This window comes from Pelodiscus sinensis, chromosome 21 (assembly GCF_049634645.1).
Source record: "Pelodiscus sinensis isolate JC-2024 chromosome 21, ASM4963464v1, whole genome shotgun sequence".
Classification (NCBI taxonomy): Eukaryota; Metazoa; Chordata; order Testudines; family Trionychidae; genus Pelodiscus; species Pelodiscus sinensis.
This window is the reverse complement of record NC_134731.1, coordinates 16,414,807-16,621,156: the sequence shown is the minus strand read 5'-3', so window position 1 is coordinate 16,621,156 and position 206,350 is coordinate 16,414,807. Positions and strand designations below refer to the sequence as shown.

General features: G+C 49.1%; 3 protein-coding genes and 1 pseudogene across 4 annotated transcripts; 1 reads left to right on the top strand and 3 right to left on the bottom strand.

Annotated features, from left to right (window-relative positions):
• Positions 1-7,952: 7,952 nt before the first annotated feature.
• FZD9 (frizzled class receptor 9) lies at positions 7,953-10,524 on the top strand. The gene has a single exon (XM_006119626.4). It carries the CDS (start codon positions 8,299-8,301, stop codon positions 10,048-10,050), a length of 1,752 nt encoding a protein of 583 aa, XP_006119688.3. The 5' UTR covers positions 7,953-8,298; the 3' UTR covers positions 10,051-10,524.
• A 19,740-nt stretch (positions 10,525-30,264) lies between these two features.
• Positions 30,265-140,589, bottom strand: BAZ1B (bromodomain adjacent to zinc finger domain 1B). 2 transcript variants are annotated; one of them, XM_006119603.4, is made up of 19 exons: positions 139,872-140,585; positions 125,495-125,611; positions 117,963-118,107; positions 114,728-114,926; positions 96,052-96,173; positions 94,636-94,833; positions 91,610-93,305; positions 81,421-81,559; positions 80,002-80,135; positions 78,332-78,443; positions 68,140-68,238; positions 65,115-65,292; positions 62,851-63,036; positions 53,612-53,759; positions 51,002-51,149; positions 48,708-48,826; positions 44,014-44,162; positions 41,916-42,019; positions 30,265-41,289 (listed from the first exon to the last, which is right to left on the bottom strand). In XM_006119603.4, exons 1-19 carry the CDS (start codon positions 139,982-139,984, stop codon positions 40,923-40,925), a joined length of 4,473 nt encoding a protein of 1,490 aa, XP_006119665.2. In that variant the 5' UTR covers positions 139,985-140,585; the 3' UTR covers positions 30,265-40,922. The 2 variants fall into 2 exon arrangements, with proteins under 2 accessions (XP_006119665.2, XP_014427251.2); XM_014571765.3 differs by lacking the exons at positions 30,265-41,289; positions 41,916-42,019; positions 44,014-44,162 and adding an exon at positions 44,169-44,909 and having other exon boundaries at positions 139,872-140,589.
• Positions 140,590-154,366: 13,777 nt separating this feature from the next.
• On the bottom strand, positions 154,367-176,922 carry LOC102454293 (uncharacterized). The gene is made up of 4 exons (XM_075904998.1): positions 176,359-176,922; positions 173,245-173,706; positions 158,256-158,395; positions 154,367-156,368 (listed from the first exon to the last, which is right to left on the bottom strand). Exons 1-3 carry the CDS (start codon positions 176,657-176,659, stop codon positions 158,292-158,294), a joined length of 867 nt encoding a protein of 288 aa, XP_075761113.1. The 5' UTR covers positions 176,660-176,922; the 3' UTR covers positions 154,367-156,368; positions 158,256-158,291.
• Positions 176,923-187,806: 10,884 nt separating this feature from the next.
• Positions 187,807-192,505, bottom strand: LOC106731733 (fibrinogen-like protein 1-like protein; annotated as a pseudogene).
• Positions 192,506-206,350: the final 13,845 nt, after the last annotated feature.

Genomic DNA, 206,350 nt, shown 5'->3' with positions numbered 1-206,350 from the left:
GCCTTGGGTGTGGGCTGCACATGTCGGAGAGTCCTAACTTTAACTGGCTTTTGCTGCTGAGCTAAGTGAATTTTGCCATTCTCAGCTTTGATCAAGAAGTACTAATAGAAGTAATTAATGCCCATGCTGAGGTAGCACTTTCCAGTGCTTCATTTGTAATGGAAGAGGTGCCAGGGCTCAAGCAAATCTTTACTTTCATAACTGATGCTGTAAGCCTAGAGGGGCTACAAAATGCCAACTCTAGAGGTACCAGGGCTCAGCCCAGACAGCCCTGGCACAAATTAAACCCAGGCACTTTCCATCTGCGAAGTGCTGTATGAACACTCTCGCTGCCATCTGAGCCAGAGCCACATTATTGTCCCCAACTTACTGATGGAGAAACTGAGACCCTGCCAGGCTAAAATCTTCATCTGCAAAAGCGGCTCCAAATTACAGAGCTTCATGTTTACGTGCTCAGCTTGTGAGAGCCAAAGGCACAGAAGCCCCAGCTCAGCTCTAAGTACCAGAGCTGTCCCATTGAAATCGGGGGTGAGTTAAATGCTTTAAGCTAAGCCTGCACTTCAGGATCCAGCGAGTCATTGTGGGAGCAGCATTAAAAGCCAGGCTCCCAGATTTGTGTCCAACACACCTGATGATTCCAACCGCTCAAAAATAACATCATTTATAAAGCATCCTCTCCCACTCACCACAATGCTGCCCAAGTAATTAACAATAACGGATGGCAATTAATGCATCAACAAATACCTTCCCTTGATCTCTGTTTTTTCTGGCCACCCATACCAGCAACATCAGAGAACCTGGAACATCGAGTCAATTAGCAAAAGCCAAGCACTACACAGTCTTTCTGGGGTCAAAGCACAGTGGGGAACTGCCCTGCGGGGGCAAAGAGCAGCCCAGGACAATGGCTAGCTGAATCTGGGGCCTGTCTAAGGGAGAGTCAGGGGTGGCGCTGCCATCTTGTGCCTGAACAACATTCCAGGATGGAGTTACTGATTCCTTGGTCTCCAGTGGTGCCAGCCTTCACCCACACATGTGGGAGAGCCCTGCTGGGTGTTCAGATAGGAAGTTGTCCTCCTGTTGTCCATACTGGGTAGATAAATGGGACTTTGGTCCCCAGGGCTCTCAGATTGGCACCTTTCCCCACCAGCATGGAACTTCCAGACCAGAAACAGCAGCAGTGTGACACTGTTGCAAAAAAAGCAAACATGATTCTGGGATGCATTAACAGGAGTGTTGTGAGCAAGACACAAGAAGTCATTCTTCTGTTCTACTCTGCGCTAGTTAGGCCTCAGTTGGAGTATTATGTCCAGTTCTGGGCACCCCATTTCAAGAAAGATGTGGAGAAATTGAAGAAGGTCCAGAGAAGAGCAACAAGAATGATGGCAGGTCTAGAGAACATGAGCTATGAGGGAAGAGTGAAAGAATTGGGCTTGTTTAGTTTGGAAAGGAGAAGACTGAGAGGGGACACGAGAGCGATCTTCGGGTATCTACAAGGGTGTCACAAGGAGGAGGGAGACAATTTGTTCTCCTTGGTCTCTGAGGATAGGACATGAAGCAATGGGTTTAAATTGCAGCAAGGGAGGTGTAGGCTGGACATTAGGAAAAAGCATAAGTCAGGGTGGTTAAACACTGGAATAAATTGCCTTGGGAGGTTGTGGAATCTCCATCTCTGGAGATATGTAAGGCAGGTTAGACAGACATCTATCAGGGATGGAAGATGGTGCTGGGTCCTGGTGGTGGTGGGTCCTGGGTCCCATGGTGAGGGCAGGGGACTGGACTCAATGACCTCTTGAGGTCCCTTCCAGTTTTAGTGTTCTAGGATTCTGAGATTCCTTCATATGAGGCAGCTCTGCTGCAGCAAACACTGGAATGTCCCACCACCCAGGCCCTGCAGGTCTTGCAGAGGGGCTGGGACTCGCCTGCGTAGAGAGGCAGGGCTCAACACTCTCCAGCAGACTGGGTGCCCAGGATCACTCCAACCTGTCCCCTAGGACCAGCAATCCCAGCATCCCTGGGGGGAAGCTCAGCACGTTTCTGGAGGAAGATTTGCGAGGAGGCGAACAGGGCCCTTTTAATGACAGGCTGCTTATCAACTATTCTGTTTCTTGCACTCTTTAGAGGATGAAATCCCAGCTCCTCAGCAGCACCGTTTCTCTTGGCCGCAAGTGCCACATACATAATCATCCCGTGTGCTTCTGTGGCGTGTTTCATCTTCAAAGCACTTCGCAAACATTCCCAAATGAATTAAACATGTCCCCTGTTTACTATGGGCAGGACCTGTTTTTTTAGCAAGGGATTTTCCATCCTCTTGGTGGGTGCCCCTGGAAATCTCTGCCAGTGCCACGGCTATGGATGGGGTTTTGAGAGGGTCCTTGGCACTCAGCAGCTGACGTCCGTCCGGGTAGTCCTCAGCTGTTGCCAGGTCAAATTCCCTGGAGATGCCTGACCTTTGCTCAAGCTATTGAAACACCTTTACTGCCTTCAGGCAGAGGAAAGGGAACGTGTGTGTGTCTGTGCACACACGTCTATTGATTTGTGAGGGGGGGTGCCTCCTTGGTGAGTGTGCCCATGAGTGTACAAAAGTGTATGCACCCAGCTGTAAGCACTAGTCTACTTGTGCATGTACCACTAGATCAGGGGTGGGGAACCGTTTTTGAGTTGCAGACCACTGACCCACAGAAAATTCAGTTAGGGGTACACACAAGTGAGAAGCAAAAAATTTTTTTGTAAAAACCACGGCCCCCAACTGAGAAGGAGAAAAACACTTCCCACATTCCCCTCACACACTGGAGCCTGGGGGGGGGGGGGAGCAGGCTAATAGACTGTATGCTCCCACATTCCCCTCACACACTGGAGGCTGGGGGGGGGGAGCAGGCTAATAGACTGTGTGCTCCCACATTCCCCTCACACACCGGAGCCTGGGGGGGGGGGGAGCAGGCTAATAGACTGTGTGCTCCCACATTCCCCTCACACACCGGAGCCTGGGGGGGGGGAGCAGGCTAATAGACTGTGTGCTCCCACATTCCCCTCACACACCGGAGCCTGGGGGGGGGGAGCAGGCTAATAGACTGTGTGCTCCCACATTCCCCTCACACACCGGAGCCTGGGGGGGGAGGAGAAGGCTTATAGACTGTGTGCTCCCACATTCCCCTCACACACCGGAGCCTGGGGGGGGGGGAGCAGGCTAATAGAGTGTATGCTCCCACATTCCCCTCACACACCGGAGCCTGGGGGGGGAGGAGAAGGCTTATAGACTGTGTGCTCCCACATTCCCCTCACACACCGGAGCCTGGGGGGGGGGGAGCAGGCTAATAGACTGTATGCTCCCACATTCCCCTCACACACCGGAGCCTGGGGGGGGAGGAGAAGGCTTATAGACTGTGTGCTCCCACATTCCCCTCACACACCGGAGCCTGGGGGGGGGGAGCAGGCTAATAGAGTGTATGCTCCCACATTCCCCTCACACACCGGAGCCTGGGGGGGGGGGGAGCAGGCTAATAGACTGTGTGCTCCCACATTCCCCTCACACACTGGAGTCGGGGGGGGGGGAGCAGGCTAATAGACTGTGTGCTCCCACATTCCCCTCACACACCGGAGCCTGGGGGGGGGAGCAGGCTAATAGACTGTATGCTCCCACATTCCCCTCACACACCGGAGCCTGGGGGGGGAGAAGAAGGCTAATAGACTGTGTGCTCCCACATTCCCCTCACACACTGGAGCCTGGGGGGGGAGGAGAAGGCTTATAGACTGTGTGCTCCCACATTCCCCTCACACACCGGAGCCTGGGGGGGGGAGGAGAAGGCTTGTAGACTGTGTGCTTCAGCCCTGTGGGGGGAATAGCTGGGGGATTGGAGCATCACCATGGAATCCCCAATGCTGGGGGGAACCGATAGCCTCCAGAGCCAGATCCAGGCAATCCATCGGGGGGGAAGGGTGGGTTGCCTTTGCAGTCCCTTCTCACCCAGGGGATGCAGGGAGGGCCGGAGAGCTGTAAGATCAGGGAGCGGTGGAAGCAGGCAGCAGGGTGTAAGGGACCAGGGGCACAGGGTAGACCAGGAGGGGTGTAAGATCAGGGAGTGGTGCAAGGGACGAGGGGCGCAGGGTAGACTAGGAGGGGTGTAAGATCAGGGAGCGGTGAAAGCAGGCAGCAGGGTGCAAGGGACCAGGGGAGACCAGGAGCGGTGTAAGATCAGGGAGAGGTGGAAGCAGGCAGCAGGGTACAAGGGACCAGGGGCGGTGTAAGATCAGGGAGAGGTGGAAGCAGGCAACAGGGTGTAAGGGACCGGGGCGCAGGGTAGACCAGGAGCGGTGTAAGATCAGGGAGCGGTGGAAGCAGGCAACAGGGTGTAAGGGACCGGGGCGCAGGGTAGACCAGGAGGGGTGTAAGATCAGGGAGCGGTGGAAGCAGGCAGCAGGGTACAAGGGACCAGGGGCGCAGGGGAGACCAGGAGCGGTGTAAGATCAGGGAGCGGTGGAAGCAGGCAGCAGGGTGCAAGGGACCAGGGGCGCAGGGGAGACCAGGAGCGGTGTAAGATCAGGGAGCGGTGGAAGCAGGCAGCAGGGTGCAAGGGACCAGAGGCGCAGGGGAGACCAGGAGGGGTGTAAGATCAGGGAGCGGTGGAAGCAGGCAGCAGGGTGCAAGGGACCAGGGGCGCAGGGGAGACCAGGAGCGGTGTAAGATCAGGGAGCGGTGGAAGCAGGCAGCAGGGTGCAAGGGACCAGGGGCGCAGGGGAGACCAGGAGGGTTGTAAGATCAGGGAGCGGTGGAAGCAGGCAGCAGGGTGCAAGGGACCAGAGGCGCAGGGGAGACCAGGAGGGGTGTAAGATCAGGGAGCGGTGGAAGCAGGCAGCAGGGTGCAAGGGACCAGAGGCGCAGGGGAGACCAGGAGGGGTGTAAGATCAGGGAGCGGTGGAAGCAGGCAGCAGGGTGCAAGGGACCAGGGGCGCAGGGGAGACCAGGAGGGGTGTAAGATCAGGGAGCGGTGGAAGCAGGCAGCAGGGTGCAAGGGACCAGGGGCGCAGGGGAGACCAGGAGGGGTGTAAGATCAGGGAGCGGTGGAAGCAGGCAGCAGGGTGCAAGGGACCAGGGGCGCAGGGGAGACCAGGAGGGGTGTAAGATCAGGGAGCGGTGGAAGCAGGCAGCAGGGTGCAAGGGACCAGGGGCGCAGGGGAGACCAGGAGCGGTGTAAGATCAGGGAGCGGTGAAAGCAGGCAGCAGGGTGCAAGGGACCAGGGGCGCAGGGGAGACCAGGAGGGGTGTAAGATCAGGGAGCGGTGGAAGCAGGCAGCAGGATGCAAGGGACCAGGGGCGCAGGGGAGACCAGGAGGGGTGTAAGATCAGGGAGCGGTGGAAGCAGGCAGCAGGGTACAAGGGACCAGAGGCGCAGGGGAGACCAGGAGGGGTGTAAGATCAGGGAGCGGTGGAAGCAGGCAGCAGGGTGCAAGGGACCAGAGGCGCAGGGGAGACCAGGAGGGGTGTAAGATCAGGGAGCGGTGGAAGCAGGCAGCAGGGTGCAAGGGACCAGGGGCGCAGGGGAGACCAGGAGGGGTGTAAGATCAGGGAGCGGTGGAAGCAGGCAGCGGGGTGCAAGGGACCAGGGGCGCAGGGGAGACCAGGAGGGGTGTAAGATCAGGGAGCGGTGGAAGCAGGCAGCAGGGTGCAAGGGACCAGAGGCGCAGGGGAGACCAGGAGGGGTGTAAGATCAGGGAGCGGTGGAAGCAGGCAGCAGGGTACAAGGGACCAGAGGCGCAGGGGAGACCAGGAGGGGTGTAAGATCAGGGAGCGGTGAAAGCAGGCAGCAGGGTGCAAGGGACCAGAGGCGCAGGGGAGACCAGGAGGGGTGTAAGATCAGGGAGCGGTGGAAGCAGGCAGCAGGGTGCAAGGGACCAGGGGCGCAGGGGAGACCAGGAGGGGTGTAAGATCAGGGAGCGGTGGAAGCAGGCAGCAGGGTGCAAGGGACCAGGGGCGCAGGGGAGACCAGGAGGGGTGTAAGATCAGGGAGCGGTGGAAGCAGGCAGCAGGGTGCAAGGGACCAGGGGCGCAGGGGAGACCAGGAGGGGTGTAAGATCAGGGAGCGGTGGAAGCAGGCAGCAGGGTGCAAGGGACCAGGGGCGCAGGGGAGACCAGGAGCGGTGTAAGATCAGGGAGCGGTGGAAGCAGGCAGCAGGGTGCAAGGGACCAGGGGCGCAGGGGAGACCAGGAGGGGTGTAAGATCAGGGAGCGGTGGAAGCAGGCAGCAGGATGCAAGGGACCAGGGGCGCAGGGGAGACCAGGAGGGGTGTAAGATCAGGGAGCGGTGGAAGCAGGCAGCAGGGTGCAAGGGACCAGGGGCGCAGGGGAGACCAGGAGGGGTGTAAGATCAGGGAGCGGTGGAAGCAGGCAGCAGGGTGCAAGGGACCAGGGGCGCAGGGGAGACCAGGAGGGGTGTAAGATCAGGGAGCGGTGGAAGCAGGCAGCAGGGTGCAAGGGACCAGGGGCGCAGGGGAGACCAGGAGGGGTGTAAGATCAGGGAGCGGTGGAAGCAGGCAGCAGGGTACAAGGGACCAGAGGCGCAGGGGAGACCAGGAGGGGTGTAAGATCAGGGAGCGGTGGAAGCAGGCAGCAGGGTGCAAGGGACCAGAGGCGCAGGGGAGACCAGGAGGGGTGTAAGATCAGGGAGCGGTGGAAGCAGGCAGCAGGGTGCAAGGGACCAGGGGCGCAGGGGAGACCAGGAGGGGTGTAAGATCAGGGAGCGGTGGAAGCAGGCAGCGGGGTGCAAGGGACCAGGGGCGCAGGGGAGACCAGGAGGGGTGTAAGATCAGGGAGCGGTGGAAGCAGGCAGCAGGGTGCAAGGGACCAGAGGCGCAGGGGAGACCAGGAGGGGTGTAAGATCAGGGAGCGGTGGAAGCAGGCAGCAGGGTACAAGGGACCAGAGGCGCAGGGGAGACCAGGAGGGGTGTAAGATCAGGGAGCGGTGAAAGCAGGCAGCAGGGTGCAAGGGACCAGAGGCGCAGGGGAGACCAGGAGGGGTGTAAGATCAGGGAGCGGTGGAAGCAGGCAGCAGGGTGCAAGGGACCAGGGGCGCAGGGGAGACCAGGAGGGGTGTAAGATCAGGGAGCGGTGGAAGCAGGCAGCAGGGTGCAAGGGACCAGGGGCGCAGGGGAGACCAGGAGGGGTGTAAGATCAGGGAGCGGTGGAAGCAGGCAGCAGGGTGCAAGGGACCAGGGGCGCAGGGGAGACCAGGAGGGGTGTAAGATCAGGGAGCGGTGGAAGCAGGCAGCAGGGTGCAAGGGACCAGGGGCGCAGGGGAGACCAGGAGGGGTGTAAGATCAGGGAGCGGTGGAAGCAGGCAGCAGGGTGCAAGGGACCAGGGGCGCAGGGGAGACCAGGAGGGGTGTAAGATCAGGGAACGGTGGAAGCAGGCAGCAGGGTGCAAGGGACCAGAGGCGCAGGGGAGACCAGGAGGGGTGTAAGATCAGGGAGCGGTGGAAGCAGGCAGCAGGGTACAAGGGACCAGAGGCGCAGGGGAGACCAGGAGGGGTGTAAGATCAGGGAGCGGTGAAAGCAGGCAGCAGGGTGCAAGGGACCAGAGGCGCAGGGGAGACCAGGAGGGGTGTAAGATCAGGGAGCGGTGGAAGCAGGCAGCAGGGTGCAAGGGACCAGGGGCGCAGGGGAGACCAGGAGGGGTGTAAGATCAGGGAGCGGTGGAAGCAGGCAGCAGGGTGCAAGGGACCAGGGGCGCAGGGGAGACCAGGAGGGGTGTAAGATCAGGGAGCGGTGGAAGCAGGCAGCAGGGTGCAAGGGACCAGGGGCGCAGGGGAGACCAGGAGGGGTGGAAGCTCCAGCGGTGTCTCCCGTTCCCGGCCAGAGCGCAGAGGGGAGGTCGGACCCAGACGGGCTGAGCTGCAGGCCCCGCGCCTTTAAGGCGGCCCCCGCCCCTGGGGGAGGTCCCGGCGGCCGGGCCCGCCTCCCGGGGGTGTAGCCGACTCCGGGGGCTGGCGGCGGCTCAGCGGCTGCGAAGGCAGGAGCGGCGGCAGCTCCTCGGTTCCGAGCCGGCGCGTCCGCTGGTGTCCGGCGCATGGAGCCCCGGCACGGCCGGGCACCCCGCGGGGGGAGCTGCGAGCCGGCCCCTGCTATGGGGCTGCCCGGAGGACGCTGCCCAGCCCGGGGCTAGGCGCGGCGGCGGCTCTCCCGGGGCGGCCAGAGGGTGGCCTGGCTGGCGCCCTCCGCGCTAGGGCAGGATGGGGGCGTCTGAGTAGCGCCCTGGCAGCGCCCAGCCCTGGCGGGAGCGGGTGCCCGGGATTCGCCTGGAGCCTGCCATGGCAGCCCTGCGCCTGACAATCACCTTGTCCTTCCTGTGCCAACTGGTGGTGGCCGGCTTCAGCCTGGAGATCGGCTCCTATGACGTGGAACGGGGCCGCGAGGCCCGATGCCAGCCCATCGAGATCCCCATGTGCCAAGGCATCGGTTACAACCTGACCCGCATGCCCAACTACATGGGGCATGAGGACCAGCGGGAGGCTGCCATCAAGCTGCAGGAGTTTGCCCCCTTGGTGGAGTATGGCTGCCACGTTCACCTGCGCTTCTTCCTCTGCTCCCTCTATGCCCCCATGTGCACCGACCAGGTGAGCACCAGCATCCCAGCCTGCAAGCCCATGTGTGAGCAGGCCCGGCACAAGTGCGCTCCCATCATGGAGCAATTTAACTTTGGCTGGCCAGAGTCCTTGGACTGCAGTAAGCTGCCCACCAAGAATGACCCCAATGCCTTGTGCATGGAGGCACCTGAGAATGCCACCCCTGGGGAAACTCCAAAGGGACAGGGCATGCTCCCGGTGGCACCACGACCCAGGCCCTCAGGGACTGGCGAGGGCAGGGGGCCAAACAGCTTGGGGTCATGTGAGAACCCTGAGAAGTTCCAGTATGTAGAGAAGAGCCTCTCCTGTGCCCCCAAATGCTCCCCTGGGGTGGATGTCTACTGGTCCCGGGAGGACAAAGATTTTGCCTTCATATGGATGGCGGTGTGGTCAACACTGTGTTTCATCTCCACGGCCTTCACAGTGCTCACCTTCCTGCTGGACCCACATCGGTTCCAGTACCCTGAGAGACCTATCATCTTCCTGTCCATGTGCTACAACGTCTACTCGGTGGCCTTTCTCATTCGCTCTGTGGCTGGGGCTGAGAACATAGCCTGTGACCGGGAGAACGGGGAGCAGTACATCATCCAGGAGGGGCTGGAAAGCACTGGCTGCACCATTGTCTTTCTCATCCTCTACTACTTTGGCATGGCCAGCTCGCTCTGGTGGGTCATCCTGACCTTGACCTGGTTCCTGGCAGCTGGGAAGAAATGGGGACACGAGGCCATCGAAGCCCACAGCAGCTACTTCCACATGGCTGCCTGGGGCATCCCAGCCATGAAGACCATCGTCATCCTCACTATGCGGAAGGTGGCAGGAGATGAGCTCACTGGGCTATGTTATGTGGGAAGCATGGATGTGGGTGCCTTGACGGGGTTCGTGCTCATCCCACTCGCCTGCTACCTGGTGATCGGCACCTCCTTCATCCTCACTGGCTTCGTGGCCCTCTTCCACATCCGGAAGATCATGAAGACAGGAGGCACCAACACAGAGAAGCTGGAGAAGCTGATGGTGAAGATCGGGGTCTTCTCCATCCTCTACACCGTCCCGGCCACGTGTGTCATCGTCTGCTACTTTTACGAGCGGCTCAATGTGGATTATTGGAACTTCAGGGCACTGGAGCATGGCTGCGTGGCCTTCTCCGGCCGGCACAACACCAACTGCTCCTTGGAAGCCTCGGTACCCACTGTGGCTGTCTTCATGCTAAAGATTTTCATGTCGCTGGTAGTGGGTATCACCAGTGGGGTGTGGGTGTGGAGCTCCAAGACACTCCAGACCTGGCAGAGCCTGTGCAACAGAAAACTGGGCATGAGGACTAGGGGGAAGCCATGCAGTGGGGTCACTTGTGCTGGGGCGCATTGCCATTACCAAGCCCCTGCAGTCATGCTACACATGACCAAACCAGATCCCTACCTGGACAACCCCACCCATGTCTAGTGCGGGGACTACCTTTGACTATGGACGAAGCACAGAGAATCTCTCACGGGTAAGGGATTGGGAGGGAAGAGAATGGGCCTGCGGAGTACATGCTCAGCGTTTGCGGGGATGGGGCTGGCCAGCAGCGTAGAGCTCACATGAGTGGAGCAATGGGGAGAAGAGGAGGTTGAATTGTGAGAGGGCAAATGCACCCTGGCTCGAGGATACTAGAGCCAAGAAACTCAAAGGGAGCTCTTTGGCAGAGGGTCTTGGCCCAGGTACCAGGATACCTGTTAAACTGGTCGCTGCTTTTCCTAGCGTGTTTTGGTTTTGTTGCTATTGCCAAACCCACTGGCTATTTTAACCCTTGGTTTTGAGGGGCAGAGGGAAATAATCCAACCGGAAGTTATTTAATTCTGTAATTTATTTTAACATTTTTTTTTAATCGCTAGCTGCAAGGAATGGAAACAATAAATCCTGGATGTGTTACTTCAACTGAGCTTCACTGTTTGTGGGAAGGGCGGTGAGAGCCAGGTGGGTAACCCTCTCCCACTGCCCCAACCGAAATGGAACCAAGCTGATGAAGTGTCGGGGGGGGGGGGGGGGTCTGCACTGGTAGAACTAGAAGTGGGGCTGGCAGTTAGCAGCGTGTGTCAGGCACCCACTGGGAAGGGATTGGTGCCCCCAGCTCCAGCTCCCAGACGAGTGGCATGGGGTGGTGAGCTGCTATGGGGGCTTGGCAGAGTTAATGGGGGAACTGGAGAAGAGCTGTCATGCTTGTGCTGGGTGGGGGGGTACCCCAGAAGTGCTGTTGAATGGCATGTGTGCATGCACACAGCCTGATCACACGATGTAGCTCCTGTTCTGTCACACACCTGGATCCCCATACAGCTTCTCTGATGCTCTGCCCTGCAGTCCACCCCGTTCCTGTTCTAGTTCTGGGCTCCCCACCTGGTTCAGGTTCTGTCCTGCTCTCCCTGCCCTGGTTATCCTCTGTCATGCCGAAGGCCCAGAGCAGCTCCCCTTGGAAGTTGGCCATGTGGCTTATACACCAGGGCTGCGTCTAGACTGGCAAGTTTTTCTGCAAAAGCAGCTGCTTTTGCGCAAAAACTTGCCAGTTGTCTACCCTGGCTGCTTGATTTTGCGCAAAAGCACTGACGTTCTACTGTCCGAAATCAGTGCTTCTTGCACAAATGCTTTGACGTTCCCGTTCGGGCAAAAGCCCTTTTCCGGAAATGTTTTTGCGCAAGAGGGCCAGTGTAGACAGCTAAGAATTGTTTTGTGCAAAAAAGCCCCGATGGCGAAAATGGCGATCGGGGCTTTTTTGCGCAAAACCGCGTCTAGATTGGCACGGATGCTTTTCCACAAAAAGTGCTTTTACACAAAAGTGTCCGTGCCAGTCTAGACGCTCTTTTCTGCAAATGCTTTTAACGGAAAAGCTTTTCCGTTAAAAGCATTTGCGGAAAATCATGCCAGTCTAGACATAGCCCAGCTGTCTGCTCTATTTGGGCTGGAGAAAACCTCAGGCTCCTATCCTGCCTGGACAGCCAGGAGGCCAGGAATCATTCAGATGACACTGTCCCTGTCCCCCTGCTTTCCCCAGCCCTAGGCTAAAGGAGGGGTTCATGGCAGCTCCTGTTGTTCCCCAGCAGCACACCCTGGCCTTGCCTGGCCCTGTGACTCCTCGCTGTGGTCTGGAAGCCAGTTCCCCGAGGAGATCCTGCAGCTGCCAGCCAATGAGCAGAGACTGTTGTTAAATGGGTCCAGTTTGGGCGTTAAGGGAGGGGGCAGCAAGGGGCAGTCCAAGGCCAGTGCTCTTTGTTTCGTACTCCTCTGGGTTGAGCCAGCCGGGGTTGCCCCTCACCCTCTTCCCCTTGGCTGGGGCAGCTGCATGGCTCCCCGGTGCTAGTTTTGGCACCCTGCTCCCGCCGCAGGAGGCCGGTTTGCATGCTGAATGTCGGGCTCATGAATAATGTTTTCCACTGAGCTTTTCCTGTAGGTTGTTTGTGCAGGTACCTCCTGCTGCCGGCGCACGGGCGGGGGGAGCCCCAGGCCTGCAACGCCAAAGGGGAAACAAGTCCTAGTATGTGCTCCCCTCAGAAGTCACATGGCTTAGGCCAGCATGGGGCGGGGATATGGCTGGATGGGGGGAGTTCAGTGCCTGAGAAGTGGGCAGGGGTGGGTTGAGGGGAGAGGGAAGGAGGCCTGGGTATTTTGGACTGAATGGATGGAGAGTCTGAAGTTTTGTTCCTGAACCTGCACGGGGAGCTCTGGGAGCTGGGCTCTGGGCTGAGGGAATGACGCCTTTGAGGCGAGTGGAATGGAAACTTGTGTGGCTTCATTTACCCTCCGCTCCGGCTAGTCCCATCTTGGCTTGCCCATTGTCCCAAGAGAAACTAGGGCTTCCTGGGGCGTGGGGAGTCAGGAGCTAGCCCTGAGGCATAGGGAAGGGAGCCGGCTTTTTGCCCCAAGTAAGGAATTCACTGTCCAAACAGTACATGCGCCTTTGGATGTATGCACATGCACTGCTGTGTCAGTGTGCATGCCTGTATGCATGTATCTGTGCTTTTGAGTGTGTGCATGGGATAGCTCCCTGTGCGTGCCTGTGTGCACATAGCTGTGCCTTGGTCTGTGCACACGTACTGCTGTATCGGTGTGCACATCTATGTGCATGTAGCTGTGCCTTCGGGTACGTGCATAGGACCACCTCCCCCTGTGTGCACCTGTGTTCACATAGCTATGCCTTTGGGAGATGTGCACACATTTTTGTGTCGATGTATGCGTCTGTGCACGTAGTTGTGCCTTCAGGTGTGTGCACACATTGCAGTATCGGTGTGTGCGTCTGTGTGAACATAGCTGTTCCTTTGATGTGTTTGTGGTTAGGTGGATTTACTGCCACGGTGTCCTCACAGGTCTCTGGCTCCATCGCTGCTGATAACCAGAAGGCTGCTTGCATGTGTGCTCAGTGATGTGGGCCCAATGAGACCCCAAGAGAGCCCCCAAAGACCACAAACCAGATAAGGGTCAAAGGTTCGAGGCCAGGTTTATTGTAAAGCCAAGTACAGTCATAGTTGTCAGTCGACTCTACCGAACCACTATGCATATGTACTTGCCACAATGGAATTCAAAAGCTGTTCCCCCAAGACCCCACCTTATATACAAGTACGAACAAATCACACCTCACTGCTGACATTGTCAGGTTACCACCCTCTGATGCTACTTAGATACCACCCATCACCCTGTACCTTGTAGTTTGATTAGATCATCTTTATCCATCCTGTTGTCATTTTAGACCCTTTCCTGAACCTGGGTCTGTATCTGTGAGGAGTGGGTGCCAAGATCTTTTTAATGAGCTAGTGGTATCGCGTGCTTTCCACTTATGGTCAGTACCATTTATTGTTCTGCATCTGGGCCTATTGCCAATTAGTGTTTTGCACACTCGGCCCTGTTCGTGCCAAGTTCTGTGGGATGGAGCCTGCCTCTTTTTCACAGCTTAGCTTTGCTTTGTTAGCCATGCTTTGCCCATTGTCAACTAGGCCTCAGGCCTCAGGCCTCAGACCAGGCCTGTGCTGCATGGGCTTATGTTTTAGGCCTTCATCTTAATACAGTGTTGTGTGCTTGTATTCATGTAGCTGTAGCCTTCAGGTCGTGTGCACACACGTTGCTGTGTCCGTGTGCTGGATGACTGGCCTGTGTGTGAGCACTCAGTGCCGGCAGGCTAGCCCAGGCTGAATGCCTGTTACTGGCACTAGGTAGCTCGCTGGTGGGGACATGCTTGACAAAAGGCTGGATCCTCTTCTCCACTGGGAGGCCCGAGCACTGGGGGAGGAGCAGGGGGAATTTGGGTCTCCCTCCAACTGCCGCTGGGCACAAAGGCGCTGTATCCTGGCCCCCTATTGGATAGGGCCAGGGGTTCCACTGCACCCTCTGTTCTGGCAATCTCCAGAAGTGACCATGGTGGGAGCTTGGGCCATTTTTCTCCTTTTTGGGGTAGAAAGGTGGCGAGGGTTTATCCCAGGGAGCGCAGTTCCTATGTGGCCTTGATGGTCAGATGCAGCGCCCTGGCGGGTTCTGCAGTGACTGGAGCAGGTGCAATGTGGCCAGCAGGAAAGCCAGGAGCATGAAATATCTGCAGGAGGAGACTCTTGGGAACACTCTGAAGCCCTGGGCATCCTCAGTGTGTAATCACCCCTGGAGAGGAGGTCGGGGTTAAACATCCAGCACTCCTGCTTGCAGGCAGCCCCGACTGCTTACTAGTGGGCTGGCAGATGAAGGCGGATGCCTGTGTCTTGGAGCAGCGCTCCCAGGTTCCTTTATAAAGAAGCCAGAAGGCGCCCAAGCTCCTCTCTGCCCTCCGGCGCAGGCTGGTCAGAGTTGGCTTCTTGGCCCAGGGTCTGGGAGGTTGTGGCAGAACTTGTGGGAGGAGCTGGTCCTGCTGCACCTGCCTCCTGTCACATCTGTTCTGCACCGAGAGGGTTCAGGGCTGTTAGGAGACTCCTGGGGTCACCCTCCTGCTCTGGAGGCCGACAGGCCATTCCCTGAGTAGGGCCATGAAGTTCTATGTTTGGCGGGGCGGGTGCAGGGAATTGCACAGACAGAAGGTTGGGGAGGTGGGTAGCAGGGCTTGGGGATGCACTGATGTAAAGTTAACCAGGTGTGGAGGTGGGGCCCTGCCTGGCCTGAGTGAGGAGCACCGGGTACAGGTGGTAATTTTTAATGAGGGCCACTTCTACATTTTGGTAAGGGCGCAAGGGCAGCACTTTTCTATGGGTCTGGGACGCAGGCTCACTGCAGAAGGGAGCTTGGAGTAGGGGGCTGAGGAGCAGGAGAGGGAGTGGGGTCTGAGGGAACTTGGCTGAAGGAGGGAATTGTGCCCTGGGCAGGGCAGTGGAGTGCAGGGCTGGGAAGGGGGTTGTGGCTGGGAGAGGGAGGTTCTGAGAGTTTGGCTAGTGACGGGGGGGCAGGGAGTTGGGGGTGAGGCAGGGGGAATAGGATGCTGAATGTAGGTTCTGGCCATGAGGTGCTTACCTAGGCAGCTCCTCAAACTGCTCAAAGTGGCTGGCAGCTGGGGCCATGTGCCCCTCTGTGCTGTACACCCCTTGCTGGAGAGGGAGGGAGACATCATGTGCTGCCCCTGCCCCACACGTCACAGCTCACACTAGTCATTTCCATGAGGGGACGAGGCGCTTAGCTACTGCCAATGTACCCACAGGCCCTGAAACAAGCAGGCTTGTGAGCACTCTCTCCCATGCGTGGTTCACAGCACTGCCTCGGCCCTGCCCATCAGTCAGCTCGTTGTGCGTTAATTTGTTAACGTGCTTGCTGCAGGGAGGCCACTACAACGAGGGTCCCTCCCTGCCCACTCATGGCCCCAATACACCTCACTCACGGTAGCTGCACCCCAGGGCGGGGGATTCACAGGCACAATCTGGCCCCTCTAGGAGCCCCCAAATTCGGGTTAGTGCCTTGAGCAGCCAGCTTCATCTGGGGCTGAGTGGAGCCCAGGGCCTGCTGCGAGCCCACAGGCTGAAAGATGCCAGAGCCAGACTGAATCAGGGCGTGGGGCCCGAACCCGGAAGCATGGGCGACACGTTATGCCCATGCGCCAATATTCAGAGCCGGGGGCCCTGCTCCACCAATATGTGGAGCTGGGTCTCTCCCCTGGCCCTGCCTGGAGCGGGCCCTGGCCCCCCCTGCGTGTCCTCCCACCCCGGCCCCAGAGCGTCCCCACTGGCCCCAGCCCGTCCCTGCCATGCGCAGCTTTAAGTCCGGCTCCCCCTCACCGGCACACACTGCCGGCTGCTGCTGCCATGCGTGGCATTCCCAGGTGAGCGGGGATACACCCAGGCGTGACATAACGTCACAGCCCGGGACTTGAAACTGCTTGGCGCAGCATTGCGCCGCACGGCTCGGAGTCCGGGGACTTCTGGGGCCCAAGCGCAGACTCTGGCCCCGCAAAGTGGAAGGCAGAAGGTAAGGTACAGGGAGGGGGAGGAAGGGGCTTATGTGGAGGAGGAAGGGGAAAATGGGGGAGGGGGAAGAAGGGGCTTGTGCGGAGGGGGAGGAGGAAGAAAGGGGAAGGCACCAAGAGACAGGGTGGAGGAGAGACAAATGCCAGGGGGCCAAGTGCAGACAATGAGGGAAAGGACAGGAGGGGAGGTGGGACAGGGTGATGCTGGGAGAGGAGGGGTATTGGGGCTAGAGGGAGGAGGGGGAGGTGCTGGGAGAAGGTTTAAAAGGGGGTGGGCATGAGGAAGGTGGGGATGGAGCAAGTCGTGTGAGGGCATAGGGGCATGAGGGGAACGGGGGCAGAGGGTGGTGAGGGGTGGGCATCAGGGAAAAATAGGACAAAGGGCAGGGGCAGTGAGGGAAGGGGGAGGCACCAGGAGGGTGCAGGTGCCAGGGGATTCTGGGGTGAAGCAGAAGGGCAGACACCTGCAGGGGAGGGACCAGCACCAGGAGGAGAGAGGCAGGGCAGGTGTGTAGAGGGAGGTGTTAGGAGAGGGGATGAGGAGGGGTAGCTCAGATGATCAGAGTGGGGCTACTAGAGGAGTGGGCACAGGGGACAGAGAAGGGCTGGTGGAGGGGGGCAGGTCACAGGAGGGCTGAGGGCAGTGAGAAAGGCAGGAGTCAGGACAGCAGAAGAGGGTGAGGAGTTGGGGGGCAGCAGAGGAGCTGATGGAGCAAGGGGAGAAGACAGCAGCAGAGAGAAAAGGTAAAGGTTTATAAAATAACTTTGGTGGTACATCCAAACAAGCCACATGAACTCAGTACTGGTGCACAACACAAAATTCATTCTGCTCATGGGAGGAAACTCTTAGGCTATGTCTACACTGGCGAGAACATCTTACGCAAGGGTTCTTGTGCAAGAACATGTCCACACTGCCATGTGTGAGCTGTGCTTTTGCGCAAGAGCATCCATTGCCGTGTGGACTCTCTCTTGTGCAAGAAAGCTCCGATGATCATTTTAGCCATAGGGGTTTCTTGCGCAAGAAATCCCTGCTGAGCATCCACACTGCCCTCTTGCGCAAGAGAGCTTACACCGGTTAGAAAAGAGCGTAGCTCTTGCGCAAGGCGCCCTCTCTTACCACGCCGTACTGTAAATGCTCTTGCACGAGAGCAGGTGGGCAGAGTGGCTGCTCTGTGGGATTATGGCTAATGGGGCACCACTCAAAATTATACAAACCTGCTACCCCTGCCTGGAAGTGTGCTGGGCATGCGTTGGCCTCGGAGGAGGAGTGCAGCGGCTGCATGCACCACAGGAGGTGTGAGCGGAACACAGGGTTTCCCTGCGCCGTGGGGGGTGGTGGTGGCGGTGGTGATAGTGGTAGCTACCTCAGGGGCTTTGTGAGGGAGGTAGCTGGGGATTTTTTGTGTGCGGTTTTATTTTTTCTTTCAACCAAAATTGCTGCAGGGCCCTGTCGAAATTGTTCAAATTGGGCCCCGTACTTCCTAAAGCCGACTCTCCCCCACCTCATGCCCTGGCAACTCTTGGGGACCTGGAGCAAGGAAGGGTTCTCCTGGTTCTACCTGGAGGAGGAGGGGGAAGGTAGGATAGCCTAGCGGTTAGTAGTGCAGGTCCCCAGGTGAGAGGCAGGGAGGGGAGGTGCTGGATACACAGCACAGCCCCGTATGCAATGCTGCATCTCAGCCCAAGCAGCTGCTGCATGCTGAGCCCTGTGTCTCCATGGTGAAGTCTGGGGAGGCTGCAGACAGGCCAGTTCCTGTTATACAGGTCAGGGACCTGGCAGGCTGCCCACAGGAGGCCATGCGGGCAAAGGGAGAGTTCTGCACAAGGGAGAAGGGCCCTGTCATGTCTTGACTGCCTCTCCTGGCCAGCCCAGCCCTGACACAGGGAACCTCAGAGACCCCGTCTGCTTCCTGCTGCATTCTGATCCCGAGATGGGGCTTTCGCTCCTTGTGCTCCTGTGAGCCCAGTGCTGGGGCAGATTCTGGTCTGCAGGGCCTGCTCACTCAGGGCAGCTGCTTGCTCCTGACATTCCTGGAGGACACTCTGCTGTCTGTCAGCCGAGGGGCTCCAGTCTCAGCCCTGCAGAGTCCTGTAACTTCCTACAAGGAACGGTGGGGAATAGGGAATGTGGGGAAAGCTGGCGGGGTTCAGGGAACATGGGGGGATGCCTAAGGGGGACGGGAGTGCCGAGGGCGTAGGGAATGTGTGTGGGGCTGCCGGAGGGGCACAGGGAATGGACCAGAGGGGCTTTGGGAACATGGGGGGGATGCCTGAGGGGCATGGGGGATGTGTAAGAGGTGCCTGAGGGGTGCGGGGAATGTGAAGGATGGTGGAGGGACCAGGGAAACATGGGGTTGCGGGTGTGCCAGAGGGGCACGGGGAGCATGGGGAATGGTGGAGGTACACAGGAAGGTTTTGGGGGATGTTGGAGAGACGGGGGAGGAATATGAGGGAAGCTGAAGGCATATGCGGAACATGGGGGATGCCAGATGCACATGAGGAACTTGGGGGAGCTTCCAGAGGCACACGGGGAACATGGGGGATGCCGGAAGGGCACAGGGAACATGGGGAGATGGTGAAGGTGAACAGGGAACATGGGGGACTATTGGGGGGCTGTGGGTATTGTAGGGACTGCAAGAGCAGCATGGGAAATGCAGGGGATGGTGGAGGATAGTCCAGGAATTTAACACAGAGAACATGGGGGGATGCCGGAGGGGTGTGGGGGAATGTAATGAACTATTCCAGCTGGCTGGAGGTGAAGCAGGGGTGGGCCAGGGCGAGGACACCTGCAGGATGGGGGCAGTTTAACTCCAGGGCTGTGTCTAGACTGGCAAGTTTTTCTGCAAAATCAGCTGCTTTTGCGGAAAAACTTGCCAGCTGTCTACACTGGCCGCTTGAATTTCCGCAAGAACACTGACGATCTACTGTCTGAAATCCGTACTTCTTGCGGAAATACTATGCTGCTCCCATTCGGGCAAAAGCTTTTGCGCAAAAGGGCCAGTGTAGACAGCTCCGATTTGATTTGTTTTGCGCAAAAAAGCCCCGATCGCAAAAATGGCGATTGGGGCTTTTTTGCGGAAAAGCGTCCGTGCCAATCTAGACGCACTTTTCCGCAAATGCTTTTAAACTTTCCGGTAAAAGCATTTGCGGAAAATCATGCCAGTCTAGACGTAGCCCAGGGCTATTCAACTTTGGAAGCCCCGGGGGCCACAATGATACTCACGATACATGCTGAGGCCCACAACTTAAGTGTGGTTGCATATGTATACAAATAGCTTCTTCCACACTGACGAGTATGAATACAAAGATGAAGGCAAAACTACACATGCAGGCCCCATTGAAGTCAGTTCTGCTGCTATGAATACAATGCAATATTTACCCGATTTCCACCCACATGACAGCACTTCGAATGTGCAATGATAGTCCAGGCATTTAACTAAGACCATTCTATTGATTCGCTATTATGGAGCGTGTTCCCAGGGGGAAGCATGTTCAAAGGATCCCAATCGTGGGCTGTGTGTTGAGCCTCCTGTAAACCCAAATGGCACTGCAAGCAATGGGCTAGTACCTGGGGCTTCTTGCAGGTCTGGCTGGCCTCAGGGTCCCACCCATGCCAAAAGGGAAGGGGCCAGCTGAGAGCCACAGACGGTTCAAGGGCAGGGCTGTTTCCCCGTTTGTGTTTCAAAGCCTACTGGATCAGCTGACAACAAACCCCAGGCAGAACCCACTCCAGCTCTGCCCTGCCAGTGCCTTGGAAGGAGCCTGGAGGCTGTCCATTCCTCCACTGGTTCTGTTCTCCAGCATTCCTGCTGAGCTCCTTGCAAGGCATCTACTCCTGTCTTCTGCAGTCTCACACCCCTCCTATTCCTGCAGGGAGCAGAGTGAGGGCACAGGGTGGGAAAGCAGCAGGCGTTCCACTTCTGGCTAGTCCCAGTAAAACACCAGGGAACTCCCTCCCTGTGTGCTTCCAGCAACACCTGGCAAGCATGTTTCTCTCTCAGAGCAGGGCTGCTATGCGCTCCAGGCAGCCTTTGCTCAGCCCGGGCAGGGAGGCACATGGCCAATGCCAGCTGCTAGATGGGCTGTTTGCTGAATAAGGAACTTTTATTGCCTCATGCATGGGTGCGACACATGCGTGGGCTGCCCCTGACAATCCAGGCAAGGTAGTTGCCGTCATCAACTGATCCCAGCCTCATGTCTGGGAGAATCAGTTTGCTGAGAGCCCTTTTCAGATCAGGACATGCATGGGCGGGATAGGTGCTTGTGTACTGCAGTGCTGAGGCCTGGGGTGGATGGTGCGCAGGGAAGACACGCATGTGCCTTGCCTCCTCGCTCATCCTAATCTGTGCCAGGTCTAGAAGCTGCAGTTTGGGTCCCTCTCACCCATCCTGAGTTGGACTGTTGGACTCAATGGCACAGCAAAGGATGCTGGGGCTCTGGTCACAGCCGGGGGGGAGAATGTCTCACCCAGTTTCTGGCAGCTGCCCAGGGGGCTGCATCTCCCTGATGTGGGGAAAGAACTATGCTCCCCAAAGGCTGAAATCAGACACTCCTAGAAGGAGCTGGTAGATCTTGCGAGAAAAGCTGAGGAAGGATGTGGAAGTGGGCTTCTTGCCAGCTCTTTCAACGCACCTAGTAAGACCAAGGCCAGAGTCTGCTCCCATGGACAGGCAAAGGACATCCTTGGAAAGTGATGCAGCCCCTGCAGAGCCATAGGGGCACAATGACCCCACGGCCTGTGCACTACACGTGACTGGCCCGGCCACCAAACTCAGCACTTTGCCCCATGCACAGATGATGCGGCAGCCCTTGGGCACAGGAGGAAGTTGCATCAGTTTAATAGACTGTGTGAATTAAAATGGCTTTAGTTACACCTGTGCCACCCTGTGTGGATGCTCTTACTTTGGTTTAAGGGCAAGTTAGGTGGGTTTAGCTTGAGTCCATTAGCTTGACCTGCTGAATGTATAGATCACACCTGTCTGAATGCTGCACCTGCTGTGATTCCTAGGCTGAGGCCAGTGGGGAGGGCTCTGCTTTGCAGAGTGGCTTTGACAGAGCTGGGACCCCAGCAGAATCCTCACTTTCCCTCCTGGCCGGGGTCTCACACAGAGAAGGGAGAAATAGCTCAGGTTACAGGAAAACACTTCTGTCAAAGCCTAGGCAGTGGGTGGAAGCTTGGGGGGGGAACAGTAAATAAAACTCCTTTGAACTCAGGGTTTGACATGGACCCAATTTCACTCAGCATCCCATGCACGGCCAGACCCCACCCCCCACGGGAAAAGGCAGTGTCACAGGCACCTGAGGCTGGGCATGGCCCTGCAGCAGCCTTGCTCAGTCTAGGGGCTGGAACAACAGCAGTTGTCACTGGCAGACCTTCATGGGGGTGCTTCCATCTGGGAGTGAAGCCACAGTGGGTGGGTAGCAGGAAAACTGCCCCAATGAGGGTGTGCGATGAAAGCCGTCTCAACTAGGGATGTTAAGGACTAGTCGACTAGCTGACAAGCAAATGCTTATCTGGTAGTCAACAGGATAGTCGACTAGTTGCTTTCAGATAGAGGCAGCAAGGGGCAGGGAACATGGCAACTTTGCAATGGCCGTGGCGTTTCAAAGGGCAGCACCACACAGCTGATCCCGGGCGCCGTGCTGCGCTGCCAAGGCGGCGTTTCAAAGCGGCAGGGCTGCCCTATTGACTACTCGATTAGTCAATTACACGATACCTAACTTCCTGAGTCTAGCCCTGCACCAGCCTAGAGCTGGCTCCTGGCTGGGCAGGGGCGAGCAATTGCAGCCCTGTGCTCCAGAACCACAAGTTCCCCCAGACCAGCTTGGCACAGGGAGGCTGGACCCACTTCCACCGTGCTACTAGTTCCTGCCTCAGCCATAGGGGGACATAGCCAGGCTGACATTGGCTGGGGGATGCCGTCTCTCCACTTGTCCCGCACAGCTGCCCTGTGTAGGCCGGGACAAACCAGGACGCGGTGGGTTGAGGCAAGCAGACAGGAGAGCCTTGGTGCAGCCAAGTGCCCATCACTGCCTGCAGGAGCCACTTGAGGGGCGTGAGGTTGCACAGCAGGCGATGGACAGGGTCACCACCCAGCCTCTGGGCTCTCAGTCCTACGCAGTGTGGCCCAGTGATCCACCCCATCAGCATGGGGGACCGGGTCGCCCACACAGTGCCAAGGCCTGTACTCAAACCCCAGGAGGGACTCTGGGGGGGAGGGAGGGCAAAGAGCCATGCTGCTGATTTGGCTGCTTCTGCATGAGGACAGCTGCCATGTTGGGTCCTGCTCAGGGTAATCTGGGGGGGTCTTGCTTATCAGAGGCCTTGTCCTCATGGGAGGAGAAGGCCTGTGGCAGCTGCAGCAGCCAACGGGCTAAGTGGCCCTGCTGTTCGCCTGATACTGCCCCAGCCCCACAAATCTGAGCATAGAAGCGTTGCACAGTAGATTCAAGCTGCTGTGATTGATAGTGTGAGCTCTTTAATCCGCCCCCCCCCAGAGTCCCTCCTGGGGTTTGAGTACGGGGGGGAGGGGGCACCCTGTCTTCAGGAGAAGCTGAGAGAGGGATCTGATAAAACAGCTGCTTCCCCTCCCCCCGGGATCTGGGCTGCTCAGGCTCAAATGGGGCGTCGTGCTCCGCCACGCGCTGCATTTGGAAGGCACGTTCCTCTGTCCCTGCCCCACGTCTGAGCTGGGGGCTCTGCTTTGACAGCACAGACGCTGCGCGGCAGCCACACAGCAAAGCTGAGAGCCCAGCACACTGCGTCTGGGTGTGTGCACCTGTGTGTCTGGGCAGTGCTGCACAGATTTGTGTGCCGCTGTACCTGTGTGTGTGTCAGCTGCCTGTGTCTATCTCATGGGCAGTGCAGCGTGTGTGTGGGTATGGCAGAGACAGGGCTATACAAGCATGTGAGTGTGCAGCTCCAGCAGTGTGGACGTGCATCGCGGGGGGGGGGGGCAGTGTACCGCTGAGGCGGTGCACATCTTGGGGGCAGGGAAGGCTCAGTGGGCACTTTGTTCTTCACAGTTGAGCCTTCCTAGCAATTTCTGCCCCGCAGTGCAAACCTGGTCAGAAATAGCATCCCTGGACTAGGTGACTCATGGCAGCACCCCAGCCCCCACCTAAATTGCAATTGGTAATTGGGGTGCAAGGGTGTCTGGGGGCAGGAGCAGGATGACAGGCAGGTGCACGGGCTGTGTAGGCATGGTCCTTGCCCCAGCTCTGGCACTGGGCAGCCTGGCCTTGGTATGAGCATGTCTCCGCTGCCCAGGAGTTGGGCATGGCCCAACTCTGTCCTCAGCAGCCAGGCTGGGCCTGCCACTGGGAGCGGCACGCTGAGCCTCTAAGGAGATCGGCTCAGCGTGCCGCTCCCAGTGGCAGGCCCAGCCTGGCTGCTGAGGTTTAAGATGCATGTGGGTGTAAGCAGCAGGCTCCCAGGCTGTTCCATTGTAGCCCAGTGGCACCAGAGAACCAATGTCCCATGAACACCTGCCTTCGGCCAAGCGGCCACAGGGAGCGGCAGGGCTGGGGACGTTTGGGCACCGTTCCCCCACAGCACCAGGATACTGCATGAGACCCAAGGAAGGTTCTTCTGAAGAGGGGTGCTAGTGAGTGCAGGGGATGAGCGGAGGTGCTTGTCAGTCCCGAGCCCAGAGAGCAAGGACTCTGACTGTCACCACCAGGCCCCTGCGGCTGGGTGTGTTGCTAAGAGATCTGTTCGAATTCAGGGCAGGGCTCTGGCCTGTGTCATGCAGGAGATTGGGCAAGCTGATCCCCCATGAATCCCTGAAACTTAGTGAAGAAAAGCAGGATAAATCCAGCAGCCAGCTGCTTTAGCCAGGTCAATTCCATTCAGAAACAGAGCCCAACCTTTTCCCCACTGGGCCCAGGGGAATGGTGGCTTCTCCAGAACTTGATGTTTGCCCTTCAGGGCTGAAAGCCTTTCGGGAGGAGATGGCAGCTAACTGCCAGTTATGACACTCGCTCCAGAAGGAGCTGGGGACCATGCAGAGCCAGGCTAGCTGATGCCATGGTCCCTTCGGGCCTTGAAGGCAATGAAGCGCTAGATCAGCCTCACACGCCTGTCAAAGTCAGACAGGACTCACAGATTTGTCAGACCACTCTGTTTATTAGCAAAGCTCTGCTAAATGCACCCAGAAAATGTGAGTGCCATACAAGGTTCAAACCCCTTGATTTATACAGTCAAAAGAAAGCCAAGTTAACAGGATTAAAAAGAGGGGCAAAACTTCACATGATTAGTGTGAGGCTAGTCAAGTATCTTCATTTCCACATCAAGCACACAGCAATCTCCTGTCCATATCTCCTTGGTTATCTCAATTGCTTTCTCCCTAACACCTAGGCTGTGTCTACACTGGGCCACTTATTCCGGAAAATCAGCCGCTTTTCCGGAATAAGCTGCGAGCTGTCTACACTGGCCCTTGAATTTCCAGAAAAGCAACGATGCTCTACTGTACAAAATCAGCCGCTATTCCGGAAAAACTATTCTGCTCCCGCTCAGGCATAAGTCCTTATTCCGGAACACTGTTCCGGAAAAGGGCCAGTGTAGACAGCCCAGTAGTCTTTTCCGGAAAAAAGTCCCGATCGCGAAAATGGCGATCGGGGCTCTTTTCCGGAAAAGCGCGTCTACATTGGCCAGAGACGCTTTTCCGGAAAAAGGGCTTTTCCGGAAAAGCAGCCTGCCAATGTAGACGCTCCTTTTCCGGAAAAACTGAAAACGGAATAGTATTCCGTTTTAAGCAGTTCCGGAAATTCATGCCCGTGTAGACACAGCCCTAATGTTCCTTTTCCTATTAACTCTGGCTAGCACATTGATCTGCATACCTACAAACAACATTAACATACTTTTCTTCTTCCTGTTCAGAGACAAACAGTAGGAAGAAGAAAAGTATGTTAATGTTGTTTGTAGGTATGCAGATTCCAGAGTGCTAGCCAGAGTTAATAGGAAAAGAAGCATTAGGTGTTAGGGAGAAAGCAAGTGAGATAACCAAGGAGATATGGACAGGAGATTGCTGTGTGCTTGATGTGGAAATGAAGATACTTGACTAGCCTCACACTAATCATGTGAAGTTTTGCCCCTCTTTTTAATCCTGTTAACTTGGCTTTCTTTTGACTGTATAAATCAAGGGGTTTGAACCTTGTATGGCACTCACATTTTCTGGGTGCATTTAGCAGAGCTTTGCTAATAAACAGAGTGGTCTGACAAATCTGTGAGTCCTGTCTGACTTTGACACGACACAGCCTCCCTTTGTCTCGGGCTGGTGAGTGTGTTGTGCAGCTAGCCAAAGGACTCCTCCACGCCGTCTCAGCGTTCCTGGCCTAGGGCAGCCCCACCATTCAGCCACATGCCACTGGTGCTCAGGAACCAAATCAGAGTCCCACCTCAGACATGCATTTTTGTCCCACGCAGCCAAGGCCCAGCTGGGTTCTGTGCAATGCAGACATAGCCAAGAAGTGCTGGCTATGTCTTTAGTTAACAAAGACTGGCTGGGTGTCTTTAGTTAAACTCAAAAGCAGGGGGGCTGTAATATGCTTTCCTCTAGTGGAGCATTCAGCCATTTCAAACAGCTTGGCTGTGTCTAGACTGGCATGATTTTGTGCAAAAGCATATGCTTTTGCGCAAAATCTTGCCGCTTGTCTACACTGGCCGTGAGTATTTGCGCAAGAACACTGACTTTGTAATGTACAAAATCAGTGGGTCATGCACAAATACTCTGACGCGCCCACTCAAGTATTCTTGTGCAAGAGGGCCAGTGTAGACAGCAACATTAATTTCTTGTGCAAGAAAGCCTGATGGCTAAAATTGCGCAAGAGAGCATCTACGCTGGCACGGATGCTTTTGCGCAAAAGCAAATCTTTTGCGCAAAGGCACATGCCAGTATAGACGCTCTCTTGCGCAAATACTTTTAACAGAAAAACGTTTCCTTTAAAAGTATTTGCGCAAAATCATGCCAGTCTAGATGCAGCCCTTGGCTGTGTCTAGACTGCATCCCTTTTTTGGAAAATGGATGCAAATGAGATGTATCGCAATTGCAAATGAAGCGGGGATTTAAATCTCCCCCGCTTCATTAGCATAAAAATGGCTGCCGCTTTTTTCCGGCTTGGAACTTTGCCTTTTCCGAAAATAAATGAGGGATAAGGGATCTTTCGGAAAAGGCTTCATTTTTCCGAAAGAGCCGCGTCTAGACTGGCGCTTTTTTCTGGCAAAGCTCTGAGCCAGAAAAAAGCAGCAGCCATTTTTATGCTAATGAAGCGGGGGAGATTTAAATCCCCGCTTCATCTGCAATTGCGATACATCTAATTTGCATCCCTTTTCCAAAAAAGGGATGTAGTCTAGACACAGCCCTTGTGATCCCTGGTAAACAAAAGAGATAGAGCTGGCACGCAAGCTGTGTTTGCATCTATAGTTTGTGGCCATTTTCTTTAGTAAATGCTTCCTGACTGTGATTAGTCAATTGTGTCAGTCTGGAATCATACAGCTAGTTTTCCCAGAAGGATATAGTCCATTGTCTTTTGGGTGCCAGGCTCTCTGGATGCCACAGATGTCGGTAAACTGAAAGAAACAGAGAGACAAGTAGCATTCATGCTTAAGGGAGCAATTCAAAGAGCTAAACATCAATGAGTGGAGGACAAGTGACAGATACCTGGCATGTCAACACTTTGTGCAGGAGGATGGCTCATTTTGAGGGGGAGGGTGGTAGGTCCAAGGTTATATAACTAGGAATTATGGGCTGATGTGGAATATTGTGGGAAATGTCCCAAACAGCAGCTCCATATCACAGAGCCTGCTGGGAGGCTAAAGTCCAGTGGCTAAAGCATCAGGGGAAACTTGCGTTCTAAACTGCTGTGGGGACTTGGGCAAGTCATTGCCCTACTCTGTGCTTCAGTTTCCCCTCCCTTGGGGCAGGGGCTCTCGCTCACTCAGTGCACCAAGCACAATGGGGCCTGGATCTGGCCCCTCCGGGAGCTGCTGTGATGAGCCCTGGCAAGCAGCCTGCCAGGAGCAATTCTGCTCTCTGGAGCTTAATTGCTGCCATTCAGCTCAGGTGCTAACTGTGGTGGATGGAGGGATGAAAGCACCTGTGAGGGGAGCTACCTGCCAGAACACCTTTGCCATTCCCTCTAGTGTCTTCAGGCTGGCGTGGGAGCTGCTGTCACAGGTCCCCAGCATTGCTGCAGGCGAGGAAAGGGAGGGGAGAACAGTCGTGCTGGCTGCATCTCCAAGCGGACATCCTGGCCCTGCCTCGGACATTCGAGTCAGACTCCACAGGCCTCTGGGTGGGAGCACAGACAGTGGCACTGAGTCCTACACCCAGGCTGGCTGGAGGAGCGGGGCGGTCCCTATGGAGGTGGGGGCCCATCCAGGTAACTGCAACCCCCAGCTCCTTAGGCTGCAGGACAGCAGGGGTGAGCACCATAGCCACTTTCATACTCCCCAGCTCACTGCAGGGGGTCATCGGCTGCCAGGTGAGAGGCAGGGCCCAGCTTTCTCTGCCCTGTGGGGCCAGTGCCCAGGCTGGCTGCCAGGTGGTTCTCAAGAATGGGGGCCCAGGTAGGGTAGGTTCTAGTGCACAGACAGGCTGGCAGGTATAGTCTGGGGCTGATGCATAGGCAGGGGTGAGGGGATGAGTTCTGGGGCTGGTGCCGAGGCCCAGTGATGGATGGATTCTAGGACTGGTACCCTGACAAGTTTTGGGGGTGGGTCTGGGGCCCTGCAAAAGGAGAAATTTCCTGGTTTAATGACCTACAGAAACATCTGCTGTGCACATGAATGCCCCGTTGCCTCCCCACACCAGCCCCTACGTGACTCCTGCTGGCCCTGATCCCTGCTGCTGCCCCTGGCACTGACCAGTGAGACATGATGCTCTCTGCCATCCAAGCATGGGCCAGTGTTCCAAACACTCCCTGCTTGGCCCGGCTCCTCCCCCGCTGTTTCCGTACCACCGCTCAGAGGCCCAGAGGCAGCACCATGTGAAGGCCACAGCCAAGGTAATTCCTCCAGCTGGCGTCAGCCTCCCCCTCCTCCCTGAAGCGCAAGGTCGCGTGGCATGGGCACAGCTGGCCCCGGTCCTGCAGCAGCTCCCTGCACGCTAGGTATGGGGGAGTGCCTGGCCCAGGGCTGGAGGGGGGCGTGGCTGCTGGCCTTGCATTTCCAACATGGAGCTCAGGAGGAGGCAGCTGGCCAGAGGCGCGTGAAGTGGCCTGGGCCTGAGGAAGACCCAGTTTCCCTTGGCCTGTCACTAAAGCAAACAGGCTAGAACACCCTGCAGCCCTTGTCCTGGGGCCCCAGCTCCCTGTGGATGTGCGGGAAGGTAGCCAGTGCTGCCCCAGCCCCCACTTCCCATTGACCTGGCCCACTAGGCACCAGCTGACCAGATGCATAGCAAGGTGGCTGCATGGGGCCGATACGCAGCCCAGCATCACGTCCCTGACTCAGAGCAGGGGCTCAAACCTGGCCGGCTGTGGAAGACTTTGCCAGCTGAACCAGGGTCCCAGTGGGCCAAGGCTCCATGGGGAGGGGGCATCCTCTGGGGAGCGCTTGGCCTGCCAAGCCGTGCCCTGTTTGCTAGGGGTCCCCTGGCTTTGCAGAGGTTCACAGGCCCAGTGCAAAGAACGGCAGGTGGTCATGGGTGGCTCCCAGGAGACCAGCTATCCGCAACAGGGAAGGAGCCAGATATGGACCCTCCTCCAGGCACCTCTGTCTGGAGACACCTGAGAGGCCAGGGCAAAGCACCCGCCCTAGCAGGGGACAGACTCCTGCAGAAATGCTCTGGCCCCAGGAGTTCTCTCAGGCTTTTCCCCCCACCCCAGACTGGCTGGCATTTCTCCTCCAGGGGCTGGGGAGCACCCGGACTGGTGGCTCCACTCCCCGAGGGCCTGCTCGCCCCAGGGGCTCAGCAGTGAGAGGACAGTTCTCGTCTCAGGGTGGAGGCGGCAGGGCTATGCTCAGGTGGGGCCCAGTGGGAGACAGCCCAGGCTGGCTCCCTGGCTGGGATTCCCAGCAGCTGTTGTGCTCGGCTGTTTGCTTGGGGAAGATGAAAGCAGCAGCCCCCACCCCTGGGCAGTGAGAGTCAATATTGGCTCCAGGGAAATAATCCAAAGTTCAGATCCCGGGAAGGTCACCCAGAGAGCATGGCTCTGGAGTCTGGGATTGTGCTGAGCGAGCGGAGGGGCCTGAGGGAAGGTTGCGCCAGAGAACAGTGCCGTGGGGCAGGGGCCCCAATGGCATCTGCCCAAAGCCATATTTATAACTCATTCATAGGCAGCTTGGCTGCTCCAATGGGATTCCAGCAATGGCTGTTCTGGGCAATGCCTCTGTGACCAAGGCCCCCTCCACCCCTGCCCTTCGCTTGCCCCCTGGCTCTGCCACCTTTTTAGGAGATTGCAGCACAGCGCTGGGCCTCGTGACGCCTCCCAAAGGCGCCAGGCTGGGCCCACATGGAAACATGCCCAGGACGGCACAGAGCCAGGAGTAGGGGACAGGCAGGGCTGGGATGCAGGCATGAGGGAATGGGAGGAAGGGATGGAGCACAGGCATGGGCAGAACTAGGAACAGAGGGTAGCAATGGGGCAGGGGACAGGGCTGAGCTGGGAACACAGGGATGGGGACTCAGGGACCTGACAGAGATGGGAATGCAGGGAGGAGCAGGGCTTGGAATAGGACAGGGCTGCAGGAACCAAGGTCCTGGAACGAGGGAGGGGGCACACTGGGGCTAGCCCATGGCTTCAAGAGGGATGCAGGGTGGGTGCTGTTGGGGGTGGGGGTGAGCACCTGCAGGCAGTGGGGTGCAGAGGCATTGCCACTAGGCAGGCCGATACGCTATTGGGGGTATTGCTAGAGCAGAGAGGGATTTGCTTGCTCCGCACAGGTCCCACTCGGGGCCTGGAACCCTTGTGCACAGCAATCCGACAGGGGCAGAAAATGCCCCAAGCCACGAGTGCCGCTGAGCAAAGGCAGCTTAGGCAACCCAAGTAGATGTGTTAATGGCCGCAACACTTTTGACAGAAATAAGTCCTACCTGTGGTATCAACTTTCATGCTTTGCTTCCACAGAGAAAACAGACAAAACCGTTTCATTTCTACTGTACTGTTTCAATTCAGTCTATTCCTGTGTGACCAGTAATAGCATATCTAGAGTTGGCAGAATTACATTTTTAAGTTTGATGGCTAATACTGATTTTAAAGATTTTTTTGTTTATAGAATTAAATGTTCACAGATACAGAAAATGAGGGATGTTAGCCATGGGAAGAGGCATATCACAATTATTTAATGACAGATGTTGAAATTCAAGCTCTATTTAAAATACAAATTATCACATATCAAAATACACTTAATAAATATTTTAATTAAAACACCAATACGTTCTCAAATGGATTATTTTTTACTTTGCCTGTCTGTAAATATCAATTGTTATTGAAGGAAATATTTTTTCTTGGTTTGTGTGTATACAGTGAAATCAACATAATGCCTGCTAAGGCTGATTATATTTATTACATATGATAGAATGTAATTTTTTAAATTATCTTTGGACATTCCTGCAAAGCATTGGGAGGCTGTTGGAATGAAAGGATCACGGGGAGGCATTTTTATGGACCTGCATTAAAATTCTGTTCTGCAAGAAACATCAGCAATGGGTTACCAGGAGTCCAGTTTTCAACCCAATACCTAGACAAAAAGGGACCCTCCCCAGCCCAGTGAAAATGAGTGAGTGAGGGGTGCGGAGAGAGAGCAATGGAGGGAGGAGGCGGAGTGAACAGGGTGGGGCCTCAGAGAGGAGGGATTTTGTTCAGTCAAAGTTGGCAATCCTAGGAAAGACCTGCGCCAGGACAGATTGTCAAACAGACATTCTGATTTCAAACCAGCTGTGCAGGACTGAAGTGTCAATGCCCCCACAGCCATGGATCTAGGGACATGACTGTACCCCAAGGAGCTGGACTACCAAGGTCTGACCTCCCCTGGAGGCATGCTCAGGGGCCCCTGGCTGGATCGGTAGCAGCCAATGGTGAACCCATGCCAGGCCCCCCAGCTCCCCAGGGCATGGCTCTGGTTCCCCCGCCCCCCACACCAGCTCCCTATGGTACTGCCACCCAGTAAGCTCCCAATGGCAGAGCCACTCCCCACCCTGCTCGCCAGGCCATGGCCCTGCTCCCCCAAGCTGGGCAGATGCTGCATAACAGCCCATCCCCCAGGGAAGGAACAACCCTGAGCCCAGTGCCAGGAGCATCTGGCAAGCCTGAGGGCTCAGGGCTGAGAATCACAGAGCGGGGACATGGCAGCTTCCTGCTCTTGGTGGCTCAGGCTGGGCTCAGAGCAGCCCCTGCAGGTGACAGGCACTGGCCCTTTGCGGACCCTGCGTTAAGCCTGGGCATCATTGCAGCCTTCCCTTGATGAGCAGCTACACTAATGAAGTAACATCTCTCAAGCATCCTGCAATAGGCAGCCCCTCCAGCCTGTGGGCCAGGGCATGTGGGGCAGATGGAGCACTCCCCACTCCAGCCAGACTGCTTCACATTTTAACACCTCGGTCCAGCTGGGAGCAGCGCTCCCTTATCAGACGAGGCTCCTAGCAGGGCCTAGCAGCTGAGTCACTAGGCCAGGCCATTCCCTTGAGCACGGCCCCTGGGGCGCCTCACAGCAGTGCTGGCTCCTGTGCCAGGACAAGAGTACTGCCAGTCTGCAGGTCATCACAGTGGGCCAGTGGCACTGAATGTGCCCCACGGGGCTGGTAGGTCAGGCCAGGCTCAGCGGGCAATGAATGGAGTTGGGACTGGGGAGCAGGAGACCTGGGCCTGAGAACATCACTCCTGCAGCACAGACTCCAGGGCACCACCTGAACTGACTCACTGATTGCCCCTGCAGCAAGGGCCACTGGAGTGTGCTCAAAAATGTCCAGCTGCAGTAATTGCTAACTGGTCTTCCAGCATCCCCTGCTGAGATGCCCAACTGCACCATTCCCTCCAGCACCCCCTAAGGGGACTCTCTCCAACACCCCCTGCTTGGATTCCGCCGGCACTAGTCCCTTCACTCCACCACTTCAAAGGCCCCTGCTGGGACTCCCGCTGGCACCAGCCCTTCCAGTGCCTCCTACTGACTTGCCTTTGGGAAAAAATGCAGAGCTGCTGCATTCCACTGTCCTCACAGACCAGCCCCATTCACTCCTCACTGTTCTGGGAGCCACCCCCAGTTCTGAGGGAAATATGGTGCTTATGCCCCAGCCCTGCAGAACACTGAGTTACTTTACTTGACCTTGCATTGGCACCCTTCAAGAAACTGGTGACAGTCACCAGCCCAGCAACAGCTTCTCCCTCCATTGACAAGAGTTCACACAGCTCACATTGGACATGTCCGATCTGCCAGTACAGGAACAGTACAGTGGTGGAGAGACCATGGCTGCTAGGTGGAGCAAGGAATGAGGAGGAAGGGGTACCATTCTTCTGAAGCAGTGGCATAAGCCATTTACCACCAGCAGCAGAATTGAAAGGTCACGGGAGGATTGGAAGGGGGGAGAGCTGTTGTGAATTAGACCTTCCAGAAATTTCCAAACTATTTGTGTGTGTGTCGTTCTTGCTCATGCCCTCCTCCTGCATGTTTGGCAAATATCTGCAAATCAATGCACTGGAAAGAGGAAGGCGGTGAAATGCCTTCCCCTGCGAGTAGCACTGTGCACACAGCAATCCATGGCCACAATTGTGCTATTTCTGGCTTCAAAAGTCCTGCATTCTGTCCTGCCACAGGGAAGCTCTTGCAGACCAAGCACAGTTGCCAGGTTCTACACTGGCTTCCCAACTGAACACAAACTAGCTCAAGGTCCCTGCCCTGAAGGTCCAAGGCTGTCTTAGGCCTCATCATCTCTCTGCAAAGGCACAAGTTTTGGTCAGGTGTGGCTCCCGTGAGCAACATCTTCACTCCACCACTTTCCCTGCTCTGGATAAGGCCAGGGAAAGGTCTTTGCCTCTCTGGTCATGATGCTCCATGGCAGCTGCACTCTACTGGAGCCAGCACCCTTGGTGGGAGACTTGAGACTTCCTCAGGAGCTGGTCCTAGATGACAGAGCCTGCTACTGCAAGACACCGAGTGAAATCACAGGCAAAGCTCCCTCAGACTTAGGTGTCATTTGTAAGCTGTAGAATCACCAACGTTGGGCTGGAAGAGAGCTCAAGAAGTTAGCTAATCTTTCCTCCCACTCTGAGGCAGGACCATGTAACCTTGACCAGCTCTTTGTGCACCCTGCTCTAAAAGCCTCCCTTAAAAGCCTGGTCCAGAACTTAACTCCCCTTACGAGACTTTTGCTAATATCGAACCTAAGTCTCCCTTGCTGCAGATTATTCCCATTTCTTTTTTTCCCTATGTTTAGTAGACACAGAACAAAAGAACAGCCACACTGGATCAGACTAAAGGCACATCTAGTCCAGTGTCCTGTCTTCCGACAACAGCCAATGCTAGGTGCCCCAGAGGGAATGAACAGAGCAACTAATTGTCAAGTGAGCCAAACTCTTGTTTAGTTTGGAAAAGAGAAGATTGAGAGGGGACATGATAGTGGTTTTCAGGTATCTAAAAGGGTGTCACAAGGAGGAGGGGGAAAAAACTGTTCTTCCTGGTCTCTGAGGGTGGAACTGCAGCAAGGGAGGTTTAGGTTGGACATTAGGAAAAAGTTCCCAACTGTCAGGGTGGTCAAACACTGGAATAAATTGCCAGGGAGGTTGTGGAATCTCCATCTGTGGAGATATTTAAGAGCAGGTTAGATAAATGTCTATCAGGGATGGTCTAGACAGTACTGGGTCCTGCCATGAGGGCAGGGGACTGGACTCAATGACCTCTCGAGGTCCCTTCCAGTCCTCGTATTCTATGATTCTATTCTATGATCCCCATTCACCCATTCCCAGCTTCTGGCAAACAGAAGCTAAGCAATGATATATGCTTGTCCATCCTGGCTAATAGCCATTGAGAGATTTACCTACTTCTTTGAACCCTGTTAGTTTTGGCCTTCACAATATCTTCTGGCAAGGAATTCCAAAGGTCGAATGTGTTGTGTAAAGAAATACTGCCTTTGTTTTAAACCTGCTGCCTATTTATTCAATTTAGTGATCCCTAGTTCTTCTGTTATGAGAAGGAATTAACACTCCCTTATTTACTTTCTTTACACCACTCATGATTTTATATATCTCTATCATATCTTTCCCCATAGTTACTTTTTCCAAGCTGAAATGTCTAAATTGTATTAATCTCTCCTAATATGTTCTATCTCCCTAACAACATTTTTAGGTCAGTTGATCACTGTCCTCTATAAACAGCCCTTAACATATTTGAAGACTGCAATCAATTCCCTTTCCAATTTTGTTCGTGGCTAACCACAATTAGTTTTCATAGGTCAGGTTTTTAAAGCTTTGATCATTTTTGTTGCTTTCTTCTAGACTCTCTTCAGTTTGTCCACATCTTTCCTAAAGTATAGGGCCCAAAGTGGACCCAGTGCTCCTCCCATTTTGACAGTGAGCCATTGGTAATGGCTCTTGTAGTACAGTCCGTCAGCCAGTTGCACAACTGCCTTCCCTATTTGCTCTGAGAAAGACACGTGGAGCTTTGCCCAGTCTTACTAAAAGGTAACACTTTTACTGCTTCTCCCCTTAACCACTATGCCAGTAGCCCTGTCAAAGCAGAAATACTTCTCCTTAGCTATTCTTTCATGTTTCCAGCTTTTAGCAGATTCCTTTTTGCTTTTCAGCTCATTATAGAGCTCCTAATGGAGCTGTGGAGGATGTGTCTATGCTACCATAGAATGCCAATGGCTGGGCTGTATCGCCAGCTTGGGTTCACAGGCCTATGATATGTCAACAAAGGCATCTGGGCTCAGGCTGGAGCCCAGGTCCTAGAACCATCCTACCAATGTGGGGGGGAAGGAACCAAGTTTCAGCATCTATACTACTGCAGTTATCGAAGCTCCACAGGACAAGACAGACCAGAGCTAGCTGCCGATGTTTCATTGCAATGTAGACCTACCATATTGGCCACTTCCTATTTTCCCACCTTTCCTTTGCATCCAGAAAGTTTGCAGTTGTACCTTTACTACTGTCTCCTTAAGAATTTGCCTGATATCCTGCGCTCCCTTATTCCCTATATTTTCTACCCAAAAAGTAGGTCAGGCTGCTTTTTTGAAGTCTACTGTTCTTTTTCTGCTGCTCTCAGTCCTTCCCTTCTTTCAAAAGAATGAAATCTCATTTCACTGATCCACAGGGCTGGAAGGAACTGCAATTCCCTGCCACATTTCACCAAAACTGCTTTCCACTTTCACATCTCACTCAATTCCTCCCTGTTGGTCAAGATCAAGTCTAAAATGGCTATCCCCTGGTTACTTCCAAAACTGCCTGAAAACAAGTTGGCCCCTAAGCATTGCATGCTCAGAACTAAACACAAAGCTCATATCCTTGCCTCAGTTCCCCCCTTACCCCTGCGCCTTGGCTCACATTGGCATAACGATTAAGCCACACGCCTCCCCTCACGCGACGTAAGTTCAGGCAGGCACTTAGATTGGCATGAACAGTGCCATGTCAGCAGGCAAACATCCTGACAATGAATCCACCTCCAAAGAGCAGCCATAGCCATGGTTATTAGGGAGCTCTGCCATCAGCTTAGAGCGATTACACCAGAATTTATACATTGGTTCACCAGTGCTATGGTAAACTTTCTAGCATAGCCATGGACCTAGTTAAATAAGCTATTTCCTATGCATACTAGGAGAAAAGATTCTACCTCCTAAGGGCTTGCCTACATGGAGATTTAGTTCACAGCAAGCTGGTGGTGGGAGTTGATGATGGGGGGGAGGGGAGAAGAGGGTATTTACCCTACTCCAGACTACCTGTCCATGTGCATCCTCCTGACGTACATTAATGAACTGGGATCCAGCCCTGTTTCAAAGAGGACTAGAACAAAGTATATTAATGAACTATCAATACACATCAGCAGGGTCCCCACAGACAGATCAGAGCAGGTTATGGGAGCAGTCACACCCGAGTTTACCACAAACGAAACATTTGTGTAAATAAGTCTTTAAAAAACTTGCAGGGAACCTATAAGCAACAATGAAACACACTGGAGCTAAACTGAGCCATAACAAATCAGTGCAGAAGTGGGTCTATGTTGCTGGCCATTGCAAAATCACAGTACTACAACTAGCACTCTCCTCATGCTGTCAAGCAGCTCTGTACACTGTAGGCAGATGCGACTGGGGGTCCTGAATTAAAAGCCAGCAACAGGCTGCTCTCCACATGTGATATCCTGCCAATGGGCAGGCTTCTCTGACCTATTGGAATTGCCAAGATCTAGCCTGTAAGCACATTTGAACCTCACTAATTCATACTCAACTGAAGATTGACTATGTTCCATGCAGAGAGGCACATACATCACAAGCCATCCTGTTCTTTTGAGTCGAGGGCAGTGTGTGTGTAGACACTAGAGCAGTGGTCTCCAAACTTTTTACACCCAAGATCACTTTTTAAATGACAGACTAAGCCAAGATCTACCGCCCCGCCCCTTCCTTGAAGCCCTGCCCTCTCTGTTTTCCTCCTCTCCATCACTTGCTATCCCCAATCCTTATACTGCTGCTGCTTTTTTTTTATTCTTCTGTAGGAAGAGGTTTTTCCAACATTTGGCCTGTCTACACTGGACCAAATGTCAGGAAAAAAAAAAACCCTTCCCTACACCAGCCACGGAGGGAAGCCTCCGACCCGCGCTCCCTCCGGACTGACCGCAGGGCAGCTGGGCTGGAGCGAAGAAAGGCGGCTGCCCAGCCAGCTGGCCATGGTGCTCAGCCAGGGTGCCACCAAACTCCACGTGGGCAGGTGCAGAGGGGAAGCCACCCAATCAGCTGGAGCGCGGTTCAGCCTCCTCTGGGCTGAACGCCACAGCCAGCTGGCCAGGCAGCTTCTCCTCTGCGCCAGCCCACGTAGAGCGTGGTGCACCCTGGCTGAGCACCATGGCCAACTGGCTGGGCAGCTGCTTCTCTTCCCTCCATCCCAGCTGCCCTGTGCTCAGCCCAGGGAGGCTGCACCTAGCTCCAGCTGTGAAAGCCACAGTCAGCTGGCTGGGGTGTTTCAGCCCTCCCAACCTCCCAGTCCCCACCATTCCTCGCAGCTACTCACCTGTGTTGTTGCTCAGTGTGTAGCAGCTCCTCAAATGAGGAAATCTAATGTAAATGTACTGAGCAGGCGCGCAGTTCAGAGAGGGCTCAAGAGCTACTCTTAGAGCCCCTGAGATCTACCGGTAGATCGCGATCTACTGGTTGGTGACCACGGCACTAGAGGATACTACCACCAAAAGAACCAGCAAGGATATGCTGTAAGAGTCTTGGATTTCAGAGCAGGTGCTAGAGGGAGGTCTCAGTACTAAAGGCTGGAAAGAGACCAATTTGAGTCACATTTTAACTGTCAGGTTCTACTGTACCTCTTAGGAGCCATAAATCAGGTATCAGAAGAGCTTCAGATGATCTCCTAGAGAAAGCATTCACATCTCCCCATAGCATCCAGCGATCTATTGGAAAAGGCTTCCAAAACACAGCACAACCCAGAGCCCCCACAGAGATTTTAAACTACAGCAAGCCAGGAAATTCAGTTTCTTCACAGAAGTATAACTTGATTCCTTGTAACTCTATGTTTGGTCTCAAAGGATATAAGTATAAGTTCCAAGATGCAATTGCTACAAAACTAGGTTTGTATTTATTTAGCATTTTTGCCTCAATATATGAAGGCATCAGAGAAACCTGGTTTTGGCTTGGGACGATTTGTAAGCATAGATCTATACCAGCATCTCTCCCAAGCACAGATGCAGCTTATGTTGTTGTTAAAAAGTTATAGATATAGCTTATACCTGTTCCCAAGTAAAATAAGCTATACTGGCAAAAGCACCTTTATGCTTATCTTTGTCTACCTGAGGACTTTTTCCAGTTTAGCAATGCTGTCTCCCTGTACCTCACGCCAAAATAATCACACCCTGAACTGACAGATAACATACTAGCCAATGCAGACCTGAACCAAGTTTATTTGAAAGGTCAATCAGTCACTAAGATAAGCGTAGTAACCCATTCTATCCCAATTGACATGGCTTCCATATAGATCTACCACGACTTCTCAGTGTTAAGCAGTGCAAAGTGTCCTGCTTGCACAGAACATTCTGTGGCTAACCTCGATCTGGAAGTCACGTTTCTTCAGACCTGCCAAAGGGAGGTGTCATCAACACCACTGGCAATGAAGCTGTTGGATCATGGAAGGCAAACAAAAATTCCATTAAACTAGCAAGGAAATTTTGTTCAAAGTACCAGTCAAATGATACTGCAAACTCTCCAGAAAGTTCACTGTGGGGGTGGGAAAGCAAAGAATTCCAGACTATTGCCCTTGTACACAGCAAATCTTGTTCTTTCATCTATCAATTTCTCTGAGTAAGGAAAAGTTAGAGGCCCCATTTCACTGATGGGGCAAGGACTGCAGCAAATTGCCTTGTAACTTGGGCTGGATGTTGCAGCTAGACTGGAAATAAAGGATAAGTTAAGAGTAGCAGTGATTAATACTTGGAACCATTTATGAGGATCACTGTGGAGACTCCATCACTGGCTGTTTCTGAAATCCAGACTGGGTTTTCCAGGGATTTTTGGGGGCCATTTTATGGCCCGTGCTGGGGAGTCACACTCAATGGTTACAATGGTCCCTTCTGGCACTGCACTCTACCAATCTAATCCTAGACCAGTATCTCAATCACTGGGCCAGGCTTCCTCTCTAGCCTAAGGGGCAGTTTTCTTCAAAGTTCTAGGTACTAAAAACTTGCCCCGCGGGAAAGCTCTATGCACCCAGACTGCATTATTTTAAGTTCTGAAAGTGACAGTATCAGACTCTTGTACAGTCCTCAAACAACTGCACACAGGGTCTATTTCTTCCTACATATTAGTTCCAGTCTCTTCCTCTTCCTCTTCCTCAGCTCATTCATGGAACACAGAAGAAGTGGGCTGTGATGGGAGAGAGACCTGCGCTGAGCACTACTAGGGTACGCATGGACAGACAGCAGGACAGGATTCTCTACAAGCCGTTTTACAAACACAAGGATGTGATGTTTATTTTTAAATTTTCAATGTATTACAATACAGCCCTTGGCAGAACCCCAAGCCCCCAAATAACTTTAAAAAGTACAGTTCCAAAGGTTTCACTGTGTAGGAGCTGCACAAAATGGCCAGTGTTAAGAAAACAAAGCCTTCAAGTGGGGTGTCAAACACAAGTGCCAGTGCTAGTTTAGTGGGATAGGACGGCAGGGCTGGAGGAGGAAAGGAGGAGATTGGAATTCTGCTGAAGGCTCACAATAGCAATTGACAGTCCAGGACTGAACCAAGTTCTAAGTTTAAAAAACAAAAACAAATACACAAATCTGGGCTGCCATCTTCATTAATATTTTTATTCTCAAATTGTAGGAGTTGCAAAGTTTTTTTAAATTTAATAATCAGTACAGAATAGCTACACAGCTATTTTGTTCCAATTTAAAGACGTGTAATAAAAAGTTCAGACCCTGATGTTGTTAGACCAAAATCTGTCACAAGGAGGAGAGGCAAACCAAGTTTTGCTTAAAGAGAAATCAAGAACGCAAGTGGCACAACCTGTGGGGTACTCATGACAGAGCAGCAGCTCTCCTAGACAACCCACTAGTCAGCCGTTGTGCGACGGGGGCAGGTGGATGAGGGTGGGGGGCGCGAAGGAGGCTGAGTTAGTGGAGTCATTACTATAAAAGAGGAGAGTAAATCTAAGAAAGGGGTAGTGGGATTTCACTGCCCCCTCCCCAAACTAATCCCCCATCTCAACTCCAGCTACTGAGAAGAAAACAGGAGTTTTAGAGGGGAAAAATATAAAGCAAACACATTTTCATATAAATTGTACTGTACATGTGCCAAAGCAAGACGAAGGTATTTTACAAGGTGTTCTTTGTACAGGCTCACTGCTAGAAACAAGTGACAAACTAAAAAATTAATTTAAAAAGTTACACAGAACAAATTTCTGCTGCTTCCCTGTCCTGGGGCTTTTCTATGGGATGCGTGGGAATACCACGCTCTGATACGCCCCTGGCATTCGGTTCATCCCCTCAAAGGGCTACATGATTATGTGCTGTTAAAGGTGAGCTGGGGAACCAACAATCTATTCCTTGCCATGTCTTAAGTGGAGCACTGCAGTCAGAGGAAAGGCCAAGCCCCCTCAAGAGTATGACCTCAGGAGACTGCTCCCCCAGAAGAGAGAGGAGAGAAGCAAGAGCACCATGAAGCCATTTGTATTATGCTGGTGAAGCTGTATCTCCATAAATGAATGTAAGTGCTTGCTCACTCTACATGTCCCTTCCCTGGGGACTCCAAATTAACACCACAAACATACACAAACAAGAACGGCCCATTGGCCTGATCACACAGTCCTTCTTTGAAGCATCATGTTCCTTCCCCATGCTAGATGAGGGCTGGTTTCACATCACAGGCAGCAGATGGCAGGAGGTCCCACAGAGCTCCAGCGTTGGCTGCTCAGCAATAGGGGAAGAAAGCAGCGCCATTCCGAGAAAGCTGCGCGCGCTCCAAACTGGAGGCGGCTTCCCACTTTCCTGTCCAAACAGGATTAGGCCAGTTCCTCCTCTTGTTCCCACCTTCTCCTTCTAGCAGGACAGTCTCATAAGAGCTTTGTGTATTTTGCTGGAAGCCGTAAGTCACCTCTACTCACTTGATGGATGGCCAAATACTTCAGGAAGTTACAGAGAAATTACAAACTAGAACTGGTCACGGGAAAGGCTGGATTAATAAAGAAGTGTCTGCTGCTTCCTAAATCCCTTCAGACAGCCATGCCTGCTGCCCTGCAGCACCGCGAGGCCTGCTTCAACTCTGTCTCCCCCCAGACTTCCTGCCCATCATTTCTTTCTCTTTCGCCCCCTGGAATGTTCAGTGACCTCTGACTCACTGTCCCCTTCCTGCTCCTCTAATTCCTGGCGCCGGGTGGAGGGCTTCTTGCGTTTTCTGCGGGAATATGTATGACCAGGTAAGTGTTTGTGCAGCATGTCAATCAAACACTGTTCTGTCTTCTCCAGGCAGGACAGTACATGGCTCCCATTCTGATTGTAATGCTCAGCATTGGAGAACACCTGTTTGATGTCAGACAGGAACTCTAGCACAGAGCGGTAGCTGCCACACGAGCACTTGCTCTGCATAGTCTGGAAGTCCATGGGGTTGCTGATGACCTCAAAGTAATCTTCAGCTTCCTCTGTGGTCACTGGCTCCCTGTCAAAGGAGGATTCACAAAGATAAGAAAAGAATTAGTGCCAGACACCGGTATTACCCAGATACTAGCAGGACACAGACACAACCCTGTCATATCCACTGGCATGGATCTGCACCTCCTCCCAGCAACACCACAATAAACCTTGGTGCCTTCAGCCCTTTACGCACCAACCAATAGCCAACATCCCCAGAGAGGGAGCCAGATAACAGACCAGGGAACTCAGGCAGTTATTGTGGGACTTGGAAACAGAGCTGAATTTGAACTCTGGGGATGATAGCTATATGCTCCCCACAGGGAGAAGCATCACAGGTGGTTTTGAAGGAAGATGGAGAAAACACTCCTCCCCTACTTGTAACACTCGCTGTTTCCATTACTGTGCAGAGAAAGGAAAGGGAGCCTGACACTTTAGTTTTAGCGAACAATCATTGTTCCCTCCATAGAAACTAGTCTCCAGAGATGCTGAGCACAGGGGTTCCTAGTAAAACAGACAGGGCCACTTCCCTTTACTCTGATACTTCCTGCCTGCAACCACCATTTCATATAACCCTAAAGTTTATCCACTTCCAGTGCACACGCAGTGATCCAAGGACAGTGCACACGAGGAAGGAAGCCTTAAGTGCCTCACCTGAAGGGCCAGCTGAAGCGGTACTTGATGAGCTTATTGAGGATTTCCTCACACTTTTGCAGCTCCAGTTTCTGGCGACGTGAAGTCTTTTTAGTTTGAAGTACCTGGTCACATGAAATGGAGCAAGCTATGATTAAAGGGAGTGGAACCGGCATGTGATTTAAGTGTAACCAAAAGAGAGGCTTGCTGAGCAGCAAGCCAGGGTGTGCCTGTGTAGCTCACTAAGTAGCTGTGAGGATCATGCAGCCACGTACTAACAGGTCCCTAACGCACACTAGCAGGGTCAGCCTGTGACATCACGTGTCACAAGCTAGGGTACTACAGTCACTCACACCTTAGCTTGCTCACTGCTCGTGCAAGCACCAAGCAGAGAAAAATAGTATCTTAGCAGGGTTTTCCTTTTCAATCCTATCCCTGAACAGGTGTGTCAGTGCGTAGGGAAGAAGGGACACTGCTATAAAAACTAACCCCCACCATCTTCTCTGCAATAATCGAGATGCAGGCTGCTCGGCTGCAGGAGCTTTGATGTTAGCAGCCAAGAAATGCCCTGGCAGCTTGAGTTACAAAATGGGAATCCTGTCCAAAAGCTTTGACAGGAATAGTTTACAGGCTGCCCTGTCCTTTTTTCCAGGGGCAGGAAGTTTTTTCAAAGAGGTTCAAAGACAGCATAGGCAAAGCAAGTGGCCAAAGGAATAAATGACAACAAATGGAGTATGCAAATACCTCCCCCCTTGGGCCCCCTGGGTGAACAGCATGTGACAGGCAAAGGACAGGAAGAAAGCAGTTGTGATTCTGTATTAACAGGCCTGCAGCAGAGGCTACCATGCCATTTTAAATACCAAACAGCAGCTGATGGCCCCAAGCTTTGCTGTACTGAGAAACAAGCAGGTCAGCCATTTGCCTAGGGATTTGCAGCAGGTCACCCACTACTATACTGGCATTCCTCATGAGCTCCATAGGTGTCACTGCACACAAATATGCTGGGCACAGAGGGAACGGTGGTAATATCCTGGACCAAGACTAACATTGTCAACAAATCAGATTTGCGCTGGCAAAGGGGGCAGGGAGCTAACAGGACATCTTCTCAGTCTACAGGGTTGGCAAGAGTGTGACAATATTTTACCCAGGTCCTCAGTTACTGCTAAAGGAGACCCTTCCTCCCCCAGGTTCCTCTAGCTGGCTATGGTGTGCCACTCCTGCTCTGGAGAGCAGGCAAGCAAGCAACAAGCCAAGGCCAGCAGAAAAGGGCTCTCTTGTATAGGTTAGCACACAGCAGCAACAGAACTACTAGCCATTCTTTTACCCCATCCTACCCCAGGCACACTAATGCAGAAGGAGCTTGAGCCCCAAACCTTGCACTCCAGCCCAAAAAACAAACCCTGCTGCTGCTAGGCATGCTAGGAGGAGCTCTTCTCCCATAAAGGCAGGCAGCAACAGCCGTACTGTTAACACTAGACACAAGATGTACAGCAGAGCTGTAGAAAATGCTAGCAACACTGCCCCATGAAGAGAGAATGCCAATATCCCCACGTAACCCAAATGGCTACATCCCTGGGACAATTACAGCACAGACCCCACCCCCAACTCTGCCCTTCCCAGTGAACCCACAGGATTGGCTCTATTCAAACCCACAAGGTTTTATTAATTAAATGTTAAGTGAAACATAAACCAGCTAAATTATGTTCTGAAGGTTAGGGAGTGACTGTCTGGACAACAACTGTCAGAAAATGGCCAAGCCTGGGGAGCGAGGGTCCAGCATTGCTGGCATTCTATCACAGTCCCGGACCCTCTCTTCCCCCACCTCTCTGCACAGACATATGGATACTATTTAAAACCCTTTAACAAGCTGCAGGCTGCCTGCTAATCAAGGGGGACAATGTGTGAAAGCGGCTGGGGAAGAATGCCTGGCATATCTGTGTTCCGTTTGTGCTGGGCCCTTGAGGATACACTGCCTTTGTTAGCCTGACCTCAGGCCTGTGTGGATTTCACGATACAATTCAGGGCATTTCTTTGAGACGAGGAGGGGAAGGAAGAGTGGCACCTGTTGAGTTTATAACTCATGAAGTGAACAATCTCCTGGGGGTAATATGGCTCTTACCAGTTCATCAATGTCTGCTCCGTTGACAGGTGTAGCCCGCTGCCGGGGTCCTCTGGTGGTATGCGACTGTTTCTTCCCTCTGTGCCTGCCTTGCCTGGTAGGGTGCATCATTGTACTCTGCTTGCCCTTGGCTGCCTTCCTGGGTCTCACTAAAACAATCAGCCAGTTTGAAGGACAGGTTCACTTTGGGAGACAAATCTGAGAGGCTCAAACCAAAGACAGGAGGACAACGGACAAAAGCCTTTCAATCTCTAGGCTTCAGCTCCTAATGTTAAGAAGGAGACTCAAGTGTTATCACCTCGCCAAGCCACAGAAAATGCCTCCATCACAGGCAATGGCTAATAACTTAATTTCTTCAGAGACAGTCATAAAACAGCAATAGTGGAACCATTCCACGAAGTATTCAGCACCACATAAAGGTTTCAACAGAGAGTGTACCATCTCTGCCCAATTGTACCAAAGCAGGTACAGTCAGACAGCTGTCTAAGCTAGCTGGAGAGGTGCTACTTCCCACCCATCCTTCCCACCCATCCTTACTCACTTTTGTATACCATGAGTAAGCCAAGGAATCATATCCATTCACCAAGTGAAGCAAGTGCCCCCTTTCTGGTAAGGACACTGGTAGCTGACAAGGATGTTATGCCTACTCATGGGTGACCACAGACCCTCTAGTTGGAGGGGATTTGGCTTTCTCAGTTTTGTGAGCAAGGTTCAGCTGTGACAAGGTTGAAGCAGAAAGCACCTACGGTTAAAATTCTAATATCCCCAAGCCCTCTATGGAGGGTGGGAGTGAGTGAGTGAGTGAATTAAGCCCCTGAGGTAACTTACCCCTTTCCTTTACTGTTCAAACCAGAAACATGTGAGAATCCTCTGGTTTCCTGTTGTCCACTTGCTCCCTGCCAGAGATGGGATGGCTGAATGGGTGCCTTTACAAGCGTTTACAAGTGGCCCACACAATGGGATAAGCCAGTTGCTAAGTCCCCCTGAAAAGCTAACTGTGTGCACAGTGGGTGTCGAGTTACTCTGGCAGGGAGCTGCTCCACATGCTGGACTTGGTAAACAATGGAATTTTATTCCCAAACATTGGGGCTGCTGCAGTATGTTCCAGATAAATGTTTTTTGCCCATTTGTCAGCTTGCCTGTCACCATTTTAAATGGAGGGGAATGCAAGCATAGTGACAAACTGTCTCCTGTCTTAAATTTCTTCTGCGACCCCTGGGCACTGGGTGTATGTTGGCCTTTCTTCCTGAGCAAGCGCCTTCCACCTGGTCATAAATGAATATGAAAGCTGTGTCCAATATTCAGCAATCCTTCACTTGTGGCCTCTAATCCAGCCCTGTCCAATAAATCATCTTGTCAGGTCCCCTGTAGGAGCAGCGGGATATCTGTATACTGTCGCTCCTGCTTGTGTGTCAAGTTCGCAGCATGTGTTACATGTCTGACAATCCAACATTCTCTATTCTATCCTCGGGATAAACGCTACACAAGGATTAACTGCGACTTCTCCACTAAAACAAAAGTTTTCCACCGTGACCTTTCCATGCTAATGCCCTGTAAAGCTGGGGGTTGAGTTTAATGCTTTATTTTTAGTGACAGTAGCCCTCTTTTGCTATTGTCTGAAAACCTTGGCTTTGGTCCTAGAACTGGAATGCAACAAGGACTGAAGATACTCCAAGTGTGGCCATGGATACTCCAGAGAACAAAGAGCAACCTATATCAGAAGATTAAGGAACACCCCAGAAACTGAACATGGAAAAATATGTAAGGCCTGAACTAGTCAGCTGGAGCTCAGCAGCACATCACAGTCCCTGGGTGGAGACCCTTGAGAGAATGTATACAAATCCCGAGTCTCACTCACTGAGTTCCAGCTCCAGCTTTAGATGCAGAGTCTGATCTGAAGCTACAACTTTCATGCCAATGATATTTCCTTTGTTTTCAGCTGCTGTGCACGTGCATTTCAGGGATCTTTCCAGTTCACGCTTCCTGATCTATACCACCAGAGACTATCAAAGTCCCCAAAAACAAGACAGGGGGAAGGCATGGCAGGAAAAAAGAAACTTTTCTTCTTCACACCAAATCCAGCATTTGTTTTACTCAGTCTGGAAGTGCTAAATCTTTTACTGGACCAAGCTTCAGATCCTCAAAAGCTTGTCTCTCACCCCCACAGAAGTTGATCCAATAAAAAGACATGACCTCACCTAACTTGCTGCTAGTAGCCAGGGGTCCCAGAACACAGCACTGTACACGTTTTTAACCCTATGACTTTATTTCACTCAGCTGCCAGAGAAAGAGCTGAGGACAGTTACTAGAGCCCTGGTTAGGAGCTTCGCAGTCAAATGTCTGTTCAGGTCATCAAGTCCCTGACTTTTACTACAGCTGAGACAGCAGTGTAGACTGGTTCTACAGGAAGTGACAAGTGAAGGTGAATTTTAATAGCATACAAAGGGAACCTTGTGGCAATAGGCTAGAATTTATACCCCCAGACCCAACAAGACACTTTTTAAAGTGCAAAACTAAAAGTTCTGTTTTGGGGTAAGGGAGGAGGAGACACTGTATTCCACTTCCCAGTGACAGCAAATGCTGTAAAGTAATAAGGCTATTAACAAATAATCAATCATGTGGCTTGCTAACCCTTCTGAGCCACAGGCCCCTGCTGACAGCTTAGCAGCAGTTTTTATTGCATCAGCTGTGAATCAAGAAGCGTGGATGGCCACACTGGAATGCAAGCATGCTCCCACTCCTTTGAGCTGATGTAAATTTGTGCAAGGACTGTCTCAGCCCTGAAGTAGCAAAAGACAAAGGCAGTCGATTCCCATTTCTTCATGAACACATCACATGACTGCAGCCTTGTCTGAAAACAGCCTTCTTACATACCCAACCTCTTCCTCAGGCAAGATGAATGAAAGATGGAGCACACTACAGCTGAGCCCACACAATATCTTGTAGCTCAGGGGTCTCCAACCTTTTTACACCCAAGATCACTTTTTAAATGACAGAACAAGCCAAGATCTACAGCTCCGTGCCTTCCTTGAAGCCCCCGTCCTCTCTATTCTCCTCCTCTCCATCACTTGCTATCCCCAACCCTTACACTGCTGCTTTTTTTTTTTCTTCAATTATTCTGTAGGAAGAGGTTTTTCCAACATTTGGCCTGTCTAGACTGGACCAAATGTCAGAAAAAGCCCTTCTTTTGGAAGCCCCTCTATTCCCTGTGGAAAGAAGAATATAGGGGTGACTGAAAGAGCATGTTTGCTCTTTTACTAAAAAAAGTGGAAGAACAAACGCATCCCTGGATGCAGAAGAGTTTTTCTGGGATATCTCTGGAATCCTGAAAAACTCCTGCAGTCTAGCCGTACCCTCGCTGGGTTGAGACAGGATGTGTAGGCTCTGGGGTGGGAATGGGGGATTTGGGTGTGGGAAGGGGAGAGGTGCAAGCTCTGGGAGGAAATCTGGATGCAGGAGGAGGTGGAGAAGGGGATGCTGGCTTGGGGAGGGGGCTCCAGGCCAGGCAGTGTTGGGGTCAGATGGAGGGCTGGGGTACTAAGCAAGCCACAGGTTTGTGGATGTGAGGGTGCAGAAATTTGGGTTGGGGTATGTGAGGGCTCAGTGCAGGGGTTCCAGTGTATGATAGGTTCTGATCTAGGGTCTGGGAGAAGGGGGAGTGCAGGAGTGTTCTGATGCTGTGGCCAGATGGGGGCTTGGCCCCAATTGGGGGTTTGCTGGCCAGGCTTCATTTTTAAATAAAATACAAAAAGTTTCTGCACTGTCTTTATTCATGAGAAGGGCGGGGAACCTGATTTGAGTCAAAGGTCACTGAAAAGTCAGTTGGGGCCACACAAGTGAGATGCAAAAAAAAAAAAAAACCCAAAACCTCACCCTCACCCACTCCTCCAAACCCCCCCAAGCCTCACTAATGTGGCCCCAATGGTGCTGGTAGGAGCAGGGGACGTGGTACTGGGGAAGGGTGCTAGGGTGGGTGACAGGGTGCCAGTGGGGACAGGTTTCTGTGGCTGGGGGCAGGGGAGAGGGAACAGAGTGCCAGGAGGGCAGGGGATAGGGTTCTGTGCAGGGGGCAGGGTGCCAGTGGGGGCAGAGTGTCCCCTGCACCACCCTCCTAACCAGCCTCCCTCCCCTTCCCCCCTCCTACACCCCAAGAGGAGGGAAACCCTGTTGCATGCCTCCTCCGGGCCTGACTCCCCCCTCCAGCGGAGAAAGGAAGCCCCGTCACACGCCTCCCCCCTGGACTCCTCCCTCCTCCCCCACAGAGAAGGGAAGCTCTGGCACACGCCACCTCTGGGGACTCCTAACTGCCCCCCCCCCCGGGCGGGAAGCCCCAGTGCACGCCTCCCACTGGGACGCCTCCCCTCTCCCCTGCAGAAGAGGGAAGCCTCAGCGCATGTCTTCCCCTGGGACTCCTATCTCCTCCCCTTGCGCAGCAAGTCCCTGGCGTGCCACAGACCTGGAGGAGGGGAGTAGGCAGTGCACTTCCGGAAACCCCAAAAGTGGTGCGCAGCTGCCGGACTTCCGTCCACCCCGCGGGAAGCCTGCATTACCTCCATTGTCGCTGGAGGTAGGTAGTGGGGCTTCTTGGGGGTTGGGGAAACTGGAGGGGCCCCGAATGCCTCGTGAATGCCTCCCGATAGATCAGTCAATCACGATCGATGGGTTGGTGACCACGGTTGTAGCCAAAGACTTACATTTCAGCCCAGCAACCTCATAATCTTCTTCCTCCTCTTCATCCTCCTCAGCATCTTCCTCATCTGGGCCTTCCTCGCCCTCTTCATCCTCTTCTTCAGCAGAATCTTCAGTATAGTTTCTAAAGGCATGATAATTAGATGTCAGACACTATGGATACACTAGCAGAGCCTAGCTAGCCTTGAGCCTGGTAGGATCACTGCATATTTGTGCTTACACAGACTTGCTGACCACCTCAATCTACAAAAAACATTTGCTTCAAAATGCTTCACACTATAGCAAGCTGTTCTTTTCCAGCAAGGATATCATGTTATAGATGTGGCTGAAGTGGTATTTTCAGTCTATCACTGTGGGACTGACAGATTTCAGCCCAATGCTAAGAATTGTCCACAGCTGAATACGCGTGCAGAGAGACAGCTTTGCTGTTGTTCCATAGATCTCGGTCACATCACCAATAATTGCACCTGACACTGCTTGCAGCTTAGCTATTTCTCAATAAGGACAAGTGCTTTGGGGACGTAAGGAAGGATACCACATAGACCATATGTAGTCCTCATGCCCATGCAGATCCAACTCTGCTGATGCATGGGAGCGTCCAAATCATGCTGCCACTACCAGCTTACGTTGTCCATGGGCAGTACGGCCAAAGTGGCCTTACCAGACTCTCCACATGTTTGATCAGCCAGTCCTTTCTCAAGTCCCAGTGAGATGTAACATGACACCACAAGGGATTATGGAGCAGACGGCTCATCAGAACTGAGAAGCCCCATTAAAGGGCTGCTTAGGGAGTTTTGGGGCAGAGATGGGAAGGAAAGAGTGCATCCTTCATCTCACTGCAGTACCACTAAGACCACCATGCCCTCCATGGAGGAGAGTTGATTTAATATGCCAACAATCAGGCAGACCTCCCAGTTACCTTTCCACTTTTAATGAGTCAAAGCACTAGTAGTGCACATGCACAGATGTCAAGAAACACACTGTTCTGGTTCCCACAGTGTCTTTTGAATACATCTATTCAAGAATCATAATGGTAACAAAATACAGGAACACAGCACAATACGTATGGGCAAAAAGAGGCAGGTGATGCTTGCAGGAGAGCTAAAATTTCGAATTTTCTGTCTTGCCTGAACCAGGTCTCAATGACTAATTAAATGGAAAAAGACTAAGTTCATGCAATACTAAGGCCAACATTCACTCCTTCTGTCCCAGCTGGGAGGTATAAAGTAGTCAATAGAAAAGACAGGTGTTGCTCCACCTGATGGCTCACATCCAGGAGCAAAGCAGCTTGCAGATGACTCTGACACATCAAAGCAACTGTGATCTCAGGCTAGAACAGCTGTGTTAGAGCTCTGCCATTTCAGAACAAGCTTCATAAACTTCTTTTAACAGTGCCCAGAGAGTAATTAATACTGTGAGGCCCATATACCACCTGCATATGACAATCTAATAGATTGATCTGAAGGAGAGGCTGGCTAGGGACCTGTTCTTCAGGTGGTACCTGATAGCCTCATCTTTCTTGCCTAAATGAAAATGTCAACCAAGACAGTTAAGGTTAAAACAGGAGAAAGTATGGTAAGTGATAATGTACTATGGCTACTATTGTCTAAACCAGTAGTGCGCAACCCGTAGGTCACAACCCCCAAGGGGGTCACAGATGTCTTCCTAGGGGGTTGCTGTACTGCACAGCCGCCAATAGCCGGGCCCAGGCCCCAGCCACCTGGATCTAAGCCCTATGTGGCCGCCAACAGGGGTCGCAGTTTAAAAAAGGTTGCGCACCACTGGTCTACACTAGTTATGCTCAACATTGAATCCATAGCAGAGAGCAGTCTGTCGTCCTCCTTTCTCTCTCTGATGGACAGGAACAGCAGTCAGTTCAGCCACTGAGAGCTCATCTCCACCAGAAGTCAGAAAGGACTAGCGCTAGGAACTATGTTCCTATGAGCAAGCAGCCAGACTTACTGCTCAGATGAGCTGCACCAAGTGAGTTTCAGCACTAACAGCAACCCTTTCTTACTGCAGAGACTTTTTCCAGTTATTTATTTAATCCCATCAAAATGTCATGGGTCACTACAACACAGATGCTCTAATGTAAGAGCAGCCTGAAAAGACTACTCTGCTATTGTTAAGTACCATCAGGTAATCTAGGTATTCTCCTTCTCTGAAAGCAGTTACTGATTAAGGGTTAAGACTTTGGTCTCTTGGTGAAAGACTCCTTAGTTCTCAGAGCCAAATTAGAATTCAGCCCCCACGAAAGCAAGGGGAAAAAAAAAAAAAAAAAAAAAAAGAAGGGTCTCACCTTCCCCGGGAGCTGCGCCTGGCAGTAGACGGCTGGCAAGCTGGACACTGCCACTCACCATCTGGTATCTCATAGAGTGCTGGTCTCAGACAAAACAGGTGGAAGGCTTTGTTACACTCATCACACAGGATCAGCTTGTCATCCTCACCTAGGAGGAGAGAGAACTCACATGAAGCCCTGAGCAGAAGCAGTTACCATTACAATGGAAAAAAGGAGGTGGAGAGCAACAAAATCCCCTCAAATAGTACTTCAGCCTTTTGAAGCCTATGTGGTTTCACAGCTATTAGGTCTGACTGAGTAGCACAGTGCAATTGTCTCACTGAAAACACTCACTGCCTCTCTGCTCCTCACTAATCAGAGCAAAAACCTGTTTTGAGACATCAGCTTAGTAAAAACAAGGAGAACATCACAACTGCTTCTCCTCCCTACACATCAAATTCTAGCTCTGTCAAATCAATCCTATTGGGTCTAGGTAAACACCTTTAACTCAACTAGAGTTGGAGAGAACTTTTTTTGCAATGCTTCGGAAGATCCACCCCCAAAGAGGATGCACTGTCCAGTTTGAAGAATCAGCCTCCCAACTTTTTCGTAACTGACACTTAGTCCCCTAAAGGCTATCCTAATTTAGCCGCTGACAAACTAGAGAAAGTCTGCTATCCCTGCCTCCCGTGAGCATTCCAAGAGAACTCAGCACCTTCCAATGCACAAATGCAGAACAAGACAAAGTTCCATTGAGGTGCTATGTGTTACTAGGCTCTTCTTAAAAGGTAGGGAGATGGCGGATGTCTGTGCACACCTGTCATTCAGAGCATGTCATGGCAGGATGACAACTGGCAACTTTCTACTCCCTTCCCCATAAACCTAATTTACATAGCTCCTCTTTGAAACTCCCCCCACCCCCATAAGCAAGTCCTGGTATAAAGGTAAATTCCTCTGGCCCAGGTTGGTTTCCTTCTCCACTTGCTCAGCTAGTAGTAGCTCAAGTCATGTGGCCTCATCGCTCTGCCTACCCTCACATGAAGAGCAGCAGCCAGGAGTTGCTCCCTAATAATCCTCTTTCTAGAGCAGAGCATAGAATGATGGTGGATAGCCTCACTCAGCCTAATCCCTCCTGGCTGTCATTAGGGATGTGAAGGACTAGAGGACTATCTGATAAGCAAGTGCTTATCTGATAGTGGACACGCTAGTCGACTAGTCCCTCCCCCTCTATCAGAAAGAGGCAGCAAGGATGGGGGGAGAAGGGGATACTTCAAAGTGGCAGCACTGCTTAGAGCCTGGGACCAGACCCCAGGCTCCACATGGAGCTGCCACTTTGAAACACCACGTTCAGCCCAAGCCAGCTGCAGTGTTCTCAGGCTGCACAAGGCATTTCAAAGCAGCAGCGCCACGTGGAGCCTAGAATCAGCTGGGCACTCCCCTGCTGACCCTGGGCTCCGTGCAGCACAGCCACTTTGAAACGCCATGAGTCCGGAGGCGTTTCAAAGCAGTAGCCACATGGAGCCCGGGATCAACTGGACTCCCCAGGTGATCCCAGGCGCCATGCGGCACTGCTGCTTTCAAATGACGCAGGGAGCCTGACACTGCGCTCCCTGTACGGTTTCAAAGCGGAAGCAGCACACAGATCCCAAGGTCAGTGGGGGAGTCCCCAGCTGACCTTGGCTCCATGTGGCGCTTTCGCCTTTGAAGTGTAGCAATAGCCCCAGGGCTATTGCTACAGTTCGAAGGTGGAGGCACCTTATCAACTAATCGAATAGTTGATGCAAAATTCAATTAGTCAATATTTAACATCCCTAGTGGTCATCCCAGCTGTAGTGTTGTATTAGCCTCTCTAGACTTCTTATAACAGAGCAACCAAGACAAGATGAGCTCAACTCACAAAGCTCCTAAGCTTGTGAAAATTATAGCCTAAAAGTTTGTAATACGAACACACCCAAGACAAGAACTGTTTTCAGACAGTCTACTTTGAATAAGCATAACACCACTAATAGAGCACATATCAATAGATCTTAGCAGACAACAGCTCCACCTATCACAACAGAACCAAGTTCCAGGGCAGGGGGTCTCAGAAATAGGACAGTTTCGTTTAGCACAAACACTTGTGAGAGTTTTCCCATCAGAAATGCTGCACTCAGAGCAAATCCCAAGTTTGTGAGAGATAGCATTTTCTCTGGGTATGAAATCAAGGCATGACTCCCCAGAATGGATTGCTATTCTGAAGCGGCACTGTACTATGATAGAGATTTGTATCCAGGTGGTCCTCAATATTCAGCATTTTCATAAGCACAGAAAGAAACAAGAACAGCCCTCTGATGTCAAGACCAAGTACTGCAGAGAGGACCAATGACATCATCTTGGTATGGAGCAAAAGCTATGGAAACCACAGGCCTGGCATATTTTGCAAGTTTAAGTTTAATACAAAGACGTTTATTTTAAGTCTAAGACCTCCTGTGATATTAATGCTCAGAAGCAGAAATGAGTGAATCCTGATGTTTAGAACAAAAGCCCAGCCAAATGCAGGATCAGTGTCTATAGGAGATTGCTCCCTAGGTAGGGCGCAAACAGGTACCAACGTGCCCCACTGTTAAGGGAGGTTGGGGCTGGAATCCATACCTTTCTTGCGACACACTTTGCATCTGGCATTCTCTGCAGACATATCCCACTTGATACAGGCATCCAGCATTCCAAGTAGCACATGCATGCGGGAGAAGGTCTGGGCTTCCCGAATTGCTGTCTTCCATTTCTCCACTGCTGAAGCAACCTGCAGACAGAACTAAGTTTATACCAAAACCACAGAAACACAGCTCAATGTAAATTTGAAGAATTTTTACCAACCCTTAGTTGGGGCTCTTCAGCTATTGTATTTTCTGCCTTCTACACAGCCTCACAGAGCCAGACTTTTGTTCATAACACTCTGGTCTTTCTGTGGTTTGTTACCAGCCTGAAGCCATGTACATAAGCAGCACTCTATTCTTTATTTTCAAAGTCGAACACAAACACTTGTCAAAGAAAAATCTAATGACAGAATTTTAGACCCCTTAAAAGATGAAAGTTAGAAGGCAGCTAGTAGGCATTGGTCAGGCCATGACTGCTGAGAACAGCCTCTGCTGCCCTCCAGCGGATGCTCAAAGATCCATTCAAGTCTGTCAGCAAGATCCGTTAAACAGCCCACAAAGCTGTTTGACAAGTGGGTGACAATGACATCAGCCAGACTCAGCTTTGACAGGCAAAGCATTCTGAGCCCCAAATTCAAGAGCAATTTTCCACTGAGCTGCGATAACTGCCGCATGTTTGAGGCCCTCTCACTAGCTGCAAGTTAAACCATAGTATTAAAAACTAGGAATTGCAACAACATGACAGCTGGAGTCCACACACAGTAAGCCACCTGTGAAATCTACATTTTAGCACCAGAAGTTTAACAAATTTGTAATAAGTCAGAAATGCACTAGAACAAGGAAAATCCAGTCACTGCATAGTCAAACAAAAGGCTAATCCTCTGCTTAACAACTATGAGATGATGCTTTAGTCCGGACTCAATAGGACTCAAGTCAATATTCTACCTCAGGAAAATGAAAAAATAAACAGTGGAGTGTCAGAAGGAAGAAAACGAAACTTTGCAGCTGACAGCAATTTGAGAGCCAAACAAAACTCGGGATTTTTGCAGAGTTGCACATTCCCTCCCACTAAATTCAAGGAAGTGCAGCGTGTACTGAATGGGAAAACAAAATCCACACAAACTGTTCTAACGCCTTAACATCTTCACTGTAGCTGGCTAGTGTGTACTTAGAGGAGGAGATTGAGAAGGCCTAAGAAAGACAGGGACGTAAAAAAATGTATAAAGGTAACCGTAAGCACTAAAAATCCTAGTAGTTACATGCTGTGAGCTCTGGAGTATAAAGCTTAAATAAGCTTTATACTACAGAGCCTGCAGCACGGAGCTGCACTGCCTACCGGCCCTGCTCCCAAGGAGGAGGCTTTGTTGCTGCAGCAAAGCCACTTCCCTGGGAGCAGAGTCAGCAGGGGCTGCCAGCTCCACTGCTGGAGAGCCAGAATGTAACCTGTGGTGTTGGCAGGTACAGCTGGCAGGTACAGCCCCCTCCCCGGGGCAGGCGGAGAGCTGTTCCAGCCACTACTGGTTAATCACAACCGGTGAGCATTACCTGTTTAGGTCTCAGAAATAAGGAAATATCAGAAGTACAACCCCCTGCTCCTGAAGTGTCTGGGGACCTCCTCTATAGAGCCCAGTGTGAGGAGAGCGTGCATGAGAACGGTCCCTAAAGAGCGACAGGGAAGGGGGAATTGAGGGAGTGGAATTGGATAGAGTATCCCACCTTGACCATGCTCAGGACCCAGCAGTCTGAGGCAATCTGGGTCCAAGCATGGTAGAAGTGAGGTAAGATGGGTGCTAAATGGGAAAGGATCCTGCTCAGGAACTGGTGCTCCTTCCTCAGGTGCACTTTCAAAAGTGAGGTTTTGAGCCTGGGGAAGCCTTGGTTCGAGGTGGAATAAGGCTGGTGGCTCCAGTGACTCCGGCTTCTGCACCTGGAAGAATCCTGCTTCCAATAACAAGAACAGAAAATGAACATGGATGGGGAGCCCCAGGGATTTAAGAGTGGCCACAGAGTCCTTCTGACTGCACAGGTGGGAAGTGGTGTTCTATGCAAACTGCCCTGTTCAGTGAAATGGAAGGTCTTGAAAGGTAGTCGGGGCATTCAGGAAAATCCTCAAGACCTGCAACCATGAGCCCAGCTGAGAGTGGGTGACAGGCATTTGTACCTTTTGTGTGGCACAAAGTACCGCTTGCCTTTCAACTCCCTTAGCCATGGGGGATACGGATGCTGGAGGCTGCCACAACACCTTTGTGGTGTTCTGAATCATTTTAATGTATGGGAGGGCATAGAACGTCCAACACAGGGTCAGCGTTCTCAGTCTCCTCCACCAAAAGCCACCAGTTCTGTGCCCACTCTCCATAGCGTCCTGGTGGCCCTTACTATCCAAGACGGGGAGCATGGTGACAGAGGTACCAGCAGCCACCTCATTGGGGGATGAGAAGGCATTGAGGGAGAGGCCTCGTAATCCCTAGAGGGAAAGGATAGCGCTGTGAGGCAGTATGTAGTGTTGTGCTGAGGAAGGGTTCCTCAATGCCTTGCCCTCAAGTCCTTGGTGCCGCAACTGGCAGATCTGTGCTGGCTGGCCAACCACAACTAGCACTTCTGGAATGGTACCGTGAGCATGACCTGGAGCCCGACTCAGAGTGTAAGCGGTACCTATATCCAGTCAACAGCCAAGAAGAGGAGCTCTCTTGGGATGAACCCCCTAACTGCTCATATGGAGAGGCCTTCCAATGATACCACGGTGTTACAGATCCTTGGTACCAATTAAATCCTTCAGAGTAAGGCACACATACCTTCAAGGATAGGTATTCCCACTCTGATGAGCCATGCTTAGAACCCCTATGCTGCCAGACACAGCCCAATAGCCTGAAGGGGGTTAGCAGAGCCTGCCCGTCTCTGGCAGCGTTCCAATAATGACAGGTGAGTGGCACCTGGACCCTTCCCTGTCTGGAGTCCAGTGCCAATGCAGAGGGGAACCTGCCATGATGTGCACAGGTTTTCCCTATAAGCATGGGATCACAGAAGGCCTAAGATGCCAGTAAAAGCAATGATAGTATTTCCCGCATGACCTTCAGCATGGAGGGTACCTAAATGGAACTTAGAGTTCCACAGTTTATAGAAGGTGGATTGGAGTGAGCCGCTTTGCCTGAGTTGGGCCCCACGAACTTGAAAGACTGTGAGCCTCCCGACATGACACTGTGCTCTTCCATTGTCTTGTCTCCTTTATTATGGGACCGAGGCTACTACCCCTTTGTTGTCTTCTTCACCAGTGCCAGAGAGGGGGAGTGGTGCAAACTACTTGGCGGTGCTGACTGGACACCATGTCCTGAGTCCTCAGTGCCAACTCCAAGCGGTGTACCGGTGCCAGGGCCAATTCCATGAAGAGTGCTTGAAGTCAAATGTCCCGCTCCTTCTTAGTTCTTGGCTTAAAGGACTTACAGATTTTACATCTGTCACTAATGTGAGCCTCACTAAGACAATACAGGAAGCTTCAACGTGGGTCGTGGACTGGCAGATATTTGCAGGAATCCCAAGGTTTAAACCCCAAAGAACGGGGCATGTCCCAAGTAGGTTAAAGTCCTAAGTAGACAAATTACACCAAAGTATACCAAGAGCTAAACTAGCTACAGATAAGGCTAACAATGGGAGAAGCAACAGAAAGGGAGCAGAATTGTTCTGATGCACAGTCACTGGTGGCAGAAAAACTTAGATTGGGAGCAGCAAGAGCAGAGACACAACACTCCAGTGGTCACTAGAGGCACTCTCCTATGTGTAATGCTAGGGGAAAAACTTCCAGCACCGGTGCACGTAGCAGATACTCACACCTATTGTGGAACAGATATGAGCAAGTACTCAAAGATTTGAGGAATACCTCAATTCCCACTTTCTCTGGTCATGCCTGAGTCAACTCCACATCTGCTCTGAAGGTCCCAGCATAACAGTCAAAGACTCATCTCCCTTGTAAGAGCAGATAAGCAATGTTGACAGGCTCACAACATGCAAAAATCAATGCATCATACGAAGCATCAAGCAGCTATTCTTCCATAGTGGTGGAAGCCAATGGGAGCTGATTAACAGAATGCTTTCGCGGGGAGAGGGGGAGAAATCACAGGAAACATATCCCCAGATAATGCAGTGAATGGAAGCTACAGAGTGCTCCCTTGGGTTCACATTTGTACCATAGAGGACCATTTTAGAGACCAAACAATTCCTTTGATCACAGAACTGCAGTACCCCCACAACTCTGTCTCGGGGGGGGGGGGGGGGGCGGAAGACACGGGAGAGGAGGAGGGGAAGAGATGGCACTGCAGCTTATCTACAGGTCTTCTTGGCCTCCTTCATCTAAAGTACACCTCTCCACTTCTGCTAATATAACTTCATAGAATCATAGAACCATAGAGCTGGAGGAGACCTCAGAAGGTCATCAAGTCCAGCCCCCTGCTCTAGGCAGGACCAATCCCAACTAAAGCAACCCAGCCAGGGCTTTGACAAGCTGAGAATTAAACACCTCTACGGATGGAGACTCCACTACTTCCCTAAGTAACCCATTCCAGTGCTTCACCACTCTCCTAGCGAAGTAGTCTTTCCTAATATCCAACCTGGACCTCTCCCACCACAACCATTGCTCCTTGCTCTGTCATCTGTCACTACTGAGAACAGTCTTTCTCCATCCTTTTTGGAACATCCCTTCAGGAAGTTGAAGGCTGCTATCAAATCCCATCTCACTCTTCGCTTCTGCAGACTAAACAAACCCAACTCCCTCAGCCTCGCCTCACAGGTCATATGCTCCAGCCCCCTAATCATTTTGGTTGCCCTCCGCTGGACCCTCTCCAATGCGTCCACATCCTTTTTGTAGTGGGGGGGGGGTCCAGAACTAGACACAATACTCCAGATGTGGCCTCACCAGAGCTGAATCAAGGGGAATAATGACATCTCTGGATCTGCTGCCAATGCTCCTCTTAATGCAACCTAATATGCCATTAGCCTTCATGGCTACAAGGGCACACTGCTGACTCATATCCAGCTTCTCATCCATTGCAACCCCAGGTCCTTTTCTGCAGAACTACTACTTAGCTGGCTGGTCCCCAGCCTGTAACAATGCTTGGGATTCTTCCGTTCCAAGTGCAGGACTCTGCACTTGTCCTTGTTGAACCTCATCAGATTTCTTTTGGCCCAATCCTCCAATTTGTCTAAGTCACTCTGGACCCTATCTCTGCCCTCAAGCGTATCTACCTCTCCCCCCAGCTTAGTGTCATCTGCAAACTTGCTGAGGGTGCAATCCATCCCCTCATCCAGGTCATTAATAAAGATATTGAACAAAATTGGTCCTAGAACCAAACCTTGGGGCACTCCGCTAGAAACCAACCGCCATCGAGCCGTTGATCACTACCCGCTGGGCCCGGCCTTCTAGCCATCTTTCTATCCATCTTACCGTCCATTTATCCAATCCACATTCCCTTAACTTGCTGGCAAGAATATTGTGGGAGACCGTATCAAAAGCCTTGATAAAGTCAAGGTATATCACATCCACTGACTTTCCTATGTCCACAGAGCCAGTTACCTCATCATAGAAGCTAATCAGATTGGTCAGGCATGACTTGCCCTTTGTGAATCCATGCTGACTAGTCCTGATCACTTTCCTCTCTTCCAAGTGCCTCAAAATGGATTCCTTAAGGATCCCTTCCATGATTTTTCCAGGAACTGAGGTAAGACTGACCGGCCTATAGTTCCCTGGATTGTCCTTCTTCCCTTTTTTGAAGATGGGCACTACATTTGCCTTTTTCCAATAATCCGGGATCTCTCCCAATCTCCACGACTTTTCAAAAATAATGGCCAAAGGCTCCTCAATGACATTTGCCAACTCCCTCAGTTCCCTCAGATGCATCAAGTCCGGACCCATGGATTGGTGTTCTTTTAGCTTTTCTAAATAGTTTCTAACCTGTTCTTTACCCACCAAAGGATGTCCATTTTCATCCCATCTTGTGTCACTTAGCACATTAGTCCGGGAGCTGACCTTGTCCGTGAATACAGAGGCAAAGAAAGCATTGAGTACTTCAGCTTTCCCCACATCATCTGTCACTAGGTTACCTCCTTCATCCATTAGGGGCTGTACACCCTCTCTGATCACCTTCTTCTTGTTAACATGCCTGTAGAAACATTTCTTGTTATCCTTCACATCCTTTGCCAGTCGCAATTCCAATTGCACTTTCGCCTTCCTGATAACCCCCCTGCATTCTCGAGCTCTACATTTAAACCCGTCCCTGGACATTTGTGCAAGTTTCCATTTTTTGTAAGCTTCCTTTTTGTGCTTAAGTTCACCAAGGATTTCCCCTGTAAGCCAATCCGGTCTCCTACCATGTTTGCCTCTCTTGCTACACATCGGGATGGTTTCTTTCTGTGCCTTCAATAAGGCTTCTTTAAAATATTGCCAACTCTCCTGGACTCCTTTCCCCTTCATGTTGGCATCCCTGCCCATCAGGTCTCTGAGGGAGTCAAAATCTGCTTTTCTGAAGTCCAAGGTGTGTATTTTACTACTCTCTTTTCTTCCTTTGGTCAGGATCCTGAAATCTACCATCTCATGATCACTGCTTCCCAGGTTGTCACCTACCTCTATTTTCCCCTACTAGTTCCTCCGTTTGTGAGCAGAAGGACAAGCTGTGCGCCGCCCCGGTTGGATCTTTCAGCACTTGTACCAAGAAGTTATCCCCAACATTCTCCAAAAACTTCTTGGATTGCCTGTGTACGGCCGTATTGGTCTCCCAACACATGTCAAGGTGATTAAAGTCCCCCACAAGAACCAGGGCCTGCCATCTCGAAGTTTCTCTCAGTTGTCCGAAGAAAGCCTCATCTGCCTGATTCGGTGGCCTGTAGTAGACACCAACCACAACTTCGCTGCTTTTGTTTGCACCTCTAAACTTAATCCATAGACTCTCAACAGGTTTCTCCTTCCTCTATATACTGGAGTTCTGGGCAATCATAGTGCTCTCTTATGTATAGTGCAATTCCTCCTCCTTTTCTCCCGTGCCTCTTCCTGAATAGTCTATACCCTTCCATGACAGCGCTCCAGTCATGCGAGTCATCCCACCAAGTCTCTGTTATCCCAATTAAATCATATTTTTTGGAATGGGCCAGGGCCTCCAGTTCTTCCTGTTTGTTGCCCAGGCTTCTCACATTAGTGTACAAATACCTCAGATAACCAATTGATCACCCTATCTTCTCCATTCGAATCAGGGGTCCTCCTTTCTTGCCCGTTCCTCTTTGCATTTCTTCCCAGTATCCGACTTTCCCACTCATCTCAGGGTTTTGGTCACCGTCCCCCAATGAACTGAGTTTAAAGCCCTCCTCAGTAGGTTTGCAAGCCTGCCTGCGAAGATGCTCCTTCCTCTCTTCATTAGGTGGATCCCATCTCTTCCTAACAATCCCTGTGCCCAGAACAGAGTCCCATGGTCAAAGAAACCGAAGCTCTCTCTGCGACACCACGTGCGCAACCATGCATTTACTTCTTCAATTCGACGATCCCTGCCCAGTCCTTTCCCTTCAACAGGAAGGATGGACGAGAACATCACGTGCGCTCTGAATTCTTTGATCCTTCTTCCCAACGCTACATAATCCGCAGTAACCTGCTCAAGGTCATTCTTGGCCGTATCATTAGTTCCCACGTGGAGTAGCAGGAAGGGGTAGCGATCCGAAGGTTTGATGAGTTTGGTAAGCCTCTCAGTCACATCATGAATTCGAGCTCCTAGTAAGCAGTACACCTCTGGAGATTCCAGGTCCGGACAGCAGATGGATGGCTCAGTCCCTCTTTGGAGGGAGTCCCCGACCACCACCACCACCACCACCTGTTGTCTTCTTTTCGGGGTGGTGGTCGTGGAACCCCCATCCCTAGGACTACGTATCCCATGCCTTCCAGTAGATGGTGTTCCCTTGCGGTTTCTTCCTTGTGAGGTCCCTTCCAAAGCATTCACCACTCCACAGCCTGTGGAGAGAGCCTGAAAGCAATTATTTACCTCTATAGCATTGCGGGATTCCTGTGTTGGCCTTCTTCCCCTTCTAGAAGTTACATGCTGCCAGTTCTCTTCCTGGTCCCGTACTGTCCTCTCTGGCTCTTCTGCCTGCTGTGCTTGCAGGATTAAACGCTGCCTTCTATCGAGGAAGTCTTCATCCTCTCTGATCGAGTGTACTGTCGACACTTGGGCCTTCAGTCCTCTAATTTTTTCTTCCAAAATGGCAACCAGCTTGCACTTAGTGCAGATGAAATCTGTTCTTTCTTCCGGGAGGAAGACGAATATGGCACACGCTGTGCCGGTAACAACGGCAGACCTATGACCATCCATCCCTGCTGTCCTAGAGAAAGTATTTAAAAGGCCAGAGAACCGTGCCCCCTTCCCAACTCCCTCTCTAAACTCCCTGTTAGCACTCATTTGTCCGCAAGCTCCTTGGTTGCTTGCTCACTGCTTTATAAAGCCCTGGACTGCCTGAAAGTCTCTCCCCTACGAAGGCTCAGCCTCAGCCAATCAGAGGCTTCTAGAATTCAAACTTTAATTAGAAGCCAACAGTTTCCACCTGCCAGTCACAGCACACACTCCGTGAAGGAGAGCGGGAGGGGAAAGGGGAAGTGGGGAAAAAAAAAAAATTCGGTTATAACTTCTCTGTTATAGACAAATGCAGCTCATCTACCCAGCTGGCTAGTCAAACTGCATGCAACCCTCAAGTCAGCACACTATCGATCTCCCAACTCAGATACTTCTGCTCTTGTCCCCTCACCAACTCCACCCTCACTCTCCAGGAAATCATCTAAGCCTCTCTATAGGTGAGGCGATTAAGAACATTTGGCACTATATCTACTAGCCCTCTCCAAACAGATGTACCATTTTCCTTTAAGTTTTCTAAAAACACTCCCTGCTGAGCTCTCATTTGAATATCAGTCCATGAAGCAGGAAACCCAGAACCCCGAAAGCAGTGCAATAGGATCACATGAGAACCAGAAATCTAAACACATTAACCAGTTTAATGCTTTTTAGGGAGGGGATAAAGTACAGATTCTGTAACATTTTTATTGTGACAGCACCCATTTTAGACTAATGAGGTAGGTCACCTACCCCACAATACTGATTTGATTGAACACAGAATCTGACATGGGGCAGGGTGAGAGGAGGTACTAAACTTCAGAGAAGATGGATTAAGCCCCAAAAGGAGAGCTACTGAAAAGAAAAAGGATCCTATAATAACCAATAATACCTTAGCTTCTTCTGCCATTTTCTTCTCTTCGTCTACCTCCTCCACCTTGGCAATAGAGTCCTCTCCTTGATGTTTTCTTCTCTTCTGCTTAGGGGCCATGAAACCTTGTAGAAATTTCTTAATGACACTGGCCTGGAGGGCAATCACACATTCTCCAAAATCTTTTAGGCTCTCCAGCGAGCATACCTGTTGGGAACACCACAAAACCACATAAGGACATGACAACAGACCCTAACCAACTTCCCAAATAGGCTAGTGGGGCAAGTATATGCTATATTCAGTGATGCTCAGACTCCTGAGCCATAAGTGGCTCTTTTCTGTGTTTCCTGAGAGTCTTTGCACCACACGACATTAAAACACTGACTGGTTAATAACTCAGACTGGTTAATGATGCAGTCAGGCTGCTTGTATACTATGTTAACCAATCGTGATTGATAAAGTAATACCTGGTCAGTCGTACTGCTGTGAGAATATATAAACATTTCCCTGCCATGCTGTTTAAATATGAATACATAGTACAGTAAATAAATGAATTCGTGGCACTTTTGGGAAATGTGATTACTAATCTGGATCTGGTACCACTGAAGTCTGAGTATTACTGGTGCAGAGACTTGATCACTATTATAATGTCTCAGACCACAGTCTGCTTCCAGCTTAGTTATGGCATCAGCATATTTCAGTCGCCTGCAGACAACATGCTGTAGATGCCCAGCTCATGGTGGTGGTGACCACACAAGCAGTTTAGAAAAAATACAACCCATATTTTTAAGAGCCCATTACTATGGTTATTAAGCACCAGAGTAGACATCAAATAATTCATCCATGAAGACACTTCAGTAGTCTAGCTCCTCTAACCAAAAGTACTCCATAGCTATAAGAGGCAATAGAAGCAGGCAAATTTTAAGTTTGCCATGGACTTTCAGAGGAGATCTCAGCAGCTGTTTTAGCTTCTCTATCAGTATTGGCTAAGGATCTTAAATATCGGTTAATTGACTAGTTGAGTAGTCAATGGAATTTCCATTGACTAGCCGGTAGGCACTTCTGCTGACTCCACACTGTGCCCGGGTGCCAGCTTTGAAATGTACAAGAGTCCCCATTCTCGTACATTTCAAAGTGGCAGCGCAGCATGGAACCTGGGGTCAGCGGGGGACTCAGGCTCCATGCTGTGCTGTGAATGTGAAATGTGGCAGAGCCCGGGATCAGCTGGGGAGTCCCTAGCTGACCCCGAGTTCCACAGTGCCACATTGAAACACTGAGGTGGTGTTTCAAAGGGGCCGCGCCACACAGCTGAGCCCAGGCTCAGCTGTGTGGTGCAGCCCCTTTGAAGTACCTCCTCCCCGCCCCTTTGCTGCCTCTATCTGATAGAAGCAGTAAGGGAGGGGGGAAATCCACTAGTCGACTGACTATCCAGTAAGCTTTTGCTTATCGGATAGTCGACTAGTCCTTAACACCCTTAGTACTGGCACGTCGTGGTAAAATGTCAGGACAGGAAGGCCAAAAGAATTGAAAACTGCCAATTTAGGAACAGCCTTCAAGCTTGGAACAGTTTTCAATTGTTTTGGCCATCCTGCAATAACATTTCATCACAAAACCTGCCAATAGTAATAGAAAAGTTAAAATCATTGTTGAAAATTCCCCTATAAGACCACAGCCAACTTATTAAAAACAAATTCAACATTGTAGGGAATTGGCTATTCAATAGTTTTGCTCAAACTTAAGATGACCCTTATGCTGAGATACGTCCAATTCTTATCTGGATGTTGGTGACACATTTAGCAATACCACTGTGCAAATGAAACACACAAAAGGGAAAGTCACAGCTCTAGAAATTCACTTATATGTTCCATGGAATGCGTAAGAGCAGGAACCCATAATGGCTACAAGCCCTGGTGTGCCAGAACTTTGTCCTAGTTTTTTCAACTTAAGAGATGCTATATGACAGAGGTGTGTCTGCCCCGAGGCTCAGGGCTCCCTCTAACAAGCATTGGGAAGCCCGTGCTGGCACTCCAGCCTCTCCCCCCTGGGGCTGGAGCACACAAAATCTACTAGTCTGGGCTCTCCTAGGCTCTGGCGTGTGAGGGGAATTTACGAAGTGTCTTTCTCCTTTTCAGTCAGGGACCACGAGTGAGGATTTCTTTTTTTCCTTTTGCTTCTCACTTGTGTGTGGCTCCCAACTGATTTTTCTGTGGGTCAGCGGCCCCCAATCCAAAAAGGTTCCCCATCCCTGCTGTATGAGCATAAGTTCAGTTTCTGTGTCCCCTCACCCGGGCTTCAAACTCTGCAGTCTCATCAACATATCCCAGCCCTCCTTTCTGTAGCCGAGTCGCCACCTCAATGAGATCACTACGGAGAAAGCTGAGCAGCTCCTGATTGCCATCACAGGACTTCAGGCCCAGGTTTTGTTTCCGAGCCAAGTGGATAGAATGAGCGAGGTCCTGATACCTGGAGAAGACAGGAGACCACCTTTTGAACACATGCAGGCTGCAACACAGAATGCAGTCTAATGGTTGGAGGAAGCAGCAGTGGTCCAAATGCAATCTGTACACTCTATCAGCTAAAGGTGTACAGAACTAGCAGTTTTCAATAGCATGCTGTATCCGGGCTTCTGCGGAACAGTACCTTTATTTCCAGCTGTGACTGGAACAGTTTAAGAGCTGATCATTAGGGCCCTACCAAATTCACGGTCCATTTATGTCAATTTCATGGTCACAAGATCCTAAACATTGTAAATTTCACAATTTCAGATATATACATATCTGAAATTTCACTGTTACTAACTGTAAAGGTCCTGACCCAAAAAGGAATTGTGGGGAGGGGTCACAATGTTATGGGGAGGGGCTGTAGTACTGCAACTCTTACTTTTGGCTGCTGCTGGCAGCAGTGCTACCATCAGAGCTGAATGGCCACAGAACAGCAGCTGCTGGCCAGGAGCCTAGCTCAAAGCAGAGCCACTGCCAGCAGCAGGGTAATGGCACCCTTATGTCTGCACTGCTGCTGGCAGGGCACTACTCCAGACCAGGGCATACAGTCAATGGCCACAGCTCTTACTTCTCTCCGTAATATTGCCACTCGCCTATTCTGCCCTCCATCTCCCCCTTAAAATAACCTTGAGAGTGACCTGCTGGTACTCCCTTTTCAATCAGGGTCCTCAATTTGAGAAACACTGGTATCCCCCTGTGAAATTTGCATACGGTAAAAGCACACAAGACTAGATTTTCCAGGGGGAAGACCAGATGTCATGGTTCTTGTGACGGATCCCCCCACCCCCAATACTTTATGAAATGGACTTATGGACATGAATATACGTAACTCTAAGGTGCTTTGAACAAATTATTTCCTGTAACCTATCAATCCTCATGTCATGATCCGCAAGCACTGTTTATCTTACTTTGAGATATGTATCAAATTTTACACGTGTGTGTGTAAAATTAGACATATGGAGTAGAATACTTTGTGGGTTTTGAATGTGTGAATCAGAGACATCAAACGTGTTACCCTCAATGTCTTGATGGGCAACTATTAAACAATCTCTTTTGTCCTTAAGTCTCAGTAGTGGTTGGTGGGGAGTGGCCTCAATTCTTTAAAAAAAATAGGAAAGCAGAAGCCTTGGTCTTTTGGCTGGGCTGCACCTAAAGGAAGGAGCCGAAGATCTCAGGTTGGATCTAACCAGGTTGGAGAGCCCTGGTTTGGAAGGGCAGCTAGAAAAGAGGTTTTAGGGTGAGTTTATAAATTTATGCTGCGGATTTCAGTGTTAGAATTAGCTAAGCATTTTTTGTTACTTTTGATTTGTAATCTACTTTGCTCTGCCTGTTCTCACTTTGGCTACGTCTAGACTGCAAGCCTTTTTTGAAAGATACTTTCGAAAAAGCCTCTTTTGAAAAAGAGCGTCTAGACTACAACCGGTACTTTGGAAAAAGCAAGGCGCTTTTTCTAAAGAGCACCCAGGAAGTCTGGATGCTCTCTTTCGAAAAAACAGTTTGCATTACATAGTGCCTTTTTTCAAAAGAGTACTTGCGAAAAAAGGCGTTATTCCTCGTAAAACAAGGTTTTCCGCAATTGAAAAAACTGCCGCGTTCTTTCGATTTACTTTCGAAAGAACCCAGCAGCAGTCTAGACCAGTGATCCCCAACGTTTTGGGGCTGCCGGCTGCCTGGGGGCGGGGCCTCTCATGCGCCGCACGTACGGGGGCGGGGCCGCTCATGGTCCACATGCGTGGGGGTGGGTCCAAGCATGCGCCGCACACGCGGGGCCGGCACTGGCATGTGCCGCGACCCCGGGCAGTGGCTGCCCAGGCGCCACTTGCACGGGGCCGGCACCGGCATGTGCCGCGACCCTGGGGCAGGGGCCGCCCATGCACCCGGGGCCGGCACCGGCATGTGCCGCGACCCTGGGGCAGGGGCCGCCCATGCACCCGGGGCTGGCACCGGCATGTGCCGCGACCCTGGGGCAGGGGCCACCCATGGGCCCGGGGCTGGCACATGCCACACGCCCTGGGGCAGGGCCAGCCCACATTGCTCCGTGGGCACACATAAATGGCCCGGTGGGCGCCATGGCGCCCGCGGGCACCGCATTGCGGACCACTGGTCTAGACACAGGGGAAGTTTTCGAAAAAAGGCCACTTTTTCCAAAAAACTCTGCAGTCTAGACACACCTTTTACTACCACTTAAATCCTACTGCTTGTACTTTAGAAAAGAAGTGATTTTCTATCCAACCCAGCGTTAATAATTATTACCTGGGGGAGCAATCAGTGTGTACATTCCCCCTTTCATTGTTAAAGGTGGCTTACATAATTCTTCGGAGTTTGATCCTATTTGGGGATGGGCCCTAAACTGCACTCTCCTTGGACCTGAAGAGGTTCAGTGTCTGAACTGCTTCTCAGTGGGGCAGGGATCTCTAATTGGGGCCTCGGCTGGGGGAGACAAGTGGAGCTGGCCCAGCAGGACCGAGCTGTGAGAAGGCCCAGAGAGCAGAAAGGAAAGTGGCAGTGGCCGTGTTACCACTCTAGGAGGCACCCCCACAGGGTCTTCTGTGATTGCACCCAGTCACAGTCTGTGACGTGTTTTTCATGGCTGTAGATTTGGTAGGGCCCTACTAAAAGGTGTCTGAGTGGCTCAGACTTTTGCTGATGGAGAACTTGCAATATGCTCCTGAAAAGAAAATCAGCCACACTTCCCACCTCCTTCCTTTATATGCACGTGATCAAGCTTAAGTCTGTGCATCCATGCCAGTAGCAGGATAGTTTACATTGAATAGGCAAGGTGTATGCCAAGTAAGAATAGAGGCCTAACCTTTTCTGTAGCCGCTCCTTTAGCTGGCTCTCCCTTATTCCCTGGGGATGCAAACAATCCAGCAGCTCATCCAGCTCCTTCTGACTATCACAGAGAAACCTGGAAGACACAACAAGCATTGACACCAGCTCTGCTGCAGTCACAGATAGAACCCCCTCTGAGATGGCCAGTCCAGCTCCCTGCCTTACAAGTTTGTGAACTAAGCTCAATTCCCACCAGGCAAATCATTCAAGTTGTACTACTGTGGCACAGAGGTCCAAAGTTGCACCCATTTGCTAGGACTTGGATGCAGCTAAATCAGGTGTGGAGGGGAAAGAAGACTGTCAAGGAGTGTGACGGGTCGCGAGCAACCCACACGTGAGAGCGGGGGGAAGGGCCGGAGGAGGCGGCGGCCCCAGCGGAGGTGCCAAGATGCTGCAGTTTTGCGGGGAGCAGGCGGCGGTGGCAGGGCCTTCCCCCGCGCCTGTGCAGCCAAGCGGCAGCTGGCCCCGCCTCCTGCGTACGTCTGTGTGAGGCGGGCATGAGGATTGGCGGGCAGGGGGAGGTGGGGGAGCCCGCCATGCCCCAAAAGGGGCAGGGCCTCGAGGGCACATCAGAGCCAGTGCGCCATTTCAAAAGGGCCCGCCAACAGCAAGAGAGGGGGCAGCCTCCAGGGCCGGCCGCAGGGAAGTCCTGGGCTGTGTGCGGGACGGTGCCGCCCCAAGGGCGGCCAGCAGCCAGGTGCAGCCTCATGGAGGCCCAGGATCCCCGCAGACGCCTCCCACCTTCAGGCCCGGGACCATACGCCGAGCAGAGACATCCACCGAGCCAGACACCAGAACCACGGTAGGCCCCAGGGACCTCCCTGGCAGGGTACAGGAGTGCACGGAGGGGAGGAAGCAGCCCGGGGCGGGGTCTTTCTGGTGCCTGTGGGCAGACGTGTTTAGGGAGCACATCCCACATCTGTCATGCAGGGGACGAGCCGACCCCTGCACTTAGAGCCGTGGGCTGGGACCCAGAGGAGAGGGTGGGCCCGGGTCCCCCTCCCCTCACATCACCTTCAGAGCCGGGGCCACCCAAGTTCCACAAGGGCAAATCCCCCAAGCGATTCAGAACTGGAACACCCCTGTCAGGAGGGAGCGACTACAGGGTTCGTGGATCCCCGGACTCGGCGTAGTGGGGTGATCACGCCCAACGGCGCGGGCCTGGGACCTGATCCGGCTACCGACATCCCAGAGTCGAACGGCGGAGTCCGCCAACCCCCCTGCCAGCCAGCAGGGGGCGATCGCACCCCGAAACCCGTTCACAAGGAGTATCATTTTATTTAAGTAAAACAAAAGTATATTTTTAAGATTAGTCTTTCAAAATTGGCATTTGAATTTACAGTCGTAAGTCTCAAGGGTTAGGTTCATTATAGTCATTTGAGTAAACTGAAAAAAAATCAGTCTGATGTGCTGAAAAGGACTGGTATATTATGTTTGCAATGTCATGATTGATCCACAAATTTTTGATTTCATCCTGGATTCATGGCATAGCCCCTTGTGTGCACAGCCTCATTACTGCAAGACTCACTCCCGCTACAAGCGCAGAGGTTGCTATTCAAGGGCAGCTGGTAACAAATCTGGAAGCTCCTGCAAACCTTATGGGCACAATGGCATTGTGCACCATAAGGGCTCCCTCAACAAAGGATCTCATAGCAAGGCTGGCAGAGTATGACAGCCCACCTCCCTTGCAGACATTATATCTAAGGGACATTGGAATACTATAAAATTACAATTTAAAAAACAGCTTGACTTACTGATCTTTAGTGCCAGCCATTAGATTTCAACTACAGGGAGTCCCCGAGTTACGCGGATCCGACTTATGTCGGATGCGCAGTTACGAACGGGGATTTTCTCGCCCCGGAGGACTGGAGCGGTGGGACGCCTAGTCCCACCGCCCACCTCCTCCGGGACGAGAAAAGCTGCTCCCTGTCTCCCTGGTCTGCTGGGGGAGCCAGCAGACCAGGGAGACGGGGAGCAAAGCGGCAGAAGACCCGGGGCTGGACCCGCGGCGCTTCCAGCTGATCTGGAAGCGCCCCGGGTCCTCCGCGGCTTTGCTCAGCGTCTCCCTGGTCTGCAGACCAGGGAGATGCTGAGCAAAGCCGCGGAGGACCCGGGCCAGACCGCGGCGCTGATCTGGAAGCGCCGCGGTCTGGCCCGGGTCCTCCGCCGCTTTGCTCCGCGTCTCCCTGGTCTGCTGGGGCGGGGGGGACGTAGCTAGTGCCCCCCCCCCAGCAGACCAGGGAGACGTGGAGCAAAGCCTGGGGCCTGTGGTAGAGCAGGTGGGGTGCTGCTGGTTGGTCCCGCAGCACCACTCCTTGGTGCTACTGGACCAACCTGGCAGCACCCCAGCTGCTCTGCCCCAGGAGTCCTGATTCAGCCGCTGCTGATCAGTTTCAGCAGCGGCTGAATCAGGACGCCTGGGGCAGAGCAGCTGGGGTGCTGCTGGGTTGGTCCAGTAGCGCCGTGGAGCAGCCGCACTACTGGACCAATCCAGCAGCACCAGAGCTGCTCTGCCCCAGGTGTCCCCAAGTCAGCCGCTGCTGAAACTGACCAGCGGCTGACTACAGGAAGCCCGAGGCAGAGTTGCTCTGCCCCGGGCTTCCTGGAATCAGCTGCTGATCAGTTTCAACAGCAGCTGACTTGGGGACGCCTGGGGTTCTTAAGTTGAATCTGTATGTAAGTCGGAACTGGTGTCCAGATTCAGCCGCTGTTGAAACTGATCAGTTTCAGCAGCGGCTGAATCTGGATGCCAGTTCCGACTTACATACAGATTCAACTTAAGAACAAACCTACAGTCCCTATCTTGTATGTAACCCGGGGACTGCCTGTATATGTAAGTTGTTCTCTGTACCCAAATGCTTTAGCCATCCTTTATTTTTTAGTACTGCTCCATAACACAGTTGTAGTCAACGAAACGGACTATCCCAGACTCCTTTTATGTTGTGTGTAAATGTAAGATTCACAGGTGAGCCACTAGAAAGGGACTATTAGCTCCTCTTATGATAGACAGTATTTGCAGAGGAGGGTTTTGTTTTGTTTTTTTGGGGGTGTGAGGGGTTGGTTGGTAAAGAAACATTTATTGAATCTAAAATCCAGTCAGGGGGAAGAGGGGAGGGAAGAAGCAAAACAGTTATAGAAAATTATAGTGTGCTGGTTTTAGTGGTTTGACTTACTTTATAAACACAGATTCAGAATAAGTTAGTCCAATAAAACAAATGAAAGGAAAGAATGGCTTTGTATCTTACAGCTACTGTGGTTCAAGATGTTTTACCTACGTGACTTCCATTTATGGCATGCAAAAGACGAGAAACTTTTGACCAACACTGTCTGCTGGGCCATGCCTGTGCCCTGCATGTCCTCATGCTTCACCCACCAAAACACAATGATATATAGGAATGAGCAGCCCTAACTACTTGCGTTCTCTCTCTAGTCTAGACTCCTAGCAGAGATGTACTCTGAAGGAACAGGGGCAGAGGATGCATAATGGGGGTCTACACAAACAAAACATGAAAGAATTACAGTTGCTGTAATTCAGTTGCTTCGTCTATACAGATATTTATGGTGACTAGCTAATGGTTCCCATATTGAACAGAAAAGGTCCCAATTACACCTTTCAAGGATGTAACAATGATTTGAGAAAACGTGGTAATGTCCAGATAGTGGTGGCCAGGTGACCTAGGATTTTGAGGCATTCTCGGACCCTTGTGGTAGACATTGCACGTGCAACCACTACGAGGTTGTGAAGAGCCTCGAATCTGTGCATGGGCAGGGTTGCCCTGGCTGTGACGGCGCTCCTATAAATTCTAGGATTTGGGTAGGGAGGAAGATGGTCTTCTGATAGTTTATATGGAAACCAAGCCAGAGTAGAAGGTTCATAGTGGTCTTGACTAGGTCCTCTGTTTCTAAGAAGGATGAGCCTTTTATGAGAGAGTTGTCCAAGCATGGAAATATTATGACTCCCAGACAACGCAGGGATGCCACCACTACGGCTAGGGTTTTGGAAAAAACTCTGGGAACTGTTGAAAGCTCGAAAGGGAGCACTCGGTATTGGTAGTGTTGAGACCCTACTGTGAATTGTAGACAATGCCTGTGGGTGGGATTAATTGTTATATGAAAATAGGCATCTTGGAGATTGAGCGCCAAAAGCCAATTTCCTTGATTTTGCACTGGAATTATTGTTGCTAGGATCACTATTTTGAATTGTTGGTAAGTGACATTTGTTGAGTCTCCTCAAATCCACAATGGTTCTCCATCCTCCATTCTCTCTCTGCATTAGGAAGTAAGTTGAATAAAACCCTCTCCCTCGGAATGCAGTTGGTACCAGTTCTATGGCACCCATCTGTAGAAGGTGAAGCACCTCTTGTTAGAAGGAGGGACTCATAAGAGGGGTCCCTGAAGAGGGATGGGGTGGGTGAATGGGTAGGAGGAAGGGTGGTGAAGGGGATGGAGTAACCGACTTAGATAAGCTCCAATACCCATTGGTCCAATATTATTTGTGCCCACTGGTATAAAAAGGGTCAGTGGCAGTGGAACTGGAGATGACTGGTTGAATGGTGTGACCACAAGGGGAGCGTCTTGCAGGCTCTCGACTAAACCTTCAAATCTGCTCTTTTGATGTAGAAGGTTGGGATGTTGAGGATTGATGGGGTTTATTTTGGGGTCTGTCGTTGGGGCCTGTGTTTTTGAAAGAAATCATACCTGGATTGTGGTCTATATGGCTCTCTGGGTCCTTGATAGGTGTTGTATCTGGCTCTCTTGAAAGAGGGCATGTACATGCCCAGGTTCCAGAGGGTTGTGCAGGAATCCTTCATGAAATCATAGAATCATAGAGCTGGAAGAGACCTCAGGAAGTCATCAAGTCCAGCCCCCTGCCCAAGGCAGGACCAATTCCAACTAAAGCAACCCAGCCATGCTTTGTCAAGCTGAGACTTAAAAACCTCTAGGGATGGAGATTCCACCACCTCCTTAGGTGCTTCACCACCCTCCTAGTGAAATAGTTTTCCTAATATCCAACCTAGACCTCCCCCATTGTAATTTGAGACCACTGCTCCTTGTTACGCCATTCGTCACTACTGTGAACAGCCTCTCTGTCCTCTTTGGAATCTCCCTTCAGGAAGTTGAAGGCTGCTATCAAATTCCCCCTCACTCTTTTCTTCTTTTCATACTAAACAAAGCCAAATCCCATAGGTCATGTGCTCCAGCCCCCTAAGCATTTTGGTCACCCTCCGCTGGATCCTCTCCAATGCCTCCACATCCTTTCTATACTGGGGAGGCCCAGAACTGGACACAATACTCCAGATGTGGCCTCACCAGAGCCGAATTAAGGGGAATAATCACTTCCCTAGACCTGCTGGCAATGCTCCTCCTAATGCACCCTAATATGCCATTAGCTCTCTTGGCTACAAGGGCACACTGTTGACTCATATCCAGCTTCTCATCCACTGTAATCCCCAGGACCTTTCCTGCAGAACTACTACTAAGCCAGTCGATCCCCAGCCTATAACAATGCTTTGGATTCTTCCATCCCAAGTGCAGGACTCAACACTTGTCCTTGTTGAACCTCATCAGATTTCTTTTGGCCCAATCCTCTAATCTGTCCAGGTCACTCTGGACCCTATCCCTGCCGTCCAGCGTATCTACCTCTGCCCCTAGCTTAGTGTCATCTGTGAACTTGCTGAGGGTGCAATCCATCCCCTCATCCAGGTCTTTATTAATGATGTTGAACAAAACCGGTCCTAGAACAGATCCTTGGGGCACTCCGCTAGAAACAGATAGTCAACCGGACATCGAGCCATTGATCACTACCCGTTGGGCCTGAAAGTCTAGCCAGCTTTCTATCCAATCCATATTCCCTTAACTTGCTGGCAAGAATATTGAGGGAAACCGTATCAAAAGCTTTGGTAAAGTCAAGGTATATCACCTCCACTGACTTTCCCACATCCACAGAGCCAGTTACCTCATCATAGAAGCTGTTCAAATTGGTCAGGCATGACTTGCCCTTCGTGAATCCATGTGACTATTCCTGATCACTTCCCCCTCTTCCAAGTGCTTCAAAATGGATTACTTGAGGATCCCCTCCAGGATTTTTCCAGGGACTGAGGTAAGGCTGACTGGTCTGTAGTTCCCTGGATTGTCCTTCTTCCCTTTTTTAAAGATGGGCACTACATTTGCCTTTTTTCAATCATCAGGGATCTCTCCCGATCTCCAAGAGTTTTCAAAGATAATGGCCAAAGGCTCCTCAATGACATTTGCTAACTCCCTCAGTACCCTCACACGCCTTAAATCTGGGCCCATGGATTTGTGTGGTTAGCTTTTCTAAATAGTTCCTAACTTGTTCTTTCCCCAACAAGGAGTGTCCACCTCCTTCCCATACTGCATTGCCTACTGCATGTATCTGGGAGCTGACCTTGTGAAGACAGAAGCAAGAAAGCATGGAGTACTTCAGCTTTTCCCACATCATCTGTCACTAGGTTACCTCCCTAATCCAGTAAGGGGCCCACACCTTCTCATTGCTAACATGCCTGTAGAAACCTCTCGTTTTCCTTCACATCCCTTGCTAGTTGCAATTCCAATTGCGCTTTTGCCTTCCTGATCACTCCCCTGCATTCTCAAGCAATGTATTTATACTCCTCCCTAGTTACCCGTCTACGTTTCCACTCCTTGTAAGTTTCCTTTTTGTGTTTAAGCTCACCATAGATGTCCCCGGTAAGCCAATCTGGTCGCCTACCATATTTACTTTTCTTGCTCTGCATTGGGATGGTTTCTTCCTGTACCTTCAATAAGGCTTCTTTAAAATACTGCCATCTCTCCTGGACTCCTTTCCCCTTTATGTAAGCATCCCAGGAAATCCCTCCTCAGAGAACTGATGAGAAGGAGTCAAAGTTTGCTTATCTGAAGTCTAGGGTGTGTATTTTGCTACTCTCTTTTCTTCCTTTGGTCAGGATCCTGAAATCTACCATCTCATGATCACTGTTTCCCAGGTTGTCACCTACCTCTATTTTCCCCTACTAGTTCCTCCCTGTTTGTGAGCAGAAGGACAAGCTGTGCATGACCTCTGGTTGGTTCCTTCAGCACTTGTACCAAGAAGTTGTCCCCAACATTCTCCTAAAACTTCCTGGATTGTCTGTGTACTGCTGTATTGGTCTCCCAACAGTTGTCAGGGTGATTAAAGTCCCCCATAAGAACCAGAGCCTGCGATCTGGAAGCTTCTCTCAGTTGTCCAAAGAAAGCCTCACCTACCTCATCCACTTGATCCGGCAGTCTATAGACACACCAACCACAACATCACCTCTGTTTTTGCATCAAACACATTGGTTTTCTCGAAGGAGAGATCCTCGACTTTTTGCTGCAGGTCCCCGATGCTTGAAGCCATGATTTCCTCTATCACAATAGTCGAGGCTGTGACGCGGACAGCAGAGTCGGCCACATCCATTGCGGATTGTAATGCCGCACGGGAGATTGTATGCTCTTTCTGCATGATGTTGAGGAGGACCGACTTCTTATGCTCAGGCAGAAATTGTACGAGCTCCTGCAACTTGGAATAACTGGAGTAATTGTAAGTGTCAGCATCGCAGTGTAATTTGCTGCTCAAAGGATCAAGGTGGCTGAAGAGTACACCTTGCATCCCATGATGTCCATTCTTTTGTGATCCTTGTCCTGTGACAGACCTCATATTAGGTTGTCTCGCTTTGTGTCTGACAGTCAACCACTAGGAAATTTGGGGGAGGATGGGTAAAGTAGTCCTCCATGCCTCTCAGTGTAATAAAATATTTGTGGTCAGCCCTCTTATTCGTGAGTGTGATGCACACCAGAGTTTGCCAGATGTTTTTGGCAGGGTCCATAATGGCCTCATCCATGTGGAGGGCAATCCTGGAGGATTTAAGGTTCGCAAGAGGCGGTATTCTTTCTCCTGGTCCTTCTGCAGGTCCCATTCCTGCACTAGGGCAACCCTTTAAAAAAGTTCTTGAAACTTTTTAGAATTATCAGGTGGAGGTGGAGTGGTAGAGATAACTGCCTCATCCAGTGAGGAGGAAGAATTGCGTAGGAGGGGCCCATCTTCCCCGTCGGACAGGGAGTCCTCAATATCAGTTTGGATAGGCTTGAGGGAATTCGGTGTTACAGCGGATGATGTGGGTTGGGGAGAGAAGGGTGGTCCTCTGGATGCTGTTCAGAGAGCCATGTGGTGGCCCTTATGATAAGATTGTGAGTCCCATGGATGCCATTGCCTGGGATAAGGGGTCAGCGGGTATGGGTAGTGGTGTGTATAAAACACCGACAGCGGAGGTGGATAGGCACGTGTGGCAAGACCAGACTCCCAAGGTGGATATCTCTGAGTAGGGCTGGAGTGCTGGGATGAGAAGCAGTTGCATGGTCCGGTGCCCGCTTTGCTATGGGAGATTGGTGGAGCCAGTTATTTATGAGAGTGCACAGACTGTATCGAAGAGCATGGAGATGGTGGAGCTGAAATAGGACAGCTCGTCAGAGGAGACCGGTGCCTCAGGTTAAGGACTATTCACAGAAGTTAGACATGCACAAGTCCATGGGTCTATATCTAATGTACCAGAGAGTTGGCTGATGTGATTGCAGAGTGATTGGCAATTATCTCTGAAAATTTGTAGTGACTGAGGGACGTCCTAGATGATTGGAAAAAGGCAAAACTCATGCCCATCTTTAAAAAAGAATCCGGGAAGCTACAAAGCAGTCAGCCTTATCTCAGTCTCTGGAAAAATAATGGAGTTAGTCCTCCAGGAAACCATTTTGAAACACTTAAGACAAGAGGAAAATGATCAAGAACCAGCAACATGGATTCACCAAGGGCAAGTCATGCTTGACCAATCTAATTGCCTTCTATGATGCAATAACTGGCTCTGTGGATATGGGGAAAGTGGTGGATGTGATATATCTTGACGTCAGCAAAGCTTTAGATAGTCTCCCACAGTATTCTTGCCTGCAAGTTAAAGTAGTATGGCCTGGATCGGGGTGGGCCTCCACAAGGCCTCATATGGCCCAGCAAACCCCCCTCCCCGCCTCCAGGCCAATCGGGGGGGAGGGGGGAATTGTGCAATATCTCCTCCCACCATGCAAGGAATGTGCCAGTGCTTCTAAGCACCACATGCTCTTTGCAGACCGGGATAGAGTAGGAGGAGATTTCACGCACTCCCCTCACCCCCAGGCCAATCAGGGCTTGTGGACGGAGGAGAAGCACATGAAGTCTCCTCCCTCACTGCAAGAGGTTCAGCAGTTAAAGTCAACTGCCAGCTGCTATCACCAAGAGGGAACTAACAGGCAGTTAGGGCTATGCTGCTCTATTTGCCATCACTTGAAGGAGGATGGATGAGCACAAGAAAATGGAGGCCTGACCCAAAGATTACTGTTGGTCAAAAGATTTCCCTCACATGCCCCATAAGTGAGATCCACACAGACAATGAAAATTTAAGAGAGGTCTCTGCTCAAACAAGGTCATGCACATGTTATTAAAGACAAAATTAGTACCATGAGTAGACAAATACATTTTTAATAAACCAGAATAAATAAGTGTTTTGGCTGCTGTACCAAGAATAAGAATCCACATTTTTCTGATTTTTTTTAATCTATTTAAGTCAGACTTTTTTAAATCCAATGATTTAAAAATCACTATCTTGGCCAAATCTGACATTCTTGCAATAGCAAGTCAATGTTTACTACCTCTTGTCTCTATTACCCATAATTACTAGCATCACATGTTATACTTCCAAACTACAGGATTGGGAGGCTATCAAATGAATTCAGCAACTGAACAGGACAATTGAAAAAGGAATAGCTGAAATCAGATGGATATTACCACAAAGGGACCATCACACAGAGAGAAGAGTAAAAGCATTTGTTCAAACTATAATATTAATGGATACTTCTATTGTGTCTAACTTCACTACAGAACCACAATAGAGTGATAAAACAAAACTGAATGATCACCTCTTAAAGATGTTTGTTTAGCTTTCCACATTTCATTTTTTTTCCCCACTGGAAATCTAGAGCTCTCTTTTACACCACATAAAACACCAAAGTGGACGTCTCTCTTATAAAGTTCAGATACATCATTTCTGGGACCACAATAAATATTTCACCAAATTTTACAGAAGCCAATTGTCTGGTGGTGAGCAAAGCACATTAGCCATGAGAAAGCATATTACCATAAGTTCTGTCCCTGTTTGGGTACAGTGGTCTCTACTGGAATGTCTGAAACATGCATGGCTCTATGATGAGTGTTCACTCTGCCACTTCCAGCCACGTTCTTTCGCTTATCTGTAAAAATCCACACAAAATTAAAATGCAAAGGTATACTAGCTATTTAAATTAGTTATATCAGACTGCTGCTGGGTTTGTAAGACAGCAAAGGAGGCAAAAAATGTTCAGTAAGCCTTTTCACATTTTACCAGGAGGCTTACAATTTGCTTTCCATAAAGAAAGCAAATCAACAGTGAATATGCTTCAGTTACTATCCTAGTATTTACAAAGATATCACTATGGCACTAAGACACTATACAAGAAAGGGACATTAGAAACAACACCTATTAAAATTTTACAAAAGGTTCTTTTCTCACTGTACGTTGAGCAGATACTTTATCTAGTGCCTGCACATACAAATACATTCCAGCTTTATCATGTACAACTCTCAGTCTGAACTTCAGTGTATAATTATTGTGAAATAAAAGGTCAGAGAATGTTTATGCCCAAATATCTAATCATTAAGTATGTGATATGAAAATATATTCACCAATTCCATCAGTCCTTGCCTGTATACTTTATTGGTGAAATAATCAGCTAAACCATTTTGTCGTTTCCTTCCCTTCTCAACCGAAGTTCTCTTAGGAAATGCTCTCTTCCTAGCCTTGTGAATTCACAACAGGTCTAAGCATTCATGCTGCACATAGTTAAATATTTGCTAAAAAAGGAATTATACCTTTATATATCTCTTCTCAAAGTGTCTACACATAGCTTTGTAAGCTTAGGGCCAGAGGGATTCAAGTCAAACTGACGCATGTCAGGGAACCCTGGGCTGAAGCATCAACACAGTTATGGATTTTCTGATTTGTGCCCAAATCTAGGGCTCTGGCATCCACACTGCAATGCACAGACCCAAGTGCCACACACTAACTCTGGGGTTCCCAAGCTTCATTGCACTGCAAGCTCCTTTTGAAAACAAATTACTTCGATCACTACCCCACGTGAGAGGTCCAAAGCCTGAGCCCCACTACTCTAGGCGGGGGTGGTGGTGGCAAAGCTGAAACTCAAGGGCTTCAGCCCCAGGCAGGAAGCCTGTAACCTAAGCCTCAATGAGCCCAGGCTTATTGGTTAACCATTTGCATATTTACACAATCACCTCCGTAGTTCCTATTGACTTATTCCTGATGCCACCTGGAGTAAAAAAATTAAGTTGCTCCTGCTGTCAGTTCTGAAAACCTTGGGTAACAATCAGCCTGATGTGAGTGGAACAGAGAACTGCTGAAGGTATTATAAAGAATTTGAGAAAACTTAACCAAAGTCAAGAATTAGTGGGTTGGACATGAGCCATCCAACTGGCACAAGAGTTAGAGGAAGTGACGATGAATCATGGCTCTTCCTCAGATGTGAGTACAAGGCACATTCGCAATCCTTGACACTGCTATTCAAGAGACTCCAATCTCATTCACAAGACTCGGGTACAGTTACAGTGAGATCTACACTACACTCTCCAAGGACAGCACATTTACTAATCTGTCATATGGCCGTCCATTTGCCAAATCATCCATAACCCAAGTTAGTAATAACGAGGATCCATTAGTAGCAAAAACAATACACAAGAGAAGTTAGCTCATCTTACCCATTGGGTAGTAGTCATCATCATCATCAGCCTCCTCCTTCTGGCAGCAAGGGATGAATCTGTAGTCTATACTGTCATGTACCCAGCCCTTCTCAATGAACAAGCCAGGAACCTCATCTGAGAACAGCCAATATCTGTAAAGAGCACAGACATTACTGCAGGGACCACAAGAGACAAGGGATATGAGGAAAAATACACACACACACACACACACACACACACACGAAGAGAGAACCCATGTATACATGGCATTTAAATGTCTGCATGCATTTATATATGCAACACAATCGCAGCACGGGCAATAAGAGATTCTCCTACATCTTTTTTTAAAGGGGTCTACCAAACACCAAGTCTGAATGAGAGAAGGATTACAGTAGTAACTATCTTCCAGATTATAGCCAGCAATTTGATAATGTTAGCCAACTTTTTTTTTCAACTACTGGGTCAGACCACAAAGCCAATCAGGAGATGAGGTAATTAAAGTGGCATTGCAATCTAAAGCAGGGGTGGGCAATAATTTTTGCGTGGGGACCACTTCAAAAATGTTTGAAGTAGCCCTGGGCCACCCCAGAAGGGGCTACCCACCCCCAGAGCATGATTGGTCTGGGGTGGGAAAGCCCCTTTGCCCCCCCTTCCCACTAGGCACCCATGCCCTGGAAGAGGCTTGACACGCTCCCCCACTCCCAGGCCAATCAGGACCTGGGAGCAGGGGAGCACAGGAAGCCTCCTCCCGCCCTGTGAGGAGCCTGTGGCACTTTGAAGAGCCGCAAGCTCCTCACAGGGCCGGGGCAGGGCAAAGGAAGCTTCACACAGCTGCCCTGTCCCCAGACCCTGATTGGCCTGGGGACGGAAGAGCAGCAGGGCCTCCACAGGCCAGATCCAGTTGCTTGGTGGGCCGGATCTGGCCTGTGGAGGCCCTTCTGCCCACCCCTGATCTAAAACAAAGAAAACTTGTTCGCTTGCTCCCTGCACACACTTACTTTTCAAGGAGACGTATTCCTTGTCAAAACACAAATCAATTACAGGAGGTTATCACTGACATTTTACTTTTAGTTTATTGTAAATATGGGAAAAGGAGTCATCACAAAAGTTTGACTTAGAATAAAGGGTTGCCAGTCTGAATAGACTGAGAAGTACAAGGTTAGTGTGAGTCATGCATCCTTCCTACAGAGATGCAGGTTCCCCCAGCCTACATCAGTTTGGAAATACTCTCATCTCTATTGTCATTTAGCAGCAGGCTGCGCCTGAAGTTCTTGATGCACAGTAATGCACTGCATACTGGTACAAGAGATTTCAAATACACAAAACAATGATTTGTTACATTCTACTTCAACAGAAAGGAAGCGAGCACCCAATAGGACCTTTAGCAGTACAAGAGATACTATTAGGACAGGAAAGCTTTAAGGTTAGTTCTTCTACCTGTTGTGGTTACGATCAGTTCCTATTGGCGTCCTGCGCATCACCAGCTTAGCTTTGGCAATCCCATCTTGGAAAGCCTTTTCAGCTGCAGCTTTATGCTTCCGGATTCTCTCCTCTTCTGCTTCTTTCTCCAGTTTTACTGCAGGAATTACCACATTAAAAGAAAACTACTGTAATCAGATTTGCTGGATACTGCAATTTTGTATACAGATTATTTTCCATTTTGCTGATTAGTTAAAGAAAGAAGATTAATTTACTGGTAAAAGAACGGTTACTTACCTGTAACTGTTGTTCTTCGAGATGTGTTGCTCATGTCCATTCAATTCCCCCCTTACCTCCTCTTCGTCAGAGCGTCTGGCAAGAAGGAACTGAGGTGGGGGAGCGCCTGCAGGGGTACTTATACCCCGCTATGGCGGCACCACTCCAGGGGGCGCCCTGTCGGCGCTAAGGGTACCACTAGCAAAAAAGCTCCGGAAGACGTGGTGCGCACACCTAATTCGAATGGACATGAGCAACGCATCTTGAACAACAGTTACAGGTAAGTAACCGTTCTTGATTAATTTACTGGTAAAAATCGGAGTTTTTTTGCTAGTGGTACCCTTAGCGCCGACAGGGCGCCCCCTGGAGTGGCGCCGCCATAGCGGGGTATAAGTACCCCTGCAGGCGCTCCCCCACCTCAGTTCCTTCTTGCCAGACGCTCCGACGAAGAGGAGGTAAGGGGGGAATTGAATGGACATGAGCAACACATCTCGAAGAACAACAGTTACAGGTAAGTAACCGTTCTTTTCTTCGAGTGGTTGCTCATATCCATTCGAATTAGGTGACTTCCGAGCCAACCCCACTTCAAGGAGGAGGGGTCGGAGCACTCAAAGAGAAGTCCACGAAAGTTGAACAACCAAACAAATTTATTCAACTAAGCGAACACAGAAAAACTGTAGAAAAGTGCAATGTGGTACAGATAAAACAAACATTTACAATAGAGAGCTGAGGACCACAGATCCCAACCCTGCACAGCAGGCTAGGGAGGATGCCAGCGCATAGTGCGCTGTAAAGGTATGGAGCGACGACCACGTGGCGGCCCTGCAGATTCCAGTGATTGGAACCTGCGCCCCAAAAACTACAGAGGATGCCTGCACCCTGGTGGAATGTGCTGTAACTCGGAGCGGGACCTTCCCAGCCAAGGCATAACACTCCCTGATACACCCTGCGACGCAATTGGACAACCTCTGGGTCGATATGGGGAGCCCTTTCATTCTGTCAGCGACAGCAATAAATAAGGGTTTGGTCCTATCAATATAAAAAGCTAGCGCACATCTAGCATCCAGGTAATGGAGCACTTGCTCCTTAGGGGAGGCATGGGGCTTTGGAAAGAAAACCGGGAGGTAAATTTCTTGGGAAAGGTGACACCACCTTGGGGAGAAAGGCCAGATGAGGGTGGAGCCTCACATTACTGTCTAAGAACACTAGGTAGGGCGGGTTTACAGTTAACACCCTCAGCTTGGAGACCCTGCAAGCCGACGTAATGGCCACAACGAACGCAACCTTCATAGAGAAGTGCTTCAAAGAACAAGTGGCCAGCAGCTCAAAGGGGGGGATGGGGGAGACAAGTCTAGACAACACAAGGTTATGGTCCCAAGCGGGGAGAGGGGGTCTAACCGAGGGGTACAACTTGTCCAAACCCTTAAGGAACTTTTTGACCACAGGATCAGAAAACAGAGAGACTCCTGCCAACATGGAAGGCGGAGAGAGATGCCACATGGACTTGGATAGAGGAGGCAGAGAGGCCACCGGACCCAAGTTCAAAAAGGTAGTCCAGAACGGATGGGACAGGTGCACAGGATGGGTGCCAGGGTGGGAGGCTAGTGCACAACTCTCTAGCAGCCCATCAAAACTGGTGCTTGGGCTGCTGAAAGGGGCCTTAACTAACCCCACGGGGGTTGTCCCCTCTCGGGCAGTGTCAACAACCCCTTGCGGACGACGGGCCCGCAGACGCCCCTGCACCCCCACGGGGGGCACGAGGAAAGCGTCTCCAGTAATCCCCACGGGGGACCTGGGACTTCCCCTGCTGTCTATAGGGAAGCTGACAACGCTGAGGGGCCGGCGTGTGGATTCCCAAGGACCGGAGAGTAGATCTCGTGCCCTTAAGCATATGGAGCCTGGAGTCAGTGTGCTCCGAAAACAACGCTTTGCCACCAAAAGGCAGTCCTGAATTGTGGTTTGGACATCCAGAGATATTCCAGACACCTGCAGCCAGGCACAACGGTGCATAACTACACCCGACGCCATGGTACGGGCTGCAGAGTCAACAGCATCCAGAGAAGCCTGAAGGGCCGTGTGGGCGATGGTTCTGCCCTCTGAGGTCATGGCCGCAAACTCCTGACGGGCCTCGGCAGGGAGCCTGTCAAACTTATCCACTGCCTGCTATGTATAAGCATATCGACTCAGCATTGCTTGCTGGTTAGCAATGCGGAGCTGCACCGAGGCTTGCGGCCCTGTAGCAGCATCTGTAGTAACAGATCTCTGGGGCGAAGGAGGGGGTCGTGACAGCGATGCTGACAGTTGAGCTCAGTGCCCCGAGACGCCGGACACCACAGAGGAGGGCACAGGCCCCTGCCACTGGTGGTATGCCCACGGCATCCAGAATGGCCATTGTGGTTGAGGCGGCCAAGTCTGCTGCACAAGCGAACGATCACGCTGGTGCCGGGAACAGGATCTATGATGAGAGGAAGCTTCCGAGGACTCTGACCTGAACAAGGCCGCATCAGAATCTGATGAGTAGTCAGACTCAGGCCAGGGAGGCGCAGATGACGAATGCCCTGCCACCAACAGGGGGGCAAACCTGGCCATAGACTCGGGTTTGCTTGCGTGCGTGCAATGAGGGCATGCCGGCGCCGGGAAGACAGGTCCCGGTGCCAGTTGCGGAGCCTGTTGCGGTACTGGGAGGACAGGTCCCGGCGCCGGGAGTGGAGCCGCTGCTGGGAAGACAGGTCCCAGTGCCGGGAATGGAGCCGAAACGATGCATGTCCGTGCTGTCGAAGTCAGTACAGATTGTGGGTGCGGAACCCCCAAAGCCGGCTGTTCTTCTGGCAGCAGCCCCATCGCTGTTCCCGCAGACTCTATTGCAGGCTGGATCGAAGGCGCTAGAGTTGCCGAGACGAAACTTGAAGAAATCGATGTTACCGGCAATGGCGGTACCGGCATGGACCACTGGGCCGATGCCGGTGCCTGTAAAGGTGCCGAAACCTGTATCGGTGCCGAAAAGCCCGGAGCCGGAACTTGCATCAGTGCCGAAGAGCCTGATGTCGAAGGGCCCGGTGCTGAAGACTGGGGCGGCACCCCGGGAAAGCTGCTTAGCGCTGGTACCGATGATGGTGCCATAGACGGTGCCACAAGGCTTGGATGATACAGCACCGGCGCAGCCAAGACGGGGTCTGGAAAAGGTCCCAGCACTGAGGGGGGTCGAGCCCAGTCGAGCGTCGAGTGAAACCTGGCGGCCTGCGTCGAGACCGGCAATGAGATAGAGGCACGCGGTACTGGTCCCACAGGGGAGAGTCCCGCTGCATAAGCGACCGGTGCCAACCGATCACGCTGGTGCGGAGGCAAAACTGGTGCCTCCAGCGTAGGCGACCTCAACCTCTCCGCCTCAACCGATGACAAAGGGGAGGTAGTGAGGTTAATGAGATCTTGTGCTGCCTCAAAAGTGTCTGGCGTGGAGGGATGGTTCAAGGGTAGCTGCCCTGGGCTGGATGGTCATCCCGTTCGCTTACGCCTCACAGTGGTAGTCGAGGACGTGTGCACCGGAGACTCGGCACTGTGGTGTAGGCCCAACTTGGACTTCCGGCTCTGAGACCTACCATGGGACGTTCTTGATCTCTTCGGTGCCGGGGAGTGAGAACGGTGCCGAGCCCTCGCTCCCGAGATGGAGCGTCGCGCATGGACGCCGATGAATGGCACACCACAAAGTGTCCAGTCAGTGCCAGCTGTAAAGCAGCCTCCACAAGGAGAAGTTTTAAACCGGAGTCCCTCTCCCTCTTAGTGTGCTGCTTAAACGACCTGCAGATCTTACAGGCTATGTTAGGTGGCCCTCACCCAGACACTTCAGACAACTATCGTAAGGGTCTCCTTTGGGCATAAACTTTGTGCACACAGCGCACGCCTTAAAGACTTGCGGCCCTGGCATTCCTTACCCCCGAAGGGGGAGAAGAAAAAAAACAAAGAGCTACTAACTAACTTAAACTATTTAGAACTAAGAGAAACAGGAACCATTAACTACTCTAACAGAGAGACATGCTCCAACGATCGTCAACGGCGGTAAGAAGGAACTGAGGTTGGGGAGCACCGGCAGGGGTACTTATGCCCCGCCATGGTGGCGCCACTCCAGAATACGCGGTGAGCATACCTAATTCGAATGGACATGAGCAACCACTCAAAGAAGAACGTCTGTTAATGCATTTCCAAAGTTCAGTTAATTCACACAAAGGCACTCAGTGCACAGTGGACGTGACCACATGAGGAGTTATTGCAGGAGTAGCTAGTAAATATTAGCTATTATGCACTGTGGCAAAGTTCTGGCTGCGCTTGTGAGTCTCGCGTTACTGGGATACTACTAGCCTCAGAGACTTGCTGTGGTCCTATACATAACCCCTTTCTCTTTACAGGAGGCAGGGTCCACTGCTTAGTGAGCCATGATCATCACAGGTTAGTCCATGGTTTTTGGGGTGAAAACCCCTTGATAGTCCTGCTCTCCTTTCTTGGGACAGGCTCTGTGCTGGCATGGGGAGGAGGTCTGGGAGGAATCTGGGCCCACCCACTACTCCGGGTTCCGGCCCAGGGCAGCAGCAGTCAAGGTAGTTTTCCTTCTGACTTGGCAGCTTTTTCCCTGGGCCACTTCTCCAAACAAGTCCCTCTGGTACCTGTTAACCAGCTATCAACACACCCACAGCTTCTTGCCCCTCCAGTTCTCCTCCCAGTTCGTCACTCTTTGTCTTCCCCGCTTCCTAGTCCAGGGGCGGGGGGGCACGCAGGAGAGAGCCCTTTTAAAAAAGCACCACAGGCCATACTTGGCTGCAGGTGTTGACTTGCCTGAGGGAGCATTAATTAGCCCCAGGTGTTTTCCTGCTTTCAGTTTACTGCAGCAGGCTCTAATAATTCACTCTGGAATGAGAAAACCACTTATCCCAGGGGTAGGCAATAACTTTTGATGAGGGGGCCACTTCAAGATTTAGGAAAGTGGTCGAGGGCCACACTCTTCTGTGATATTAATGGAGGAGATGCTGGGTATGGAATGGGAGGTTGGGTGCAGAAGGAAGCTGGGGGTACGGGACTGGAGTGCAGGAGGGAGACAGGATGAAGCAGGCAGTTGTGACCTAGGGCAGGGGACTGAAGTGCAGGGGTTTGGGATGTGACCTAGGGTAGGAGGGGATTGTGATCTGGGGCAGGAGATTGGGGTGCCAGATCTGGAAGGGGGTATGGGTGTAAGGGGGGGAGCAGAGGGTTTGGGGATGTTGAGTGGGGCGGGGAAGAGAGAATTGGGGCAGGAAAGAGCTGGGGTGCCAGAAGCAGGCTGTGGCCAAGAGACTTACTTGTCAGCTACCAAACTAGCCTGCCTGCCTGCAGAGCTTAAAGTGTTTCCCAGCCAGCCAGCTTGCTTGCCTGGCCATGCACTTCATGAATTACTGAGTCCCTCGCCCCTAGGGACTATCAAATAGTTGTGTAACTGCTAAAGTTTGATGACTAGTGAATTACACGCTAACACCCCTACTTTCGAAGGCATGTTAGCTATACTAAAGCTAGCATGGGGGTATGCCTATCCTCACCGCAATCACATCTCCCATTGCAGTGTAAATCTACCCAAGAGGGCTCCTGGCTGATAGCTGCCTCACAAAGTAGGACTTGAACCTATCAGCAAGGAAAATGAGCTGCATGGGATACAAGATTTCATTCCCCCTCTTCTGAGGATTAAAGATGTTGACCCTAAAACTCAAATTGACAACCACTGCAAACACTGGGATGACAGAATTCCTCCTTGTGATTTGTTTTACAGATTTTGGTGATAACATAAGCAGGAACAGGACTGAGAAAGAGCTGGCTGCAGAGAGAACACTTGCCTTGCCACATCTCTCACCTTTGTAAGCAGCAAAGACAGTGAAGTTTTCAGGGATGATGCAAAAGGCAGCTACTTCTCCGGAAACTTGAGTTTAGTTATGGAGAGACTGCTTCAGACAGTGGTGAGACAGCCAAAGGGTGACAGAGTGGCAGATGGGGAATGGGGAGCTGTGCATTATATTTGGCAATAGCATAACGAGCTGCAGAAGCCATAGGACAGACGGGATCTCCAGCATAGAATCTCAAGGGATGAGAACACACAGACAGGGCCTTAACAGACTGTATGATTTGTAGCTGAGTCTCAGCTTGATTTAAAACTATTCTCTTTATGGTAGTGAAGGAAATCTCCACACAAGACCCAGTGCTGCATTTCCCTTATTACACCTCTACTAGATTATCACATAGTTGGGACTGAAATAGAGAAAGTTGTAAAAAAGTGTCATGTATCTACATTGCCAATCCTATTTTGGGTGCTCTCTCTACACCAATCCGACAATGCCCTGCACAGCTCAGGGTTGCCAACTTTGTAATATTCAAACACCAGACCAGCTAGAAAGCCAGAAATTTCCCTGCCACTTCTTTGCCCCGAAAACCCACTGCCCCATCGCTCAGTGCTGTCCCTCTCTCTCCCGAGCAGGGATGTGGATTAACTGATAAGCCTAGGCTTATCGGTTAATCTTGTCAACTACACGCCATTTCCTCCGCCCCTTGCTGACTGTATCAGAGTGGGAGGGCGGGGGGCCAGCCAGCTTAAAGGCCACCTGCCCCCTCCTGCAGCAGCATGAGGTGGAGCAGGGGAGGCTGCCATGAAGCAGCCTCTGTTGGCAGGCTCCTCTGCCCTCCAGCAGCAGCCTCTGTCCATGGGGAGCGCCGACTCCCCAAGGACAGGGGCTGCTGCCATCCACATGCTACTGCCTCTGTAGCAGACGGAACAGTGCGGGGCAGCAGGTAGCTGGTCTGCAAGAAGAGCTCATTTTTTAACTGTCTCCCCATGCTGCTGCCTCTGATACAGATTTTGATCTAACTACACACTGTCAAGTCCCCTGGACACCTGGCCACTCTAACACAGCTCCCTGGAGGAGCAGATGCATGGTGTCTATGGTAAATTTAGACCATTTCCCATTTTGATTAATTTGTTCCATTTTTTGCTTCATCTGGTTCTTATCTCATGAGGAACCACTTATGTGACACGAGGGGCAGAGAAATGCCATCTGACATGCCCTCATACCTGGATAAAGACCACAGCTGCCTCCACACCTGGATTAATTCTGGGGACCCAGGATTTATTACAACAAATCACTGCTACCTTTAGGAGTCAGTGACTGGGGGGGGAAATAGGAGCTTCATTAATGGTTCACAACCATGCTGAAAGGGCATAGCAAGTGCGGGTCTGCAGGGGGTCTGTTTTGGGACTGTTTCTGTTCAAGACCTTCATCAATGGTTTAGAAATTGGCACAGAGTACGCTTAAAGTTTGCAGATAAGCTGGGAGGGGTTGCAACTGCTTTGGAGGGTAGGGTCATAATTCAAAATGATCTGGACAAACTGGAGAAATGGTCTGAGATAAATAGGATTCAGTTTAATAATGACAAATGCAAGTACTCCACTTAGGAAGGAACAGTCAGTCTCAGAATGGGAAGTGACTGTCTAGGAAGGAGTATTGCAGAAAGGGATCTAGGGGTCATAATGGACCACAAGCTAAATAAGAGTCAACAGTGTGACACTGTTGCAAAACAGCAAACAGGATTCTGGGATGCATTAATAGGAATGTTGTGAGCAAGACACGAGAAGTCATTCTTCTGCTCTACTCTGTGCTGATTAGGCCTCCATTTTTTTTTGTAAAGGGGTACTTTATAAAAAAAGGTTGAGAAACACTGGTCTAGAGAACATGAGCTATGAGGGAAGACTGAAAGAATTTAGAAAAGAGAAGACAGAGGGGGCATGATAGCAGTTTTCAAGTATCTAAAAGGGTGTCACAGGGAAGAGGGAGAAAAAAAAATTATTCTCCTTGGCCTCTGAGGATAGGACAAGAAGCAATAGGCTTAAACTGCAGCAAAGGAGGTTTAGGTTGGACATTAGGAAAAAGTTTCTACCTGTCAGGGTGATTAAACACTGGAATAAATTGCCTAGGGAGGTTGTGGAATCTCCATCTCTGGAGATAATTAAAAGCAGGTTAGATAGAATTCTATCAGGGAAGATCTAGATGGTGCTTGGTACGGCCGTGAGGGCTGGGGGCTGAACTTGAAGACCTCGAGCTGCTGTTACTTCAGTCATAGAAATAAAGAAGTAAAATAAAATAAGATCTCACTGCTGCACTCTCATTTCCTTCTATGATCCAAGCACGGGGTGGCCTTGGCCAGGGGGTGATCTTCTGAAGGTGATTTTCAAGGCCTCTCTACCTGACTCTGCAAGTTCCTCAAAGTCCATTCCCCTTGTTCTACTGATCATAGAATCAGAGCCAGAAGCGACCTCAGAAGGCCATTGAGTCCAGCCCCCTGCTCAAAGCAGGACCAATCCCAACTAAATCACCCCAGCCAGGGCTTTGTCAAGCCGAGACTTAAACACCTCTAGGGATGGAGACTCCACCACCTCCCTAGGTAACCCATTCCAGAACTTCACCACCCTCCTAGTACAATAGTTTTTCTTAATATCCAACCTCCCCCACTGTAATTTGAGATCATTGCTCCTTGTTCTGTCATCTGTCGCTACTGAGAACATCCCCTCTCCGTCCTCTTTAGAACCTCCCTTCAGGAAGTTGAAGGCTGCTATCAAATCCCCCCTCACTCTTTTCTTCTACAGACTAAATAAGCCCAAATCCCTCAGCCTCTCTTTGTAGGTCGAAGGGGGTTCCAAAGAGGATGGAGCTAGGCTGTTCTCAGCAGTGGTAGATGACAGAACAAGGAGCAATAGTCTCAAACTGTAATGGGGGGAGTCATAGGTTGGGTATTAGGAAAAACTGTTTCACTAGGAGGGTAGTAAAGCATTGGAATGGGCTGTGTAGGGAGGTGGTGGAATCTTTATTCTTACAGGTTTAGGCCCAGGCTTGACAAAGCCCTGGCTGGGATGATTTAGTTGTGATTGGTCCTGCTTTGAGCAGTGGGGTTGAATTAGATGGCCTCCTGAGGTCTGTTCCAATCTTAATCTATGATTCACATTCTACAATGGAGCCCATAGTGGAAGTATCACTTTCCTGGGTGTAGGGCAGATCAGGGAGAGCAGAGAACATCTAGTACCTGCAGTGTATGGTTTTATGAATGTCTGAAATAGTAATAAAGTAGTTAACATAAGCTATCATATGGCAGCTATGAGAAGTGTTGGTATTACCAATCTACTCAAAAAAAAAAATCACACCTTATTGAGCATATTTAAATAAGTTCTTCAATTTAAAAATGGAAGATTACAGCCTCCATCCTCATGTGAGGCAGGGGCTGCTGGTGAGAATGTGCCAATATCTGAAGTAGTCTCAGGGAATTAGAGGACCAGGTTCCTGGGATCTGGCTCATGGACAGAGGAGATCTTCTGCATCTCTCGAAAGGAACTAGATTCTGGCAAGCACATTAGTATTTTCTCCAACAAAAATAGACTTGCTGTTTTTTTCCGGCCCTCCCATGTATGAGAACTTGGAATTTCTGTATCGGCTGAGTACCACATATAGCACCCCAAATTTTGAGCTACTAGAGTAACATTAAAGCTCCATAGTGATAGAAATGTAGCCGTGTTAGTCTGGGGTAGCTGAAGCAAAATGCAGGACAATGTAGCACTTTAAAGACTAACAAGATGGTTTATTAGATGATGAGCTTTCGTGGGCCAGACCCACTTCGATCTGAGGAAGTGGGTCTGGCCCACGAAAGCTCATCATCTAATAAACCATCTTGTTAGTCTTTAACGTGCTACATTGTCCTGCATTTTATTAAAGCTCCACACCACACAATGCCTCACATCAATAGAACTAGAGACCTTAATTGACAACAGCCATAAAACCCCTCAATCAGGTAACATCGTTGGAAATGGAGAACTAAGTTTTCTACATTACGTGTGTATCACATTGACCGCTCCTGCACAAACTCCAGTTCTCTAGTATTGTACCTCTCATTTGCCTCTCCTGTTGCTCCTTCTCCTTCTTGGCTTGGATGGCAAGAAGTCTCCTGCTTTTCACAGCACTGATCATATCTTCAGCCTCCATTTCCATCTGTAGTTCTGATTTTACTGTTTCCATTTTTTTCTTGTCATTCCTTCCAATCCCATTTTCTTCTTTCCCATTCTCTTTGCTTTTAGCCTCCATTTCTTTCCGTTTCTGCTTTTCTGCTCTTTTCTTGTCATTCTCTTCCTTTAGCACAGCTAGGCGCTCCTTCCACAGCTCAGCTGACATCTGCTGCTTTGCTTCCACGTGGTCCTGCACAGAGTAAGTCATTAGGATTCGGTGACAGAGTGCTGCAAGTATCTGTAGCTTCTCCTCAGATGTCAGCTCAAAGAATTCTGATGTCTCCAGCTTCTCCAAAAACTCATCTTGCACCTCATTATCCTCAAAGGTAGCTGAATCCTTGCTCTCATCTACATTATCAGAAACCTCACTTTCCTCTTGCACATCTGACTTTCGTAGACAAAGACGGACTAGCTCAGAAACAGAATGCAAGGTAAGGGGGATTTCTGAGAGTTTCATTCCCAACTCAGCATAGTCTTCAGCAATTTCATCCTGCAGTAGGGTCTGCAGAAGAATGACCAGCACCCGGTTCAAATAGAGAAAGCCACCTCTCTCAGCACACAGAGCCTCCATCAAGGAGACTGCTGTAATGGGATACTGAGCATCTGGCATCAATAATCCTGAGTAACAGCTCAGGAACTCCACCACCATGGCCACATCCCCAAACAGAGTATTTGGAAGTCCTTCCGGAGTATCCACTAGTTTAAAAGCAGGCAAGTTCTTTCCTTTAAGATCTTGGTCTTCATACCTCTTCTGCTTTTCCAGTTTTTCCTGCATCTCCTTTTCCTTCCGCTCTTTTGCTCTCTCCTTGATTTTCTCCTTCAGCTTCTCCCGTTTCTTCTTCAGATACTCCTTGCGCTGTTCCTCTGTCATGGAGGCCCATTTTTTTTTGTGCTCTAAAAGTTCATAGCGTTTCTGTACTATCCCTCGCAACTCTTCAGGAAGGCGGGCACGGTCTTCATTTGAAAGTAGCCGGGCTGTTTTAGAGATGATGCAGGAAAGGGCACTTTTTTTATCCTCCCGATCTTTGTTTTCTTTGTAATAGGCAATGAGGTGGAGTGCAGCAGGAGGAAGTTGTTTGTGGGGTTTGCTGGTGGACCTAGGAGTCCCAGCTGAGTTCTTAGGAGTTCTGGACACCTTAGGGGTACCTTTTGCCATGTCCAGTAGTGTCATTTGTTTCATTTTCATCTTGGGATTCTTCAGACCTTTCCTGGGTGATTTTGATTTCCCTGGTGATTTCTGTCCATTCAGAACCCTTTTACCTTTCTGTTTCTTGTCTAAGGATTTCTCACTGCCCTTACCTATACGGCTCCTCCTAGGAATTTGGAAGTTTGCACCAAGTTTTCCTGGAGACACTATTTTCATCACCTCCTCCAACTCCTCTTTGGAGGATTTGGGGTTCTTAGAGTTCTTCACTTTTAATGGGGAGCCAACAATAGATTTCTTCAAATGCACATGACACCACAGCGTAGGGCTCAATGGCTGGCCCAGTGAAGATCCATCAGTTTTGGACTTCTTGGAGGGCTTTCTGTCAGGTGATCCAGAGCTCTTCCTTTTGGTTGAGGGGTTGAGAGTCATATACTGGAATTTAAGAAAAGAAATTAATATAAGACCAATTATATATATATATATATATATATATATATATATATATAAACTGTCAACCAGATAAATGGCTAAGTAATTCACATTACTGAATAAAAGTTACAGTTCTGTGCTATATAATAAATTCCTAACATCTCAAGTTGGCTTTAACAGTTGCAATCTACATTACTTGTTTAAGGCAAAGGAAATGAAGTTAATTGAATACAACACATTGCCTTACAATAGTATTTGTAGATCTCCTTTATCCAAATTTTCTACACTTTAGTTTTCCACAAAAAGTATGTTTTCTGAATGGCTAGGAGACTGGGGAGGGATGGGGGGAGGGGGGGGGGCGGGACCTGTCAAGAGTGGCCACCCAGAAAACAAGCCATATTTATTGCATTGATTTGTTGCTGACAATATGGTGTCCAATTAAACTTATTTTCCCCCCCTCTTGTCCAAAAGTGGGGGCTTCTTACAAAACTGCCACTTATTGGCAAGGAGGAATGCAATTTACAACAGACTTCACTTGCAGTTACAGTAATCCCTCATTTAAAGTCATCCCAGTTAATGCTTTCGTTATTGGACTGATCTATTAGAGAACACACATTTAAAGTCACACTGTTCCATTATAAGGCTTTTTGCATGTGGGTCTCTGCCTGCCCCCATAATGTTCCAAATGGGAAGCAGGGTCACAGTGTGGGGACTTATCCCACTTTGCCAGCCAAGCATTCTAGCCAGGGAGCAGGCAAACTCCTGATCCCACTTCTCAGAAGGAGCACCGGGTGGGTCGGGTAGGACAAGCCCTTGTGTCCAGATCCCATCTCAACCAAGATTCACAATCATAATTGGTAAATACAGTATTAAATTGTTTAAAATTATTTTTAAAACATACATGTATTGTCTGGCAAAAGCTTCTCTGGAACCTACCCCCTTAATTCTTATGGGGAAATTGGATTTGCTTAGCATTGTTTTGCTCAAACATTTTTAGGAACTATAAAGTGAAGTGAGTTACTGAAATTCTAACTATGACCCCAGGACTCTGGGTTTCTCATCTAGTTTCACTCCTTAAGAGGGTTTAAGGCCTCCCATAGCCAACTAACCCCACTCCATCTTTTCAAAAATGACTAGTTTAGGGGTTCATCTAACGTTGCCTTAAAGGAGCTTCAGAAAGTGCAGGGCTTTCAGGCTGGAAACTAGACTCCTTTAAGGTGTCAAATTTGATGCCTTTAAAAAAAAAAATTATGCACTTGAAAATCTTAAGCCAATGTTTCTTCCTCATCCCCAGTCCTACCCTGTAAGCACATGTTTAAATGAGAGTTCTTACCTTATGTGGGTCTAGTAGAAAGTCACTAAATTTACTGGGAAGAGAGTACTTCTTCACTAATTCATCTTCTACTACCCATGGAGCATTCTCGCCTGTTCCAGCCCGTAGTGCATTGTGGCGGATGAAATATCTCAAGATTTCTTTGTTGGGAGGGCGCTCTGTACGGACTAAGCTATCTGCTGGCACGTTGCTGATGATCTTTGAAATATCACACAAAGACAGATTGATAACATTCAATTTGCACCAGAGTGCTGGTATAGTACACTACATCACCTCTTTGCCGAGAGGCATCCCCACCCCTTTCTTCAAGTGACCCCCACCTACTGCAAACTCAGATTAGAACAGAGAGTGCTTGTAGCACGGAGAGTTGAGAAGAGTTGGTGGAATTCTGAATTAGCTAAAAACTGTCCCTGCAGTATTTGAAATGTGAATTCATGTTATAGGTTCCTTTCCCAAGTCTAACACGTTGTTCTGGCATCAACACCCAACCACTAATATTTGATTAAAGAAAAGAGACCAGTTTATCAAAACTTTGAGACCTTGGAATTACTTTGCAAGGTATTAGCTCGAAGTCATTGCTGCCTTCTTACCATAGTCACCCTAGTGAACAGCTGACAAAGTATACAGCAATGTGGAAACCACAGACCTTCCTAAAGTTAATTAGCTAGGTTGTCACAAGGTATCCGTGATTAATATAAGTAGTTATGCTTGGTCACTTCTATAATTAGTGAATCACTGGCCAGGTTAATACCCATCTTATTCACCCAGGCAACATTTCTATACAATACTGAATGTGGCTAAAGGAATCTTCACTGCTCTTTGATGGCATATACAGTAAAACTCCGATGGTCCGGCATCTGATGGTACGGCACTCCTGATGGTCTGGCACCATCAGGAACCCAGAAGTGCTCCAGGAAGCTGGACCATTGGAGCTGCTCTGGCCCCAGCTTCCCCAATTCAGCCGCTGCTGAAACTGACCAACAGCTGACTCCAGGAAGCCCGAGGTAGTTTCAGCAGCAGCTGACTTGGGTACACCTGAGACAGAGCAGCTGGGGTGCTGCCGGGTTGGTCTCGCCGCGCCAAGGGTTGATTCAGCCACTGCTGATTCAGCCACTGCTGAAACTGACCAGCAGCAGCTGAATTCAGCCACTACTGAAACTGACCAGCAGCAGCTGAATCAGGGACGCCTGGGGCAGAGCCGGACTATTGGGGGGGGGCGCTATGAGGGGTCTGGGGTGGCATCCCCCCCACCCCACCTCCCTCATAGCCGCCCCCCCTTCCGATAGTCCAGCATATTTGATAATCCGGCACCCCCTGGGTCCTAAAGGTGCCGGATTATCGGAAGTTTACTGTACTGGGATTATTTCATCCTTTTCTTTCAGGCTGTGTAGTAGAAAATTCAAACAGGCAACTTACCTTATCTTCGTTTTGCAGCTTGACATCATACTTGTGTGGCAGGAACTTCGGTGGCACCCACTTCTTCTCTTCTTTCTTCAGAGAAGTAGGAAGTTTCCGAGGAGATCTGCGTGCCCGGTCACCTTAACAGCCAGAAGAAAGAAAGTTATTGATGCACTGCTGATACAAACTGCTCCAAGGGCTAGAGAATTAAAAAGATTAGTCATACCATTAACTAGTATTAGACTTGTCACGTGTTCCTTTAATGCCCCCCAATCTTTAAAGTTTCTTCATTAAAGCACCTAAAACAGAAATTACACACACCTTAACAGTCTTAAGGGACCACCATTGAGCCCATCTTCACAGTGGTTTGCCTATAATCATCCACATACTGACAAGGTTTTATAGTGATCTAGTCCTCTACACCTGCTCGTACCCTTTGAGCTATTCATTAATAGCTAAAATTGGTCAGTGTTGCTGCCAAAAGCTCTAATTGTGAAACTGATGCTCAGATGCACCATTTACTTTATCCCTCCCAACAGTGCATAGCAAATGTATCAACTTGGGTAAAAGATTATGAGATCACAAAAGAGCTGTACTACTAAATACAACAGGGCAAGATTCAAGCTTTAAGTATTCATTTCTCAATGGTGTTTTCAGTAGGGATGTGATAGTATAAATCGTTAGCCAATGAGCCTGGGCTCAACGACTGACCTTCACAATTACATGCAGCCTCCTCCTCCCCCTACCCCCAACACTGCTTCCTCCATATCAGAGGCAGTAGCGGGGAGGGAGGGTGGGCGGGCAGGCAGGCAGGAACTAATGCTCGTGGGGAGCTAGCTTAAAAGGTTACAGAGTATGAGGATGATGAGGCAGCTCCATGGGACTCTGTGCTTGGCAGGGAGTTGGCTTAAAAGTCGGCTCCCCGCGAGCAATGGCTTCCGCCTGTAAACCCTCATACCCACACTGCTGCCTCTGATACAAAGGCAGCAGTGGGAGAGACAGGTAGCTCCACAGGAGCCGGTATGCACAGGGGATCTGCTTCCCCTCCTCCCCCCCATGTGTAAACAAGTAACTGCTGAAAACTTCAGCAGTGTGACAGTGGGGGGCTGTCTGCTTTGTAACCCAGTGTGCCCACCTGGCTGTGCTATGATGTGTGATTCCCACTGACTCACGCCACATGTGTATTGGCCCAGATACTTAGTCCCAGCCTGAGTAGTTAACAAGGCTCTTCCCAGAGGAAGACACAAAGGAAGAGAGGCGGAAACGGCCACCTGGCTGGGGGCAGGGTCTGGGAACTGGGCAGTCTTGGCTGGGCAAACATGAAGAGAAGGGACTAAATCAGGTAATGGGGGATCAGGGGCCTGTGTATCCCTACCCACAAGGGGTCTAAGGCTGCTTGCCCCTTACTCTGAAGTCCACATCGAACCCGGGCCGTGCTGTCTCTCTGAAAAGCAATAAACCCTCTCTATTCTACTGGCTAGCAGAGTCACATCTTGCAGCGGACGGGGGTCCCCCATGCCCCATCACAAGCAGTTACACGTTTACCAAAATAAATGCATTAACATCCTTAGTTTTCAGTGAGCCATTATGCTTACTTTTAACAACCATCTAAAGCAAGTGAATGTGATCAGACCACTTATTTCTGGAAATAATTCCAACAAGATGACTTGTTACAGAATAAACTAATGTTAATGGTCTTACATGGCCTGGAATTCTCACACTTCCATAAATTATTCAGACTGAGAAAATATGTAATCAGCAAGGTCTAAGTGGGTCAGCTCTCTTCAGCTCAAGATATTCAGTCTATCAAAATACCCCTACAACTGTTAAGTTGTTCAAAAGGAACAATGAAAACTACTAGAACATACATGTATTTCCTGACCATAAAACAGCCAGAATTTTGTCTCCCTAAAAACCTTTATAAAAAGAGTATTTACTGTAGAAGTTTTGTTTTTACGCTCATTGCTATCAATCAAGTAATCAATTGTTTATTTGGGCAAATTCTAGATCTAGACTAGACAGTTTTATACACCATTATGTTTTACTTGAAAACAGAGTTTTAACACTTAGCAACTCTAGGCGCTAACATTTAAAAACATTGCACAAATATAAAAAATAAATCCCTAGTAACGGACTATCCAAACATATCCACTTTTATCCTTTACTCCACTTACAATCTGGACACAAAGGGGAAAAAAACGCACATTGTCGACCAGATACCAGCTGCTTTCTGAGCAGACTGCAATGTCAGAGAAGAAAAAGTACCTAAACTGAACCTCCTGGTATCAGCAGGTCCTTGAGTCACAAACTGGTACAAAGCACTAGTGTATAAGATCCCTGAGTTCACTAAAAGAATGCCCTGTAAGGTCTCTAATGAAAGCATGTCATGTATGGAACATGGACAAGGAGTCACGTATGTATGCTGAAATTATGTTCTCTAAGTCTTGTAGTTAAAGGCAGATCACTCGCAGGTACCTGAGAAACTTTTCCAGACAGGAAATGGGAGAAACTTACTCCCCCTGCTGGACTACTTCATATTGCTTGGGTCATACAAACAGAACTTTTCCAGACTACTGTACCAGTTTCTGATGTGTCTTGTGTACCCCAACTTTCACCTCAGTTCTTACTTACAAATATCAGACAAAAATGCAAGAGTGCAAAATTTACTGTGACTGAAAAAGTGCTTACATATGCATTTTTACCACTTAATTAAAACACCAATTGGAATATAAAGATTTTACTTTCAATTCAGTGTACAGTATACATGTGTGTGTGTAAAATGGCCTATTCATCTCAAGACACGGTGGTAAGCAGCGGCAGTGACAATCTATGAGTTGTGCCTGGATCTCCAACTTTTCATGGCTTATGCTTCCAATATTGGATTTGCACAGTCGATTACAATAGCTACATGCCAGTCTACTTCTGTATTCATGAGTGAAAATTTTTCCTTCTGAGGCGGAGTTCTTTTGCATGTCTTGCACAGGTCCTATCAAAAAGTGACATGCCCTGTTATACTAATTGTCGCCAGGTGTGATCTGATGATGTAGATTCCCAAGAGCTTGGACTGATGTTAAACCTTTTCATAGTGTTTTTACACATATCCTTGAATCTTAACTTTGGCCTTCCTCTTGCCCTTGCTCCACCTGTTAGTTCACCAAAGAGGATTTCTCTGGGAAGGCGTTTATCACTCATTCTCCTCACATGGCTAAGCCACCGGAGTCTTCTGTTGTTAAGGATAACTATGAGACTGGGTATGATAGCTCTTGATAAGACATCTACATTTGAAACTTTGTCTTACCACTTAATTTCATGATTCTGCAAAGGCAGCAAAAGGTGGAAACTGCTCAATTTCTCTTGGCACGAGTAGGTAGTCCAGGTCTCAGATCCATAAAGCAAGACACTTAATACGCACACTTGGTATATCAGTATCTTTGTTTTCAATGTCAGTTTGGGATTGTTCCATGCTCATTTCATAAGTCTGCCAAATGTTGTGGCTGCCTTCCCTGTAACAATATGGCTTTTCTGTAGCCATGTTGGAAGGCCTGTGGTAGGCCTGAACCAAAGCCGCCTTCTGCAGCCAGAAGAGCAACAGCAATTAACTGTAAGGCCTGGAATCACATACTCTCAATTCCATCTAAATTGTATTAAAAAGTGTCACACCAGGCTGTGAGGAGGGGACCTTGTCCTGATAGCTCCCCACTGTCACCAAATAAAGAAACAGATCTCAAGATGGGTAAAGAAAACTAAGTCACACCATTATGTCTGGTAAGAAACTGCTCATCAATAGAGAATGTTGTGGAAACCTCATCCTATGATCATTGTCATCACACAGTCAAACAATAGGAAAATGTAATCTCTGTCTGGTTTGTAACTGTCTGCTGTATAATTGATTTACACGTAGCAAAATTAATTAATGTGGTGGGTCTGATTAGTTAGGTAATTTTATTATGATTGGTTAGTAAAATTATAGTAAAATAATTGGTTAAGGTATAGCTAAGCAAGACTCAGGTTTCATTATATAAACTGGGGTCCAAGGAGGAAAAGGGGAAAAAAAAGAAAATTGGAAGTAACAGAAACAGAAGGAAGGAAGAAGACCAAAGGGAGACAAGGAACACCAAGAAGAACTCACCTCCAAGACCAAGCCTAAGATAAGAGCTGCCAGGACTCTCCTGCACAACCGTGACTTGCAGCAGATAAGATCCAGAGAGACTGACCTTGCCTGGCCAACAGGGGAAGTCTGCCTGCCTTTATCAGGATTGGTGAGCATGACACCGTGTGCTTAGCATGTGTATTCTGCTTGTTTGGAAATTGTCAATAAATAGAGGATAAGGATATTACTGTGTGAGGCTCTTTCAGTGGCTAAAGATCCTGCCAACCCGCAGGAAGATGCGCCCTGAGCCCTAGGAATTGGGTAAGGGTGGGTGTGTAAATTAACAGGGTTGCACCTTGAGCCCTAGGAAGAGGGTAAAGGTGTGTCCCCCTACAGCGTGGAAGGGATAGAGAAATTTGTGTGGGTAACATCCCAATACTGATGTTCAGTTCTTCGTCCATGGAGAAATTGGTGGTAACTGTAGACCCAAGAAACAGAATTGGACTGTCATTCAGAATGACCTTGAGTGGTTGAGATACACCTTGAGCAATGTAAACTGGTCAGCTCCGGGAGGGGTGCCTCCCCTTCGGGGTCAGTGGGTGGCCACTCCAACCCACTACACTCGGATTAGTCTCAGTGGGGGGAATTAACAAGACACACAACCAGTCTGGGGTTCCCCTACCCTTACCTCAGGGCGGGTGGACAAAAGGTAAACAACAAGGGCAGCCTGGGTTTGGGCAGGCCAGTAAATGATAGGCAGAAGCCTGGCCTTAGTTCAGGGCGGGCTGCCAAGTCTATGGTGAAGAGGGCCCAGTCCTAACCCAGAGCGGGCCACCAGTAAACAGTTTGTAGCCCAGCCTTTGGTCAGGGCGTGACAGCAGGTAACAGTTTATAAGCCCAGCAGCTAATTAAGGCCCAGTCCTGGTTCAGGGTGGAGCTGCAAGAAGACAGTTTACAATGGCCCAGCAGTTTATCAAGGCCTAGTCATTGATCAAGGCCCAGCCCTGGTTCAGGGTGGGGCTGCAGGTAAATAGTTCAGAACCCTGCCTTTGGTCAGGGCAAGGCAGCAGGCACAACAGTTTATGAGTCGGTCCTTGGTCAGGGCAAGGCAGCAGGTAAAGCAGTCTACAAGCGCAAACAGGTAATCAAGGCCCAGCCCTGGTTCAGGGTGGGGCCACAGTAGAACAGTTTGTAAAGAACATATATGATTGGGTCTCTTTGCTCAGAAGGGTTGCAGGCAGCTTGCCAGCAATGGCGGAGAGGGGGAGGTTACCACTCAAGCAGTGGGTGGCAGGGGGGGCACAGGCCTGCCCACTCCACTGTGCCCCAGCCCAGGGCCCTAGAGGCAGCAGTTTACTGCTGCTGGATCAGCAGGGGCTCCAGCCTGAAACATGCTGAGCCGGGCATGTCTATGTCCATGCTGTCCCCTGGGCCACTTCCCTTCTCCCCCTTAGCATGTACCTGGTAATCCCGTAGGCCTCTCACGGTGTCGGGGCGGGGAGGGGTGAGGGGAGGGGTGTGAGGTCCATAGGCCTCTCCTTAGCAGCTTGCAGGCTGTTCAGGAAGTCCAGAGAAGGCTGGTGTTCCTCCAGACCACCGTGCAGCAGGGACCCCAGCAGTCCAAGCCAGCTCACTACCTCCACAGGCGTTTGCTCCACTCTGCAGCATGCAGGGGAGCTCTCTGGTCTCAGCTGCTCCTTCGGGCCACAGTGCAGCTGGGGCCCCGGTGGCCCACGCCAGCTCTCCACCTCCCGACACCTTAGGTTCCTTCCTCAAGGTGCAGAAGAGTCCTCTGGCTTCTTCAGTGGTCAGGGCCTCACTGGCCTGGCTGGCAGGCTTTTTATCTCTCTCTGGCCCTACCCCTTCGGGGTCAGTGGGTTGCCACTATAAGCAAACAACAGTTTTCTTCACACTTATGTCAAGAGAGAACAGTTTACTAACTCTGGACAGAGAATTCATCAGTGTCTGTAGCGTTCTTTCATTATGTGCGACAAGCGCTGCATCATCTGCAAATAGGAGTTCTCTAATGAGGACTTTCTTGACCTCAGTTTTAGCCTCAAGTCGTGTTAGGTTGTAAAGAGAACCATCTAACCTTGTGTGGAGAAATACACCACTGTGAGAGTTTAGAAATGCACCATTTAATAGGACTAAGAAGAATATACCAAAGAGGGTAGGAAGCAAGATCCCTGTTTGACTCCACTCTTCACCACAAAGGGTTCAGATGTAGATCCATCATAGTACACTATTGCTTTCATATCTTCATGAAAAGATAGAGCTTGAGCAGAGTTGGTGGACAGCCAATCTTAGTTAACACTTTGTATAGTCCTGATCTACTGACTGTATCGAACATCTTTGCTAAGTCCACAAATGCTATAAACAGCAGCTTTCCTTGCTCTGCATTTTTCTTGTAGTTGAAGAGAAAAAATCATGTCCATTGCTGACCTGCCAGCCCTGAAGCCACTCTGTTTCTGGATAGATTCGATCTGAGAGTTTTTGCAGGCAATTAATGACACAGGCAAATGCTTTACCTGTAATGCTTAGCAAAGAGATGCCTCTGTAGTTGTTACAGTCCCCCTTATCACCTTTGTTTTTATAGAGTAATGATGTTTGTGTCTTTCATATCATGAGGAACCTCTCCCACTCGCCAACATTTTATAAGTCAGTCATAAAGGGATGAGTCTTTCATATCATGAGGAACCTCTCCCACTCACCAACATTTTATAAGTCAGTCATAAAGGGATGAGGACAGCCTTGTTAGCCTTCAGGACTTCAGCTGGAATCCCATCGTTACATGGTGCTTTTCCACTGGAGAGAGCATCAAGTACTTGAGAAAGCTCTACCACCATATGCTCTACATCTAGCTCTAATATTTCTGGAAGAGTTGGAATGAGGTTACCAAGTAGCATATAGAACAATGTAAACAAGCCATTGTGTCTGTATGAAATTTTAGTTTGTACTGACATTGCTAGTGCCTTATGTAGCCTTTTGTAAAACAAATGATCTGGATGAATTGATTTACCTCCTGGAAGACCTCTGCATAATCCCACGGTACACAAACTCCGGACTGAGAACCATTGTACTAGCATACTGAGTCAAGTGCTAATTAAGGACTTGTGGAGACATCAGGAGGAAATTAACAGGAAATGGTTAACAGCAAAGGAAGATTGGGAGCAGGGAAGATGGACAGTTTTGAGGAGACAATCAGAGGTCTGATATCTGGGGATGCAATGAGATACAGCGGCATCCTTCAGTCTGCAAAGAAACTGCAAGAAAACTTGATCTTATGAAAGGGGATCTAATGCATCCTGGTTGAAAATGCTGGGGGAAAGAATTTGGGTAAGCTAGGGGAATGTCCTGTGAGTTAAGTTTAGTCTCTGGAAAGTAGGACATGATTTTGGTTTATATATAAGAATTTCCACTACTCTTACTCTATCATCTCTATCTCTACTCTTAAGTATATTTACGGTGAAAACAAGCTTATTGTTAAAGTGCAACATGTTAAGCAGAGTGGTGGTCCTGAGTTAAAACTAGTAAGCTGATGTGTACCATGCCTTAGGGAGTAATGAATCTATAAGTGTGCAGTGGAACGGGGCTAGGCACTCCAAAGGGACATTTGAAAGGCTTGGGGGTTTGTGTGTAGCTACCCCTTGCCTGACCAGCAGGGTCTGAGATGGTAATACTTCTGCTGCCTGCGGTCAGCGCAGTCAGAGATCTCACCACCGGCAGCTACAGATAAGGCTCTCTCACACTAAGGGCCAAGTGGCAGCAAGGTGCTTCACAGCCCTGGACACCCTTGAGACACTACACCATCATAGAAAAATATTATGCATGAAGGCAAATCTCCCATTTTATATACATGGGGATCAAATTTAAGTAATTTTAGCAGATTCTACCTACTGTGCAATAGTACTGTAGAAAAACTTCCAACTCTGTGCCTTGCTGGGGGAAGACCAGAGCTTCTGGCACAGCAGGACAGGGTGGTGGGGTGCCCCCAGAGGGCAAGGTAGGCAGGTTATGTTGTATGATCAGTCCATACAGCATCAAAGAGACCAGACACCTGACTCAACCAGCATAATATACTCTGTATGAAATACCATACAGTGGGAGAGGGGGAGGGAGAGGGAGAGGGGTCTCCCACCGACCCCTACCTTCCCCTGCCCCCCCCTCCCCTCCCGGCAGTAGAGAGGAAAATTACATTAACTGCGTGTCGGCTGTGGATCCAGCCGGAGTGACTGTAACTGACCAGAACGTCCTGAATGCGGCTGCCTGCCTGTCACTGCCTCTCCTCTTCCACACGCAGGCTCTGCCTCCCTGCAGCAGGAGGGAGGGTTTGGCACACCCCCGCCCCCTCCTCCGCTTCTCCTTCGACGAGACCCGCCCCTGCCAGAGTATCTCCTGATAGTCCAGCATTTCTGATAATCCGGCACCACCTGGGTCCCAAGGGTGCCGGATAATCGGAAGTCTACTGTAATTTCATTTGGTGATCCCTAATTCATGGTATAGAAAAGTAATTAGCTTCTCCTTACTTTCTCCATACCAGTCATGATTTTATAGATCTCTATCATTCCCCCTTAATCTTCTCTTTTCCAAGCTGAAAAGTCCTAGTCTTATTAATCTCTCCTCATATGGCAGCCATTCCATACCCCTAATCATTTTTATTTTCCCTTTTCTGAATTTTTTTTCCAATGCCAAGGGATCTTTGAGATGAGGTGACCAGGTCTGCATGCAGTATTCAAGATATGAGTGTACCATGGATTCATATAGAAGCAATAAAATATTCTGTCTTATTTTCTATCCCGGTCTTAATGATTCCTAACATTGTTTGCTTTTTTGACTGTTGCTGCACATTGAGTGGATGTTCTCAGAGAACTATCCACAATGACTCCAAGATCTCACTCTTGAGTTTTAATAGCTACTTTAGTCCCCATGATTTTAGGCTCACAGTTGGGATTATGGTTTTATGCACATTACTTTACATTTATCAACATTAAAATCCGTCTGCCATTTTGTTGCCTCGTCACCTCATTTTGTGAGATCTTTTTGAAAGCGCTTCTCAGTCTTCTTTGGACTTCACTATCTTGAGCAGTTTTGTATCAGCAGCAAATTTTGCCACATCACTATTTACCTTATTCTCCAGATAATTTTTTAATACATTCGATAGGATTGGTACCAATACAGACCCCTGCGGGACACCACTAGTTTCCCCTGTCCATTCTAAAAACTGAAAACTTATTCCTACCCTTTGTTTCCTATCTTTTAACCAGTTATCAATCCATAAGAGGACCTTCCCTCTTATCCCAAAACAGCTTACTTTACTTAAGAGCCTTTGGTGAGAGACCTTGTCAAAGACTTTCTGGAAATCTAAGTACACTATATCCACTGGATCCCCCTTGTCCACATGCTCTTAATCCCCTCAAAAAATTCTAATAGATGAGAGACATTTCCGTTTACAGAAACCATGTTGACTTTTCCCTAATATAATGTTAATTCATGTATCTGACAAACTGTATTCTTTACTATCGTTACAACCAATTTTTTAGAATTACCAGTCTAATTGCCAGGATCACCTCTAGAGCCCTATTTGAAAATTGGTGTCACATTACCTATATTCTAGTCACTTGGTACAGAAGCTGATTTAAAGGATAGGTTATAAACCGTAGTTAGTAGTTCTGCAATTTCACATCAGAATTCTTTCAGAACGCTTGAATGAATGCCTTCTGGACCTGGTGATGTTACTACATAGTTTATCAATTTGTTCCAAAGCCACCTCTAATGGACACCTCAGTCTAGGACAATTCTTCAGTTTTGTCACCTAAAAAGAATGGCTCAAGTCTGCAAATCTCCTTAATATCCTCAGCTGTGAAGACCAATGCAAAGAGTTCATTTAGTTTCTCCACAATGCCCTTTTTGTCCTTTGAACATCTCGATCATCTAGTGGCTCCACTGGTGCTTTAGCAGGCTTCCTGCTTCTGATGTACTTTTTCTATTACTTTGAGGTTTTGGATAGATGTTCTTCAAAACTCCTTTTTGGCTTTTCTTATTGTATTTTTACACTTGATTTAACCAAGTTTATGCTCCTTTCTATTTTCCTCACTGGAATTTAACTTCCACTTTTTAAACTATGCCTTTTTCTCTCTCGCTGCTTCTTTTACTCAGTTAGGTCAAGCCCCAGCGGCACTTTTTTGGTTCTTTCACTGTATTTTTTCTTTTGGGGGTATAGATTTAAGTTGAGCCTCTATTATGGAGTCTTTGAAAAGTTTCCATGCAGCTTGCAGGGATTTTACTTTGGCCCTGTATCTTTTAATTTCTGTTTAATCTCATTTTTGTGTAGTTCCCCTTTCTGAAATTAAATGGCAAAGTGTTGGGCTGCTGTGGTATTTTTCCAGCCACATAATTGCTAAATTGAATTATATTATGGTCACTATTTCCAAGTGTTCAGCTATAACCATCTCTGGGACCAGATCATGCACTCCTCTTACAATTGAAATAACAGAATCCTAGAACTAGAAGGGAATTCAAGAGGTCATAGAGTCCAGTCCCCTGCCCTCACAGCAGGACCAAGCACTGTCTAGATCAGTGGTTCCCAAATTTTTCGGCATCACAACCCCTTTTTGATTTTTGAAAAACCTTCACCCCCGCCTCCCAAAAAAATAGCAGCAAAACTTAAGTGGGAAAAAGGGGGGGGGGGGGACTGACCAGGGTAGCAAAACTTGATGGAGGGGAGAGGCTGGGTCGTGCCCCCCCTGGAATTTCTTGGCACGCCCCCCAGTTTGGGAACCCATTGTCTAGATCAGTGGTCCCCAACCTTTTGGGGCTGCCGGGCTACTCACACGCTGGGCACCCGGGGACGGGGCCACACTTACGGTGCACGCCTGGGGGTGAGGCCACCCATGTGCCGCACTCCCCGGGCCGGCGCCGCTCCTTTGCCCAGAAGCGGGGCTGCCCATATGCCGTGTGCCGGGGCTGAAACAGCCCATGCGCCACAAGCCCGGGGACAGGGCCACCACCACCCATGTGCCGCGCGCCCAGGGCTGGTGCCACTCCTGTGCCGCACGCCCAGGGGCCAGCACAGCCCTTGCACCGCGCACCCGCGGGCAGGGCCACCCAAATGCTGTGCACCTGGGAGCAGGGTTGCGCGCCCGGGGACGATGCTGCCCATACGCCGTGCACCCAGGGGGCCGGCACCACCCATGCGCTGTGCGCCCGGGGGCGGGGCCAGCCCCGTTCACTCAGCAGGCGCACAGAAATGGCCCGGCAGGCGCCATGGCGCCTGCGAGCACCGTGTTGGGGACCACTGGTCTAGATCATACCTGACAGGAATCTGTCTAACCTGCTCTTAAGTATCTTCTGTGATAGAGATTCCACCACCTCCCCAGGCAATTTATTCCAGTGTTTAACCACCCCGACAGTTAGGAACTTTTTCCACATGTCCAACCTAAACTTCCCTTGTTGCAATTTAAGTTCATTGCTTCCTGTTCTATCCTCAGAAGCCAAGGAGAACAATTTTTCTCCCTCCTCCTTGTAACATCCTTTTAGATACTTGAAAACAGTTATCATGTGCCCTCTCAGTCTTCTTTTTTCTAAATTAAATGAAGTCCAATTCTTTCAGTCTTCCTTCATAGATCATGTTTTCTAGACCTTTAATCATTCTTGTTGCTCTTCTCTGGACCTTCTCCAATTTCTCCACATCTTTCTTGAAATGGGGTGTACAGAAATGGACACAGTACTCCAGCTGAGGCCTAATCAGCCCAGAGTAGAGCAGAAGAATTACTTGTGTCTTGCTCACAACACACCTGTAATGCATCCCAGAATCACGTTTTGATTTTTTTGCAACAACATCACAATGCTGACTCATGTTTAACCTGCCATCCACTATGACCCATAAATCCCTTTCAGTAGTACTCCTTCCTAGAGATTAGTCAATAGGGCACCTCCGCCTTTCAAGTGTAGCAACAGTTCTAGGGCTGATGCTACACCTCAAAGGCAAAAGTGCCTTGTGGAGCCTGGCCTCGTATCAGGCTCCACGTGGCGTTTCAAAGCAGCAGCACCACACAGAGCCTCGGGTCAGCAGAGTCCCAAGCTGGCTCCGGACTGCATGCAGCATTTCAAAGCAGCAGTGCCATGTGTAGCTCGCGGTCTGGCCCAGGTTCCACACGGCACTGCTGCTTTGAAGTACCCCCACCAGAGTCAACAAGGGGGCGGGAAGCGACTCGTCGACTACCTGATAAGCATTTGCTTATTGGATAGCCAACTAGTCCTTCACATCCCTACTCCTTCCTAGACAATCACCTACCATTCTGTGTGTGTGAAACTGATTGCTCCTTCCTAAGTGGAGCACTTTGCATTTGTCCTTATTAAACTTCATCCTGTTTACGTCAGACCATTTCTCTAGTTTGTCCAGATCATTTTGAATTTTGACCCAGTCTTCCAAAGCACTTGCAACTCCTCCAAGCTTAGTATCATCTGCAAACTTAATAACTGTATTCTCTATGCCATCTTCTAAATCATTGAAGATATTGAACAGAAACGATCCAAACACAGACCTCTGTGGAGCCCCAATTGTTATGCCCTTCCAGCATGATTGTGAACCATAATGTACTACTCTGAGAACAGCTGTCCAGCCAGTTATGCACCCACCTTATAGTAACCCCATCTAGGTTGCATTTCCTAACAGTAGCCCCATTCGAATCCATAAGCAATTCCTGGAGAGTACTCCTGTGGAGACAGCTGAGGCAGCTGTCCTACTACAACAAACTGCTGATACACCACTGGTGGAGGAGAAGGCTCAGAGTGGACACTAGCAGCTGGTCACTTCTAGCAGCAGGCAGGGCTCCACTCCTCCCACCAGGGTACCGGGCAACCGTTACACCGTTCTGAATACAGGAGATAAGGAATCACACTCTAAAGCAGAAGAGAAGCCATGTACCCCCATAGCTGGGAGGTATGCTGCCATCACTACGAGGAGAAAATGTAGGGTAGTGGTGGTCAGAGACTCTTCTGAAGGGGACAGAGGTGCCCATCTGTCATCCTGCCATGTAATCTCGGAAGGTATGCTGCCTGCGAGGGGCCTGTATCTGAGATATTAGAGGCATTGTCGAGGATTATCCAGCCCTCTGACTACTACCCCATGCTACTCATCCATGTGCGTACTAGTGATACTGCAAGGTGTGACACTGAGCAGATCAAGAGTGACTACAGGGCTCTGGGAGTATGGGTAAAGGAGTTTGGAGCGCAAGTGGTATTCTCTTCGGTCCTTCCTCTTAAAGGTAGGGGGGCAAGCAGAGACAAGTGCATCCTGGAGGTGAATGCCTGGCTGCGAAGATGGTGTCTCCAAGAGGACTTCAGTTTCCTTGACCATAGGATGCTATTCCAAGAAGGGATAGGGATCACCTTTTGAGGAAAGGGAAGACCATATTTGGATGTAGACTAGCTAACCTACTGAGGAGGGCTTTAAACTAGGTTCGATGGGGGCAGGTGACCAAAGCACACACGTAAGTGAAAAATATGGAGACGTGGGAGGGAACCTGGGCTTTAGTAGCACAGAAAAAGGAGGAACTAGGCAGAACTGGGAGGCAAAAATCAAAATCAGTATCTTCGTATATACAAATACAAGAAGTATGGGTAATAAGCAGGAAGAACTTGAAGTACTAATAAACACAACTATGACAGTTGGTATCACACAGACTTGGTGGGATAATGCACAACTGGAATACTGGTATAGAAGGCTACAGCTTACTCATGTAGAATAGGTGGGGTAAACAGGAAGGAGGTGTTGCCCTGTATATTTAAAATGTACACACTTGGACTGAGGTGGAGATGGACATAGGAGACAGATGTGTAGAGAGTCTCTGGGTTAGGTTGAAAGAGGTAAAAAACAATGGTGATGTCATGCTGGGGGTCTACTACAGGCCACCTACCCAGGTGGAAGAAGTGGATGAGGCTTTTTCTAAACAACTAACAAAATCAACCAAAGTGCACAATTTGGTGGCGGGGGGGGGGGGGGGACACAGGGGGCAGGGAGAGAGGGGGACTTCAACTATCCAGACATATGTTGGGAAACTAACACAGCGAGGCACAAACTATCCAATAAGTTCTTGGACTGCATTGAACACTTTTTTTTTTCCAGAAGGGTGAAAAAGCTACTAGGGGGAAGCTGTTTGTCACATTGCTGGATCTTGAGGGGAGCAGCCAGATCACTGATGCACCCATAGGTGTGGGTGTTGGCCCCAAAAATGGTATATAAGGGGGCCATGTGAGGTATTGAATAGAAGCTTATTATCGGATAATCCTATGTACGCTGTTCATGTGTTTGTATAATGTCTGTGTGCAATTATTAGCATGTACTTGTATGGACACTGAAGATTTCCCTGCATCTGGTTAAGCATTGGGCAGGGCCAAGCCTGTGGACATGCTAATTACTGAGGCCCTGTGGAACAATGGCTCTCAATGGGCCAAGGACACACCCAAAGAATGGGGGCTGTCACCTGAGAGCAGCCAGCAGGGAACACAGAGAGGCTGAGGACCAGGTGACCTGCTGCATACCAGAAGAGGCCAGGAAGGAGGTATAAAGAGGCCATGCGGTCGATGCCATTTTTGTTCTCAGCTCAGCACTTCATCCCAGAGGCAGCATTGCAGGGATCGAAGAGCCCGGAAGACCTGTGAACCCATCCTGATCTTAGGATGTGCAATAAGAACTTTTAAACCAGCAGCTGTAACATCTCTGCTAGAGCCTGCACCGAGGACTGGGAGATTCGGTGCATGTAACGTACTATTCTTTAACAACCTTACTCCCAGGCTTTTCTTTCTTGTAATAATAAACCTTTAGATATAGATTCTAAAGGATTGGCCCAGCGTGATTTGTGGGCAAGGTCCAGAGGGTAAATTGACCAGGGATCTGTGGCTGGTTTCTTGGAACCGGACAGAACTTGTTCGGGGTAGGTGGGATTGGGTGCTAGGACCCCCCACCTGTGTATGAGGCCCGGGGCCATCTGGGGCACGGATATTGCTGGGGTGTCGGAGGGGTTTTGCTCATGAGGCTTCAGGCAGACTGCTGAAGCACTCTGTGGGACTGGTTTGTGGCCTGTTGGGAGAGGTCACCAGTCTGGTGGCTGTAAGGAGCCCCAGATTTGAGCAATTCGCCCTGAGCGGACACCCTCAGCTGTGCCCAGACACGGCCCGGTCCGTCACACTGTTCTAGATTTGATTTTAACAAATAGGGAGCAACTGGTTGAGAATTTGAAAGTGGAAGGCAGCTTGGGTGAAAGTGATCATGAAATCATAGAGTTCATGATTCTAAGGAATGGTAGAAAGGAGAACAGCAAAATAGAGACAGTAGATTTCAGGAAGGCAGATTTTGGTAAGTTCAGAGAGCTGGTAGGTTCCCATGGGAAGCAAGACTAAGAGGAAAAACAACTGAAGAAAGTTAACAGTTTTTTAAAGGGACATTATTAAAGGCCCCAAAACAAACTATTCCACTGCACAGGACAAAGAGAAAATATGGCAAAAGACTGCCTGGGCTTAACTAGGAGATCTTGCATGATCTCAAAATGAAAAGCGAGTCCTATAAAAAGAGGAAACTAGGACAAATTACAAAGAATGAACATAAGCAAACAATACAGGTATGCAGGGGCAAGACTAGAAATCCAGAGGCACAAAACGAGCTCAAACTAGCTACAGACATAAAGGGTAACAAGAAGACATTGAATAAATATATTAGAAGCAAGAGGCAGACCAAGGACAAGGTAGGGTCACTGCTCAGTAAGGAGGGAGAAACAACAATAGGAAACTTGGAAATGGAAGAGGTGCTTGATGACTTCTTTGTTTCAGTCTTCAAGAAGGCTGATGATGAAGGAATGCCTAACAGTGAATGCTAGTGGGAAGGGAGTAGGTTTAGAAGATAAAATAAAAAAAGAACAAGTTAAAAATTACTTAAAAAATTAGATGTCTATAAGTCACCAGGGGCTGATGAAATGCAACCTAGGGGGATGAAGAGTGCCAGGAAAATGTGAAGGTTTATTTTGCTCCCTTGCACATCTGACTTACAATACAGCTTTTAGATAAACTCTGAAATACAGTGTACAGCTTTATGATAAAATACCCAAGCACCTTAAGGTTGTAACAGCTTTTTCCGCCCTCATTCTTGTACAATTTTCCTCAAGCTTCACTGCAATTCTCCAGTAGATTTCATGGACTTAAGTTTTCTTTTCAATCAGCAACATGGTCTTTTAGACATCATTAAAGGCCTGAAACCATTAACTGAAGTTGGCATATATATCAGATATTTTCTATACTACATCTGTAGCATATTGTGTAAGTACAGCAAGAAAATATGGAACACAAGGACTCGAACTCAGCTAAGTATTACAAGTAACAGAGGTAGCCGTGTTAGTCTGATCTTGGTAAAACAAGAAAAGTAGTCATGTAGCACTTTAAAGACTAACAAGATAGTTTATTAGGTGATGAGCTTTCATGACGACCCACTTTTTCAGATCACCTGAATACAAGATACTCCAGGTGGTCCAAAGTTATAGAAAAATTGCATCGTCACATTGTATGAGAAACTGTATCAGTCATGAAATTAAAAGAATATTGTGCATTCACAGAAGAGCAGAATTAAAGTTATATGCACATGCTTAACACATTGGGGCTACGTCTACACAGGCCCCTTTTCCGGAAGGGGCATGTTAATTTCAGCTATCGTCGTAGGGAAATCCGCGGGGGATTTAAATATCCCCCGCGGCATTTAAATAAAAATGTCTGCCGCTTTTTTCCGGCTTTTAGAAAAGCCGGAAAAGAGCGTCTACACTGGCCCCGATCCTCCGGAAAAAGCGCCCTTTTCCGGAGGCTCTTATTCCTACTTCAAAGGGCGCTTTTTCCGGAGGATCGGGGCCAGTGTAGACGCTCTTTTCCGGCTTTTCTAAAAGCCGGAAAAAAGCGGCGGACATTTTTATTTAAATGCCGCAGGGGATATTTAAATCCCCCGCGGATTTCCCTACTACGATAGCTGAAATTAACATGCCCCTTCCGGAAAAGGGGCCAGTGTAGACGAGCCCTGGGAGTTTAATCATGTATGTACTCTTACCATTTCTATGGAGAGATTATTTTGTATGGAACTGTATACTCAGTGCCTTTTATAATTTCAGAGCATTTTACAACATTAAATTTCCAATTTACAGTATGCATCATCCTTAGTTTACAAGGAGGTGACTTTAGCGATTAGACAAGTCATTTTACCAAAGTCAGAGTAAGTGGCAGAACCAGAATAAAAGTCCTAAGTCCTAACTCCTCTGACATAACCATAAAGCCTAACTGAAGCACAGAGGTGGGTTGTGTTCCTTGAACAGCCTCATTGAGAAGTTAACTGATTTGGTTTCTGTTCTCCTGTAATATTTTGTTTAATGAAGTTTTGGCGAACACTACCTCTTTGGTCCAATTCATTGCATTAAAAATAAAAATGTATTTTACAATCTCTTGCCAATTACTGTCAAATGACAAGCATTTGCTATTTCTTTCTTCCTCAGTAATTAAATTACTATGCTTTAGCTTCATTCTAAGCATTACTAATAGAGCAATTTCTTTCATAATTTTATTGGCTATCAATAACGTTCCAGCAGGAAACCCACAAAGGTGGTGATAGATCTTTATGACCAAGTGGAAAAGAGATGTCTGGTACCAGGAAGGGATGGAAAAGTCCTGAAACATTCCCACAACAGTGGAAAGGTCTCTCAGTGATCCCCTCTAAACATTAAAAAGGTGGCAGCAACATGCAAGTCCTGTCCACAACATCTGTTAAGTGCAGCTTAGTCATTGTTTCACTGACTGACTATTTCAGCTGCTGTATAGACAGGACATTGGATGGTCAACATTCTTGGCGTACATCATTCAAGTGTGATGAGTATGCCTCCATGTGCCCAGAATTAATAAACATGGAATCTAGACTGACAATTGTCAAACAGTGTTTTGGAAGCTACAGCATAGTCATGGCTTAGCTGTGTCTCCCCTTATCTGATTTAACCCTGCTAGGAATGAAATTAAACATACTGATAAAGACACAAGTGCTGGCTATGCTACAGCTCCTATCACCACCACCACCACCAGCACTTCTCCCTCAATGATGAATACCATGCCCAATTTTTCTTATATAAGGTCCTAAAGAAACCACATTCATACTGTAATTAACAGGACTTCTAAAGAAAAGGTTTCGTGTGACTGTACTTGAAAAAGGCAAATATAAACATGTTGATTTCCACAAGACAAAATACTTGAGACCCATAATAGCTTTTCCTTTCTGCCTATGCTTTTTATTCGCCAGGCAAGTTGCGTGGAAGTTCCTAGTTTTAAGAGGTATACCCCAGAACATCTAATCAACTAATAAGCAGTGGCATATTTTCAGTTTTGGAATGGACTACAGGTAGTTGGACACTCACAGGGCTTTTAATTCCACTACAAACTACACCACTAGCTACTAGAACGTTAGAGTATCATGTTACTCTAAAAAGCTCAATGTATCTCCCGTATTTCATAACCCAGACCTGAGAATTTGGATTTGTGCTTAGACCATTTTTGGGTTATGCTTTGGGGGCAAAAGGTTATCTTGTTACTCACAAATAATCTCTCTTCTGCTATCCTCCTCCTTCAGGACTGACTCTTTCTGCATGTCCTGGGCTACCTGACTGGAGTTTTCTTTATCACTGGATGGAGAGTCACATGTTCCATCAGATTTCTTCTCAGCAGCCTCCTCATCCACCTTCTCCAGTGGATGCACTTTCACAATTTTTACTGGCAGCATTTTCTCCTTCCCAATCTGAGTAGAAAAATGCATCCAAAAATGGTAACCAGGCAGGAAATGAGCCAATCAGCTTTTTAAACACTTGACGGGAAGAAAGGTAGGTGAAACAAAACAAGGGGTCACACAAACATCATGGTTTGAGAGAACTTTTAACCTGACTTCAGTAAGATACCCATATAGTTTCCTTGGTCACAGACTAATGAGATCTCCACATTACCCTTCCTATTCAGAAGTCCTGTTTCTACCCCCAAAAAAAGGCAAAACTACACACACACTTTTCTAAAGTCCATCATACTTTCTCAGTCTTCCAGACAGAGGTGCTGCAAGGGGCCATATGTGCCATCTCAAGGCACAAACTCAGTCCCAAATATATATAGTCACAGGATTGAAATTTCCCCCTCCTTTCTGACAAACCTGACTTTCCACTCAGTCCCTCTGACTTTTTGGGGGGTGGGGAGGGGACGGAAGGCAGGGTAGGCCAGCTTCCTCTAATCACACTTAAACTTCTGCCACTGCTATAGACTTTTCCAAGAAACGGGAGAATGAAACTAGCACAAGCTGTGTCCGTTATAAGCTGCTATTCCTACTGAGAACATGCAGTGAGGAGCAGAAGCAGCAGCTAAATGTGAAGTAAGGCTCTCAATCACAGTTAACTCACATAATTACCTCAAAATTAATCACTATTAAAAAAAGAATCACAATTAATCAATTTTAATCGTACTGTTAAATAGAATCCCAACTGAAATTACATTTTTCAAAATTGTTCTACGTTTTCAAGTATTGACTTCAATTACAACACAGAAGTGTACATTGCTCACTATTTATTATTACAAATATTTGCATTCTAAAAATAGTATTTTTCAAGTCATCTCATTTTAGTACAGTCAGTATCTTGAAAATGCATCTTACAAGTGTGCATTTGTTACATGACTGCACTCAAAAGCAAAACAGTGTAACACTTTAGAGCCTACAAATTCACTCAATCTACTTCTTGTTCACCCAATCACTAAGACAAACACATTTGTTTACATTTACGAGAGATAATACAGTCAGCTTCTTATTTATCTTATTAACAGACATTTGCATGGCATTTTTGTAGCCAACTTTGCAAGGTATTGACATGCCTGATATGCTAAACACTGTCCCTTTTTGCATCAGTCACCATTCCAGAGGACATGCTTCCATGCTTGAGGATGCTCTTTAAGAAATAATGCATTCAATTTGTGACTGAACTCCTTGGAGAGAATTGTATGCCTCCTGCTCGGTTTTACCCACATTCGGATATATATTTCATGTTATTCGTGTCCATATTTTTCATTTTAAGAATAGTTTTCCCTGCAGATTTTAACCAAATGCAAAGGAAGTACCGATGTGAAATTTCTAAAAATAGATACAGCACTTGACCAGAGTTTAAGAATCTGAAGTGCCTTCCAAAATCTGAGAGGGACAAAACACGGAGCATGCTTTAGAAGTCTTAAGAGCAACACTGATGTAGAAACTACAGAACACAAGTCACCAAAAAAAGAAAATCAATCTTCTGCTGGTGACATCTGACACAGATGATAATAATTAACATACATTGGGCTGAACTGTTTTAGACAGTTATTGAGCAGAAGCACCATCATAGATGCACATGCTCTGGAATGGCATATGATTCTTTAGCACGTTTGTCATGTAAATACCCTGCAATGTTGGCTACAACAGTGCCAATGGAAAAAATGGTTACCCAATACCTGATTAATTTTCATGATGAAGAGACTGCATTACAATACTTGTAATGGGGAATTGAAAGATATTAGCTTTGGGTTTTTTTACATCTTTGTAATTAGGGATGCGTGTGTGTGTAAATGTTTAACCACTGAATTTTTCAGTGGCTATGGCCAACTCACAGTGAGTACTGGCTCCCGTTCTCTTCCCCTCCTCCCACTGATGCCTCTGCATCAGAGGCAGCAGCACAGTGGGCAAGTGGCTCCTGCAACCACCAGTTCCCGCGTGCTCCCCCCTCCCCCGCACTGCTGCCTCTGTGGGAGGCAACAGCATTGGGGAGGGGGAGGAGGCAGTTACATGGGAGCCTCTGATACAGCGCAGGGGGGTAGAAGGAGGGCTGCGTGTAACCAGGTTCAGCGATTAACCATGTACTCAGATACACATTAATATCCCTATTTATAATCACAAATATCAAGTGAGCACTGTACTTTTTGTATTGTGTTGTAATAGAAATCAATATTAATTTTTTTAATGGCTTGACAGCCCTAACATGAACCTCTTCTCTTTTAGGTAGGATAAGTTTCCTTTGCCAAAGCCACTACTATCTACTGACAGCACCAAATTTAGATGGTTATTAAGACTGAAGAGGAAAAAGTGTGTACAGTAAAACTCCAATTGTCTGGCACTCCTGGTAGTCCAGCACCAACTAGAACCCAGAAGTGCTCCAGCCAGCCGGAGAATTGGAGCTGCCCAGAGGCGGCAAGAGGCAGGCAGCTGTTTAAGGAAGGAAGGCAGGCAGGCCAAGCAGGGGGGAGAGTGTTGGCGAGGAACGGCACGGCGAGGGGTGAACCCTCCACCGTGTTGCGGGGAGGCGGCGGAAGCCCCGTGCAGCCGGCTTGCAAGCAGGGAAACTCAGCTGCTGGCTTCTAAGTGGCAGTGGTGGAGAGGGGGTGAGAGGCAGGCAGCATTCCCCGCAGACCCCCCACACCTCCCCCTTAAACAGCTGCCTGCCTCTCGCCTCCTCTCTGCCACTGCTGCTTGCAAGCCGGCTGCGCAGGGCTTCCACCCTCTCCCCGCAACACAGCAGAGGATTCGCCCCCTCCCCCCGCACCGTTCCCCATCGACCCTCCCACGCCGCCCCTCCCCCCCATGCAGTGCAGGTCCCAGCAGACCTGTCACAGCACCCCGCCGGAGTACCTCCTAATACTCGGGCATATCCAATAATCCGGCATTCCCTGGGTCCCAAGTGTGCCGGATTATCAGAAGTCTACTGTATTTTTACCTCTGTCCTGAGGATAGCAGCATTAAGCAGAAACATGGCAAATATCTGAAACTAAAGCTTACCTCAAAGTCACACTCCTCATCTACTGCATACTTGGTCATGATCTCTAGCCAGGCAGCGTCTACAAGCTTCTCCAAGGAGATTGTATTGTGATGGACCATTTCCAGTACCAGTTTCTCATACCAGATGGGAAATTCCTCCTTCAAACTGAACAAAGGATGTGAAAAGTTAATATCATCGAGCTCACAACATGAAATTAAACATGATCTGCCTGTTCATCCCGCCGAGAGCATTCTGACACTGAATTAAATGCTTCAAGTTGACACCACATTAGAATGTATTATAATGCAAGCAATATGAGTGGGATTTATCACAAGACAAAAAAATATTCTCCATCCCTAGAGATTTTTAAGTCTCAGCTTGACAAAGCCCTGGCTGGGTTGATTTAGTTGGGATTGGTCCTGCCTAAGGTAGGGGGATGGACTTGATGACCTTCTGAGGTCTCCTCCAGCTATATGGTTCTATGATTCCATGAAGGTCACCAATATTAATTTATTCCTGTATCCACTAGAGATGTTAAAATGCATGTAATTAGCTAATTCGCTAAATTTTAGTAGTTACATGCAGGGCAGCAGCCAGCCTCTCAGAAGCCGGTACGCACTGCTGCCTCTATTACATGTACAGGCAGTCCCCGGGTTACATGGATCCGACTTACATCGGATCCCTACTTACAGACAGGGTGAGGCAACCCCGCACTAGCTGCCTCCCCCCAGCAGACCAGGGAGACGCGAAGCTAGTGCCCCCCCCCCCCCCCCCCCAGCAGACCAAGGAGACGAGGAGCGGCTTTTCTCAGCAGACACCTCAGCTTGAGAATAAAGGACTGAGGGAAGGGAGGTGTGGGAGAATAAAACGGAGCTCTGGAGAAATGTTTGGCTAGAGTTTCCCCTACAATATGTACCAGTTCCGACTTACATACAAATTCAACTTAAGAACAAACCTACAGTCCCTATCTTGTACGTAACCCGGGGACTGCCTGTACAACACGGAGCAGCAACCCACTCACCAGGAGCGGCGTGGCAAGTAGGAGCCAGCAGTGCACACCAGTTGGCTCCCTGGGAGCTGCGTGCAACCACTTAGGTTACCCATTTCAGTGGCTTCATTCTTACACCCCTAGTATCCACAAGAAATACAAAGCACATCTAGGCAACAATACCATGCTGGCAACGCTTAACTTGCCAGCATCTCTGTAGAAGTGTTCCCAACATACCAAATAAACTCTGCCTGTGTTACTGACTGAAGAACATTTGTACTGCAGGAATAACTAGAACCAATCTTTCTTCAAGTTATTTTGTATGATGTCCCGGGTAGATGTATAGTTTAGTTTATGTAACTCAGTTCTAAGACATATGAATAGACTTATGAATCTTTTCACCTTTAATTTTAAGATGTGTTTTCTCTTGAAGAGTATTGCAACTCCAACAAAGTTTAGCATTTTCTCCCATATATACTCTATTAAAAGATGCTTGTATTTCTTATCATGCAGTAAGCAGGACAGAGTGAGGCTTACTTAAATTATTGTGCAATATTCCAGACAATGCAAATACATGTTCCGCCAACTGATGTATCAAATATTGTGGCATTTGATTTAGTTGTGTGAAGGATGTTAATTAAAAAAGGGGTTCTCAATCTGTGTGTTATGCTCCCTCTGGGAGTCACAAAATTATGATGTAGGGGTGGCAAGTACCTGCCACCCAGCTAGCTATTAAGTCTGCTGTGAAAAGTGATAGAATCACAGAATACAACTGCAGTCCCCTGCCCTCATGGCAGGACCAAGCACCATCCAAGACAGGGTTGGGCAAAATCCAACCCAGGGACTGGATCCGGCCCACAGAGCACCCTTCCGGGATCCTCAGGCACACCGCTGCGCGGTTTACAGCACAGTCTGAATGGCGCTCTGTTCTGCAGGGTGGGGGAAGCTTTGTACAATCTCCCTCTTTATGTTCTCTCGGGTGCAGCCCTATTACCAGCAGATGGTCAGAAAGAAGAGAATGCCATTTGTAGGTATTTATACTAGATATGGACAACTTGCTGCTTGCACACGGACTCCGAGGATTGCCACTTCTTTACCCTGGAACTCCATTGCAGCCTTCGCTGAAATGATTCCCGTTCCATACGCAGAGCCAGGAAGACCAGCAGAACTGCAGCATCAAAATGTGTGGATAAGATGAAGGTGTAGAGAAAAAGGTTTTAAGTTTATTAGGCACTGAGCCTTTTGGGAAAAGAGGCACCTTTACAGGAAGGATGGACTCCACCTCAAGCAAAAAGGAACCTGATTGCTGGCATGTAAAATTAAAAAGGTTGCAGAGGATTTTTGAACTAAGCACTGGGGGAAAGCTGACAGGTGTGGAGGAGCACGCAGTTTGGGAGGAGACAACCCTTAGGGATGAATTTATTGAAGGGGACAGTATTTATATCCTAGCAAAGAGGATAGGAAAGAAGTTGCTAAAGTAAAGGCAAGGAAGTACTGAAGGACACTCATGTAAAAGATTCTCACTGAAATATAACCTATGAATGCAAGCAACTGAATCTTGACACACTGTGCAAATAGCTTGCAGACAAATTGCTAGAAGTCCAAATACTATGATGGGTGAGCTGGAGTTCCTGGCATCAGATGAGGATATTGATATAACAGGCAACATGGAAACTTGATGGAATGAGGCTAATCAGTTGGTGGGACAAAAGCAGATAGGAATGACAGAATAGGTCGTGCTGGTATAGGAGTTGCACTATGTAAAATACAACAAAGTCAAATGAAATAATCTTAAATGAATCAAACTTCCATAGAATTGCCTATAAATTCCATGCCTGAATAATAACGGGGGAGCTGTGGAACTCCTTGCTAGAAAAGGTTGTGAAGAGTAGGACTTTAACAAGATTCAAGGAAGAACTAGATACATTCATGGAAGTTAGGTCCATCAATGGCTATGAGCCACGATGGGTAGGGATGGTGTCCCTAGCCTCTGTCAGAAGCTGGGAATGGGTGACGAGGGGGATTGCTTGTAAAGTCCCTCTTCTGTTCACTCCCTCTGGGGCATCTGGCATTGGCCACTGTGGGAAGACAGTATACTGGACTAGATGGACCGTTGGTCTGACCCAGTATAGCCATTCTTAGATTCTCCCTGCCCCCCGCCCAATCCTCAGTTCCTACTGGCCAGAAATAACCGACCATTAGGAACTGACCCTGGCCAATATCTCCGCTCCTATTGGCTGGAAATAACCAGCCAATAGGAGCTGAGAGATTGGCCTGGGGGATGTGAGCAGCGCAAATCTTTCCCCTCCCTCCCAGAGCTGAAAGCAGTTTCAACTGGGGTTGCAGCAGGCAGGAAGCCCAGCCTGCCTTAGGGGTACTGCAGGGCTGCTGGCTTAGGTAAGCACCTCGCAGCCAGAGCCTGGCTCTGGCACCCGTCCCTCATGCACCCCGACTCCATCCCCCAGGTCACCATCCAAACCCTTTGCATCCCACTACCCCAGGTCACAACTCCCTCCCAGACCCTGTACCCCCTCTTTCATCCCTTCTCCAGGCCAGAATCTTTTCCTGCATCCATATACCCTCTCCGATCCTGCACCCCATTCCCCTGACCCAGGTCACAACCACCACCTTTGCCTAAATTGCCTCTCAGATCTCACCCTCTCTCAAGCACCCCAGTCCCTTAACCCCATGTGCCCTTCTGCACCCAACCTCCACCCTAGACCCAGCACTTTCGCCATAGAAAAGTGCAGCCCTTGACCACTTTCCAAAATCTTGGGAGTGGCCCCCGCCAAAAAATATTGCCCACCCCAATCTAAGATCATCCCTGACAGATGCCTATGTAACTTGCTCTTAAGATTCCACAACCTCCCTAAGCAATTTATTCAAGTATTTAACCACCCTGATAGTTAGGGAGTTTTTCCTAATATCCAACCTAACCTTCCCTTGTTGCAATTTAAGCCCATTGCTTCTTCTCTTATCAGAGGATAAGGAAAACAATTTTTCCTCCCTCCTCCTTGTAACACCATTTTAGGTAGCTGAAAATTACTTATGTCTAGGGATGTTAAATATTGGCTAATTGAATAGTTAAGCAACCTCACAAATTCTTGTCAGTCGACTATTCTATAGTCCTCGGGGGTGGGGCCAGCTGCCAGTGTACTCCAGCCCCATTCCAGAGGAGCCCCCTGCCACTGCATGCTGCTGCCTCTGTATCAGAGGCAGCAGCGTGGGGTGCCAGGTGGAAACTGGTCTGCGAGGGGAGCCAATTTAAAAATCAGCTCCCCTTACGGGACCTGGCACGAGCTGGAACTGAGCTGGGCTACCAGCCAGCCCACCCACCTCCTAATACACTTTAAATGCAGAGCTGCAGCGGAAGTAGGTCCTGGACCAGGTGCGAGCTAGGACTGAGCAAGGCTGCCTGCCTGCAGGACTCCTAATACACTTCAAATGCAGAAATGCAACAGGGGTAGGTCCCAGACCCGTCACAAGCCAGGACTGAGCCAGGCTGCTGGCCATCCTGCTAAAACATTTACTGGCAAGGGCAGGGAGGGAAACGTGCATAGTCCAGGTGTGAGCTAGGACTGAGCCTCAACTTTGGAAGCCCTGGGGCCCATAATGATACTCACAGCACAATGCTGAGGGCTGCAATTTAAGCGTGGTTGCATATACATGCAAATAGCTTTTCATACTAAGGGGCATGAATAAAAAAATTAAGACAAGACTACACAACACAGGCCCCATTTAAGACAGTTCTGCTGATATTAATAAAATGCAATATTTACCTGATTTCCACTTTTAATGAGCAATGGCAGTCCAGGAATTTAACTATTAAAATGCATATCAAGAGAAAACCATTATATTGACTACTTTTTTGTTTTAGCTCCCATCTGCAGGCTGCAAACAAACAGGCCAAGGGCCACATGTGGCCTGCAGGCTGTGTGTTGAGTAATCCTGGTGTAGTCTATAGCATTAACCTATAAGTTTTTACTTATCGGTTAATCGACTACACTATTACATCCCTAACCATGTCTCCTCTCAGTCTTCTCTTTTCCAAATGATGGTAACATGCATACAAATATCAGTTTAAAACTGGTTCCTCTTCCTAAAGAAAAGCAGATTTTTCAGTCTGAATTTTCATCATACATTCCTGTTTTAAAGAATGAATGGAAAGACCAAAATCAAATTTATTTAGTGACAGAAAAACTCCACTTCACCCAAGAAAAGTTGTCTTGTTTCTAGGATTTAAGTCTCAGAGGGATAGCGATGTTAGACTGTAACTTTAAAAACGAATAGTCCTTTGACACCTTAGGGTATATCTGGACTGCATTTTAAAATAATAAGCATGGCATCGAAATAATGGGCTTGCTATTCCAATGTCCAGGTAAACCTTGTTCCATGAAGATTAAGGGACTTGTCGGAATAGCAGTCTATTTCAAATAAACTCTATTTTGAGCAAGCACCAACGTGTAGATGCACCCTTAGGATAGGTCTACACTAGCCTCCTAGTTCGAGGTAGGTTGGCTAATGTAGGCGTTCGAACTTGCAAATGAAGCCCGGGATTTAAATATCCCGGGCTTCATTCGCATGTTCCCGGGCGGACGCCATTTTTAAATCCCCTTAGTTTGAACTGACTGCCCGCGGCTACACGCGGCAGTCAGAAGTTAATCCGAACTAAGTCCTTAGTTCGGATTAACTGTTACTCCTCCTGCAACTAAGGACTTAGTTAGGACTAACTTCTGACTGCCGTGTGTAGCCACGGGCAGTCAGTTCAAACTAAGGGGATTTAAAAATGGCGCCTACCCGGGAACATGCAAATGAAGCCCAGGATATTTAAATCCCAGGCTTCATTTCCAAGTTTAAATGCCTACATTTGCCACCTAGTTCGAACTAGGGGGCTAGTGTAGACATACCCTTAGAGACAAAGAAAAATATATGTAGTATCATGAACTTTTGTGGGCAAAACCCACTTCTTCAGTTCATCAGGTTTTGCCCATGAAAGCTCACAATACTATATATATTTGTTAGTCTTTAAGGTGCCAAAAGAGTACTCATTTCTAAGATTTAAGATAGTTCTTCCTGACAGTCTGTGTTTTCAGTTATTTTAGGATTACTAAGCAGTTGATCCAGTCAGCCTTTATCATGAGGTCAATGTTTTAAATTTTAAATCTGCAACTGCAAGAAATTTTTATTGTAAGTCTCACTCAACATGTAAACTAGTCTCTAAGAGACTTATTTCACTGGATGTCTATTGGTTTAGGAAAAAAAACTGTAGTTAACCGGAATTGAAACATTATCTCATTTATATAACTGAAAACATTCAGAAAAACAGGAGCAGTTTGAAGAATCACTGCATCAGATTAAGAAGTGAAGATGAGTAAGTGATCACTGACTCAGCTACTACAAGATTATGCAATTACAGAACCAGCAACATACATTTCCCTCATACTAAGAATATTAGCTGGGAAGAGATCAAAGAAAATAATTCTTCCATCTAAGGCTCCTGGCAACTTGGACTGTTGGGGAAGTTTTTAAAGAAAGAAATTTAATTGGACAAGAAAAATGTTATAGGCAATTCCTCTCTAGGCCATTAACTGTCGCCTCTTATTCCAATCAAAACGATGAATTCCCTCTCCAGTAAACTCAGCAGAAGCAAACAGATTTAATCTACAAACACTAATAGATGGGAACAGACAGAGTCAGAGTGCCAAAAAGCCAAAGTTATCAGTATGTAAAACAGACAGATACACTCTTTCAGGTGTTGAACTTCCCTGATTTTCACTAGGTAAAACTGAAGAATAAGGTATTTCATTAGCAAAATGCAGGACAATGTAGCACTTTAAAGACTAACAAGATGGTTTATTAGATGATCGTATTTCATTAGGTCTCTCAAGGACTTGCACTTAGAAGGTTCCTTCATTAAGACAAGTATTATGTTGGCTACAAACCCAAGGCCATTATGTAATTGCATAATCTGTGACTGACAAGACAGGGTAGGCCAGTCGTTTGGGAAAACAGAGGTAGCTTATCAGAACTACCCTTGCAATACTGCAGTTCGTGTCAAGTGGAGGAGATCACCAATACCTTATTCCAAAATACTACTGAACATAATAGCACCGATTCACTGGTTGATACCTGAACAGATATGGAAAAAAGTTACTGCAACAGAGTTAGCTGGAATGTAGAACATCATTACGTGGAACCCAATAAAAATCACACTACCTCGCTCCTTTTGTTTTCTCTCTAACAATTAGTGAAATACGAGAAATTACAGAAAGATTCCCTCTTTGTGGAGGTAACTTTGAGATGTATGTCAAATGTTTTACTCCAAATTATCTTGTGAAAAGAACACAAAGTATCATTCTGTGCAAGTATCATTACAGTTTAATCTCCAATAGTGGGAGTATCAACCTTGGAGCCAAATTTCTTTCACCTACAAAGTCCCAAGGAACTAATCACTACCTGAAGAAACTCCTTGCTGTATGACTAGCAGCCACATATTCTAAAGTAGGTTCTCCTGTCCCCAAATTCCAAAGATAGATGCATACCAACTTTTGCACTGTTACTTACAGTTCAGCAACTTCCTGTTCCTCCTCCCAAGCTTCTTTGTGCGTCAGCTGGCTGCTTCCTGTACTTTTGCACGTCCATATTCGTTCGTTGTATCTGTCTAGCCGTGCTTCATACTCTCTGTAGGAGCATCAGCTCAGGAAAACAGAATTCAGGGAGCAGACAGCAAAACCAAAGTACTACATAGTCCTTCCAACTTGACAGTATGTAGACTAGGAGACAATATTATGCTAAGGTTTGGTTCTTCAATGCTGCAGCTTCTGTACATAACACTACTGTAAATTTTAAGTTAAATGGAATCGGTGTTCCCTCTGTGTTCCCTTAGGACTCTATACAGAGCTGACTGACTGGGCAGGGCTGATTAATCGTCTGTGAAGTTGTGCTGCCACCCATCTTAGAGGGAACACCGATTGAAAGCTGTGTTTGAAAAATAGCATAAAGAGCACCTAGACTAATGCTCAAAAACATGATTAACAGGACAGAGATTCTTACTCCATCCTCTACTTGTAAATTTCAGAATTAAAAACAGTTTATTAGACATTAACAATTATTGCACAGCAGGTCCCCTGAATCCCCAAAACAAGTAAGTTGTTAAGCTTGCAGTAGTGGCTCTTAGGACTGAAGCTCATGTTAAGTTCAGCTGAATGAACTTAACATGAGCTTCTTCATATATCAACACTATCCTATATAGCAGTTTTTGGGTCATTAAATACTGGGAATTAAGGTGGCATACAGAGGAGAGGCGAGGAAAAGTGTCTTTACCTTGGAAACAGTAGTAATAGAACATCAAGCATGGAAGGTAAAGCACACTTACAATACCATTAGCAACTATGGCCAGTTTGGCTGAGTAGTTTAAAAGCCTTTCTGCGAAGGATGTATTACCTTGATGCTCCCTTGGAAGGCAGTGCTATTTTCGTGCTAGAAATTACTTTATGATTTTATGCTGCCTATGTTTACATTTTTCAGTTAAACTAAATCTTTGACTACTCATGCCAGCATTACACTTTTCCAAAATCCAGTTAAAATGGAAAGACATACAACTATTAATCCTACTTTTTGTGGGTCCCCCTTCAAACTGTTCCAACTAGAGGAAAATAAACCACAAACTGCATCATGCACATGGCAAGTAACTACTGTACTGTGTTTGTACCCACACCAACAAATGTCATGCAAGAGACTTAACTGGGAATAGGTCATCTTTAGAGAAGGTTGCCTCTAGCCAAAGCATAACATAACATTCCCCTTTCCCAAAAAAGTGTGCTTTAACGATAAAACTTTAAAAAAGGTTTCTGTAATTTCCAATCTTTGCACAGAAGTGTTCACTATGCCCTGTTTTTCATTTTAAGTAGCTGTTTAATAAGTTAGATGGAATCACTAACTTTCAAGTTCCAGAAATTGATCTTTAGCTTCACAGATTACTCTGCATCAGGATTTACTGAACAAGTGATTTTCTTGATAGTGCATCAAGTAGGCAGATTGGCTAAGGTATTACTTTAACCAGCTCTCTAGAGAAGCTAAGCAGAGAGCGCTAAATATGAAGCTCTTACTTGTATTTACAGCCACTACCAACCATTTCAGCAATAAATTGAGAAACTGCAGTCATTGCACTAAAGCCCTATCTACAAGATTCTGACAAGAACAAATGGTGCGTAAATCCATTTCTCTGGAAACACAATCCCAAGCTTTCAGTGTGGACAGAATCCCAAACATGAAAGCAGCAGCTGTCCCAACTGTCTTTGGGAGTCATCCCCCATAGCTATGAACACTCCTCGTATGCACAGATAATATTTGAACACTGACTGTTCAGTTACAATAGTACATACATCTGTCAGAGAAAAGAGTGGGGGAACGTGCCCTTCTTTGTTAAATGTTTAACAATGTTCAACAAATGCTGACAACACATCTTTGATGTATAAAAATGATCAAATGTTTTCAAGACTGAAAGATTGTGTCCTGCATCTGTGGATGGGGGAAGAGAGATAAGGGTCTACCTTACACATGCTGGGTCTTTGTTCTCTCTGGCCCTTAAGTCAGACTCAGCTCCTTCTGCTGGCAGTGTGACAGCCAGTAAATGATTTGACTTAGCTGGAACCAATAAATTTCTAACACTGTTTCCCACATATCCAAGCTCTCTGTACAAGTTTTCCTTGAATCATGAACAAGCATAAGCACAGTGTATAAAAATTCTATGCTTTTCTAGAACGGTTTTAAAGACAGCGGGTATAGCAACTCACCAGTCTACAATCCATGGCAGCCCAGCTCTCTCCCCAAAATGCAACTCAACTCCAACTATAGCTGGTCAGCACACATCAACACTGACCTCTGGCCACATTCTTAACTAGGGAACATGAGACTCTGCTTCCCAGCTCCTACAAAACAATGTTAGGAAGCCTACAGACTAGATGAGGGGTCGGCAACCTATGCCATAAGTGGCACGTGAGCTAATTTTGAGTGGCACGCATGGCAGGAGCTCAGCTTTTCCCACCTCCGGGCAGTTTCTGGAGCCTTGCAGTCATCACATAGCTGCAGGCTGGAGAACCCGCTCTGGCTTCCTGCTGGAAGGGCAAGAGTGGGCAGCATGACCCCATGCCCCTGGGATTGCCCCTGCTTAACCTGGGCGTGCAGCTCCCAGAAGCTAAGGGGTTCACACACACACTCACTCTGCTCCCTGCTCCAGGAGGGGACAGGGCTGCAGCTGCTCTGCAGATCCGGGGCTGGATGGCTGGTCACAAACTGCTGCTGCCTCCCTAGAGTGCAGGGGCTCCAGCTGCAGTGCACTGCTCCCAGCGGGGTGTGAGCAAAGGCAGGGAGTCCCTTCCCCAGCATCCTGCTAAGCCTGACCGGGCTGCGAGCAGCCTCCAGCTCTGCCTGCCCCACCCCCAGAGCAGCAGCCGGCAGGTGAGGGGCAAGCCATTGCAAACGTTTGGGCCAAGCGGGGAAGTGACTGTCCCCCTCCCCCACATTGCCTCAACACTGTTCCAAGGGGGCTGCAAGTACCAGTGCTGCTGCCCTGCCGGTGTGCACACTGGGGGCGCAGGGATGTGACGGTAGAAGGAGGTGAGAAGCATGCAGAGGCAGGATGGGAGGGGGCAGCAGTTGCACTAAGTTGCAGGAGGAAAATGTGAGGGGAGATATAATTTTACTTTGCAGAAGCTACACTTTCCTTTACTCCACACTTCTTTGCCTCCCTCCCCAACTAGCTATTTGGCTGCATACTCACTCTCACTTTTTCCTGTGTTACTCCCCCTAAGGATGTTAAAATGCAGTTAATTGACTAGCCGATGCTCTTTTGAATTTCAAAGCCATGGAGCCTGGGGTCAGCAGGGGACGCCCCAGCTGACCCCAGGCTCCACATGGCACTTCCCTGGAGCCCGCTCCTGATTCTGGGAAGTGCCACAAGGAGCCTGGGATCAGCTGGGGAGTCCTCAGCTGACCCCAGGTTCTGGGGAAATGCCGCATAGAGCCCGGGACCAGCTGAGGACTCCCCAGCTGACCCCGGGCTCCACTGCTGCCCCTTTGAAACATGCAGCAGCTGTGTTTAAAGTGGCAGCGCCACACACCTGTGCAACACTGCCACTTTTAAGTACCCCTCCCGCCTTTTTGCTGCCTCTCTGAGGCAGCAAGGGGGGGGGGGGGGGAGAATTGATTAGTCGACTAGTCAAAAGACTATCGGATAAGTAAATGCTTATTGGATAGTCGACTAGTCTTTAACAACCTTAACCCCCTCACCTCCCAAACTGCCTCTCGTACCCTCACCCCACATCTTCTCCTGCTGCCAAACTCCCATCCAGACCATGCTCTCCTTAGCCCCTCCTCCTGCCCAGATCCTGCATCCCTATCTAACTCACTGGCAGCCCTGTCCCGCACATTGAACCCCTCGTTTTTTCCCTCCACACCAGAACCTAAGGTGGCACACAAAATTCACTAACTTCAGAATCCCAGAAAAGTAAATCTGGCCTCTGGGAAGCCCTAGACCTCAGTCTTCCCTGTTCCTTACTCTCATCCCATGGGGCTGGAGTGCCAGAAGAGTGAGGTGTCTCAGTTGGGGGCCACCTCAGTAAGGGTTGGGGTTTTTTGGAGAGATTTTTTATTTTATTTTTCGCTTCTCACTTGTGTGGGCTCCAACTGATTTTTCTGTGGTTCAGAGGCCCCCCCAACCCAAAAGAGGTTCCCCACACCCGCCATACACAAACATTGGAACCTTTTGTGTTGGACATAAATAAATAATATTTTACTTTATTTAAAATGAAATTTGATAAACTAACATGAAAAAGTTAAAGCGCTTAATGTTTAATAATTTAAATTAAACCCTTCTACCTACTGGTAGCTGGTTCAGAAAACATGGTCACCGTGCCCAGCCTGCCCTGTCCTCTCCTCCCCCATCATGCATATCCATAAATAGGAGTCAATTAAATCTAGGCATGCCACTTCTGAAAGGTTGCCAAACCCTGGACTAGATAGCATTTTGATTTTCACAGGCTAAACACAGAAAATCAGGATGATGCTACTACAGAGATTACTATATGTTAAATCATTAAAGTGTGCAACTTCTACTTAGTTCTTTCCATTCAAATTGGAAAGAGATCCAACTTCTCTAATTTCAAGCCACCTGACAGGTGGGACTCAGGACTGTGTCACAACCAAATAGTTTCTCCACCAAATGCACTAAATGGTGACTAGTTGAAATTTCCATGGGCCTTGAAGTTGTATTAATAAAAATATTCCAGATCAGCAACTGAAAAAATAGCTATGGATAACGTGCAAGTTATAAGCACCATAGACAATATCACACATTCAGTTAAGACACTAAGAACACCCAGGTGGTAAAAACTGGAAGATTAAGTTGTATTAAAGAATCTTTTAAAAGAATGATTAATCTAAAAATCACACACAACACAGGCTAAAGCAGCTACACAGCTTATTGCTTGTTGGGAAGTGAGTAATATCCCTACAAGTAGTATCAACCAGGCAACAGTTTAAGAATTATCTTTGAATTACTTCCATTTATATTAACCACCAAGGAATCTCTTACCATGAAGATGGTTGATGTACTTACAACAAATTGATTCTTAGACTAGTAACACCTTCATATTTGTAGTAACTACAGTGTTTACTATCAAACATGCTTTTACTTTCTGCCTTGGCTTTAAAAATAATTTGCCACAAGGCTGACAAAGTTCCTATAAATAAGTCACTTCAGTATGGTGTGGTACTGTTTTGGTGTTGTCAATCTATTTTCCATCTGTATTTTAACTTTCTGGACACCCACATGCAAAGTTCTGAAAACTTGTCCCTTGTTCATCTGCAAAGCATTTCCCTTTTGTGAAATCTTGCTCTCTAACATTTTCTGTGCTATGGCAAAGTAGGAGATACTGAACTTTTTTGAATCCAGCTTGCTGCCTAACACTTACTAAACAAAAGGGGGCAAATAAGTCATAGCAGCAAGCTTTATTTGGGGGGGAATACACTGCTTTTCAACAAGTGACATTGTCTATGGGCAGGCTACCTTCAATTTCAGCATTCCCTCCCTCACTCCCTGCTCCAGTCTCAAACTGTGCATTTTGCACAGTGCATACCAACTGCTGTGTATAAATACCTCTAAAAAAGTAACAACCCTACGCATCTGGAAGAGGCACTTGGACCACGCAAAAGGCTAAGTTTGTCTTTTTGACAGGATATCAGATACTTGAATGAGGAAAACATGTATTGCAGACTACACTGTTTCCCGCGTGTATGCTGCATAAAGCCAAGAGATTTAAAGTAAATGTTTCTTGATTAAACCCATTAGCCAACCTGTGCAGAAGAGTATTTCACATTTGGCCCTGTGTTTCATCCCACTTCTCTCTCCAGAGCCACGCAATTAAGGCTCATTCCAAATCACAGACCAGAAGCCTAAAGCTCCATCTATCATGCAATGGACTCTACAGGGTGTTTTTCCTCCAAAAATGCTTGCACAGCTATGCACAGCTGCAAATAAGCACTAACCCCAAATCAGCCTTCAAGCTTTACTGATCAGCCCATCCCTCCACCCACTCTCTCTAGATACTTCCTGTGTCCCTGCCCACATGGAACTTGAGCTCAGCACTGTTTGCCACCCTTCATGTTTTCCTGTAAAGAGCCTTTTAAGGTAAGTCTGACCTATAGTTAATCCTACAACAAATGCCAAAGAATTTCACTTTCCATCATGTTGGTAAGTTCAGTAGGAGAACCTACATAACACAGAAGAAAGCACTGAAGGTTGAGTCTTCCCTTGGCAAAATGGCATGTGTTCTAAAGTAGGGATGTTAAATTTCGAATGACTAATCGAATAATCCAGGGATAGCCAACCGATTACAAATGAAGAGCCAAAATAATGGTGGATACCACACAAAGAGCCGAGGGGGGGGGAAGGGGAGAAGGCCCCAGCCGCTGGTGCCCTTTTAAAGCAGAGCAGGCATTGCCATTTTGAAGGCGACCATTTTGAACTCTGCATGGGACATCGCGACTCTGGCTCTGGCTCTTTCAGACAGAAACACACTGCCCCTTTCTGAGCCTTGAGTGCAGGGGCAGGAGCCACAATTTTTTCTTTGAAGAGCCGCATGCAGCTCACAAGCTGTGAGTTGGCCACCCCTGGAATAGTCAATGCAAATTGCATTGACTATTTGATTAGTCAATAAGGGTGCATCTGCCTTTGAAGTGTAGCAACAGTCCCAGGGCTGTTGCTACACTTCAAAGGCAAAAGCGCTGCAGGGAGCACAGGGCAGCCCCCCACTGGCCCCCTGCTCTCTGCAGCATTTCAAAGTGACAGCACCACATGCAGCCTGGCATCAGGCTCCTCGCAGCATTTCAAAGCAGCAACACCCCGTGGAACCTGGGATCAGCCGGGGACTCCCCCCGCTAAGCCCAGGCTCCATTGCTGCACTGCCGCTGTGAAATGCCGTGGGGAGCCCAGCGTCAGGCGCCACACAACATTTCAAAGAAGCAGCACCACACGGAGCTGCCGCTTTCAAACACTATGTGCAGCCTGGGGACTCCCCAGCTGGCCCTGGGCCGCGCACAGCTTTTCAAAGCAGCAGTGCCGCATGGAGCCCAGGGTCTAGCCCCGTGCTCCATGTGGTGCTGCCAATTTGAAGCACCCCCTTCCTCCTCTTTCTGACAGATAGCCATGGAGGGAAACGACTAGTCGATTAGTGTGTTGACTATCTGATAAACAATTTGGATAGTCAACACACTAGACGACTATTCAATAAGCAAGTAATTGCTTATCAGATAGTCGACTACTCAACTAGTCGCTCACAGCCCCATTGTAAAGGCCTAAATGTCTTGGAGTCTGACTGCCTAGAAAACAGCTTTAGAATGAAGACCCAGAGACACTTCACCTTGCCACTCCCTTTGCCCCTCTCACACATTCATATTATGAGCAATGAATACCATAAATGTGTGCTACAGGCAGACCATAAAAATTTACTAAAACTATCTTTCTGATATGCATCCTCCTAGTCATCTCTTTACAATCAACAGGTTCATTTTCATTACTTTTGCTCTCATCTTTGCCTTGCCTACCTCATGCATGCAAGTAAAATGCCCAAAGATATGGAAGACCTCAATTAGAGTCTCTTCCAGTAGTTCCATAATGTATGCTTGCAATAAGGCTTCTGGTTTTAGGTTGAGCATATAAATACCACACAGCCCACAATGATAAAAAAGTTGAGAACCACCAATATAATGATGCATCTTCCCAGAGCAGTGCACACAAGTGTTTATAGGATTGCTAAAATGCACTAATGTGTTGCACATTAATTGGTCTGTGTACACCATGGTGGTGTGCACTAAAGGTTCCCTAGTGTGCTGCTTTAGCATGGTATTGTTTCAATCAGCATTACTTTAAAGTGCAATAGGAAGCATTTCAAAGAAATGACACTGTGCAGTACGAGTAATGTATATTACTCCTTACAAATAAGCATGACGAAAAAGCCCTGAGAAAACCTTGATTTGAGTATCTACTCAAAACCTGCTAAAAATAACACCCAGAAATTAACAAACCCTGAAGAACAGAAGCCCTAACTCACTAGCATTTTGACATTATAAATGTGCCAATAATTAGGGTTTCCATTACTTCCCTGAAGGGGAAATACAACATAGTAACAGGTTACAACACTGTTCTTCCTGATACTTGGCAAAGCATTCCCCCTTATTTTCACATCACTATACCTAGTTATGCCCTCTGTACTATGATTGGTTAGATCACAGAGGTCTACTTGGGGTTGTCCCCTGGTGTCCTGATCATACCATTGACACCTGCAGTCCTGCCCTCTCGGGTTCCCCACCACCCTGTCCTGCTGGGCCAGATCCTTTGGTCTCTCCAAGGCAAGACCAGAGTTGAGGTAACCGCTCCCCTGCAGAGTGACTCAAGCACCAACTCAGGGGACGGCTCAGCCGTAAGGGCTCAGCATCTAGTAAACCAACCCCCAAAAGGGACCAAATCTTACGCCATGTAAAAGATTTACACAGAGAAAGCTCATACAGTCCGTCCCCTTTATCGAAGGATAAGAGATATGCATAGTAGGGATGTGAATGACTAGTCACTCCCCCCCTCCACCTCTATCAGAGAGGCAGCAAGGAGGGGAAAAAAAGAAGAGGGGTGCTTCAAAGCAGCAGCACTGCGTGGAACCTGGGGTTTGCCACTTTGAAATGCCACAGGGAGCACGGGGCCAGTGGGGGACTGCTTGAGTCCCCTGCTGGTCCCATGCTCCCCACAGCACTTTTGCCTTTGGGGCTGTTGCTACACTTCAAAGGCAGAGGCGCCCTTGACTAATTGAATAGTCGATGCAAATTGCATCGACTATTTGATTAGTCAATTAATCTAAATTTAACATCCCTAATGCACAGTGGTTGCTCTCCCCCCACTAACAGTTTCACTAGGCATAACAAAAGTGTTATTATTAAACATAAAAGTGGGGTTGCAAGTGAAAACAGACCAAGGTACAAAGCTTCAAGGAGTAGCTGAGTTACTGTGTACAGGATAAACTTAAAAAAAAAAACAAGTAGTCTGGTAGCACTTTAAAGACTAACAAAACATGTAGATGGTATCATGAGCTTTCGTGAGCACAGCCCACATCTTCAGATGACCAAGGTAAGTTAACTTAAAAACAAACAAAAAATGCCAGCTAGTCCTAATCCACTAAGGAACTTGTTACTTGCAAATCCTTACCCTACCGTGGTGAGGAACCTTTTCTGGGTCAGGGGCCTCTGACCCACAGAAAAATTAGTTGGGCGCCACACTAAAGTGAGAACAAAAAACAAACACAAAAAAACACCCATAAAAACCCACCACCAACCTCACTGACATGGCTCTTGACTGAGAGGCAGACACTCCCCATATTCCCTATGCACACCAGAACCTACGGGGACCTGGGCTAATTGATTTTGTGGGCCCTGGCATGGGGCCAATAATGAGGGGTTCATTGTGTGGGAAGGGGGCTGCCAGAAAGTGGGCTTCAGACTGGGGGATCTGGAGGCTGGTAGAAAGCAGGAGTGAGCTGGGGTTGGGAAGCCTGGGCAGCAGGTAGGGTGCAGGAACGGAGAGGGGTGCAACAGTGCACTGGGAGTGGGGGGGAGAATGCAGGGCTGGAGCGGGTCAGATTTGGTTCATAGGTCTTAGGTTCCCTATCCTAAGTGGTCCTAAACATCTTTCACAAGCTAAGCATCCTCCTAGGCTAGCTTGGGCATGATTCTTCCTCCAGATCAATCTTAGATGTTTCCAGCAGGCATTTTAGATGGCAAGAAGGGAGGGTCCTGGCATTGAGTGGAAAAGTATCAGAGACAAAATGAGTTTCAGCATCAGGTGGCCTGGCCACATTAGGGATGTAAAGGGTTAACCGGTTACCCAGTAAGTGGCTGGAGCATCCCCACCCTGCCTACAGGAGCCCATTAACTGGTTAAACTGTTTAACTTTTAAAATAAGATTTTACATCCCTAGGCCACACATCTAAGACCAAGTGATAGAAATGTAGCCGTGTTAGTCTGGGGTAGTTGAAGCAAAATGCAGGACAATGTAGCACTTTAAAGACTAACAAGATGGTTTATTAGATGATGAGCTTTCGTGGGCCAGACCCACTTCCTCAGATCAAATAGTGGAAGAAAGTAGTCACAGCCATATATACCAAGGGATACAATCAAAAAAAATGAACAAATATGAAAAGGACAAATCACATTGCAGAACAGAAGGGGGATGCGGGGGAGGGGGAGGAAGGAAGGTAAGTGTCTGTGAATTGATGATATTAAAGGTAGGGAGAGTGGGATGTTTGTGAGTTAATGGTATTACAGGTGATAATTGGGGAAACTGTCTTGGTAATGGGTGAGATAGTTCAAATTCTTGTTAAGTCCTTGTTGGCAAGTGTCGAATTTTAACATGAATGACAGTTCAGAGGATTCCCTTTCAAGTGCAGATGTAAAAGACCACCAACTACAGTTTGGACTTTCACAAAGAACAAAACATTCATAGGTCATTTGCTTGATCACCAAGGCTGCATCTTCACTGCAAATTCTTCCAGCAGAAAATATGCTAATGAGGGACTCATTAGCATAAGTCACAATCTTATTAGCATATTATCTGCTGTTTCTTTTAGCACAAGGAGTTTTTGCACAAAAAGAAGCAGCGTGTTGGGGTTTTTTTTTTTTGCGGAAAACCCCCGTTTTGAGCACACAAAAAAAACCCACCATCCACACTGCTTCTTTTTGCGCAAAAACTCCTTGTGCAAAAAGAAACAGCAGAAAATATGCTAAGGAGATCATGACTTATGCTTAGAAGAGCATGAGTCCCTCATTAGCATATTTTCTGCCGGAAGAACTTACCATGAAAACAAAGCCCAACACATTAAGTTTCCAGAGCATCAGTAATGACCTTCATTAACACATTTAGAATTATGAAAAGAGCCACCCTTCATATTTCCAACTTCACATACAAGTATGAAACATGCACAAAAATAGGATATATATATATTCAGCAGATTGCAGGGTTAAAATTAATAAATTACATGAAGTATTTTGTCTCAAGAGTCTCCGAGTTATTCAATTAATAAGCCATATAACACTGACACTAAACAATTTCTCTTTTTCCTTGGCAATTCTACCTTTCAAAAACTTGCATACACCTTACATCCTCTTACTCACTAATTAATCAGCCAAGTGGATAAAAATACGATTAAAAATTGTATTTAAAACAGACATTTTGGTATTTAAATTTACCACAGGCTTTTTTTTAATTAGACTGATCTGAAATTATGACAACCAATGTACAGGTGTAAATATAACACTAAAATAATTTAAATTAAATACACATATACTAATATTTACTTTCAACAACTTAAAGTCAAATCAGTGGTGGAAGCCATTGGCTAAGCACCCGGAACCAGAGTTTTTTCCAAGTGCTAAGCCAGCTTTTGATAGTAGGAGCTAGTTCTGCAGGTGCAGAGAATATTTTCTTCACTGCAATTTATTCAATTAGTTCAATAAAAATTAAAAATCAATAGGAAGCTGAATTAGCACACTTCCCAAACAGGAATGAAAACTAAGTGTAAGAGTGAGATCTACTAGTTCTAAAAACTGAAGGGCATGCTGACAAGAAACTAAGTTTAGTTTATTAACTGCAAATATCTCCTTTGCTTAATAAATCAGTTTTGAATTTAAAACATGTTGAAAAATTTCTATGTATCCAACATATTTAATGTAATTTTTTTAAATGTAAAAAGCCTTTACGTTTTAAATATTGTTGATGTTTGTTACTTTATTTTTACACTTTTTTAAAATGCCAAATATCTGAATACATGCACATTATGCTATAGAACTGCTTAAATAAATGTGTATTTAGTATAGATTTGGTATAGCCTCCTCGCAAAACGGAAGGAGGAAATTTAGTGCAAAGACCATATTTAATTGCAAATCAATGTTTGCATAGTAATCAACTAAAAGCAACTTTTCTTTAGGAAAACAAGTACAAATGCAAAACAATTAAAATGTAGTGGTTTAAATCAAGGTCTACTACTTGCTGATTTAAAAAAATTATTAAAATCAGTGATATAAAAATCAATATTGAAATTGTAATCTTCATTAAAGCCTCCAAGCTCTATTCTTATGGCTTTTGAGCTCCTTTCAAGGTCATATACCATAACATCTACATGTTTTGTTAGTCTATAAAGTGCTACCAGACCATTTGTTGTTTTTTAAGTTTATCCTGTACAGACTAACTCAGCTACCCCCTGCAGCTTCTGAACATCTAAGATTAGCCACATGAACTGTAGATTAGTCAGTTTTAAATTATTTTAAATTAATGCTTTGAGTTAAGTAAGACTCTATAACATCATTTCATTATACTCAGTGTATTAGTAATACTTGTCTCAATCTCAGACTTATACTTCCCTCTCAAAGACTACAGAATCCTTCCTCTCCGTATAACATGGCTGCAATTCACAGCAAAGTAATAGAAACTTTCTAATGCAAGTTCTAGAGCCCCTTTGTCTCACATGCTGCCAAAAATCTCTCAAGTGCACTCTAGATCTTTATACATTTCCTCCACAATTTAAGTTCTCCTTGCAGTTTCCAGCCCATTGTTGTACAGAGGAAAGATCAGTCTCCAGGGACAGTAGTATATAGTTAAAGCCTATTTAAAAATAAAAAATACACCTGTCTACATAGATATGCAAGTCCTCCACACAGAGCTGCTGGTTCATCTCCTATGATGGAGATTTCATGTGCCTACCACTCACTTCCCACTCTTCCTCCCTCCAAGAAGTGGTGAAGAATGATTATTACACTTTGAACTTGTATCCTATTTTTTATACAGAAGGATCCCAGAAGGCTTGAAACTGTACAGAGAAAGAATCCACTGCAGACAAGCAACATGTTGTATGTTTCTCAATTTCTCCCACAACAGCTGTACTTTCCACAACACCACTTATGCAAGAAACACATTTTCTAACTAAGTCTGTCCTTTAAGTCCCTCCCCAAGACCCATTTCTGCTCCAATTATTAGAGTAAAATGAAGCCTACTGACAACTATTACATAGGGCCAGTTGAGGCTTCTGTTTTTAATCTCATTAATACTTATACTATGACACCCAAATCCTAATATCTGCATACAGACCCAGCCTTATGTGTTCTTATTGTCTGCCCCATTCTCTTGCTATACTCTATTTTGCCATGTCTTACCTTAGGATATAGATGTCAAGCAGGGACCAACCTTCTACTCTAGCTCTGATCCCACACTTCAGCCAGGCCTATACGGATACAACAACTTTGCTTAAGGTGTGAAAAATCCACACCACCTAAGCAACATAGTTATACCAACCTAACTCCTGGGGCAGATGTTATGTCAGTGGAAGAGCTTCCCCTGTCAACATAGCTACTGGTGCTCATGGAGGCAGATTAACTATGCTAATGGAAGAATCTCTCCCATCAGTTTAGGAGCATTTTTATTTAAAGCACCAATGTAGCATTTTAAGTGTAGATCGCCCCTTATGTGCAAGGAGAACAAATAGTCAAGGATTAAAATGGGTTAAGTCTAATGGTTGTCTGTGCTCATGAAGAGTTGTAATTGCAATTTCCCACAATGCAGGTTATCACTGACACAGCTATTCACAAACATAACATGCAACATCTTAGGGCCTAAGCTTGGGCAAGACTAGTCTTCTTAACCATTTCAAATGTTTATGCAGCAAGCATATATGCTAGATATTCTTTTTAAAATCTTATCCTTTGTCAAATAAACCCTTACACTGGGATTTTCTCCTCCCCCCTCCCCCCCCATCCTTTCATTTTACAAAGTTAAGAATCATAAAATACATATCTAATTTTACAAAAATATCCTGGGACACAAATAGCTTCTCTCAATCCTCTGCATTTCAGACTAACCGTAAGAACCTGAAACAGTCCGTTATCTGATCAGTTTTTGGAGCCTGAAGCCCTGTTTCCTGACACACCATTGCACAGCCTATGGACTATGGCAAGTGACATTACAAAGCGCGCACACACACGTGTTGGGAGTAGCCGTCTCCTGGAAAGCAGCACGGGAACCTGAACGGGACTAGAACAAACAGAAATTGGGTCGGTGCGAGGCTGGACCGAAGGGCGACGCAGCCAGGCGGCATGAACCTGCGATGCGATCAATTCCGGAGGCAGAGCCCCCCCTCCCGAGCCCCGAGCCAGCGCTGCTCTCGCCGCCCGATGTGCCAAACGCGCGGGCTCCACGGACAGGGCCAGCGCCGGGTCTCGGAGCCGCTGCACCGGCGCAGCGAGCCCAGGGGCAGGGGCGGGCGCTACAGCAGCTCAGGGGCGCGGAGACACGCGGACGCGGCTAGCACTCGGGGCAGCCGACACCCCCTCGGGCCCGCGGGCCGGCGGATACTCGCGGGTGCGGAAGGCCTCCTGCGTGTGAGGAACGATGAACCTCTCGCCCGCCTCCCCAGGCGGCAGCGGCTTAGCCAGCGGGAAGGGCTTGCGGCCCAGTAGCGGCGCCATGACGGGGAGCGGAGCGGCCCCGGCCGGGCCTGGAAACTCCCCACAACGGCCCCGGCGGCGGTGGGACCCGGGCGGGAGGATTGAAAAATGGCGGGAGATTCCCCTCCCCCTCTGCCGAGCGGGCGGCCGGCAGAAGCGCTGAGCGCGCACCCTAACCTGTTAGTACCGCCAGGCCGGCCCTTCCCGCCTACGGCATAGTTGGATTGGTCGCGGTCTAAGTCGGGGCACCCTAGTGGATACATGGCACGCCTGTCTAGTCATCTAGCTCCACCCACCTGACGGACAAGTTAGGCTGCAGAGCGCGCAGGGTGAAAGGTCACCTTATGTAAGCGGAGGGGAGCGCGACTCCATTTTGTGGCCCCCGTTATTTGCCCCGCCTTGTTCTCGCACTAGCCAATGGGAGCACGCCCCCTCTAAATCATCCGGGTATTACGGAGAGGCCGCGCGCCCGGCTTTGTCTCCTCGAATGATGCCCGCATTCCCCCCCCTCTTAAAAGGGTAGCGCCGGCCTGGCGGCTGAAATGGGCCCCACCTCGGACCCGGGCCAGCCTGTCCCTCGCCAGTCCCCTGCGCCCCGCTGGCTCATGGTTTCCAAGCAGCAGCCGGAGGATTCGGGAGACTCGTGTCTCGCCGGGGGCTGCAGAGAGCTTCTGCCCCCTCCAGCTCGCGCCTCTGCCATGATCTGGTTCAGGCTGCGTCTACACCTACAGTGACAAGGGGAGGGAGTTCTCGTGTCCGCAGGATTGAACCATCTCCAGCGAGCGACGGGAGCTCTGCTGACTGGAAACCCATCGTAGGCTGACAGATGTGCGCACACTAGTGCTTTTGTCTGAAACTCATGGAACCGTGGGGCTGGTTTTCACACTTCTGACCAACAAAAGTATTACTGTGTACATAGCCTTACTTGGAAGGCAAAGGACAATGTTTTCTCCACTTGCACAGGCACATAAACCATTCCGTTGTTTCAAATGATGACTGGATTAATGCTTGTCTCCTATCTCAGAAACAGAGTCTACGTCTAGACTGGCTTGATTTTCCACAAATACTTTTAACGGAAAAGTTTTTCGTTAAAAGCATTTGCGGAAAAGAGCGTCTAGATTGGCACGGACGCTTTTCCATGGGCGGGCCTGCGCATGCACCCTGCGCCCGGGGGTGGCACCGCACACCAGGGCCCAGGGCACCAAAAGGGTTCGGGCCAGCCCTGTGCACAAGAACTCTTTTGCATAAAAGTTCTTGTGCAAAAACTCTTCCAGAAGGGAGCGTCTACACTGGCATGTGCCTTTGCGCAAGAGCATCCGTGCCAGTGTGGACGCTCTCTTGCACAAGAAAGCTCTGATGGCCATTTTAACAATAGGGCTTTTTTGCGCAAGAAATTCATGTTACCTGTCTACACTGGCCTCTTGCGCAAGAACAGTTGTGCAAAAGGGCTTATTCCTGAGCGGGAGCGTCAGAGTTCTTGCGCAAGAAGCCCTGATTTCATACATTAGAATGTCAGTGTTCTTGCGCAAGAACTCGCAGTCAGTGTAGTCAGGGAGCAAGTTTTGGCGCAAAAGCAGCTGCTTTTGCACAAGATCACACCAATGTAGACCCAGCCTGGGAGTGTGGGAAAGCAAGTGATTTGCAGTGGGAAGGAGGGTGCAGGGAAGCAGCAAAGGGCTCAGCTGGGCTGCAGGGGAGAGAGGCACCAGGAACCCGGGTGCGGGGCTCAGCTGGGCTGTGAAGGGAGGTGCTGGGAACTGGTGCAGGGCTCAGCTGGGCTGTGGGAGTGGGGAGGGTGTCAGGCACCCAGGCACGGGGCTCAGCTGGGCTGCAGGGGATGTGGGAAGGTGCAGGGAACAGATGAGCAGCTCAGCTTCACTGTGAGAGGATGGCACAGGGAACCAGTGCAGGGCTCAGCTAGGCTGTGAGGACGGGGGGAGGCACTCAACTGGGCTGCAGGGTGGGGCAGAGGGAACTGGTGCGGGGTTCAACTCGGCTGTGCGAGGGGGTACAGGGAACCAATGCAGGGCTCAGCTGGGCTGTGGGGAGGTGGTGCCAGGAAGTTCAATGCGGGAGCAGCAGCAGCAGAGGTCCTGAAATGACCTGCCCTGGTCCGGAAAAATCCCTCTTCTGGGACCAGTCAGGTTCCAAAGGTGCTGGACCATGGAGATCCGATCCCTACCCCCCAGTCTACTCCTGCACCCTTGCTTATGGCCAGACACCCTGCCCCCTGTCCAGTCCTGCATCCCCCTCCTTGGCCAGACACCTATCATCACCCTGCTCCTGCATCTACCTTTGCTCCTGCACCCTCCCTCCTGACCACACACTGCACCCTCCCTTGCTACTGCTCCCTCCTTCTGGTCAGACACCCTACTCCAACCCTGCATCTGCACCTTACCTCCCACCCAGACCTTGCAACCTTTTCCCCTTCTGTGCTCCACTTCGCTCCCAGATCCTGCACCCCATTCCTATCCCACTCACTGGCAGCCTTGTACCACACACTGTACCCCTCATTTTTGTCCTCACCTCAGAACTTAAAGGGAGTCCATAAAATTCAACAAAAAAGCAAATGGGGCCGTTAGGAAGCACTAAACCTCAGTCCTCCCTGCCTCTTCCCCTCACCCCATGGAGAGCCAGAGCAGTGAGGTGTCTGAGTTGGGAGCCACCTCAGTGAGGGTTGGGGGTTTGGGGAGGAATTTTTTTGTTTCTCACTTGTGTGGTCACTAACTGATTTTTCTCTGTGCCAGTGGTCCCCGGCCCAAAAACGTCTCCCCAGCCCTGCCATAAATAAAGAAAACATTGAAACCCTTTTGGCTACGTCTACACTGGCCCCTCTTCCGGAAGGGGCATGTAAATTTCACTAGTCGTCGTAGGGAAATCCGCGGGGGATTTAAATATCCCCCGCGGCATTTAAATAAAAATGTCCGCCGCTTTTTTCCGGCTTTTAAAAAAGCCGGAAAAGAGCGTCTAGACTGGCCCCGATCCTCCGGAAAAAGTGCCCTTTTCCGGAGGCTCTTATTCTTACTTCAAAGTAAGAATAAGAGCCTCCGGAAAAGGGCACTTTTTCCGGAGGATCGGGGCCAGTCTAGACGCTCTTTTCCGGCTTTTTTAAAAGCCGGAAAAAAGCGGCGGACATTTTTATTTAAATGCCGCGGGGGATATTTAAATCCCCCGCGGATTTCCCTACGACGACTAGTGAAATTTACATGCCCCTTCCGGAAGAGGGGCCAGTGTAGACGTAGCCTTTGTGTTGAACACAAATGAATATTTTACTTTATTTAAAATGAAGTCTGATAAACTAATATGAGAAAGTTAAAACTCTTAATCTGTTTAATCATTTAAATTAAACCATTCTCCCTAGCGGCAACACTAGCAAAATGGCTCAGGCATAATTATGTAATTAACGGTGAGATTCCATAAGAACATAAGAACGGCCGTACTGGGTCAGACCTAAGGTCCATCTAGCCCAGTATCCTGTCTGCCGACAGTGGCCAGCACCAGGTGCCCCAGAGAAGGTGGACCGAAGACAATGATCAAGCTGTTTGTCTCCTGCCATCCTTAGGCCAGGGACACCGTTTCTATCCCCTGGCTAATAACCTTTTATGGACCTAACCTCCATGAAATTATCTAGCGTCTCTTTAAACTCTGTTATAGTCCTACCCTTCACAGCTAGGAGTTCCACAGGTTGACTACATGCTGTGTGAAGAAGAACTTTCTTTTATTAGTTTTAAACCTGCTGCCCATTAATTTTATTTGGTGTGCTCCGATTCTTCTATTATGGGAACTAATAAATAACTTTTCTTTATCTGCCCTCTCCACACCACTCATGATTTTATAGACCTCTATCATATCCCCCCTCAGTCTCCTCTTTTCTATACTGAAAAGTCCCAGTGGTTTCACCTCTCCTCATATGGGACCTATTCCAAACCTCTAATCATTTTAGCTGCTCTTTTCTGAACCCTTTCCAGGCCAAAATATCTTTTTTGAGGTGAGGGGACCACATCTGTACACAGTATTCAAGATGTGGGCGTACCATAGTTTTATACAGGGGCAGTAAGATATTCTGGGTCTTATTTTCTATCCCTTTCTTAATCATTCCTAGCATCCTATTTGCCTTTTTGACCGCCGCTGCACACTGTGTAGAAGCTTTCAGAGAACTATCCATGATAATTCCAACATCTCTTTCCTGATCTGTCATAGCCAAATTAGCCCCCATCATACTGTACATATAGTTGGGGTTATTTTTCCCGATGTGCATTACTTTACACTTATCCACATTAGATTTCATTTGCCATTTTGTTGCCCAATCACTCAGTTTGGTGAGATCTTTTTGGAGTCCCTCACAGTCTGCTTCTGTCTTGACTATCCTAAACAGTTTGGTATCATCTGCAAACTTTACCACCTCACTGCTTACCCCTTTCTCCAGATCATTTATGAATAAGTTGAAAAGGATTGGTCCCAGGACTGACCCTTGGGGTACACCACTAGTTACCCCTCTCCAATCTGAAAATTTACCATTTAGTCCTACCCTTTGTTTCCTGTCTTTTAACCATAGTTCTCAATCCAAGAAAGGACCTTCCCTCTTATCCCATGGCCATGTAATTTACACAAGAGCCTTTGGTGAGGGACCTTGTCAAAGGCTTTCTGAAAATCTAAGTATACTATATCTACTGGATCCCTCCTGTCTGCATGTTTGTTAACCCCTTCACAAAACTCTACTAGATTAGTAAGACATGATTTCCCTTTACAGAAACCATGTTAACTTTTGTCCAACAAATTATGTTCTTCTACATGCCTCACAATTTTATTCTTTATTATTGTTTCGATTACTTTGCCTGGTACTGAAGTTAGACTTACCGGTCTGTAATTACCAGGATCGCCTCTAGAGCCCTTTTTAAATATTAGTGTCACATTGTCTACCTTCCAGTCATTAGGTACGGAAGCCGATTTAAAGGATAGGTGACAAACCACAGATAATAGTTCAGCAATTTCCAATTTGAGTTCTTTTAGAACCGTTGGATGAATGCCATCCGGTCCTGGAGATTTGTTAACATTAAGTTTTCCTATTAGTTCCAAAACCTCCTCTAATGGCACTTCAATCCAGGTCAGTTCCTCAGATTCATCACCCACAAAGGACGGTGCAGATTTGGGAATCTCCCTAATGTCCTCAGCCCTGAAGACTGAAGCAAAGAAATTATTTAGTTTATCTGCAATGGCTTTATCGTCCTTGATTGCTCCTTTTATATCTCGATCTTTATGGGGACCCGCAGGTTTTTTAGCAGGCTTCCTGCTTCTAATGTACTTAAAAACATTTTGTTATTTCTTTTTCAGTTTTTGGCTAGCTGTTCCTCAAAATCTTTTTTTGCTTTTCTTATTACATTTTTACACTTGATTTGACAGTGTTTATGTTCCTTTCTATTTATCTCACTAGGATTGGACTTCCACTTCTTAAAAGGTGCCTTTTTGTCCCTCACTGGTTCTTTTACATGGTGGTTAAGCCATGGTGACTCTTTTTTAGGTCTCTTGCTATGTTTTTTAATTTGGGGTATACACTTAAGTTGGGCCTCTATTATGGTGTCTTTAAAAAGTTTCCATGCAGCTTGCAGGGATCTGGCTCTAGTCACTGTGCCTTTTAATTTCCGTTTAACTAACCTCATCATTTTTGTGTAATTCCCCTTTTTGAAATTAAATGCCAGAGTGCTGGACTGCTGAGGTGTTCTTCCCACCACAGGAATGCTAAATGTTGTTATATTATGGTCACTGTTCCCAAGCGATGCTGTAACGGTTATCTCCTGGACTTGATCCTGTGCTCCACTCAGGACTAAATCAAGAATTGCCCCTTCCCTTGTGGGTTCCTGTACCAGCTGCTCCAAGAAGCAGTCATTGAAGCCATTGAGAAATTTTATCTCTGCTTCTCTTCCGGAGGTGACATGTATCCAGTCAATATGGGGATAATTAAAATCTCCCATTATTATAGAGTTCTCCATTAGCAACTGGTGGTCCATGGAAAGGTTTACACTTAGCCAAATGGTCCACGGACCAAAAAGTCCATAAGAACCACTGGCTTCTCCCACCAAGAGACCCCCACAGGCTCCTTGCTGCTACACAAGAGCCTACAGAGAGATCAGGTCTGTTACCATAGCAGTGAAATCACTGTCACTGTGGTGTGGTTGATGGACAGACTCTTTGTGAGTCTTCCTCATCCAAGTAGTTGAAGATTTAAACAGCATGTTAAGATGCCACTTAAAAACACTTGGTGCATCCACAGAAAGGCAGGATGTATCATCTTACTTTGGGCCCAATCCTAGCTTAAAATTTAAATTGGATCAGGCCCTTTGTAAGCAGGTTGGGAAGTGTTCTCATTTGGCAATTATTATTAGGTATTATTTACATAATATAGGCATTGCCATCATGGTATTGACATATACCTGAAAGCTGATAGGTAAGATCCCATGAGAATCGAGACTGAGGGGAAAAACAACCAAGGAGAGTTGGCAGTTTTTCAAAGAGACATTGTTAAGGGCCCAAAAGCAAGCTATTCCGATGTGTCGGAAAGATAGAAAATATGGCAAAAGACCACATTGGCTTAACCACGAGATCTTGCATGATCTAAAAATAAAAAAGGAGTCCCATAAAAAAAAAGGAGTCCTATAAAAAATGGAAAGTAGGACAAATTACAAAGGATAAAGATAGGCAAACAGCATAGGAATGCAGGGGCAAGATTAGAAAGGTAAAAGGCACAGAATGAACTCAAACTAGCTACGGGAATAAAGGGAAACAAGAAGACTTTTTATAAATACATTAAAAGCAAGAGGAAGACCAAGGACAGGGTAGGCCCACTGGTCAGTGAGGAGGGAGAAACAGTAACAGGAAACTTGGAAATGGCAGAGATGTGACTTCTTTGTTTCCGTCTTCACCGAGAAGTCTGTAGGAATGCCTAACATAGTGAATGCTAGTGGGACGGGGATTGTTTTAGAAGGTAAAATAAAAAAAGAACAAGTTAAAAAACACCTAGAAAAGTTAGATGCCTGCAAGTCACCAGAGCCTGATGAAATGCATCCTAGAATACTCAAGGCGCAGATAGAGGAGGTATCTGAGCCTCTAGCTATCATCTTTGGAAAATCCTGGGAGACAGGAGAGATTCCAGAGGACTGGAAAAGGGCAAATATAGTGCCCATCTATAAACAGGGAAATAAGAACAACCCAGGAAACTACAGACCAGTTAGTTTAACTTCTGTGCCAGGGAAGAAAATGGAGCAAGTAATTAAGGAAATCATCTGTAAACAAAAGTGGCAAGGTGATAGGGAACTGCCAACATGGATTTGTCAAGAACAAATCATGTCAAACCGATCTGTTAGCTTTCTTTAATAGGATAACGAGTCTTGTGGATAAGGGAGAAGCGGTGGATGTGGTTTACTTAGACTTTAGTAAGGCGTTTGATACGGTCTCACATGATATTCTTATCAATAAACTAGGTAAATACAACTTAGATGGGGATACTATAAGGTGGGTGCATAACTGGCTGGATAACCGTACTCAGAGGCTGTGTCTACACTGGCAAGTTATTCCAGAAAATCAGCCGCTTTTCCAGAAAAACTTGCCAGCTGTCTACACTGACTGCTTGAATTTCCGGAAAAGCACTGACGATCTAATGTAAAATCATCAGTGCTTTTCCAGAAAAGCTATGCTGCTCCCGTTCGGGCAAAAGTCTTTTTCCGGAAAACTGTTCTGGAAAAGGGCCAGTGTAGACAGCACAGTAGTGTTTTCCGCAAAAAAGCCCCGATCGTGAAAATGACGATCGGGGCTTTTTTGCGGAAATGCGCGTCTAGATTGGCCACGGACGCTTTTCCAGAAAAAATGCTTTTCCGGAAAAGCGTCCTGCCAATCTAGATGCGCTTTTCCGGAATACTTTTAACGGAAAACCTTTTCCGTTAAAAGCATTTCCCGAAAATCATGCCAGTGTAGACGTAGCCAGAGAGTAGTTATTAATGGTTCACAAGCCTGCTGAAAAGGCATAACAAGTGGGGTTCCACAGGGGTCTGTTTTGGGACCAGCTCTGTTCAATATCTTCATCAACAATTTAGATATTGGTATAGAAAGTACGCTTATTAAGTTTGCAGATGATACCAAGCTGGGAGGGATTGAGACTAATCTGGAGGATAGGGCCATAATTCAAAATGACCTGGACAAATTGGAGAAATAGTCTAAGGTAAAGAGGATGAAGTTTAATAAAGACAAATGCAAAGTGCTCCACTTAGGAAGGAACAATCAGTTTCATACATAGAGAATGGGAAGCGACTGTCTGGGAAGGAGTACGGCAGAAAGGGATCTACGGGTCATAGTGGACCACAAGCTGAATATGAGTCAGCAGTGTGATGCTGTTGTAAAGAAAGCAAACATGATTCTGGGCTGCATTAACAGGTGTGTTGTGAGCAAGACACGAGAAGTCATTCTTCCGCTCTACTCTGCGCTGGTTAGGCCTCAGTTGGAGTATTGTGCCAGTTCTGGGCACCACATTTCAGGAAAGATGTGGAGAAACTGGAGAGAGTCCAGAGAAGCGCAACAAAAATGATTAAAGGTCTAGAGAACATGACCTGTGAAGGAAGGCTGAAAGAATTGGGTTTGTTTAGTTTAGAAAAGAGAAAATTGAGGGGGACATGATAGCAGTTTTCAGGTATCTAAAAGGGTGTCATGAGGAGGGAGAAAACTTATTCATCTTGGCTTCTGAGAACAGAACAAGAAGCAATGGGCTTAAACTGCAGCAAGGGAGGTTTAGGTTGGACATTAGGAAAAAGTTCCTAACTGTCAGGGTGGTCAAACACTGGAATAAATGCCCAGGGAGGTTGTGGAATCTTCATCTGTGGAGATATTTAAGAGCAGGTTAGATAAATGTCTATCAGGGATGGTCTAGACAGTATTTGGTCCTGCAATGAGGGCAGGGGACTGGACTCGATGACCTCTCGAGGTCCCTTCCAGTCCTAGCGTTCTATGATTCTATGATATACATTTCTCAGTAGCTTGACATATAAAATAGCCCCATTGATCTCCATGGGAAATGTATCTTTCAAGCAGTGGTGGTGAGGGTTAGTGACATGGTCTTCTCCATCCCATAATTGTCATGGTTCATTCAGTATTGTCATTCTGGGTTGTGGAAATGGAGGGCACTTGATAGTTTTGCAGTAACTTCAAAAAATGCATTTGCAGCACATCTCATTAGGGAGGTAAATTCCCATCTATCAGTTACCCAGTTAACGTTGGGTCACACGGGGGCTGCCACTGGTTCTCAGCCCCTCCAGAGTAGCTCCTGTCCATAGCAAGCTGGACTCCCCATGGAGAGAAGCTGCTCTGGACACTGGTGCAATCCCTGCCTGTGGAGCCCCCGGATTCCCCAGAGACAGGCTGCTCCGAACAACAGCAACCTCTGTCTGCAGTAGGGCTGGAGCGGCCCCCTGCCCGCAGCGGGTGGGGAGCTGCTCCAGCTACCTCTGATTACCAGTTCATTGGAACCGGTGAGCAGCATCCGTTAAGAGGACTAAGGAAGTTGTCCCATGGAATTGTGGGATAGTTCTGGATAATTCCCAGGCCCTGAGTCAAACTGGGCTGCATCTGCACTGTAGGGATGTTAAATATCGGTTAATCGAATAGTCATTAATTCTTATAGGTTAGTCGACTATAGTCCCAGGGGACAAGGCCGGCAGCCAGTGTGCTCCGGCCTCATTCACGAGGAGCCCTCTGCCACCCTGTGCTGCTGCCTTTGCCTCTGGGTGCCAGGCGGGAGCTGGTCTGTGAGGGGAGCCAGTTTAAAAAATAGCTCCTCTCACAGACCGGCTGCCTGCAACCCTGTGCTGCTGCCTCTGATAAAGAGACAGCAGCAAGGGATGGCAGCAGCCTGTTTGCGGGGGCGTCTGAGCTTCCAGACCTGGCACAAGCCAGAACTGAGCCAGGCTGCCTGCCCGCGCAGCTCCTACTACACTTTAAAAGCAGAGCTGCAGCAGGGGCAGGTCCAGGACCCATCACAAGCCAAGACTGAGCCAGGTTGCTGGCCAGCCTGCTAAAAATGTACTGGTGGTGGGGGAGGGAAATGTGTGTAGTCTGTAGCACTAACATATATGCTTTCGCGTATTGGTTAACTGACTACACTATTACATCCCTACTACACTGCAAAATAATAGGACTCGGATCCTGGATCTCATCTTGACTCGAGGTTGGACCCCTAGTCCTACAGGGTCCTGAGAGCCTACATCTGGGGCCTGAGTTAATGCAATTGTAGTATAGTTGAATGGGGAGGGGGGGGCTCCTAGCATCCCCAAACCCATCCCTATTGGTAGAGAATGGTGGGAGGAGTTCTTAGAGGGGTCACATGACACCCTTTACTTCTGGTCATGTGTCCCTCTTGACCCCATGGGTGGGGTCTTCCTGTGACAGGTAGGCAGGGCCTAAGGGCTCAGGGGATGGTTAGCAGTGTCAGGGGCAGGGTTAATGTGTGTCTGTTTTTGGTTCATAAAATATGGTCACTGTGTGTGGTTAATATTACCGTGTGAACTTGTTAAGCAGCTACAGTTGATTAAAATATATTGCAATTAACCAAAATAGTGAATGATTTATGTTATAGGTCATTTTCAGCCCAATCTTGCATTTGTTGGTATCAACTGCGACTTTCCTGCTGTTGGTTTATGTCAGTGGTTCCCCACCCCATGGGTTAAGGGACATGCAGGCTGCAGGCACAGCTATATGGTTTGGAGAGGGGGTCCATAAAATATTAATAGATTGAAAAGGAGTCTGTATCCTCAAAAAGGTTGGGAGCCACTGGTTTGTGTGACTGCAAGATTGGGCACTGTCTACTTCTTTGGGTGTCTGTTGTCTTTCATTGGTTGGTTACAGATTACATTGAATATAAGGATATTTCCAGAGGTTTCACACCTAAGGAGATCTTCCTTTAGCTGAATTGGAAAAGATTCAGAAAAGGGCAACAAAAATGATTAGGAGTATGAGGAGAGATTAGTAAGACTAGGAATGTTCAGCTTGAAAAAGAAATAATTAAGAGGGGAATATGATAGAGGTCTATAAAATCATGACTGATATGGAGCAAGTAAATACAGAAGTGCTCCTTCTCTCAACACAAAAATGCCATGTCACCAAATTACATTAATAGGCACCAGATTTTAAACAAACAAAAGTATTTCTTCCTACATTGCAGAGTTAACCTGCAGAACTTTTTGCTGGAGGATGCTGTGCAGACCAAGACTAGAACAGGGTTAAAAAAAGAACTAGATAAATTCATGGAATATAGGTCCATCAAATGGCTATTCACCAGGATGAGCAAGAATGGTGCCCCTAGCCTGTTTACTGGAGGCTGGGAGAGAGTGGCAGGGGATAGATCACCTGATGATTCCCTGTTCTATACATTCCCTTTGGGGCACCTGCCATTGGCCACTGTCAGACAGCAGGATACTGAGCTACAGGACATTTTGATCTGACAACTTTTCCTTATTCACTTTTTCCACACCAGTCTTGATTTTATAGAACTCTTACCGTTTCCACCCTTAGTCTCCTCTTTTCTAAAAAAAGTCCCAGTCTTTTTAATCTCTCTTAATACATGACCCATTTCAAACCCCTCATCATTTCTGCTGCCCTTTTGGCAGCATGTGAGACAAAGGGGCTCTAGAACTTGCATTAGAAAGTTTCTATTACTTTGCTGTGAATTGCAGCCATCTGTAGAAACTGACCGCCAACCTGATATTGATCGGAACTGCTAATCGATCAGGGTACGAATTTAACTTCAAAAGTGATGACTGAATTGTGTAAGGTGCTCCAGATCCGGAAACTTCAGACATCGGTATATATCATCCCCAGACTGATGGCCTTGTGGAACGATGTAACCAAACCCTGAAGGGTATGCTGCGTAAGTTCATCCAGGACAATCCCCGCGACTGGGATAAACTGTTACCCGCTTTAATGTTCTTCATACGCGAGGTACCCCAAGCATCACGAGGGCATTCCCCCTTTGAGTTATTATATGGACGACGGCCCCAAGGGATTCTGGATTTGGTAAAGGAAGGGTGGGAAGCCCAGGTGTACCCAGCCCTCGGAGCCGTGCAGTACATAGAGAAACTGCGGAAGAACCTATACTCCCTAGCGGGGCGTGCCCAGAGGAATTTACAAAAGACCCAAGAGGGGCAACAGGCTCACTATGATCAAAAAGCGAAAATGAGGGAGTTCGAGCCAGGGGATCAGGTCCTCCTTTTACTCGCGACTGGAGAGTCCAGCCATGTTATACGGAGAGGAAGGATTCTGTAGTCTTTGAGGCGATCCTGGCAATTACAGACCGGTAAGTCTAACTTCAGTACCGGGCAAATTAGTCGAAACAATGATAAAGAATAAAATTGTGAGGCATGTAGAAGAACATAATTTATTGGACAAAAGTCAACATGGTTTCTGTAAAGGGAAATCATGTCTTACTAATCTGTTAGAATAGTGATAGAAATGTAGCCGTGTTAGTCTGGTGTAGCTGAAACAAAATACAGGACTATGTAGCACTTTAAAGACTAACAAGATGGTTTATTAGATGATGAGCTTTCGTGGGCCAGACCCACTTCCTCAGATTTTTGATCTGAGGAAGTGGGTCTGGCCCACGAAAGCTCATCATCTAATAAACCATCTTATTAGTCTTTAAAGTGCTACATAGTCCTGTATTTTGTTTAATCTGTTAGAGTTCTTTGAAGGGGTTAACAAACATGCAGACAGGAGGGATCCAGTAGTTATAGTATACTTAGATTTTCAGAAAGCCTTTGACAAGGTCCCTCACCAAAGGCTCTTGTATAAATTACATGGCCATGGGATAAGAGGGAAGGTCCTTTCTTAGATTGAGAACTATGGTTAAAAGACAGGAAACAAAGGGTAGGACTAAATGGTAAATTTTCAGATTGGAGAGGGGTAACTAGTGGTGTCCCCCAAGGGTCAGTCCTGGGACCAATCCTTTTCAACTTATTCATAAATGATCTGGAGAAAGGGGTAAGCAGTGAGGTGGTAAAGTTTGCGGATGATACCAAATTGTTTAGGATAGTCAAGATAGAAGCAGATTGTGAGAGACTTCAACAAGATCTCACCAAACTGAGTGATTGGGCCACAAAATGGCAAATGAAATCTAATGTGGATAAGTGTAAAGTAATGCACATCGGGAAAAATAACCCCAACTATACGTACAGTATGATGGGGGCTAATTTGGCTACGCCAAATCAGGAAAGAGATGTTGGAGTTATCGTGGACAGTTCTCTGAAACCTTCCACACAGTGTGCAGCGGCGGACAAAAAGGCAAATAGGATGCTAGGAATTATTAGGAAAGGAATAGCATATAAGACACAGAATATCTTACTGCCCCTGTATAAAACTATGGTACGCCCACATCTTGAATACTGTGTACAGATGTGGTCCCCTCACCTCAAAAAAGATATTTTGGCCTTGGAAAGGGTTCAGAAAAGGGCAACTAAAATGATTAGAGGTTTGGAACGGGTCCCATATGAAAAGAGGTTAAAGCGACTGGGACTTTTCAGTTTAGAAAAGAGGAGACTGAGGGGGGATATGATAGAGGTCTATAAAATCATGAGTGGTGTGGAGAGGGTGGATAAAGAAAAGTTATTTATTAGTTCTCATAATAGAAGAACTAGAGGACACCAAACGAAATTAATGGGTAGCAGGTTTAAAACTAATAAAAGAAAGTTCTTCTTCACACAGCATGTAGTCAACCTGTGGAACTCCTTGCCAGAGGAGGCTGTGAAGGCTAGAACTATAACAGAGTTTAAAGAGAAGCTAGATAATTTCATGGAGGTTAGGTCCATAAAAGGCTATTAGCCAGGGGCTAGAAATGGTGTCCCTGGCCTCTGTTTGTCAGAGGCTAGAGAAGAATGGCAGGAGACAAATCGCTTGATCATTCTCTTTGGTCCACCCTTTCTGGAGCACCTGGTATTGGCCACTGTCGGCAGACAGGCTACTGGGCTAGATGGACCTTTGGTCTGATACAGTACGGCCGTTCTTATGTACTCCAAAGCACTGCTGGCCTGATCAACCGACCAGCGACCTCCCCCGACTCTCAGGAGTAACCAAGGTCTTTGCAACCGAACCAATATCTTTGAAATGTTCCGTGTGCTGTGTAAGTTGGTATGTATGATTTGATTTTCTTTGTTGTATAAGCTTAGTGTTGTAGTTGTTTTTGGTAGTACATATTATTGTTATTAATTAGTGTAGCTGGATATTTTTAGAATAGAGACTATTCCCCTTGCCATTCCCATCCTTATATTTCTGACACGCTTAACTAGAAATCGTAGAATAAATATAATAAATACTGTAAATTCATTGTTAACACGGTCTATTAGAAATCTTGGAATAAATACTATAAATTCATCACTGTCATAAATAAATATCCTTTATTTGCTAAAACTGTCCACCTGGTTCTGTCCTTCCCCCCTGGGGTATGCATCATCGGACCTGTGATTCTCGCAACAGGGCCACATTACAGTTAAGCTACTGACGCTGTGTTTTAATGCTTAGCATTTACATTGCTTTATTGCATGTAGTTCTCAAATCATCTTAACTGCGTGGGGAGGATTTATGAGCTGAAATTGATAGTTGGCGTAAGTGCACAGATTTGATATGACAGGCAATGTAGTGTACTGAATACAACATGGGTCTCCAACCAATTATTCACCTTACTGTAGGACTAATGGGTGAAAGACTCTGGCCTGTACTATGCATGAGACCTGTTTGATTATCAGAATGTTCCTTTCTAGCCTTAAATCTGTAGCAGGATTCTGTCCCCAGCCTTACCTGAAACTTCTTATGTAACCTTTTCAAAGACATCTACATGCTCTGTTCCCCAGTTACCTCAACTGGAACCCAGTATGTGTTGTCCCTAGGAAGCACTTTGATGAAAAAGGCGAGAAGAGTTGTCCTAAAGTGCAGCCCTGCCCCCCTCCCCCCCCCCCCCGAATCCAGGGCAAAATCCCTATCCATCTCCAAAGGTCCAGAAATTCCCCATTGGTGTTTCCTTTTGAGGAGTAACTTGGGCTATTTCTGCAACTGACAATGAAACGTCTCTTGCCAAGTTTTTTTCTCCTGGGCTTCACTGACACTCCTGTCTAATTTTCAAATAATGGCAAGTTCATAAACGTTTTACTATTCCTAACACTGAAAACTGTTTCTTGCTTCAACCCCTGTCAACACCTATTAATGTTTCACATTCATGGTCCCTCTCTTGGCCTAGCATGATCACACAAAGCAACAACAGACACTCTCCGCACATTACTGAAGAGAGACAGACACTTCAAATAATTTACATTTCAAAAAACCCTTCCTCAGTTTACTCAAAAACTTTAGAAAATATCCTCTGGTCATTGACATTCCCTCCCAGAAATGTGAGAGCAACAGAGTTTGTCTTTTTAACTTTTAACTCATGTCTTACAAGGGGATCAAAGTCAGCTTTTTAGTGCACTGTCACCTAAACCATGAAAAGAGCAAATCTTCATAGCTACATAACACACAGGCTGCAAATCTCAAAGCTCCAAACTCAGGGAATGCCACTATGCCTACACTGCCCATCTTACAGCACTGTGATGGGGGCAATGTAGTCACACTTTACCACCAGGGAAGAACTCTCCCAGTGATTAAAAAACAACCCCAAATCCTAAAACTTTTGTCACTCGGGCGTGGGGGGGTATCTTCACACACCTAAACAATTAAAATGTTAGTGCTGAAAGTGACAGTGTAGACACAGCTTTTGTCCAAAGATGAAGTAAAAGAATGATAAGCTTAGTTCTCATCTATAGAAGGAGACTTATGTTCTTTCTAAATTGTAACTCACCAACTGGGTTTAACTCACACACACAGAATAGCATCTGTTCCCATGGCAGTCAATAACCAAAACCAAACTAAAACCCAACACATCACACTGCTAGGAATGGGATCAGAACTGGGTCCCAATAGGTGATTAGTATTGTAGTTTAATTGCAATCTATTTTCTCCCAATATAGCCAAGGCATGAATTTTCCAGGAGATTTAACTCTGAAAATTTGAAGAATAACAAGTCTTTTTTAGAGCTAGAGAGACCCAATGAAATTGTTAGACACAGCAAGTTTCACATCATTTTTTTAAATGCTCTGTAAATTAAACTGTTCAATTTCCTTCACACTTGGCAGAAATAATTTTCTTTGCCTTCAGAACAGCTCTGGTAACTTTCATACCAAATCAACTTTCTAAACCAAAGTTTCTGGTGGATTAACATAGAATTTTATAACAGAAATTGGTGGCAACAAACTTAATTATGGAACTTTGTGTTAACACAAACACTAAAGAGTAACTGGTGCTGATTTTTTTTTATTTCGGATGACCTGTGAGCTCCAGGGGGACAGAAGATCTGGAAAAAAAATGAAAACATTCATTTACAACATCAGGTTAGGAAAAAATAGCAGTGTGTTCTAGGTAACATGCATCTAATGCCACAACACGTGGTCATGTCCTAAGTAACACCTACACAGGTAAAACTATTAACAAAAAACAAATCACAAATGTTACAGGCATGTTAGCTGCCGTAGTGGCTAATGTGAATACTGTGGTTTTGCTTATAGAGAATATACACTTTGGTATTTGGTTACAATTCATTTCCTCTCCTCTATATGGAAAACGCAGTAGCTTGAGTATAAAGGTTGTTTCTCTCTTGGCGTTTGGAAGCAAGAATGAATGTTTGCCTCCTCCTGCTCCCCAAAACTTGGTACAGAATCCTTGAGAATTTCAGCCTAGCTCCAGGAATAGCTGTCTGCCGTAGATGGGCAGAGGAAGTACAAAAGATGACTGCTAATGTAAGCTGTATCTGTGCTGGGTGCAGTGCAGGAGGGGTGATGATGCAGATTTAAGACACTCCCACTCTCAGAATCTAGTGAGAATTTCTCCTGTATTAAGAAACCCTTGGCACAGCTGAAGGAGGGACCAAACAGCACTTCAGTGCCCCCAGCTTATCAGCAGGAGCAAGAGCAGCTTAGGTGCTGCTCTATTTTAGAGCAACTGGCTGCAGTGCAATCTGCAATTCTTTGGTTTACACAGCAACCATCACTGCAAGGCCCTGACCTTGTCGGCTTTTAGGCACGTGACTATAACAATATAGGGTCTCCATATCCCTTGAGCCAGCTGCTAATCAATGTGGCATGGACATGCTGCACCCTAGGCACTGCCCCGAGAGAGGGTAGATTGTGAAGTATTTGGTATATGTGTTGGCTATGTTATGCTGGGGGAATTTCTCTGTGCTGCCTGAGTAGTGCAAAGGGGCTTGACATGAACAGCAGCAGTAAAATCAGGCCAATAGGAGTTGGAAGAGGAAGAGACAACCTCCTTCTCACAGCAACAAAGATCTATATAGACTGCCCCCCAAGCCATGGATAAAGGCACTGGCCAGAGAACATATCAATGATCATTACCACAAATGGGCCCTGAATTGGGGCAGTGTCCCTGTGACCTGTGTTCCCTATTAGCTGAGTGCTTGGGCTGCTGCCCAGGGGAGATTCAGGTGCTGCCCAGCTGATTAGCAGAGCTTTTTTCAGCAACCCACAGCTGGCAGCATCTGTTTCTACTGGTGGTGAACATCTGCTTATGCCCTGGTGCACATAAAATTCATTTGACTCAAGGATGGAAAAATTAGAGGGAACACTGCCTGTGATGTTAGCATATTGCAGTGTAAGAGTTCCTGCATGAGACTGATTCCCACAGTAATGCAAACAGTGTAATTAGTCAAAGTCTAATGAACTGCTAAGTATATTTTTTGCTTAGAACACAGCATGAGTTACTTAACCAGCTTCCAGCAGTCTATGCTAGACCAGTGGTCCCCAGTGCAGTGCCCGTGGGCACCATGGCGCCCACCGGGGCATTTATGTGCGTGCGCCTAGTCGGGGTCACGACGCAGGATGGCCGGGGGAGGGCAGGCCGCACACACTGCGGGGCCGAACTCGCGCCGTGACGGGGTGTGGGGAAGTGCCGGCAGTGGGAGAACCTGCCAGGGAGCACAGCGGGGAAGTAGGGCGGCTGGTCCGGAGCGGCGAAATGGAGGGGGTCTGGCACCAGCGCAAGCGCACTTGGCACGGGGCCGGGCGGGCGGGCGACGCAGTGGGATGATGTCACCCACCGGTGCGGCGCCCACCACACAAAAAGGTTGGGGTCCAGTGCGCTAGACAAATGGATTTGCTAATAGGACATTGCTATGGACAGATTCTTTTGCTAAATGTAACTGTGCAGAGTAGCGTCATGTAACACCCACCTGTGGGCAGGGAGCCAGCCCGAAAGGAACCCAGTCTCAGATGGAAGTGTTCATGTACTGGCTTCCAATTATACCAGCGCATGCCACACAGAGTGCCCCCAGCAATTTGAAGAGCGTGGCTCGTGAAATCCAAACAGCATCTTTTGGTAAAGAAAACATTATCAATAATTGTAAAAAGGTATATATTCAGGAGCCTAAATCCCAGTCTTAGGAGCCATGGCAATTCCCCAAGCCCCCACTGAGCTGCTACGTAACCCCATAGGTATCTAAAAATCACTCACTGCTCTGCTGTACAAGGTCCCTAGGCACCTAAATTCCTGCATCTGGTCATGAACACTGCTGCCTCCCTCTGAGTGTCCAGCTGCCTATCTCCCTTCTGATTCCCCACAACCACCCTGACTGGGCAGAGGACAGGTGTTGAAGCACTTTACTCATCTGTGGGGACCAATCTGGCAGGTGTGTTCAGAAACCACTTATTGGATTACGTCCCTCTCAAAAGCTGGCCAGTGGAAGAGGCTTCAACAAGAGAGATTCAGAGTGATCCACATCAGAACATCCTAAATCCCATAGTTAGCACACCCTCCTCAGAGGTGGGAAACCCCTGTTCAAATCCTTTTTCTGCACCATGCACAGGGGGAACCAAACCTGGTCTCCCACCTCCCACATGAGTACTCTTACCACAGGGCTTAAAGTGATAAGGGCTGTCACCACCTGTTTCTTCCTTCTCCAGCCATTTTGTGGGGAGTCAGGCAGGTATCTAATTAACTCTCACATGAAACATCTGGGCTGTGTCTTCACTGGCGCGATATTGCGCAAAAACGGCCACTCTTGCGCAAAAACTTGCTGCCTGTCTACACTGGCTGCGTGTTTTTGCGCAAGTAAACTGACACTCTAATGTATGAAATGAGGGCTTCTTGTGCCAGAACTCTAACACTCCCACTGAGGAATAAGCTCTTTTGCGCAACTGTTCTTGAGCAAGAGGCCAGTGTAGACACGCAACATGAATTTCTTGTGCAAGAAAGCCCGATGGTTAAAATGGCCATCAGAGCTTTCTTGTGCAAGAGAACGTCTACACTGGCACGGATGCTCTTGCGCAAGAAGCTGCCAGTGTAGACGTAGCCTTGGTGTCCTTGAGCCTCTTATCTCCAAGAGAGGGGTTCCCAGTTACGGATCACAAGCAGAAATAGGTAGTTCCTTACAGTCTGGACTCTAAGTGCTCCCTGAGACGGCTTAAGCAGACAGCATACCCCTCTCCTCGGTATCTCCCATTGTGCAGGGACCTGCATACACACTAGCCAGTGTGCCAGCTTCTGGAGATCTGTCACAGGTGTCCAACAATCCCCTCATTGTAGAGGAAGCCCAGGGTGTCACATTCAGACTCTATGGATCTCCATGTTTTCCAATTATTTTCTAGGTGCTTAATTCCCGTTGTGGAGCCATGCCCTAGAGCTTTATAGTTTAAAATCGATTCCACAAGTGAAGAATAAAGCACCAATGTAGAGCCAAGACTCCGCAGATGAAGCTCCACCAAAAATCCAGACAGCCAAATTAAGTCCCAGTTTGTTTCTAAGTTTGTTTTGGAGGCAGCCCCACAAAGAGTAGCTTAGTGCAGGGGACACAAAGGTGCAGATGCAGGTAGCAAATTCTCTTCATTCAAAAGAAATGGTCACCCCTATCTTGCCAGGTGTTGTTATAAGAATCACACTTAGCACAGCTGCTCCCTGGGACTCCATTAGCAGTCAAACTCAAACATGGCCTCCAAGCTGTAGCCCACTTCACAAATGAAGGACACACTCCCTCAATCAGCAGGCCTGACATAAGCCTCTCCATGTCCTCCCCCTAACCCTCCACAGAAAGAGCCTTGGTGGACCACTGAACTCCTCTGGCCATATGGAGCTCTACACAACTTGGTCTACACAACCTATGAGTTTAGGTTGAATTTAGGTTTAGGTTGAAAATCATATTAGGTCGATTTTCTAAACAATGAGTCCACACCACCAAAGTTGCCCATTCTGCCAACTTTAAGGGCTGTTAAAGTCAATTTCAGTACTCCTGCTTGGCGAGAGGAGTAACGGGGAAGTTGACTTTGCACTACCCTTACTTTAGAGTAGTGCAGATGCAGCGCTGTGAAAGTTGACATTCTTGGCTTCCAGGAGGTGTGCCACAGTGCTCCAATGTGATTGCTCTGGCCAGCACTTCAACTCTGCTACTCTCCAGATGCACAGGAAAAGCCACAGGAAAATTTTAATTTCATTTCCTGTGTGGCCAATGTGGTGAATAGACCTCAGATCAGGCAGCACACCTGGCCATGAATGCCCAGGGTTGCAAACAAGCTCCAGCCTGGAGCATGTAAGAGATCCTGGATCTGATTGCTGTGTCAGGAAAGGAATCACTTCAGGCAGAACTCCAAAGCAGCAGAAGATATCTATGCCAAGATAGCTCAGGGCATGATGGAGAAAGGATACACCAGGGACACCCAGCAATGCTGTGTGAAAGTAAAGGCAGGCGTACCAGAAGACAAAGGAGGCAAATGGAAAGCCTGGGTCATCGCTGCAAACATGCCGCTTCTATGAGCATCTGCATCTGGCGGGGGGGGGGGGCAAACCAGTGTCCCAAAGCTGTGCAAGCGATGAGCCTCGGGCAGCAGCACAGAGGACAGTGTGGATGAGGAAGAAAAGAAGGAGAAGAATGGTCAGCAGGCGAGCAGAAAATACAATCTCACTGACTGCCAGGACCTTTTTTTAAGTTTAGAGATAACCCCTCCTCCTAGGACATCTTGCTGCTGGGCACGGATCTCAGGGAGGACATTTCTAATGAGTTCACATTTTTCATCATGCTACAAGTGGTTTAAGACAACTGGGTGTGATCTGTAGCAGCCACTTTGCCTGCACAATGGGGGATCCCTAGAACAGCTTGTTAATGTGTCCGGAGAGGGGGCGGGAATCCTCCCTGCACATCGCCATGAAGCTCTCACAGAGGTTCTCTTTCATCCTTCTCACAAGGTTTCCAGGGAAGCTGCCTTATTCTGTCCTCCACAGTAGGACACCTGTCCATGCTAAGCCAGCAGAGAGTGGTCTGGGGTCACTGCAGCACAAAGCATTGCAGCATAGGGTCCAGGTTTCTGGACACATTCAGTCAGCCTCCGCTCCCTATCCCCTGTGGGATTCAGAGAAGACTGGTATCTCGCATGACCACCTGGATGAAGCAGGGGAAGCTCCGTTTGCTCATCCCCAACATAGCATGGCTTGCTTATCGCATTAGCCTCTGCCACCACACCTGGCCCTCCTCTCTCCGGCAGGTCCTAGTAGGAAGGGAAAGTTGCAGTCTCCAAGCAAACAAGGGGTGCTGAAAACACAGTGACTCTGTGAGCCCCTTCCACCACAATTGCACATCCTCCTCCCCAGCACAGCCCTTGTGACCGTGACCCACCTTTGTAAAGGAGTTGGTATTTGCAGGCACAGTGTTGCACATGCTTTCAAAGCAGAAGCAAAAGAACAAGAATCTTGTGACGGACCCGGCGAGGTCCGCACTGGCTGCGGGGGAGAGACCCCCCCCGGCCCCCAGGAAAGCAGCTGCCGCAAGTGCTGGCAGCCAGCCGAGCGGCACGCCGCCAGCACGGACCCGCTGGAGAGGGCGGGCGGGCGTGCGCCGCAGGGTGAGGTCAGGGGCGCGAGCCGCGGGGACGCGCTCGGCCAGGGCGCCGCGATTCGCCTCGCAGAGCGGGGCCGCGCGGTGGGGGGAGGGGCGCGGGCGGAACGCCGGGGAGGTGGGGCTTACCCCCCAGGCGGCGGCGGCGGGTCGCCCAGGAGGAGGAAGGTCAGGGAGCAGCCACCCTGGCTTCCAGGGGCGTCAGACCCCCGGCACCCCGGGCGACGAGGAAGGACGGCGCAAGCAGCTGGTGACTCGCCTTGGGGCGGACTCGGCGTCTTCGGCGGGGTAAGTGATCTGACACCGGTCCGGCTGCTGGGGCCGTCCAGCAGGGAATGGAAGGAGCCCGAGGCGGGGCCTTTCTGGCGCCCGTGGGCAGGACAGGGGCGAGTAGTGGCCCCGCCAGCCGTGGAGAGCTGTGCTTGAGCACCGACTCCACTTAGGGCCTCGGGCTGGGACCCGGAGGAGAGGGCGGGCCCGGGTCCCCCACTCCCCACACACCCCGCCCGGAAGCAATCCCCCTAAACGACCACCCAGACAGCAGGGGCTGGGGAGAACAGTAGCTGCATCCCAGCCCCACGAGCATACTGCCCAACCCCCCCCTCCTCCCGAGGGTCCGTGGGGGGAAAAGAACCGAGGACCGAGGAGAAGGTCGAGCACCTGGGCTGGACCCCGTTGGGGGTGCCACCCAGAGAGACAAGTGGAAGGCTCCACAGAACCCCCTCAGCCGTCAAAGGCGAGGGGTGATCGCACCCTATCTCGGCGGGGGCCGAACAAACAGAGTAAGTCGGTGGGTCCGTGGAGCCCCCCCCCCCCCTCTGCCTCCTGCTTGGGGCTCACACCCATTAAACCAGCCACAAGTCTCAACCTATCTCTTACTATGCCTCTCATCAAACCGAGTCCAGCTGCTCTCTGAAGATCTCTGTGATGTACCTGCTGCCTCATAGGCACTTAAAAACATAACTTTGGCCTTGTACATAACACATCCCTATTGTGTAGGAACGCTGTTCATTCACGGTAAGAGATTAGCTTCTGTGTTCTACAATGTATCTTCTCTAAAGTCTGCCCTTCACTTTTTTCACTACAGTGCGGGTGCAACAGTGATTCTATTAGCCACTCCCCCAGCTATGTGGCTAGCACAGATCTGAAAACAAAACAAACAACAAAGTAATCGGGATGACATGTTTAATGAGCAAATGCAATCTGCCTGCATCGACGGGGCATAATTAAATGCATGGAGGAGAATGATACTGCACCCCCTGCTGAACTACCTGGCCTCCTCACCAACTTCCATAGTCTTTTCTTCCAGGTGCCCTAGAATGCAAGGGGAGCTGTTATGTAAAGGGCAGGCTTGCACTCAACTCCCAGGGATATTTCCTGGAACAGAAGGCTGTCATTCCCACTGCTGCAACTGAGGAACATGGACATTGTATAATACACTGTTTGCCCTTGTTTCCCTCTCCTCTCCCCTCCTCCTCCCTCTCCCAAGCTCATGCCCTGGACTCCTTTTCTGTCTCTGCTTCCCGTGTTCCCTAAATAAAAATGCATCATTTCTCAACAACAGGATCGTCACTGCTTGGCTGTGTCTACATTGGCATCCCTTTCCGGAAAAGGGATGCTAATGAGACACTTCGGAATTGCAAATCCGCGGGGGATTTAAATATCCTCTATGGCATTTGCATTTACATGGCTGCCGCTTTTTTCCGGCTCGGGGTTTTTGCCGGAGAAAAGCGCCAGTGTAGATGCAATTCTCCGGAAAATAAGCCCTTTTCCGGAAGATCCCTTATTCCTACTTTCAAGTAAACCTGTAAACCTCATTTCACGAGGCATAAGGAAGCGGTCGACAAAGGCTTGCCTTGTCGACTGATCGGTGTCTTGACTCGCACGCTGTGCCGACGATCCGCTGAGCCGGCACAGCGCAGTGGCCATTTTTATTTGAATGAAGCCGGGGATATTTAAATCCCCGCTTCATTGACTATGTCGGGTAGCCTGTTTTACATGGCTCTGTTGGCAGAGGCATGTAATCTAGAAGTACCCTACATGCAGGGGAACCTGTAAAGAGAAACATACATGACTGTCATATCACTGTCTGGTCATTCACAAAACTGGCATTCAATGCCTCTGATTTGCAGTGCCCCTTGAGGTGCTCCCCTCAGTGCCCTGGTGTGAGGCCATTCATAATCAGCGGCTGAGTGATCTGCCTTGACCCCTGAACCCGCCCTTACTTTCACAGACATTATGGAGCATATAGCGTGGACTGCCACAACAACAGGAATGTTGGCTAAAGCGACTGGGGCTTCTCAGTTTAGAGAAGAGGAGACGAGGGGATATGGGAGAGGTCTGTATAATCACGAGTGGGGTGGGAAGGGGCATAAAGAGAAGTTCTTCGTTAGTTCCCTAATAGAAGAACTAGAGGACACCAAATGGAATTAACGAGGCGTACAGCTAGTACAGATAGTTCCGACAGGAAGCCTAGTCCGAACTAGCTAGTCCGTGCCCCATGTAGCCGCACGGCACGCAGTCCGAACTAGCCGGCATTTAAAAATGGCGCCGGACGGCTTCATGCAAATGAAGCCCGGGAAATTCAAATCCCAGGCTTCATTTGCAACTCCGTATGACTACATTACCCCCCCAGTTCGAACTAGGGGGATAGTGTAGACAGACCCTAACAGAGTTTAAAGGGAAGCTAGATAATTTCATGGAGGTTAGGTCCATAAAAGGCTATTAGCCAGGCGGTAGGAATGGTGTCCCTGGCCTCTGTCTGTCAGAGGCTGGAGAGGGATGGTAGGAGACAAATCGCTTGATCATTGTCTTCGGTCCACCCCCTCTGGGGCACCTGGTGCTGACCACTGTCAGCAGACAGGCTACTGGGCTAGATGGACCTTTGGTCTGACCCAGTACGGCCGTTCTTATGTTCTTATGTTGCTTTTATTGAGGTCTAACCTAGTCAATAAATGTGAAACCTTCCAAATGCACATTCGACCGCCATTCTGCACTTACTCAGCCTGTAGCTGAACTGCTCCTTAGTGCAGTTCAGGCTGTCTCTATATGGTTTCATGAGCCATAGGAGCAAGGAGTAGGCTGGTTCTCCTATAATAACTATTGGCATTTCAACACCTCTGTGACAGGCTTGCCGAGGCCTGCACTGAAGCTGGGGACAGCCCGGTTGGCCTCAGCCGAGGAACGGCAGCCGGCAAGGCTGTGGGGGCGTTGCCGACAGGCTTTAGGACCGCACCTCCATTGGGCAGCCGCAGCCTAGCGGAGGGACATGGAAGGTGCGGAGCGACGCCCCGTGACGTCTGGCGGCGGGCCATTTAAACCGGGCACAGGAGAGAGCCAGGGGAAGAGTGCGGAGCCAAACCCTCACCGGGGCAGGCAAAGAGACTCCCCTGCAACCCGACAAAAGGGGTTTCCGGGGAGCCTGGGAGGCAGTGACCCCACCAGGCCTGAGCAGGAAGACAGAGTAGTGATAAGACACAGGAAACTTCCTCGCGAACGGGGGCAGTCGGCGGGGGTTAGGAAGCAGCCCGGGGCAGAGCGCTTTTGGCACCTGTGGGATGGCGAGCTTCAGGTTGAATCCCGTAAACCGGGTAGGGGCGAACAAACCCCACCCTTAGGGCCCTGGTTTGGGACCCGGTGGAGAGGGAGGGCCCGGGTCTCCCTAAACCCCTCCTCCCTCGGTGTTTGCTGAGCGCAGCCACGGCAGCCACCCCTCTGTTGGCCACATAGGCCGTTATTGGTGGCCTTGGACCCGCATAGGACTTTGTCGGAAGAGCTAAGGTCCCCCTGAGACACTTCTGTCTCATAGACTGAACGGGCGGTGGGCTTGCAGGGCCCCATCCTCGGACTAGCGGGCGAGGGCTTGCACCCATAACTATGCAATCCCACCAGTCTGTGCTTGACTCATGGGACCAGAACCAGGGTTCCTCTCTGTAAACAGGGTCGACTGCCACCAGCATTTGCCAAATGCTTCCCTCAGTGGGTTCATACATATCTGTGTCAGTGCCCTCCTCGCATTCTTCCTTGATCCAGCAGCTCCTGGCTAGACTCTGAACATACCACAGCATAATGCACAAGGTGTTTACAATGCTTACCCCAGAAGTTTTAAGCTGACTGGGATCCATGTTTGCCCTGCTACAGTGTCTGCATAGATAACAGGGAAACCAGGGTGCAAAAACATTGTTTGCCATTGCTTTCGAGCAGTGGGGGAGAGAAGAGATGAGTGCACTATGGGAGGCTGACGACATGTAACCGGAACCACTCACTACATTGGGAGCCTAACCCAGAATGCAAAGGAGCGGCAGGAACTTTGGGATAGTTGTCATTGCTGTCAAAGTCAAGGGTAGCCACCCTGCTGGGAACACACTCCATCAAACTCCTGCACACAGTGGGGGCATGAACTACCAACTTCACAAAATCAGGTGCTAAAAATCAACTTTAACATATTCAACCTAAACTCGTAGGCTACGTCTAGACTGGCATGATTTTCCGCAAATGCTTTTAACGGAAAAATTTTCCATTAAAAGCATTTGCGGAAAAGAGCGTCTAGATTGGCACGGACGCTTTTCCGCAAAAGCACTTTTTGCGGAAAAGCATCCGTGCCAATCTAGATGCACTTTTCCACAAAAAAACCCCGATCGCCATTTTCGCAATCGGGGCTTTTTTGCAGAAAACAAATCTGAGCTGTCTACACTGGCCCTTTTGCGCAAAACTTTTGCACAAAAGGGACTTTTGCCTGAATGGGAGCAGCATAGTATTTCCGCAAAAAGCACTAATTTCTTACAGTAGGAAGTCAGTGCTTTTGCGGAAATTCAAGCAGCCAGTGTAGACAGCTGGCAAGTTTTTCCAGAAAAAGCGTCTGATTTTCCGGAAAAACTGGCCAGTTTAGACACAGCCTAAGGGTAAAGCTCACCTGACTGAGAGATGTAGCTTTCTCAGGGGCTGGTCCAAGGCTGTGGAATTAATTTCTCCAGGAATGAAGGACTCTCTCAGACCTCCCCACCTGCCGATTACAGTACCAGGAGAATGACTTTGCCATTGCTAACTTCAACCAAGGAGCTTGCGACCAAGTGAGTGCTAACAGGGAGTTTAGAGAGGGAGTTCTCTCCAGGTAAAAGAGAAGCAGATACAGGACTCTTGAGGGAAGTGTGTGTTGTGTTTGGGGCTTTCTTGCTGTGTGCTGAGCTTGTGTTTGTGAGTGAGGGTTGGTGTGTGTTCTTTTTTTGTTTTTTTCCCCGTTTGTGAGTGAAGCTTTTTTCCCCCCCACTTTCCCTTTGCCCTCTCCCTCCCCCTCCCCTTGATGGAGTTTGTGCTGTGATTGGCAGGTAGAAACTGTTGGCTTCTAATTAAAGTTTGAATTCTAGAAGCCTCTGCTAATTGGCTGAGCCTTAGTAGGGGGAGGGACTTTCAGGCACTCCAGGGCTTTATAAGGCAGTGGGCAAGCAACCAAAGAGCTTGCGAACAAGTGAGTGCTAACAGGGAGTTTAGAGATGGAGTTGGGAAGGGCGGGAGGTTCTCTTGCCTTTCTTTTTAAATCCCTTCTCCAGGACAGCAGCGATGGATGGTGATGGGTCTGCTGCAGTTACCTGCACGGCGTGTGCCATGTTTCTCTTCCTCCCAGAAGAAAGAACAGATTTCATCTGCACGAAGTGCAAGCTGGTCGACATTTTGGAAGAAAAAATTAGAGGACTGGAGGCACAAGTGTTGACCCTACGCTCGATCAGAGAGGATGAAGACTTCCTCGATAGAAGGCAGCGTTTAATCCTTCAAGCACGGCAGGCAGAGGAGCCAGAGAGGGCAGTACGTGACTAAGAAGAGAACTGGCAGCATGTAACTTCTAGAAGGGGAAAAAGGCCAGCACGGGAATCCCGCAATGCTATAGAGGTAAGTAATCGCTTTCAAGCTCTCTCCACAGGCTCTGCAGTGCTGAAAGCTTTGGAAGGGACTTCACAAGGAATAAACCAGAAGGGAACACCATCTACTGGAAGGCATGGGATGCGTAGTCCTAGGGATGGGGGTTCCACGACCACCACCCCCAAAAGGAAACGACGGATGGTGGTGGTCGGGGACTCCCTCCTAAGAGGGACTGAGCCATCCCTCTGCTGTCCGGACCTGGAATCTCGAGAGGTGTGCTGCTTACAGGGAGCTCGCATTCAGGATGTGACTGAGAGGCTTACCAAGATGATCAAACCTTCAGATCGCTACCCCTTCCTGCTTCTCCACGTGGGAACTAATGATACGGCCAAGAATGACCTTGAGCGGGTTACTGCGGATTATGTAGCGTTGGGAAGAAGGATCCAAGAATTCGGCGTGCAAGTGGTGTTCTCGTCCATCTTCCCTGTTGAAGGGAAAGGACTGGGCAGGGATCGTCGAATTGAGGACGTAAATGCGTGGTTGCGCAGCTGGTGTCGCAGAGAGGGCTTTGGTTTCTTTGACCATGGGACTCTGTTCTGGGCACAAGGATTGTTAGGAAGACATGGGATCCACCTAATGAAGAGAGGAAGGAGCATCTTCGCAGGCAGGCTTGCAAACCTAGTGAGGAGGGCTTTAAACTAGGTTCGTCGGGGGACGGTGACCAAAACCCTGAGGGGAGTGAGAAAGTCGGATACCGGGAAGAAATGCAGAGAGGAAGGAGCAAGAAAGGAGGACCCCTGTTTCGAATGGAGAAGATAGGGCAATCAACTGGTAACCTGAAGTGTTTGTACACTAATGTGAGAAGCCTGGGCAACAAACAGGAAGAACTGGAGGCCCTGGCCCAGTCCAAGAAATATGATTTAATTGGGATAACAGAGACTTGGTGGGATGACTCGCATGACTGGCGCGCTGTCATGGAAGGGTATAGACTGTTCAGAAAGAACAGGCAGGGGAGAAAAGGAGGAGGAGTTGCACTATATGTAAGAGAGCACTACGAATGCTCTGAACGCCAGTATAAAGAGGGAGAAAAACCTGTTGAGGGTCTATGGGTTAAGTTTAAAGGAGCAAACAACAGCATTGATGTTGTGGTTGGTGTCTGCTACAGGCACCAAATCAGGTGGATGAGGTAGATGAGGCTTTCTTCGGACAACTGAGCAAAGCTTCCAGATCACAGGCCCTGGTTCTCGTGGGGGACATTAATCACCCTGACATCTGTTAGGAAACCAATACAGCAGTACACAGGCAATCCAGGAAGCTTTTGGAGAATGTTGGGGATAACTTCTTGACACAAGTGCTGAAGGATCCGACCAGGGGCCGTGCACAGCTTGACCTTCTGCTCACAAACAGGGAGGAACTAATAGGGGAAGTGGAGGTGGGTGACAACCTGGGAAACTGTGATCATGAGATGGTAGATTTCAGGATCCTGACCAAAGGAAGAAAAGAGAGTAGTAAAATACACACCTTGGACTTCAAAAAAGCAGATTTTGACTCCCTCGGAGATCTGATGGGCAGAATCCCCTGGGATGCTAACATGAAGGGGAAAGGAGTCCAGGACAGCTGGCAGTATTTTAAAGAAGCCTTATTGAAGGCACAGAAAGAAACCATCCCGACGCGTAGCAAGAGAGGCAAACATGGTAGGAGACCGGATTGGCTTACAGGGGAAATCCTTGGTGAACTTAAGCACAAAAAGGAAGCTTACAAAAAGTGGAAACATGGACAAATGACCAGGGAGGAGTTTAAAGGTATAGCTCGAGAATGCAGGGGGGTTATCAGGAAGGCGAAAGTGCAAATGGACTTGCGACTGGCTAAGGATGTGAAGGATAACAAGAAAAGTTTCTACAGGCAAGTTAACAAGAAGAAGGTGATCAGAGAAGGTGTACAGCCCCTAATGGATGAAGGAGGTAACCTAGTGATAGATGATGTGGGGAAAGCTGAAGTACTCAATGCTTTCTTTGCCTCTGTGTTCACGGACAAGGTCGGCTCCTGGACTTCTGCGCTAAGTGACGCAAGATGGGATGAAGATGGACAGCCCGGGGTGGGGAAAGAACAGGTTAGGAACTATTTAGAAAAGCTAAACGTACGCAAATCCATGGGTCCGGACTTAATGCATCCGAGGGTACTGAGGGAGTCGGCAAATGTCATTGAGGAGCCTTTGGCTATTATCTTTGAAAAGTCGTGGAGATCGGGAGAGATCCCGGATGATTGCAAAAAGGCAAATGTAGTGCCCATCTTCAAAAAAGGGAAGAAGGACAATCCAGGGAACTATAGGCCGAGGTTCCTGGAAAAATCATGGAAGGGATCCTTAAAGAATCCATTTTGAGGCACTTGGAAGAGAGGAAAGTGATCAGGAATAGTCAGCAGGAATTTACAAAGGGAAAGTCGTGCCTGACCAATCGCATTAGCTTCTATGATGAGGTAACTGGCTCTGTGGACATGGGAAAGTCAGTGGATGTGATATACCTTGACTTTATCAAGGCTCTTGATACGGTCTCCCACAATATTCTTGCCAGCAAGTTAAGGGAATGTGGATTGGATAAATGGACGGTAAGATGGATAGAAAGATGGCTAGAAGGCCGGGCCCAGCAGGTAGTGATCAACAGCTCGATGTCAGGATGGCGGTCGGTTTCTAGCGGAGTGCCCCAAGGTTCGGTTCTAGGACCGGTTTTGTTCAATATCTTTATTAATGACCTGGATGAGGGGATGGATTGCATCCTCAGCAAGTTTGCGGATGACACTAAGCTTGGGGGAGAGGTAAGGGCAGAGATAGGGTCCAGAGTGACTTAGACAAATTGGAGGATTGGGCCACAAGAAATCTGATGAGGTTCAACAAGGACAAGTGTAGAGTCCTGCACTTGGGACGGAAGAATCCCAAGCATAGTTACAAGCTGGGGACCAACCAGTTAAGTAGTAGTTCTGCAGAAAAGGACCTGGGGGTTACAGTGGATGAGAAGCTGGAGATGAGTCAGCAGTGTGCCCTTGTAGCCAAGAAGGCTAATGGAGTATTAGGTTGCATTAAGAGGAGCAATGGCAGCAGATCCAGAGATGTCATTATTCCCCTTTATTCGGCTCTGATGAGGCCACATCTGGAGTATTGTGTCCAGTTCTGGGCCCCCCACTACAAAAAGGATGTGGACGCATTGGAGAGGGTCCAGCGGAGGGCAACCAAAATGATTAGGGGGCTGGAGCATATGACTTATGAGGAGAGGCTGAGGGACTTGGGTCTGTTTAGTCTGCAGAAGCGAAGAGTGAGGGGGGATTTGATAGCAGCCTTCAACTTCCTGAAGAGAGGTTCCAAAGAGGATAGAGAGAGGCTTGTCTCAGTAGTGACAGATGGCAGAACAAGGAGCAATGGTCTCAAGTTGTGGTGGGAGACGTCCAGGTTGGATATTAGGAAAAACTATTTCACTAGGAGGGTGGTAAAGCACTGGAATGGGTTCCCTAGGGAAGTAGTGGAGTCTCCATCCCTAGAGGTGTTTAAGTCGCAGCTTGACAAAGCCCTGGCCGGGTTGATTTAGTTGGAATTGGTCCTGCCTAGAACAGGGGGCTGGACTTGATGACCTTTGAGGTCTCTTCCAGTTCTATGGCTCTATGATTCTATAACCTCTAGCAACATGAATATATATTTAGTAATACAAAATAGCCTAGCCCTTTTCTGTGTCTGGGGATGAGAATACAGATATGTGATGGGGGAGGGCTAGGTTGGATATTAGGAAAAACTATTTTGCCAGGAGGGTGGTGAAGTACTGGAATGGATTACCTCAGGAAGTGGTAGAATCTCCATCTCTAGAGGTTCTTAAGTCTCAGCTTGACAAAGATTATTTGGGCAGGGGGTTGGACTTGATGGACTCCTGAGGTCTCTTCCAGCCCTAGGATTCTATAATTCTATGATTCTTTGCCCAAACACCTCATGGGAATGATGTTCTGTCCCATCTAGAGGCACCGAGGCCACTTAGAGACACCTTAGCTAAAGGCCACACAGGTTTTTGCCCACCAAAATGAGACATGTAAGGTAAGTGAACAGGAGATTTCTCTCATCAACCCAGCATGGTACAGACACCACAATAAGTCAGCCTAAGATACAATGACTCCAGCTACATCCCTGAACTAATGCAATTTAGGTCAACTTAACCACCTAATGTAAACCAGGTCCTAGGAAAGAGGGGGCTATGATAGACATCTATAAAATCATGACTGGTGTAGAGAGAATAATATGGAAGTATTATTTACCGCTTCACATAAAACAAAAACTCCAGATCATCTGATGAAATTAATAGGCATCAAATTTAAAACAAACAAAAATAAGGATTTCTTCACACTATGCGCAGTCAACCTGTGGAACTCTTTGCCAGGTGATGTTGAAGGCCAAAAGCACAAACAGGACTCAGAAAAGAATTAGATGCATTCATGGAGGACAGGACCATCAGTGACTATTAGCCAACATGGCCAGGGATGCAACCCCATACTCTGGGCATTCCTAAACCTCCAACTGCCAGAAGCTAAGTGTGAACAACAGGCAATGGATCACTTGAATTTACCCCATTCTATTCATTGCCTCAGAAGCACCTGGCAATGGCTACTATAAGAAGATAGGACTTTTGGCCAGAAGGCCCATTGGTTTGACCCAGTGTGGTAATTCTTATGTCCCCCATCCCTCACACAAACCCCAAACAACCCTTCCAAATGCTCCAACCCAGCAGGAGCAAGTGTGTTGCCAACAGCCCCTCACCCAACTGCAAATCCAACAATAAGAAATCAGTGAGATGGGGGTTGAGAGACAGGGGCCTATATGGTGCTGTACTAGGGGCTTATAGCACTTGCAAGGCTGGGGGGAAGCTCCAAAGGCAGCTTCAGACACATTAGGCAATACGGTAACTGACCTATGAACACCATGACAGGCCCCATCCCTGTTGCATTATAAGCTCCAAAGCAACAGCAAGACGCTTTCTGAAGCAGAAGGTTCTTTTCTAGACCCACTGTTCTGATCTAATAATGGCAGAATCTGGACTGTTCCCCAAAGGAAAGAGCAGGAGTCCCATCCCTTGAATCATTTCTCTCTGAGGTGGCACACGGCCCCCACAGTGGCCCAGTGCCTAGGTGGCATGGCAGGGTCATTATTATTGACATGGCAGCTGAACGTGTGCTGGGCGCTTTAGAGAACCTGTCCCAAGGAGCCCCAAATGGCATGCTGGAAACCCCAACCCCACACATTATCAGCTGCAGAAGAGCTTTAAGAGACCATATATATTATTCAAGAGAAAGCGCCCCCATCTTCAGTCTACAGAAATATACCAATAACAATCAAACGAAAACTGCCCAAGGCCCCAAATGCTCAGCTTCCTCATCCTGCCATGCAATGTCTCATCACTTGCATTTTATGCGTTCCATCCTCCCTCCACTGCCCCTGGCTTCCCCCCTCAGTCCTCCATACCATTTTGCTTCACATCTGCGGATGTGCGCTGCTGCAGGGCCTCAGAAGCTCGGCAAGCGGCTTTCATGATGGCCAATTTCCCCCGTGGTTGGCCTGGAATGAAGATTTCCACCTCTACCTCCACCTCCTCCAGCTCCTGGCCCTGCTTGCCACCCTGTTTGTCCCGTTTACATGGATGTCTAGGGAAGGCACCCTGCAGCAGGCTCTCCATCAGCTTCCGGGCTTCTGCTGCCTCTTCCTTCTTGGGCTGCACTATGACTCCTACCAGGGCAGCTGGGCCTCTGTGGCTAAACTTCTTCACTCCCTTCAAGATCTTCTGGATGTCGGCCTGCTTCCCCCTCAGGGAGGAAGCTCGGCACAGGAAAAAGATGAGCTGGGATGGAATGTTGCTAGCACCAGCTTTGGCCCCTGACTGTGTCTGGGTCATAGCCATCGCTGGGTTGATCCCCGGTTTGTAGGCATCTGGGAACAATTCCTGGATAAAAGCCGCCATCAGAGCCCGGGTGTCCTTTGCTTCCTGAGACTCTCCAACCAGCAGCACCTCTGGCTTCCCCCCAACCTTCTCTATCAGAACTTGGAAATCCTTTAGGATCTGCTCCCCATAGCCAGTGGCAGCAGCAGGGCTGTTCTCTGACACCTGTCCCTCATTGTCCATGTCCTGTTAGCATGAACTCTCCCGCCCTCTGCTTGCCTAATGCTGAAAGAATCACAAATTACACTTTCCTGCTATGTCACAATACACCACCTTGCCTCGCCTCACGTTACCCTGGGGCACAACCCCACTGCATGGCATGGCCCTGGGGTACAGCCCTTTATATTAAAAAGGATTATACATATATTCAGGGGATGATTTAGCACTCAGATGTTATACAAAAACAACTGGCAAGTATCGTTACATGTAAAGTGGCACAAAACACATCCGGTTAAAAAGCCACTGCCAACTACATAGAAGAAAGCCCAGCTTTATAGCTATGCTGTCAACAAAGAAGTTTAATTCTTCTGCTGATAACATGACTTTTCCTACCAGGTTAGACACCCCTTTAGATGTGTGCAAATTAACTAAAGCCAAATCTGGGATTGTCTGATTTATCCCCGTCACAATCTCATTCTGTAAGAATGAGTTGGTCAAAACAGAGGTAAACCCTACTATACAGGTCTTGTGGGAAAATTTAAATCTCAATACAATTAGAAAGCTGCAAAGAGACATTTCAATTTCATTGTGAATTCTGGGAACAGAACTACACAGTAATTTTTAAAAAATGATATATGTGGAGTCTGGAAAAATCAAGGCTTGCCTCTAGCAATGAAGCTTGTGGAAATATTCCTCCAACCTTGTTCCAACCATCTGAGGCCAGATGAGTGACCTTTAATGTCACTTTCTCAGGCTCTCCATCACCATCTTGAAATCAAACCAACCACTGCCTGAAAGACCATGAACAAAAGTGACGAGAAAAGGGACAGTATTCAGTTAGGAGTTGGTGTTTCTGGCAGTTCCAGAGGCTAGAGGGTTTAACATCCTCATTAATGACTTGGAGAAAAGAGTAAATGCTCCATCAGTTGCATCCTCAGAGAATACTCAATGGGGAGCTGGTGAGATCAGGACACTTCCTACACAAAGGCGATAGCCTGAGTAAACAGGCTCTTGCTCAGCCCAATCCTTCTGGATCCAAGGAACAGAAACCTCACACCCACTTTACAGCAACCGGAATACATCTCCAGAGTGGTCACTACAGATTGAACCTCCCCAATCTGTGGCTCTCTGGTCCAGCAACATCTGTGTTCGGCAGCCGCTCACCCCCGTCCTGCAGCAACAGTGTTCGGCACAGGAAGATGATGAGCTGTCTGGCCAGGAGTACAGGACTGGAGGCCAAGGAGCCAAGTGCGGCCTGGGCGCAGCCCTGCTCTTACCTCTATCCGTTCAGCAGCAGCACCTGCATGCGTGGCACCATGGCCTGGAACTCCCTTAGGCTCAGCAGCACCCACCTGCCCCTGCCACTCTATGGCTGGCCATTGCTGGGCTGGAGTTAGGATGTGTGTGTGGGGGGCGCAAGCTGCCCCCCCCCCGCCACATCACAATTGGCCTGCTCCCAGCAGTGCTGCAGCCCCTTCCCTCTTGGTGCACTGCCAAGGCCCCTCAATGCAGGGAAGGCACATCACAACATGGCTAGAACAGTGTGCCCTTGACATTCCCTTCCCGCTTGACCCAGCCCGTCCGCAGCAGAGCCATCCCAGTGCTGCAGAGAAGGCACATTTGGGCATGAGCACTGACAAGATTATTAGGTGTGTTAAAAGGGAACATTTTCCACCCTGGGGGTTTTCTGTGGCACCTCATCATGAAGCTGTATGGAAGGTGGGCTATCAACACATCAGATGTGTGATGTATTCTGGTCCGAAGGTTGGTGGGGAGTCCAGAAAGTCGGCCAACAACATCACACTTCCCCACTAAGCAAGTATTTAGATCTGGAGCAGTAATTGGAAAGAGCTTTGAAGTGTGTAAGTTTCTAGACCGGCATTCTTGTTATCTGGTATCACCGTTAGACATTGATCTCAGTTATGAGAACCAGCCAGGGGTCCTTTGATGTCCTTTGCAAAACATTTCTTCTTCAGAATCTCCATGGCTTCTGCCTGAGCAATTGAGCCAAATGCCATCCCTGGCAACTTACATACAAGGATGGGGGGAGGGATCGCTCAGTGGTCTGAGCATTAGCCTGTTAAACTGAGCATAGTGAGCTCAAGCCTTGAGGAGGCCATTTAGCAATGGGGCAAATCTGTCAGGGATGGTGCTTGGTCCTGCCATGAGGGCAGGGGACTGGACTCGCTGACTCTAGAGGTCCCTTCCAGCTCTATGAGATGGTATAAGGATGGCTGCTGCTCCTCCTATATTATAGACTAAAAGATTTGCCCAGCTCCTTAACTCAAATAACTTGTTTTTCTTCATGTGAACAATTGCGCTGGGTGGGCCAGAGGTGAGGGGTTCAGCATGCAGGCTGGCTCCAGGGTAAGAGGACAACCCCCGCCGCTGGGGACCAGGTGAGAAGGGGGCACAGCCAGGGAGGCAGGGCATGTCTCCATCGGGAGCCACAAACCGGCCTTTCTCCATCCCTCAGCTCTCACCTGCCTGTCCAGGGCTCACCTGCGGGCCACCCGCTGTCCGCACGAGGCTTGGCAGGACCAGGGTCCGGGCCGCGCGGCGCAGCGAGAGGACGGGGCGGCCGATTGTGACATGGCCGGGGCGCAGCTCGCAGCGCGCGGCCCACGGCCCGGCCCGGCCCAGCGGCGCCATGGAGCGGCAGGGGCAGGCGGGCCCGGCCGGGGAGCTGCAGACCGTGGTGCAGCGCACGCAGGTGCTGCTGCTGGGCGGGGAGCGCTGGGAGCCGGGCGGTGCCCAGGCCGCGCCCCCGGCCGGGCAGCTCATCTTCTTCCTGTGCCGCGCGGCGTCGCTGCGGGGCCGGGGCGAGCGGCTGCGGGCGGTGCTGCGGGGCGTGCGGGAGCAGAGCCGCGCCGCGCCCACCGCCCTGCTGGCCGTGCTGGTGCAGCCCGCGCCCGGCGAGGAGGCGGAGGCGCGGCGCCGCCTGGACGAGCTGCTGCGCGAGGCCTTCCCGCCGCCGGGGCCCGAGGTGCACACGGCCGTGTTCCGGCCCCGCGGCGCCCTGGAGCTGCGGCCGGCCGAGGCGCCGCGGGAGCAGCCAGGTGCGGCGGGTATTGTCCCCCCGGCCTCTCGCCCGGGACAGCGCGTGGCTGCGCGCCCCGCTGAGCCTGGGCCCCGACCTACACTGCTTAGGGAAAACTCCTGCCTGCCAGGGTGGTCAGATACTGGAATAAATTGCCCGGGGGTGGAATCTCCCTCTCTGGAGATATTTAAGAACAGGTTAGATAGACATCTGTCAGGGAGCTTAGAGGAGCTTGGTCCTGCCTTGAGGGCGGGGGGCTGGACTCGATGACCTCTCAAGCTCCCTTCCAGTCCTAGGATTCTATGATATGATTCTTACTGGCCTTTGTGCCTCCCCCGCAGCTCCAGGGCGCCTGGCGGATCTGCTCTGTGTGTCTTTGGCCAGCAGGTAGCAGCAAGAGCTCAGCCTGACTGCTCCTCGGACTGGGCTGCTGTGTTTCCTAGGACAAGGGCACGTTTTAATTGGGAAAGCAAATCATATTTCAGCTGGAGGCTTTAGTGCCAAGTTAGCCGAGGTGATGTTAAGTGCTCAGTGTAAACTAAAACAGGCTGTTCAGTATCCTGTCATCTCTGCCCACCAGGAGACAAGATGCTGAACACAACTTAGCCTGGTCCCTACTGGCCTGGCCGGCTCAGCATTTTACGAAATTCCTTTGCTAAAAGAAAGTAGTGTGTGACTCCAGTGATGCTTCCTGATGACAAACCCTGAGGAAGTGTGATGGGTAGAGGATAAGGATGTGGTCAATGGGTCTAGGGACTGCATGTTTCTATTGTCCCACAAGAGGAAGAAGGTGCCTGGATTCTACTCTTGTCCCATAGGATTACCATATTTGAACTTTCAAAAAAGAGGACACTCCTGAGAGGGGGTGTATCTGTATCAATATCTACTAAGGAAGTGGGTCTGGCCCACGAAAGCTCATCATCTAATAAACCATCTTGTTAGTCTTTAAAGTGCTACACAGTCCTGTATTTTGTTTCAGCTACACCAGACTAACACGGCTACATTTCTATCACTATTCTCCCTCTCAGGAGTGTCCTCTTTTTTGAAAGTACCAATACGATGATCCTACAACCCTGAGGTAGTGACCACTCTGGAGATGTGTTCTGGCTGCTGTAAATTGGGTATGAGGTTTCAGACCTGGGGCCCAGGGGGATTGGGCTGAGCAAGAGCCTGTTTATGCAGGCTGTGTCCATTGTTTAAGAAGTGTTCTGGTCTCACCAGCTCCCCACTGGGTATTCTCTGCAAATGCAATTGATGGAGAAGTTTAACTGTTTCTCTTGGTCATTAATGAAGATGTGAAATAAGATTGGAGAGAACACCTACACCACTTCCACTGCCATACACAACAACTCATCATGGAATTTTGTTCCTATTAGCATCACTCTTTGGTCATGAGGATCCTTCAGATACTGTTTGTTTTGATTTCCAGAGAGTGGTGATATTGTGGTGTTAGAGCAGGGCTACTCAACATGCGACCCATGGCCTGTTTGTTTGCGGCCTGCAGTGCAGTTGTTTGTGACCTCCAGTGCAGGGCTACTCATCATGTGGCCCACGGGTGGGAGCCAAAACAAAAAAGTAATCCATAGAATGGTCTTCTGTTGGAAAGCATTTTAGTAGTTAAATTCCTGGACTGTCATTACTCATTAAAAGTGCTGTCATGTGGGTGGAAATCGGGTAAATATTGCATTTTATTAATAGCAGCAGAACTGACTTCAATGGGGCCTGCATGTTCTCTGGTCTTGCCTTAAGCTTTGTATTCAGGCCCGTCAGTGTGAAATAAGTTATTTGCATGTATATGCAACTACACTTAAGTTGCGGCCCTTGGCATGTGCTGTGAATATCATTGTGACTCCCGGGGCTTCCAAAGTTGAGTAGTCCTGTATTAGAGGTCACTTGGACAGCCATTGTAAAGCTTGAGGAAGGTCATTGGCATAGTCCCATGCAGGGCTGGATTAAGGGAGGGGCTAGCCGGGCAGCTGCCCAGAGTGCCAACCTATGGGGGGCGCCTGATGGCAGCTGTAAGGGGTGCTGTGTTCGCGGCCGCGTGGTGCTCCTTAGAGCTGCAATCAGGCACCACGTGCCCGAGGCTGGGGGCCGTGTGGTGCCCCTTAGAGCTGCAATCAGGTGCTGCGCACCTGATTGCAGCTGTAAGGGGCGCAGCACACTGGGGGACGGGCCTGCGCATGTGCTGTGCACCCGAGGCGGAGCCGCGCGCCTGTTGCCTGGGGCACAGGAATGGCTCGAGCCGGCCCTGGTGCCATGGTTCATGAATTTGATGTCAAGATTCGTGCCAAACAACTGCCAATTTTCCAGACTCAATGTATGTGAGTTATTTAAGTTTGTAGGTGTCTCTGTGCTTGAAATTTATGATGAAATAGCAATTTTTTATGATTTTGTGATGTTATTGCTTGATATTTACCTCCATTATTTCCAGCACCTTTATATTATTGTAATTTACCAGTATCATGACCAACTTTTATTATTAGAGAGCAGGCCTGCAACTGAGGTTAATTAGACAATCACCTTCATTTGTGCACATTAATATGCAATGGCTGCTTGCAGGCTAGCACACAAGGTCTGAAGATATGCATCTTGCACTCACCTTCTGGGAAAACTAGCCCTTGTGAGCCAATTATCCACATAGGAAATGTCATACAAGGCTTACATCTTCAGGGAAAGCACCACTCCCAGCATTGCCTTCTGAGAGGCTGAAGTGTCATGAGTAGAGCTGGTGGAAAGAGCTGTGGCAACTGGGAGTGGTGCAGCCTGGCCCACCGATTGCACTGCTCCCAGCTGTGGGGTTCAGCTAGCCAAGTGGGCTGGTACCGGAGCACTCTGCTTCTTGCTGCTGTAGTGAAGCATAGGAGCAGGTTGCTCCATTTCCCACAGCTCCCACCACTGCTGGTGAGTGCAGGGATGGGCCTGACCTCTGCTGCCAGCACCAGCTTCCCCTTCGCCCCCCCAGTTGTCTCCCAGGCCACCCACCAGTGGCCACCTGAATCATCCTATGTACCGGATGGCTGTGACTGAACAGTTCAGCTATAGTCCACTTTTGGACTAGGTTGCTTCACGTAGGACTAAATCGAGTCTTTCCTCTCCTTTCCAGGACTAGCTGCTTCAAAAGCAGTCATTAATGGAGTGTGGGTATTTTATGTCTATCTCATTGTGAGTGGACCTGTACCCAGTTAATATGGGGATAGCCGAAGTCCTCCATTATTATGTTTTCTATTTGTGTAGCCTCTCTAATCTCCCTGAGTATTTCACAATCACTGTCACCATCCTGGTCAGGTGGTCAGTAATATATCTCTATTGCTATATTCTTATTATTAGAGCATGGAATTCAAGCATGGAATTTTGCTACTCCCCCACCACAGCAATGTATATATCCCTATATGTATCCTATATGTATTGCTATGTCCCATTGATCACCATTGTTCCACCAAGTTTCTGCGATGTCTATTCTATCACTGTCCAATTGCACATTCTGCTACATGAGCTAAATCTATCATATGTCCATTCTTGCATACATTACAAGGAGAAGGGAGTGGGTTTTAGTGTGGATTTTTGTGTTACTAAATATGTACTCATGTTGCTAGTGGTTGAAATTAGAGTAAGTCATGTCAAAGACATTCTCCTGGTACTGAGAGCCGAAGGCGGGGAGGTCTGGGATTGTCCTTCGTTCCTGGAGAAGTTAATTTCACAGCCCTGAGAAAGCTTCATCTCCCACTCAGATGAGCTTGTCCCTGATTGTAGAGAGCTTCACTGGGCCAGAGGAATGTTGTGGTCCCCCAAGGCTCTTTCTGCATAGGGCTGAGGCTCTACTGGAGGGTTAAGGAAGCAATAAGAGGAAATGGAGAGGCTTATGTCAGGCCTGCTGATTAAGGGAGTGGGTCCTTCATTTGTGAAGTGGAGCCACAGCTTGGAGGCCATGTTTGAGCTTGACTGCTAATGGAGTCCCAGGGAGCAGCGGTGCTAAGAGTGATTCTTCTAATGACACCTGGCAAGATGAGGGTGATCATTTCTTTTGGATGAAGAGACGGCTACCGTTATACGTACCTTTGGGTACATCGACGCCGCAGGGTAAAGTGGAATTAAGATACGCAACTTCAGCGTATCTGAAGTCGAAGTAGCTTAACTTGACTTTTGGTGCTGTCTACCCTGCAGAAAGTTGAAAGAACACTCTCCCTTTGAATTCTCTTACTCATGAAATGAGGGTTACAGAAGTCGGAGTAAGAAGAAATTACTTTGAAATAACGGGTTTGTTCTGTAAATGTGCACTCCGTTATTTTGAAATAATGCTGCTGTGTAGACATGTCCTAAGTGACATCTAGACTAGGCTGCTGTAACATCCTGTTTGTGGGGCTGCCTCCTAAGGAACCCAGGGAACTGAAATTGGTGCTTAACATTGCTGCTTCATGTCAAGGGGTTATAACGCTACACACCTCTGAACAGGCTGCTCAGCCCTTTGCGCACGGAGACTGAGGAGATGGTTTTCAACTCTAAAGCTCTGAATGGTTTTGGACCCAGTTACCTAAGACATCTTTCCCCATGTGATCATGGTGACATTGCATCAGCAGCCTTGCTGCAGCAGGAGTTCTTTGACTTTCGATGCAGGGTGGTGCTGGCAGGGCATGCTCAGCAAGGGCCCCTTGGCTCTAGAGCTTGCTTCTCCTTTGCCACATCAGATCCCGGCTTTGTAGATCTCCCTGACATGCTGCCAAGCCCATCTCTTTCCCTAGGCAGTGAGGAGAATGGTTGAGCTGAGACCTCTTGGGAAGCAGGCTGTTAGTCAGGTGGTAATCGGTGTGGTTCTGTTTGTTGATGATATTTAAGAATGAGAATTTTGATTGTAAAGGCACAATGGACTTGGAGTGGGGCCTGTTCTTATACACTGAAAAAACCATATGTATAGAATATTTTTTTACAGTTTTTCATAACACTTTCTTTGCCAGAAGACGCTGTTTGGATTTCACGAGCCACACTCTTCAAAGTGCTGGGAGTGCTCTGTGTGGCATGCGCTGGTATTATTGGAAGCCAGTATATGAACACTTCCATCTGAGACTGGGTTGCCTCGAGCGTGCTCCGTGCCCACAGGTGGGTGTTATATAACTCTATTCTACACGGTTACATTTAGTCATTAGCAAAAAAATCTGTCCACAGGAATGTCCCATTAACAAACACATTTGTCTAGCATCATCTGTGTGCCAGCGGGAAGCTGGTTAATTGACTCACACTGTATTCCAAGTAAAATATGCTTAGCAGTTCATTATCCTTTGACATCCATAGCTGATTAGATCTGATCATAGGGCAGGGACTCTTGGGAGGAAATATGCTAATGTCACAAGGGTGCTGCGTCTTCATGGTAACAGTTCTTTATTCCAATGAGAATGAGGGTGTCTCTTCCGTTTTAAGTCCCATGGGCCTCATTTTTTTGCCCCTGTTCCACTCTCTTTAGGTGGCACAAAAAATCTGAATCTGGCCCTCAAGATTCTTCTGGCACAGCATTCCCCACAGCGTACCCTGCAGTAGCGGTAGTGCCCAGGGTGGAGCATGCCAATGCCATACCGAGCTGATGTAATGTCTTATCAGAAGCTTATTATGGACCCTTTATATTGCTGTAAGGGCTAGAGTCCAGTCAGGTTGGGGCCTCTTCACTGAGCAGTCCTAGCCCCAAAGACCTTACAAAGCACACCTGGCCGGTTGGTCCAAGCAAAAGCAGTACATGTGAATCATGAGATTCATGAAGTTCACTTTGCATCTCTTGATACAAGAGAGACTTTGTCATGAGATTTTGAGGATGGGAAGGTCTTAAAGCCACATCTTCACTGTCTGGCCAGGCCACCCACTACATCTGTGTCTTTTAGAAGCATCCTTGTTTGGGTTCATTCTGCAGTCTCTTCACAGCAAAGTTTTGGGCAGGGGGATTGTTTGTGCCAGATGAGATGCTCACTCCTGCTTATTAGAGTCAAGAAGGGAATTGGTTTGTATACCCAAGCTATGGAGAGGTTCTCCATGGAGTTGAGAACAAACCAGTTATAACCAAAATTAAAAACCTTACTGAAGTGCTTTTTCCCTTCAAGCAAAACATAAGTATTCACATTAGTGACTAGACAGCTGGCTTCTCTGTAAATGTGGGGTCTATTTTTCTTTAATGGTGTAGCCTATATAGCTGTAACTTGGAGAGTGTGTAACATCTACATGTTATCTACAAGTTGCTACTGCTGCTGTCTCCTAATTTGATGTTTGTGTCCCAACCCCGTTCTTGTTTCTTCAGGTCCTGTGTCCATCTGGATCTTAATTACCATCCAAAATAAAAAAAAATAATCATGCAATATTTTTGTGTCCATACATTTACATTTAAAATCAAACATTTATCACTCTTTAAAACATCACTGTGCATTTTAGATCCTTACTCCTTAGAACAGATGTCTCTGCTACAGAAAAGTAGGGAACATGTTTTGAATTTTACTCCTTGGAACAAATGTCTCTCTTACAGAAAAATAGGGAATATGTTTTGAATTATTTTGATATATTCACTATTTTTCCAATCAATTTTGATTTTTAAATGTCAGTTTTTCAGGCCTGTGGTTCTCTCATTACACTATCCAATTTTGATAAATGTCTTTATTGACATCACTATAAAACAAAGTAGGTCAACTAGACTGGTTCACCAAGGCCCTATAGATCAGGACTAGGGTTGATATGAAGCACTTAGTGAAGAAAAGCTTTATGCTACGAAGGGTTGATGCACAATAAAGTATGATTTATGCTCAAGTGTAAAGGTCCTGTTGAATTTTATAGGTAAGTAACAAATTAATCTTCACATTTATTAATATTAGTCCATCACTTCTAAGATCACTTTTGTATATTATTTTAATTACTTGACATTTCTGTCTCTAATTAGACTACAGGTGCTGTTCCTCCTTCTGCCATCTGAACATGAATCAGCAATTGCAAAAAAAAAAAGTAAATGCACTTTTGGGTTGTGTTAACAGAGGCCTAGCATGCAGGTCACATGACCACTCAACGCAGTGCTGAGTAGGCCTCCGCTCGAGTCCTGTATTCAGTTTTGGTCAGTAATATATAGAAAGGATGTAGAGAAACTAGAAAGGATCCAGAGGCAAGCAACACGCAAATCCCTAAACTTGGGCTTGTGTTTTCTCTTTCTGGTTTTATTTACCGCCTAGTTGATTCTTTCTCTTGTGACCCCCTTATTCAAAGTAAAAAAAATTTGCCCTCTGTAATATAGCAAGGTTTCTGGGGGCACCACTGAGAGGATCAAATCAGGGAAAATTGCTTAGAAACAATGTTTTCTTATTACATTTAGTTTAATCTCATTTTGTGTCTTGTAGAGACAAAACTGGAAAATCCATGTTTGTGGTGTTTGTTTATCTTCATTCTTCATAATTTGATCCATTTCCCTTTTTTAGTAGGATTCATTTTTGGGCTTTAAATCGTTGAAGTTCTCCTGGTGGTCTCTTGCCATATTTCCTGTCTTTCCTACGCAGTAGGATAGTTTGCTCTTGTGCCGTTCACAATTTGAGCTGAACTGTTTCCATAACTCACTGCATCAGCATCATTAAAGCGTAGGGATCAAACTAACTCACTGACAAAGACCAGATTACCTTTTTATGTAGGGTTACTAGTAGCACACATTTCTTGCTTGATCCTTGTCTTTTCTCCACTGTAACCTCTTCGTCCAGGGCCATCCCTACCAATATACAAAATGCACAGCCTCCTAGGGCACCACGAAATTTGGGGTGCCAAATTGCCCGTTTTCGTAGCGCTCTAGGCAGCGGTACATGGGACAGTGAGAGCTCTGTCAGTCCACTTCATCCCCCAGCTGTCTCTCCTTCCCCGCAGACAGTAGTGACCAGGGCCATCCCTGGGTGAGTGTAGGACCCGCAACAACCTCATGCTCTGCCTCCTTCCTTCCCCTATTCCACTCCTTCCTCCAAATCCCTGCTCCTCCTCTTATCAGCCCCGTTCCATCTCTTCCCCCAGTCCTTGCCTGGATGGATTATTGGGGGCCCGGAGTTGGCAGTAGGAGTTGGGGCCCACCACTGCACTCACTGGCAGCAGCGGGAAGTAAAGCCTGCTCCATTCCCTGCCGCCAGTGAATATGGGGGCAGTTCTATCTCTTCCCCCAAGCTTCCCCTCTACCCCCCAGCAATGTAGCAGGGAGTCATTCTTTTACCTGCTGCCACCAGGTGTGGGCTTAACCTCTGCTGCCTCCCTGTTCTGCTCTTCCCCCTGCAGCCATGGGCCAGTCCCCTACAGCTCCTGGCCCTGCAGCTCTTGAGTGCAGCCACCACTGCACCAGGGGTTGTAGGTGCTCAGGCTGCACAGAGCACCAGAAGTGCTAGGGATGGCCGTGCCTTCCACGTGTAAATCCATTCTGTGTTTCATACAGAGGGACATCAGTTGGGCTCAGTAGCCATCCCTCCAGCAGCTTCACATTGTATCTGGCTCTGTGCCGACTGCAGTTGCCTTGGTTGCGGCTGTGCTCGTTGTAATCGAACAGGGATGTTTTCAAGCAGACAAAGATTAAATAAAGAACAGAATGAGCAGGATTTAAAAGAATCATTATTGTTTCATAGTGCCCCCTTCAAGTAGCACAGACCCTTGCACTTTGGTTATTAACCAAAAGATGGGTCGGGGATAGGTGCGGGGCAAGGGATTTGTCAGAACTGATCTGGTAGCTGCTGGCAGTGGAACTGTATTTCGCTGAGATGATGGGGGTCAGGTATGACATAATGGGGATTCTCTTCACTCTTGGAGTCACTGTATTCGCTCTGTTTGCCTTGTGGATTTGTATGTGATTCTACTGTCCTGCATTGTTCTTTAGTAACTCTCTGAACTAAGGAGGGGTGGAGTTGCCTAGAGGGCTGGGACCAGTTGCTAGGTGTGTGCGTTTAGTTTTTGAGGCTGGCTGAGGGAAAAGGGAGTCTAGCTGGCTTGGGGAGCCTGGCTCTGGGCTCCCTATCCCCAAGATGGATTGTACTGAATGCTCCTGGTTCCTGTAACAACAAGTCTGTGCTACACTGTGTCCCTGTGAACCAATAAACCTTCTGTTCTGCTTGCTGGCTGAGACACACATCTGACAGCAGATAGGCGTGCAGGGCCCAGTACCTCCCCCACACTGTGACACGCCACGTACAGTGACTGGGGAAGTCGGGTGTCCTGGGGACGTGGCTATGGAATATCTGGACAAGGAAGGAGATTAATTTATGGGGAGTTTCCCCTGGTAGCAGAGAATTTTCTGCTTGCTATGACACTGGTAACCCACATGGGTGTGCGACACCCTGAGAACAACATGGGGCTGAGGAAGCTGTGTGTGGCAGTGCACACAGTCTTGCAGAGGTGTGTGTTCCAAATGACAAATGCCTCTGAGACCTAGTACCAGGGGTACTAGCACCGCCACACCATACCCACGCTTGGAAGGCGCCAATAACTATTCTGATTTGGCCTGCTCGTGTCACAGTGGCAGGGGCCGTGGTTGAGCAATAGTGCCCTGCCCAGCCCTGGGTGCTACTAGCCACAAGCGCTGCCTTGGCTGCCCAAGGTTCCCTTGCAGGGAATCATTCCAGGGGAGAGCTTTATCTGGGGGGAGGCTGTATCAGGCCTGCCCAGCCAGGCAGGCTCCCAGGTACTCTGCTGGGGCTAATAAGGCTCCTTCGCACAGCTTCCCTCCAAACAAATTCCAGCTCCAGACACCTGACAGCTCCATAGAAGGGCAGCATTCCCAGAGTGCCTCAGGGTGGGGGCAAGGGAGTAGCACCTGCCCCCCCCCCCAAACGGTAGGTGCTGTACGTGTTAGTGAACCACACACCTACTGGGTGTGGGGCACTGTCCCATGGAGTGGCATGTAGACCGGTCTCCATCCGTGGTGGCAGATCACGTGGGCCTGTATCAGGACCCATATTTGGGCTGCAGCCCACAGTTTGGAAACCCTGACCTGGGGAGAGCTGCTTTGTTCTTTCCCTTCTGGGATGTGCACCTTCCCCCAGCTGTTAACATTACCAGTGGGCAGCATCTGGGCAGAGTTAACCCTTTACGGGAAGATTGAAGCAAAACAGGCATTGTGTCAGGCTGACAAATCAGGACACGGGAGCTGGCTTGTACCCTGTTCTGGGTGGAGTTAAAGCCCCCTTGACATAGCAGGGAGGATGCACTCTTCATTTAGCACAGCTGGAAGGAGGTTTCACCTAGAACAAGCCGAGCGGGTCTGTGCCCGGGAACTACTGCCAGGTAGGCACAGGACTAGGCTGTTGCTCTGAGGAGGGTCATGTGATCTGGGAGCAATGCAGCCAAGACATGGAGGCAGAGCAGGAAAACTGAGTGAGTCTGTGAGCATGAGCAACAAGGAGTCCTGTAGCACCTTCTAGAATAACAGATGTATAGGAGCATAAGCTTTTGTGGGCAAAGACCCACTTGGTCAGATGCACGTGAGCATGGTGAATCTTGGGAGCATTGGAGGCTGGAAGCTGGAAGCTGAAAGCAGGGAGGCAGTTCGGTTATTGGTTCCTGCTCGTGTCTAGTGAAGCAGAAGTGTGTATGTTCCTTGTAAATAAACAAGATTGCGTCAGTGGAAATGGCAGTCTCTTCTGGCCCCCATCTCCCCGAACACCCCTAGGGCCAAGGCAGTAGTAGCTTTATCGTGTAGCTTCATTGCATGTCTATCAAATCTACCAACCCCACAGGGCTTGGTTGGAACCCAAACTCACTGGCATCAGGCATGCAGGGCTCAGATGGAAAGTCCTGGCTTCATGTTCCCTCCCTGGAATCAGTTGCTCTAAATGCAGGTTCCTGATTCCCTGATCACTAATGCTGAGGGGCAATGGCAGGGCAGGGAGAAGCAAGGTAAATGTGGGGCTAAGGTTTGAGTGACACAGGTACAGCGGGGGGGCTCCCATTACACACAGTAATCTCCCTCTGCACATCATTAAACACCCAGCCATGGTCACCACTTGAGTTTATTACAGGGATTTATCAGGCAGACGCTTACAGGGGATGGGATGAAGAGAGCAGAGGCACTGCAGGGACTGGAGAGAGGATGGAGCTCCGTGCCTGAGCTCATATTGTTGCCCTTCTCAATGGCGCTGGCTCCCAGGGAGGAAGGGCTTGTCCTGCCAACCTTAGCACACGTCTGTTGGCTTCACCAGGATGAAGGAGGCCTTGCACTCCCCACTATTACAGAACCCGGCCCAGTAGATGTAGCCTTTCGCATTCAGCAGCACATTCTGGCACTTGTCGTACCACCAGCCTCCATAGCTACTTGCACAGTTCCCACTGGCTTGGTCCTGATCCCGATCGCTTGTGCTAAACTTCATGTTGTTGTGTATGCCCCCCCTCCCCTACTGGCATGATAGGTGGTGAGATAGTCCTCGGCATCGCCCAAGTATCTGCCCAGCTGCAGCGGGTACCCGCTGGGCTCATCCTCCATACGGAAGATGTCGTACTCCGCAAAGCGGGTGTTGTTGGATTTGTCCACCATGACAAAGCAGACCTTTGGTGTTCTGCTGCATGAGCAGGGACAGGTATTCGTTGCCCATCCAGTAAGCCTGCTGCACATTCCCAAAGCCATAGTTGTAGGTGCTCCAGGACTCCAGCCAGGTGATCTCTGTATTATAAGAATTTCTCTGGACCACGGTCCAGCCTTTGCCTTCGGTGTCCATGTCACACCACCCCACCCGAGGGGGAGAGCCTGCTGGCTGGATGACATAGATCCCACTGGGGCTGTCTAGGGGAATGCAGCTGCAGTCCCTGGGGAACCCTGAAATGCCACAGACAGTGGGGTTAGAGGGCACACAACAAGCAACTGCAACGAACCCACCCTCTCCCAGAAGAAAGATAGAAAGGTCCCATACACAAAAGGGGTATACCTTACAGAATAGGAGACGGCAGTGGATGCCGCCTGCGACCTAGAATCCTTTGGCTAATTGAAAGCCTTAGGAGATCAGCAGGGAGATCCCTCCAAGCGATGATCTGGCGATTGATCCCTGCGACCTACAGAGATGTGTCTACATCAGCTGCAGGGAGACACTTCTGCCTGCCTCCACCCATCTCCCCCAGAGTCTACAGCCCCATTGCAAAGCAGGGGAGTGGAAGGAAAGAGGCTGAGGCCCATCAATGGGCCTGAAGCAATTATGAGCAAGCCATGTCCAGGAGTCATTCTCCTGTCCATTGCTGGTGCAGTGTTGCTTTAGGCACACTGAAATGCAGTCACCTCTAGGGTGGGCTGAACAGCTGTTTAACACCTGCACAAGGTTTCAGGAAGGGGGTAGTGCAGGTTGCCTTCCTGCAGAGTCCCCATCAGAACTACCGTGCCCTCCTGGCTTAGGAAAAGAATAAACAGGAGGATTGGAAATTAACCCGCCCAGTCTCACGTCCCCTAGGTAGGGAATGAGCCATCTACATTAGGGCCTAGCTGCAGTATCATGTCCAGTTCTGGGCGCCACATTTCAGGAAACGTGGAGAAAGTCCAGAGAAGATCAACACAAATGATGAAAGATCTAGAGAACATGAGATGTGAGGCAAGGCTGAAGGAATTGGCCTTGTTTACCTTGGAAAAGAGAAGACCGAAAAGGGACATGAGAGCAGCTTTCACGTATCTAGAAGAGTATCATAAGGAAGAGGAAGAAAAATTGTTCTGCTTGGCCTCTGAGGTTAGGATGAGAAGTAATCAGCTTAAATTGCAGCAAGGGAGGTTTAGGTTGGACATTAGGAAAAACTTCCTGCCTGTCAGGGTGGTCAAACACTGGAATAAAATGCCTAGTGAGATTGTGGAATCTCCATCACTGGAGATATTTAAGAGCAGGTTAGACAGACACCTGTCAGGGATGAGCTAGGGCAACTCAACTTTGGAAGCCCCGGGGGCCACACTGATACTTACAGAACATGCTGAGGGCCTCAACTTAAGTGTGGTTGCATATGCAAACAAATCTATACAAATAGCTTCTCTCACACTGACAGGCATGAATACAAAGATTAAGGCAAGACTACACTACTCACAGGCCCCATTTAAGTCAGTTCTGCTGATATTAATAAAATGCAACGTTTACCCGATTTCCACCCATGGGACAGCACTTTTCATGAGCAATGACAATCCAAGAATTTAGCTACTAAAACACATATCAACAAAATATCATTACACCGACTACTTTGTTTTGGCTCCCATTCACTGGCCACGTGTTGATCCCCACATAAATCCAAACTGCACCGTGGGGCGCAAACAAAGTGGCCGTGAGCAGCATACCAATTTATTAATAAATATTTTATAAACCTCTCTCTGCTGCCATGTCGCCTCTCCTTGCTCCATCATCTCTCCTGGTGCCTGCTGCCCCCCAACTCCTCACCCTCCTCTGCTGGCCTGACTCCTGCCCTTCTCACTGCCCTCAGCCCTCCTGCGACCTGCCCCCCTCCACCAGCCCTTCACTCCCCCCTATGCCCACTCCTCCAGTAGCCCCACTCTGATCATGTGAGCTACCCCTCTTCTAACACCTCCCTCTACACATGTGCCCTGTCTCTCTCCTCTGGTGCTGGTCCCTCCTCTGCATGTGTCTGCCCTTCTGCTTCACCCCCAGAATCCCCTGGCACCTGCACATTCCCTTACCCTGCACCCTCCTCATGCCTTCTCCTTCCCTTACTGCCCCTGCCCACTTTGCCCTCTTGTTCCCTGATGCCCACCCCCTCATCACTCTCTGCCCCAGTTCCCCACACACTCCTGTGCCCTCACACATGTCTTGTTCCATCCCCACCTTTCTCATGCCCACCCCTTCTTTCAAGCCTTCTCCCAGCACCTTCCCCTCCCCCCTCTAGCCTCCAATGCCCTTCCCCTCTCCTCTCCCAGCATCACCATGTCCCCCCTCCCACTGACACCTTCCCTCCTGCCCTTTTCCTCATTGTCTGCACTTGGCCCCCTGGCATGTGTCTCTCCTCCACCCTGTCTCTTGGTGCCTTCCCCTTTCTTCCCCCTCCCCCTCCCCCTCCCTCTTCCTCTCTCCCCTTCCCTCCCGTCCCCTCTGTACAAGCCCCCCCCCACACATGCTCCTTCCTCTCCCACCCTTTCTCCCCTCCACAAATCCCTTCCTCTCCCACCCCTCCCCCCTGCAAGCCTCCACGCACACCTGCGCTGGGGCCAGCATAGCCCCACCCCCACACATCATCCCTGTCCGGCTGGGAGCCAAGGCTCCCCACCGCCAGTGTCCCCCGCTCCCATTCTGGATTTGCACAGCCCACCTCCCCACCCAGCCGAGCTCAGGCCGGCCCCGTGGCTGTCAGCGGAAGAGATGGCCTGCGCCGGGCTGGGCAGCACGCACAATGGAGGCACGGCTGGCGCTGGCCTGGCCAACTGGAGACTGGAGCAAGCTGCCACGGATGATGGCCGTGCTAGCGGCTGGTTCCACGCGTGGCCTCAGCCTGCAGAGCCTGGTTCTGGAGCCCTTCAGGTAAGAGACGGCAGCCAGGGGCCGGGCTGGGCCGGGCCCGCCTCTGCAAGCAGTCTGGGGCCCCACGGGGAAGTGCAACCCCGCCTGCTTTGACCGCGCCCCGCGATGCTGCTCTGCGCCCTGCCTCCACGTGCTCAGGGCGAATTGCCGCTCCCTGGGCTGCAGGTGGCTGAGAGCTGACTGCGCTCCCCCCTTCCCCCCCCTTACCTTCTGCCTTCTGCAATGCGGGGCTAGACTCCGAGTCTGAGCCGCCTGCAGTTTTCAGTTTTAAAAATCCTGGGCCATGACGACGTCACATCACGCCTGAGCGTCTCCCCACCCACCTCAAATGCAGGCGCGTGGCAGCAGCAGCCGGCAGCATGCACTGGCAAGGGGGAGCAGCCGACTTCCGGGTGCAGTGCGTGGGGCCCTCTTAGGCCCGGGGTCCAATTCAGCCGAATCGGCTTAAGGCCGGCCCTGAATACAGGGATTACACATGGGCTAGGTCTACACTATAGGCTTTTTTCAGAAAAAGCTACGCAAATTGTAGGGCCAAATGGTGGAAAAGCCTCCTCTTTCAGCGGAGCCTTTATTCCTCGTAGAACAAGGCATAAAGGGCTCCCCAAAAGAGTGCGTTTGCTCTTTGGCAAAAAAAAAAAAAAAGCAGAAGAGCAAACGCGTTTCCTGCATGCAGCGGAGTTTTTACGGGATACCCAGAAAAACCTCGCAGTTAAGATGTCCCCTTGGATAGGGGAGAGGAGCATAATCAGGCCCACGATACCCTGATCTAGATGCTCACCACTTGGTCCTCTACTCACCTTTCTTGACTTTTAGGGCCCCACTGCCCTGCATGGGGGTTATGCAAAGCAGTGTCAGCACCGACAGTATCAAGAGAAGCAGGAGTGAGTTGGTCTGGAACCCTGCAAGGAACAGAAACCACTGGACATGAGACAAGGAGAGAGTTTTACAAGTGCCTAAATCCTACTGAAAGTCAATGGGACTTAGGCACATAAGTGGCTTAGACACTTTTGAAAATGTTACTCAGAGATTTAAGGCACCACAGGAGGTGGCTGGATGTTCAAAAGGACCCAGCATGGTGGCTCAGCAACTCAGAGATGGGGCCAAGCTGCTATTCACTTCACCCACCCACACCTCTGCCATTCTTGAGTCTCTGCAGCTCCCAGCACTGAGCCCAGTCTCCTGATGGAATGGAAAGCTTTGCTCAAGGTCAGCATTGGCAAAGGGCCCCTGGTTTCCCAGCTCCTTGGCTCCCCACAAGGCCTCCCTTGCAAGTTGCACAGTGTGAAACCAAAAGAATTCCCCAGGTCCCAGAGAAACCAGCTGCCTCCAGACAGCAGCAGAGATGTGCCAACGGAGCCATGAGCATCACACTGGTCTTGTTCCTGCCAGTCCCTGACCTCTCTGTTTGCCAGTCTACCCTGCTCCATGGGGTGACGCATGGGAGCCTCTCTTGCCTGGTGTACAGCTGCCATGGTAGGATGTGTCTGTCCTTCTCAAATGGTAGATGGGGCAGTAGCGCAGGTGGCTTGGTTATGGCTTGTGACTCCAAGCAGAGACCCCCTGTAGCTGGAGGAGTGAGTTATGTGCTTCATTCTCGTTTGGATAAAGCTTGCTGTGGTGAGGAGGAGGAGGGGTACGTGTGCACCTGGACATAGGCGGCAAGTTACGTGGGCCAGAGGTGCTCAGGAACCATGAACGTTGAGGGCTGGGGGCTCTGCTCCAACAACTGCAACCTAGCTTGAGTGTCACTGTGATGAATTCGGAAGCTGGAGCAGCCCAGCCTTGCTGCAGGGAGTTTGTTTATGAACAGAGGCAGGGGGATTAAGGTAACAAAAGGCTTATCATTAAAGTGAACTAAGGCTCATTAGCTGGTCCCAAAAGTGTTGTCAGGTTTTCCAGTCGAAAGATAAGAAACTAAGGGTGTGTCTAGACTACCTAGTTTTGTCGACAAAAGTGGACTTTTGTTGACAAAACTGTACCAGCGTCTACACTACCGCTGAGTTCTGTCGACATAACGTCGACAGAACTCAGCAGTTTTGTCGACGCTGGTATACCTCATTTTACGAGGCATAACACCTTCTGTCGACAGAACTCTGTCGACAGAAGGTGTTATTGCCTGTAACGTTGCGTCCAGACTACGGAGTTCTGTCGACAAAGCAGCTTGCTTTGTCGACAGAACTCAATGTGTCTGGACGCTCTTTGTCGACGGAAGTTTTGTCGACGGTATCTGTCGACAAAACTTCCGTTGACAAAACGCGGTAGTCTAGACGTACCCTAAGAGTGGGCAAATAGAGGAGTTTTGTTGGGCAGTTTAGAGGCAGAGTTTGAGGGGAGCGGGGGGCTAGATACACTTAACACAGTGGCCACCACCCAGTAGATCAGGATCTACTGGTAAATCTTGGAGCATCTGACAGATGATCCCAACTGGTTTGGCCAAGAGGCTACCAAGCGCTGGTACTTCAGCTGCCCCGTGTCCCACTCTTGTGCATCTTCTTCCCTTTGCCTTGGAGCTGTTCCCTCAGGAGTCTCCGGCTTTCGGTGCAGTGCAGGAGACTGGGAGGGGTGCTCACACCAAGGTGCCCCCTCTCCCACTCCATATTCTATCTCCACAGAACAGAGGGGGCACAACGGGACTTGGGAGGGAGTTTGCTGGCTGCTTTAGGGAGTGGTGCAGGGCCAGGGCAGGGGGGAGCCTGTCTTAGCCCCACTGCACCACCACCCAGGAGCCACCTCAGGTAAGCAGTGCTCAGCTGGAGCCCACATCCTGAAACCCTACCCCATCATGAACCCCTCCTGCACCCCAAGCCCTGCCCCAGCCCCGAGCACCCCTGCATCCAAACACCCTCCCAGAGCCTGCATCTAGAATCCCCTCCAGCACCCCAACTGCCTGCCCCAGGCTCAGCTCAGAGCCCCTCTCGCACTCCAGAACCCTTCATCAAAGACCAGAACCTGCACCCCAACCCGCTGCCCCTGCCTGTTGAAAGGGAGGGAGGAAGGGGTGAGCAGGGGTGGGGCCTCAAAGAAGAGTCAAGGGTGTTTGGGTTTGAAGGAGATCTTGGATTGCACTTACATTCAAAAAGTGATCTCGTGCCTAAAGAGGTTGGAGACCAATAACTTAACACTTCACATTCTTTCAACTTCTTTAAAATAAAACCAAAACCACCTGATTTAAAAATAAACATCAAGAAAGGACAAGTTCTAGGACTACAAAGAGGATGTAGGCAGAAGCCCAGCAGCAGGGGAAACTTTTGGGAAAGGGGAAGCCTATGCAGGAAGGATGGGCTCCACATAAACCAAAATGGAACCAGACTGCTGGCACTTAAAATTTAAAAAGTTGTAGAGCAGTTTTTAAACAAAGGTCTTGGGGAAAGTTGACCGGTGCAGAGGGCACATGGATCAGACAGAGACATTCCTTAAGAGGAGAGTCTATAAATGGAGATTGTCCATGTCCTAGTACAGAGGAGAAGATGGAAGATAAGAAGATCTGGGTTAGATCATGTGAGAAACAGTCAAATGAAAAGAGTCCTATTGGATCCCATCATGTAATAGCAAACAGATAAATAGTGACAAGTTTTTAAAGTGCTTATATACAAACACTATGGCTGCATCTAGACTGGCAAGTTTTTCCGCAAAAGCAGCTGCTTTTGCGTAAAAACTTGCCAGCTGTCTACACTGGCCGCTTGATTTTGCGCAAAAGCACTGACGTTCTACTGTCCGAAATCAGTGCTTCTTGCGCAAATGCTTTGACGTTCCCGTTCGGGCAAAAGTCCTTTTCTGGAAATGTTTTTGCGCAAGAGGGCCAGTGTAGACAGCTAAAAACGTTTGCGGAAAAAAGCCCTGATGGCGAAAATGGCGATCAGGGCTTTCTTACACAAAACCACGTCTAGATTGGCACTGACACTTTTCTGCAAAAAGTGCTTTTGTGGAAAAGCGTCCGTGCCAATCTAGATACTCTTTTCTGCAAATGCTTTTAACAGAAAAACTTTTCTGTTAAAAGCATTTGCGGAAAATCATGCCAGTCTAGACGTAGCCTATGACTATTACAGTAGGGATATATTACTGACCCAACTGACCAGGATGGTGATAGTGACTGTAAAATGCTCAGGGAGATTAGAGAGAGACCATAAAAATAAAAATCCTCAATAATAGTGGGGGAGTTCAACTATCCCCATATAGAGATCTTAAATGATTGCTTCTTGGAGAAGCTGGTTCTGGAACCCACGAGAGGCGAGGCAGTTCTTGATTTGGTCCTAAGTGGAGCGCAGGACCTGGTCCAGGAGGTTACTGTAGCTGAACTGCTTGGAAATACTGACCACAATATAATTAATAAAATTATAATTTCCCTGTGGTGGGAAAAACATCACACTGTGGCATTTAATTTCAGAAAGGGGAACTACACAGAAACGAGGAGATTAGTTAAACAAATTTAAAAGTACAGTGCCAGAAGTGAAATCCCTGCAAGCTGCATGGAAACTTTTGAAAGATGCTATAATAGATGCTCAACTTAAATGTATGCCCCAAATTTAAAACAAAAACCAAAACACAGTAAGAGAACCAAAACAGTGCCATCGGGGCTTAATAGCCAAGTAAAAGAAGCAGTGAGAGGTAAAACGACATCATTTAAAAAGTGGAAGTTAAATCCTAGTGAGGAACATAGAGAGGAGCATAAACTCTGGCAAATAAAGTATAAAAATGTAATTAGGGAGGCCAAAAACTATCTGAAGAGCAGCTAACCAAAAACTCAAGAAGTAATCGCTCTCTCTATAAACAAATGTTCCTGTAGAACAACAGAGTGACATCATCATGTCACAGAGTCCACAGGCTGGGAAGTGTAGGCACGGGAGGGTAAAGCCCAGCTCCTAGCCCCACCCCTTCGTCCCTGGAACCAAGCCCCAGCCACTGCTGGCCCAGACGGCTATGGGAGGCACAGGGAGAGCCAGGGCTCTGTGGCCTCACCCTTCCCCGCCACCGGGGGCAGAGCTGGGCCAGGCAGCGGGAGGTGTGGGGGTGGGGAAAAAAGGGCTTGTGCTGGTGCGGCAGGGGGCAGGGCAGGAGCGTAACGAGTCTGGGCTGGCATGGCCAGGGTGGGGGGGAGAGAGAAAGGGCTGTGGCTGGCGTGGGTGTGGGCACGGCTGGGGGAGGGGGGGGAGCAGGGAGAAAAGGCCAGGGCAACCGGGGACGGTGGGAAGGAGAGAAAGGGCCGGGGCTGCTGCAGTCTGGCCCTCCCCAGGGAGCCCCCCCCCAAGAGAGGGGGTTGGCATGTGTAGCAAGCAGGAGGTGCAGCCTCCTAGTAGGTATAATAGGGTATGTCTACACTACAGCGCTAATTCGAACTAACGCGTCTAGAACTAAAAACTAGTTCGAATTAGTGTTTTGCTAATTCGAACTAGCAAGTCCACATTAAGTGGACCCTGAACAGGGCTTAAGGATGGCCAGAAGCAGTGCCGGCAGGGCATCAGAGGAGGACTTAGAGCGTGGAGATGCTGTCTCAGGCTAGCCGAGGGCTGCGCTTAAAGGGTCCCGACCCCCACCCCGGACAGACAGTTCTAAGGGGTGCCCCACTTGCAAACCAGTCCTGGCTTGGATTGCCCGGAGTACCCACACTGGGCACATCACACCACTCGGCCATCAGCCTGGCTGCACTTGCCGCAGGCTGCCATCTGGGGAGAGGGGGAAATTGGGGGGCTGCAGGAGAGCTTCCACCCACAGAAGCCTACAGAGCCAGCCCAGTCCTCCCCATCGGGGGCTCGTACCCCATTCCTCCCTCACCTCCTTCCACTTACCCTTCCCTAGCCCCTTTTCTTGATGTACAAAATAAAGGACAATTGTGTTAAAAAATGGAATCTGTCTTTATTGAACAAAACTGGGGGAGACTGGGAAAAGGAGAGAGGCTGGGAGTGGGGAGGGCAACTAAAATGATCAGGGGTTGGGAAAAGGTCCCATATGAAGAGAGGCTAAAGAAACTGGGACTTTTCAGCTTAGAAAAGAGGAGATGGAGGATAGAGGTCTCCAAAAGCAGGAGTTGGGTGGAGAGGGTGCATACAGAAAAGTTCTTCATTAGTTCCCATAAAGAAGGACTAGAGGACACCAAAGGAAATGAATGGGTAGCAGGCTTCAAACTAGTAACAGAAAGTTGTTCTTCACAAAGCAAAGAGTCAACCTGTGGAACTCCTTGCTGCAGGAGGCTGTGAAGGCTAGAACTAGAACAGAGTTTAAAGGGAAGTGAGATCAAGTCATGGAGGCTGGGTCCATGGAGTGGTATTAGCCAGGGGGTAGGAGTGGTGGAGACATACCCCTAAAGAATACATACATCAGAAGCAGGAAGCCTGCCTAACAAATTCCCAGGCAGAGCTGTAGGGCTATGTCTACGCTATAGGGTTTTTGTGCAAAAACCCGTGGCGCGTCCACACCTCAAGAGTGTTTTTGCACAAGAAAATGTATAGTGAAATAGCAGAACAGAGGGCTTTTTGCAGTGTAGGTATATCTCTTTCTACAGGGAATAACTCCTTTTTGCGCAAGAGTTCTTGTGCAAAAAGGTGTGTGTGGATGCTCAACAGGGATTTCTTGGGCAGAAAGAGCTGATCAGAAAAAGCACAGGTGCTCTGATGGCCATTCTGGGAATGGCCATCAGAACTTTCTTGCGTAAGAGTGTCCATGAAGTGTGAATGCTCTCTTGCGCAGTGTGGATGCTTTTGCAATGCGCTTTTATGGTGTGGATGCGTTTTTGCGCAAAAAGCTTCTTGTGCAAAAACCCTGTAGTGTAGACAAAGCCTACGAGTTTGGATGGGGAAGGAGCTTGGATGGGGAAGGCACCACCAACATTTTGGCAAACCTGCTGCATCTGCCCATATGTGGGCAGGGGTTGTTTCTAGGGAGACATTACTTTTTGTTCTCAGCAACCCAGTCAGCTGGAGAGTAGACTCATAGACTCATAGACTTTAAGGTCAGAAGGGACCATTATGATCATCTAGTCTGACCCCCTGCACAGTGCAGGCCACAGAATCTCACCCACCCCTCCTAGAATAATCCTCTCACCTATATCTCCAATATTGAAGCCTTCAAATACTTTGAAGACCGCAAGATGCAGAGAATCCTCCAGCAAGTGATCCGTGCCCCATGCTACAGAGGAAGGCGAAAAACCTCCAGGGCCTCTGCCAATCTACCCTGGAGGAAAATTCCTTCCCGACCCCAAATATGGCGATCAGCTAAACCCTGAGCATGTGGGCAAGACTCACCAGCCAGACACCCAGAAGTTCTCTATAGTAACTCCTATCATCCCTCCAGAGACCTATTCCCACTGATAATGAATGGACAATTCGTTACCAAGATCCTGTTATCCTGGTAGGGGAATGAACTTCAAAATCTCTCCTGGAACACTCAGTCATTCACTTGCATTGTGGGAGAGTTTGGGAGATTTGCCCCCATTTTCACCCATGTAGGAACCAGTCTCTTATTTAGGTCCATGAGGTAACAAATGTGTGTGCAGCAGGGGCCTCCAAGCTTTTTAACCACAAGATCATTTTTTCAATTGAAGTGCAATGTAAGATCTACCTCAAACCCAAAGACCCTTGCCCCACTTCCTTCCCACCCCTTCTCTGAGGTCTGCTGCTGCTCCACCCCTTCTCGGAGGCCTCACCCTGCTCACTCCATCTCCCTTTCTCCCCAAATCTCATTTGCTTTCACCAAGCTGGGGTAGGGGGTTAGGCTCTGGCCTTCAGCCAAGGAGTTTAGAGTGTGGGAGGGGCTCCAGGCTTAGCCCAGGGTGGGGGATGGGGGTACAAGCTCTGGGAAGGAGTTTGGGTGCAGGGGGACTCACGTCTGGGGCAGGAGGTTTGGAGGAGGTTCAGGGCTGGGATGGGGTTCAGGAAGCAGGCTCTGGCTGGGCACTGTTTGACTGAGATGGCTTCTGGGTGGTGGAGCAGTGGGGTTAAGGCAGACTTACCCCTGCCCTGGCCCTGAACCACTCCTGAAAGCAGTTGGCATGTACAGCAATGGCTCCATGGTGCCATGTGCTGCCCCTCATCTACCGGCACTGAGCCCACAGCTTCTCCTGACCACAGTTCCCTGTTATTGATCAATGGAGCTGCAGGAGCGGTGTCTGCAGGCAAGGACAACATGTGGAGATCCCCAGCTCTGCCTCTCTCAGGGGCTGCAGGGACATGCCAGCCACCTCCAGGAGCAGCAATTCCCACAAGGATAATTAATCCAGCTGCAACAGGTTTGGCATTTTAGAACTCACTCCTCAAAGAATTAAATTTAAGCATAAGGGCAAAATGAAAATGATGAAATGCACTGACCAGTCAAACCCCCAAATAAACCACTTTGCCAGCAGTAAAAGTAGTAACGATGGTCCCCAGGTATGTGCTGGGTGGGGAGATGAGCGAAGGACAGAATGTCACAGTGTGTGAGAGTGACAGAGATTTGCACTGCCAAGCTCCCACCACCCCCTTCTCTCTGCGTGGAGACAGGGTCCAGGAGTGGGGGGAGAAGGGACACCCTGACATCAGCGCCCCCCCTTCTCCCTCCCACACCCTGCACAGCGAGCAGGAGGCTCCTAGGGGGGCAGCTCCAAGGCAGTGGGCAGGAGCAGCATGACAGTGGGGAGAGGAGCAACTGAAGTGCCAGTGCTTGAGAGCTTCCTGGCCAAACCACTCAGGGTCGCCTGTCAGAGTCTCCAAGATCTACCGGTAAATCCCGATCGACTGGTTGGTGACCCCTGCTGTAGAGCATGTTTTCAGTGCTTGCTGTCAAGTCTGTATTAGCGTGGTGTTGCCAAAAAAGAAAGTCAACAGCTAAGGCCCACCATTAACCATGACAAAAATCATGGTGCAAATGAATTAAAAAGAGAAAGAGAGAGAGAGAGCAGTGTACATCAGTGGTGCACAACCTGTGGGTCACAACCTCCCTGGGGGGTCGCGGCATTTTGATTCGGCTGGCCAGGGGCTGGGCCCAGCCGCACGCAGCACTTTCATACAGCCGGCCGGGGGCTGGGCCTTGCCATTGGCGGCTCCCGCAGTGTGGGGCTCACAAATTTAAAAAGTTGGGCATCACTGGTGTACATGACACATGGAAAAACACTGTTACAGTAGAAACACGTCTCCATAGACAGATTTCATTAGAAACACCTTATTTGTGGTGACAAAACCTGAACTCTCAGGAAATGTCACAGCCCAAATCATTCTGAAAAGCTGCCATCAATGGCCGATTTCATTGCGAGAGAGAAGAGAGATGAGTAGCCCCCGGCAGGAAAAGGGCTGAGGCTTTTGGAGGAGAAAGATTTCAGTGAGTCTCACAAGCCAGAACTAAAATGTTTTGATTTAAGGGGTCAACCATCCTTCAAAGCATGCGCCCCATTTCTTGACACTGCCCTCTAGCAGCCATTTGCACTGAGTAATAATTGTGGTCTGGTGGGAGGGAGACTGATCTTAAACTCAGAGGAGCTGAGTTCTACCTGTGACCATGAGAAACTCATTACACTGCTCTGTGCCTTAGTTTCCCCATTTGTAAAATATTGCTTATGTTAGTTCCTTTTTATTCTAAAGTACTTGGGCCACAGTCCCCGAGGGTACTTGGGGCAAGGAGGGAGGATTCCTGCATAGGGTCCAGCAGCATGCTGAGGAGGGGACTCCCACAAGGTTCTTGGTATATCATGGTCTGGGAGGGCACTCTGTACCAGCCAGGGGTCACTGCCAGACTTGTAGCTCGCCTAGCTTACCCTGCAGACCTGGCGAGGGGGGTTGGTGCAGCCACTGGCCGCAGCTGGACCCCAAAGGACCACTTGCCACCTCTTGCTCCCCCGCTGGGGCCCAGCTGAGCGCTGCTCAGGTGGGCCCGGTGGGACAGGAAGGGGGGCGGGGCGGTGATGTACACGGCCAGGGGGCGGGGCTGTGTACGTCACCGCCCCCACCTTCCTCCTCCCACCGTGGCACTGAGCAGTGCGCCCCTCAGCCGGGCCACCGTGGGGGGAAAGGGTGGTGACATAGGCAGCCCCGCCCTCTGACCATGTACGTCACCGCCCCGCCCCTCCTCCCCTGCGGGAGCCCGGCTGAGAGCACATCACTCAGCCGAGCCACCATGGAGGGAGGGGAAGGGGGCGGGGCGGTGATGTACACAGCCAGGGGGCGGGGCCATGTATGTCACCGCCCCCCTTCCTCTCCCACTGTGGCACTCCTCTGAGTGGTGCACCCCTCAGCTGGGCCGCCGGGGGAGCCAGCAGTGAAGGGGCTGTTTGGGCTCCCCCGGGGTGGGAGGGGAAGGCAAGGCGGTGATGTACATGGCCCTGCCCCCTGGCCCTGTACGTCACCGCCCCGCCCCCCTTCCTCGCGGAAGCCCGGCTGAGCAGGCAGCACTCAGTCAAGTGCCACGGCGGGAGGGAAGGGGAAGGGGAAAGGGGTGGGGAGAGACGGAGGGGAGAGAAAGGGAGAGTGAGAGGCAGGAGGGGGAGAAAAGAAAGAAAGAGATGGAGAGAGAGGCAGGAGGCGGAGGAGAGCTGAGGGGGGGAGGCAGTAGGAAGAGAGAGAGAGAGAGAGAGAGACAGTGCGAGAGAGCTCAGGAGAGAAGACCTGAAAATCCCGTCTTATGATGGGCTAATTAGCTAGTTAAACTAGATTCGTTTAGCAACTGCCAGAGCCTCTGCTCCATGTCACCACCTTCTGCTGATTCAGCACCTTTGCCTCCTGCGTTGGGTGTGTATCCAGCTGGCTTTTATATAAGGGCTGTGTCCAGACTTCATCCCTTTTCCGTAAAAGGGATGCAAATTAGACACATCACAATTGCAAATGAAGCGGGGATTTAAATCCCCCCCACTTCATTTGCATAAACATGGCTGCTGCTTTTTTCCGGCTCGGGCGCCGTACACCCGGTTCCCGCGGCACCGGATCACCTGCATCCCCGCGGCGCTGGCCAGCAAGGCAGTTTCCCCACAGCCGCGGGGCCGTACATGGCCCGGCGCGCGCACCAGCAGTGACGGCCGGACCGGACTGTGCTGTGCATGCGCTGTGCACCCCGGGGGCAGGCCTGCGCACCCTAGGGGGGCGGACCTGCTCCCCACGGGCGGGCCTGCACATGGGCTGTGCGCCCGGGGGCTGCGCCGCACGCCCATGCCTGGGGCGCCAGAATGTCTCGGGCCAGCCCTGGTTGGGGGAAGGGCAAGGGGTGGAGCAGGGGTGATCAGTTTTGTGCCATTAGAAAGTTGGGGTCATTTCTGAGAGCAGGGGACTAGGATGAAAGTGGGTCATGTCTTGTGGTCCCTGCAGAGAAGCAACATTCCAAGCAAGTTCCCAAACTCCCTCGAGAGCTCCAAACATTAGATGTTGGGCCATAAGACGTATCCTGCAGCTTCTCTTCTCGGCAGCAGCTGTCTCTAGCAAGCTGCCCCTTGACTTCATGGGCAAGGAGAATTCAATTTGTTCAGGCCAGACCCTCTCCTCATGCAGTCCTAGGCCATGTCTACACTCCACAGTGTTGTCCACTCAAGACAGCTTTCAGCAGCCTCGCCACAGGGTGCGCACATGCTGCATTGCATCTCCTGTGGCTGGAGCTCACCTGCTCCCCACCTAAAGCCTCTTGACAAGAGGTGCAGAGCTTAGGGCAACATCGGCCACATCTTCGCTTCCCGGAAGATCAATGCAGCAGCTAGGCCTGGGAGCTCTTCCCAGAGTCACAGGGTTGATGTGGACGGTCACTATGAATTCCCTCTCACGCGTCCAGCAGCTCCTGCTCTGTTGCTTTGTTTGCTGGAGGCTGTGGCCTGTGGATGGATCCAGCTGCGCTTGCTCTGCCTACCAGCCAGGGGCTGCAGTCGGACTCAAGGGCTGCTCACTGAGTGGGGGGGCTCTGACATCCACCTTGCTGGTTAGACAGCTGGCCCCTCTGGTGAGCTCTGCCCACATACAGCAGGGACAGTGTTTGGCTCAGCTCTACAGACAAAAGGGATCCGTGGCCTTGGGCACCCATCAGAATCCCTCCCCACACATAGGTGTTCTAGCCACAACCCAGGAATGATGCAAACTCCTGCTCTTTGCCCACTAGCTTTATCCAGGCCACGTTCCTCCTCCTGCCCCCCTTGGCAAACATCAGCGCAGTGAGAGTGACCCCTCCCCCACCAGTGGCCAGGCTTTCCCCTGGTGAATTCCCAAGGGGGCTCTCTCAAAAATAGGGGCCCCAAGCTGCAAGCACAAAACTGGGTCTCCTTATACCCGGGCTGTGTCTAGACTGGCCAGTTTTTCCGGAAAATCAGCCGCTTTTCTGGAAAAACTTACCAGCTGTCTACACTGGCCACTTGAATTTCCGCAAAAGCACTGACTTCCTATTGTAAGAAATCCGTGCTTCTTGCGGAAATACTAGGCTGCTCCCGTTCGGGCAAAAGTCCTTTTGCGCAAAACTTTTGCACAAAAGGGCCAGTGTAGACAGCTCCAATTTGTTTTCAGAAAAAAAGCCCCGATGGCGAAAATGGCGATTGGGGCTTTTTTGCGGAAAAGCGCATCTAGATTGGCCACAGACGCTTTTCTGCAAAAAGTGCTTCTGCGGAAAAGCGTCCTGCCAATCTAGACGCGCTTTTCCACAAATGCTTTTAACAGAAAATTTTTCCGTTAAAAGCAGTTGCGTAAAATCCTGCCAGTCTAGACGCAGCCCCAGTGTCCCAGTCCTCTCCCCCTGCTCTCCAGGAGATGGCAGCAGAGAACAAGGGGATATTTAAACGAGGTGCCACGTTGCTCATTTAGCTCCTCTGCTCTCCCGTCCTGGGTCCTCACGGTTACCTCCCCATCTGGTCAGCTCCAGGGCTGGCACATTCCACCTGCCTCCGAGTCCCAGGGGGGGAGGCGAGAGTGGGCTCAGCTGATTCTTGTGGCCCCAGTGCAGCAGCTTCACTTCTGGTGTCCAGACCTAACTGTCTCGATCCGCTCATCGATTTGTGATGCCTCTGCCTGGGCCAGGTATAACCGAGCAGGGGGTGTCCTCCCTCTGGAGCCCCCCTCAACTCTGGGCCTGGGAGCCCTCGGGCTCACATCACTGGACAGGCAGAGCTTTCCTAGAAACCAGACAGGCTTCAGCAAGGGAGCAGCCTTGGCTAAAGAGAGAAGTTCCCCCCATGAGTGCAGAGCTGGAACATTCCACTCCCCTTCAGTCATCTGGTGCACAAATCCTGGACCATCTTCTGTGGCTAAAGCCATCAGGACTTTCGCTTAGTGATTCTGATGAGCGCATCTACCTGAGATTTTGGCTCTTTGTCCCCCTCGTCAGGGTGCCTTGGTTTTCCTGTATGCACCAGTCCAAGGAATCCATACAGACGCATTGCACATCTCTGCCAGTAAGGTGCATGCCACCCTCTTGGGCCTTAAACTTAGTTTCGGGGCCGGGGGAGGGGTTGAGGCAGGGAGGCTACTTACCGGGTCTAATGGCAAGCCCCAGCCTCAGCTGGCCCTTCTCTTGGCGGTGTGGCTGCCCCCAGCAGTCACTCTGCAGTATAGCTCTCTCCAGCATTCAATGCCCACATGGCCACTGTGAGTTTCACAGCCCTCTGGACAGCGGTCCCTTCCCTTTCCATGTTATGGAAAGCATTTCCATTCCAGGGATTTCCTACTTTCTGGACACAACCAAACCCTGAACTTGCTTTAAGTTAGGAGAAAAGGAAGCTGCCTACCGAATTTGGTGTTCATAGCTGTTACCATTTGGGAGAGGCTCTTGAACAAATGGACGCACAGAAGGTGCTGCAGAACTATTTGTTGTTTTTTAAGTTACAGACTAATACAGCTACCCCTCTGGGACTTACAGACATGCTCTCATAGATATATATATATATATATAGAGAGAGAGAGAGAGAGAGAGAGAGAGAGAGAGAGAGAGAGAGAGAGAGAGAGAGAGATTAACATGGCATTGGTAATGGCAATCATTTTGACATGCATAGTGAGATCCAGATGTTTCTGCCTGTCCCCTCTCCCCATGTACAGTAAGTTCTTTTAGTTACAGACTAACATGGCTACCCCTTTGAGACCTCAGAGACACGTTAACTGTAACATCACCCTAGGTTATCCCTAAAATTGTCTCAAAATGTCATAGTAATCAATGCATACATTTATCGGTATTTTGTCCCAGGCCTCAGTTGGCCCTGGATGTGACAAGGTTCTGAACCGTAGAATAAGAGCAATTAGAAATTTCCATTTGATTCTATGCGTTTTGCAATGTCATGCTGCAATCATTAATCCTTAAATGGTGTTACTCTCAGGGTTTTCCACATTTTACAAACCTCTCCCCTCTGATCCCACCTTGGAATACCAAAAGAAACTACACTGTCTCCTTCCCACAGCTACTCGGGAACAAATCCACACAGAAACACCTTCTGACCCCCGACCAGGATTGTTCTATCTGCTTCCCAAGATCCATAAACCTGGGCACCCCGGATGTCCCTTCATCTCTGGTATTGGCACGCTCACTACTGGTCTATCCAGCTATGTAGACTCTCTTCTCAAACCCTTCGCAACCAACACCCCCAGCTATCTCCGAGACACTACTGACTTCCTAAGGAAACTACAAAACATCGATAACCTCCCCAATAACACCATCCTTGCCACCATATACCAACTCTATATACCAACATCCCACATGAAGATGGATTACAAGCAATTAGAAACACTATCCTATCCCAGAGGACACCACTGCCAACCTGATAGCAGACCTATGTAACTTTGTTCTCACCCACAATTATTTCCAGTTTGAGAACAACTTATACCTCCAGATCAGCGGCACAGCCATGGGTACACGCATGACCCCACAGTATGCTAACATCTTTATGGCTGACCTAGAACAACGTTTCCTCAACTCCAGTCCCCTTTCACCCTTCTCTACCTACGGTACATCGATGACATCTTTATGATCTGGACGCATGGCCAAGAAACACTGGAGATATTCCACAGAGATTTCAACAACCTACACCCCACCATCAACCTCATCCTGGACCATTCTACACGAGAGATCCACTTCCTGGAA

Bases quoted from the DNA above. Each gene is read 5' to 3' on its own strand.
- FZD9 (XM_006119626.4), top strand. From the start codon at position 8,299: ATGGCAGCCCTGCGCCTGACAATCACCTTGTCCTTCCTGTGCCAACTG.
- BAZ1B (XM_006119603.4), bottom strand. From the start codon at position 139,984: ATGGCGCCGCTACTGGGCCGCAAGCCCTTCCCGCTGGCTAAGCCGCTG. The intron at 80,136-81,420 runs GTAGAAGAACTA...TGCTCTTTACAG, and splicing joins ACTGATCGTAACCACAACAG to ATATTGGCTGTTCTCAGATG. The intron at 78,444-80,001 runs GTAAGATGAGCT...GGATTTTTACAG, and splicing joins TGATGACTACTACCCAATGG to ATAAGCGAAAGAACGTGGCT.
- LOC102454293 (XM_075904998.1), bottom strand. From the start codon at position 176,659: ATGAGCTGCCCGGCCGGGGGCGCGGCCTGGGCACCGCCCGGCTCCCAG. The intron at 173,707-176,358 runs GTGAGAGCTGAG...AATTGTTCCCAG, and splicing joins GGTGAGCCCTGGACAGGCAG to ATGCCTACAAACCGGGGATC. The intron at 158,396-173,244 runs GTATGGAGGACT...CTTTACCAAAAG, and splicing joins CGCAGATGTGAAGCAAAATG to ATGCTGTTTGGATTTCACGA.